The sequence below is a fragment of the Sus scrofa genome, chromosome 13 (genome assembly GCF_054392235.1).
Source record: "Sus scrofa isolate SSC_HxYL_T2T_F1_AM1 chromosome 13, Sscrofa_HxYL_maternal_Yorkshire_Landrace_v2.0, whole genome shotgun sequence".
Taxonomy (NCBI): domain Eukaryota; kingdom Metazoa; phylum Chordata; class Mammalia; order Artiodactyla; family Suidae; genus Sus; species Sus scrofa.
This window is the reverse complement of record NC_139395.1, coordinates 160,982,227-161,226,019: the sequence shown is the minus strand read 5'-3', so window position 1 is coordinate 161,226,019 and position 243,793 is coordinate 160,982,227. Positions and strand designations below refer to the sequence as shown.

The 243,793-nt window shown below is 40.1% G+C and overlaps 3 protein-coding genes, 1 long non-coding RNA gene and 1 pseudogene across 24 annotated transcripts; 2 read left to right on the top strand and 3 right to left on the bottom strand.

Moving 5' to 3' along the window:
* Nucleotides 1–1,070: 1,070 nt before the first annotated feature.
* SPICE1 (spindle and centriole associated protein 1) lies at nucleotides 1,071–59,474 on the bottom strand. Of its 6 annotated transcripts, none has more exons than XR_014824812.1 (18): nucleotides 59,384–59,474; nucleotides 49,448–49,546; nucleotides 46,897–46,944; nucleotides 41,972–42,115; nucleotides 36,134–36,236; nucleotides 35,199–35,305; nucleotides 32,199–32,311; nucleotides 22,734–22,876; nucleotides 21,912–22,049; nucleotides 21,298–21,563; nucleotides 19,769–19,900; nucleotides 15,715–15,859; nucleotides 12,952–13,130; nucleotides 8,100–8,590; nucleotides 6,716–6,899; nucleotides 4,458–4,560; nucleotides 3,615–3,702; nucleotides 1,071–2,914 (listed from the first exon to the last, which is right to left on the bottom strand). XR_014824812.1 is itself a non-coding variant. In XM_021070358.2 (18 exons), the coding sequence occupies exons 2-18, from the start codon at nucleotides 49,544–49,546 to the stop codon at nucleotides 2,861–2,863; spliced, it is 2,583 nt and encodes an 860-aa protein (XP_020926017.1). In that variant the 5' UTR covers nucleotides 59,384–59,474; the 3' UTR covers nucleotides 1,071–2,860. The 6 variants fall into 6 exon arrangements, 4 of the variants coding, with proteins under 4 accessions (XP_020926017.1, XP_020926018.1, XP_084847324.1 ...); XR_014824813.1 differs by having other exon boundaries at nucleotides 36,134–36,215; XM_021070358.2 differs by having other exon boundaries at nucleotides 12,952–13,176.
* A 14,953-nt stretch (nucleotides 59,475–74,427) lies between these two features.
* SIDT1 (SID1 transmembrane family member 1) lies at nucleotides 74,428–170,225 on the top strand. 6 transcript variants are annotated; one of them, XM_084991200.1, is made up of 27 exons: nucleotides 74,428–75,245; nucleotides 102,070–102,191; nucleotides 103,174–103,344; nucleotides 113,971–114,016; nucleotides 118,461–118,562; nucleotides 119,158–119,241; nucleotides 121,629–121,716; nucleotides 123,191–123,262; nucleotides 123,681–123,774; nucleotides 132,129–132,172; nucleotides 140,947–141,018; nucleotides 142,336–142,481; nucleotides 143,222–143,295; nucleotides 144,317–144,383; nucleotides 145,805–145,878; nucleotides 147,093–147,216; nucleotides 147,420–147,537; nucleotides 150,886–151,022; nucleotides 151,657–151,765; nucleotides 155,565–155,579; nucleotides 156,474–156,512; nucleotides 156,688–156,764; nucleotides 160,091–160,137; nucleotides 165,262–165,367; nucleotides 165,460–165,570; nucleotides 166,574–166,687; nucleotides 168,541–170,225. In XM_084991200.1, the coding sequence occupies exons 1-27, from the start codon at nucleotides 75,036–75,038 to the stop codon at nucleotides 168,601–168,603; spliced, it is 2,526 nt and encodes an 841-aa protein (XP_084847326.1). In that variant the 5' UTR covers nucleotides 74,428–75,035; the 3' UTR covers nucleotides 168,604–170,225. The 6 variants fall into 6 exon arrangements, 4 of the variants coding, with proteins under 4 accessions (XP_084847326.1, XP_005670270.1, XP_084847327.1 ...); XR_014824815.1 differs by lacking the exons at nucleotides 155,565–155,579; nucleotides 156,474–156,512 and adding an exon at nucleotides 88,117–88,240 and having other exon boundaries at nucleotides 151,657–151,776; XM_005670213.4 differs by lacking the exon at nucleotides 156,474–156,512.
* Nucleotides 82,527–172,729, bottom strand: LOC110256422 (uncharacterized). 2 transcript variants are annotated; one of them, XR_014824833.1, is made up of 4 exons: nucleotides 172,514–172,729; nucleotides 161,318–161,433; nucleotides 159,859–159,966; nucleotides 82,527–84,546 (listed from the first exon to the last, which is right to left on the bottom strand). It is a non-coding gene; the product is annotated as an uncharacterized LOC110256422 (long non-coding RNA). The 2 variants fall into 2 exon arrangements; XR_014824832.1 differs by lacking the exon at nucleotides 82,527–84,546 and adding an exon at nucleotides 143,396–148,290.
* A 10,977-nt stretch (nucleotides 172,730–183,706) lies between these two features.
* On the bottom strand, nucleotides 183,707–240,587 carry USF3 (upstream transcription factor family member 3). Of its 10 annotated transcripts, none has more exon segments than NM_001244860.2 (7): nucleotides 183,707–196,887; nucleotides 201,214–201,310; nucleotides 207,208–207,290; nucleotides 211,276–211,304; nucleotides 213,348–213,412; nucleotides 215,592–215,716; nucleotides 240,299–240,578. In NM_001244860.2, coding segments are annotated over 5 exon segments (6,756 nt in total). In that variant the 5' UTR covers nucleotides 213,395–213,412; nucleotides 215,592–215,716; nucleotides 240,299–240,578; the 3' UTR covers nucleotides 183,707–190,387.
* Nucleotides 234,281–235,350, top strand: LOC102160382 (heterogeneous nuclear ribonucleoprotein A3 pseudogene; annotated as a pseudogene).
* Nucleotides 240,588–243,793: the final 3,206 nt, after the last annotated feature.

Here is a 243,793-nt window from a genome sequence, read left to right as displayed (position 1 = left end):
CTATATAGTGCAAGAATAACATGAATTTAGCTATCAATCTAAGTTTACTAAAGTTTAGCAAGGGATCAGCAGCTTTGGAGCATACTGGAAAAGTTATCAAAAAACTTGTGTCTAAATACAAGAAGCACAAGTAATCTGAGTTTGAGCTGTTAAAAGTAAATACTAATAAGAGTACATCACAGTCAATTATAACAGAGTTCACCTATCTGCCATGCTATAGATCCAAGGTTCCCAAATTTCAGCATGCACCGAATCACAGGAAAGGTTTTTTCAAAAAGACACCAGAATTTCTGATCAATAGGTCTAGGGTAGGGCCCAAGAACTGTCATTTCTAACAAGGACCCCAGGTGACGCTGCTGCTGCTGCTGGCTGGGGTTCACGCTTTGAGAGACACGGATGCAACTGGCTCTGAATGCTGATAAAGGAGCCGATAAGGGGAGTTTTACTGTTAATTAAAACTGAACATGCACTCATTTATGATTTGGGGATAATAAATGTCTTTATAATGATGTTCCCCAAGCTTGGCTGTTCATTAGAATCATCCCAGAAGGTTTTTTAAAATACTAAAGTTTGTGTCTCATCCCCCGTGATTCTAATTTAATTAGTCTACAGTGAGGGTGGGGCTTTGGGAATTTTAGAAGGTCCCCAGATGACTCTGATAGCAGCTGGAGTTGAGAAGCAATACCACTCCAGGCTTGAGAAAGAAAGGCTCCTTTCTCTGCATCTATTATTCTTGGAGTTTTATCAATCTACTGCTGTATTTTATCAAAAAAACAAACATTAATACAGGATGAATACTTCAACATCAGTCCCTCAGGTTGCCAGTGAGACAGTGGTAAAAATTTTTGCATTGGTTCTCAACTCTGGCGGCACATCAAATCGCCTTGAGCAGCTTTTCAAAAATGTTATGTCAAGGCATTTAAGCGATTTAAAGGAATATGGAGGGGAAAAAATAAAGAGCCAACCAGTTGGAAAATATTAAGAAAAATACATGTCAAAAGAATGCATTCACAAACCAAGCAGATAACTTGACATTTCAATGAAGAATGAAATAAGGAATAACACTAAAATGGTTCTACATCCCAGACAAGGATAGTATTTATTAAATGCCAAATTTTTAAAAAGTACAATACAGATGGAAGAATCTTTAGTAATGCAAATGCATACAGATAAGATGACTTCACATAAATAAAATCAGGGACACCAGAAGAAAATTAGTTTTTGCCCCTACAACAATGAAGAGGCTCAAATGAGAGCTGCACAGCACACTTCCTGGAACAGTGACTTAAAACTGCAAGAGAGGGAAAGTGTTATCTGAGAAAGTTCCCCAAGGAGTTTCAATGCTCTTCCCCATCACTCACTCCCACCTCACTCAGGTTGAGAATTCCTATCATGGAGCCAGGGAGCAGAGATTATTCAAAGAGCAGGGGTTTTTTCCTGTTTGTTTTCTCTTTTTAGGGCTGCACCTGCAGCATATGGAAGTTCCCAGGCTAGGAGTCAAACTGGACCCACTATCTGCAACTTAGGCTGCAGCTCATGGCAATGCCAAATCCTTAACCCGCTGAGCAAGGTCAGGGATTGAACCTGCATCCTCACAGGACACTATGTCAGGTTCTTAATCCGCTGAGCCACAACGGGACTTCCCAAAGAGCAAGTTTAAAACAGAAACCAGTATCTGAGACCAAACAGGTACCTTGAAGAAAAATCTACCTTGAATGCATAGTGGCTTCAGGGCTGGGAAACTTGACGGTAACATTTTGTACTCAATTTTGTTTCAAACATTAAATAAGCCACTAAATCAATGTTACTCATTGAAATATTTGAATTCAATCATTATTTATTTGATACATAACCATTACTGATGACATTTTCACATTTAAAGACTCTGTAAGAACTTCATAGGAGTTCCTGTTGTGGCGCAGCAGAAACAAATCTGACTAGGAACCATGAGGTTGTGGGTTCGATCCCTGGACTCGTTCAGTGGGTTAAGGATACGGTGTTGCCTTGAGCTGTGATATAGGTCATGTATGCAGCTCAGATCTGGCATTGTTGTGGCTGTGGCATAGGCCGGCATCTACAGCTCTGACTGGACCCCTAGCCTAGGAACCTCCATATGCCATGGGTGTGGCCCTAAAAAGACAAAAGACAAAAAAAAAAAAAAAAAAAAGAATCAATTATGTTTTGAGCAAGAGCAGCATATGAAAATAAGTATTGAGGGAGGAGTTCCCATCATGGCTCAGCAGTTAACGGGTGCAGCCCTAAAAAAAAAGGACAAAAGACAAAAAAAAAAAAAAAGAATTTTATAACATATACAATTACCCTTATCTGCTTAGGCAAATATAAACAAATACACTCACACTTACTTTTTAAAGCTAAATATTCACTTGATGGAAAAAGTGATGGACTACAGTGACTTCCCCTAAAAGGGGATGTTAAATTTTTCTGAAAACCAGACTTTAATCACACAGAGGTATCTTACTCTAAGTTCTATGCAAAAGCAACTTAGTTCTTCAGAAAAAATAAAATAGATCAACATTTAAGATATACTAGCCAAAAAAAAAAAACCTGAATAAAGATGATAAAGATAAAAAACATATCTCTCAAATATTAGAATATAAAACTTTAATTGCTCTCTAGTCAAAATTTTATTCACAAGACTTCATAGGTTGGTTGCTTGTTAGAAATCTATTTGAAAAGGTCAAAAATTAAAATGATTGCTTTATTTATTTTTTCCATTAGTACTAAGTCACAAGATCTTTGTAAGATTTATCTGAAAGAACATTAAAAACTTGAAAGCAAAAGAAAAAGGAGTGTTGAAGCTCAAGAATATATTACTGCAAACTCTAAAATTCAACCTAACTTATGACACGTGAGTAGAAAGAGCAAACCAGCCTTCTTCATTTTGTTTCTCAATCTGTTGAACAAAGATACAAAAACGATTTAGAAAGTAATCAGGAGCATGAGACTATTCAAGATTTACAATTATTTATACCAAGTACATAGAATCAAAGTTATCCTACACAACTGAACGGTACTGAAAATTAAACTGCTACTGACAATTTTTATTCTCTAACAGAGACACTCTCAGATATTCCTTGGTTTAACAGATCCCCTTATTGATTTGGGAAACATAATTTAAAAAAAAAGAATAAATCCAGTATTTTATACAAATTATAGGTACAATTTTTTTAAATTACAAAAATTTATCTGATCTTGGTAAATTAAATTTATTACGACATTCTAGAAACTAAGGGCAAATTATTTAAAATAGTTTACATTAAACCTTTTTTAGAATATAAGAGCAAAGGACAAAGCACCCCTGCATGTCTTGCCAGGAATGTCATTCCGCTATTTGGAAGGCTCTGCCTGAAACAATCATGTCCAATCTTTGGTGAAATCTTAATAAGTTTTATCTTACCCTAGAAAACAAAAGACGCATATGCTTGTTTCTTTTCTAATGAAAGCGAATTAGTATTTGTTTTCTTCTGAGAATTTTATATCATCTTTAAGACAACAGGAATAATAACCAAGCATGGAAATTGCCCGATCAGCGACCTCCCACCCTCGCCCTCCTAACTTCTATGCACATTTCACAATTATGTTTTATTATATACCTTTGCTCTCGGGTTAAGAGGTGTCAAGCGCCCACTTCCTGAGGTGGCATTTAATGGAGAACAAGAATTACTAGTAGCCCCTGAAGATCTATTTATGAAAAATAAAAGAGAGTGAGAGAATAATCTTTTATGATTAACCTTTAAAAATTATACAAAATACAACTCTCGATACTGACAAGAGCTTGAAAAGAAATGGCTAAATCCAAATAAGAAAATTATTTCACCAACCTAAATCTTTTTTAAATTAATAGACTTTTTTTTTTTAAGTATTTTTAGGTTTACAGAAAGATTGAATGGAAAGTACAGAGACCATTACAGTCTCATACAGATAAATTTTGAATATAGAAAGGAAAAAATTGGATGTGTAAGAGTGGGGAAGAAGGCTAAGGTCGTGGAAGAATAAGGAGACTTGGAGCAGTGCAACAGTAGCATACAGAGTGGAGACAGAGAGCCAGGAACATTCTTGGTGTCACCATCTACTAACCATGTATCCCATCTGAGCAAATTACCCAGTCAGCTCTATGAGCTTCCATTTCACTTCCTGTAAAGGAGGAAAATACTACCCACCCAATTTATCTACCTTGTCATATACTACCTACCTCTTAACTTTGTAACCATAAAGCACCCTACACACGTGCTATCATTTATTATCCCATTTTTGCTTTCAACAGCCAACCCAGTGCTTTCCTACTTAAACTGCTCTTCTCCCCACCTCCCAATTTTCCTCCCCAGTTACTTTATTTTCTCTACATGAGTGAATCTATCTGAATCTAAGTCAGACACTAAGCACATCTGTTTTCACAGAGAATAAACTGAAAACTGTGTTTTTGATTTTAATCCTACCTTCTTGTATTTAGCCCACTGATAGGAGAGATAGTACTGCATTTTGAGCTTTCTGGGGCTTCTGCTCCTGGAATAGATACTTCAATTGTCCTCTTTCCTCCTTCTATAATATGAAAATAAACATTAATTCCATTACCTTTCATTAAAATGAAAATTAACATTTAACCTGATTTCTGTCTTACTGCAAATCTCACATTATAAATTTGAGGGTTCTTTCTATATTTTTATCATTATGGCCCACAGATAAACTTGAAGGATTTTTTTAAGAATGAACTGTGAGACAAGAAACTTTAGTTACTAGTGTCAATTCAATAGCATGCCAGTTCAAGTTCATAGAGAACCAGAATCTTCAGACAAGCAGTATCATGTCAGATCCACAAGTAAGATCTTGGTCAAAGGAGCTTATCTAAATCTTTGGGGGGGGGGGGAAGGAAAGAAGAAAGAAAACTCCTGGGTTTACTCAGTAAAACTTTAAATCTTCTAAATCTATTACATGACTACTGCTATTGAAGACATTAAATTAGGAAAGTTGGCTGAAGAGCTCTGGAGGCCAATGGCAAGTATAATTATATACATTTTTGATATTTCAGAAGTAGGTAATCAACCGACAAATAATTACTAAGCATCTACTAATGAAATGAAAGCCTTTATGTCCATCCCAGTCAATTTCACAGAAGCTCCTATGAATCAATACTTAAAACCAGTGATTTCTGGGCTTTAAGGAGTACTGAAACTCTATTCAATTTTATAACATATTCCTTGGTTACCCTGGAAAGCAAAAGAGGTTTTGCATGGCATATGATTTATTTTCATCTTATCATTACAGCCCACAGAGGTTCCTGTGAAACATGAGACTTTTACTTAAAAGAATACCTTAGACATATAAGCACTGGAATGGGAAGAACATGATTGCAAATCTACCAGTTTGCTTTAGAACTTCAGACTAATCACTCAACCTTTTTATGCCTTGGTTTACTTATTTATCAAATAGGTGTCTCAGCTTTGTCTTCTCTGAGGATGTGTTGGAAACTAAATGAGCCAACACAAATGAAAATATTGTTAACCTCAAAGAATTACTGAAACAGATGTCTCATTTAATCACAAAATTACTCTTTGATCCGCTTTATTTTTCTTCACCACACTTAGCACTAACTGGCGTCTCATACACATTTAATTGCTTATTTGTCTACTGCCTGCTTTCCAACTTGAATACTGGAGTAGCCAAGCTGGGCAGGGACTTGCCCTATTCAATGCAGTAGCCCCAGTGCCCAGAACATGGTAAGTAGAGAGTTGGTATTCACACACATTGAATGATTTAATTTATTCTAGTCAGAAGTTGTCTCTAGACTTTCTGACATGTAGGCAGAGCTGTAATGTGAAGGAGCCTAGAATAAACAAAGAGGAATGGCCTTAAGGAAATGCATTATCCATCATTTTCTAGTAATTTCCAAATCACTCTGCTTTCTGGGTCTAGAGTTTCAAAAAGGAAATAACTTCTGAGAGAAAAAGTCTTGTTGGCAGATACCTTAAACCAGCCACAAGACATAAGAATTCCTCTAAAACACCAATGCCTGAACACTTCTGGGCGCACACCACTTCCTGATACAGAGCTTTCCCTATTCCTGCCAATTAGAAGTGTCTCTTATACTGGGCCCAAACTTGTCTCTCTGGAACCTTCAGGCACTTTTACCCTCAGAGGGTCTTAATAGTTCAATTTTTCTGGCTCAAGAGCAACTTGAGATCTACTTCATTTCATCAGAATCTTTTTGAATGTGAATACTATGACAACTAATTTTTCAGTTACTTTTCTACTACTTAGAATCCCTTTAGCTTTCCACATTCCTAAATCTAACAACAGAATAGAAAGTTTAACTTACGAATGAAAATGTTTTAACGGTTTTAACTTGTAAATTTGTTGCTGATGAAATTCTAAATTATCATTTTGATGCTTATGTTTATAATTAGCTGCAGCATATGCTGTAAGTGAATCCTATACTGTAATAAATCCCATTTAGATGTGGGGCAACTCAGGAACTCAGACACCAAAGATTAACTGCAGGCATCATGGGATAAGTTTCTATCAGGAGACCAGCCTCGTAGGCCCATTTCTGTCACTTATTCTGTTTCTTTCTATATAAAATTGAAGACACTGAGATATGTGTGCTCGGAGATTTCTTTTAGCTAAATATATACTTAAAGAATCAAAGAAGTAAAATTTTCATGTGTCTAAGTTTTTAAATCATGAATTTGTGACTAACCAGTCCATGCTCTGAGAGGTGACTGAATAGGTGATACTGGTGGAGAGGGAGGATTCAAACCAATAAGTTTCTGCTGCTCTATTAACTGCAAGAGTTTTCCACGTGCCTCCATACTCTGTCGATTCAGTTCTGCAATCCGTTCCTCCATGCTACTTGGTGTGAGAGGTTGTAATGCTGGAAAAGTCTTTTTTAAAAAAGAGCACAGATTCCATATTAAAAATAATCCAAACAATTTTGAATTTTTGTAAAAACAAATTCTTGCACTAAGAGCCAGCAAGTTCGTATTCATAGCCCTTGCTACTTGCAAACTTAAACAGTAGGCAAATATCAAAATCCTGACAGGCGCCACCTTGGCTCAAGAAAGGGTAAAAGGAAGTCCCATCACTGGGACCAGCATGAGGATGTGTTATAAACACTCCATAATTGAAACTAAGAATCCTTTTTCTCACCACAAACAAGGAAATGAAGATTTACGTTGCCAGGTCAGCCCAGAGTTTACATAACTTACAAAATTCTAGCACTACAACGTGCAGACTTTTGCTCCTCAAAGTGTAATCATTAGACCAACATTATTTGGGAACTTATGAGAAATGCACAGGTCCTACCTCAGACCTATTCAGAGATAAAATTCAGCAAGATTCCCAGGTGATTTATATGCACATTAAACTCTGACTTTAATAATTCTTTAAAACATCATTTCTACAGGAAAATGCATTCTGTGTCCTAAAATATTCACTACTCATGAGTTGAGAGCCAACTAAACATAATTCTCTCTTATGGGCCCCTTTAAGAGTAAAAATGATTTCAGTTAAAATGCAGTCGTGTGGCAAGCTTTCAAGACATATTTATTCTGCATTTTATATTTAAAATTTCATTCCTAGCTTAATTTTAGCTTTCTTATACATTTTACCTTTGTCCTATTTTCCTCATTCATTTCCTCATTTTTTAAGTTTATGTTGTCCTCTTTTTTTTTTTTTTTTTTTTTTTTTTTCTTTTTACAGCTGCACCTGCAGCACATGGAAGTTGCTGGGCCAGGGGTCAAATCAGAGCTGCAGCTGCAGCCTGTACCACAGCCACAGCCACTCCAGATCTGATCTGCATCTGCAATCTACTGCAGCCTGTGGCAATGCCGGATCCTTAACCATCTGAGCAAGGCCAGGGATCAAATCCACAGCCTCACAAACACTGGGTCAGGTTCTTAATCTGCTGAGCCACAACAAGAACACCTCTACTTATTTTGTGATGAAGACATGACAAAGCATAAGCCATCTAGTAGTAACCTCAAAAATACCTAGAGTCACTTATAGAAGGAAACACCTTAAGATGCTCTAGCAGTATACTTAAATTCTTTTATGTTCATTGTCAGTCTTTAACTGATACTCACAGCAGACATGTCACTTGCATGACTTGTCTCCTGTTTGTTAAACTCCCGAAGTCCATCCCCTTGCTCTCCCCCTGGCCTGATGATATTATTCAGATGTGCCTTGATAGCTGAATTCTGCAGTGTCAACTCAGCAATTCGTGCCATGATGTCCTTTCTTTGTATTAACGTTTCATTTGTTCTAAGCTGTTGCCCATCTCCCAGTACTGGAGGTTCTTCTGAGAAGGCAGAGTTTCTCAACTGCTGAGTGCCTGAATGGGAGCCACAGACGGGCTGTGAGAGGTTAACAAAAAGTGTTTGGGTTTTGTTCTCCAAATCTTCTCCCATGTGAGAGGCCCTCCACCTCTGAGTAAAGAGATGACTCTCTTCACTTGAATTCTGAATGTCAGTGCCAGTAGGTAAGGTCTTGTTTTCCCAATTTTGTTCCTTCTCAATTATTGCCACGGTTGGAGGAATTCGTGGAGCAGGACGAGTTTGAACAGTCCTCCTCAATACTGTAGATAAAATTAAAACAGTATAAATAAGTATAGTTTAACCACTGTTGGCACTAAAATCATCTCATTAGCCCGTCAAGGAAAGTATTTCAATAGAAAGATTTGACTTCTGAATGCCTCAATTATTTTAGCAGGGAGTATACCAGCAATACCCTCTCTAACAATCAAGTACAGTCTTTTACATTCCTTAGAGCTTTATCAGAATCCTTGTGAAAAACCATCTACCAAGTTCACATTTTAACACATATATTAACTCATATCTAGGAATCTGGGGGTGGGGGAGTATAGATACATAATGAATGTACACTTATAATGAGCAGGGAAAGCATCTCTGAAGAAATAAAATTTTAAAATAATTATATATGTGGCAGAAAGTAGAGCAAAGAACATTATAGTCAAGAACAACATATGTGAAGGCCCCAAAATAGGTGAGAGCAAAGAGAGGAGGCCAGTCTGGCTATACTGTAGCAACAAGGGAGAACTGGGAATATGTGAAACTGGAGAGGCAAACAGAAGCCATTTTCTGCAGAGCTTTTTAAGCCATCTTAAGAATTTTATAATTTAATCCAAAAGCAATGAAACCTGGAGAAGTTTTAGCAATGACTCAATTTACATAATTGACATTTTTTTAACTGGAAGGTCTAGAAATAGACCAGGAATAGTAGGGAGACCTTTAAGTAACTAGAGTAGTTAAGAAGAAAGAGGCCGGTAGCTTTGACTAAGGTATGTTGGCTATAGAGATGGAGAGAAGCAGATACATTTCAGAAATATTTTGGCAATAGAACTGAAAGTGATGAACTGAAAGTGGGGAGTGAGGCAGACACACAGATCAGACAGCATGCATAAGTGAATGGGTGGTGATGCCATTTACTGAGATGCAGAAGATAAGAAGGACAGATTTGGGGGAAGGGGGGTTATCAAGAATTGTTTTGAACATGCTGAGTTTAAGGTGCCTACTGTGTCATCTATATATTGAACCAAGCAAATGAAATATGGGTCAGAAACTCAAAGGACCACCCAGCCTAAATTCCAAAACTGGAAGCCACTGGCATATAGAAGGTATTGGAAGGCAGAGAATAAGTGAGATTATTTAGAGAAGGAATAGTGTGAGAGAAGAAACAAGTACCAAGACATGAAGAAGTCAACATTTAACGTCAGGTAAAGGAGGGAAAGCTAGCAAAGCATATTGAAATGGACCAGCTAGAAAGATAAGAAAAAGACAATAAGAATGTGGTATCAAGGAAACAGAGAGGCAGTGGTTAACTGTGTGTGATACCACTGTAAAACCTAGAAACATAGGGACAGAAACGTGTACCCTGGACTAAGCAATGTGTTGGCCACTGTTGCCCTTATCAAGAGTGGTTTAGGTAGAATAACCTAATTGGGAAGAGAGCTGAGTGTTTTCCTCTCATAGAAGGAAGCCAAGAGATACTGCCTAAAGTTAACGAAGATGAAAATAGAAAGTATTTAAAGTCATAAGGTTATGCAATAGAAGAATTAAAAATAAAAATATAACTGCTCAGAGAAGAGAGGTAGATAATAATGTGAATTAAACCCTCTTCTTTAATAAGGGAGAGTCTATATGATTGTGTAAAGTTCTATTTCAAGAAAAGAGATATAAAAATATTTAATATTAATTATGAAGGCCATTAGAAGATAAACTGGACTAAAAATAATACCTCTTAAGGTAGGCCTAGAGGTGGGAGAGGAGCAGAACCTAGTATGTGCTTTTTTAAAAAACTACCTGCAAACATGAATTAATACTTTAAAAAGTGAATGATAGAAATTTGCACAACACTGTAAATCAACTATAATTTTTAAGAAGTGGATGGGAGAGAAGAAAGTGAAAACAGCATATGTATACCACTCTTTCAAGAGGCATGGCTGTAAAGGAAAGCATAACTGATTAGTAGCTAAAGGAAAATATTTATGATGGGAAATTATAGAACAACATGGTCCAATATGGTAGCCTCTGGTCATATGTGGCTATTCATATTCAGGTTTAAATTAATTAAAATAAAATAAAAATTTAAATTTAGTCCCATCAGTCACGGTAGCCACATTTCAGGACCTTAGAAATCCCATTAGAGTTAATAGTGGCTGCCATATTGAATGGAGCAGATACAGAACATTTTTATCATCACAAAAAGTTCTACTGAACAGAATTGGTCTGAAGCATAACTAAACCAGTGAAGGCCCCTCTGTATCTTTTATCTCTGTCTACTTGTTCAGGTTAACTGACTAATTCTTCACATGTGAGCATTCAAAACAAAATGCTAAAAAGTATGATAATAAAACTTCACCAGTCCAAAATGCATATTCAAAGGTAGTTCTATCTATACTCTGTAAAAGAAATGTGCAGTGCTATTTTCAATGCAGAACCTGCCAAGGATGCTAACAAAATGTTGTCTCCAGCAGTCCCTGAATAGTTTGCTTTAATGAACATTTAATATATTTTCAGAGTAAAAATATTTATTATAATTATTTCTTTAAAAGGACTATCCAACTCCAAGGAAAAATAATTTATAATAGTTCATAAGAGACCATCAATTAACACCATGCAAACATATATAAAATTACTTTAAGGAATGAAAATCTAACCTAGAGATAAATCAGAATTGAAATCATATTTCCTAAATCTAACCAATGTTAATAAACATTGAGACCTCTGAAGAGGAAATACTGACTCACAGAATCGTAGAGCTGGAGGGACATTAACGATAAAGCCCCTCATTTGAGAGAGAGGAAAACTAAAGCCCAGGAAAAGTTAAGTATCTTAGCCTCATGCCATGCAGCTTGTCCCTGGAATGAGGGGGGCCTAGACTCTAGCACTTTTTTTCTATTAAGTTTTACTTAAGTATAGTTGATTTACAATATTGTGATACCTTCTGCTGTACAACAAACGGATTCAGTTATGCATTTTACACATATCCATTCTTTGACTCCAGCACGTCTGACCCTCAGCCTAGCACTGTCTCCCTACACCACACAGATCTTACAGACTTAATGACAAAACACACCTTATTAGCAGCAAGCATCTATCATTTTCTTTAACCTTCTATGGTCTCTTCATGTTCTCTAAGGCAAACAAAGTGCAGAAAATCTGATAAAACTTGTTATGTCCCAGGGAGTTTCCTGGAGGCCTAGCAGTTAAGGATCTGACAATGCCACTGCTATGACTCAGGTTCGATCTCTGGCCAGGGAACTTCCACAAGCCATGGGTGCAGGAAAGAAAATTGTTAGGTCCCAATGACAACAAAAATTATTCTTCTACTCCCCTATATAAGCACATTCTTTTAAAGAAACCAAAATTTAGGCAAATCAGGGCTGAATAACATTTTTCTAAAAACTTTGGAGAAAAGTCTAAGGTAGTTTTTTGATTGAAAAACTCTTTTTAAAATGAAATGCAAGCTACAGATCCATAAAAATGCACACATGGACAAATAAATATAATATTCCAAACAGTGAAGTAGTCCATGGAATATCTGAAGACCATCCATGAGCTCCAAGTTAAGAATCTCTGAGCTAACAATTAACAATAAATTCTTTTTTTTAATTTTTAAATTTTTTGTTTTTGTTTTTGCTTTTTAGGTCTGCACCTGCGGCATATGGAAGTTCCCAAGCTAGGGGTTCAATCAGAGCTATAACTGCTGGCCTACACCATAGCCATAGCAACACAGGATCCGAGCTACATCTGTGACATACACCACAGCTCATGGCAACGCCAGATCCTTAACCCACTAAGCAAGGCCAGGGATCAAACCTGCATCCTCATGGATACTAGTCAAATTCATTTCCACTGTGGCACAATGAGAACTCCCTAACAATAAATTTTAAAATTTTTATTCAAAGCTCTCTATATTTGTGCTGCAAAAGTGACTCTAAAGCTGTTTTTTTAATTGTCCATTCATTGACTTTCATTATAAAATTCCCTTAACTGACTGAGCTAAAAACTTTTGATGAAAAAGAGGTTAATAACCAGATTCATCTTATAAAATCCTTAAAGTCATACTTCCTACCTTTCCTTGGTTAAACTTTCCTTACTCTCTACAGTATAAGCTCCTCATTTCTTACCCCTTCCTATGTCCTTGGACCATAGAGACAGATGTCATTCCCCTTACTGTTTTAATGCTGAGGACTTTGGTCCTTTGATCTGACTTTAATTAATATTTACAGATACATAATGTAATTCATTGTCACATTTCATCACGGCTATAATACACATCATATAAACCACCCTGAAAAATGGTAATTGGTGTCTTTTTAAGTTCCATTTATCAGGGAACAACGAATACAATACATTACATACATATGAAGCATAAAAAAACCCTACCATATAACTTTAGAAGACACCCACTTACCATCCTGCAAAGGAGAAAATTCTGAGTTGCTCTTCTGCCTGGGTGGTGTTAACAACACAGCTGGCTCAAATATATGTGTCGGAAAATTGTTGGCCAGATTCCCACTTTCTGGAGGGTTTGGCACCTGAGATAGTTTAACAGGCAAATCTTCCTGTGGGAATTCAACCACTTCTTCCGCGCTGAACATCAATGGCACAGAGACATTAGCATTTACAACTGGACCCTCTGAAGAGGATGAGAGGCTATTAGTACTTAAAGGAAATATGAGCATAATTCAGGTATTTATACTTAAATGCATTTCCACAGACAGCAAAATCATGTGGCTTCTAGATCCTCCACTTTCTAGTCTATATTCTCATTTACCAATAACTCATAGGCAAAGCTCCTGTGGGGCCAGCACTGGGAACAAATGGCTGTTTTTGAGAAAAGTGCTGAGGGCCTCCTGCCTTGAAGACCTGCCCTAGCCACTGACTTTATCTTGTGTAAGTCAAGTTTTAGAGTGAGCCACCTCTTAGAATCTCTTCTAAGAAAACACTCCTAAATACATAAAACACTCTTCTCACTAAGACACTCATCAAAGTATTACTTAAAGTAATAAACATGAAAAATCCTAAATGTCCTATTCAACCTACAGCACATGATGACGGTGCATGAGGTGAAGAAAGACTTTCAAAGCATCACCACAAATGAATTAAAGTTATGCATTTCTGAAATTCAGTATTTTTTTTTTTTTTTCCTTTCCAAGACCATCTCTTCTCCTCCTGAATCCAGGGCACCATAATTAAGGTGCCAGCACTAAATTCCCACATGTCTAGGAAACTAGCTCAACTACTTTCTATTTGTGTAACTTTGCCAAGTTACTACCCCTCTCTCTCTGCCTTAGTTTTCTCATCTACAAAATGGGGATAACAATGACACCTACCTCATAAGACTGAGTGAAAAATTCCTTTGAAAATTAGATGTGGAATCTACAAATTCAATGCAATCCCTATCAAATTACCAAGGTCATTGTTCACAGAACTCAAAAAAAAATATTTTAAAGTTTGTTTTGAAGCACAAAAGACCAAGAATAGCCAAAGATATCCTGAAAAAGAAAAATGGAGCTGGAGGAATCAGGCTCCCAGACTTCAGACTATACTACAAAGCAACAGTCATCAAAACTGTACGGTACTGGCACAAAGACAGAAATATAGATCATTGGAACACAATAGAAAGCCCAGAATTAAACCCACTCACCTATAGCCAACTAATCTATGACAAAAGAGGCAAGAATATACAATGGAGAAAAGACAGCCTGTTCAACAAGTGGTACTGGGAAACTGGACAGCCACATGGAAAAGAGTGAAATTTGAACACTCCCTAACACCATACACAAAAATAAACTTAAAATGGATTAAAGACCTAGATATAAGACCAGACATTATAAAACTCTCAGAGAAAAACATAGGCCAAACACTCTCCGACATAAATGACAGCAAAATCTTCTCAGATCCACCTCTTAGAGTAATGACAGTAAAAACAAAAATAAACAAATGGGACCTAATCAAACTTAAAAGTTTCTCACAGAAAAGGAAACCCTAAACAAAATGAAAAGACAACCCACAGAATGGGAGAAAATCTTTGCAAGTGAATTGACTGACAAAGGATTAATCTCCAAAATTTATAAACACCTTCTGCAGCTCCATACCAAAAAAACAAACAACCCCATCAAAAAATGGGTAGAAGATCTAAACAGACAGTTCTCCAAAGAAGACATACAGATGGCCAAAAAACACACGAAAAGATGTTCAACATCACTCATTATTAGAGAAATGCAAATCAAAACCACTCTGAGGTACCACCTTACACAAGCCAGAATGGCCATCATCAAAAAGTCTACAAACAATAAGTGCTAAAAAGGGTGTGGAGAAAAAGGAACCCTACTGTTGGTGGGATTGTAAATTGGTGCAACCACTGTGGAAAACAGTATGGAGATTCCTCAGAAAACTAAACATAGAACTACCATTTGATCCAGTAATCCCACTCCTGGGCATCCATCTAGAGAAAACCATGACTCGCAAAGTCACATGTACTCCTATGTTCATTGCAGCACTATTTTCAATAGCCAAGACATGGAAACAACCTACAAGTCCATCAACAGAGTTGTGGATCAAGAAGATGTGCTACATATACACAATGGAATATGACTCAGCCATTAAAAGGAACGAAATACCAGCATTTTTAGCAACATGGATGGACATAGAAATTATCATGCGAACGAAGTGAAGTCAGCCATACAATGAGACACCAACATCAAATGCTTTCACTGACATGTGGAATCTGAAAAAAGGACAGACTGAACTTCTTTGCAGAATAGCTACTGACTTACAGACTTTGAAAAACTTATGGTTTCCAAAGGAGACAGTTTGGGGGTGGGGGGATGTGCTAGGGTTGTGGGATGGAAATCCCATAAAATTGGATTGTGATGATCACTGTACAACTATAAATGTAATAAATTCATTGAATAATAAAAAAAATTAAAAAAAGAAAATTAGATGGGAGCTCTATTATGAGGAATTTAATGAGATAATATACATAAAACACTATAAAATACTTGGCATAAGCAAGTATCCAATAAATATTAGCTGGAAATAGTAGTGGCAAATGTATTAGCGATAATGCTATTTATGCACAAATAGCCAATAATTACCTAGAAGCTTACAGTTTTGTTCACTCTCTAAGTATTTTAATGCCAATCTGGAATAATAACATTATCCCACTCACCTGGATTGTCCATATTTCTTCTACTTGTGACTCCCCTTTCTAATACCTGACTTTCTTTGTTATTTATTACAGGACAGGTCTTAATGGCATGTGTGAGTGATATAAGTTGTTCATCTGTTGTGATCATGTACTGCTGAAGTCTCGCCTAGAGAAATAAACAAAATAGAACAAAACAATAGGATAAAATAGAACAGAAAAAAGGACAAAAAAAGAACAATTAACACTACCATATCAGACAACATATCATCACCCAGGTCTGTATAACTGCATCATTGTTTTAAATATTCTAGGAACTTCAGACTTTGATTCAAATACTAAAACAGTGCATTCATAAGAATACATAATTATAAATATTTTTAAATTCCATGATATAGGAATGGAAATAAATCATGGAATATTAATAATTAATATACACTGTTACAATAATAAGAATTAATCTTTTCATAGGGCTTTCAATTTACAAAATCTCTTCACATAGTTGATACCTACTGAATCTTGAGCTACCCCAAGAGAGAGATCTATCAGATGGAAGAAACACAATAGAACATTATACAGACATTTAAATTGATGAACATGAGCACTATAAAATTTTATGGTAATATATATAAAAATGTTAGGAGAAAAATATACATATATACATATATTACAGTTGACACTTGAACAACACAGGAGTTAGGAATACCAACCCTCTGCGCAGTTGAAAATCCTGGTATAGCTTTATAGTTTGCTCTCTAGGTTCCACATCCATGGAGTCAACCTACTGCAGGTGGTATATTACTGCAGTATGTATTTATTGGAAAAAAATCCATGTATAAGTGAACCAGCACAGTTAAAACTGGTTTTGTTCAAGGGTCAACTACATATATAGCTCCAGGATGTAGAGACATTTGATAAAAGTCAGATGTGGTCTGAAATAAGAAGGATTATTAGTAGGGCTGTTGAATGAAATATACTAAACATTTTTATATCAGCCCAAATTTTTCCCAAATTCCATGCTCATATATCCAACGGTCAACTCAGCATCTTACAGACATAGGCTTCTCAAACTTAAAATGTACAAAACCAAACTCCTCCTAAATAACCCCACCTCATCATTAACAGCTCCATCCTTCTAGCTGCTCAATCCAAAATTCCGACTCTTCTCTTACATTTTCTCCTTCACCTCTAACCCATCAGCAAATCCTACTGGTTGACTTCCAAATACATTCAGAATTCAGTCACTTTTCACAATCTATCCCACTTCCAACCTAGACCAAGCTACCATGTCTCATCTGAATTATTCCAGTAACTCCTGTCTGTAAATACTGTGCTTCTGTGTTTGACCACCTAAGGTCTAGTGCTAAACTGCTCCCATTGCGCAACCTGGGGCACCAGAATGGACTCAACAAGGGCACCACAGGACATTTTGAATTCTCAAGGGAAACACTGATGCTCAACATCTGTCTGGTACTGGTGACCTATTGGCTTGAAGCAGTTCATAGATGTAATATTAGATACATTCCTTTTGATGGTGTCATATCTTTGTGAAGCTGAATTCTCAGTAGTTGCTATGCTAAAAAGCAACACTGCAAAATTCATAGAATAGGAAATAAGAATGATGGTGTCTGATATGATTCCAAGCTTTGAGAAGCTGTACTATGCCCAAGAGGTACACATAGTCCATTAGTAAATGATTCTGGTTATTTAATCATGAAAAAAAATTTGGCTTTTTCTATCAATTTTCATTAATTTTTTTTTACACATAGCATCCGAGTTGTTATGACACAAATACTAAGTTCTTTGAACGTAACTACTTAAGAAATGGAACTGTTGAGTGTTCCCTTGATCTAGGGGTGTCCTGAGACCCTGAGGGCACCTTGAGTACAGAAAGGATGGTGATCTCTGACCTAATGTCAGTGTAGCAGTCCCCAGAGTGATTCTCTTAAAATCTAAGTCAGATCATGTCTCTTCTCTACCCCAACCCTTCAGTGGTTTACCATGTCACTCAGAGCAAAGTCCTCACCCAGCCTGCAGTGCCCCACATGATCTGGTTTCCCTGGTCTGGTCTACCCCTACACTCCCTGTCCCACATCCCACTCCTGCCACACTGGTCTCCTGGATGGCTTTGAGCTCAACAGCCAGGCTCTCACCTCTAGACCTTTGCCTTTGCTGATCCTCTCCCTCAACTGTTCTTCCCTCAGCCATTTACATGCTTGCTCCCTCGCCTCCTTCAGGCCTTTGCTCAATGTCACTTCCTCAGACAGACATGGCCCATCCTGTTTACACCTTCCCATCCTGGGCACTTCCTATACCCCTTACCTGATTTACTTTTCTTTATACTAGGTATAACCATCTAATTTACAATACACTTTTTTTTCTTTTCTTAAGAATTTATTTAGAATATAAGCTCAGTGAGGGCTAACATTCCTTTTTTGTTCACTACTGTATTTCCTGTACTTAGAACAGTGCCAGACCCACAGTAAGTGCTCAATAAAGATTTGTTGAACAAATTAGTACACCTTGAAAGAGCCCATCTTCCCAAGAAAATTAAAAACATATGTTCACACAAATATTCATACATGAATGTCCACAGCAGCATTACTCATTCAAAGTATTTTTAAAAAGCAGAAACAACTCAAAAGTCCTTCAGCTGATGAATGGATAAGCCAAATGTGGTAAAGCCCCATAATGGAACATTATTGGGCAATAAAGAGGAATGTAGTAAGTACTGACACACGTGACAACACAGATGAACCCCGAAAACATCATGCTGAGTGAAAGAAGCCAGACACCAAAGATCATATATTGCATGATTCCGTTTATATAAAATATCCATATTAGGCAAACCTATAAAACATAAAGTAGATTTGTGGTTGCCAGAGGCTGAGGGGAGGAGAGAATGGAAAGTGAATACTAATGAGCTCATACTACATGATAATTTGGGGTTTCTCTCTGGGATGATGACAATATTCTGGAGTTAGTTAATGGTGCTCAAACACAACCTTGAACATACTAAAAAAAAAAAAAAAAAAAATCCACCGACCTTCATATTTTAAAAGAGTGAGTTAAATAGTATGCAAACTATATATCAATAAAAAACTGCATGTCTTATCTCTAATGTCTATTGACACAAACACAGCTTGTCTACTAACTGTTGATTTTCTAGTTTTATTTATTTTCTGATAAATAAAAGTAATAATAACCACTATTTGAGAGAAAAAAAAGATGAATAAAAATACTAAAGATACTACAAACAACTTCAAATAGCATATATTATAGGAGGCTTCCTCAAAGGGTAGCCCCTGCTGTTTTGAAATTAAAAAGTAGCCACCATAAGAGTTCCTGTCATGACTCAGTGTGTTAAGGACATGACATAGTGTCCATGAGGACACAGGTTCAATCCCTGGCCTCACTAGGTGAGTTAAGGATCCAGCATTGCTGCAAGCTGCAGCATAAGTCAAAGATGCAACTCAGATCTAATGTAGGCCGGCAGCTGCATCTCTGATTCAACTCCTAGCCCAGGAACTTCCACATGCTGCAGGCAGGGCCCTAAAAAGAAAAATAAAGTAGTTACCATAAACACTCATTTCACATATTGGGTAAATGACTATAATAACTAACATTGGTATTTATCATTGAAAGGTAGATTCTATCTTCCCCAATAAACAGTAAGTTTCTTAAAGACAGTAGATTTATTCTATACACTATTTGCAGTCCAAGTTTCTACTATAGCACCTCCAATATAATAAATTGTTCAACAACAATTACTATTGATGACAATAAAGAAGAAAGTAATCATTTCAGTACAACTAAACCAAAGGTAACCAGAAAATAATCTCACACATTCTTTTTAAACTTTTTAAAGTATAGTTGATTTACAATGTTGTCTCAATTTCTGCTGTACAGCAAAGTGACCCAGTCATATATATATACATTCTCTTTCTCATATTATCTTCTATCATGTTCTATTATAAGACATTAGATATAGTTCCCTGTGTTACCCAGTAAGATCACATATTCTTAAAGAAGCTTTATCCTACTAAACACAGAAAAGTCTGGGATTTCATCTGAGTACCTGGGTAGCAGTATTTTCTTCTCTAAGGAGAAGAATTTCAGCTGTCAGAGCATCAATGAGCTCTCGGTGATCACTTAATACTTGTTCCAGTTGCTGCCTTGTCTCTACTTCTTTACGCAGTTGGAGCTCACTCTACAAAAACAACATCAAATAAACTCCCATCCATAGCATCACATGTTGAAAACTGAGTTTCTCCTCAAAGCTGTCAAAGAAGACAATACTTACAAAGTATATATTATGTGACAGTAATGAGAAGTAAATGCTTTTATTAAAAGGTTTATATTTCATTTAAAAGCGCTGCTTTAACCTCTTCCCTTCTATAAACAGACCACAATAAACAGAATGGTACATAGAATTAAGTAACTACAATTTTTGTAGAAAAGAGTGGATGGAAGTATGTATCATATTGCTAGAACAAATGTGGGCCATCTCTAGAAGGACACACTGGTATCTGGTAATGACAGCTGGCAACAAGGAAGCAAACAGGTTAAATGGAAGTTAATGGCAGGAATTAGATCTTTCATTGTACACTCTACTCTGTCTTTGAATTTCATAGCATGTAAATGTATTACCAATTCAAAAATTAAGTTTGTCAAAATATAATTGAAAATAAGTATCAAGTTTAAATGATATAGCTGTGTGAAGCAAGTGATTAAAAAATACATGCTTCTAAGTACACTACTAGAGATTTCTGACTTATGAGTAGAAGAATGTTAAGACTGTTACAACTCTAACACTATGATAAATCTTGTAAAAGCACTTTTAGGAAGACAGCTCCAGAGAAATTGATACACGTAAATTAGGGTTGTGAATCAGCTTTTTTTTTTTTTGAACAATAAAATTTCCTTAAATGGTTTTTGGCCATATTTGCTTAACAAATTTAAATACATAAAAAATAAATAACAGCATAAATAGATTTTTTGAAAAGATGTAATACATAACCAATTCTAATTCCACAGCTTTCTAAGGACTGTTTATTATTCACAAATAAATTAAAGAAACAACTCTTGCTTGTGTTATAAATTACTTTCACAAAAAAAGGTCCCTCACTTCAGACACTGAAGCAAAGCTCAAGTTACCAGTGACACAGATGACATGAAGAATTTTTCTCATCTGTGTCCACAGGCAAGCCCTTCTCCAAACTGAAGTGGGAGCTGCAAGCAGGGAAAAGCAGTAGAATGAGGACACATTTAGTAGTTCTAATTAATCTAACTGCCAAACAGGGATATCAAGTATTAACACAGATATAATTTTATTTATAACAGATTTACCTTAGTAATTATATTTTACTAAAGCTCATATTAAAATCAGCATCACTTATCTGATGTATCTATCAGGATGTACAAGAAAATTAAGAGGATAAACTTTTACTACAGATCGTCTAAAGCTGGGGTATTTTAAACAAAGCTATTCAAATTTGACTATACCGTATTTGGAGACTGCAATAATTCAAGTGTAGAAGGGAAAAACCCACCATTTCTGCCATCAGTCTGGCAGAAGAGGTGACTGTAATAACCTCACACTCTCACCTCTTTAAGGTACCGAACCAGGCGACAGAGGGAGCTCACGAGTGACAGGGTGAAGCCAGTGAGACCCTGACTGTTCTGGAGCTTCTGGACCTCACGTCCTGTCCATCGCTCATATTCTTCCATTTCATGTTCCACTTCGTGTATCATGTGTTTGAGGACATCCAGGCTGAGGTTATTGCTATTCGGTAAGTCTGTAGAGGCTGTGCTGGCTGATAACGTGCTATTCTTCTGCTTGGAGGGAGCACATGACTCTGGTTTTCTTTTCACTGATAATGTAGAAGTCATTCTATGTTAAGACCAGGAAAAACTATACTAGAAAAATGTCTTACTGCTGTTCACAATTTATAAAAGGTTTTTAATAGGTTATCATCATTTTCTCAAAAAGAGTCTATTGTTTAAGCCAGATTTACACTATCTATAAGGAATGAGGGAGAACCACCTTTCGAGAGTTACATGGACTAAAAGGAGGCACTGCCTGGCTACCATTCAACAAACTCTTACTTAGTAGGATCCAACTGGATGAGTTTAAGGGAAAACACAAACACTACAAGATTAAGAGCTGTCTCAAGTTACATGTTCAACAATTCATCTTTGTAAATTAAAAGAGACTGAACCTTTATTTAACAGCTGTTTTTGCTTCCTTGAGTTCAGCACTTGTCCCACAACATAACTTGAGTCCAGAGTCTCAGTAGAGTCTTCAGGTTGAAGCCTGGTATGGATTTTCTTAACAGCATTGGTAGCATTCAGAGCAGCTAAGAAAAAGAATATTTTCAAAAGTCTCTCAAGCGAACAACAAAAATTTTTTAAGCATTTCAATTGACAGGTCAATCAGTATTTACTCAGGCTAAGACAGTCAAAACTCAAGTACCATTCCTTCAAAAATGACTGTGTTGGAGTTCCTGCTGTGGCGCAATGGGACTGGCTGTGTCTCTGCAGTACCGGGACACAGGTTCAATCCCCCACCTGGCACAGTGTGTTAAAAGGATATGAGTAGGAGTTCCCGTCGTGGTGCAGTGGTTAACGAATCTGACTAGGAACCATGAGGTTGCAGGTTCGGTCCCTGCCCTTGCTCAGTGGGTTAACGATCTGGCGTTGCTGTGAGCTGTGGTGTAGGTTGCAGACGCAGCCCGGATCCTGCGTTGCTGTGGCTCTGGCATAGGCTGGTGGCTACGGCTCCGATTAGACCCCTAGCTTGGGAACCTCCATATGCTGCAGGAGCGGCCCAAATAAATAGCAAAAGGACAAAAAAAAAAAGGATATGAGTAGCCACAGCATAGGTTGCAACCATGGCTCAAATCTGATCCCTGGCCCAAGAACTCCATATGCCATGGGACAGCCAAAGAAAAAGAAAAAAACAAACAAAAAACTGCATTTAAGAAAGCACATAATAAAGTAAGCTACTATTCTGTGGGAAATAATACAATTGGGGACCAAACCTTTTTGTTCTCCTGATGGAGAAGCAGATAATGGGGTTCCTGAAGAGGCTGGTACTCGTGACTGTGTTGCTATTTTTTGCTGAATATCAGTCCATAGTTTATTAATTAACTCAGAATTATCTTCCTTTAGTTGGTGGAGAAACCTATAAATTATGGGACAATGGCTATATTAGAATTAATAAGTGCCATCATTTAAACTGTTCAACTGTTTACATGTTTGATGTGAAGGAACCTTTAATAATTCATAATCAAAGAAAAATATGTTTTACTTTAACTTATTAAGAACTAAAAAGCCATCTTCTCAGTATTAGAAGGAATCATTCCATCTCCCTCACCCCTGCCTCATCTCCCCCATAGCCAACAGCTATGTTGGCTCCTAAAGCAGAAGTGATAGCCTTTTCTGAAGTTTTGTGCTAAAGGCTCTGTCCACCTCTTTCTTCCTCTAGGGAAAAGACATGGCTTGGTCCCTTCCACTTTCTTTCTTTCTTTTTTTTTTTTTTTCCAAACTCCATCAGACACCCTTCCACTTTCAATGAAGGAGCTATTTTCGGGGCACAGTCTCCACTCATCTCTGAAGTAAAGTGATTGGAGCAGACTCTGCCTATGCATGGTGGGGAGGTGGGGAGAGGGAGTGAGAACTACAGTGTAGGGGGCAAAAGAGCTAAGTCTTGCTGTAATAGCTTTATCATCGATAAAACTAACCGTCTAACTCTTTATCTATTTCCCAATTGGACTAATATTTAAAAAAGAAATGGGGCCAAAAAGTGGAAACAACCAAATGTCCACCAGCTGATGAATGGATAAGTAAAATGCGCTCTAACCACACAAAAGAACATTATTCAACCATAAAAAGGAATGAAGTGCTAGCACACCACAATATGAATGAATCTTAAAAATGTGTAAAAGAAATAAGACACAAGGAAGCATATATTGCATGATCCTGGAAATATCCAGAATAGGCAAATCTATAGAGATTAGAAAAAATAGATTTATCTAATAGATTAGATAGAGCTGAAAGGTTTGAGAGGAAATGGGATTTGACTGTTAAAGAGTATGGGGCTTCTTTGCAGGTAATGAAAATGTTCTGAAATTGACTAAAATTTCAAAATGTTCTAAAATTGCACAACTCTGTGAATACTAAAATTTTTTAAATATTATACTTATTAATATTAATATTAAATAGGTACATTGAATTAATTAATATTTCATTAATTAATATTGTATAATATTAAACAGGTATATTGTATGGTATGTAAAGTATAAATCAGTGAAACTGCTATGGGAAAACAACAACAAAGACAGAGGAAAGGGTAAGTATTATCTAGTGGCTCCACAAACTTCAACCTAGAACACTTTTAAGCAACCTGTAGATAGTACATTGAACATTAGTTGCTACAAAATTTAGTTAGCAAAAGGTCTATAATGTGGTTCATTCACATTATGGCTAGTTATCAAACACTAGAAAGACTCCTCTGTAAGACCATGGATAAATCCCAAGAAAAGTATTATAATGTGATTTCTGGACAAGTTGGGAAAATCCAGACCACTTTGAACACCCATTACTCTCTCTAATGTTTATACTTTTAAGACTTGTGTTATATCAAATAACAACAACAAAATCATACAATAATATCTATATAGGGAGATACCCAAAGATACCCATAACCTAATTCCTAGAACCTGTGAAAGTTACTTTATCTGACTAAAGCGGGACTTTGCAGAAGTTAAGGATCCTGAGATAGGGAGATGACCCTGGATTATCTACATGCAATCATATGCTCCCTCAACAGGGAAGCAGAGGGCGATTTTCACACACACAAAAGGAGAAGGTGATATGAAGATGGAGGCAGAGACTGGAGTTACGTGGACACAGGTGGAAGCACACCATGAGCTACCAGAAGCTGGAAGAAGTAAGGAAGGGATTCTACATTAGAGTATCCAGAGGGAATATAGCTCTATCAACACCTTCATTTCAGTCTAACGAAACCGATTTAGGATTTCTGGCCTTCTACCAAGTTTGTCGAAATTTGTTAATGCAGCCCCAGAGAGTTAATACAGATTTTAGTATCTGGATATGAGGTGCTGATGGAACAAATACATAAAATATGCGAAAGTAGCTTTGGAATTGGATAATGGGCAAAGACTGGAATAATTTTTAGATGAAACAGAAAAAGCCTGTTTGCCTTAAAAAGACTATTGGTAGAAATAGGAATGTTTAAAATTCTTCCAGTGAGAGCTCAGGAGGAAGTGGGGAGTATGGTAGAGAAAGCCTATATCATCTCAGAAATGTTGCTAGAAATATGAATATTAAAGGAGCTTCTGGTAAGGATTTAGAAGGGAATGAGAAACATACTATTAAAAACTGAGAAAAAGGCAACCCTTACTATAAACTGGCAGAAAAGTTAGCTGAATTGTGTGGAAAGCAGAATCTGTAAGCAATCAAACTGGGTATTTAGCTGTCAAGGTCTCCAAGCAAAGTATTGAACATGCAGCCTGCTTTCTCCTTGATGCTTAAAATGAAATGCAAGAGGAAAGAGAGAAACTGAGAGAAGAACTATTAAGCAAAAAGGAACCAGGATTTGATTTGAGAAATTCTCAAGACTCTCTAGATTGCAAAAGATGCTTAAATTAGGAGTCACTGTTAGGAAAGCATGCTCTGGAGAGGACAAATGGATAACCTTTCACTACTTCTAAAGAGATGAGGCATGTGACTCATAGATTCCCCTCAATGATCTCAGCAGAAGCCAACAACAAAAAGGGGATTATCCTGGAAAGATCTATGGAAGACCTCTTATCTAAGGGCACACTTTCCTACGACATACACAGGAGACTATAAGATCTTTTGAGAATGAGAATGATTTACCAGCAGAAATACTGTGAGCTTCTACTGAAACAGACAGAGAGAGATGAAATGAAGAAATAGTGTCAAACTCCTAAAATTCTCCAGATAGAAAACAGGCTGATAAAATTACTCAGGGGTAAACATGTGCTCCAAGAAAAAGGAATAATGATTTCAAGCCAGGGATGCAGGTATAGAGTCTAGATTCACAGGCAAAGAAGCCAAGGTCAAAGCCACAGGGACAGAGGACAGAGCCATGGACCCAAAAGGTGAAGCCTGGAGCCACAGAAGATTATTATCAGGCCTCGAAATCTTATAAAATTTGCTCTGCTGGATTGGGACTGGTGACTCATTTCTTCCTTTGATTTTCTCCCTTTTAGAGTAGGGATAGCTACAATTATCATCATCCCATGCCTGTTCCATCACTGTAGTCTGAAAGCAGATAACTTGTTTTCTAGTTTCACAGGACTGATGGAGAGGAGTACTGGCTCAGGTGGATCATATCCAGAGTTTTACCCATGTCTGAATTAGATGACGAGATTTGGTTGAGTTGATAATATTTAGATGAGATTTTCGAACTTGAGTTAATATTGAGACATTGGAGGATATTGGAATGGGATGAATGTAAATTTTGCCTGTGGGCAGGTGGACTGAACTCAAGGAATACTATATCCACAGGCCTACAGCATGAGTTTCATCTGACTCAGAGAAATCAATCAAGAATTAACTAGAGAAACATCATAAAAGGACTGATATTGAGCAATGAATATATTTAATATATTTAATGGCAGTTCTTAGATTAAAACAAAAATAGACATACACAAGGAAAAATAATATGTAAATGTCTTATGATCTGTCAAAGCAAAAAAGAAAATGCAGATTAAAAAATGAGGAGGAGGTTGTAAAGAAAGAAAGGGAAAAATCGGAATGTAGCAAAAGTCGTTGCACAGGCAATAGGTGGAAGTCAAAAAGAGCACTGAAAACCAAACTGACAGTGAAAGTTTGAATAAGAAAACAAGGAACTAATAGCTCTATAAATAGTAGACATAAAGCAGCTAGCATTGGAACACAATTACAAACTTCCTAATTATAAAAGGAATTTTTAAAAAGAACAGAGGAGTTCACATCATGACTTAGCGGAAATGAATCAGGCTAGTATCCATGAGGATGTGGGTTCAATCCCTGGCTCTGCTCAGTGGGTTAAGGATCTGGCTTTGCTGTGAGCTGTGTTGTAGGTCCCAGACAAGGCTTGGATGCCAACTGCTGTGGCTGTGGCGCAGACCAGCATCTACAGCTCAAATTCGACCCCTAGCCTGGGATATTCCACATGCCACAGGTGCGGCCTAAAAAAGCAAAACATAAATAAATAAATTAAAATTAAAATGAACAGAGAAAGCATCTCACAGAAATAAAACTGTAATTAAAGTATTATACACAATAGTATCATAAAATAATACCACAAAATTGACCCCAAACATATTAACCACATCAATACATGTTACAAGCTCACTTCACCAATTAAAAAAAAATTTCCAAACTGGCTAATAAGGCAAGACCCAGTTCTGTGTTGAATACAAGAGACACACCTAGTACACAGTAATTCAGAAAGGCTAAAAATAAAAGAATGAGAAAAAGTGAACCAGACAATTAGAAAAAAGAAAAAAGTAGAGGTTTTGTTTCTGTTATCAAGTAGAATGAAGCCAAGAAGCATTAAATATGACACTTTTATAATGCTAAAAAAGTCATAATTCACAATGAAGATATAATACACATGGATATCCATGTATCAAAAAGATAGCAACCCCCATCTTTATAAGGATAGAGGTATTTAATTCCAAACAGAATTAATTACTTAAACATTAAAAGCAAAGAAAGAAACTAATACTAATAGTGAGAAACTTTAAAACGCTCTTCTTAATATAAGATAATGGCAAAAAAAAAAGATACAAAAGTAACAACAATCAACAAAGCAGTATATTATGGATATACATTTAGAACTTTAAACCTTGTTAATAGAGACTATACCTCTTTTCAAGCATACACATGAAACATTCACAAAAATGCAATCATATATTCGGTCACAAAGAAAGCATCATTAAGTTCCACAAGTAGAAGTATTACAAACCCACACTCTGAAGGCACTAAAGCTAGAAATAACTGCACAAGAAAACAAAGACACTCTTCCATGTGGAAACTTAAAAATGAAATAAACAAACAAAATCTATTAAATAACTCTTAGGTAAAAGAGTGAGTAAAAACAAATTATCTGATTTCTAAAATAGCAAATCAGTACATATTTGAATGTATAAAACATATTTAAGGCAGTGATTAGAGAAACATTCAGAACCTTAAACATGTTTACTAATTAAAATAAAAGAATGAAAATAAATGTATTAAATTCCCAACTCAAAAATCTTGAAAGAAAGAAAGCTCAAGAAAGAAAATAAAAATAAAAGCAAAAATTGATGAGGAAGAAATCAGAAAAATAATAGCTGTAGTTAACAAATCCAAATCCTGTTTCTTTGAAAATTTAACAAAATAGACCAACCACTAACTAACCTAATTTTCAAAATGGGGGAGGACCAAGAAGTGACAAGGGGGAGATAAGCAATGAAAGAGAAGGCATTTTTTTAGATGTACAGAGATTTTTGCACACCTCTATGGAAATACATTGATAAACCTAGGTGAAACAGACAATTTTCTAAGAAAATGTAATTTATCAAAATTGACCTGATACAGAAGGCTTAGATAATCCAGCCTCTATAGAAGAAATAGTTATTATGGCACTTCCCCACAACAAAACACCAGGCTCAGTCTCACAGAGTAATTCTATCAGACCTTCAAAGTAGAGATAGTCCCAATGCTACTGTTCCAGAACTTAAAGAATTTAGAAAACCTTCCAGTAGATGCTTCTCATGAAGTATAACATTGTTACCTCAATCTGATATTGTATATTTTAAAATTATAGATAATACCATTTATGAATATCAATGCAAGAAAACTAAATAAAATGTTAATATACAACATCCAATACCACAATAATGAAAATAATATGAAAAAAGAAATTTATTTCAGGAATGCAAGGATAGTTCAATAATAAGGCATCTGTAATATAACGGACAATATTAATAGGTCTAAGCAGGAAATGCATGTGATTATCTCTATATAATGTTGAAAAAGTCTTTGACAAAATTCAATGCTTGTTTCGGGTGAAAAAAAAAAAACAACTCAGGAAAACAGGATTTGAAAATTGTTTTTAAAAATTTTTTAAAGACCTGAGTACTGAAGGTAGCACTTTACTTAAGAGGAAACAACAGTATCATTTTCACAGATCAGAAGCAAAACAAGGATCCCCCCTATTTCCACTATTATTTATCACTGTCCCTTAGCTACTGCAGTATACAAAAGAAACCAATTAAAGATATGACTCAGGAAACAAGCAAAACTATGTATATTTGCAGATACACCATAAAATACCCAGAAAACCCAAGAAAATCAATGCTAAAACTAACTCAACCAAGATTCAATAACATAGCATAATATTAAGATAACACACTGAAATCAATGACCGTCTTAACACAAACTAGTTGGAGGGTGAAATGGAAGAGAAATCCCCATTTAAAATAGTAACAACAACAACAAGAATACTTAGAAATAGTCTTAAGAAATAAACAAACATATGAAAAAAATTAAAAGTCTTCAAAAACAAAAAGATAGACTTTTAACAAATAGAAAAACAAGGAGTTCTATTGTGGGGCAGTGGAAACAAATCTGACTAGTATCCACGAGGATGTGAGTCCCATCCCTGGCCTCACTCAGTGGGTTAAAGATCTGGCATTGCCATGAGCTATGGTGTAGGTCACAGATGTGATTTGGATCTCTTGTTCCTGTGGCTGTGGTGTAGGCCAGCAGCCGTAGCTCCAATTCTCGACTCCTAGCCTGGGAACCTCCATATGCCACAGGTGCTGCCCCAAAAAGGAAAGAGAGGAGAGAGAGAGAGAGAGAGAGAGAGAGAGAGAGAGAGGAAGGAAGGAAAGGAGGGAGGGAGGAAGGAATGGGAAAACATACTTTGTCCTTGGATAGTAAAACCCATCATAATAAAGATGTCAATTCTTTCCAGGTAACTTATTAATATAATAAAAATAACAATAAACTTCTTTTGGAAGGTAAATAAATCGATACTAAGTTCATACAGAAAAATATGAATAGGATAGCCATTTAGGAAAAGACAAAAATCAGTTCCATACTTCATACCACATACCAAAATAGACTATGAATGGATCATAGAACTAAATGTAAAAAATAAAATCACACAGTATTAGAAGAAAACATGAATGAATTCCTCTAAAACCAGTCTTAGGGAAGAAGTTCAACCTATGATTCAAGATTCAAATGCAAAAAAAAAAAAAGAATAATAGATTCAAACTATATATACGTGTATTCTTAAATCTTTTGCTTATTAAAGAAAATGTCATCACAAATTCAAAAGACACAAAATGGGAGAAAATACACCATATTAACAGGTAAAAGACTTAATACCCTTAATAGATAAAGGATGTTTACAAGTTAATAAAAAGGACCAAAACCCTAAAAGTAAAATGGGCAAAAATATGAACAGACAATTCATTATAATATCCCTTAAATATGTGAAAATATTTTCAATTTCACTTAGAAAGGCAAAGTAAAACTACACTGAGATAACATTTCTCACCTATAAAATCAGCAAAACTCAAGAAATCTGACAACACACTCTGGTACAGGCACTCTCATATATTGCCAGTAGGAGTGCAAAACACTGCAACCCTCATAAAGCAGAATTTAGAAATTTATAAACAAAATTACATAGCATCTACCTTTTAACTCCAAAATTCCACTTCTAGCAATTTACTCTAAATATAGACCTCCAATAATACAAAATGCATATGCACAAGTTATTCACTGAATAATCAATTGAAAAACATTGCAAGCAATCAAATATATATACATGTATACATATATATATATACATATATATATATATATAGTGTTAGGAAAACTGGATAAAGATGTGCAAAAGAATGAAACTGGACCCCTATTTTACACCAGTCACAAAAATTAACTCAAAATGGATCAAAGACTTAAACATAAGACCTGAAATACTAAAACTCCTGGAAGAAAACATAGGGAAAGCCTATAGACCTTGGTCTTGGTAACAATTTTTTTTTTTTTTTTTTTTTGGATCTGACACCAAAAGCACAAGCAAAAAAACAAAAATAAATAAGTGGAACTATATGAAACTAAAAAAGCTTCTGCATGGCAAAAGAAACAATCAACAAAATGAAAAGACAACCTATGGGATGGGAGAAAATACTTGCAAATTAAATATTTCATAAGGGGTTAATATTCAAAATACATAAAAAACAACTTGATAGCAAACAAACCCAAAAAAAACACAAATTTTTAAAATGAGCAGAGGAGTTTGACAGACTTTTTTTTTTGGCCACGACCACAGCACGTGGAAGTTCTCGGGCCAGGGGTTGAATCTGCACAGCAGTTGCTGGCCTACACCACAGCTGCAGCAACATGGGATCCTTAACCTGCTATGTCTCATGGGAACTAGAACAGACATTTTTCAATAGCCAACAGGTACATGAAAAGGTGCTTGACATCACTACTTGTCAAGGAAATGCAAATCAAAACCATAATGCAATATCTCTTTACACCTGTAAGAATAGCTATCATCAAAAAGTCTAGAGATAAATAAGTTTTAACGAAGATGTGGAGAAAAAGGGAACACTTGTGCACTGCTGGTGGGAATGTTAACTGCTACAGTCACTGTGGAAAACAGTGTGGAGTTTCCTCAAAAAATTAAAAATTTAACTACCATATGGTCTAGGATTCCTACTTCTGGGTATACATGCAAGGGAAATAAAGATAGGACCTCAGAGAGAGATCTGCACTTCCATGCTCACTGCAGCGTTATTCACAATAACCAAGACATGGGACCAACTAAGTGTATGTCAACACATGAATAAATGAAGAAACCGTGAGATACACGTCTATATGTACACTTGTGTGCATATATATATATGGATATATATACATATACCCACAGTGGAGTATTATTCTGCTCCAGAAAGAAGGAAATCCTGTCATTTGTGGCAGAGTGGATGAACATGGAGGGCATTACACAGAGAAAAATAAGTCAGAGAAAGACAAATGCTGTATGATATCACTTATATGCAGAATCTAAAAAAACTGAACTCATAGAAACCAAGTGGTGGTTACAGGGAGCTGGGAAGCAGGGGATATGGGAAAATAGTAAAAGGGTACAATTTTCCAGTTGTAAGATGAATAACTTCATGTACAACATGATGATTATAACTGTATTATATACTTGAAAGTTCCTAAGTGAGAAGATCTTAAATGTTTTCACCACAAAAACGAAATGGTAACTAAATACTGTAATGGAAGCATTAACCAAGTATGATGAAAACCATTTTGCGACACATATGTATCAAATCAACATGCTATCCACCTTAAACTTATACAGTATTATATGTTGACTATATCTCAATAAAGCTGGAGGGAAGAATTGGCTTTAGAAGAAAGGGAAGGATGTAGATATCTAAGCCACATATACATACATGTCTGCATTTGTGTTGGACTGACTGCTTAGAGAGTTCTCCAGCTCATTCTCACTTTCTTCTGACTGGCTGTCAACAGCTCCTTCTTCATCATCATCTACTTCATTAAGAGCCTTTCTCAACACAACAATAAAATAATAGCACAAATTGGTTATATACACACTCATCCTTTCTTTCTTTTTGTGATAGCAGAAGAGGTCCTACCTTCTAAGGGCCAATCCCTCCATATGTGTTCTAGAACCCAAACCCTCTCACTGCTTCCTAGTTCCCCATTGCTCCTTCTCTCTCCTGCATCTTCAGCTTCTCCTTACTGACTTCAGCTCATCCACATTTAAATTTCAGGCTCTCCCACCTTATCCTGACATACAGTTGCTTCATGCTAACATCGATCTTCTCTCTTTGTGCCACAGAGAGAAAGAGCTATCCCTCCATTTCTCACTCACCATCTATGCCCTGCAACTGAGCTTCAGCCCTGCCACTCCATTTCCCCCACTCTACAAGGTCAACATCAACATGCTTGTTCCCGTCAAATGGATATTTCTCTCTCTGCTTCCCCTTACCTCTCACGTATTAGACATCAACACCACTCATTTCTTTCCTTCAAAATCTTCCTTCTAAAATTTTATTTACATTTCTATGATACTGTATTTTCTTGGTTTTCTTCTTCTTTTGACTGTTCCTTCCCAATCTCCTTTACTGGTTCTTTTTCTACCCTTCCCTTATATTTGATGTCACTCAAGGTCCTCCTTTTGCACCTTTTCTCCTCTCATCGGACTCATTTCTGTATGATTGTATCTAATTCCAAACGTGACCGCAAGCCAAATGCTGTTAATTTCCCAATCTCTATCTTCACCCAAATCCCTCTTGAGTCCTCAACATTTATATCCAACTGCCCAAAAGATATTCCCAGGAGAACATCCTACACAGATATACACAACATGTCTGAAATTTACCATTTTCCTAAGCCTCTCCTGTCATTCTTACAGAAACCTTGTTCCTGCCATGTTACTAAGACCATGAACAGTATCGCCATCTACTCTAACCAGCAAACTGGAAATTATCCTTCTTTTTCATCCATCACATCCAATGAGTCACCCAGTCCTGTCAATTTTACCCCTTTTAGATTAATTTCTGAAATCCATCCCTTTTCCCCTCTTCCTCCTTCCCTACTGCCACTGCCTTGGGTCAATTCTCACCACTTCTCATTAAGATTCCAACCTGAGTCTTCTCACCAGATCTTCTCGCCAGTCTTAGGCCTCCCCAATCCATCTTACACACTGTCAATTTCACCATGACTGTGCTCTTCTTAAAACCCTTTGGTGGCTCTACTCTTAGCCACTTCACAACCTAGCTCCTCCTTGTCTCTCTGACCTCGGCTCTTGCCACTTCCCCAGCCTCACCATAGAGACCATGATCATCTGAAAGCTAACGCTGCAATAAATGCCAAAACATAAATGGTTTTTGGCTGTGGATAAGGTTAATGGGGTTTGGCTATTTAAAATATGTGTAACATTCTACTTAGTTGCCTTCATAAGTAGAAAAAGCACTTATATCATTATGGACCTTGTAATTCCCTAGGATCATCCATCTAATTGAAGATTCTCCTTTTTTTCAAAGAGGATATAAATATCAAGAAATTGCATTAAATAGGTACTGAGACCTAGTCATTCATTTAAAAATTGATTTAATTTTTTAATTTTTTCAATTCTTCATGGGCTTTTAAAACTATCTCAAAATTCTAAACATTTTAGTTAATTAACAGATCCAATTAGGTTAAGATACAGCTAATTAATGTTTTGCTACTACATTTTTTCCATGTGCTTGTCAATAAATTCCAAGTTTCTTGGGTAGCTGCTTTTAAAACAAACTAATACATTAGAAGAGACTAAGTTTTTGTTTTGGGGTTTGCTTGGGTTTTTTTGCTTTTTAGGGCCACTTCCACAGCATATGAAAGTTCCCAGACTAGGGGTCAAATCAGAGCTACAGCTGCAGGCTTACACCACAACCACAGCAACGTGGGATCCAAGCTGTGTCTGCAACCTACACAGTACCTCATGACAACACTGGATCCCTAACCCGCTGAGCAAGGCAGGGATCGAATCCACATCCTCATGGATGCTAGTCAGATTCGTTTCCACTGAGTCACAATGGGAACTCCAGGGACTAAGATTTAATGAAGAACTAGTATCTGGTATTATGCTGGGCACCTTATATAACCTAAGTCAGCTGATCCTCACAAGAATCATAGCAGGTATGTCCCAATCCCATTTATCAAAAAATACTTATTTAAGCCAACTCAGGTACCTTGAGAAATCAACTCAATATCAAACAGCTAGTAATAGAATATGAACACAGATTCACTTGGCTCCAAAGGTGTAAGCAGAATGACTTTCTGTTGTTTCCTATTTGTAGATGGTGGCACAGTCTCATGTAACCTAGACTTGAATGCCACCTCTGATGCTAACTAGCTGTGCAATCTTGGACAAGTCAATTTTTCTGTGCCTCAGTTTTTTCATCTGCTAAATGGGGTAATAATAGTAACTGGGAGTTCCTGTCGTGGCTCAGTGTAACAAACCTGAGCTCTGGCTCCACTCAGTGAGTTAAGGATCTGGCATTGCCGTGAGCTATGGAGTAAGGTGCAGATCCTGCATTGCTGTGGCTGTGGTATAGGCCAGCAGCTATAGCTCTGCTTCGACCCCTAGCCTGGGAATTTCCATATGCCATGGGTACGGCCCTAAAAAGACCAAAAAAAAAAAAAAAAAAAAAAATTAGTAACTACCCCCTAGGTAGCACGCAATAAATGTTAGCTATTACTATCCAGTCCTATCTTTTTTAGTACAAGCATTAGTCACAGAAAATGTATTATGCTTGAATAAGAACAATTCTAGCAATCATAAGTTGGTATTTAGATATTAAAGCTTTTGAAATGTTTATCAAAATGCCTGTCTACATTAAACTTAATTTCAGCATGAACATTATGGCTGTGTGCAAGCATATTACCTGAGGCTCTACAACAGATTCACTAAGAATGGCCTTGGCAACCGGGTCTTGATTTACCACAATTGGACCTTGAGAGGAATCAGGAGCCATTGTTATATTCGGAAACCCTGCAGAAAGAAAATAAGTCATGATGATTTTGTTTCATTTAATTACATTGATTTCACATGTACTATACACTGCCATAAGTTTGCATCATCATATGAAAATCTTAAATAACAATAATGACAACTCACACTTATATAGTGCTTGCTATATGCCAGGCACTTTTCTAAATGTTTTTACATATATTCAATTGTTTCACCCTCGCAAAATTCCATGAAGTTGTTCCCATTATTATTTTACATATGGGTAAACAGAATCTCACAGATGTGAAGTAACAGGCACAGAATCATACTAGTGACTGGCCAAGCCAGAATTCAGACCTTAAACTAAAGCCTCGTCATCTGTTTTTTACGGATTAATATACACATCAAAGTGGAAAATGTTGTATAGTTATACACGGGAGGCACAGTTCCTTTCAGAGAGAGACTGAAGTTGCTTTAGGTTTCAAATTAAGCTTTACTCAAATTACATACAAAACAGATACTGTAATTATATGATAACTTAATACTAATAAGCTGAAAAATTCATATTTTAAATTAGGAAATCTTACACATTTCACAAAGTATTTTAGAAAATAATAACAATTTACTTTTCCTTAACTGAGTAATTTTAATAGTTAATATTCTTTGTGAAAATATTAATATTCTTTGTGAAAAGCACATAAATTATAATAAATCTGTGCCTAACAACCCTTATATACTATTCACTCCAGAAAACACGTAATATAAATAATACAATGGCTAAAAAAACAATTTTAAATTCTTTCAAATAGCCAGGTGTGGGCTATGGCCGTTAATAAGATAAAGAAATTTTGTTTGATGTGAATACTTTACCTGTGCGCCTACGAGGAAAATCAACAAACAAATCTTTTGCTGTAGCCATCAAATGATCAGATTTTTCCAATACATCCTGCATCTGGTATTGATCAGAAAGAATCTAAAGATGTGTTAATAATAAATATTATTATTCAGAAAAATGTATATACTTAACAAATCACAGAGGAAAAGTCATACAAAGCCAGGAGCATAAAAATAACTTAAAATCCTTCAGTGGCAATACCACTAAGAACCAGTAGATGGAGCTATTACAATAATTAGTGGATTCCAAATGCTTGGCTTCAATTTAAGCCACAATCTCAAATGCATGAATCTTTGCTGTTTCTACCTCTAAAGTGATTTCATAACCCACTAATGAGTCATGACTCATAACTTAAAAAACAAGATGTGATATATGAGTTGGGGGCATTAAACAAAAAAGTGATGCTTCCACATTTATAAAAAACCTCAGTTTTTATCCTGGAGAGATGAGAACTCAAAAAAATACCATTACATGGGAGTTCCTGCCATGGCTCAGCGGTAACAAACCCAACTAGCATCCACGAGGGTGCCCATTAGATCCCTGGCCTTGCTCAGTGGGTTAAGGATCCTGTGTTGCCGGGAGCTGAGGTATAAGTGGCAGAGGCAGCTCAAATCCTGTGTTGCTGTGCCTGTGGCCTAGGCCAGCAGCTACACCCTGGATTCAACCCCTAGCCTGGGAACTTCCATATTCCACAGGTTCCGCCCTAAAATTACAAAATATAATATAATAATTACAGCAGTGCTTCTGATTTTGTACTTTCAACTTAGGAACTTTCCTAATTATAAGCAAGGACACACGGGCTGGAGTGAAAGCAAGTCAACTCCATCCACCACCACCAGGTGGCATCCTAAGGTTGAAAGGAGCCTCAACATTGGAAACTGCCCAATTTCCAACACTGACTCAAATCAAAATATCTGGTAACAAATGCTCTTTCCAGAATTTCTCTAGGCTATGGAAACAAGCATATAATATGACTCAGCTATTGTTTCAGGACATGAAGAAAAATAACAAGAGTTACAGTCTGACTCTCCCCTTTTTCCCTTGCTAAAAGCCAAGCATATTGGCTGGCTCAGTTAATGCGAATAAAGTTCTGAACTCTTTGCTTCCAAAAAGAGTAAGCTTTGTAATGGCATAAAGCAAAAGCACATCTGGACTTATAAGGCTGGCATCCTAAGCCCAGTAATTAGATACTAGGCAAACCCCCACTTAAAAACTTAGTTTCCTGATAGGTAAATGAAGATACAAACACCTTCCCAATCCCACAAGGCTGTTATAAGGCTGTGGACACACTGAAAATATGTGTTCAACTCTAGATATATTTGAGAATGTTGTTGCAACTAAAATTTCCATTTCTGGTTAGCTATTTTGCAGTACATGCAATTAGAGCTTAAGAAAGTAAATGAAGCATTATAATCTATCACTTACACTAGAAAAATTACACAAGGTATACTTTCTAATGGCAGTTTTAAGAGTTTACTATTTTAAAAAAAGGAATTGACCTCCGATCAAGATAAAGATATATAAACTGACAGAAATCAATTGTGGAGGAATGATTTTATCATATCAAGATCTAATATGCTCAACATTACTAATTATTAAACAAATGCAAATAAAAAGTACAATGAGGTGTTACCTCACACCACTCAGAATGGCCATAATCAAAAAGTCTACAAATAATAAATGCTGGAGGGGGTACTGACAAAAGGGGACCCTCCTACACTGTTGGTGGGAATGTAAATTGGTGCAGATACTATATAAAACGATATGGAGGCTCCTTTAAAAACTAAAAATAGAGTTACCATATGATCCAGCAATCCCACTCCTGGGCATATATCCAGAGAACACTATAATTCAAAAAGATATATGCACCTCTATGTTCATAGCAGCACTATTCACAATAGCCAAGACATGAAATATCCATCAAGAGATGGACCTAAATGTCCATCAAGAGATGAATGGATAAAGAAGATGTGGTGTATATATACAAACACACAGTGGATTATTATGCAGACATAAAAAGAATGAAATAATGTCTTCTAGCAACATGGATGAACCTAGAGATTAACATATTAAATGAAGAAAGTCAGAAAAAGACAAATATCATATGCTATCACTTACATGTGGAATCCAAAAAAAAAAAAAAAAGATACAAATGAGCTTATTTACAAAAGAGAAATAGACTCACAGATGTAGAAAACAAATTTATGGTACCGAAAGAGAAAAGAGGGGCAGGGGGAGGGATAAACTAGGAGTTTGGGATTAACAAATACAAACTATTATATACAAAACAGATAAACAACAAGGACCTACTGTATAGCACAGGGAACTATATTCAGTATCTTATAACAACCCATAATAGAAAAGAATCTGAGAAAGAATACACACACAAACATACACACACGCATACATTATAAACAAATGAATCACATTGCTATAAAACTGAAACCAACACAACGTTGTAAACCAACTATGATTTAAAAACTTTTTTTAGGATTTTCCCTTATGGCTCAGCAAAAATGAATCTGACTAGGAACCATGAGGTTGCAGGTTCGATCCCTGGCCTTGCTCAGTGGGTTAAGGATCTGGGATTGCTGTGAGCTCTGGTGTAGGTTGCAGACCCAGCTCGGATACCGCGTTGCTGTGGCTGTTGCATAGGCCAGCAGCTGTGGCTCCGATTCGACCACTAGCCTGGGAACCTCCATGTGTGCAGCCCTAAGAAGAAGAAGAAGAAAAAAAGAAAAATTTAAAGATCTGATATTATTTATAATGAGGTCTTCAGTAAGCCACCTCCCTGCATCCTTCTGCAAATCCCAGGGTCTTTAGGGCAGATAGTCTGAGGGGCCAGAGGTCAGTGCATTGACTTTCCCTTGCTCTTTCTAGATTTCTTTATCACTGCTCTGTGATAAAACTTATCCTCATGATAGGTAAAATCAATCTCTGCAGGCTCCTCTGTATATATTACTTCCCCAGACGGATTTGCAAAGCATAAGGCCTATCTCATGAATAGTAGAACATATCTTGGATTTTCAAAAGACCAGTCACAAGCCCCTTCAAAAACATCTGAAAACTTCTCATGCAAGTAGCCTTGTTCTCTAGTAATAAAAACCAGACAGAATTGGGAAAGTACAAAGAGATTAGGTTATTTACTATACTTTTGGAATTTATAAAATCTGCACCAAAGCCTCCGTCTAATTTGAATCTGAACTCTTTATTTGCTTGATCCCCATAGTATGAGTGCATCATACAGCAAATAAAACCTAAGACTATGCTGGTCAAAGAGCTTTTCTCTAAATTTACATTAATCCAGAAGCCCAGCTCCTGGGGATGGGTCCTGGCAGCTCTAACACATAATGATAAAGCTGAGGTGGATATGGCCAAGGAGGCCTTTTCCTTTGGTCCCCTCACATACCTTATCAGAGACATTACAAATTTAGTAACAGTGAAATAATAGATGTATGTATCCTGATTTCTGAGATGACTCAGAAATTCCACTTTTAAGAATTTATCGTACAAATATATTTACACATGTACTCAAAAACACATTCAAAGATATTCATTACACTATTTACAGTGACAAGGCAGGAAATAATCTGTGGGTGGCGGGCACTGCTACTTATCCATCAACATCCTTTCTTTCCATTTTCCCTTTAACAGCAGAACTCCCAAGTTAGCTAAGGATATAGCTAATTTCCCAATCAGCCCTGCAGGTGAGAATCGTCATGTGATGAATTTCTGGACAATGGGATAGAAGCCAGAGCTTCTGGGTGGTATGGAAAAGGAGTGGCATGCATTCTCTTCCCACTTCATGCTGCCAGGGATACAAGTGAAGAAAGCTGGAACAGCCACTCTGCACTCAGAGACAGAGCCTCCTACCAACTACCATACACCTCTGAAAGTTCCATAAGAGAGGAACAGATTTCTATTTTGTTTAAACCACTATATGTTGGGATCTTTTTTTTTTTTTTTTTTTTTCGGATGCTTATACTATACTCTAATACACACCCGAAATGTTCACCAATAAAGCACTGGGTAAATAAATTGTGGTATATCTGTATACTACCTGACCATTAAAAAAGAAAAGGTAGATTTTTAAGTACTGACATGGTATAACCTCCAAAACAGGCTGTTAAATGAAATGTCTAACTCCCACTCACAGCAGAGGTTCTCAACCCCCAGCAAAATATTAAAATTACATGGCAATTGTTTAAAAAAAAAAAAAAACCTAAGTGGAGCTACATCCCAATGCCTACTGAATCAGAATGTCTGAGTATAAATATCTATGAATCCAGATACTCTTTTTTAATGGGAATTAGAGTCAGTGAGGGTTGAGAAACAGTACATTGGAACATGAAGAAGTAGCAAGACAGAAACAAGGCAAAGAAACGTCACCCACCCTCTCTCACTCCTCTTCTTCAACCCCTAATTCTACCACACCTAATACATACAAGGTGTAAGCAATTCAGGACGTTAGCAAGGGCCACTAAGGAAGGGAAACAAAAACCCAGAACCACCTCAAAAGGGCTGCCTTTTCCCTGACCCAATCTGAGTTCTTAGACCTTCCACTGAGAGCTACCACATAACATTTAAATGTGTGACTTACCAAAATGACCAAAAAATATACAACTCTAAAGAACCATTCTCTCTCAATCCACTGAAGATATACAAATCTAAAGAACCATTCTCTCTCAATCCGCTGCTCTTTTTACAAGCTCATGTAAATATTTATTTGGGAGATATAATTCTATCTCATAATGTATAAAGTCAAGACTTTCATATTTCACTAAAACGACTAATGTATTCTTCAAAAGACAGTGTGATTTAAAACTGCAGTAGAAGGTCAGCCAGACAGCCAAGGGCCATAAGCCTCAACACTGAACAAGAAGATACAATGAGCAAGAAGAAAAAGGGCATTTTTTAATAATGATTTTGGCCCAAATAAAATATGGGTTTTTCCTGTAGTTTCTTATTCCAATATTGTTTATTCCAACACATTCCAATTACTTAAACATCCTACATCTGACAGAAAATTAAACCAAAGACAAGTGGCTTACTAATTTGGTGGACAAGCCTAAAAGTTTTGTTTGTTTGTTTATTTTGTCTTTTTAGGGCTGCACCCACAGCATATGGAGGTTCCCATGCTAGGGGTTGAATTGAAGCTGTAGCCGCTGGCCTACGCCACAGCCATAGTAACTCAGGATCCAAGTTGTGTCTTCGACCTACACCACAGCTCATGGTAATGCCAGGTCCTTAACCCACCAAGCAAGGACAGGGATAGAACATGCATCCTCATGGATGTTAGTCAGATTAGTTTCCACTGAGCCACAATGGGAACTCCCATTATTTTTGATTGTTTGCTTTTGGCAAAGTAATTTAACAGCATGGCTGTTGAACTGAGAAAAATAACTATAGTACCATATATATATACATATACATATACTTGCATATGTATAAATGACATTAATTATGTTCCAGTGTGCTAATCACTTTGTTAGTATTTTACCACTAAAATCTCATAACAATACAATCAGGCAAATGGTGCTATTTCTGTTTTAAAGATGAGAAAAATTCAAGCTCAGAAGTTAATAATTTAAGGTCACATAGCTAGTAAACTGTAGAGCAGGAACTGAAAGCACAGCACTAGACTCCAATCATCCCTCTGCTCCTTTTTTCAAAGTCCACATGTAGATCACTGTATAAGGACACAACAGCAACTAGAGTCTCTCCAATGTGAATCAAACATGGGGGAAAAGAGAGAAACCATTTATCTTCTTCTCTTTCTAATTCTACAGATAATGCAGTTCGGTTAGCATTACCTCCTTCATGATAGACAATCTCCTTTTCTCAAGATTAGAAATTTCTGGTTTCTGCTTCTTCCATTTTCTCTTTAAAGCTTTTTCTTGCAGCTCCCAGTGTACTAATGCTCTGTTCTTCGATTTGTGTATTTCATGACGACGTATCTACACAGAAGAAAAAAATAGAATATTTCAGGAACAAAAAATCTGATTATTCATCTGGTAGGACCACCTAACCTAGTTCACCTTTTATTTTTTCTAGTCCAATATATGTACATTTATATATATTCATGGTCGAAATTCTCACAATCTCCTAAATTTTCAAAAATGATTTTAAAAAAGAAATAACTACAACTAGTAGGCCTAGCTAAAAGACAAAATGAAAGAATATTAATTTCTACTTCTTTTTAAACACTCTTCAATAAAGAAGTGTTTTTCAAAATTCAGTTTGGGACTCACTAAATGGGTGGTAAAATAAATTAGTGGATCAAAACCATCATTTTAAAAAATAAAATAGAATATAAAATGGAAAATATTGAGTTCCCATCATGGCTCAGCAGGTTAAGAACCTGACATAGTGTCCCTGAGGATGTGGGTTTAATCCCTGACCTTGCTTAGTGGGTTAAGGATTTGACATTGCCACAAGCTGCATCGTAGGTCACAGATGCGGCTTAGGTATGATATTGCTGTGGCTGTGGCGTAGGCCAGCAGCTACAGCTCTGATTCAGCCCCTAGCCTGGGAACTCCCATATGTCATAGAAGCAGCAGTAAAAAGAAAAAAAAAAAAAAAAAGAAAACATTAAGAATAGATTACACATAATAAAAGACATTTTATTAAAATTTTCAGTTACAAATGTGTGTATATGTATAATTACACACACACACACACAGAATACAACATAAAAGGCACAAAACCCAGAGGGTCATCTTTGGCAAATGCACATTCATTCTACGATATTCACATCATCACCAAGAACTAACACTGCAGTGTTTTTTAGAGCCCTGCAATGGCTGCATGTGGAAGTGGGTCACCGGAAATACAGGACTCCAAGGAAGTAGAATTCCTCAAGCAGAAGCAGAGAAACGAGCCACAGCTTAAGAATTAGAGGGAGGAGTTCACTAAGGTGGCTAAGGAATGAAAGCAGATATTGGCTTTACAAGCACTCTAGTATTGAGAACTTTGAATATGAACAAAACCTGTATGTCATCTGATAAAATGTACTACTGAGTTTGCACCATATAAATGAAAAATCAGTCCATTAAAAGACTAAAACCAAGGGTTCTAATTCACAAAAAACAAATGAAGGTGACATTTTTGAGACCATCAGGGAAATTTGAATATGGATGGGGAATTAGGTCATACCAAAAAGTAGTGTTACTTTTGTCAGATATGATAATGGTATTGTGGTTATATAAGAAAATGACTATTTTTTAAATGCAAACTGAATATACAGGCACAAAATGACATGTCCTCTGGTCTTTGCTTCAAAATGCTTCAGTGAAGATGCAAAGGATGCGATAAATGAATACAACTCTGACAACATTTTTATAACAATTATATCTAGGTGAATAGTATATGGGAGTTCTTTATAGTTTTGCCTGTACTTTCATGGGAATTTGAAATTTTTCATATAAAAAAATCTTAAGTAAGTTCGGCATCATTATTATCCTCAACAAACATTTAACGAGTACCTACTAGAATTACACAAAGGTATTAAGATATGGCCTCTATCCCTCAAAAAGCATTAATAATCTGCCCAGAGAGATTAGACATATGCATATGAAGATAAATTATATTCATTAGATGGTATATACTCAATGCCTTTTGTAAACAGTAAGTACAACAACAATTCAGAGGAGACAGCAACTACTGGGCAGCTTCAAAGAGTAGGACTTCAAACTAACTACAATATTCAAGGGAATGTGATACTGGCATAAGGATAGATATATAGATCAGTGAAGTAGAAATGAGAGTCAAAAATAAACCATTATCTTTACAGATCATTGATTTCAACAAGGGGGCCAAGACAATTCAATGAGAAAAGAACAGTCTTTTTAACAAATGGTCCTTAGACAACTGGATATCCATTTGCAAAAGAATGAAGCTGGACCCTTCCTCACACCATACACAAAAATTAACTCAAAATGGATAAAAGACCTAAACAAAAGAGTTAAAACTTTAAAGCTCCTAAGAGAAAACATAAAAAGTATTTATTTGTGAACCTTGGTTAAATAATGGTTTCTTCAATGCAATACTAAAGGAGTTCCCATCATGGTGCAGCAGAAACAAATTCGACTAGGAAGCCTGGCCTCTATCAGTGGGTTAACAATCTGGCGTTGTCGTGACCTGTGGTGTAGGTTGCAGATTCGTCTCGGATCCTGCATTGCTGTGGCTGTGGTGTAGGCCAGCACAGCTGTAGCTCCGATTCAACCCCTAGCCTGGGAACCACCATATGCTGCAGGTGCAGCCCTAAAAATAAAAAAAAAAATTAAAAAATTTTAAAAAAAAGATACTAAAACCAAAAGTGACAAAAAATAAATAAATAGGACTTCAACAAAATTTAAAACTTTTATTTTTCAAAGGATTCTGTCAAGAAAGCAAAAAGACAACCAACAGAATGGAAGAAAATACCTGTACATCATGTATCTGATAAGAAACTTGTATCCAGAATACATAAAGAACTCCTACTACTCAAAAATAAAAACACAAATAACCCAACTTTTTTTGGCATCCCTTTCTTCATCAAGTCCAGTTCATGGCTATCACATATGTCCTCACAGATTTTAAATAACTAAGGGATTTGAACAGACATTTCTCCAAAGAAGAGACTACAAATGGCCAATAAGCATATGAAAGGATACTCAACATCATCATTCATTAGGGAAATGAAAATCAAAACCATAATGAGATTCCACCATATACCCTCCAGGAGAACTAAGCCAAAATGATACGAATGATAAATGTTGGCAAGGGATGTAGAAAAATCAGAACCCTCCTACATGCTAGTAAGAATATAAATGATACAGCCAATTTGGAAAATAGTTTGGCAGGTCCTTATAAAGTTAAATATAGAGATGATATATGACTCAGCAATTCTACTTCCAGGTATAAACCCGAGAGACTGAGAGCATATGTTCACACAAAAATTAATACATGAATATTCAAAGCAGCATTATTTGTAACAGTAAGAAAGAGGAAACAACCCAGATGTCCAACAGCTGATGAATGGATAAATAAAACATAGCATATCCACAAACAAAACAATATTTGATAATAATAAGGAATGAAGTACTGCTATATGCTATAATATGGATGAATCGTGAAAACATTATGCTAAAAGAAAGAAGCTAGATATGAAAGAATACATATTATATTGCATTTATATAAAATCTCCAGAATAGGCAAATCCACAGAGACATAAAATAGATCAGGTGTTGTCAGGGATTGGGGAGCAGGATAATGGACAAGGGATTACTTTTTAGGGGGTGATGAAAATGTTATAAAATTATAAAATGATGGCTGCATAATTTTGTGAATATACCAAAAAACAATAAACTATACACTTTGGGAGTTCCTGTCATGGCACAGTGGTTAACGAGTCCAACTAGGAGCCATGAGGTTGAGGGTTCGATCCCTGACCTCGCTCAGTGGGTTAAGGATCCGGCATTGCCGTGAGCTGTGGTGTAGGTTGCAGACGTGGCTCGGTTCCCAAGTTGCTGTGGCTGTGATGTAGGCTGGTGGCTTACAGCTGCGATTAGACTTCTAGCCTGGGAACCTCCATATGCCATGGGAGTGGCCCTAGAAAAGGCAAAAAGACAATAAATAAATAAATAAACTATACACTTTAAAAGTGCAGATTTGGGGAGTTCTCGCTGTGGCACAGTGGGTTAAGGATCCTGTGTTGCCACAGCTATCCTGTGGCAGCTGAGGCTTGGATTTGATCCCCGGCCCAGGAACTTCCCTATGCTGCAGGTGCAGCCAAAAAAATAAAAAAATAAAAGGGCAGATTTTGGAATTCCCTGGTAGCCTAGCAGTTAAGGACTGGGCATAGTCACTGCTGTGCCTCAGGTTCATTCCTGGCCCAGGAATTTTCACATGCCATGGGCATAGCCAAAAAATTAATTTTTAAAAGGGCAGGGTTTTTTTTTCCTTTTTTTTTTCTTCTTCTTATGGCCGCACCTGCACCACATGGAAGTTCCCAGGCTAGTAATCAAATCAGAGCTTTGGCTGCCAGCCTACTCCATAGCCACAGCAATGCCAGATCCGAGCAGCAACCTACACCACAGCTTGCTGCAACCTCAGATCCTTAACCCACTGAGCAAGGCCAGGGATCAAATCCGCATCCTCACGGATACTATGTTGGGTTCTCAACCTGCTGAGCCACAAAAGGAACTCCAAAAGCGCAGATTTTATGGTATGTGAATTTTATCTTAATAAAGCTGCTTAACAAAAAATAAACATAAACTTTAAAAAAATAAGACTTGAACTAGGATAAGGAAGCAAAGTAAGATTTGGATAGATGGAGAATAGGTAAGGAAACTGTTCTAAGAAAAGAGAACAGAATGAACTGGGGCTTAAATGTGAAAATACACATGGCATGCTCAAGGAATAAATTACTATGTATGTTTGTATAGGGAAATAATAGTAAATAATGCTAGTGATATCTTTAGGTAGGAAAAGATGATAGATGTGTACAGGACAATAATGGACTAGAAAGATTTGAACTGTAAACCAAACCTATCTAAAGAAATTCTAATGCATGTTAATTGATATTCCTAGGTGAAATAAGGAAGTCCAAGACATACACTTTTTTATTTTATATAGATATAAGATTAAAAACTACTGAACAACTTCCAAGAAGTGCCTCTGGTTTCTATTCTGAAGATTAGAACCCACGTATCAAATAACATTTAACAAACGACTTAACTTTCCACAGTAAACTCACCAGATCTTCAGGAGTTGCCCGGTGAACTGTTAAATCAGTCACAGTGTTCTGCAAAAAGAGGTGAACTTTCTTTAAAAAGCAAAAGGTTTCTTACCTTTTAATATGTGCTAGATTTTAATGGCTGAAAATGGATTCAAAATCCTGAGACCAAAAAGTTTTTCTTTTCAGGAACCAATATTCTTGATTTAAACATTAACTTGGGGAATTTCCCTTGTGGCTCAGCAGGTTAAGAACCCAACTAGTATCCATGAAAATGTGGGTTTGATCCCCAGCCTCGCTCAGTGGGTTACAAACCCAGCATTGCCATGAGCTTCGGTGTAGGTCAGAGATGCGGCTCAGATCTGGCGTTGCTGTGGCTGTGGTGTAGGCCAGCAGCTGCAGCTCTGATTCAAACACTAGCCTGGGAATTTCCATATGCCACATGTGCAGCCCTACAAAGAAAAAAAAATTAATTTAGATTACTTTTAGGTGTCTCATAGAAAATAACATTATTTTTAAGTGTCTAACAGAAATTAAGAACTAAATATACCAAGCAGGCATATATTATATTAAAACAATGAATAAAACATGGTAGTATAATCTAAAATGAGTTAGTTTAACTAAAGTAGTAGTTTTCAAACTATATTCCATGGAATGAGGCAACTCTAAAGATTCCTAAAAGATAAAATGTGATTTCTACATAGAGGTTCCATTTGTGACCATTCTAATACCTGAAGCATAGAACCTATCATAATTTGAGATGAATTTTGAGGGTATTATATAATTTCATAAAATGTGAAAATAGTCACTCAAGTAAAAAAAAAGCACCAAACCAACATGGCAGGATTTCCACATTGCACAAATCAAGGAGGTACCGCTGATATCCTAGGCCATGTAAAGAGTACCCCTTGGCACTGTGCAGTATACAGCCTGCACAGCTCCAAGTAGCTGCCCCGCAATTTGGCTCTTTCCAAAATGACTTCAGTCTTTTGTTATACAGATTTGGTAAGGCAGGAAATAAAACAATGTAGAGTTTTAATTCCAAGAGAAATACAGAGAACTGAGTTTAGTGAAATAGTTTTTTATGTACTCAAAGACTTAACTTTTTGACCATAGTTTATATTTAGCTCAAGGCTTTTATATATACTAAAATGTTACACCTTTCATATTCATTTAGAAAAGTACAAGATACAATGATAAGATCTTGAGAATTATTTTCAATAACCTTAATGAAAATTCAGGCATATAAGTGATATGCTTGGAATAAGCTCTCAAGGGAAAATGTAATTTATTTAACACTACCGTTGCTTAAAACTATGGTTGGCTCAAACATCATGGGTTTGAACTACACAGGCCCACTTATATGTGGATTTTTTTTTCAATAAAAACATACTACAGGTGCTACATGATCCACAGTTGGTGGAATTCATGGATCCAGAACCATGGATACGGAGGGCCAACTGTAAAGGTGTACGTGGATTTTCAACTGTGCGGAGGGTGGGTGCCCTTAGCCTCCATGTTGTTCAAGTCAACTATATTTTCTTCTGCAGTTGACTTTAAATCTAACTTAGAAGCCATTTCAGAAAATGTCTCAGTATTTTCATGAAGAGTATTACTCAGTTCATCTCTCCTCCCTCATTCACCATTCACTCCAAATGACATAACTACTTTCAGGCTCAGTCTACATTCAAAAAACAGAGTTTTTTCCAGCACTGAAGATAATAAAAAGTAAATGAGGAAGGTTCTGAATACAGTTTCAAAAATGGCTTTCAATTATGTTTTGAGCAAGAGCAGCAAATTAAAATAAGTGCTGAGTAATTCCCGTCGTGGCTCAGCAGTTAACGAACCCAACTAGCATCCATGAGAACTCAGATTCGATCCCTGGCCTCGCTCAGTGGGTTAAGGATCCGGCATTGCCATGAGCTGTGGTGTAGGTTGCAGATGCGACTCGGCTTGGATCCCACGGTGCTGTGGCTCTGGCGTAGGCCGGTGGCTACAGCTCCTATTAGACCCCTAGCCTCGGAAACTCCATATACCACAGGTACAGCACTAAAGAGACCAAAAAAGACCAAAAAATAAGACAAAATAAAATAAGTACTTAACTTCCCAAAGTAACCATTCTGAAAGGGACAACATATGCTATCATGTACATTTTAGCCCCTTTTAATCAGTTTCATTACCTTAGAGTCACATCCCTTTACTACTTTACAGCCAATCAGATGGCAACAAAGCAACCTAAACACAGAGAAATCCCCCTGCCCCACTTTCTAAGGCTGTCAGTTGGCCCAGGATATATGGTATGGCTCAGGTGGCTGGCCACAACCCAGAAGTTTCTAAATTTAAAAGAATCCCTAAGATTCAGACTAGTCCCTGACCAGGTACTCTCCACAACAGGAAATAAAGGTACCTAAAGTTCATGATCCAAAACAAAGTACCAGGCTGCAAAAGATAAGAATCCCTTTGATAGTACCAAGTGGTATTCAGGGTATTGGTCAGGGATCATGTCTCAGGTACCTGATACTTGTCTCCTTCCATGTAATGTTATACTGTGCATGATCCCACCTAGACTTACATCCCATTCTTGCTTCACAGATGTTTTCTTCTTCTTTCCTTTCAGTGCTTTCCTTCCTCCTCCCCGGGGACTGTAACGGTTCACTCTGACAAAGGACATCTAGGAATAATAATCATATCAAATTTTTAAAATATATGAAAAACTGATAATAATCATCAGAATAGAAGGAAAAAGATATCTAGGAAAATACATTTTAAAACATCAGAAGAGGGAGTTCCCGTTGTGGCGCAGTGGTTAACAAACCCGACTAGGAACCATGAGGTTGTGGGTTTGATCCCTGGCCTTGCTCAGTGGGTTAAGGATCCAGTGTTGCCGTGAGTTGTGGTGTAGGTCGCAGACGCAGCTCGGATCCCGCGTTGCTGTGGCTCTGGTGAAGGCCGGTGGCTACAGCTCTGATTAGACCCCTAGCCTGGGAACCTCCATATGCCACGGGAGTGGCCCTAGAAAAGGCAAAAAGACAAAAAAAAAAAATTAAAATAAAACATCAGAAGAAAAAGTTAAGCATAGTGAAAGGAACAGGCTTTCAAAAGACTTGATTCTTCCACTTCACCATTATTAGAAAGTTGATACTGATAACTATGATAAAAGAGGTCTCAAGTCAACAAATCAGATATATGTGATTAATCAAGAACTCTACAAATGCAGCAATTATGACCTAAGGCAGAGATCTAGGACAGTAATCATAAGCTTTGTCACCTGTTACACAAATTGCGATGAATACAAAAAAAAGTTAGTTACATATAAACAATATGAATGTAAGAGAAGAGCAAGAGATAGTTGGGATTCTTCTTTAAGCATCTAACACTCAAAATCACTACAGACACATGAACTGACCTTAAAATACAGGTGGCTAAATTTCAGAGAACTTCCCATATGAGTTATGATACCATGTCTAGTATGTTTTTTCACATAATACTAAATGAGGGTGATTATTGATACTAAACTAGAATTTGAAAATTGCCAGTAGTTGCTTGGCACTCTTGAAACAGTAATGCTAGGGACACTGGACTAAACATCACACAAAACTAGCAAAAGACTCACAGTCCCTGAATTTGAGAATACATATATGATTTTTTAAAAGCAACACATATATATGACTCCTATTCTAGAACTTCTTTACACACCTAAACAATTACAGAACTTTTCAGCTGCCCTCCTTATACCAAATTATCCCAAAACAAAGACTCTAGTATTTTTCTAAGTACGTCTTTTTAAAAAAATCACTTATACTCTGATAATAATGACTAAATTCAAGTATTTCTCAAGAGTTGGCCCTCTGTACTATAACTCTTAGCAAATACATTCCCTCTTTAAACATGGCATCTAATTTCAGAGTGTACAATCCAGCAAAGGAGATAAGTCACATACAAGTTAGAGAATAACACTAAAGTATTATTATGGTGATGGTGATGGTGGCAGCAATGATGGAAGTAGCTAACACATATTTGGTGCTTTCTACAAGCTAGGTACTGTTCTAAATTCTTCCCATATGTTATTTCCTATAATTCTTCCCATATGTTATTTCCTATAATCCTCACACTAATCCCATGAAGTATTTACTATTCGTTAACTCATTTTACAGATGAGAAAACTGAGGAATAAAAAGTTAACTGACTGCAGAGGTCACACAGTTAAGTACCAGAGCCATAAATGTCATTTTAAAAAAATATGGGGAGTTCCCATCATGGCGCAGTGGTTAATGAATCTGACTAGGAACCATGAGGTTGCGAGTTCGGTCCCTGACCTTGCTCAGTGGGTTAATGATCCAGTGTTGCCGTGAGCTGTGGTGTAGGTTGCAGACGTGGCTCAGATCCCACGTTGCTGTGGCTCTGGCGTAGGCCGATGGCTGCAGCTCCAATTCGACCCCTAGCCTGGGAACCTCCATATGCCTAGGGAGCGGCCCAAGAAATAGCAAAAAGACAAAAAATAAAAATAAAAAATATGGAATTGAATAGAACCAAGAGTCCAAAACAAAACTCTATATTTATGGTCAGTTTACATTCCACAAGGAACAAAGCAACAATTCAATGGGGAGAGAACAGTCTTTTCAAGTAGTGGTGCTGGGACAAATGGATATCCATATGAAAAACAACGAAGACCCCCTACACCTCACAACATGTATAAATATTAGCTTAAAATGAATCAAAGACTTAAATATAAGAGCTAAAAGTACGAAACTCCTAGAAAATAACAGAAGCATAAATTTTCATGAACCTTGGGTTAAGCACTGGTTTCTTAGAAATGACACTAAAAACACAAGCGACAAGGGATTTCTCATCATGGCTCAGTGTAAACGAATCTGACTAGTATCCATGAGGACCAAGGTTTGATCCCTGCCCTTGCTCAGTGGGTTAAGGATCCGGTGTTGCCGTGAGCTACGGTGCAGGTCACAGACACAGCTTGGATCTGGTGTTGCTGTGGCTGTGGTGTAGGGCAGCGGCTACAGCTCTGATTCGGCCCCTAGCATGGGAATCTCTATACGCTGCAAGTGCAGCCCTAAAAAGATAAAAAAAACAACAACAACAAAAAACAAAACAAAACAAAAAAAAAACAAACCATAAGCAACCAAAGAAAAAATAAAACTGGATTCCATCAAAATTAAAAACTTTTCTGCTTCAAAGGATACCTTCAAGAAAATGAAAAGACAACTAAAAGAATGGGAGAAAACATTTGCAAATCATGTATCTAATAAGTAACTTGTATTGAGAATACATAAAGAACTCTTACAACCTAACAACAACAAAAATCCAATTTTAAAATGGCTAAAGGATTTGAATAGACATTTCTCCAAAGAAGATACTACAAATGGCCAATAATCATATGAAAAGCTATTCAATATCATTAGTCATTAAATGCAAGTCAAAACCATAATGAGATGCCACCTCACACCCACCAGGATGGTTATAAGCAAAAAGATGGAAAAAACAAGCTTCGGTGAGAATGTGGAATCCCCATGCATTCCATTATTCGTGGAAACATAAAATAGTATGGCCGCCTTGGAAAATATTCGGCAGTTCCTAAAAAAGTTAAACAGAGTTACCACTTGACCCAGCAATTCTAGTCCTAGATATATATTCCCCCAAATTCAAATTAGGTCCACATAAAAACTTGTCATGAATGTTCACCTGGGCCACCGAAGTGACAATGCTGGATCCTTACCCTACTGCACGACACCAGAACTCCCAATTTACGTATATTATTAAATTACATACATTAGCACAGCTAATTCACATTTAATTCACAATCCTATAAGGCAAGTATTGCCCTGAGACACAATTTAGCATAGTAGTTAAGAGTGTAGTCTAGCACACTCCTGCTGTGGTGCAATGGGATTGGCAGCATCTTGGGAGCCCTGGGACATAGGTTCAATCCCTGACCCAGCATTGCCACAGCTGTGGCTTAGGTTGTGACTGTAGCTCAGATCTGATTCCTGGCCCAGGAGGTCCATATGCCTCAGGGTGGCCAAAAATGGGGGAAAAGATAAAAGAGTGTAGTCTAAAACCAGACTGTCTAAGTTCATACCCCAGCTTTGCCACTAGCTGTGAAATGGAACTAATGAAATGTGTAGGGTGCTTAGAACCCCTCCCTACCTCATATTAAGTTCTACTTAAGGTTTAATAATGATGATGTCAGCAACAATTATTAACCCCCTTTCCCGAATGAGAAAACTGGGGCCTTAAGAGATTAAGTATATTGCTCAAAGTCACATAAAATAATAATATTCAGGAGTTCCCGTCGTGGTGCAGTGGTTAACGAATCCGACTAGGAACCATGAGGTTGTGGGTTCGGTCCCTGACCTTGCTCAGTGGGTTAAGGATCCGGCGTTGCCATGAGCTGTGGTGTAGATTGCAGACGTGGCTCGGATCCCACGTTGCTGTGGCTCTGGCATAGGCCGGCGGCTACAGCTCTGATTAGACCCCTAGCCTGGGAAACTCCATGTGCCACAGGAGCGGCCCAAGAAATGGCAAAAAGACAAAATAATAATAATAATAATAATAATATTCAGAAGTGGGAGCTGACACTCAAAACCAGATCTGACTAATTATAATAATGCACCTTCTAGAAAACATTGCTAGAATTGAGTTATCTCTGATTGGTTCTATATTTTCCAACTTTTTACAATGAACAAGTGTTACTTTTAAAATAACTGATTTTAAGTTATATTATTTAAAGTTTTATACTTATTCAAAGGCTGAAATTCCACCAGCCTCAATTCTGAAAAACTGTCCACAAATCTGAAGTAAGCAAAGGTTTATGAGCAGTCAAAAGGCCTATATACTTGTTTTCTTTAGTTGGCAATGCCATCAATAGAACAAAATCAAAAATTTAGGGAGTTCCCATCGTGGCGCAGTGGCTAACGTGTCCGACTAGGAACCATGAGGTTGCAGGTTCAATCCCTGGCCTTGCTCAGTGCGTTAAGGATCTGGTGTTGCCATGAGCTGTGGTGTAGGTCGAAGATGTGGCTCACATTTGGCAGTGCTGTGGCTGTGGCATAGGCCGGCGGCTACAGCTCCGGTTAGACCCCTAGCCTGGGAACCTCCACATGCCGCAAGAGCGGCCCTAGAAAAGGCAAAAAGACAAAAAAAAAAAAAAAAAAAGACAAAAAAAAAATTTAGGAAAAGTAGTATTTTGTTTGTTTGCTTGCTTTTTAGGGCTGCACCCAGGGAATATGGAAGTTCCCAGGCTAGGGGTCGAATCAGAGCTACAGCTGCTGACCTATGCCTCAGCCACAGCAACATGGGATCCGAGCCACATCTGTGACCTACACCACAGCTCACAGCAACACCAGACCCTGACCCACTGAGCGAGGCCAGGGATTGAACCCACATCCCCAGGGATACCAGTCGGATTCCTTTCTGCTGAGCCATGACAGGAACTCCCAAAAGTAGTATTTTTTATCATAGGTATTTGTACACTAGTGGTGACTTCTGATCTTCTCAGAAGAGTTTTTCTTACGCCAAGAGATGCAGGAGTTAATCTAAATAATTGATTAAATGCCTAAGTATTATTTGTGTGAATACGAACAGTTAATTTTAGCATAAGAAAATGTTCCATCCAAAGAAACCATAATCACATTACAGAATCGGCAGCAAAATGAAGGTATATGTTATGGTTTGAATGTGTTCCCCCAAAATTTATATGTTGAATCCTAGGCCCCCAAAGGTGACAGTGTAAAGAGGTGGGACCTCTGCGAAGCGGGGCCTTTGGGAGCTGAAGCCTTCAAAAATGGGAGTGGTGCTCTTATAAAAGAGAATTCACTCGTACTTTTCCACATTTATCTTTGAAATTTTCAAACATTTTTCATTATACATAGAATTATATGTTTGGTCCATCTTTGAGCAGAATCCAAAGTCTACAACATTCCTATGGTAGATAAATACAGTAAATAAATAAATAGCTTAATAAATATCTATTCAATTTTTAAAAAAAATAAAAAACCTCTTCAGAAAAGATCCTTAGCCCCTTACACCATAGGAGGGCATGGCAAGAATGTGCAGGCTACAAACCAGGAAGAGGACCCTCACCAGAACACAATCATTCCTGCGCCTTGATCTTGGACTTCCCAGACTCTAGAACTTTAAGAAATAAATTTCTGTTGTTTATAAACTACTCAATCAGTAATATTTTGTTATAGCCACCCAAATGGACTAAGACGCTATATAACTGATGCTTTTTTCTTTTTTTTTTACTTCAATTTAGCCTATCAAGGCTGCCTGTGATCACTCTAAGATTCTCCTAGCGAGTTGTGCCACTGCACAACTCCTTCCCCATGTTTGGGTAGGACCTGTGACTTGTTTTTTGAGGTGTGTTTTGTTGTTTTTTTTTTTTTTTTTCCTGTGACTTGTTTTATCTAACAAAATAAGTCAAATGTGAGCGTATGTCATTCCTGTGTTTACATTATGTTATATAAGTCTCTGTCTTAGGAGAAAAGAGTCTCTCCTGCTGGCCTTGAAGAGGCGAACTGCCATGGTGTGACACCCCATGAAAAGGGCCACATGGTAGGGAACTCATGGTGAGCACCTCCAGCAGAAAGTCAGTCAGAAGCCGAGACCTCTCAGTCACACACCCCCAGAGAAATGAATCTACCAACCTGAGTCAGGTGAAACTAAAACAGATTTTTCCCAAGTTGAGCCTCCAGATGAGAATGCAGACCATCAACACCTTAATCACAACTTTGTGAGACCCTGAGCACAAGACCCAGCTACACTGTGGATGCTGTGAAATACTAAATGTCTACTACTTTAAGTCACTAAATCTGTGGTAATCCACTATACAGCACAGGAAACTAATCCACTGGCCAACTCTAAATTCCAGCCTGGGGATGGTTAAGATCACCACTGTGTAACAAAGCTGCTATCCCATCTTCAACCTTCCCTTCACCAACAAACTTCATGATAGAGAGGCCTACTACAGCATTTCTATTTACAAAGCCTCAGTTACACTTCCAACTTTTGTAACACAGGAACTACCTATGCACTGAAAGGTCTTCTCTTAAACATCACCAATAATGGTGACAGCATTTTTCTTGACCAAGGATCAGACTTTGTGGTCTAACGGAGGGGTTTTGTGGCACTTACAAACCAAGTGTCATAAGGGAGCTATAGTTTACATTTGTGAAACAATAGAAACAGTCTGTTGGCTTACAGTGCTAAGGAGTCAATAATAAAGTTAGCATGGCCCAGAAAATCTAGGCTCATTTGGAGAAAATCTAAAATACTAACAACTTACAGAGTATCCATTGTGGCTCAACAGGTTAAGGACCTGACATAGTCTCCAGGAGGATGCAGATTGGAGACCTGGCCTCACTCAGTGGGTTAGGGATCTGGTGTTGCTGCAAGCTGCAGAGAAGGTCACAGATGAGGCTCAGACTGGGTGTTGCTGTGGCTGTGGTATAGTCCTCAGCTGTAGCTCCAATTCAACTCCTAGCTCAAGAAATTCCATATGCTGCAGGTGCAATTGTAAAAAATGGATCAGATAGGACAGGACAGGCTAGGCTAGGATAGAATAGAAAAGAAAACACTAATAGGTTCTTAACTGCTAAAATTATCAGTCCCTTATTTCTCAGACCCTTTCTATCTGTATAGTCCTGCTTCTGGATGCTCTCCCCTCCCTTGGTTTCCAAGACAGTCTTTCTCTTGGTTTCTGTCCTATTCTTTTCTCTTTTTCTTTCTTTCTCCTCACATACTACGTAATCAAAGATCTTCACTCAGTTCTTTCCTTCCCATTGGACACCCTCTCTTCTTGACCAATAATTGTTTTTGAGTGTCCAGCACATACAATGGTAAACAAATCTAATATGGTGCCAGCTCTCATGAAGGTTACTTTCTAGATCACCAAGAGGGAGTTCATATCTTCCCTGAGTGATCTCACCTACTCTCTTGAGCAAAGCTATCAATGCCCTGGGCACACAAACACACTGTGAAAATGAGTCCTTTCCTCAAAACACCTAATGCTCATTGCCAGCCAGCTTTTGTGCACATCTCCCAAACATCTCAAATACAGTATGGCCATATCCAGCTTAGCATCCACAGACATTCCCCACCAATAATCTCTAGTTCTTGATATATAATTAGCTTGCTCAGAAAATGTCAGAATTACCACCTTCCTAGTTGCTCCTGTGTAAAACCTTAGCATCACCTTCTCTCTTATCTCAAAATTAATCAGATACCAGAATTATTCATTCTTTCTCTCAATATCTCTCTCATATCCCTTCTTCTTCATCTCTACTATGAATGTTTTCGTCCAGGTTCTAACTGTTTCCCCTAATTGACCTTCCTTTCACTCATTCGCTCACCCACTTCATCATCCATATATTATTTCAACAAATATTTTGATGGAATCTCCATCTTGGCGCAGCGGAAATGAATCCTACTAGGAACCATGTGGTTGAGGGTTTGATCCATGGCCTCGCTCAGTGGGTTGAGGATCCAGTGTTGCCGTAAGCTGTGGTGTAGGTCACAGAAGCGGCTCAGATCTGGCATTGCTGTAGCTGTGGTGTAGGCTGGTAGCTGTAGCTCTGATTAGACCCCTAGCCTGGAAACCTCCATATGCCGTGGATGAGGCCCTAAAAAGACAAAAGACAAAAAAAAAAAAAATTTTTTTTGAAAGCACTTGCCAAAAGCCAGGGACCAGATACTACGAGAAAGTAGAAAACTCTGCACTATCACAGAGCTTAGGGTTTTTCCAACCACAATTAAATAAGTAATTGCAGGAGTTCCTGTTGTGGCGCAGTGGTTAACAAATCCAACTAGGAACCATGAGGTTGCGGGTTTGATCCCTGGCCTTGCTCAGTGGGTTAAGGATCTGGCGTTGCTGTGAGCTGTGGTGTAGGTCGCAGACAGGGCTTGGATCCCACGTTGCTGTGGTTCTGGCAGAGGCCGGCGGCTACAGCTCCGATTTGACCCCTAGCCTAGGAACCTCCATATGCCTCGGGTGTGGCCCAAGAGATGGCAAAAAGACAAAAAAATAAAAATAAAATAAAAAATAAAAATATAAAATAAATAAGTAATTGCAGTAAAAGGCTAACATAGGAAATAAATCTAGTGCCATAGAAATACTTAACTTACTCTACACAGTGAGAAAAGGCCACCTCCTCCCTCTGATTCCCCAAAAAATGCTTAAGAGTGAAACTAAGAACAAAAAAACTTAGAAGTTGGGGAAAGAATGCTCCAGGTGGGCAGAAAGATATTTACAAAGGTTTGACTAACAAAGATTTGAGAGGGGAAGAGGCTATAAAGAGAATAAAAAAGATCTTAGCCTAGTGAGCCAAAGCAATTTGAACACTATCCTAAAGACCTATAGGAAGCCACTGAAGGATTTTTTCCTTTTTTAAGGGCTGTACCTGGACATATGAAGTTCCCAGGCTAGGCCTGTGCCACAACATGGGATTCAAGCTGCATCTGTGACCTAAACCACAGCTCAAGGGCAACCTCCCATCCTTAACCCACTGGGTGAGGCCAGGAATAGAACTAGTTGGGTAAGTAGCACTGAGCCACAAGGGGAACTCCCCACCTGCTCCCCACTTTTGAGCAAGGCCAGTTATGACCAGATTCAGGAAACCCACTCTGGCTAGTGGAAAACTTATCAAAGGGGAACAAGACCACTTTCCAAACACTGTCACTTCAATCAATCCTACCAGAGTTACGGAATAGAGTTTAGCTCTCAACACTGCTGACTTGGCTCAGAACTAGTAATTGGGGTCCCCTAATGTTTCAAGGAATTTCCCGTCTAGCAGAAGAGAAAAAAAACTCCAAGGTACTTGGGGACAGGGAGGGTCATTTAAGTTGATTTGATGGTTGGGTCTCCCCTACAGAGAAAAATCCAAGCCAGTTTAGCACTCAGAGCCTCTCCCTGCACCCTGTGGCCTGGATGGCCTGTCTTTCCAGTCTTTTCTCCTCTCACATCTACCACACAGCCTAGAACAAAGCTCTAGCCTTCATATACAGTTCTGCCGTTCCTTACGCTCTGCTTGGTACACTTGTCACACTCTCACTCCTCAAAATTCACTCAAGTGGTCTCTCCTGATAAACACTTTCCTAACCATCAGATTGACTTAAAATTACCCTCCCTATCCCCAAGTACAGTGGAGAGTTTGTTTCTCTTCTGCTAGACAGGAAATTCCTAGAAAACTACATTAGGGCACCCCGATTGTGCAGAAATGACCGAAAGCGGTGCGCACGCGCACGCTCAGGATGCTCCTAGAGGGAGCGCTCTAGACACAAACACACCCAAACACACTTCCTGACACGCACACACACTCGCAAAACACATGGGGTCGTGGGTGCGCTTTCTGTAACAAGGATCCTCAACTCGGGCGCCTGGGTCTGCAGGCAACAGAAAGAAAGACGCCGGCACCGTTCCCCGCCCTGTAACCCCGGTCCCTAAGACTCTGTGGGGCCGTGGGCTGCAGGCCTCCTCCCCGTCTTCTCAACCTGCCTTGCCGTTTCCCGACTGCTGCCTCCACCACGACTAAAACTTCGGCCTCCAGAATCTCCCGGCCCGCCACAAGTTAACGTAGCCCGCCGCTTCCGGGATGTTGCCTAGGTTACCAGAGCCCCGCCCCCATTCCCGTGCGTATATCCGGCAAGGCTAGTGCGCAGGCGCCTCTCGAAGCCTGGTTTGCACTGCGGGATTAAAAGGCTCTTGTGTATTCTGCCTTGGCACTCTGCACCTTGTGCAGGGTTCTGGGCAAAGATTTGGAGGGTAGGTATGTAGCGTTAGCCAGGTCTTGTGAATTCTCCAAAAGAAAGCTCTACACCAAGCTTCATTTATCACACTTACTTGCTTTCACTTCTATTTATTCAAAAATGTTTATTAACATATACCAATGTACAAGGAAATACGTTGTGTCCAGTGGGGTCTAAAAACTGGCAAAGTCCCTGTCCTCAGGGAGCTTATTGTATAATAGCAAATAGCTATCAACAATACAAATGTAAAATTAAAACTGTGCGCAACAGAAGACAGGGTGGGGGAAAAAATGTAATTGTAATGTATACATGTAAGGATAACCTGACCCCCTTGCTGTACAGTGGGAAAATTAAAAAAATATAAAAAAAAAAACTGTGACAAGTGCTAAGAATTGGGCATACTAACTAGATACTAAACTTAGGGGACTATTTGAATTACTAGAAAAGCTGAAAAGCAAGAGGAAAGGCTAGAGAATTCCTGCAGAGAGAGCTAAATATGCAAAGGTTGTGGAAAGTGCAAGGGAATGGAAGAAGTCCAGTATGTCTGGAGTTGAGAGAGCAGTGGGAACTTGGTAAAACGAAGGCTGCCCTAATTGGATGAAGCCAAGACAGGCAAATCGTGCAGCTCATCTTAAAAATTTTAAAAAGTTCATTGGAAAACAGTTAATTTACTCAATAACACAACCTCCTTTAACTCCTGGTTTTCTACCGTTAAGATATACCCATACATGGATCATCAAATACATATTCAGCACCTTCTAGATGCAAGGAACTGCCTTCTAATAGTTTCCATTCTGGTTGAGGAAGTTTGATGTAGTTATATTCAATGGTCAATCAATATAATCATCCCCTGCATACATCCTCAACTCCCTGCCCCTCTCTTGAGTTACTATAAACTTGGCAAAATCACAATCCTGGCTGTCTCAATATTGTATTTACTAAATTCCTGCACCCTTGCAGTGGAAACTGGAAGAAGAAAAACACTCAATCATGCTGACTTTATATTCATGATTACTAATTTTAAGTGGCCCTTTAAAGATGATTGAAGTTCCCTGCTCCATTAATTACCCTACCCTCCTAGATAACAACTTTATACTTTCTCTCATGTTCAACGTCTTTTCCTCAGTCCTCAGTTTTAGCCAGTGACTTTGCTCCCTATTTCACTGACAATAATGAAGCAATATGAAGAAGACTTTCATAAACTCCCATGACTAATTCAATCTTGCTATCACATTTTTACCCATAAGCCTGCCTTCCAGAAGCGCAAAAAAAATCCAAACACAAGAAACATGGAGAACATGACATCAAGGTACATAATAATCAAATTGGTGAAAACTAGTGATAAAGAAAAAAAATCTTAAAGGTGTCCATGGAAAGAAAACATTACAGAGGAACAGAAGTAAGAATAACATCATATCTCTCATTAAAAACTTTGCAAGTCAGAACAATTTGACCCCAAATATGCCTCACGTGCAGCCCCCCCAAAAAATGAAGATGTAATAAAGATGCTTCCACACTTAACTCATAGAATTTATCATCAGCAGACCCTCCACTGTGAGAAATGTTAAAGCAGGTACTTCAAGCAGAAGGAACTGATACCAGATGGAAATCTGGATCTACACATTGAAAAGCACTGGAAGTAACTACAGGAATAAATGTTTACATTATCTTTCTTATTATTTAAATCTCTTAAAAGATAACTGAATACTTAAGTATAATAAAAATGTATTGTGAGGTTTATAATATTTGTAAAAGTAAAATGCATGACTATAATAACATAAAGACCAGAGGAAGTATATTATTGTAAAGCTCTATATTATTCCTGATGTGTTACAAAATTACTTGAAGGTAGAATGTGATAAGTTAAAAATGTATGCTAAAATCCCTAAAGCTATCACTAATGTAATAAGAATTATAGCTAAAAGAAATGAGATCCTGCTGTTTAGCACTGGGAATTATGTGTGGTCACTTATGATGGAGCATGATAATGTGAGAAAATATAATGTATACATGATGTATAACTGGATCACCATGCTGTACAGTAAAAAATTGACAGAACACTGTAAACCAGCTATAATGGAATAAAAATCATTATAAAAAAAGAATTATAGCTAAAAGATGATATCTATAAAAAGATGTTATAAACAGAGAAAACAAAAATATCTGGTTAATCTAAAAGTAAGCAGAAAAGTACAAAAGGGGAAACAAAGAAAAGATGAGAGAATTAGAAAACAAATAGCAAGGTGAGATACATAACAATTATTACATTAAATATAAATGGTCCAAACACCTTGATTAAAAGGCAGAGATTGTCAGATTGGATTTTTTTCTTCTTCTTTTTTGGCTGCCCTGCACATATGGAGTTCCCAGGCCAGTGATCAGATTCAAGCCAGGGTTTAAACCTACACCACAGCTGCATCAACACTGGATCCTTTAACCTGCTGTACCCGGCTGATGATCAAACCCATGTCCTGGTGCTGCAGAGACAGGAACTTCAGTTGTGCCACAGTGGGAACTTCAGATTGGATTTTTTAATTGCTGCTTATAAAAAGAATCATATTTAATATAGAAACACAAGTAAGTTTAAAGTACAACGATGGAAGAAGATATATTATGCTAACACTAATCAAAAGAAAGCTGGAATGGTTTTGTCAATATTAAATGAAGTAGATGTCAGAGCCAGGGATAAATAGGATCATTTCATGATAGTAAATTAAATCAAAAGTATATGACAATTCTAAACATTTATGCACTTAATAAGAGAGCTTTAAAATAAATGAAGCAAAAACTGACAGAAATGCAATGTGAAATACATTATAGTCAGAAGACAATTCTAGTCAGAAATTTCAGTGCCCCTCCCTGAATATCCTATAATAAAAATAGGCAGAAAATCAGCAAGGTTATAGTACATTTGAACAATATTATCAACCATCTTGACCTGACTAATATTTACAGAATACTACTCTAACAACCAGCAGAATACACATGCTTCTCAAATATATACAGGAATTTTAGCAAGATGGACATCTGGCATTGTCTGTTCAAATATTCCATCACAGACACCACCACGACTAGCAAACAAGAAATCAAAAGCAATGCAATTGCCCACCACTGCTCAGGCGAATGAGTTGAGAATGACTTGTATTCCATCTAGAGCTTAGGACATGTCATAGATAATTTCTACCAGAGTTAATGATAACTTTATGTTATAGTCTTTTTTTCATTTTTTGGCCACACCTGCATCATTTGGAAGTTTCCAGGCCAGGGATGGAATCTGAGATGTTAGCAACAACCTACAACACTGGATCCTTAACCCACAGTTCCACAGTGGGAACTCCCTATGTGTATAATTCTCACTATTGAGAAGACTGTTCTGATTGTTAGCATAAACAATGAGTCAGCAGTTACTCCAGATAGAATACTTAAACAATTGAGGATGGTCTCCTTTTGTACCTTGTAGTGAGTCAGAATTTCCGTTTTTGGTGGTTTATAGAAATAAAGTCACAGGGTATAATCGGGTCTTGGGATACTATTACTAAAGTGCATAAAATCTTAGCCTGAGGCAGCAGTAGGTGAAAGGGGCATATGGTGATCCAAGAAAAAAGATTATCACAACGTGAAGTTGGAACCAGAAACTTACATATTTGGATCTCTATCAGTCTCTTCCAGGTGGCAAGTATGTGGACCATCACCCTACAAAGATTGTTGAATTCAAATTTACAGTTACCTGGGGTCCAATCAATATATTGTAGCAATTGATTCTTTCTCTGAGATAAAGGAAACTAGCAAAGTTATAGGTTAATTTATTTATGGTAATTTGTCCATGTAGGTACAAATGGAATGGTCATTGCCTATAATTCTCTCATTTAATGATCACATTTAATGAGACTAGAATAACCTATAGGTTTTCATCATAGGGGTTTAATGATGGATGGCATATCCAACAGTCAGTAAGACTGAGGGCAGAGGTACTATTTGGAACAATATAATAAACGATTATAATAAAGAGGGGAGAAAAAGGAGAGAAGGGAGGATTATGGGTAAAAAAAAATGAGTGATCCGTATAGTAAATGAGAAGGAAAATGATTGTCAGTAAGCAGGTCAAAAACAAAACAGGAATTAGACCAGGGTCCTGGTATAATGTCTTAGTTGGAAACTGTCTATTTTCCAAGACCATGTGCTTATTCCAGAGGTCTTAGGTCAACTGTCTATTTCCAGAGATCAGCTACTTCTAGAGGATCTGTGACAATTCTCAGCTTGAAATCCCCTATTGAAGTAGACTTCCAGTTTCATGGAATTGAGTTGTTTCTTTGGAGGCAGGGGGCAGCCCACAGCATGTGGAAGTTTCTGAGCCAGGGAGTGAACCCAAACCACAGCAGTGATCTGAGCCTCTGCAGTGACAAGGCTGGATTTTAACTTGCTGCACCACAAGAGCACTCTGAATTGTTTCTTTAGCTGTGAAAAGTTAAGTCAAAAATGGACTTGTTGCTATTCACAACGGCCAAGACATCAAAATAACCTAAATGTCCATCAACAGATGAATGGCTTAAGAAGATGTGGTATATACATACAATGGAATACTACTCAGCCATAAAAAAGAATGAAATAGTGCCATTTGCAGCAACATAGATGCAACTAGAGATTATCAAACTAAAGTCCAAAAGAGAAAGACAAATACCATGTGATATCACTAACATGTGGGATCAAAATATGACATGAATGAATCTATCTACAAAACAGAAACAGACCCATAGACATAGAGAACAGACTTGTAGTTGCTAAGGGTGGAGAGGGAGAGAGATGGACTGGGAGTTTAGGGTTAGTAGATGCAAACTATTACATTTAGAATGGATAAACAACAATGTCCTACTACTGCATAGCACAGGAAACGATATCCAATCTCCTGGGATAGACAGTGATGGAAAAGAATATTTTTTAAAAAAGAATGTATATAGGTATGTAATGAGTCATTCTGCTATTCAGCAACATAGCATAACATTACCTAACATTGTAAATCAACTGTACTTTAAGAAAATTTTAATTGACTTGGTGAAGTTTCACTAACATATTTGTGACACAAACTTTAACACTTCATGAAGTAGACAGTCTCCTTTTGGAGAGCTGCAAAATGAGGTAGAATAAAGAAAGTTTTATAGGATAAAGAATAAAGAACAGGAAAAAGAAAATTTTTTTGAAAATCTGATTGGCTGGTAGTCAACCGTGTTTGTGTAAGAAGGCAGAGAGTTGGCTTGCATTTGGGGATTGACTGATTAGATATATTGCATTTCTGGCCAAGTGGAGCATTTATAGGGATGCAAAAGTTATCTACGTTTCAGTTTATTAATGGGGCACCCTGGGCAGGAATCACTCCATCTTGGGCCTCGAAGGGTATTTCAACAGTTGTTAACAGTACCTAGTAAGATCCCTTCCAGTGAGGTTCAAGAGAGGTTTTTTTCTGAGTATGTCTTTCAACAGATGAAATTTTCTAGTTAATGATCATGAAGAGCCAATTTAAGGAGTATCATGAAGAGTTCCCCGAGAGGCTCAGTGGGAATGAATCTGATTAGTATCCATGAGGACTCAGGTTTGATCCCTGGCCTTGCTCAGGGGATTAAAGATCTGGCATTGCCGTGAGCTATGGTATAGGACAGAAACGTGGCTCAGATCTGATGTTTCTGTGGCTGTGGTGTAGGTCAGAGGCTATGGCTCCAATTCAACCCCTAGCCTGGGAACATCCATATGCCACAGGTGTGGCCCAAAAAAAAAAAAAAAAGCATCATGGGATCTGGTCTTAACGTGTTCATTATAGGACTGAGTATAGTGCATGACTCCCTTGCAATATTTTGCCACATCTGCATGCAGCAAGAGTCTAATATCAGGGGGTAAATTTCTAAAAGTATGGGCCTTCCTGTTGACAGTTCATAGGGATATAACCAACATGTCTCTGAGAGAGTGGATCATATGACCAAAAGGACTAGTGAGAGTACCTTTAGCCAAGAGAGTTCAAGGTTTTCTGAAAGTTTTGCAGATTTTAATTTAAGGACTCCATTGGTTCTTTTGATCTATCCATAAGTTTCTGGGGATAATGACAGGATAATTTTTGAGAAAAAGTGATGACTTACCAAGTTCTTTTCTTTGTTCTTCATTTAAAGTGTGTGCCTTGGTCATTTGATACAAAAGTTGGTATATCCCAGGTTCAAAACACAAAATCAAGCAGCTTTTTAGAGACTGAAAACAATATTCAGCAAAGAAGGTTTTCAGCAAAGTAATGCTGTAAACCATCCTCTAAGTAAACAAATCCACTGGAGAGTGGGAATTGAATTAAATCCATGTGAAAATATTCAAAGGGTCCTGGAGGCTTTGGTTCCTAGCCATGCCTCATATTTACAGTTTTTCCAGGATTATGTTGTTCACAAGTAACACATGTCCCCCAAATCATCTCAACTGTCTTTTTAAAGTTTTTCCACCAATGTTGACTTAAGATAGGAAACGACATGTCTTCACCATAATGAGTACTTTCACGGAGAAACTCAGCTAACATCCATTTGAAGTCATCTGATACCAACAAATGGCCATCTTGAGAGTCCCAAGGATTATCTGAGTAAAGGATACACAATATTTCTTCCATTCTCCCTTTTCCAAATCGTGGGATAGATTTCTTTTTTTTTTCTTTTCTTTTCTCTTTTTCTTATTACTCAATGAATTTTATTACATTTAGTGTTGCACAATGATCATCACAACGAAATTATAGCATTTCCATCCCAAACCCCCAGTGCATCCCCCCACCTCCCAACCTGTCTCATTTGGAAACCATAAGTTTTTCAAAGTCTGTGAGTCAGTATCTGTTCAGCAAAGAAGTTCATTGCGTCCTTTTTTTAGATTTCACATGTAAGTGATAGCATTTGATGTTGGTGTCTCACTGTCTAACTAACTTCACTTAGCATGATAATTTCTAGGTCTATCCTTGCTGCTGCAAATGCTGTTGTTTCTTTCCTTTTAATGACCGAGTAATACTCCATTGTGTATATGTACCACATCTTCTTTATCCACTCCTCTGTCAATGGACATTTAGGTTGCTTCCATGTCTTGGCTATTGTATATAGTGCTGCCATGAACAATTGGAGTACATGATTCTTTTCAAATCATGGTTTCTCTGGATAGATGCCCAGGAGTGGGATTGCTGGATCAAATGGTAATTCTATTTTTAGCTTTATGACTCATGGGCTAGATTTCTGATGTGGATATTTGATAATGGCTTCTTTGACTCAGTCCAGAGATTTATCTTTTGGGGGTTTATTTAGTGTCATAACCTTGGTGAAGTCTGCTTGCTTTGCAAAATTATCTACTAGAGTATCTCCTTTAACCTCCATTTTATCTTTTTCTCTCTGTGAGCATGGGCCTCAATCTTTATAATAGCCATCTCATTGGAAAGTAGAAGTACACCTAAAAGTCCTTAACCTATTGTCCACTTTTGATGGGGAATCCTGCATAAGAGAGAAAGCTTTTTGTTTCTAAAGCATAATGTACCACTTCAGAAGCATACCTGCCATCTGCATATGTGTTTACTCTCTAGTGTCCAGCTAATTGACAAGCTCTAAGAAGTGTTATAAATTCTGCCGTCTGAACTAACTTTCCCTCAGGTAGATGACCATCCTATAAGGGGAGAGTTTAGATTAGTGACAGCATTAGCAATAGCATGATAACCTCCAGTTTCAATATCTTTTTTAATTTATTATTCATTCATTCATTCATTCATTTATTGTCCTTTTAGGGCTGCATGTGCAGCATATGGAGGTTCCCAGGCTAGGGGTTCAATCCGAGCTGTAGCAGCTGGCCTACACCACAGCCTTACCAATGTGGGATCCAAGCTGTATCTGTGAACTACACCACAGCTCATGGCAACTCCAGGTCCTGAGCAAGGCTAGCGAGGCCAGGGATCAAATCTGCATCCTCATGGATACTAGTCGGGTTCACTACCATCACAATGGAAACTCCCAGTTTCAATTTTGAAGTGTGACCCATCATCAAATATTAGGTCAGGATTCTCAATGGGAGTCTCTCTCTAATAAAGCCAAGCAAGGTATACAGAAAGTCCCTAACTTTAGCAACACAATTGTGATCTTCCTGTCCTTCTGGTAAAGGACTTTGGAGTGTTACAGCAGTTAATATTAATGTGAGAGGGAGACGGCATCAGAAATTCATAAGAGATTTATTAACTGACTTAAAAGTGTTGTGTATTCTCAGTAAAATCTTTACCCCAGAAGGAACCAGAAGGTCAAGCAGGGAGCCTAGAACTAATTCAGGAGAAGGGTCAGCAAGATTTGCAGTGGCAGCATTGCCCTAGGACAAGGGTATCAGCCTTCAGCTGGAGTTAGGGTACGGCTAGAGTAAGTGATGAGTTTTTGATGGTTTTCATGACATTCATTTAAAAACCCAAGTTTGGGAGTTCCCATCGTGGCTCAGTGGAAATGAATCCGACTAGTATCCATGAGGATTCAGGTCTGATCCCTGGCCTCAATCAGTGGGTTAAGAAGCCAGCATTGTCATAAGCTGTGGTGTAGGTTGCAAACATGCCTTGGATCCTGCATAGCTGTGGCTGTGGTGTAGGCTGCCAGCTGTAGCTCTAATTCAGCCCCTAGCCTGGGAACGTCCATATTCCAGGGGTGCGGCCCTACCAAAATAAAATAAAATAAAATAAAATTTGTCTAGAACAGTCATGTACAAACAAAAGGGTATGTTGTTGTTTTGTTAGGGATGTCTAAGGAAACAAGATGTTGAAGACCTTTCTTAAGATTATAAAAGGCTTCTTTAATACTTACACTCCCAGGAGAGCGTCTCTTACTAAAGACTTAGCCATTTCATAAAAAGATGTCACAGTCTCGGAAAAATTTGCACACATAGTCTGAAATGTCCAGGTAGACCTGGATGTCGTCTCAATTAAAGTTTTGTGAGAAGTCTAGGACAAGTTTGAACAGTCTTCATCCTGTCATGAGAGAATGTTTTCTCTCCTTAAATAGGTCATGCCCTAAATAATGGACTAGGTTTTGGCAAAATTGTAGTTTATCTTTTTTGAAACTTTATATGCCTGTTCTCCTAAGGCTGAAAGAAAGTAAATGGAATCCTTTTTACAGGCTTCTCTGAACAAAATTGAAGGTCAACTGCATATTTTATCAGGGCTGAATCACAAGGAAAATTCATATCTTTTACTTTTTTTTTTTTTTTTAACAGCTCCATCTGCAGCCTATGGGAGTTCCCAGGTCAGTGGTCAAATCAGAGCTGCAGCTGAGGCCCACACCACAGCCACAGCAACACCAAATCCTAGCTGTATCTGCAATCTATGTCACATCTTGCAGCACTGCCAGATCCTTAAGCCACTGAGTGAGGCTAGGGATAAAACTCTCATCTTTACACAGACAATATCGAGTCCTTAACCTGCTGAGGCACAATGGGAACTTTAGATCTTTTACTTCGTGATGAAGGAACTTGAAAAAAGGAGGGGGATTCAGTGAACCCCTAGAGCTTAGCTCTCTATGTGGAGTGTTGTCCAATCAGTTGAAGGCAAAAAGGTATTGACTGTCCTGGTGTAGAGACACACACTGAGAAAGGCAGAGCAATAAGCCACAACATTGAAGCAGGTGATTGGGGAAGAATTGATGAGAGCATAGTATTTAAGTCAAGTACTAATGGAAAGAGAGGGATAACAATTGTATTGACGTCCCTGAGCACTTAAATCAATATCCTTGTCCATTTGGTTTCTTTACTGGCAGGGAAGGAATGTTACAAGGGTTAGGGCAGGTTATGAAAAGGCCTTTGGGAGTTCCCTTCATGGCTCAGTGGTTAACGAACCCAGCTAGGATCCATGAGGATGTGGGTTCAATTCCTGGCCTTGCTCAGGGGATTAAGGATCCGGCATTGCCATGAGCAGTGGTGTAGGACAAAGACTCAGCTTGGATCCTGTGTTGCTGTCACTGCAGTGTAGGCCAGCAGCTATAGCTCCATTTCATTCCCTAACCTGGGAACCTCCATATGCCACAGGTGCAGCCCTAAAAAAGAAAAAGAAAAAAAAAAGGCCTTTGGATACAAGGCTCTCAACTACAGATTTGAGACTTTCCTTTGTTCTAGCTCTGGCTTTGGCTATGGGGAAGTTTGGATAACAGTTTGGCAGGCTCTATCTGAACTTGAATAGATTTCACTCCAGTTGTTTTTACTATGTCAATTCCTGTGAGAATTTTAGCCCATAGAGTGTCAGGTACAGTGTCTAGATCTTCATCTGGAGTATACACTAAATATAGAATAGAAGGGAAGGTTTATAGAGAGCAGACACAACTTGATTATGAATAGGCAAGTCCTCTGAAACCAGAAATAGTCCCTCTGGTGTGCGTTTAACATTACAGTTCCATTTGCAAAGTATATCTCTCCATAATGCATTTGTAGGGGTCATGTCACAGAAAAGGAAGGAATATTTTTCAGTCAAAAACCAAGAGTTTTAGTTATGGGCTGGGAGATAAGGAAGCATCTGTAGGTTTATTGAAATTCCTACCACTTGTGTGCTATGTTTATTCTAAAGAAAAGATTAGTAAAGATGGCAGGGCTTGATGTAGAATGGTTCATGTGTTGAAAGGTATTTTCTGATTTATCCAAAAATCTCCTACAGTTTCATCCTTTTGTTTGTTGCACAACTGAATTATGGTCCAGTCAGCTTTCATTGGAGATGTTTCAGGTGTAATTTTTAGGATATTTTGAACTACTTTTATGGCCTTTTGGGGGGGACCCTAGGGCTTCTTGTGGAAAGAAGCATCCTGTAGGTCCCTCTCTGCATCAGTCCTGTCAGCTCTTGCCATCCAGGATTTAGCATCTGATTAGATCTAACATATGTACAAGGTGATATAGGTCAGTTAACCCTGGGTCATATGTACCCAAAGAACTCTAAATTCTTCTGTGAATACTTTCTGGTCTTACTTGGTTTAGGGGAATCTTTCATTACAGCTCTAATTCCCACTGGGTCCAAGGTTCACATTCTACTCTTGTCTGCACACCTAACTCATAGGCGGGATGAATCCTTAGAAGCAACTGGAATTTGGGGGTTTTAAAAGAGTTGTTGAAAAAAGGCAGGGGGACTGGAGAACAGGAAGAGGAAGGAGAACGTACAGGGGGGAGGAGAGCAGAAAGCTAAGAGCAAATGGGCAGGGACTGGCTATAAGAAGGCAACTGAAAGACAAGGAGGAGGACTTACTATGGGAATGAGTCGATTGTTATTTAAGTTTGCCGAATTGTTCATTAGCTTTGACCAAAAATCTTTCAGTGAAGCAATTTTGTACAGAATTTTATTTCAAGGCCTCTGCAAACAAGTTTTTTTAAAAAATGCTGTGCATTGAGTCTGAGAAGTCTCATTTTCTTTCTTTTTTAAGGTACCTCTCAAATGAACTATTTTGTTCAAGCCCAGTAGTCCACAGAGTGACCATGGAAGGCCCAGCTCATCCTTGGTAAAGTTATGCTATCTGAAACAAGGTGCAAGAATTAGAATTGTAATGAGTGGACCTATAAGAAGTAGGAGTCTTTCCAGAAGAAAGAGAGGAACTAGACTTAGCTCTTTCTATAAGAGCTGACAATAGTCTGTTGAAAGTGATGCTTGAGTACTTTGAGTCTTGAGCCTCCAGTGTGATGGTCACTGACTCCAAATGCAGACCCAATAACCTACACCTCCAGGCAGGTGTAAAACCAGAGAGAAAGCTGTCTGTGGATCAAAGTCAAACTCTCAGGACCAAAAAAGAAAAGAAAAGAAAAATTGAAACACAAGGATAGCCTTACCTAGGCTACCCAAACTTTGTCCAAAAAAATGGTGGTCCCTGCCAGTCGGTGAGGCCAGCTCAACAAAAGGCTTAAATGGCCTATGTCTGTGTTCTACTCTGGGACAAACAATACTTTTAGACAACATAGCATAAAACAGAAGTAGAAAAGAGCAAAAAAGGATAAAAAGGAATGACCTGACCCCACCACAAATGAGAACTAATAACAAAACCAGAGTATCAAACTGAGACTGGATAGCCAAAGAACTCAAAAGCACAGAGCTCAGACCCAGTGCTGACTTAGCATGCCAATGCATACAAGTGGCCTTGGTGGGTACTGTACCTGGTTGAAGGCTGGAGGCTGTGGTGACAGGCAGTATAGACAACAGCTTGATGGAACCTTCAGGAAAACTATGGAAATAAAGACCACCAAGAGATGTCCCATTGTGGCTCAGCAGTAATGAACCCAACTAGCATCCATGAGGATGTGGGTGCCTGGTCCTGCTCAGTGGGTTAAAGATCCGGTGTTGCTGTAAGCTGTGCTGTAGGTCACAGACACTGCTCAGATCCTGGGAATTTCCAGGATCTAGCCTGGGAATTTCCATATGCCTCAGGTATGGCCCTAAAAAAAATAAAATTAAAATTAAAAAAGACTACCCAAAGAAAACAAATTCACAATTTGCTATAGTAAGTCACCACTTGTGTTTGGCAGAGACTCAAATGCAGGCAGGGAAGTGGAGAAGTTTTATAGCAAAAAAAGGTGAAGGTTTCAGAAGTGCTCTGACTGGATCTCAGTGCCATGGAGAAGCTGGAGGCAGGTGCATTTTTTTGTGGAACATATTTAGCTTCCTCTGATTGATACTGAGTTGGAAGCAGGAGCAAAAACTGGGGAAGTTCGCAGTCACTGACCAAGTCCTGACTGGGGTCATTTGCTGCAGAGTTTGTGATTTGGCTGCCTGGACTGGTTGCTGCAGAGGTTATGGGTCAGGGGTCTGCTGTCATATAAGGTCTGGCCACTGTCTGTGTGTTCAGTGGAAGTCTGGCATTACAGATATTTTAAAAGTCTGGTTGATGGACCATGTTTTACTTTTTAGTTATTTAACTATATAGTCATATAATAGCAATATTTGGTCATATAACATTTTATACTTTCTAATACAATTTCACATACATTCTTCCCCCTTTTCATCCTTACAGCAATCTTGCGATCCTGGGGAGATTAATTACCTGAGGACCTTCATTGGATTTGGGCTAAAATTAGGAGTCAAACATAGTATAGGCTGACCTGCAATATAACACTCAAATTGGTATAGATATCTATAATGACTTTAAAATAAATATTTTGGACAATGTAAATCAACTGTAATAAAAAATTTTAATAAAATAAATATTTTGGGCTCTATGCTATGATTAAGGGTCTGTTCCTCTGCTTCTAAATTCACTGCTTAAAGTTGGGATAAAGACTTGAAGGGTCATAGCTCCCTACAAATACCTACAAGGCTGTCATGTGGAAGAAGGATTAGGTTTATTCCTATGGCTCCAGAAGGCAGAACTCACACCAGTAAGTGGAAGAGAAGCAGATTTCAATTTAAAATGTGAACTATCTTTCTAATAATGAGAAACTTGGCCCCAAAAGAAAGGCTCACCTTGTGAAAGAGCCAATTCCTCATCTCTCTTAGTGTTTGAGTAGTACTCCATAATCCCACACTTCTAGAGAGTGCTTCAAATGACCAGGCCATCTAATTTCAAAGGACATCATAAACTTCAAGTTTGTGATACTTTTTAATTATAAAAAGAGACATAGTTTAAATACAGCAGTTTAATACTTTTCAAATTCTGGATAAAATTATTATATTTCTCAAAAACAATTTGCTCAATTTTTTTGCTTTTTTGTTTTTGCTTTTTAGGGCTGCACCTGTAGCATATGGAGGTTCCCAGACTAGGGGTCTAATTGGAAGTACAGCCACTGGCCTCTGCCACAGCCACGGCAACCCCATATTCAAGCCGAGTCTGCGACCTATACCTCAGCTCACAGCAACGCCAGATCCTTAACCTACTGATCGAGGCCAGGGATGGAACCCACAACCTCATGGTTCCTAGTCGGATTCATTTCTGCTGAGCCACAATGAGAGCTCCAGTCGGCTCAATTTTAAACTTTATCCCCAGACTCTTCTTTGATTAGTGTTTTTGTCCTTAAACACACATATTTAAAAAATATATTTTTAAAAGTAAAAAAAATTAAAGTCCTAATAGGAAGTTATCTAATTCAGTCCTCCATCTGCATTGTTTTCTGATTGCACAATTCTAAAATTTTATATCAAATGCATTGCACTCATTTTTTGATGTTTCAATAAATTGTGCAAATTTGATGAGGTGGGGGGAGAGGAACTTTTCCCTTTGAATGATAAGTACTAGGATTTTAATCTATGATCTTAACTCTTTGAACATGAATGTGGCTTCTTTTTGAATGTTCTCTCAGGTTGAACGCAATTTTCTAGCTTACAAATAACTCAAAGCTGAAATAAAACAGTGAGTTCTCTTGAATTGTGATTGCTTGTTGTTTTACAAGAACTTCTGAGGGATAATCTTCTCAACTCATCCTTTATCTGCCTTTTCAACTATTTAAATCTAATCCCCCAATTTTTGCCTTGAACAGTATTTCCTTTTGATTTGGGGCTGTGGTTTCTCTCTTGAAAAACAAAACATAATCCTGGGGATTCTGCCAAATCTAATGTCATTGCAGAGGTGAAGGAGGCAAGAAGTTGGGAAAGAGAGAAATGCCCCCTACACAAATCCAGTTGCTCTGAGCCGTCTTTGACAACTTCCGGGACCAGACTTAAGGCAGTGTTTGAAATTGTATTCTTTACCTTATCTATTTATTTTTTTAATATCTGTACATATTTACATACATACACGTATGTCGAGGGAGAGAGAAAGCAGTGACGTGAGGCTCCTTGAGAAGAGGAGGGGATATGGAAATAAAACAGGTGTCTGGGAAGAGAGAAGGGAGAATTGAGAGTTAATAACCGTCACTCAGACGAGCAGGAGTTCTCTGCAGGTAGCAGAGGGGAAATGCGAACTCGTGCACCCTCTTTGGGGACAGGCTCTGTTGCTTTCTATTTCTTCTCTTGCAGCCAGGTGCACATTTATTTGAAATGGACTGAATTTCCTGCTTGATGACTAGTCAGGTTGGTTCTTCAAAACTAGTGGACATTTCTTTTTAACGTCTCCAACGCTTTTTTTCTTTTTTTTAATTTTTTTCTCTTTTTGAGGTTGAGGGGGAACAGATCAGTTGAAATTCTGGCTGGATTAGTGGAGGATTCTCAGAAATAAGAAAGGGAGAAGGAAACGGACTTAGAAGCTGGAGAGCAAAGCAGCAGCCCCCCGTCCCCAGATCCTCCGCACCCACTACCTCCGCCCGGTGACCTCCCGTGGAGACCCCGAGAGGCTGCATCAATATTTGATTAGTCCTTCGCCAGCTCGTTACCAGCACTCGTCGGCGGTGCTTGCCAGGCATCGCCTGCGCTGCGCTGAAGCCTGCGCGGGGGCCCTCAAGGGGCTTTGGAAGGACTGGCTCTGCGCTCGCCCCCTCCCCAGGGAGGCGCGGCGCCCACCATGCGGGGCTGCACGCGGCTCGCGCTGCCCTGCGCCCTGCTGTGGCTTCTGCAGGCGGCGGCACCCGGGAGCCCCGCGAAATCCCTGGCGCAGCGCCGCGACCCCCGCGACCCTGCCAGGGGCGCCGATTTCGACCGCATCTACAGTGGGACGGTGAGCCTCAGCACCGAAAACATCTACTCCTTCAACTACACCAGCCAGCCTGGCCAGGTAAGACACTCTCTCCCCTCGCTGCACTCCCAGGAACTTGCCAGATCTCAGAGACCCGTTGTTGCTCTGGGTCTCCTGGGAATCGACGTCGGGAGACCTCAGAGACCAAGGTACTCCCGTTCCCCTTCTCCATCAAAGCAATCACTGCCCTGCCCGAGCTGCCGCATCCTGTGCTACCGGCCTCAGGGACAACTCCGCCTCCTCTCTCGCCTCCGCTGGCCTGGTAGCTGGAATTTCTGGGCTTTGCAGAGGCGCTGGTTCCCCATATGGTCTGCGGGTCCTGGCCCCCTACTGAGCCTTCTCTAGGGAGGTGACCATTTCTAGCGCTGCGGAGGGAAAGGACCGCACCCCTCTGTTCCTAACCTCCTTCCGGAAGGAACCTCATCTCATTTGAGTGGTTCTGCCAGACCCTTCTATTTCACAGCGCCTGTGGAGGATAAGTTGCTCAGAGCCTAAAATGGGAATATGTGAGAATGGACGCAAGCCGCAGGACCGCTGTGGATTCAAGTCACTTCCTGCGTTTCTGTACCATTGTTAGCACGTATGTGCTTCAGAAAAGCCAGAAAACCCAGCTAAAGATATCGGAGTTGCAGTAGTCAACCAATCTATCGAGGTTTTGATTTTATATAAGGATGCATAACTGAGTGAAAGTTCTAGACCTATTTCTGACAAAAATTGAGTTGAGACAAGCGGAGGAAATGACTGTTCCAGTAATTATTACGTTGACACATATACTCTGATTGTATAATGTAAGAAAACGTATACAATTAGCTTTTCCCCTCTAAAGGGTGCCCGCTGAGGCACAGAGAAAAAAACTCCCCATTGTACCTGCCTCTAGATCTTTCCATGAATGTATGTGAATGAATGTGTATGTGTATGTATGCATATGAATGAACGTATATGCATCCCTTACTATGCCAGCTTTCCTTGCTCCCTTGGGATATTCCAGAACCAGATGATGGGGATACCATGATATGCCCCCTCTATAACGCTCTGCTTAGGATCAGAACTCTGAAACCCAGTAGCTTGGAGAAGTGTTGAGCTGGAGGAACCAATGTGCCCATCATCACTCCCAGACATTTCCCAAGTGTGTGTAGTGAGGCAAAGTACAAAAATCTGGCACCAAATCCTAAGCTTGGTCCTCACAATGGACCATGTCACCATGGTTCTCATCATGTCCTCCTGTCACCCGCTGACCTTCAGGTTGTACGTCCTGAAGTGATCAGAGTGGCTGTATGCAGAACCACTGTAGATCAGTGGTGGGGGCAGGGAGGGGGTGGTGGGTATAGTTTTTGCTCCCCACATTCCTGGTAACCAACATCTTCTAGTTCAGTGTGCGGTATGGACCAGCAGACATTGCAACTAAAGTGTGTTCCCCACCCTGTGATTGACTCAGAATAGATACATGTCTGGAAAAAACCATGGTCTCTGGGGTATACTGTCTCCCCCTAAATCACTGCTAAAGAAACTGAAATGATGTGTGTAAAGTAAGACCTGACATAAGGCTTTGGTATTTCTTGCTCTTCTGCTTAGAGATAGAGGGACTGCTTTTTTTAGTGTTGTTTGGACCTTGCTGCCCTGTCAGTAATCAGTGAGTTTCTCTATCACAACACAGGTTGCACTGTTTACAGTTAGGGTCATCTGCTTGACTTTCCCAGAAACCCCTGAGATAGTGATGACAGGAGCAGAGTCACGTCCATCTCATACCCTAGTACCTAGTACAGTGCTTTGGCAGATAACAGGTTTACAGGAGTTTTTGAGAAAATGAATAAATAGGTAAAAAATACAAGGAATTTTTAAGCTAAAACTAAATAAAATTGTACTTTTTTAGTAGGTCAAATGTGAGATCTTTTCAGATAAAAAAAAATTTTAAACATTGTTCTAATGTGTCCTTCCCATCTTGCCTGGATAAATGTCAAAATGCCCTTTATTTTATGAAACAATAGTGATAATTTTTTTAATATCTTTGCATAATGCAATAAGACTGACAGTCCCTAAAATTCTTCTAATCTGAGAAATACAGTTAGGTACCATGGCCTGGCAGATAACTCAAGTATTTCAATTATTTTAATGCCAGTATGCAGTAATATGAACCAAAGGACCTCAAATCTTACAGCTCTCTGAAACATCTCTTTAATATGTAAATAAGACAGTGGAACCCTCAGTCCACCTACACTGGGATATTGCCCTCCTCTCTCTCCAGCCCTGAATTCCCGTTGCTATCTCGAGATGGCATTTTTCTGACCCAGCCATCCAAATCATTATTCTGTTTCTTCGGATGGCCTCCTCTCCCCTTGGTTCCTTTTGCCCCATGTGGGAAACCAGCGCCCCCTCCGTTCAATACCATGAACACAGTGCTGTTGGAGATATGAAAAGTTCCCTGAGGGAGTTCCCATCGTGGCTCAGTGGTTAACGAATCCGACTAGGAACCATGAGGTTGCGGGTTCGATCCCTGCCCTTGCTCAGTGAGTTAACGATCCCGCATTGCCGTGACCTGTGGTGTAGGTCGCAGACGCAGCTCGGATCCCGCGTTGCTGTGGCTCTGGCGTAGGCCGGTGGCTACAGCTCCGATTCGACCCCTAGCCTGGGAACCTCCGTATGCCGTGGGAAGCGGCCCTAGAAAAGGCAAAAAGACCAAAAAAAAAAAAAAAAAAAAAAAAAAAGTTTACTGAAGGTTTGGAATAACATAAGGGAACCACAGAACAGCACAGGATAGGTGACAGATTAAATCAGAAATCTAAGCAACAATGTCACAACAATTTACCAGCCATTTTCCCCACCAGGAGAAATTTCAAGATGGTGGCAGTATTTGGGGGGCCCTGGCTTCTCACTGTCTTCTTGGCCACTCCTCATCCTAAACACTGGCCTCTCAGTCTCTAAAATTTTGTTACTCACTCACATCAAGCAGTTTTGCCTCCGTTACTAGTCCCAAACTCACTAAAACTTCCTTCTGAGTAAAGGTCAATGAACCAATGAGCAGAAACTTGGCCATGACTTTTTCCCTTTGACCTGAGCAAAGTCTTGGTCAGGGTCTGCTCTCAAAGTCCGCTCTCTCCTCTGCACAGGTCATTTCCCATCTAGTCCTCTTCAGTGCGACAAAGAATTAGGTTTAGGGGGGAAAAAAGCTAAGTTTTAAAATTTTTAATCTTTTTTCCTTTTCTCATCAAACCATTGATATATTTGCCATTATTTTCCCTTCAGTTTGGAGGAGAAAGGCTATTCTAAGTTTAGGCCTTGGTGAAGACAGGAAACTGCTGTGGGAGGTTTTACTCCTAATCTTTCCTGTCAGCCACTGCATCTCCTATACTAAAGGCTGCCCTTGCAGAGAACTATTTAGCCAAGAGCGTCATGCTAATTAGCTAAGCTCAGCACCAGGAAAAGTCTCACATGCCTTCCAGGCAGAGAGTAATGTAAATATGGGGTTGCCATTAAAAAAAAAAAAAAAAAAAACCTCGAAAAGAATAGAGTGACTAGTTGAAAGAAGGATAATGAAAATAGCGATCGAAGGTGCAGGTTAAGCAGATCATGGTTCACTTCAATCCCTTGGAGGGACAGTGTTTGGAGACTCCTTTTAAGGGGTGTGAGATTTCATTGTGTCAGACAGTGTTCCGTGTAACCATAGGGCTGGGACCAAACTAGAAGGAAATCACCTTGTTCAGAAAGTTGCCAGGGATCTGTTTGGGATCAAGGCCACAAAAGCAGGTTTATTGGGAATGAGAATACTCTTGTAGAGACAGGTGGTGACAATAATCAGATGTTTATATTTGAGCTAGATGGTGATAAGAAGCTCTTAAGTAAAAATCTAACCATCACCCAACAAGATGTCTTCTCTTAGTCTTTTAGTAACAGAATTCATTGTTTGCTACAGATTTTTGCACTTGAAATGTTTCCTGGAAATATTTCTTTTATTTTGTTTATGAACCTGAGGCATTTATCTTTTAATGACATATACTTTTCTATGCTCAAGGAACAATGCTTGGCTGTATTAATACGAACCAGCAGTTGTATAAATAGAACCAGTTACACCAGCCTCTCAGATCCAGATTCAAAAGCCTATCTAGTTCTCATGAACAATGAGATATATGTCAAGACATTCCAGTGGTGACTTCTAGATACATGCATTACCGCTTACACAGAAGAATTCAAACCTTTGCTGTGACAGCCTCAGTTCTCCTGCCTCGTATGTGTTCCCCCCACCCCGACCCCGTGTTCTTTACATACCAAGAGGCAGAGAAGCCTCTTCTGCTATCTTCCTTCATCTCCTTACTGAACTGGACTGGTGCTTGTTTATGGAGAGCAAATCATCTCATTAGCACATTATCTGAGGAATTGGTTACTGTCTCAGTCAGTTCAGGCTGTCAGAGTACCACAGACTTAGAAAACAAATATTTATTTCCCCCAGTCTTGGAGGCTGGGAGGTCCAAGATCAAAGTGTCAGCAGACTTGTGTCTGGTGAGAGCTGGCTTCCAGGCTTGTAAACAGCTGTGTCCTCACGTGGCCCAGAGAGCAGAGAGAAGCAAGCTCTCTCCTGTCTCTTCTCATAAGGGCACTAATCTCAATATAAGAGCTCCTACCTTGTGACCTAATTACCTTCCAAAGTCCCTACCTCCAAATACTATCACCCTGGCAATTAGACTTATACATATGAATTGGGGATGGGGGCAAAACACATTCAGTCCATTGGTGCTGTCCTCTCACATTTTCCTCTGTGGCTCTCAAAAAAGAGTATCAATGTGGCTTAAGTGTGCTTGGCTGACATTACTTTCATTATGAGTCTGATTTTATGGGGCACCCATCTTCTGCCTGCCCTGACCTGATAATCATGTGCTACATTATATAATGGATTCTGTAAGTGTGTGTTGTCCAATGCAATAGCCACTATCCACCTGTGCCTGTCAAGCACTTGAAAGATGACCAGTCACAAAATGAGATGCATGGTGTACAACACATCAGATTTTAAAGACAGTATGAGATAAATGTCATTAATGTTTTTATTGAGTATATGTTAACCAAGGGGCCAAGCAGTATTACAGAAGAGCACTAGGAGGAGATGAGTGTTTTATCTGTTCAGTTGCCTCTGGCCCTTTAGCAAATTCTCTCCCCCTTACCCCAAGCTTTATTTTCCCCATTGATAAGAGAAGATTGCATTTTTGATCCTTATTCAAGCAGGAAGTTTCAGTGCTCTTTTTTTTTTTTTAACCACATGTAAGATCATAATTTTTTTCTTGATTATAGATAAGAAGGAGAAATCTCTTACCAAAAAGATCATTTCTCCTTGTCTTTATAAGAGCAAGTAAATGAAAACTTTAAATTACTGTTTCCAAAAAAAAAAACAAAACAAAAAAAACAAACAAACAAACAAACAAAAAAAAAAACCACTACTCTTTTTTTTGTTTGTTTTGTTTTGTTTTTTTTGAGAAACTTCTTCTAGGGCTCCTCACTACCTGGAAGTGTTTTGTTTTTTCCCCCCACTTTTGCCACGTGTGCTGAGCTTGTATTCCAATTCCTTTTTGTTTCTTGCTGAGCGCCAGGTCAATAGGCTTGCTGTAGTGTTGGGTTTGGTTTTTCGTTTGTTGTTTCATTTTGTGTAGATTATACGGCTGTGATGGTCCCTTCTGAAGGGGTGTTTTATGTTCTTTTAGGTTCAAGATTTTCAGGCTTTCTGTCTTTCCTGATTTGGTTTCAGTGTATATCTCCTATGCCATTTCTCACTCTTGGTTTGAATCTTAAAGACTTGAAGATAATTGCGATACTGTGAAACCTCTTAGTTGTTAGAAGTGCCAGCATTTTTTTCTTCTTTTCAAATAGAAGTAACCACACCTTGTTGATATTATTAGGTTGCCATGCAGCACCCCAGAGTATGTTAGCCTGCTCTTCCTACATTGTTTAATGCTGGAGCTGACTGAAGTTCCATGTCAACACACCAGGATGGTGCATTAATGATTTAAAGGTACTTCTTAATGAGCTATTTGAATTAGGGCCTCACCATCCTTTCTGCTTATTTGCTAAGAAAAATATCAAATATGTCATGGGCCACCAGAAAATACTTTCACATTCTTTTCTACTTTGCTTTAAAAATTCATAAATGTTGATTTTTTTTCTTTTCTTGGATATTTTGAAAATAGAAACTTGGAGGTTGGCTCTGCAAACCAAAAGAAAACCTAAAGACCTGTATTTTGCTTAAAGCCTAAAGTCAGCAATAACAACAACATTGCAATCTATTAAATCCTTAGTCTAAGATCTTTTGGGTTTTCTATATAACAATGTTTCTAAGACTGTGCTTAAAAATTGTACATGGGAAAAAATTGATTTACGTGGCAAAAGACAGTGCTTCTTTCCTGGAGAGGGAAAAACAAAGCTGTTATACAGCAAATGCATATTATATATTGTGTTATTGATAATAAAAATGAATTACAACTAATCTGCTATAGTAATTAATTGCTTCAAATTCTTATTCCCCTCATTGCCTGTTAATTTGAAGTGACAGTAATAGCCAAAGAAATTGACTTTACTATTGGGAAGAAGTTACATGCAGATGTTAATTTTGTTGAAAGATTGAACAGGGAATTTTTCAGTTGGTTTAACAAGAAAAGTGAAGCTGGTTTGAAGGTGTCTTATATTGAAAAATGTGTCCAGAGAAATTGAATATAAGTTTTCTTTCCTGATCAGAAAGCTATATGAATCCACTTCCCTGTCACTGTTCCCAAGAACTGGGAAATTTTCTTCTCTTCAGGCAACTGAAGGGCTCTTTAGGAGCTACTTCTCAACCTATAATTTTGAAAAACATTATTTTGGACCCACCCTTTTACAGCTGATCTCAAGAATAGCCAGGCGTGTCAGTATATAATCATGAAACTATTGGCTATTTAAAAGTGAAGATCACCTATGTTTTGGTTAGATTCTTAAGTGTTTGAATAAAATACTTTATTTCTGAAAATGGTGGCAGAATTAAAGTTTATCTAACACCATCAAGTAACACGTTGTCCTGAGTGAAAGCATCCTCTGGCTACCTGGGGTACTTACCTAGCTGATACTGTGGACCTTTAAGAGTGAAGATAATAGTTCACCTCTCCCTCTGCCTAACCTGGGATACAAAAGATTTTCGGCTTTGTTAGCTTCTTCACTTGTCCCCTGTATGTGTAGGGTGTGTGTGTGTGTACTTTGTCTGTACCCACAACATATTGAAGTTCCCGGGCTGGGGATCAAACCCTCACCACAGCAGCAACCTGAGCCATAGCCAAGGCCAGCTCCTCAATCTGCTGCACCACAAGAGATCTCTAGTGTATTTTTAACTAGACTTTAGACTTTATTTTTCAAAGCAGTTCTGGGTTTACAGAAAAATTAAGCAGAAAGTGCAGAGCGTTCCCATATATCCCCTCCCCATTCTTCCCCACTCACACAGTTTTCCCTATTATTAGTATCTCGCATTAGCATGATACGCTAATGATAAACCAATATTGATAGAATGTTGATATTGTATTGGCCTCTATTATTTACTATGGTCCACAGTTTACATTAGGTTCACTCTATGGTTTCTGGGAAATGCACAGTGTCATATATCTGTTATTATGGTGGATTGTACAGAATCATTTCACTCCCATAAAAATTCCCTGTGCTCCACCTTTTCATCCCTCCTTCCTTTCCCTCAAACCTTTGCAACCACTGTTTTCTTTTTTAATGTCTTCATAGTTTTGCCTTTCCCAGAATGTCATGTGGTTGAAATCATATAGCATGCAGCCTTTCAGACTTGCTTCTTTCACTTAGCTATATGCTTTTAAGATTCCTTCATGTCTTTTCACAACTTGATAGCTTATTTCTTTTTAGTGCTAAGTAGTATTCCATTGTTTAGATGTGCCATAGTTCGTTTATCCATTCCCCTGTGAAAGACATCATGATTGATTCCAATTTTTGGCAATTATGAGTAAAGCTGCTGTAAACATTTGGTTGCAGATTTTTGTGTGGACACAAGATTTCAGCTCATTTGGGTAATACCAAGGAGCTTAATTCCTAGATCATATAGTAAGAGTATGTTTAGTTTTATAAGAAACTGTCAAACTTGTCTTCCAAAGTGACTGTACGTACCATTTTGCACTCCCATTAGAGAATTCCTGTTATTCCACAGCCTCATCTGCATCTGGTGTTGTCAGTACTTTAGATTTTAGCCATTCTAATAGGTATTCAGTGATATCTCATGGTTTTAATTTACAGTTTCCTAAGGGCATATGCTGCTTTTCATATGCTTATTAGCCCTCTGTCTATCTTCTTTGGTGAGGCATCTCTTCAGATCTTTTGTCCATTTTTAAATTCAGTTATTTCATTATTGTTGAGTTTAAAGTGTTTTTTGTAGTTTTTGGATATCAGTTTTTGGATCTGCAGTGGTGGGTGGGTTAGGCCATGGCATGCACAGCAGCTTGATGTGGACTCTCAGCTCTCAGACCAGTGATGGAACCCAGGGACACAGTGGTGAAAGTGCTGAGTCCTAACTCTGATACCACAGGAAACTCTACCAGTACTTTATCAGATACAAGTTTTGCAAATATTTTCTCCTTGTTTGTGGACTTGTCTTTTCATTCTCTTAATAGCATTTTTCACAGAGCAGACATTTTTAATTTAATGAAGTACCACTTATCAATTTTTTTCCCCATGGATCATGCCTTTGGTGTTATATCTAAAAAGTTGTTGTAAAATCTAAGGTCACCTAGATTTTCTCCTATGTTATCTTCTGGAAGTTTTATAGTTTTGAATTTTACATTTAGGTTTATGAACCATTTGGGGTTAATTTTTGTGAAAGGTGTAAGTCTCTGTCTACAGAGTTTTTGTTTTTGTTTATTTAGTTTTTGTTCTTCGTTGTTGTTGGTTGTTGTATATGATGGCCAATTGTACCAGCACCACTTATTGAAAAGACTGCCTTGTATTTTCAGTATTACAATACTGCCTATGTGTATTTATATTGATAGCTGGACTTGGACCAAAGAGTTTGAAGCACCTTCTTACCTGGGGCTCATCGTTCTTCCCATTGTTCCCAGCCTTCCCCTCTGTTACCACCTCTGACCTCTATCATTCTCCTGTTGTTTCTTTTTTCTAGGTATCATATGTCTCCCTGTTTCTTCCATCCTTTTTGTCTTTCAAGTCCTCTCTGCATACTGTCAGTCCATCGGGGTTCTTCCTCTTCTCTGGTTGTTTGAGGCATTGCCCCTTTTTCTTCATCTCAGGAGATATATTTTCTTCCTTCCTTCCTGATTCAGAGCCATGACAGCTACTCTCATTCCTGGAGAACTGTCTCCCAGTGTTCAAGGTTTTGCTGTATGAATTGAATAATACCAATGGTAAAGGATGAAGAACATACATTATTTCAGTAGATATTTGTGCTGACTTCATGTGCCATTATTTCCTTTATTCTTTTTTTTTTTTTTTTTTTTTTTTGTCTTTTTGCCTTTTCTAGGGCCACTCCCGCGTCATATGGAGTTCCCAGGCTAGGGGTCGAATCAGAGCTGTAGCCACTGGCCTACACGACAGCCACGGCAATGCGGGATCTGAGCCGGGTCTGCAACCTACACCACAGCTCACAGCAACACCAGATCCTTAACCCACCGAGCAAGGCCAGGGATCAAACCCAAAACCTCATGGTTCCTAGTCGGATTTGTTAACCACTGAGCCACGACAGGAACTCCTATTTCCTTTATTCTTGTCAATAAGATATTCTTTGCCAAGACTGCTTGGCTATAGAAATGTGTCATTGGGCTTGCACTGAGACTTTTTTTGTTTTTTTTTTTCTATCACTAAAAGAAACATAAAATATCCCTCAAAACCATAGGAAAGTGATTTAAATTGTATTTTCAATATAAAAGCTGAAACAACCTTTTAACTACACAATCTCTTCTCACTTAGCAGGAGAGAAAACTGAGCTGGTAAAACAAATCACTTGTCCAACTCATATAATTAGTTTGAAGCAAAGCCAGGACATTTTCTCAGGATATTCCTACTAAACCACATTCTCTCCCACAAGAGCACATCTATTATGCTTATCAACCATAAAAATAATTTAAAAATACCATATTCATACTTCCACAGTCAGGTGGTTTGATATGCAACTTAAGAACTTCACATCTGACTCTCTTATAATTACTAACAATGAAAGATTTTCATTTTTGTTCTTCTCTCATGAATTATCCGGGCATCCTTTTGCCTATGTAAATCAGGCAAGCAAGTTGACACTAAGTAAAACTGTGAATTGGACATATTTTCTTTAGTATTTCACAGACCCACAGCTACTCACAACTGTGATCCCACCCGGACACTCTGTGGATTGTGGGATCTTCATCTCTGAAGATTGAAATCTTCATCTCTTTCATGCTTTATTGTCACTAATGCTGGCTTCCCTCCCTGTGCCAGACCTAGGACAGTTTGAAGACCTCAGCAATTAACCTGTGACTCTAGGACAGTATTAATGCTGAGAACTGGTATTTCTGGATTCCCACTAAATAGCCATGAAGATAAGCCATAGCCAACAGGAATATCTATTTCTGTCCCTCCAGATCTAACTACCCTTTTGTGGACAAAGGGACTCACAACTATTTTAATTTAGCTAATTGGGACTGTATGTTATGCTCCACCCTCTCCCCCCAAAATTAGTATGTAAATGCTCACAATTTTATTTTATCTTAATACTTACAAAAAAATAATCCTATATTTGTCCCCATTCTCTCCCCACACCATCTTCACCAGAGTGGATGAATTATAGGTTTCTAGGAGAAGAACAATGTTTATCTGGGTAATAAAGAGATTTTTAAAATGAAGGATAAGGAGAGAGGCAAGCAGAGTGAAGTCTGGGTGTGCAGAGATGGTTTGGGGAGATCTGCGGACTATAAGGCTCAAGTTAGGCATGGAGTCTGAGTGAAGCAGACAGAGAAGGAAAGAGGATGTGGGGTCAGGCAAGGTTATTGGCCTCAAGCAACAGAAATCAACTGGCTAACATAAGCAGAAAAAGACTTCACCAGAAGGATATTGGATAGCACCCAAACCTGAGTTACCAAATTCACACTGTGGGTACTAAGAGACATGACATTGCAGAAAATTATAGCAATGATCACGTAGCAGGAATGGTTTGGTCAGGATGCTCACCCAGGCACTGCTACCTCTTCTGCTATCAGACATGGTCACCCTTGGACCCTGCTCTCATGGTCCCTACTGGTGTTACCCTTGCCAATGAGTGTTAAACTCTCCCTTCATCTTTGTATCATTTAATCACCGTTGAAAGTACTAGGTGGGAGCATCTAAGTATTGAAGCACGGGTCACCTGTCTGGCCCCTGTGGCACCTATTGGCAGCCTTACCTCCCACCTCCACACAGTGGGATGGAGGGCAGGGGACAGGCTGGGCAGCCCCCAAATCAACCCCACCAAAAGTTCTCATGGGGTGTTCCCAAGCTAGGACAGATATACCGACCCAGACATAAGTGATCAGTGACCAAGATGTGGCAGGGAGCAAATCTGGGCTGCTGCAACCTTCTATCTTTGCCCATTTAAAGAGGAACATCTTATCTGAGTGTCAGAGAAGAATTCAAGTCACTTATATCAATTCTGTCACAGTGTTTACTCTATGATTAGAAATGCTTTTGTGGGAGTTCCCGTCGTGGCTTAGCAGTTAACGAAGCCAACTAGTATCTATAAGGATTGAGGTTCAATCCCTGGCCTCACTCAGTGGGTTAAAGATCTGCTGTTGCCATGAGCTGTGGTGTAAGTCGCAGACTCAGCTCAGATCCTGAGTTTCTGTGGCTGTGGTAGAGGCTGGCAGCTACAGCTCTGGTTCAACTCCTATCCTGGGAACCTCCATATGCCATGGGTATGGCCCTAAAAAAGACCAAAAATAAATAAATAAAATTTTTAAAATTTTTAAAAAGAAATGGTTTTGTGGATAAACAATGAGGTGCTACACTACAGCACGGGGAACTATATCCAATCTCTTAGGATAGAACATGATGGAAGATAATATAAGAAAGGGAATGTATATACATGTATGACTGGGTCACTTTGCTGTACAGCAGCAATCGACACAACAGTGTAAATCAGCAATACTTTAATTAAAAATTTTCAACTAAAAAAAGAAGAAAAGAAATGAAATGATTTTGTCTCTTAAATGTGGCCTTCCCTGAGGCCTCCTCTGCTTGTGTCAAAAAATGTTCTTTGCAGATTTTGAAGAGGAAGACGTTTGCAGATGACTGGTTTTGCCTTGTTTTGAAAGCGGTTTCCTTTAGGTAGTACTTACATCCTGACAATACTTATTTAAAATTATAAATGGCACCAGTCTGGCAATAAATACCACCACAGAAATAAACAGCTGATAAGTGTCAGATCATAACTCTGACAATCCTAACAGTTTTGTAGTGCTTTTCCATCTTTAGAGCATTAATTAAGCAGGCCTCAGAATAGCTCTAGAAGAAATGTGCCTGCAGTGCAATCACTCAGCATATAAATAAAATCCAGGGAGTAGATCCTTGTGTTGTGCCTCAAACCATAAAATAATTATTTTCCCCACTTCAACCCCCTCACAGGAGAAGTACAAACAGCATATAAATGGGAAATAGAGGGGGGGAAAAAGAGACAGGGAAGATGAAGAGGAAAAAGGAATCATACACAGAGATGAGCAGACTCAGAGACCTGAGAGGTCAGTGAACCAAGAGAGGATCCTGGCCCTCTCCCAGTGCCAAGGCTGGAGATGCTTCATGGAACCTGAGACAGGCCCTGGAGAGACAGAAGATGGCCAGCTCTTGGAGTGAGAGGCCAGTGGCTGCCTGCAATTTAAGAGGCCATGAGTAAGGAATAGGAGTGGGTTAGGGAAGAGCTTTTTCATGGTGCTTTTTCCCCCTCCCTCAGTTTGGCCCAGGTAGATTGCCGCCTGCCTTGCCTCATCATCATCATCATCATCATCATCATCATCATCATCATCATCATCATCATCATCAAGAGGGAGGAAACAGGCAGCACCCACCCAGGGCCGGTAAGGCATGTGGGATAATGTCTGTGGAGGCTGGAGTGGAGAAGAAGAACCTCTGTACCTGTTGACCTGCTGACTCTGGGCAGCCCCTGCTTCCCCACCGTCCCCCCACCCCCACCACCACCACCACAGGGCAGACTATGATGGGAGCAGGAATAGTGGAGGGTGGGAAGGAGTAAAATTAGGTGGGGGGCAGCCTGGATCCCTGCCCAGGGTGAAAAGGGGCGTGGTCAAATCGGAGGCTCCCCACCCTTCCAGTCCCTTGGTCTATTCTGAACTCCCCTCGCAATTAGCTCTTCCTCCTGGGGTTCTCACTACCACCCCAGGGTAACGGATACCCAGGGACTCAGGGCTCCTGGGAGAAATAACGACAGATCCGCAGGAGGAAGTTATATGAGAATGTCAAACTGAATGACCTCTACCAGATGTAGCAGAATTAACGAAGAGGAAGAGGAAGACTTCATAATAGGCAAAGTGAATATCCTGGAAGAGATAGGAACAGGAGGACATTGCTACAGTTCTAAAAATGAAGCAACTGGAAATCTCGGATTTTAAAAAATAATACTGATTACATGAAGACCTCAGCAATGGGTTAGATGGTAGAATAAACAACAGATTAGAGAACTGGAGGATCAGGTTGAGGATGTACCTAAAGCGATGTAGAATAGAAACAGGATTAAGAAACTGGGAAGGCATTCCTGCTGTGTAGCACTGGGAACTATATCTAGTTGCTTATGATGGAGCATAATAATGTGGCAAAAAAAGAGTGTATACATGTATGTGTGACTGGGTCACCCTGCTGTACAGTAGAAAATTGGAAGAACACTGTAAACCAGCTATAATGGAAAAAAATAAAAATCATTATAAAAAAATAAATAAAAATTTAAAAAGAGAATTTGGGAGGGCAGACCCAGTTATGACATCAACATAGTAGGAATCCCCCAGGAAGAAAACAAGTGGAAAGAAAGGAATATCTATAGAAATAGTGCTGGAGAATTAAGAACAGCTGCTTCCCAGGGGTATTTTTTAGGACTTGAAAGCTTAGCTGGACTACCTCGACATATATAAAAACAGTGACCATTGGTAGTGCACGTACTAAGTGTCAACTACGTGCTTGATCCTAAATATGTCCCAGATAAAAATCCTCAAAGAGAAACAAAACAGGTACATTGAGCAATTAGCAAATATTACAAATGTAATTGAGCATGAAATTGGGTCCATGAGCATGAAATTGCTTCCATTAAGTTTTATGACAGTAAATGGCCAGATTAGGATGAGTTAAGGTCTTCAGGACATACCTGACTTGACCCCAGTTCTTATGAAAAAACTATCTAGGACAACATTTGCAAAGTGTGTTATATGGAACTCTTGTTCTGTGGGATAGTTGTGGTGTTGCATATGAAAGGGATTCCAAGTGTTGTGGAATTTTGCCATGTTTTCACTGCCCAGTATCTGAACCCCATTCCCATATGTTCAGGGGAAATTTCTGATTTTATGAGTCCCTGCTGAAGCAGAAAGGCAATCATCTCCTTTTCTCACACATACCCCTCCTGTCCCTACCAAGCTCTGCCTTGCTTTGCCAATCAGATCTCTTTTCCCCAGACATTGACTTGGGAATCAATGATTCCGGGAAGCAGCTGTTCAGCAGCAACAGAGGCAATACAGATGTTCAGGGATGGCCATGGCAATGGGGTGGTAGCACTGACAGCCTTCCAAAGGCTTTCTATTGATTGTCACTAGAGTTAAGCCCCAACCTCGCTAACATGATTTTTAGTTTATTTGGGATTTTCAACTAGAGATTCTCATACCAAGTGAAGTAAGTCGGAAAGAGAAAGACAAATACCACATGACCTCACTTATATGTGGAATCTAAAATATGGCACAAATGAACCCAACTACAAAACAGAAACAGATTCACAGACATGAGAACGGACTTATGGTTGCCAAGAGGGAGAGGGGGATGCACTGGGAATTTGGGGCTAGTAGATGCAGACTATTTCCATTTAGAATAGATAAGCAATCAGGCCCTACCATATAGCACAGGAAACTATGTCCAATCTCTTGGGATAGAACGTGAGGGAAGATAATATGAGTAAAAGAATGTATTTATATGTATGACTGGGTCACTTTGCTGTATAGCAGAAATTGGCACAGCATTATAAATCAACTACACTTTAATTTAAAAAAAATTTTTTAACACTCTTCAGGGTTATCCTGGCCTTTCACATACCTCATGCTTCAGCCAAAATGATTTTCCTTAATTCTTCAAACTTGCTTCTTGCCTCCTGTCTCTCCTTTCTTCCTCCCCTCCTTCTTTCTCTCCTTCCTTATGTCTGCTACACCGCTCCCTTGCTTTGTACATTTCTCTTGCTCTGTCCTGCATTTTTCTGGTTAATTCCTACTCATCTTTTGGGAAGATACACCGCTGCTAAGTCTATGCCCTGCACTTCCCCAGGAACTTGATACCATCCACTTGCTGGGTGGATGGTATTCGTGTGCAAACTTGTGATGTCAGTGAGGGCAGAGGCTGTGTCCACACTGCTTAGAAATTACCTCCCATGCCCAGAACAATGCCTGGCACAGGGTGGGGAGTCAAATATTTACTGACTGAACAAAGTTCATCCTAAAGTAGCTAGACTCTAGACTGTGCATTGTTCTATATTCCTGGCCTGCCAATTATTATACTTCTCTTCACTGTTTTCCCATGTTTTTATTGGAATTGAAACGTTTAAAATAAAATTTAAATCATAAGCCAAAAGAGCAAAGCTTAGATGAATGTGTTTCTGCCCAGATTATTGTTGGTATAATGGAATTGGTGAGATGAGGTCTATAAAGCCTGATCCTTAGGCAAATGCTCTGAATACAAAATGCTGAGAATCTAAAAGCATTGGGAATAAATAGCTCCCAAGGGATAAACTGCTCTTTTCGGTGAGATGAATGGGCTGTTCCAGGAAAGCTGGAAGCCAAGCTGTGAAAGAGAATTAATATCCTAGGTGAGATGGACCACATAACTTTCTCCTCTGCCAGGGGCAGTTGGGCTTATAAGTGTATCTTCACATATGGAAAAGAGTCAATAACTGATTGATTGGTGAATGTGGGGGGCTGGAAAAGCACTGTTTCAGTGGAGACTGGATGAGATGGCTCTGTCTTCTGCTCTGCTCAGCGGAGTCACAAAACACAGTAACCCACAGTCTAGGGAGGTGGATAGTCTGGGTGGTACTGTACCCATTCTACAGTTCAGGAAACTGAGAATTTAAGTGATTTGTCCAAGGTCACCCAGATAGTAGATGTTAGTGCCAAAAATCAAATCCAGGTCTACATGTCTTTCTGCAGTACAGCTGATGTTTACAGAGAATGGTTTTCCCAAGGCTGAATCGGGCAGAGGCAATTTTAAACAGTCACATCAATAACTACACAAATTATATTAATGCTTATCTTTTAAAAAAAAAAAAGTATAACCTGTGATTACAGTAGCTCAGTTCCTTCAAGTAGTTATGAAACCGTGAGATGAAATGCGCTATTTACTAGGATTCTCTAGCCTCTAATAAAAAAAAGGATTCAGAACTTCAAGGCAACTCAGCTCAGGGAGGCTGTTTTCATACAACAGTCACACAATGGACTCTCCCAGCAGGCCTGCCTTCCTTCAGCATGAAGGCTCCTGGCAGGGAGCCACTGTCAGGGAAAGGTCCTGAGTCTTGGAGAATGACTTCATAACTTAAGAATTCTACAGATTTGGAGTTCCTGTCACAGCTCAGCAGGTTAAGAATTCGACTGGTATCCATGAGGACGTGGGTTCAATCCCTGGCCTTCCTCAATAGGTTAAGGATGCAGCATTGCCATGAGCTGTGGTGTAGGTCATAGATGCGGCTTGGATCCTGCATTGCTGTGGCTGTGGCTGGTCAGCAACTGTAGGTCCAATTGGACCCCTAGCCTGGGAACTTCCATATGCTGCGGGTGCAGCCCTAAAAAGAAAAAAAAAAAAAGGAAATTCTACAAATCTAATATTATGGGTTGATTTATGTCCCTCCAAATATGTGTTGAACTCCTAACTCCTGCAACCTGTGAACGTGACTGTGTTTGGAAGTAGTGTCTTTACAGATGTAACCAAGTCAAGACAAGGTCGTTAAGGTGGGCTCTAACACAATGTGACTAGAATCACTATAAGAAGAGGGAAATTAGGACAACAGGAGAACAGAATGGGAAACAGACACACAGAGAGAACAGAGAGATGATAGAGGCAGGATCGCAGTGATGCAGCTGCAAATCAAGGAACCCCAGGACTGAGCATCACTACCAGAAGCAGGAAGAGGCAAGAAAGGATTCTACCCAGGGTCTCAGAGGAAACATGACCTGGCTGATATCTTAACTTCAGGCTTCTAGCTTCTAGAACTGTGAGAGAATACATTTCCATTGTTTTAAGATACCTAGTTTGTCCTGCCCTAGGAAACTCGCACACCTAGTAACACAGATTCTAGGCTGACACGTTACTGTCTATGCAAGAGTGCTAGGTTCATCTTCATATTTCTTTTCTGGGGGAAAGCAATGGAGAAATGAGCCATGTTAATTAGACCAAAGACAATGCAGGTTCTGCAGCTGGATGAGAGGGGTGGGGGGGGGAGGTTAATCAATGAAGTTAGTAAAAGCAGATCAAGCATTCGTAAGGACAGACTATGGCAAAACAAGCCAGGAGAGTAATGAGAGTATGTTTTGGAGACCATTTGCCACATTGTGAATAACAAAGAGCCTGTGTAAAATGGGAGCTGTTCTTCAGAAGTGGGGCAAACACAAGAAGCACATCACAGCTTCTTGAGATGATGATAATGGTGATGAAATATTTCAAACATATAATCAAGTGTACAAAATAACATAATAAGCACCTATGTACTCACAATTCAGCTTAGGAAACAAAAAGACAACTAGAACTCCCTGCCAACCCCCTCCCACCCTCTTCCTTTATCCCCAAAAGGTAACTTTTGGGAAGACAATTCTTCACAGGTCTCTGATTGATTTCTGCACATCTTACAGAAAGGCACTGACTGAAATTTTTCTCTACTGCTCTTTCATGGACATTTGTATAGTAATCAGCCTCAGAAAATAGAGACAGTGTCCCTCTCTCAAGCAAAGGTCAGGCAGGCTTACTGCCTATTATAAAAGATAGTTTCCCTAAGATCAAGGCTCTGCTCCTGTAATGCAAACCACTGCATTATGTAAACATCCATCTGGACCCATTCACATCACTTTCATGGTACTTGGGGGCAAGAGGAACTGAAGAAAATATGCTCATACTCTTGCTGCATGTTGTGACCAAACTAATGAAGTCCTTGCCTCTAACCCGGGAGTCTAGGTCTTCTATCAGTATTGATAAACTGTAAGTGTGTTAAAGTCTCAGGTCCTTCAGAGCCTTTGAAAACAATTGTCTTAAATTTGGTGTTTATTATTTCCATGTATGTATATTTTACTAAAGATATATGAATAGATATTATTGTTTTGCTTGTTTTCAAAGTTTGTGTAAATGGGATCATGTAGTATGTCTCCTTTTAGCAACTTGCTCTTTCTCTTCATTTATATTCTTCAGAGTTATCCATCCTGATCCATATTCTAGTTCATTCATTTCACTCTCCATGACTCCTTGTGTGTATGCAAGAGAATTTTCCTTGCATATAAACTTAGGAGTGGAAATGCTGGAATGTCCTCTGGGTACTCATAGCACCTGTTCACATTATTACCATAAGATCATCACATTATGCTTTTGATGATAACACCATCTTTGATTAGATCATGAGCTTCCCAAGGACAGGGTTGCCTTTAGTATATCCTTAGCACTTCCCATAGTTCCTGACTCAGTGAATGTTTGACGAATGATGGAGGGAGCACTGGAGGGTAGGAAGAAAGGATGGAAATAGGGAGGGAAGGAAGGAAGGTGGGAAGGTAGGAAGGAAGAACAGAAGGACCAAAGAACCTAAACACCCTCCAGATACACAACCAATGAACATAAAATTACTAAAACGGTTACCAAGTGCCATTTGTATTTGTTTTCTAATGTTTGTAACATAAAGAAAAGGAACCATTAGCAAATAGTGTTGTAGCTATTTTACAAGTATAATAAGCTTTTCCCACAAGAAAACAATCGTGTGCCTAAAAAATGGAAACCAGTAATCTCTGATTATTAATCTGATGTTCCAGCTAATGAAGCCTGTGGTCTCATTATTTTAGCAAAACCAAACTAGATTTTGAATAAAAGTCATTTTCATCCTCTTTATGCAACAGAACTGTATTATTCATAATTTTGAACTTTTCCCTATTGACATGTTCTAAAAGATTAAAAAGGGACTCTCTAAGCTTTAAGACCTTTCATAATTGTGATCTGTATAATATCAGAGATGAGATTCTTCTCTTAGTTATAACACAAATCCCTCTTTGTAGTAAACACAGGAAGAAAAGATATATGTAATAAAAATGCTCTTGTTATGACAACAGGCAGAAGCAACAGGAGGGAAAAATCTTGGCTCTTAAAAGTGGTCTGTTACAAGGTGTCAGGGTCCATTGTGCATTATCAATACTTTTACCTAGTTTTGCCTTTACATGCCTTTACTGCTGCAAATGTAATCCAGCTTTTTTAGTTGTATATTGGCTTCTGGGAAAACAAATCCCAATTTGAACAGGATTTTTATCCTTTCCTGGGGGTGGAGCATTATCTGCTCATCTTAAAAAACTGCCCAATGTTTCCTATCTCCTACTCTAATATATATATATTTTTTTGCAATTTATTCTGCCAGTGTCTCTGAGGTTTTTTTTTTTTAAGCCGTAATTAGTAAGATCATTATTCAATAACCAAAAAATAAGTGGATTACAAGAGCCAGATCAGGAATAATTGGGTGTGGAGATAAAGAGTGGAGTGGAGTAACCATGGCATTGACACTTCTGCTCTGCTTTCCTCCCAGCAGACCTCCTTCCTGCTGGCCCAGTTCTACCCCACCAGACACACCAGCTTCCAGACATGCCAGTGACATTGGTGATCTCGTGGTCGTGCATCTCATAAAAATCGGCAGTTGGCCAGTTGCTGACAAATGGGGCCACCGGCTGGATGGTTTCTTTGGAATAGTACTTCCCAAAGTGTGGGCTTCAGTTTATGTGCCTAAGAATTCCCTAGCATACTGTTAAAAACACATTATCTTTTAAGGTCTATTCCTGATCTGCTGAATCAGAAATGCCTGGGGTGGGCTTGAGAGATCTGAATGCTAAAAATCACACTAGGAGTTCCTGTAGTGGCACAGCAGTAGGAACCATGAGGTTGCAGGTTCGATCCCTGGCCTTGCTCAGTGGGTTGAGGATCCAGCGTCACCGTGAGCTGTGGTGGAGGTTGCAGATGTAGCTTGGATCCCGAGTTGCTGTGGCTGTGGCGTAGGCCGGCAGCTACAGCTCCCATTGGACCCCTAGCCTAGAAATCTCCATGTGCCTCTGTTGCAGCCCTAAAAAGACAAAAACATCACACTAAAATTTGAGAACCACTGCTTTAAAGTGGAGCCTGTAGGGGGCATGGAATGGAGGGAAATCCCTTCTGGCACAAAGGACCTAAGAAGGACCTAAGAAGGGAGGAGGAAACTGCAACCTAGGTAACTAAAAGGGAAGCAGACAAGCTAAAGATGAAGCTGGCCGAGTTCACAGCTTTCCTTAGGTTTTTACCTCAGTTCTGACGGCTCTAGATTTAAACCAGATGAAAGTGTGCTCTAAACACATGTGCTGTGTGTAGTGCTGGTGAGTGTTCAGGTTACAAACCTCAAAAGTGAGCCTGCTTCTAAGCAGATTCATTTTGCTGGCACCAGGGATGCCAAAGAGGCTTTCAGCTTCCAAGAAGAGCCAGGCCAGTAAAATAATAGTGAAAATACTGAGAGGTCCACATCTACAATGAGATGCCACTTTGCACCCATTAAGATAATTATAACCTAGAGGAGAGCCAGTAATAAGTGTTGACAAGGATGTGGAGAAATTTGAAACTTTTAATTTCCTGGTAATGAAAATTGCTGGAATATAAAATGATGCACCTCTTTGGAAAATATTTTGGCGGTCCCTCAAGAAGTTAAACGTTAAGAGTTACCATGTCATCCAGCAATTCTACTCCTAGGTATCCACTCAAAAGAATTAAAATCAGGGGTTCCCTGGTGGCACAGTGGGTTAAGGATCTGATGTTGTCACTGCTGTGAGTTGGGTTTGATCCCTGGGGATATTTTACATGCAGCAGGTGCAGCCAAACAAACAAAAAAAGAATTGAAAATGTATGGTCACACAAGAACTTGTTTACAAAGGTTCACAGCAACATTATTTGTAATAGCAAAAAAGCAGAAACCAAAATTTCCATCAACTGAAGAATGAACAAATATGGTGTATTTACTCAATTGGAATATTACTGAGCAATAAACAGAAATGAAGTACTGACATATGCCACAACATGGGAGTACCTTGAAAACATTATGCTAAGTGAAATAAGCCAAATAAAAAGTGCATATATTCTATTATTCTATACATATGAAAACCCTATATGAAACAGGTAAATCCATAGAGACAGAAATTAAATTAGTGGTTACCAAGTACTGGGGAAAGTAGGAATAAGGAGTGACTGATAATGAATACAGGCCTTCTTTTTAGGGTGATGAAAATATTCTGGAATTAGGTACTGATGATGGTTGTACAGCTCTGTGAAAAACTACTGAATTCTACACTTTGAGTGAGTTGTACACCACAGCTTGCAGCAACACCAGATCCTTGGCCCACTGGGCAAGACCAGGGATTGAACCCGCATTCTCGTAGATACTAGTGGGGTTCTTAACCCGCTGAGCCAGAAAAGGAACTCGGATAGTAGATTTTAAATTTCCAGAAGTTAGTTGCATTTTATGACACGTTTTCATATTTTAGTTTGATATGTAAACTGTAACTCTTTTATTGTAAACCAGCCTCTTAGTCTTCCATGGTTTTTTCCTTAGCCCAGAAACTGATATTGTTTGTGGTGAAAAAATTATCTAATGTTCTATAATTCCTTCAAGTGCACCATAACATTATTAAATTAAAATTAAACACTAAAAAAGTAAAAAAAAAAAAAGAGTGAGTTGTGTGGTGTGTTAACTATATCTCAGTTTTGAAAGTGATGGAAGAAATGTCCAAGGGAAAAGGAATAAATTTGACTACATTTAAAAAATGCCTTGTGGTTGTCTCTAGGAAAAGCTAACTTCTATCTATTTTCTTCAACTCTCACAATACTTCTGATGCCAGATGTGTGGGTTTACACACATTAAGCAAGTTTGTGATACCAGCTGGGTGTCCTACAATTCATTTCAGTTCTGACACTATCTACCTGTTGTTCGCATCAGATCTCATAGGTTAAGGGCTCAGTCCCACAAGACTACCCATCCCCCCAACTTCAGATGCCAATCACAAGTCCAGGTTGTCACCTGGCTGACCTACCCACTACAATCTGACCAACCCACTATAATCGGAAAGTTCCCATAACCTTCCTCCTCAGGTTTGGTTAATTTGCTAAAGCAGCTCAAGTAAATAGCGTATTTACTAGATTACTGGTTTATTATAAAGGAATATAACTCAGGATGAGCACTATGGAAGAGGTGCATAGGGTAAGGTCCAGAAATGTCCTAAGCACAGGAGTTTCTGTCCCCATGGAGTTGGGGTGCTTCTGTTCCCATGTGGATGCTTTCACCAACCCAAGAAGTTCTCCCAACCCTGTATTTTGGGAATTTTACAAAGGCTTCATCACATAGGCAAAACCAATCATTAACTCAGTCTCCAGCCCCCTCTACTTCCCGGACAATGGAAGGTAGAGCTGAAAGTTCCAAACTTCTAATCATGGCATGGTCTTTCTGGTGACCAGCTCCCATCCTGAAGTTATCCAGAAGCCCACCAAGAGTCTCCTCATTAGAACAAGAGACTCCATGGAGTTCCCTTCGTGGCACAGTGGTTAATGAATCCAACTAGGAACCGTGAGGTTGAGGGTTCGATCCCTGGCCTTGCTCTGTGGGTTAAGGATCTGGCGGTTGCCGTGAGCTGTGGTGTAGGTTGCAGACGTGGCTCTGATACTGCGTTGCTGTGGCTCTGGCGTAGGCCGGTGGCTACAGCTCTGATTAGACCCCTAGCCTGGGAACCTCCATATGCCGCAGGAGCGGCCCAAAAAATGGCAAAAAAATAAAAAATAAAAAGACAAAAAAATAAAAAAGAACAAGAGACTCCTATCTCCCAGGAAACTCCAAGGAGTTTTAGGAGCTGAGTTAGGAGCCAGGGGAAAGACCAAATATTAGAACAAAAGATGCTACTAGTGCTCCTATTATGTAGGCATTACAAGGGTTTTAGGAGCTCTGATCTAGGAACTGGGAGCGAAGACCATATATTTTTTCTTTTATTTCACAGTGGTATTAACATACCATATAGAGACAATCAGAGGCCACATAGGGGTGCCCCAAGAGAGGGACACCCACTTATTTGGTAGGATGGGGAAATATCAGGGAAGACTTCCCCAAAAAGGACTTTGGAGATGAAGAGGATATAAAAAGGCCAGTCATTGGGGACAGAGATCTTTGGAGAAGAGCAAGTAATTGGGCACGCGGGGGATTTGCAGGCAAAGGAACTAGAGAAGAAGGCAATGATCAAGAAGAGGCTTGAGGGATTCAGATCAGTGGAGAAAAGATGGACTTATTAATAAATGGTGTTGGGATAACTGGAGAGCCACAAAAGTTAAAGAGAGAAAATTAAAATCCTTCCTCACACCATATGCTAGTATTAATCACAAAGGGACAGAGATTTAAACATTAAAAATGTAATAACATAACTACTAGAAAAAATATATAGGCCTCGGTAATCTGGAATGGTGAAAATGTTCTTGGCTCTAATTCAAAATCCAAGGTTACTTGAATCCAGTCAAGTCTCTAGCTAGTTGCCAGTTTATGGGAAATTCAGGACATAGAGGAACCTGTTCAGTGACACCAAGGGGTGCAATCAGCAAAATCAAGAATGAGCTTACTGCCTGATGGGAGAGGGAGGGAGTGGGAGGGATTGGGAGTTTGGGCTTATCAGACACAATTTAGAATAGATTTACAAGGAGATCCTGCTGAGTAGCATTGAGAACTATGTCTAGATACTCATGTTGCAATAGAACAAAGGGTGGGGGAAAAATGTATACATGTAAGGATAACTTGATCCCCTTGCTGTACAGTGGGAAAATAAAATTTAAAAAAAAAATAGAATGTGCTTACCGCAGGTTTGTACTGCTGCTTTGTGAGCTGTTTTATTGAACAAATAAAAAAAAAGGTTTACCTTTAGATTAAAAGAAATTTAAAATATATATCAACCAAATGTAATGTGTGGATATCATTTATACCCCAATTTTTTTTTGTCTTTTTTTTTAAGCCCGCACCCATGGAAAATGGAAGTTCCTAGGCCAAGGGTCAAATTGAAGCTTTAGTTGTTGGCCCACACCACAGCCACAGCAACGCCAGATCTGAGCCGAGTCTGTGACCTGCACCACAGTTCATGGCAATGCCGGATCCTTCACCCACTGATTGAGGCCAGGGATCAAGTCTGCCTCCTCATGGATACTAGTCAGATTTGGTTTTGCTGAGTCACAAGGGGAACTCCCCAATTAAAAAAAAAAAAAAAAAACCTCCAAAAAGCACAATTTTTGAAACAAATGAAATTCAAACACTGTGTGGATATTGGATAATTTTAAGTATGATAATGTATTGTGTTATCTCTTAGAGATATAAAATGAACTATTTATAGACAAAATGGTATGATGTTTGGTATTTATTTTTTAAATCCTTTCTCTTCACTTGTTGGCTTTGTGTTTTTTTTTTCAATTGAAGTGCAGTTGATACATAATACTACATAAGTTACAGCTGTACGATTTACTTTAAAATAATCCAATAAGGGTGTGTGTGGGAAATATGAGGTATACATGAAATAAAATGATACATTTGTTAACTACTAAAGCTGGATGATAAGTAAATAAGGATTCATTATTCTATTCTCTAGTCTCATAAAAATACTATTCTCATTCCTTTGGGGGTAAATCTGAAAATTCCTAGAGCCACTGAAGGCTTTTTTATCAGGAGAATGCCGAGATGAAATTGGCCTCTGAGCGGGTATAAGCCTGGGGATAGGAAGACTAGCTAAGGTTCAGTGAAGGAGGGTCACACTGATAAAGGACTAGACTAGAAGAGTGTCATGGGGAGGGGGTGAATCCAGGTATGGACATGGACAGTATGGAGATAAAAGTGGTAGAACTTGATGACTATTGACGGAAAAACTAAGGAAGTAGGAATCAAGGATGACTCTCGGGTTTCAGGCTCAGATGAATGGTTGTGTGGTGAGGCCATTCAACAGGCAAGGAAATTCACAAGAAATTAAAGTTGGGATGAAGGGAGTACAGGTTCTGTCTCAGACAGGCTGAGTTTGAGGTGCCTATGGAACATCCAGAGCTTAGGAAAGAGGTCTGCACTAGAGAAAGGGTCTTGGCAATGATGAGCAGTAGCACATTCCTCTCCATGGAAACATGCAGAGTGTGGGCACAAAAAAAAAGACTCCTTTCATGAGCAAGCCCTTCTTATCAAATTAAGAACTAGCTCTTGGACTGCTTTAACAAGCAGTTAGTTTCCGTTTTGAACCTGTCGTAGATCTCAGGGCTTCACGGCAAGACTTTCTTCTTCCATTTCTTTCCCCTAATAAAGATGTTTTCAAGAGAACACTAAGGCTTTAATACATGGAGGGTGGGGGGATTCTCATATGAAAGATAAACTTTTTCTTTTTTGCTTTGCCATGTTTTCCATTTTGTTCTTTCCATGTTGACTATACTATTATAAAAGCTGAAGGAAAAGACCAAAACCATCTAGATCCAGGGGCACAGTTCAGTTTCCTGTCTTTTCAGCAGCTGTGATAGTGTTCAATCCTTAGGATGACATGTATTCAGAAGGAAACATGGAGCTGCTGGTATAAAAAAGCACTTAGTATTGGGGATTTATTTGTACCTTGGAGCAGGGCAAAGAGATGAGCACTCAGCCCCTAGTGTAAGTGCTGATGGGGGAGCATCAGGCCATCTGCTAGGCTTTCGTAAAACATGGCGATAACATTTTGGTTTGAAACACAGAGTGATTTTTCCAAACCGAAATTAAACTTTGTCAGCAAGTGAGGTAACTGTAGTTTTTTTTTTTTTTTGAAAGTTCCAGGCCAAGGATCAAATCCAAGCTGCCTCAGAGACAATGCCAGATCCTTTAACCCATGCACCAGGCTGGGGATTGAACCCGCGCCTCTGCAGCCACCCTAGCCACTGCAGTTGGATTCTTAATCTACTGCACCACAGCAGGAATTTATCTTTCTTTCTTTTTTTTTAATAGATATTTGCATATTTAGCAACTACATTCAGATAAAAAAAGAAGCAGCAGCAGCTCGCCAACATCTTTCTTTTTCTGTTCTGGGCTTAGTCTCCTAATCTTGTGTTGACTGCCCAATTGAAACTCTTCAGCCTGCCATTTGAAGCTTCCATAATTGGCTTTGCCCAAGACCACTTAAATCAGAATTTTGGCAGGTTGGACCCCAGCATAAGTTTCTTTTAAAGCCTTACCTAGTGATTTCATTGTGCGATCAGTGTTTAAAACCACTGTGGTTATAATATGAATAAGAAGACGGCTGGGACATTCGGATGATCTATCTTATTGATCAGCCACGAATGCGAGAAATTAAAGCTTTTCAGAGCTTCACATGGCAGCTGTGATGTATGATGTCTGTGCAGAGCATGCATGCATGGTTTGCATTATGTCTCTCTCTGCCCTGGCTCACAGGTGACTGCTGTGCGGGTGTATGTGAACAGCTCCTCAGAGAATCTCGACTACCCAGTTCTGGTTGTGGTTCGCCAGCAGAAAGGGGTGCTGTCCTGGCAGGTTCCTCTGCTCTTCCAAGGACTGTAAGTGAATCTTTCCCCAACAACTTCATTACTTTTGTTGTCTTTCAATGGCCTAGACCTTCACTGGCCTTTTCCTTAGTGAAAGTAGAAATCAGACTTTTGGAATGTTGACATGTCATGCATGCTGAGTGCATGCCCTGACCTGTTCCACTCTGTTCAGTTTCTTTCTCCTTTGCAAAGACTCCTTTATAAACACTCTGCCTAGATTTGTAGCACCTGGAAGAACATGTAGCATTTTGATTCTATCCAGAATGCTCTCTTCCTCTTACTTGGTTAGTGGGCCAGTCACTGAGTATTTAAGTCATACTCAAATGAATAACACCTCCCCCATTCTTCAAAATGTTCAGTGGGTGTGCTTTCTTTGTCCCATATTTATGCATACTTCTAAGTGATAGTTGCTGGGGACACAGTAGTGGAAAACAATGGCAAAGTCCCTGCCTCACAGAGTTTAAATTTTTGCAGGGGAAACTATACCGCGCTAGAGCATTAGTAAGAACATGGAAGGCATGAAGACACAGGCACATAGTAGGGTGTTCAATCATTTGTGGAGGTTGAAGAATTTAAGGATTGAAATCCTGACTCTGAGAGCCTTGATTTGAACTCTGAGGCTTTCTTTGTGTTCATTTAGCAAAAACTTGAAGAGTGGAAAAATGGAATCCACTGGTTGTTTTATGGGAACACTTTCCCGTTCAAAATCTGTTATTTTTCCTGACTGAATTAGGAGGATGGTTTGGTGTAATACAGACATGGTCTAAGTGCACGTGTCAGCACCCAGCGGTCCTCCTATCTGTGTTATAATGTCACACAACCCTGGACCAAACACACTAGCTCCGAAATTACTATCAGTAGGTCCCGTATGAAATTTTAAATGTAAGGACAGAAGGAAATTCAGGAAGGTGTAAAATGAGATGTTTCTTTCCCTGCTTGTTCACTGGGTCTCTTTCTCCTTCTTGCCGGCTCTTCCCTCCATTGGCTGCTGCAGATACCAGAGGAGCTACAATTACCAGGAAGTGAGCCGTACCTTATGTCCCTCGGAAGCAACCAATGAAACAGGACCACTGGAGCAGCTGATATTCGTAGATGTAGCATCCATGGCCCCCATGGGGGCCCAATACAAACTGCTGGTTACCAAGATCAAGCACTTCCAGCTGCAGTAAGCAAAGCTCCTTGTGGCCTTTCTCTGCACACTTGCCTCCTCCTCGTGTATGCTCATCCCAATTCGTTCCTTTCAGATAAGCACTCAGGAAAGAAATCACCTACTTTGCACATAGTCTTGGCACCTTCTAAACTCTCCTGCTCACCACTGGGCAGCAGGGCCTTAATCTGCACAATGGGGAGGCAGTAGGGAATTGGAGCAGGGCGTACGGGGGTGTTGACCTCATGGATGTATCTTTTCTCAGGGGTCTGTGAGGGCCCTGGACTGTCTATCGTCCAAGCAAGAGTGACCTCCAAGCACTGGTACTTTTGTGTTACTCACCAGTGCCACTCTCCAAAAAAACTTTTAGTTTTATTAGAAGAAAGATCTTAAGCTATTTTTCTTATCCTTATCACTGTTCCAGCTTTCTCCTCATAGTTAGGAATGTACACCTGTTGAAAATATGTTATGTGGCTTGGTTCTTTGTGCAAAAACATGATTGTTTCCTCCTCCTTGCACTATTATCCTTTGAAACTAAAGTAGTTGGGAGACAGGATCTCAAATTGTTTCAAGTAGACATGGAGCATAATAAATTCAGTGGTGGGCATGGTCTCTAAGGAGTCTGTTCTCTCCTAGAGGTTACTCCTGTAAGATACTGCATGAGTGTGTGTGAAACTGTAAACAGAAAGGCTAAGGTTATTCCTTAATAAGGCCAGAAAATTCATGGAGTTTCATGCCCTATCCTGCTCTAAGCTCAAGGCTTCTCAAAGGTTCAAAATATTACCTCCCCTCTTGGTGTTTTAAATAAATTTTTTTAAAATATATATTTCTAATTGGCTATATTAAGTTGGAATTTGTACTTATCAAAAGGAATCATTAAAAGCACAAAAAGAGGAGTTCCCATCGTGGTGCAGTGGTTAACGAATCCAACTAGGAACCATGAGGTTGCGGGTTCGATCCCTGCCCTTGCTCAGTGGGTTAACGATCCGGTGTTGCCGTGAGCTGTGGTGTAGGTTGCAGACGCAGCTCGGATCCCGCGTTGCTGTGGCTCTGGCGTAGGCTGGCAGCTACAGCTCCGATTAGACCCCTAGCCTGGGAACCTCCATATGCCGTGGGAGAGGCCCAAGAAATGGCAAAAAGACAAAAAAAAAAAAAAAAAAGCACAAAAAGACAAACTGTAAACTGGAGAATATATTCCCTACACACATAACTAACAAAGGGCTCATATGCAGAATATGTAAGGAACTCCTACAGATCAATAAGAAAAAAAAAAAAAAACAGGCAAGCTTTTTGCTGCTGTCCCCAATATCACCCACTCTTCTGTGGCTCTGGCTTCTTCTGCGAAAGAATCTTGGAGCCTCTGAACCTGGGCACTACATGGAGTAGGGGCTGGCACCCAGGTGGGTACAAGGTCCAGACTCAGTTTCAGTAAAACAAATTGATTTCCTGAGGCAAAAATGAGGAGATCTCAAGAAGAGAAACTATGCTGGAAAAAAAAAAAAACCCTGACATGAACCTCTCACTAAAACTCTGGGACAGACACAGAAGAATATCAGAAGGGGAATTAATGTTTACATTTACCCAATGAAAAAATGAATATATAAGTAGATGCAAATATGCTAAGTAAAAGACTAAGAATGTCAAATGGGATTTAAAAAGAAAAAAGAAAACTAAATATATGTTGTTTATGAGTGCGATCTTAAAAAGAGAATATGTAAATGAAAATAAAAGGATAGTAAAAGAAATACCATAATGATACTAACCAGAAGAAAGTTAGCAGAGTGTATCATATTATACAAGGTATTCCTTAAAGCAAGAAGCATTACTTGAGATAGAGGGACATTTCATAATTCTAAAAGAATCATTTAGGAGTTCCTGGCATGGCACAGCAGAAATGAATCCGACTAGGAACCATGAAGTTGCAGGTTCGCTCCCGGACCTCGCTCAGTGGGTTAAGGATCCAGTGTTGCTGTGACCCGTGGTGTAGGTCACAGACTTGGCTCAGATCTGGCATTGCTGTGGCTCTGGTGAAGGCCAGCAGCAACAGCTCCGATTAGACCCCTAGCCTGGGAACCTCCATATGCCTCAGGTAGAGCCCTAAAAAAAGGCTAAATAAATAAATAAAAATAAAAGAATCATTTACAAGGAAGACAAATTTTAATTCTAAATTTGTATATACAAATATCATCACTTCAAAATACACAAAGCAAAAATTGAGGAATGAAAGGAAGAACCTGACAATCCCAGTATTTGTGGAAAATGTCTCCATAGCTAATAGAAAAGCAGACCAAATTTGTTAACAACATATATATGATTTTCCCACACTATGTGAAAGTAGAGCATTCCTATGAGCTTCTTTCATAAGTTAAACGGCATCAAGTGAAGAAACAATTGCCTTAGGATACATCTTGCTAATGGGTACACAAAACAAATTTAGATAAAGTACAGATGCTCATAGACACAGTTCAAAGTTATGGTGGCCTGATGCTGAGATGCAGAGTATAGTTCCAGGGAAGGAGTGTGGTGGTGCCACTCTCACTGCAGAACAAGTGCTGCAGGGTTGCTTAATGTAAAACAAATGCAGAACACTGTTTTCATTTTTTTACTTTTTTTTTTTTGAGTAAGCAAAAAATTTTCAGATTTCTTTCAGTTATCAAAAACAAGTACTAATGTAGCAAAGTGGTAATAAAGTGAATTTTCAAAAAGCAAGGGATAACAGTATACAGTAATTAGAATAGATATTGGCAAACTATAGCACATAGATTGGCCAATGGCCTTTGTAAATAAGGTTTTATTAGAACATAGCCCTACCCATTCATTTACATATTGTCTCTGGCTGTTTTCATGTTATAATGGCAAAGTTGAATAGTTGAGTTGAGACATTATGGACTATAAGCCTAAACATATTTATTATCTGGCTCCTTAAGAAAAATTTATCAACACCTAATATAAAAGAACAAATCAATGTGATTAATAAACAAATTAATGTATTTGGAAAATTGCATCAAAATGATAGAATACCTAAGCCTTTTCAGGGCATATACAATAGTTACCAAAGTTGCCAAGCTCTAATGCATATATTGATAAGTTTTCAGGGACTGGAATCCTGTATATGGAATTAAGATAGGAATCAACTACAAAATGATATTTTTTAAATTCCCAAATGTTTGGAAATTAATTAGTATAGTTCTAAATAACTTATGAGTCAAACAAATCACAATGAAAATTAGAAAATAATTTGAACAAATAATAATGAAAATATGACATATCCAAGTTTGGAAATGCAACTAAAGCACTGCTTTGAGGGAAAATGTGTAGCTTCAAACATCTATGTCAGAAAAGAGGAGTTCCCATGGTGGCTCAGCAGAAACGAATCTGACTAGTATCCATGAGGATGCAGGTGTGATCCCTGGCCTCACTCAGTGAGTTAAGGATCCAGCATTGCCATGGGCTGTGGTGTAGGTCACAGATGTGGCTCAGATCCCTCCTTGATGTGTAGACCAGCAGCTGTAACTCCAATGCAACCCCTAGCCTGGGAAATTCTATATGCTGCAGGTGCAGCCCTAAACAACCAAACAAATAAACAAAAAACACAGAAAAGAGGAATGGCTGAAAATCTATGTGTTAAGTATGCATTCAAGAAATTAGAAAAAGAACTGAAAACTCAAAGAACATATAAGGAAGTACTAAAATATGAGTACGAAATGATGAAACAGAGAACAAATGGAAAAAATGGGTGTAGAAAAAAAGTGATGTGATAACTTCAAGAGCAAAGAACCAGCTCTTCACCCCCCAACCAAAAAAGGGGAGAAGTTCCCACTGTGGTGCAGCGGGATTGGAGGTGTCTCTGCAGGGCCAGGATGCAGGTTCAATCCCCAACCCAGCACAGTGGGTCAAAGGATCAAGTGTTGCTGCACCTCTTATGTAGGTGGCAGATGTGGCTCAGATCTGTTCCCTGGCCTGGGAACTCCACATGCAGCGGGGTGGGTGGCCAAAAAAGAAAAAAAGGAAGAAGATCAACTACATCAGAGTTTCTAACAGGGAGGTTCGAGCATTATAGTATATATATGTTTAAAGTTCTCCAGGTGATTCAAATGTGCAGCCAGCGTTGAGAATGACTACCTTTAAGCAATGTCTGAATATAGTGCTTATGTTTAATTGTTTAAATAATTAAATTGAATTGTGATGTTAAACAATATGGGAATTCGTGCTCATAATTTGAAGGAGGTGGCAGCACATTAATTGAAGAGAGTGCAGTTTGAACTTTGGAGAAGCCTTGTATTTATTAATTGGTCTCTGTGTGTCTGACTTGTCACTGTCATCCGGTAGCAGTGTACTTGAATTCTAGGGCTGGTATCTGTGAGGCTAATTAGACCCTTTGGAGAGCCGAATTCTGTGCAACTGAAGTCATAAGGTCACAACTCTGTGTGAGTGTTAATGAATGATGTGCATGTGGTGAAACTGCAAATCTGTTCCCTCACATTGTTTTCTGCTTCCACCTCTCACAATGTGACTTGACCTCAGCAGCTAGACTCTCAGAGCATTTCAAAATGCACATAGTTACCAGGGCTTTTATGAGAATAAGATAAGCCTGAAAAGAGATGGTAACTGAGCTGTATGTTTCTGTTCCTCCCTGGTTCTGGACTGTCCCACACAGCCTTGCTGGAAACCCAGAAATCCGGAAGATGGTGGTAACAGGCAAGAGCTGAGGACTGTGGAAAGATCTGGACTCTGGGTATTGCAAAAAAAAACACTGAAAAATTAACTCAAACTCTCTAACATTGCAGTTTTTTCTGTTGTCTGTTTCTCAGTGACAGTAGACGGTACACGAAACACATCCTGGGATTTTTTTTTTTTCTTTTCAAATCATAATTAAGAATGGAGGATCTTTGGGAATCGAGTGCATTCATTTCACCTTTACAGATAAGCAGAGTGATGCCCAGAGAGGTTAAGTGAATCGTCCAAACTCACACAGCTAGGAAAGGGCAAAATCAAGACTAGAATGGACTCTAGACTTGAAGTTCTGAGCTGTGCCCACTATAACATGCTATTTCTACTTTCTGTTTAAAATCGTCCTCCTAATTTTTGTTGCCTTAAAAAAGTTTTTCAATTCCAGGAAGCATTTATTCATTCAAATCCAGTTTTAAAAAAATTTCTGCCTTAAGGCATCACCCCTTGCCATCTTAACTCTTTCCCACCTGCCTCCCCCCACACACACATCCCACCAGCTCTGCCCCCTTTCCTTTCCCCAGTCCCAGGTACTCTGGCATTCAATGCCAAAGCATGAAGCTGCAGGCAGGGAAGAGTTGAAGGCTTCAGGAGTGGAGGGAATCTTGATCCTGGGGTGGGAGGAGCTTGGAAGGGCAGTTAGGAAATTTAAACAGTTATCTAAATTGTGGTAGTTGGGAGTTCCCGTCGTGGCGCAGTGGTTAACGAATCCGACTAGGAACCTTTCGGTCCCTGCCCTTGCTCAGTGGGTTAACGATCCGGCATTGCCGTGAGCTGTGGTGTAGGTTGCAGACGCGGCTCGGATCCTGCGTTGCTGTGGCTCTGGAGTAGGCCAGTGGCTACAGCTCCGATTCGACCCCTAGCCTGGGAACCTCCATATGCCGCAGAAGCGGCCCAAAGAAATAGCAAAAGAAAAATAAATAAATTAAATAAATAAATAAATAAATTGTGGTAGTTGTGTGGAGAATGGATTTGAAGGGAATGAAACTGGATGCATAGAAATTAGAAGACTGATGGCTAAGGTCAAAATAAATAATGAGATGAACTGAAAAATTTGGAGGTGAGACTGACAAAACTTGAGCAGATATTCCAGATAAGAGAAACGCGAGAATTTCAAGTATGCATTAGAGAAATTAGAAAAGAGCTCCAGTCATAGCAGAGTGATTATCTGCTGGGCTTCTGTATGTGACAGTCCCTCAAGCACCTCAAACTCCATATGATCAGAATGGAACATACTAGCCTTCCCCGGATCCTGACCTGTAACATCTGTCAATAAGCCTCACCTGACCTCTGACATCATTGCTGGAGTCATCTTGGACTCCCTTTTCATCAGCTCCCACAGTTGATTGCTCATAGAGGGTGGTGCCACTAAGAGAAAAATGAGAGTTTTGAGGAGGGAAGGAAGAGATGATAAGTTCACTTTAGGACATGCTGAAGTGCAGCTGCCTGGTAGAGAGTTGGACATACAGGAGCGTGATACTCAGAAGAAAGGGCTGAGTGACAGAGAACCCACTGAGGAGAAGCATTTCAGAAAGGCTGGTCCACGTGGTGCCTGAGGCAGAGTTAAGGGAGTTAAGGGGAGAAACAGGCAGTACCCAGTCCTTGATTTCTGAGATCTCATATGTTGCACCAAGGAGTCTGGACTTCACCTTTCAGGATATGGGAATCACAAAAGGATTTTAAGCAGCAGAATATCATAACAGATCTGATTTTTAGAGATGACTTCAGTGGCCGTGTGGAAGGTGAACTGGAAGGGAGAGGGTGGAGGCAAATAGGCAAACAAAAAGTTGTTTGAAAAGAGAATGAACATATAATGGCAGCAACAAAGTTGTAAGAAGAAAAAGGTTCAAGTAATACACGAGGATAATTCACATGTGGCAGAATCAAAAATATAGTCCTACATAAGTACTTGCAGCCTTCAATGCTCCTCTAGCCTTCTAAATAAGAATCTTGAGTCTTTGTTTTGAAAGAGAGTTTAGAGTGTGTTAACTCAACTCCCATGTTGTGAAAAGTAGTCGATTTTTGAGGAAATGGGTGCATGAAGGGGCTTTTAGATCACTTTGCTCTGTCTCACACAATGTAAATCGCCCTTTGGTATTTTGGGGTAGACTAAAGTAATGATTTACATTGCTTTTCAATTACATTTTTCTTACTGGATGCTATATTGGGCAAAGATGGTGCTTCAGGTAGGAGCAGCTTCATCCGGGTTACTTTTATACTAATAGAATCAGTAAGACTTGGTGAGCAATCAACTGTGGGAGCTGATGAAAAGGGAGTCCAAGATGACTCCAGCAATGATGTCAGAGGTCAGGTGAGGCTTATTGACAGATGTTACAGGTCAGGATCCGGGGAAGGCTAGTATGTTCCATTCTGATCATATGGAGTTTGAGGTTCTTGAGGGACTGTCACATACAGAAGCCCAGCAGATAATCACTCTGCTATGATTGGAGCCCTGGAAAGAGCCCTTAGCTGGATATGGAAATTTGAGATTCACTGGTGGTGGTGTAGGTTTGGGGGCAACTGCAGAAATTATTATATATAAAATTATATATATATATGTAATATATGTGAATGAAAATGCATGTGGCTAAGGGAAACAAGGGGAGCAAGAACAGGATTGTGGGTAACATCCTCATTTAAGGGATGGTCTGAGAACTAGGGACTCTCAGAAAAAGCTGAGTCAGCATAGTGAGATGGGAGAAGACCCAGGAAAGCAAATGTCACAGAGCGCATGAGAGAAAAGAGAGAGGGAGTGGTTGTCAGTGCCAAATGTCACAGAGAGGTAGAGAAAGTTAAGGATTAAGTCACTGGATTTAACCATGAGGAGGTGGCTGGCAACCTCAAGGGGATGGTAGGGAAAGAAACCTAACAGCAGTGAGGGGAGGAGAGAATGAATGAGCCGTGAGAGCTGAGCACCCTTTGAAGAGTTGGCTGTGAAGACGGAGGATAGAGAATAACATCAAAGGAGGGAAAAGTGGGGTTTTTTTCCCCCTTGGGGTGTTTTGGGTCTTAATTTTGAAAATGATTGAGACTAGAGTATATTTATAAACTAAGGAGTAGAAAGGCAGATAAAATTGGTAGGAGAGTTGGATTTTTATAGAAGCAAAGTCCCAGAGAAGGAACGGAGGACAGGATTTAGCGCATACGTGGAGAGTTTGTTCTTAGACCAGCGTGATGAGGCAGAGGGGTGCAGATGACTGAGGGTCGAGGCAGATTTGGGGTAAACAAAGGCAGTTCATGACAGATGGCAGTAAGGAGATAACAGGAAATGATACTCTGAAGTCCATAGTCCAAATGAATAATACGGTGTAATTTCCTTCAACAAATAGAGTGAGGGTTTTGAACACCCATTGTGCTCTGTGCCAGGGCTCCTTATCATAAGATGAATACAATGCCCTGAATCTTATTACAGTCCTCTCTGCACTCACCTCGAAAATGACAGCTTTTGTTTATACAGGTCTGTCTACTTACCCTTTCCTCCCAGCCCCCTCTCCTTTTTCTTCCGTTTTGTTACTCTCCTGTATATATTTCTCCCTCTTCTCCTCATCTCCTTCCATTGCACACACATCTCTCTTGACTCCTCTGTTCCTTTTTTTCTTTCCCTCTCCCACAAACTAGTCAAGAAGAGGAAGCAAAGTTAGTTTTTAGGTCTTCTTATTTATTGAATAAACATGTGCTTCCTGTGTTTAACTTTGCTTTAAAAATGTTTACTTCCTCCACTCAAACTAAAAGTATGTATGTGTCTCAATTAGATTTTTAATATTGGTTAATGACCCCTGATAAAAATAAACCTTCCCCACCTCCCTCAAGACCTATGGGGAAGGAAGCAGAACCTTTCATCTGCAAAAGAAACCATGTTTGTTTGGGTTTTTTTGTTTGCTTGTTTGTTTTTTGCACACATTGCTGATTCCACAAGAAAGAGAAGACTTCAATGTGATAGTCTTAAAGAAAATAACCAGGAGTTCTCTTTGTGGCACAGCAAAAATGAATCCAACTAGGAACCATGAGGTTGTGGGTTGGATCCCTGGCCTCACTCAGTGGGTTAAGTATTTGGCATTGTCATGAGCTGTGGTGTAGATCACAGAGGTGGCTCAGATCTGGTGAAACTGTGGCTGTGGTGTAGGCCAGCAGCTGTAGCTCTGATTAGACTCCTAGCCTGGGAACCTCCATAAGCCATGGATGCGGCCCTAAAAAAGACAACAACAACAACAAAAACACAGGTGTTCAAAGTTTATATGTGCCGCATTAGTAAGGAAAGCATAAAGAACAAGGAAAAAGAAAAAGAAAACACGTATTGATGTTCCTGTATTCAATGTTTTCACTGGAATTCATATGACGGGGGAAGTTTAAAAACAAACTTCTGGCCAAATAAAACTGTTTGCTTCTGGGTATCTCACACTGTCTGTTGCTAGCCAAGAACATCAGAGTCCTCTTCATTCCCCTGACCTGGCAACGAAAAGAAATGAGGGCAGGTTGCCCCAGTAACAGCAGATGACACTCCCCAACACTGCTGACTCTGACTGTGGAATTTCAGGAGCACACACACAACTGAATTTGATGCTGACTTTGGCTTCATTAAGTGACTTAAGGCCACAAGTTATTAACCATGCTTCGGCAGAACCAATCTTTGACTCCGATGATGATTTCTATGGAAAGTGGATATTAACAAATTGCATTCATTGCTAAATTTTGAGCCTCATCTGCTGACAGTCTAAACTCTTTGTCATTCTCTTCATAAAGAGTGCTCAAATTTTATGACTTCTAAACACCTCCAATCATAAATTTTCTGCTTAAATGTCTTCACCTGCCTTCTCTAAAGGAATATTTAGTCAACATTTTAAACTGTTTAACTTTATAGAAGGAAAATTAGGAGTGGAGGGAAGGTCTTTAGAGAGCACCAGGCGTGAAGCTGGGGAGGCACCCCGAAAGAAGTTCAGGTTCAGGTTTCCAGAAGTGCAGGTGAGTTTGCCGGTTGGGACCATGCCATCCCCCAGATTGCACTGACAGTGTGTGTAATAGGGATCACACTATAGATGAGGCAAGAAACAGAAAGAATAAAAGCCCCAAAGCAGCCCTTACATGACTCTAGAGAAGACCAAATTAGTCTTTGTGTTTTCCAGGCTCTTGAACTGTTCACAGATGTTCCTTCCAAGAGCACTCTAAGCTACAAATGCATGCTTCCCACATGCTCCTCACCCTCTCCTTTTCTCAGTGCTGACTCACTGGTCTCTTTCACAGAAGAAGGAAAAAACCTAATTCACAGCAAATTAATAATTGGAGAAGAAATAACTTCATTATATTCTTTTGGTGGTATGTGCATTTTAAGGGTCTTAGAAGGCAATGCCTCACCAGAAGAAGATGCCATCTTGCTGAGAAATTTAGACAATGAGAGGGTACTTGGGGGCAGGAAGAACATGCTCCCATCCCTAAAGACCCTCCCATGGTGATTATCTATTCATAACATTTTTAAAAAAGTGATCTTTTGCATGGATGCATCAAAATTATTTCGAAGTGCTATCTGTATTATGCAAAAGAACCTCAAACCTTCTTTTACTCTCTTCTTCAGCCTGTTTCTGATACCCAAACCCTGTGCTTGATTGTAAAACCTTAAGAGAATCCAAAGACAAAAGTGTCTACAAAAGTAAACAAAGTTCTTAACTTATACAGGTATACCTTCATGGGTTTATAAAGCCATAAAATTTATTCCTCCGATTTAACCATTCTTGAGGGTTGAAACCACCAGGTTCCCATGCAGTGTATTTTGTCACGTTTATGGGCCCAGAACTACCTTCACCAAGGGTAGGGCTTTTCTTGCATTTAGTTTAAGATTTTTTTTTAAATAAATAATTTTTGCTTGCTAACTTATGCTTTTCTCTCACTTTTCCCCCACTCCCCTCTACCCCTTATATTTCTCAGGACAAATGTTGCCTTTCACTTCACTGCCAGTCCCTCTCAACCTCAGGTAAGTGAAGGGCTTCAAGGTTATCTGATGGTGTTACCCAGAGAAAGCCGGGTAATAGCTAGAATCACCGTGTGGTATTGCTCTTGATCTTTTACAACTTGAGCTATATTGGTATTTTTGGAATGTTGCTCATGTAGGTGGGATTTTAGACATAATCTTTAAGCTTATCACCTGAATTAGTGTGAAATGGGGGACATGACCTGTGTTTTCAGATGTTCCTTGGCTCAACCTTCAGTCATCACATTGTGAGCCTGCTTGTACCAAGCACAGTGTTAGACTGTACTAGGTGCCAGGGATAGAAGGATGAAGAAATGAGAGAGACAGTTTCTGCCTTCATGGACCTTATAGCCAAGATGGGGGTGGGAGAACAGGGAGTGGTGGGAGAACACCACCAAGCAGATAGCCAAATAATCAGTTGATCTGGAACTATAATAAAAATAAGACAGATTTTAATTTCTACAGGGTCATGGGTAAAATAAATTAGTTTATTGTGTCGTAAAGAAAGAACAGGAATGCTGACAAGTTATTAAAGGAATTCAATATTTGTGTTGTGCTCACCATTAGATCATAATCATAAACAGAATAAACAGATAAAAATTTCGATTCAAACTGCCTTTCTGGTGATACTTCTAGCTACCTTCCTTTTTCCTTTCATAGCTTCCGAAAGAGTAAAGTTTATGCAGTAGCAAGTTTAAAACAGATTTATTTAATGTCCTGATATTTATTGTAAATCTTCTGCAGGCTATACTATAGCTTTGGTCATAAATGGCCTTGGATATGCTGAAGCTGGGATTAACAATTATATGGTCACTGTCGAAAATCTATTACAACCACTTGTGAGCTGGCAAATATTTAACAACTGGTTCTCAATGAGAAAGTCCTGTTTTATAGCATTCGCCCATTTCTGCATTGTAAATACCTCCACCCTGGCTGATTTCAAGCTGCCACCATGACATCATTGAACACAGAATTTGGGATTGATGTGAACAATCAGTTCCCCAAACCCACAAGAGCCAACTCCTGCACAGCTGTAAGAGTTAAATTTCTGCTGAGAATGATGTTAGCTGTGGGCTTGTCATATATGGTCATTATTATGTTGAGGTAGGCTCTCTCTATGCCCACGTTCTGGAGAGTTTTTATCACATGAAAATATGCTCAGCATCACTAATTATTAGAGAAATGTAAATTGAAACTACAGTGAGGCATCACTTCACACCTGTCAGAATGGCCATCATTAAAAAGTCAACAAACAATGCTAGAGAGGATGTGGAGAAAAGGGAACCCTCCTACACTGTTGGTGGGAATATAAATTCATGCAACCACTATGGAGGGTAGTACGGAGTTTCCTTAAAAAAACTAAATATAGAACCACCAATCCTACTCCTGGGCATATATCTGGAGGAAAACATAATTTGAAAAGGTACATGCACCTCATGTTTATTGCAGCCCTATTTACAATAGCCAAGACATGGAAGCAACCTAAATGTCCATCAACAGAGGAATGGACAAAGAAGATACAGTACATACATACAATGGAATTTTACTCAGTCATAAAAATGAATGAAATAACGGTATTTTCAGCACCATGGATGGACCTAGAGATCATCGTACTGAGAAATAAATCACACAAAGAAAGACAAATATCATATGATATCACTTATATGTGAGATCTAATAAAAATGATACAAAAGAACTCATTTATAAAACAGAAACAAACTCACAGATTTCAAAATCAAATTTATGGTTCCCAAAGGGGAAACATGGGGGGAGGGCATAAACTGGGATGATAGGATTAACACATACACATACACATACACTAACATAGCTAACAAGGACCCACTGTATAGCACAGGGAGGTCTATTCTATGTTCTGCAATAACCTATATGGAAAAAAATGGGAGGTATGGGAGTTCCCATTGTGGCTCAGTGGTTAACCAATCCAACTAGGAACCATGAGGTTGCGGGTTCGATCCCTGGCCTCACTCAGTGGGTTAAGGATCTGGCGTTGCCGTGAGCTATGGTGTGGGTCGCAGACATGGCTCTGATCCTGCATTGCTGTGGCTCTGGCGTAGGCCGGTGGCTACAGCTCTGATTAGACCCCTAGCCTGGGAACCTCCACATGCCGCAGGAGTGGTCCTAGAAAAGGCAAAAAGACAAAAAAAAAAAAAAAAAAAATGGGAGGTATGTAAACCTGAGGCTAATACAACACTGTAAATCAACAATACCTCAGTAAAATTTTTTAAATAAAATAAAAAGTTAAATTTCCAGCAGATCTGCTGTGCCTGCCCACTTGCACCTCTCACAAGCATCCTATCTTAATAAATCTATTTCTTGCCAAAAAAAAAAAAAAAAAGTTAAATTTCCCATCAGGGAAAGCCTCCACAGTGCATATATGCTGCCACCAAGTGACAGAAGATGACTATGGGCCCACAAGCTATTGCCCTCAAAGTATCCATCACTTATTTTGTGAAATATTTGAAAGCACTAGTTGCTAGGCGTCATGAGAGAGATCTAGACACAGAGGGAAAAACCTGCTGCCCAACTACAAAAAGAGTACAGTCTACTAGTCTTATCCAGAGCTATAATATATATATGATAGACTGAGTGCCATGATGCACTTTGTAGACTAAAAACTAGTGATTACATATTCTAGCTTCTTTTTATTTTTAAAAAAGTGTTGAACATTAAAGAACAAATAATTTCTTTATAAATCACAAACTAGAGTAAAATATATCTGGAACAAACTCATGAAACAAAATGGAAATTCTTTGACCTCCATGAAGGTCTTACTTTACTTGTAACTATTCCCATTTTGGACTCTTATATCCTCTTCAATGGTAGGAAAAATTTTCTGTTCTTACAAATGCACCCAAATTATGGCATTGTACTCAGACAACCTGCATCACCACTGTCTGCCTCTGTTCCTGTAGATAGAAGCATTTGACAGAAACTGGATAGGTAATCAGGACGCAAGATGGTGATTTTTAGCCCAACTTCCAGGCATTGCTTCGGATCCTTGTCATTTGCTTCTTTCTGGTAAAAGTAGATTATCAAGGCAAGCGGTTTATTTATTTGGGGCTTATGTAATTTAGAGATAAAGAACACTGATAATATTTTGGGATATGAATAATCCTTCAGCAGATGTCTACTATTTGTACAAAACCAGTTCCTAGAATATGTAGGAATATATATGATGCTCATTATTGCTCAGTATGGTGCCTCTAAGAACCAAGAACACCTCTTGGGAATTCCAGAGTATTCAGCTTTGGAAAAGCCTTATATTATATGTATTTGAATCGAGCTCCAAAATGAAAGCACAAGATGAAATGAGTTCTTGAGCATGTTGCCATCTGTTACAAGGCGTGAACAGACTTCCTAACAGTAGCATTAATGACACTCTTTAATGTTGAGATTATTTTTTTCCCCATCAGAAAGCTTTGGATTATTGAAAAGTTCTGTTTTTATTGCTCTGGTTCTCAGAATAAGGTTAGTGGAGAGGATGTTGGACTGCAAAATTAAGTTTTAAGCTATTTTGCCTCTCCTTTTAAGTGATAGATTTATGAAAGCCCTAGGATGGGGGCTTGTTTGGTTTGGTTTCCTTAAAATCTTAATCATGTATTTCATGTCAAGCTTCTCAACCAGTTACCATATTTATAATTATTGGGGAAAAAAAAAACCTCTTTTCATCATTAGCAAAGTATTTAAAATTTAGGGTTAATACATTTTTCCAATAGATTGATAGTCTAAATAGGTAAATAATATAACCTCTGTGTATTATAAATGTTTCCTTATTTTGATGATATTTGAGAAATACTTTTAAAGATATCTCAGCCTGCCCAAAACTGTGAACATATTTCAGGGGGCTAGCTGTAGGGGCTTCATCTTTGAATCTAAATGTCATCTCACTATATTGCAGCCAGCAAATAGATTCTTTGGCAAAAAAAAAAAAAATTCTAGGGGAAGGGTGGGCCTAGTGCTCATTCTTGCCTATGGGAAAGTGATTAAAATTCTTGAAGAACAGGCTTATCTGTTTTTCGTGGTGGAGCTTCCTGTTTCAAAATGACCACACTGAGGCAAACCTTATCTCCTGTTACATTTCACATATCTCTAATCCAAAGAAGAAATCTAAATAGAAATGAAATGTAGTAAAGTTTAGTTGAGAAAGAAATACCATTAAAAATTGCTATGGTGATATTGGAAGGAAATGGCTCCTTCATCTTGTTCACTGCTGGATTCCTAGGTTCTGAGCCCTGCACAGAGCTTCTGCTCAGTATTCAGGAGATGAAGGGTTGGCTGAACTCATGGAGGCTTACTGAGATTTACGTCTGAACTTTGCACCTAACATTAGAGGAAACTGTCTTATTCATGTGAAAATAGTTTGAGTTCATGATTGTTAACATTTCTTAACATTGACAAATCCCATCTCTCTTGTTCTTATATGCAGTATTTTCTATACAAATTCCCTGAAGATGTGGACTCAGTTATCATTAAAGTCATGTCTGAAAAGGCTTATCCATGTTCTGTTGTTTCAGTCCAGAATATCATGGTGAGTCTCAATAACTTGTCAACCTTCGGATTGCATTATGTTGTCCCAGGATGAAAGAGAGAGGAGGGTGAGCACCATGTCATCATTTTACAGGATAAAACTGCTCAATTTAAAAAACAAACCAACAGTATCTTGTACATATAAGTAGGCAGTCTAAGTTGTAGATTACTTATCTGGGGAGATAAGAGAACTCACCAAAATAAACAGAGGAAGGGAGGGAGGGAGGATTAAGATAGAGAACAAGGAAGGCCAGGTTGTGGGCTCCATAAGAAAAATGGAAACCCACTGTTTGTTCTATGTTTTTAAATTTTTTGTTGTGTCATCTGGCCCTTTCTCTCTTGTAAGGTGTTAATACAAAGTGGGAAAGGTATGATACACTTTAAGATAATTTTTAAAGTTCTCTTTGCTATGTGGTGACCTTGACTTCCGAGGACAAGGCACCAAGTTTTAGGAGGACTATCTCATGACTGTTCTGGGGAAAACTTTTCATGGTTTCTGGCTCAGTAAGGACCCTGTGCTCTGTGATCCGGTATGTGCAGTATGTATAGTGTGACGTTAGTGACGCTTTCCTTTTTATCCTTCATGCACGTTGCAGTGCCCAGTGTACGATCTCGACCACAATGTGGAATTTAACGGTGTCTATCAGTCCATGACCAAGAAAGCTGCCATCACTTTACAGGTGAGACATTGCCTCTGTGGTCATTAATGCCAATGACAATGCCCAGTTTATAAGCAAGTTACCTACTGGTCCAGTGGGGTTTGCTTCTGAACTTAAAAAAACCTAAGAGAGGAGTTTCCTCTGTGATACAGCAGGTTAAGAAGCCAGCATTGTCTCTGTGGCCGCGCGGGTTTGATCCCTAGCCTGGCGCAATTGGTTAAGAATCTGGCGCTGGAGTTTCCGCCATGGGTCAGTGGTTAATGAATCCAACTAGGAACCATGAGGTTGCAGGTTCGATCTCTGGCGTTGCCACAGCTGTGGCGACCTACACCACAGATTGTGGCAACACTGGATGCTTAACCTACTAAGCAAGGCCAGGGATTGAACTCGCATCCTCACAGACATGGTGTTGGGTTCTTAACCTACCGAGCCACACCATGAACTCCAAATCACTTTCCTTTCTGAATGATTTGAAACAAGGATTGGTACACTTTAACCCAAAGCCTAGGTAATGGTGAACAATGCCGCTTCTCCAGGTGCCCCACTCCACTTAGGGCATCTTGGGAACCTGTGGTGCAGCAGGACGTGTATCTGCAGTTGCTTAGAGAGGTAAGGGCAAAAGATTCCAATCTACTCAACGGGGGATTGCCAGTGTGCAGTAAAGTTTATGTGATCCATTTAAAGCAGTTAAATACACCAAAACAATATTATAAATCAACTGTACTTCAATTAGGAGTTTCTGCTGTGGCACAATGGGATTGGCACTGTCCCTGCAGTGCTGAGAGGCACAGGGGGTTAAGGATCCCACATTGCCATAGGTCGCAACAGTGGCTCGGGTCTCATCCCTTGAGTGGGAGCTCCACATGCTGTGGGGGCAGCCCCAAAAGAAAAATTAATTATCAATTAATTAATTTTTTGAAAACTAAACTTCAGTTAAAAAATAGTCTAATAATTTGTAACAGTAACCAAAAGACAACTTTAATTTTGGACAGAATGCATAGGTCCAAAGGAATATGAATCACATTTGTGCAGTAGTTTGCCCTTCGGGTATTATAATTGAATAATGATTTCAAAGGTCAGTTTATGGCAAAAGTACATCCACATCATGTCAGTATATTTTCAAAGAGATTCCATCCCTACCTTTAGAGTGTTACTTACTTGAGGTATCTGAGCAATTTGATCGGTTCTCTAAGCAAGGAGAAACTATTTATTGAATAGCAAGTCATGAATGAGGAAAGGCTAATTATAATTTAGGTATCAGACCTGAAAACATCTTTTCGTCAGGTTTTAATTTTCTAATGTCTCAATTTGTTATCTCATATCTGCTTTTTTAAATTATTATTTATTATTTACTTAGCACCTCAGCATTACGTGGTCCCAAATTTAAAAGGACAAAAAAGAAAAAGTAGGAAACTCAGCTTTTGTATCATCTAGACACTAAATCAATGAAATACAAAGTATATCAGTACATTTTTAATTTGGATGTGTTTGGCAATAAATTATTACCTCTCTTTTGGACACCTGATTCAGTCTTAGGCCATTTTCTCAGTGGGTTAAACATAATATAAGGAGTTCCCATTGTAGCTAAGTGGAACGAATCTGACTAGCATACATGCGGATGCAGGTTAGATCCCTGACCCTGCTCAGTGGGTTAAGGATGCGTGAGTTGTGGTGTAGGTCACAAACACAGCTCAGATTTGGCATTCCTGTGGCTGTGGCACAGGTTGGTGGCTACAGCTCCGATTAGACACCTATCCTGGGAACCTCCATATGCCAGGGGTGTGACCCTTAAAAGACTAAATAAACAAGCATAATACCAGAAATTTGAGGATAATTTTTAAAAATGTGAGAGTTTTAGAAGTATACTGGACCTTAAAGATTCACTTAATAAGAAACGAGGACACAGAGAAGCCCACCTAGAGAAAGTCAAAGCCATCTATAACTCAGGTCTCCTATCTTGAGTCTTTGCTTGCCTAACCTAAATTATTTATTTAACTACTGACTGTGGGACTTCGAGGAAAGTCAATTATCATTAGATTTTTAAAGTAATAAAAACAATATAATGAAGCTAAAACTGCTCTAAAAATTGTTTCTTACAGAACTTAACATACAAATATTAATCATTAACTATAGCCTGTTGACATTTTTTATATGAGGTCTATTACTGTTCTAAGCATTCAAGTGGGCCCAAGATAAATTGAAACCAGAACAGTGTACCTACATAATTTCTTGGATATGACAAGTTTTTTATTGTGGATAATCTAGAGTCTGTCATGGGAACGTGAAAGTCCTTTCTAAGGAATTAGGGAGCAGGAATGAATTTAACTTTTCTTCTCATTCTTCTTTCTTTTTGTCCTCACCATTATGGACTTTCTCCCTTCTTGTTGTTATTTTTATGTCTTATGCAGAAGAAGGATTTTCCAGGTGAGCAGTTCTTTGTGGTGTTTGTGATAAAGCCTGAAGATTATACCTGTGGAGGATCTTTCTTCATCCAGGGTAAGCAACAGTGAGGAATATTTGGCTACTTAGAAAAACCTAATGGAATGGAAAGGAAGCTAAAAGCTCATTTCAACCCCTTCAGGCCTCTTCTGACCATCTCTAGTTCCTACTGCATGGGGGTCATCAGCAGTGGCTTGGTAAGACAGTCTGAGACATACTCGAGAAAAAGAATAAAGGGAAGAAAATAATAGATCTCAAGATCTTACTGATACTAAAAATGCCATTCACTGCATTAAATCTTTTCAGAGTCTTGTACTCCCTCAGACCATGTGAGCTATGTTCACTCAGTTGGCCCTTTACTCAACATATATTTGCTACTATGAAGTAATGACCTTATACAGCAAATCAAGGTCCACTTTTTTTTTTGGCTTTTTGCCTTTTCTGGGGCCGCTCCCGTGGCACATGGAGGTTCCCAGGCTAGGGGTCTAATCAGAGCTGTAGCTGCCAGCCTACGCCAGAGCCACAGCAACGCCAGATCCGAGCTGCCTCTGCGACCTATATCACAGCTCACGGCAACGCTGGATCCCTAACCCACTGAGCAAGGTCAGGGATCAAACCCACAACCTCATGGTTCTCAGTCAGATTCGTTAACCACTGAGCCACGACGGGAACTCCTCAAGGTCCACGTTCTAAGGTCATTTTGGTAGCTAGCAGGAATGGAGCCACTTCTATTTATCAGTAGTCATTATTTCCACATGGAAAATTCAGAGTTCTCAATTCCCACTGCCAAAATTGTAACTTTCAAGACAGTAAGGATGCAAGTGGAAAAACTCATCCCAATGACAGGCATTATATAAGATCTTGGGCATAGTACAAATGGCAATGGGTAACTACCCGCCAACTACCATGGGAATGGAATAGGCTGTGAGTTGAAAACACGGACCCCCCTCTCTCCCCGGCAACTGATGGGCCATATGTGATCCATACAGACAGCATTTACTGTTGAGTATAACATTATTCCTCTGGTATTTAGGTGAATTTCCTTCTCTTGTATTCTTTCATCTCCTAATTACACAGCTCTAGAGTTTTGCCAATGTCCAATGTCCTTAGTAAACTACAAGTCCTTTGATGGCTATATAAGAAAAAACAAATTCTCACTGGCTAGAAAAATGCAGACCAAAAGAAAAAGTAGCTCTTTATTTTTGCAGCTGTTTCTTCAGATGTCTGTGGCATGTTGAGCCATATGATATCAGGAGAATGTCAAGCCTTCTTCACACAGGAAGGGAGGCTGCAGTCTCATTTGTGTCACTTAGTGCTACCAAAATGCACCCAAGCAAAGGCCAAATTGAAAGTTTTAAACAAAAGGAGTATTAAGATGGTTTGAAGGTCTGGGGGTTGGGTGTTTCATATAGTTCTTACTAAAAGAAAATTCAGCAACCAGAATTCATTCTGGACAGTTTTTAAACAACTGTTCAGATGAGAGGCCAGGAACCTAGTATCTGATCCATTGTGCCTTGTTCTTTTTTATCAGAAAAGGAGAACCAGACCTGGAATCTACAACGTGCAAAGAACCTTAAAGTGACCATTGTACCTTCCATTAAAGGTCAGTGACGGTGCTAGGACTCAGTGGAGAGATTCCTATGTCGGCAAGTTGATCATGTAATTCAATCCTAATGCTGTCTTTCCAGAGAAACATCATAAGAAAACTAATACTTACCTTAGAAATAAAAGAGGAAATCAAAGCATCTTGTTAAGTCCCTTGTAGGAAGGAAAGGAACTCAGTCATGAAGTTGTGTATGGGAAGTCCCTTCCCAGCTTCCTCAAGGAAGTCAGCTCTGAGAGAGGCAGCCATTTATGGATCATGTCTGGGGGACCTCCAGTAGCTTCACTGCTCTGAATGGGAATTATCTTAGGACTTACGAATGGGTGTGATGCAGATGGGCCCATGAAGCTGTCCTGTCTCAAGCGTGGTCCTCTTTTCTCCTAAGGAATCCTGACCAAAGCTGTTTCTCTTCCCTCAGAATCCGTTTATGTGAAATCCATTCTTCTCAGTTTCCTCATCTTCTTCTCCTTCTACTTGGGATGCCTGTTTATTGCATTTGTTCATTATATCAGGTATGTCAAGAGTTTCAGGAAATATCAGCCCCTTCACCTGTCTCTGCTTAGAGATTTTTTTTGGTCTTTTTTTTTTTTTTTTTTTTTTTTTTTAGGGCCACATCCACAACATATGGAGGTTCCCAGTATAGGGGTTGAATCAGAGCTGCAGCTGCCAGCCTACACCACAGCCACAGCAACACCAGATCCGAGCCGCGTCTGTGACCTACATCACAGCTCATGGTATTGCGGGATCCTTAACCCACTGAGAGAGGCCAGGGATCAAACCTGTGTCCTCATGGATACTAGTCAGATTCATTTCCACTGAGTCAAAACAAGAATGCCTCTGCTTAGAGATTAACACATTAGACTTTCAAGCCATGTTGATTGGATTCAAATCTACTTTGGCTGCTAACTGTGTGATCTTGGGAAAATTATTAAACTTTTCTGTGCTTCACTTTCCTCATCCGTAAAATGAGATAATTTACCTCATAGACTAGGATAACTGCAGTGTTTACATCAACGTCCTGCACAAAGTGCTGGTAGTGCTAGTTATTTTCACAGTTAATGAAACTTTAACAGAAAGACAGGTTGGGTATTTTTAGACCCAATATTCCATGTAAATCCTGTGGAATACAGGAAGAGAGTTCTGCCTAACATGGAGCTTTAGAAACAGCTTTACACAGTCCAGCAAAAAGAAAAATTAATGCTTAAAATAAATCTTAATGCAATAAATAAATATGAATTGACACCACATTACCAAGTGCCTTCTTACTTTGTAGCATCAATTTTACAGTAAAATGTTCCTTGAGAGAAAAAAAAAGAGGTGGGGAGATAATCATACTGTAATTTGACCAAGGACATTTCCCTTCCCAAGAGTTTGGCGCCCCCAGTGAAAAGAGCTTACTTGTAAACAATTCAGAAAAATGTTTATACGTACATACATATGAATAAACCAAGACCTTCACCCAGAGACAGAGAATGGTAAAGCAAGGGGGGTAATATGTTAATAGGTGAATCTAGATAATGATATATGGCTGTTCTATATTCTGTTCTTATTCTTACAGCTTCTCTGTAAATTTGAGTTTATTTTCCAATAAAAAGTTAAAAACAAAAATATCAGCCTACAAGCAAATATTATATCTGGAAAGTATACATTTAACTGATTATCAGCTCAATTTATCAGATCATAATCACTAACATTGAACAAGTACTTGCTCTAGACCAGGCACTGTGCTGGGACCTTTAAATAGATTATCTCATCTAAAACCTCACAATGAGTACTAGCATTCTCATCATTTGATGGTTAAGGAAACTGAGGCATTGAGAGGTTAAGCAATTTGACCAATAATTCACAACTGGTAAATGAAGGAGATGGGATTTAAACCCAGGTAGTCTGGCTCCAGAGCCTTGGCTCCTAAGCAAGTTGATCAGATGGATCTAGAGTGGTCAGGGCATGTGAGGGAGGGCAGTCCTGATCCAGAGACCTGATCAAAAATCGGGCATGGGTCCAAAAGCTGTGAATTTCGACTCAGATGAACGCCCACATCATGGGAAAAGAAGTTCATCTCTTCCGCCTCTCTTCAGAAGACTGTGTCTACAACTGATGTTTTAGATTTTATAAAATGGGATTTCCCCTCTTTCATTAGCTAGCAGGTACAATCAACATACAAACAGACAAAAAATTAAGTTCATGACTGGATATCAATCTCTCTACAGCTGTTATTCAGCCTGCTAAAGCGAGCACAGTTTTTGAAAGTTGTAGTCTAAGACTCTGTTGAAACCTCTAGCTGCCAGATTATTTTGCTACAGTCTGGCACGAGCATAGATTCTTTCCAAATATAGGAAAACTGAAAGTAAAAATCTGGAGACATTAGAACCACTTGGCATTCTAAATAGGAGAATAGACTGAGGGGAAATGCTAATAGAACTCTTCCTTCATTAGCCTAAGCAGAAAAAACATCATGTTCTACATAACCAAGTAAAGCCAGTCTTGGAGCAGAAAGTCATGTGCTTGTTGAGCCCCTTATACCTTATTACTAATATATGTGGGGTTTGCATTACATGCTATGAGATCAGGATGAGAGCATTGATAAGAAACATGGCTCCTGCCCTCAGGAAACTAAGAATCCAGTGTGTTTTTATGCTGTGTTTTCCCTCCCCTAAAAGCCATTCCCGGCCCAACCCCCCCCAAGCCCCAATTCATTCAACAGGTATTTATGGAGCCCCCATGATGAATGGTAGGCCCTGGGCCAAGCACTAAATATGTGTCTCCTATTCCTTGCTCTCAGTCACCCTGCCAGACCGTGAATTCAAACTGCATATCCTGATTACTCATCCTTCACTTGAATCCTGTATTAGTTATCTATTGCGACAATAACGCTGCATAAAAATCAACCATAAAGCTGCCAATGGCATACAGCAATACATATTTACATTTTCTCACAAATCTGTGGGTCAGCTGGATGATTCTGCTAATCGGGACTGGGTTCAGAGATCTCAGCCGGGTGTAGTCATGGAGTGAAATCGACTGGCAGATCAGAGAGGAGCCAGCTTTTCTAGACTGGCCTCAGCTGCACTTTGCCTCTCATAATCCAGCAGCCTAGCCCTGGTTTATTGTATCTCTGCTTGAGAGATATCAGAAGAATGCAAGGCCTCCTTAAGATTTAGGTTCAAAAGTGGCACGATATCATTCCCATTCTTCCTATTGGCCAAAACCAATAATGAGGCCAGGCCAGATTCGAGAGGGGAAGATACAGACTCCACAACTTTTTTTTTTTTTTTTTTTTTTTTTTTTTTGCTTTTTAGGGCTGCACTCGTGGCATAGGGAAGTTCCAGCCTAGGGGTCGGGTTGAATCAGAGCTAGAGCTGCCAGCCACAGCCACAGCAACACTGGATACAAGCTGAATCTGTGACCTACACCACAGCTCACAGCAACGCCAGATCCCCAACCCACTGAGCAAGACCAGGAATCGAACCCACATCCTCATGGATACTAGTCAGATTCATTTCTGCTGCACCACAATGGGAACTCCCTAGACTCCACTTTCGATTGAAGGTTCTGAGTACAAGATGAGGTGCAGCCATTTTGCACTCAATCTAGCTTAGTTCTCATTTCCTATTTTTCCCTTTGATCACTGGATATGTGCCTGCTTCACCCTAGCTTTGTAAATCATTTAACTAATAAAGAATTTTATCAGCTCCAAAAACTAGGGCAAATATGGCTAAAGCCTGTTAATACAAACGTAATCCAAACACATCATCTTTTATGAGTTCATGCAATTTCCTGCTAGTTAATATTACTAAAATTGTTTTTAAAAATGCCTTTCACTAGAGCCTCATTTGTCAGCTAGAACAGTCAGACCCATTTGTTACTACTCTCCTTAATGATATAGCCTTGTTCACTCAACAAATATTTAGTTATCATTTCCTGTGTGCCAGGCCTGTCCTAAAGGTTAGGGATAAAGTGGTGAACAAGATGGTCTAGATCCCTACTCAAATAGAGCTAACATTGTACAAATGAAAAAAATCTAAGCAAGTAAGCAAATAATAAAGAAATAATTTCAGCCAGTGATAAGGGAGAACAAACACAGTGGTGGGACAGAGAATGATTAGAGTGGGGAAGTTACTTTAGATTTGATGTGTTCAGCCGGGAAGACCTCTCAGAACCAAGACCTGAATGGCAAGAAGGAACCAGCCATGTAGGGATTTGGGGAGAGAGTGGCCTAGGCAGAGAACAAGAGCAAAAGCCCTTAGGCAGAGATGAGTTTACTGTGTCTAGGAACAAAAGAGATATGAGGAGAAATTCTCCCACCAAACATCCAGGATCAGGAATGTGCAACTTCTGGGGTCCCCGTCTGGAAGTAAATAAGAACATGTACCAAAGTACAGACACATAGAGCCCTCAACTCTTCCCTGCTCTTCTCCCCACTCCAATCTCACCTTCAGAAGGGAGGCTTATTTAGGGGAAAAGAGTAATTCACATTTTAATTTTTGATAGGCATTTCCATTTGCTATACCTGGTTTTTTGCTTTTATTTAAAAAAAAAAATTTTTTTTTTTTTTTTGACTACACACATAGCATATGGAAGTTCCCAGGCCAGGGATCAAATCCAAGCTGCAACTGTGACTTATGCTGCAGCTGCAGCAGCAGCAGGTCCTTAACCCACTGTGCTGGGCTGAGGATCAAACCTGTGCCACCACAGCAACAATGCTAGATCCTTAACCTGCCATGCCACAGTGGGAACTCCTACCTGGTTTTTAAAACAATAGCTTTATTGATATAATTCATAGACCTTAAAATTTACCCTTTTTAAAATTTAGTAGTTTTTGGAGTTCCCATCATGGCACAGCAGAAATGAATCCAACTAAGAACCTTGAGGTTGGGGTTTGATCCCTGGCCTCAATTGGTGGGTTAAGGATCCGGCATTACCGTGAGCTGCGGTGTAGGTCACAGACGTGGCTCGGATCTGGCGTTGCTGTGGCTGTGACACAGGCTGGCAGCAACATCTCCAATTTGACCCCTAGCCTGGGAACCTCCATATGCCGCAGGTGTGGCCCTATAAAGAGAAAAAAAGACAAAAAAAAAAATTTAGTAGCGTTAGTGTATTCACAGTTGCACAACCATCACCATTATCTAATTTTCATCAGCGCCAAAAAGAAACCCTAAGTTTACCAAGATTGCAGGATACAAGATCAATATACAAAAATAAATTATATTTCTATACACCAGCAATGCACAATTCAAACATGAAATTAAAGAAACCATCCTATTTACAAATGCATCAAAAATAATAAAATACTTAAGAAAAAATTAACAAATTACATATAAGACTTTGTGCATTGAAAACTGCAAAACATTCTTGAAAGAAATTAAAGAGAACCTAAATATATGAAAAAATATCCTGTGTCCATGGATTGGAAGACTTAATATTGTTCAGATGTTGTAGTAGACAGAATAATGTCCCCCGACCCCCACCCCAAGGATGTCCATGTTCTAATACTCAGAACCTGTGAGTATGTTACTTTACATGGCAACAGAGATTTTGCAGATGTGATAAAGTTATAAAGATTATCCATGATTATCCATGTGGGTATAACGTAATCCCAAAGTCCTTATCTCAGGGAGGCAAGAGAGTCAAAAGCAGGAGGAGGAGTGATGAGGCAAGCAGAAGTTGAAGTAATATATTTGAAGACAGAGGAAGGCGCCATGACTGAAGGAATGCAGGCTACCTCTAGAAGTTGGAACAGATAAAGAAATGGCTTCTCCCCTGGAATCTTCAGAAGGAATACACCCCTGTTGATATCTTGGTTTTAGCCACATAAGATTCATTTTACAATTGACATCTAGATCTCAAGGCAATAAATTTGTACTGTTCTAAACCACTAAGATTGTGATAATTTGTTACAGCAGCATTCTAAGCTAAAAAACATGGCAATATGCCCCTAATTCATCTACAGATTCAACATAATCCCTATCAAAGCTGACTTTCTTCCAAAAATTGATGAACTGATCTTAAAATTCATAAGGAAATGCAAGGGACCCAGAATAGGAAAAATAGTCATTTAAAAAAGAACAAAGCTTGAGGTCTTACACTTTCTGATATCAAAGCTAACTACAAAGCTACAATATTCAAAACTCTGGCACTGACATAAGGGAAGATATATAGTTCAATGGAATGGAATTGAGAGTTCAGAAATAAACCCTTATATTTATGGACAATTGATTTTTTGTTCCTTTTTGGGCCACACCTGTGGCAAATGGAAGTTCCCAGGCTATGGGTCAAATCGGAGCTACAGCTGCAGGCCTACACCACAGCCACAGCAACGCCAGATCTGAACCACATCTGCAAGCTATACCATAGCTCACAGCAATGCCAGATCCATAACCCTGAGCAGAGCTAGGGATCGAAGCCACATCTTCATGGATATTATTGGGTTCATTTCCACTGAGCCACAACAGGAACTGCTATGGTCAACTGATTTTTGACAAGGGTACCAAGACAATTCAATGGAATAAGGATATGCTTTTTCAACAAATGGGGCCGAGACACCTTGGGTATCTGCATGAAAAAGAATGAAGTTGTACCCATATCTCACATCATATACAAAAACTAACTCTAAACAGAACAAAGAGCTAAATAAAAGAGCCAAATATATAAAACTCTGGGAAGAAAACATAGGCATAAATCTTTGTGACCTTGGATTAGACCATGGTTTCTTAGATATGACACCAAAAGCACAAATAACAAGAGGAAAAAAAATAGGTAAATTGGACTTAATCAAAATTAAAGTTTTTATGTTTTTAAAGGACATTATCAAGGAAGTGAAAATACAATACACATAATTGAAGAAAATGTGTTGCAAATCACTAAGAGTCTAGTATCCAAACAATTTAAAGAATTCTTACAACCCATGATTCCCCATTTAAAAACAGACATTTTTTTTTAATTGAATAGATGTTTCTCCAAAGAAAATATATAAATGGCCAGTAAGCATTTGTTCCCTTTTTTTTTTTTTTCTTTTTTGGTTTTTACGGCTGCACCTGCATCATATAGAAGTTCCCGGGCTAGGGGTTGAATCAGAGCTGCAGCTGCTGGCCTACACCACAGCCACAGCAACTTGGGATCCAAGCCACATCTGTGACATACACCACAGCTCACGGCAATGCCAGATCCTTAACCCACTGAGTGAGGCCAGAGATCCAACCCGCATCCTCATGACTACTGGCCAGATTCATTACCACTAAGCCACAACTGAAACTCCCCAATAAGCATTTGAAAAGATGCTTAACATGATTAGCCATCATGGAAATGCAAATCAAAACTATAATGAGATATCACTTTATATCCACTAGGATGGCTATAATAAAGTTATTTTATTTTATTTTTTTCAGTGCTACACCCACTGCATGTGGAAGTTCCCAGGCTAGGGGTTGAATCAGAGCCCCAGCTGCTGGCCTATGCCATAGCCATATAGCCACGCCAGATCTGAGCCACGTCTGTGAGCTACACCACAGCTCACAGCAACACCAGATCCTTAACCCACTGAGAGAGGCCAGGGATCGAACCTGCATCCTCATGGGTACTAGTCAAGTCCATTACCACTGAGACACAACCAGAACTCCATTAATAAAGTTTTTTTAAATGGAAGTAAGAGCTGGTAATGATGTGAAGAAACTGTAACTTTCTACATTGCTAGTGGGAATGTAAAATAATTCCTGCTATAAAGCTGCTATGGAAAACAGTTTAAGAAAAAAAAAGTTAAATACAGTTATCTCATACCCAGCACTTGCTAGGTATATAGCCAAGAGAATTTAATACATATATCCACACAAAAATTTGTACACAAATGTTCATAAGAGTGGTCCTCATGATCACCAAAAAAAGGGAAACAATCAAAATGCACATCAAGTGTAAACAAATAAATTAAATGTGGTATACCCGTATGATGGAATATTATTATGCCATAAAAAGACTGAAATATTGATTCATGCTACCACATATGTGAACCTTGAAAGCATTATGCTAAGTGAAAGAAGCCAGACAAAAAGACCACATACAATACAATTCCATTTTCCAGAGTAGGCAAATTCATAGAGACAGAAAGTAGATTGGTAGTTGGCAGGCACTGGGAGAAGTAGAGAATGCAGAATGACTGCTATGGTTAGAGATTTCTTTGGGGGAATGATGAAAAAGTATGGAACTAGATAACAGTGATAGTTGCACAACCTTGTGAACATACTAAAATTCATTGAATTGTGCACAGTAAAGGGTGAATTTTATGGCATGTGAATTGTCTGAAAATAAATGAATATGGAAAAAAATTAATGAAGGTGTGTGTGTGTCTGTGTGTGTTGGCGTTTGCATGTATGTGCCTAGGCATGGAATTGCTGGGTCATGATGTGTCTCTATAGGTTTGACTTTCTAAGGAACTGCCAAATGGTTTTACAAAGTGGCTAAACGAATCCTACTAGGAATCATGAGACTGCAGGTTCCATCTTGGCCTCACTCAGTGGGTGAAGGATCCAGAATTGTCATGAACTGTAACGTAGGTCGCAGATGCGGCTCGGATCTGGCGTTGTTGTGTCTGTGGTGTAGGCTGGCAGCTGTAGCTCCTATTTGACTACTAGCCTGGGAACCTCCATATGCCGAGGGTGTGGCCCTAAAAAGCAAAACCAAAAACAAACAAAAAAAAAGTGGTTACTCCACTTTATAGTCCCACCGGGAATGTATCAGAGTTCCATTTTTCCGTACTTCCAGCGGCCCATTTTTAAGAGATCCCAGCAGACAAATCTGCAACAAAGTCAATAGGGAACAAGTGTAAAATGCTGAGGTTTTTGCTGTCTTAGGAGCATGTGTATGTGCTTGTTTGCAGGTTTCAGAGAAAATCCATTGATGGAAGCTTTGGTTCCAATGATGGTAAGAAAAATCCTTGGTTTCAATTCAAAATGATGTCAACTATGTGGCAACATCCCATTTGGCACTTTTGTCTCTTTGCCTTTTCTGATTTTCAAACCCTCTTTTGATTCCTGTCTCTCCCAGAGTAGTCTAATCTACAGTCTTTCTACAGATAGCAGAGGTAATGAGAACCAATTGTTATAGCTGATAATTACCGAGTATGGAGCTCTCACTAAGAGCTTTTGTTCAGAATGTTCCCTGTAGTCCCCTGCAGCCCATTTTTCAGCAATTCATCTTTTTGAAATGTTTAATCTTTTCTAGGACAAAAATTGTTCATATCTATCTTGTCTCAAAGCTGATTTGTGAACAATATTAAGAACTTATCGTGTCAACTCCAAAACAGAGCTACTTTGCCTAAACTGAGATAGAAGGTTTCCTTCCCAAACCCCCCCAAGGATCTAGAAAACAAATATTTGAGACTAGCAAGTATAAAAGAGTATAACTTTGGGAAATTCAGAGTAATTGATTATTCAACTATTGTTATATGCTCTTTCCTCCATTCTGAGGATTTGAACAAAGGAGTTCAGTTGCTTGATCTTTTTATCTATCTTTAAAAAAAAATGCCCCCATTTTTTTTTAATTGAGATATCATTGACACGTAACATTGTATAGGTTTTGGTTGTATAACATGATTCTATGTGTGTGTATATTGCAAAATGATCACAAGAAATCTAAATAACATCCATCACCCGGAATAGTTAGAACTTTTTTCTTGTGTCAAGAACTTTTAAGATCTATTCTTATAGTAACTTTCCAATATACAGTACAGTAATATTAACAATAGTCACCATGTTGTACATTGTATCCCCAGTACTTATTTATAGTTTATAACTGGAAGTTTGTATCTTTTGTAAGGGTCCTAATTTTGAGAAGCCTAAATCAGCATGAGTTACTCAGGCTTATAAGCTAGTTGGCACAGAGTGATCATTTGGAAAAGCAATGATGAAGTGAGACTTGGTTTTTAAGTCACATGCAGCAGATGTCGAGTTCCGTGTTTTCCGCATTTAAATTAAAGACACAAAGTGACCCCCCCACCCCACCTGGCAGGAGCTGGGGGGCTAGTTCTCTGGCCTTTCTTTGACTTTTGTCTTCCTTAATGTCAACATGTCTATTTTTCTAGCCAGCCAGGCAACTGGTTTTAATAACATTCAACAGCCAATATACAAGAATATAAAAGAATACCAGCTCTAGTGTCCTTAAAATGCTAGGTACTTTCCATTTTATTCATCAACTGTTAAAACGAAATGTCTTCTCTCTGTTATCCTTTTCCCTCTCCAGGTTTTGCTCTTATTTTAGGCCTAGGTGAACTTAGAAAGCCTGATTTGTTGGGTCCCGTTGGTGCTCTGTGAATGGATGGTCTGTTATTTTTTATTGTATGAGTGAAGTCATTTTATTCTTGCCATGATAACCAAAGGAATTTCATAGTCAGAAGGGTCTCCTGAACAGTGAAGCATTGGCAGACAGAGCCAGATCATTGTCCAAGATCAAGAAAGCCCTGAAAATTAGCTAAGAGCTGCAGTTACCCTTTAGATGGCAAGCAGAAATGAATGAGTGGCCCCAAAAATAAACATGATGCATCAGTTGGGTTCATGTGGCTGCAGGTAACAACAAAGTTTATCTCAAATATACCTAAACAATAGAGAGTGTCTCCTCTCCCTAGAAGTTGAGCAGAAGGGTGAGCTTCAGGATTGACTGAGTCCAGTGGCTCTGGGCCTTTTGCCTGCTGTTCCCTTGGCTCTGCTTTGCCCCTAGTGCTGATGGTGAGGTGGGTTGGGTTCATGCCCTCGCCTGACAATGTCCAGAGGGCAGGACTTTTTCAGAAGCCCCTAAAGAAATTCTCTTGTGTTTCACTGGCCTAGAGTGGATCATACATTTATTGCTAAACCGGTCACTGCAAAGGAATATGTTTACCTACAGATCAGTCAAGCCGGCTTAAAGAATTAGGGTGAGGTCACCATTCTCCAGAACCAGGATTTCTCAAATTCCATATGATTGACATTTCAGCCCAATGATTTCTTTGTTGCTGGAATCTGCATTGTGCACTTTAGGATGTTTAACCCTATCCTTCACTTCTAGCTACTAGACTTCAGTAATATACTCCCTCCCTGTGACAACTGAAAATATCTCTAGACATTGCCAGATGTCCTCTCAGGGGCAAAACGTTCTTCCCACCCCTACCCCCAAGTGAGAATAATTGATTTCAAATTTCAGGCTGCCAGGCAGGTGAGGATCCCTGAACCACAAAAGGCTTTGAAATCAGGAGGAAGTAAGGCATCTTTGTAATGCAGAGAGGCTACAGGGAAAGACAGCACATGATCACTGGTGACTTTTTTTTAATAGCCACACCTGAGGCATATGGAAGTTCCCAGGCTAGGGGTTAAATCAGAGCTGCAGCTGCCAGCCTACTCCACAGCCACGGCAACACAGGGTCTGAGCCGCATCTTCGACCTACACTGCAGCTTGTAGCAATGCCAGATCCTTAACCTACTGAGCGAGGCCAGGGATCGAACCTGCATCCCCGCAGACACTATGTCAGACTCTTAACCCACTGAGCCGCAATGGAAACTCCCAGTTAGTGACTCTTAATCATATGAAACAGAGCACTAAGAATCCAGCCTGGAGCATGAGACAGAAACAAGTAAGAGGCCTCATGTGAAAACTAATGGAAGACATTCTGAGGAGGAGCCTTGGAGAGGAGCAAAGATACAGAAGGCTTTCTCTCCCAAGGGCCAGAATCAGTGTGACCACAGGGGCCATCAGAAGTTTAATGGAGCTCAGAGCTACAGGACATGCCCTGGGGTCTGGTGCCCAGAAATAATGTCAGGAGCAGCGTCTGAAAAAGGAAGGGGCTCCCACTCAATTTGGCCTGCTGTTAGTCCAAATCAGTGTGGAGCTAGACCTCTGAGCAACTTGGCCTAATGCTTTCACCTTAGGTTTGCCTGAGGTGGAGGAAATGGCCCAGGTGCCTATAACAGGCCAAGTGGTTGGCAGCTCGGTTGTGGTTCTGTAACGAGAGGAAGGCTGTACTTGGAAAATCTGTCGGCGCCCCTGCATTTGTTTTTCTTTGATTTGCCTGCAGTTTCTTAAGTTGTATTTGGCAAAATGTTGACGTGGGCTCCAACTGAATTAAAAAGCAAAGGAGGTTCTGTCATACTTCATGGGATAAGGAAGGTGCTAAGCCCTGGAGCCCAGGTGAAGTGGAAATAGTGTTGGTAAAGGGCAACTGCAGACCATGAAGAGACTATTACTGTAGTATGAAAGGACACTGCATTCTCCATTTGTCACTTAGTACTTAAGACAGGAGCCTCGGTGGTCATCTGAGGGGCCCTAGGCAAGGCTCTGCTTTCTAAAAGCATTTCCTCCGGTGGCTCTATCAGTGGAGAAACCCCACACTTCCCATCATTGCTACAGAGCCTATGTGGAACTTCAGTTACCACCTTGAGCAAAGAAGGTGCCTCACAGGCCTCCAGCATGAGCTGTCACCACAAACCCCGGGGGGCAGCCTAAGAGGGGGATACTTTCTCAAGTGAGAGAGCTTGGCGAACCCAACAAGTCTGTAGATTTAAGAACCAAATAGCCAATCAGATCCTTCCCTGGCTGGAGCTGTTCCTGAATGCGCCACCCAGCCAGGAGCAGCATCCAGAAGGAATAAGACAAGCAGAGTGCCGAGTTCAGAGCAGTGCAGGAGCACAGGCCGTCCTTAGGCTCTGTGGCACCTGGTCTCAGGCACTGGTCCTGACCCTCTACTCTGCTCTTTCCAAATTTCCTTGACTTTCCTAGCCTGGTTTTTTTGTTTGTTTGTTTTTCGTTTTTTGTCTTTTGTCTTTTGAGGGCCGATCTGCAGCATATGGAGGTTCCCAGGCTAGGGGTCTAATCGGAGCTGTAGCCACCGGCCTACACCAGAGCAACAACAACGCCAGATCTGAGCCGCATCTGCGACCTACACCACAGCTCACGGCAACGCTGGATCCTTAACCCACTGAGCAAGGCCAGGGATGGAACTGGCAGCCTCATGGTTCCTAGTCGGATTCGTTTCTGCTGCACCACGGCAGGAACTCCCCTTGCCCCATTTTTTTATTCTAGAAGAATTTTTCTCTTGCAGGATTGTACTTCTGCTACGATTAGCGGTGTTCTTCCTTTTCTCCTCAACCTTTGAAACACAACAGGACAGGGATAGGTAGCCAGCCTACAGGAAAATGAAATCACATGGCAGCTGGTTCACATCGTTTCTGACTCCCTATTCAGCTTCCAACATCCTGAGTCCGGAGACAAAAGGGACAGGATGGTTATAAGTGTGACAGCCTTGAAAGAGCCAACCGTGCTCAAAATGAAATGAAGTTTTTCCCCTCACATAGAGCACTTAACATAAAAGGCTAGCGTGCAAGCATATCCTGTTCTACGTTAGGAAAGCAGGCAGATGGCAGAGGGCTTCCGCACAGAGAAAATCACACTAGAACGTGTTTCCTTCTTCACGACCTTGCATGTTTGCTTATTCCCAGATGGAACATCTTGGTCTATCCTATCAACTGATATATTGTGTTTAATTCTGCTTTCTAAATACCATACAGTTACAGAAATATGGTTTGCCCTCTGGGGAGCATCGATCATATTTGAAGTTTGGGAGTCAGTGCTTTGGTTTTTGCATTCTAAGAAGGCTTAAGACTGTAGAAGAGTTATCGGAATACTCTTATCCTGTGTTGGCCAATCTCCTCTTTAATTGTGCATAGAAAAGTGCACAGATTTGAAACATTTTTATGTGCTGGCAATTGTGCTGCACATGAAAACCAAGGTGCTCTTGTCCATCACAGAACCATGGGTATTAGCTGCCTTGGGGTGAAAAGGACTAGCAACTACATCAAAACCAGGTCGTGCTGGATAGTGAGCCAGAGCAGAGTGCAGAAATCAGCCAAATCTGAACAAACCAGCACAGCTGGCTTTCTCTTTTTAATGAATTTGTCACCTGACAAAGCAGTGATTGTTTTTGTTAACTCGCTTGCTTTGATTTTAGTTTTTGCGTTTCTTTGTCCTTTGATTACACACACACACACACTCCCCTAGGCACCTCAACCCCCTCCCACAGTGGAGCTTAAGCATTCTCCTGTGCACACACATATTTTCTGTATGAGAGAGCTGTCTAGGAACAAATAGCAAAATGCCAAAAACTCTGGGGTTTATGATTTTAGTATCTTTCTTCACTTGCTCTTTGCACATTTAATATTTTTTTTAATTACATCATAAACCAGGGGACTAAGTTAATAGTTTGAAGTAGGGAACTTAGGCTTGAAAAGAGGAAAATGTGAAAAATACTTAGGGAAACATGAAAGCTACATCATCTGGCATAAGGCTAACACAGTGGACCCTGCACAGTGACCTAAACAGAAAGAAGATACTAGCCTGACCCAATAAGCAGTCAAGGCAAGGAGCAGCAGCCCATTCAAAAAAGCAAAGATTGGAGTTCCAGTTGTGGTGAGGCAGAAATGAATCCAGCTAGTATCCATGAGGATGTGGATTCAATTAACCCCTGACCTTGCTCAGTGGGTCGGGGATACAGCGTTGCTGTGAGCTATGGTGTAGGCTGACAGCTGCAGCTCCGATTCCACTCTCTTGCCTGGGAACATCCATGTGCCGCAGGTGCAGCCCTAAAAAGCATAAATAAATAAACAAACATTTAAAAAAGCAAAGATTGTGCTTAGATACCTCTTTCAATGTGAGTTTATAATAGTGGAGATGCAAATGAGTCTCAACCTCCTGGTCTCTTTTGAAAAACAAGCATTCCATGAAAGCAACTCACATGCTGCCTGTTATTCACATGTAGAAGGGCAATCTCTTCCATTTTTTTTTTCAATTCAGAAGGTAAGTTTTAACCAACACCAGTACAATGAATCATTGTCCATCCACTATCTGAGTGACTCCAGGCAAATAACTTGACCTCTCGGTCCCTCCCATTGTCATCTTGAAAATGGTGATAATAGGACCCAGCTTGTAGGATTGTTGAAAAATTAAGAGTCAGTTCTTGAAAAAAACTTAAAGGAGTATCTGATACACAGTAAATTTTCAATAAACATCAGCCAGAAGTGGTGATCATAGTAATGGAAGCATTAATGGTCCCAGCAGTACTGGTGGTGTGATAATGGTAGTGCTGGTACTTGTTAGAGTCAATAGGGGCAGTGGCAGCACAGCTCTATGCCAACACCACGGCCAAAGCTGTTCTGGGCCAAAAACAGGCAGTCAAACTGTACACGGCATCTTCCCTTAACACTGATATTGTGCTTAAAATATTGAATCTCTCATACTTGAGAGTCTTAAAGTAACCAGTTTCTTTGCCTTGAATTGGATGAAAAGCACAGATGGTGTTGGTACCATGTTACATATTTATGGGTGAGACCAAGAAAAGCCAGGGAACCTCTACTTTCTCTAAATAGTAAGAACTATATCAAGGAGTTGCCAAGCGTAGGAACAATGCCAGGGAGGCTGCGTTTTGAGGGCCAGAGTCTGCATTGTGAGAGCCCTGGGAACAGCCTTCCCTGCCAGAACTGCTGTGTTAGCCAAAGGCCTTGCTGTCCAGCTGAGCCAGCTCTTGGCTCAGCTACCAAAAGGAGGAAGGAAATTGAGTCTTCAAGGCCATTGATGTGTCTCTCATCACCTGGCTAAATGTTTTGAACTTAGATTTAATTATTTTTCTTCAGGGAGGAAATGAATGGGGACACAAAGAGTAAAAACACGATAAAGCCTACAGATTGGCTCACAAAACTGGGAGTGTTTTTACTGCCCACCAGTGGAAATGAAGTTTGAGAGCTGGATAAAGAGAATTGACTGTGACAAATGATGGACTGTTTGAGGCTTTTGGTTCTTTTACATGCGTTGCATGCTGTAGCATTAATGTAAACTATAAGAAACTCTATTTCCTTTTTTCTTCTTTGCTTTTTTAGGGCTGCACCCGCGGCACATGGGAGTTGCCAGGCTAGGGCCCTAATCGGAGCTACAGCTGCCAGCCTACACCACAGCCACAGGAACACTAGATCCAAGCTGCATCTTTGACCTACACTGCAGCTCATGGCAACGCCGGATCCTTAACCCACTGAGCAAGGCCAGGGATCAAACCCACGTCCTCATGGATACCAGTCAGGTTCATTACCACTAAGCCACAATGGGAACTCCAAGAAACTCTACCTTCAATGAAGAAATGAATGTCTGTTTACAATAAGGATATTATAGAATATCTTCAGTCTTCCCTGAAAATACACTCCTCTGCAATAGTCCAAGAGGCTGACCAGTCAAGACACAGACTTTTTGCCTGTAGCATGACACAAGCAATCTCACCTCTCAGAAGGAAGATACTTTACTGACATTCCAACCAGCCTGACAATATCTCAGATCCTTGACAGAGCTCAAGAGGCAGCAGAGAAATGTCCCCAGATATCTCCGCAGGTGATTGGGGCTCCCGTAAATATTGTGGTCCTAAGTCAGAGACTCTACCTAGCTGCCTACTTTCTTGTGGTCTCTGCTCCTCCTCATTCTCAGATGTGGCTAAACCCAGTGGGCCAGCACCTTTCCAAATAACCAGGGAGAAGGTTGGGAGGTACTAGTCTCCGGTGCCTGTGGTGAGGTGGCTCCAGATGACACCCCCAGCCTCTCAGAAGAATGAGTTCACCCGCCCTGTTCTGAGGAGCACTTCACTGGGAAAGTTTGAGGAGTATCATCTTAGAGAATATTTTTCTCTCACTGCCAGCAGATACGCTATTCTATCTCTGAAAAGTCCCCCACACACCCATATTCCTGCACATCCCTAGTTCATGTTATCACTTTTTGCTCCAAGGAGTACAGTAATTTCCTTCCCACCAGGGCTTATCCTGCCTATAGTTAGAATACTGCTAAGGGCTGTGACAAATAAACCTCTGAATTACTGTGCCTTAATCAGAAAAGTTTGTTTCTGGTGTCTCTGTTCAGTGGTGGCCTTCCTCACAGTGATTCCAGGACCTGTGCTCCTTTGTTCTGGTGACTCTGCAATATTGTCAGATGGAAAGCAGCAATAGTTTTTCTGTAAAGTCCCAAATAGTAAATATCTTGGGCTCTGTGGGCTACACAGTCTCTGTCGCAACTACTCGGTTCTGCCATTGTGGCCAAAAGTAGCCATAGACATATTCGAATGAGTATGGCTGTGTTTCAGTAGAGCTCTATATATAAATACCGAAATTTAAAATTTTACCTGCCTAAAATATTCTTCTTCTGATGTTTCTCCAACCAACTAAAAATTTTAAAACTGTTTTCAGCTCAAAGACCATACAAAAACAGGTGGCAAGCTAGATATAGCCTGCAGACCATGAGTTGGCAAGCACACCCCTATATTTGAGTAAAAATAAAATTAAATTTAAAATATTGTAGCCTGATGATTCAAACTACTTAGAATGGTGTTCTTTCGGAGTTCCTATTGTGGTACATCAGAAACGAATCTGACTAGTATCCAGGACGATGTAGGTTCAATCCGTGGCCTCACTCACTCAGTGGGTCAAGGATACAGCATTGCGGTGAGCTATGGTGTAGGTCGCAGACACAACGGGATCCCACGTTGCTGTGGCTGTGGCGTAGGCTGGAAGCTGCCTCTCCAATTCAACCCTTAGCCTGGGAACTTCCATATGCCATGGGTGCAGCCTTAAAAAGACCAAAAGAAAGAAAAAATTGTGTTCTTTATAGCAACTGAAACTAAATTGTCTGCCCCTTTGCTTTTCTTTTAACAGGCTCTGGAAACATGTCGGTGTCACATCCCATTGCTGCCAGCACCCCTGAAGGAAGCAATTATGGGGCAATAGGTATTTCCTACAATAAGTCCTTTCAATGAAATGTTTCCCGATTCTCCAGAGACTAGGCTGCAGAGCCCTCCAGCCGCTAATAACTGTGAGAGTGGGCAAGATGCTCAGCGTATAAGACTGTCTTTTATTTATAAAATGAATTAGCTGGATGATCTGGAAGGTTCCTTCCAGCTTTCTCTAGTCTTGTTCTGTTTCTTGGGTCTGTCGGCCACTCGTGAGCCGAATTCTCTACGGCAGTTGCCATCAACTCTTGTGGGGATTTTTTCATACCCAGCCAGAGTGTAGGGCATGAAAAATGCATCAGGGAGCCCGGCCTTGATTGACCAGTTGTTTCATTCTCAGGTTTCAGTGGAGTAAGGGCGATCAGAAGACTGAGGCTGTGCTGCAGGTGAACACGGCTGAAGCCTAACTATCTTCCATTTGGGCTAACTTCATAATTGAACCTGCTCACTGCCACCCAGTCATTCCCACGGGCTTATTAAGTGGCCTGAAAGGGACAGAATTCTTATCCCTGTCTTGTTAAGAGGCCAAATGCCTTGATGATTCCATGCACTTCCATGTCGCTTGTGGGCCTATGAATGGTGTGCCTTAAGCTGTCAGCGTAGAGGGACTGGGCACCTGTCCCCCTGTTATTCTCTAACTGTGAGAGGCATGTGGGCTCTGTGCCGGAGGCGTATTTCTGGCTCTGCAAGAATAGGGTTTTGGGTTTTTTTTTTTTTTTTTTTTTTTTTTTTTACCATCTGAACAGAAGAAATAAAAGCGGAAGGTAGGCTCAGCTCATGTGCTCATTAAGCTGCACAAATTCCCATCTGCTCTGGGAAACATTCACAGGAACACAAGGGTTCTTCTTCCTGAGAATGTTGTTTTCATTATATAACCATAGAGGTGGCATGTGGGGGATTTCCGTGTGCAAATTCCTTATCCACAAGAAATGTATAGCTGCTGGATATGTGGGTGCCGACACATATACGTGGTAGATGCTATACATAATCACGTGCATGTGTATGTTTATATGCTAGTGTTCATATTTTAAAATATGCAACATGAAATGTAAGCATAATGTTATTTTTGCATCCAAGTTAGTTAACAGAGCAGATGCCCCTGTGTTATATATTCAGCCCTAGAAATAGACGAGTTACATGTAAAAATAGGAGAAGAGGAAAATTAGAAGTCCATTGAGGAGGAATTGAGAGAAAGAACATGTGGGTAAGGAGTTGGTTTTTGAGAATGAGTCAGACCTCTGCTTTTTGCAGAGAGACGTGGGCTCTGTGGGTGCCTCTCGGCTTTGGGAAGGCAGACGAGCCTTCTCTGTTTCAGATGAGTCAAGCTCCAGTCCTGGCAGGCAAATGTCCTCCTCTGACGGTGGGCGGCCGTGCCCGTCAGACACGGACAGCTCCGTAGACGAGAGTGACTTTGACACCATGCCCGACATAGAGAGCGACAAGAACGTCATCCGGACCAAGGTGCCTCTGACTGGCCGTACTCTTCCAGCGGGTGGAAAGTTTGGGAGTTGAAGACAACTTCAGCAATGCCTCAGTTTCCTTTATTTTATTTTTCCTTCAGGGGAAGTCAAATTTCCCAGGGGGGCTTTTTATATAAAACTTAACTATATAGTAAAAGCCATACATGGTTAATTAACTCTTCTTTCTGGAGGGAGAAAGTGAGAGGAATTACAAGAACAGAGCATTAAAATGCTCTCAGGGTCTTAAGCATCTGATTGTGGTTGGGGAGGGGGAGGGATCCAGCCAGATGGAAAAGATTCATCTGAAGGGTGTACTTGGAAAAACTCCCTGGTTCTGTACATGAAATCCTTCAGGAGTAAAGCTCATCTCTTTCTGGCTTCTGTTTTTCACATTGTGTTGTACCCAGTAAGAGATATGAAGGTGAATCGCACAGTTTCAGCTGTGTAATTCAAAACCACACAGTGGACATCTCTGCAAACTGGAAAATCAATTATCATGCTTTAAGAAGCTTTTGAGACTCCCAGTAGGTTGCCCACATTAGACTGTGCACATCAGCCAATTTCCTTAAAGCCAAAGGAAATGCTAGGATTTTTAAAATTATCCTGGGAAAAGCAAAATTAACAGAAAAGTCTTGTTAAAGAATTTTAATCCCTAAAAAGGGATGGAAGTGTGTAAAGCTCTCCTTTGTATCTTATGCCAGAAATTCAAGTTTTGTACCCTCTTTTTATTTGGCATCCCAGATGTTCCTTTACTTGTCAGATCTGTCCAGGAAGGACCGGAGGATTATCAGCAAAAAATATAAGATTTATTTTTGGTGAGTAGATGACCAGAAGGACTATGGTTCTCTTTAGCAAAATCAAAGTTTTCTTTGTAAAAGCCACAATCACTCCTGTGATTCACATAAATGAATCAAGTTAGGTTTCAGCGTTTAATGAGGCACAGGTATAGATGTTCAAAGAATTCATGCCACATTCCACAGGAAAAACAAAAATAAACTTGCAGAGGCAACCAGCCCCACATCAAATAAATACAAATTATAAATAAATAAGAGTGTTATTGGAATCCCATATGTTTAGGGAGACACTGAATCCTCTTCCAGAAAGATACTGTATTGAGACAATGTGAAATGTCAATGAGACATGTGAAAATGGAGACATTCCTTCTTCTCACCAGGACTTGCTTGTGGAAGAGACAACGAGTTCAGGGATGAGATGCCTGGAGCATCTTTGGGTGGCTGGAAACTACTCTGAGTGAAGAGATAGCACCAGCCAATGATAAATAGATCTGTGGTGATCATAGACGCAGGTGCAGCCTCCCTCCAAGGAAAGAGTCTGAGATGCATGGCAGGGTCCTCTCTTTCCCCTCAGAAACCTTCAGTGACACCTGGGACAGCCCTTCCCATTCTTTTCTCTGGAAGAATACCCTTTTACTTGGGCATAGCTACTAGAGAGAAACAAGGGACATTAGAGGCTACATGGGATTCCACAGTGGGACCCATCGTTTAAGAGGTATCTAAGAGAGCCACATCCCCTTCATGTGTTCCATCACCCATTCCCTACTCTCTCTGACCACTTTTAATCTAACAGTATCCTAAAGAGATAGGCCCCCATTAATAATTTGGTTAAACCAGAAGCAAGTATTATTTACACTGTTACAAATGATTGTATGAGAGGAAGAGTGGAGAAATAGAAACCATATCATCAGTTTCTAATCACTTTTGTAAGTTAACCAGGAAGTTATGGGGAGGAAGAATTCTTTAAAAAAAATTAAAAAACGAGCAAAGATGCCATTATTAAATTAGAAATAACCATTTCTGATTCTTTCTGCCTGCAAAGGAACATCATTACCATTGCTGTGTTTTATGCACTGCCTGTGATCCAGCTAGTCATCACCTACCAGACAGTAAGTGCTGCCCCGAACCCCAGAATCCCAGCTTTCATACTGCAGGGAGAGATCTTTGCTGTGACCTACAAAGAAAGGTATAACTTGAGCTCTGTCCAAGAATTAATTCCCCATTTGGGTTTGGGTTTCCAGTGGATTTTCCAGTGGATTTCTCATTGGTCTTTGATGTTTTATCTAGTTTCCAGTTGTTTTATCACAGAAGGACCCAGGACCCCTTGTATTATTTTGTCTATCAAGCTGAAATTATTACCTTACACTCATTCAGTCTTGGTATCTATCAACTATGTCTACTTCTTACCATCTGACCTTTTGATCATCTTGAGATGATGAGTAAATAAAGTTTCAGACCAAAACAAAAAAACTGATTCTGATTTAACCTGTGATTGTTCATTGAGGGTAAATATTTTTTGTAAAAATAAAAATAGTTTCACAAAACTAATAAAATGTTAAAAGAAAAAGGAAATATAAAAACTAAAGAAAAACAATCAAACAAAAATAATAATTAAAACAGCCTGAGAATCCTCACTGCACCTTCATAGAACTTTAGGGTCCAGGTTAGGTCACCTTCTCTAGGATCTACTATATGTGACAAAGTCCATTTGGATTAGAGCCAGACTAAAGATGTTTCTAATGCAATGGCTCTCAAACTTTGCCGTACATTAAAATCATCTGGGAAACTTTTTAAAGTCCCAGTGTCCGAGCTTACCCCACCCCACTTAGAGTCTCCAAGAGGGGAATCAGGCTTCAGTATTTATTAAACTCCCAGTGATTCCAGTGTACAGCCAAGTTTGAGCACCAATAGTCTAATAATATTTCACCAGTTTCATACTTAATACATGAGTAGGACAAGGACTTTATAAGGTTTGAGCACCACAGTTTGTAACCTAAATAGTCTCTGAATATTTGGGGGCTCTGTTACAAGATACAGCTGTGCTGTGGTCTAGGAAGGTTTTTAGTGACAGCGATAAATATGAAAAACTGACCATCCATCTCCTTTGGTCTACCTGCTCTGTGGTTATCATTTCCATGCAGAGTAATGGGGACAGCTCCTTCCCCTCAGGATTCATCTAGAAAATAGGACATGCCATGATAGTCCTAATAAGCAGGCCCCAGTGTTAGTATCCTTTTGAAGTCCTTTTGTAATGAGAACAAAGGAAACATACTCAGTTGAATTCTGCTTTGAGGCCATATAATGAGGGACACAGAATATTTCAATTCAAAGCAAGATGGTAGCATTGAAAGGAAATATGTCTGTACTGTGTAAAGGCGGAAGGTAATGACCCATCCCCTGCTGAGAGGGAGCACTGGCTATACTGTAAATCACTGACTGTTGACCACTGTGAGCACTCTCTGCTCTTTGTGGTTTCAGGCTCAGGGGATGGAGAAAAACTGCATCTCCTCTCCTTGCTCTCATTTTATAGGTGGTCAACGTCACTGGCAACCAGGACATCTGCTACTACAACTTCCTCTGTGCTCATCCCTTGGGCGTCCTGAGGTAAGGCCAGTCCTCTGGTTGCCCGCTCAATGAGAGACACCTCTCTGTGTGCAAAATGGCTATTTCCATCTTTAAAAATACCAAAAACGGGAGTTCCCATTGTGGCGCAGCAGTAATGAACCTGACTAGGATCCATGAGGACACAGGTTCAATCCCTGGCCTTGCTCAGTGGGTTAAGAATCTGGCATTGCCATGAGCTGTGGTGTAGTTCGCAGGTGAGCCTCGGTTCCCGCTTTGCTATGGCTGTGGCATAGGCTGCAGCTGCAGCTTCAGTTAGACCCCTAGCCTGGACACTTCCATATGCCACGAGTGTGGCCCTAAAAAGACAAAAAAACAAAAACAAAAACAAAAACAAAAATAGTTAACTACCTCAAGAGTAAATAGGAATGAAATCCAGAAGCTGATACCAGGGAGGCTTCTCCCATTCCTGTGGGGGGTGCGGGTGGGGGGGCTCCAGAAACCTTCCCAAGAATAACCTGATGAGGACAAGGCAGGGATGTTTTTGAAAAGAGCAGGTCCCTGAGCTGTAATGACTCTAGTCCAGGGGCACGAGCCGCTGGTACATTCAATCCATTAAACAACCTCATGAGATAAATAGGATTGTTATCACCCTTGTTTTTAGATGAAGATATTAAGGCTGAGTTAGAAAGGTAAGGACTTGCAGAAGGACCCCAGACTCACACCCAGGCCTGCTGCCTCCCAGGCCATGCTCTAGAACACGGTGAGGGGGAAAGAACATCTCCCTGGCAGTTGGGAGCCTGGCTTTGTGATCCAGAACTGAACTAGTCTCTGTTTCCTGAAATAAATCAGCTAGCTGTGACCAGAGGACACTTCTGAAATCCAAGGTTCCGAGGCTGATTATTGACATAAAACAGGGGTCCAACTAAGTGAATTCACTCTCATGGTGTGGCTGAGAAACAGAACGGCTCTCTTTTCTAGGATCATTCCCTCCTCATGTCATGGGGATGAGAGAGGCCTGGGTGGGTATTAGGGAGGCCAAGCAGGCAGCCGTGAGAGGGAGCAGACACATCCTCGCAGGCTCAGCATCCTAACGTGAGGAGTTAGGTTAAAGACGACCTCTGAAGTCCTGAAATCTTATGGAAAGGTTAGCAGTGGAGAACCCTGAATGCTGATTTCACTCGCTCATCAAGTCTTTGTTCAGTCTCTGAGTCTCTTCAATACCTTGACCCTCTTGTGGACTCACATCCCCTTAGTGCCTTCAACAACATTCTCAGTAACCTGGGCCACGTGCTCCTGGGCTGCCTCTTCCTGCTGATAGTCTTGCGCCGGGATATTCTCCATCGAAGAGCCCTGGAAGCCAAGGACATCTTTGCCATGGTGAGGAGAGGGTGGGGTCAATGGAGGCGGGTGCTAGGAAGCGCTGGGGTTCCAAAAGGGATCTGCAAAGCAGGGGGGCATCTGGCTGGACAGGTGACGATGGATTACGTGTAATTAACCACACAGGGCTGGAGCGTGGAGGTCCTGTGGCTATAAGTCATCAAGGAGTGTGTCTCCACTGACCACGCTTTCTCCTTTTGCAGGAGTATGGGATTCCCAAACACTTCGGTCTCTTCTATGCCATGGGCGTCGCACTGATGATGGAAGGGGTGCTCAGCGCTTGTTACCACGTCTGCCCCAATTACTCCAACTTCCAATTTGGTAACTGCAATTGACATCAGCTACACAGATTTGAGTTGTAGGAGTCTTATTCTGGGACCCTCTCAAAAATGCCAAGGTCATGCTTGCAAGAGTTAAATGACATTTTATGTGTGCTGAAGTGATCTGAGGGCATCTTGACACAGGGTATGGTTTCCCCATGTTGTACCATTTTTCCTCTCTGAACACCTTTTGGACTAGAAAACAGTGAACACTGAGTACTGATCTCATGGGTAGATCTGCAGGTGGGCAATGGGCCAGGCAGCAGGTCAGGTAGAACCCACCAACAGCCATTGAGGATGTTCCCTCAGTGCAGCTTGGCTTAATTTAGCAGTTTGCCTGCTTTGGGTTGAAAGTAACAGAAAACCCAATTCAAATTGGAGTAAATAATAATGAGCTGGCACTATATGAACATGCAGAGGTTGGAAAGGCCTTGTGGGTGGTTTATCTGGTGGCTTAGACTCCATTTCCCTGCAATCCCCTGGACTGCACCCAGCCTACACATAGGTTTTCTCCTCAGGCTCTCTTCCCTTGTGGTGGCAAAAATAGCTTCAGTGGGAGTTCCTGTTGTGGCTCAGGGGAAATGAACCCGACTAGTATCCATGAGGATGCAGGTTTGATCCCTGGCCCCACTCAGTGGGTTAAGGATCCCGTGTTGCCACAAGATGTGGTGTAGGTTGCAATCGAGGCTCAAATCTGGCATTGCATGACTGTGGTGTAGGCCAGCAGCTGTAACTCTGGGAACTTCCTTTAGTCCTAAAAAACCAACAAACGAAAATAGTTTCAGTGGGTCTTTGCTCTCTATCTCCACGCCATGATGCCTGGGAGAAGGAAGCAAGCTGGCTTCCAGAAGCCTTCATTTAAGAGCAAGGAAACTTCTTTTCCAAACCATGCCCCCCCCAACACACACACACACACACACACACACACAATAGCCTACATAGCCATGAGCCCATTCCAGAATCTTTCTCTATGTGCTGGTTAGCTCAGGCCTAGGTTGTTACACCAGTCACTGTGCCAAAGGAGTTGGTGTTACCATAAAACCAAAGAAACCCTCCCCTGGAGCCAGTGGTGCAGGTAGTTTTGCTAAAGCAAATAGGCTGAGAGGATATGCCATTCTGAATAGAAAATGGAGCTAAGGAGTTCCTGTTGTGGCTCAGCAGTTAACAAACCCAACTGGTATTCATGAGGACGTGGGTTCAATCCTTGGCCTTACTCAGTGGGTTAAGGCTCCAGCGTTGCTGTGAGCTGTGGTGTAGCTTGCAGACATGGCTCAGATCCCACGTTGCTGTGGCTCTGGCATAGGCCGGTGGCTGCAGCTCTGATTGGACCCCTACCTAGCCTGGGAACCTCCATATGCTGCAGGTTCAGTCCTAAAAAGACAAAAAAAAAAAAAAAATGGAGCTTAGATATTTGAATTGGTATTGAGATGTTAGGAAGAAGGAAGAGAATCACTTGTGCTGGTAGAAGACAATTAACAATGTCCTCCACATTCAAAGATGAGGATTTAAAAAGTCTTCTTGGGTTTGTGGTCTAGCCTCTGGCTGTAAACTCAGAACACCATAGAAATTCTCTGTCACATTTTGATTTTTTTAAATTAGAAAATATTTTTTAATAGAGAAAACTGTGCAGAATAATATTATTTGCCACTCAGAATAAACAAGTGCTAATAGTGAAAAATCTTTAATCCCTGACCAGGGAACTTCTACATGCCACAGGCATGGCCCAAAAAAAACTTGTGTTAAATCTATTTTTTTAGGAAATAAAATGTCACATAAAGTTGAAGGCCCACTTTGAACCTCTTTCCAAACTTACTCCCCTCTCACCTTCCCCAGAGGTGACAACTATGAATAATTTGATATTTATCCTTCCAGGTTGTTTTTATAGTCTTTCCACATTTGTAACCTGTTAGTATTAATTTATCACACTGAGTTCTGCATCCTTTTTTTTTTTTCCATTCAACAGTATGGTTTCAAGATTTATTAGTACTGAATCAAGGGTATCCAATTCATTCTTTTTTTTTTGCGCTTTTATTTATTTATTGCATTTTTAAAATTTTATAATGATTTTGATTTTTTTCCATTCATTTTTAAAGGTTGTCACTCTGTAATAAAAATATACCACATTTATCAATTCCTCTGTTGAACAACACTTAAAAGTTGCCAGTATTTTGCTAGTACAGCCCTGCAGTGAACTCATCTAGGAGTTCTGTCATGGCTCAGCAGTGCATCCATGAGGACACGGATTCAATCCCTGGCCTCGCTCAGTGGGTTAAGGATCCAGCATTGCCATGAACTGTGGTGTAGGTCACAGATGCAGCTCGGATCTCACATTGCTGTGGTTGTAGCATAGGCCATCAGCTGTAGCTCCAATTCAACCCTTAGCCTAGGAACCTCCATATGCCACAGGTGTGGCTCTAAAAAAAAAAAAAAAAAAAAAAAAAAACTTCATCTATGTCTCTCTGTGCGCATGTGAGAGAGCTTCCCTGGGATACCTAGAAGTAGAACTTAGGAGAGTCACTTGGTTTTTGCATCTTCCATTTCACAAAAAACTGCCCAGTTTCTTTCCAGAGTATTATTTCCTACTCCCACTAGCTGAGTGAGAGTTCCCACCTCCCCCATATCATCACTAACATGTGTTATCATTAGACATTTAATTTTTTTTGCTACATTCTTGCATAACATTGGCCATTAAATTGTTGTTGCTGTTATCGATTGGCCAAGTCTGAGGCATGTGAAAGTTCCCAGGCCAGGGATTGAATCTGAGCCACAGCAGCGACCTGAGCCACTGCAGTCATAACATTGGATCCTTAACCTGCTGCACCACAAAAGAACTCTCATTGCATTATTATTTTACTTTGCATTTCCCTAACCCTCATGGCTAAGGAGGAGCTAAGCCACATTTAATTTCTAGCTGTTTTCCATCCTTAGGCAATAAAGCTGTATATAAGAGCAGTGATCTATGTGGTTCTATTTCAAGATGCTGAGAAGGATGTCCTACACTACCACCTAGGATTCTCTTATTACACTGCCCTGTCACCGTTAGGGAGTCTTTTGTTACTGTTGTTGAACAGGAGCGTTTATACATGAATACAGCTGCAAGTGGGGATAGTCAGTTATTCAAGTCATTTGATACTTTTCGTCTGTGAACTAGGAACCCTCCTCTTGGAGGGGTTAGAAGTGTCGTGTGAGGGTTTGCTTTGAATGTGCCCAGAGAGGTTGGCATGTTGGAGGTTGCCGTACAGTCTGAGGGCAGTAAACACTCCAAAGCCTGAAGGGAGGGGGTTCCCTGAGGCCGAAGAGAGATCCGTCTGCCATCTGCTGGATCCTGATCGTCTTGGCTCCTCCACAGACACATCCTTCATGTACATGATCGCCGGCCTCTGCATGCTGAAGCTCTACCAGACCCGCCACCCAGACATTAATGCCAGTGCCTACGCCGCCTATGCCTCCTTCGCCTTGGTCATCACGCTCACCGTCCTTGGAGTGGTGCGTCCTCCCCACAGCCACCAGCCAGCTTGCAAAAAGTGCCCTCTTGGGAGGTTTTGTGTTGTTTGTGGTTTTTTTGGACATTGGTGAACAGGTTTGAGTTAATCATAATCCTTAGCTCATGACACACTTACATCGATGGCCCATTCATGGCATTTTAGTTTATTTAGCTAGGATTTTAAATGATGTAATGGGGCCTGGGAAACTACCCCTGGACAGTGTTAATATAAAGCTGGGACCTGACTCCGGTGAGACTGGAATCAAGACACACAGGCTGATGACAGAGAGACTGACTTGAAAGAACAGACACCATTTTCTAAAAGTACACGGACAACTGTGGTCATTTCCTGTTCTTTGAAAAGCAGTTAGCCCCTGGCTTTTGACCTGCTACCTCTTCACCTTGTTCTGCCGCCTCACCTGTCGCTTCCCTTTTCCACTTTCATTTGGCCAGATAGCTGTTCTTTTTCCTGCCCCAGGTGTAGTAAGATCCCTGTGAGCTCAGAGAAGGGGAAAAACCCTAAATGCGCACTCTTCGCAGTTGTTGACTCCTTATGCATACACGAGAGGCAGAATAATTTTAGTGAGTTCTCTAGGAAAAAACCCAGATGAAGCTAACTTCCATCTTTACTCCTAGGTGTTTGGGAAAAATGACCTGTGGTTCTGGATCATCTTCTCTGCAATCCATATTCTGGCTTCTCTGGCCCTCAGCACCCAGATCTACTACATGGGTCGGTTCAAGATAGGTGAGTCACCAGTTACTCCTAAACATGCGGATTAACTCACCCTGAGAAAAAACTGTCCCCATTTACCCCAAACGCAAGTGTTACCGGCCACCATGAACAAGTCCTCTGAATTCTGTGTGTGTTTAATAGCATATATTTTCTCCAAGAGCTTCATCTCCTGGCTAGGATTGCAGTAACCTATTACCATTAGTTCTGTTTTCAGCTGAGAAAACTAAGCTTGCCATAGCTCAGAGCTGAGGATATTTCCAACTCCAAGTCCCCAAAGCTTTACAGTTCCCCAAACTTTTATTTCTTCTTATGGCTGCACCTGCATATGGAAGTTCCCAAGCCAGGGGTCGAATCTGAGTTGCAGCTGCCAGCCTACACCAGAGCCACAGCAATGCCAGATCTGAGCTGCATCTGCAACCTACACCACAGCTCACAGCAACGCTGGATCCTTAACCCACTAACAGAGGCCAGGGATGGAACCCATATCCTCACAAAGACAACATCAGATCCTTAACCAGCTAAGCCACAGTGAGAACTCTTGCAATTCATCAGACTTTGAACGTGTGTTTGCAGAGTGGGATGATCGTCACACCACTAGTTCCACCAAGAAGAATATTTTTCAGTTTGTAGCATTTAAAAGGAGCCTTTCTCTAACCATGCTAATAGGTTTTCAAGATTGAATTATGCATGATCTTAAAATTCTAGGCCTGGGACTTTTTGAGACCAATCTGCCAATCTTAGAAACAGGATACCTGCTGAACTCTTGCCAATATGAACATACTACATTAGAACTCTGAGTGTTCTACAGAAAATAGCTTCTGATCTGCTGCTGGTCAGTCATCATACATGGGAGCAGGTGCAAGTCCTTTCCAATTTCCCTGGTCACTTTAAGATGTAGGAAGTCAGACTCAAAGATTCATTCTATATTTCAAGAAGAACCATTATATATAAAGATAGGCCCATCCCCAATATTTGCAGAGCCCAAGGAAAGATTTTAAATAAAAGCCCACATACCATATGTATAAAAATATCTAAGTTATAAAGCAGACTAAAATACTATTAAATACACTGAAGAAAGGAAGGCCAACAAACTGATAAATATACCTTCATTACAACCTAAAGGTACAAGTTCAACTTTAAAATTCTCAGGTCCACAGAAGAATACTCCAGAATGTAGCTGCACAGAAGAGCTGGCTCCCAGCCTCTGCCCCCCTTTTCTTCCCACCTCTGGCTCTGTCCTGCATCTTAAGGGGACTCACAGATGTGCATATGGACACTCTTGCCCAACATTCAAGACCATTCCTTGCCCCGTGGTACATACTTTAGTGGTGCTATATGCCCTCGGGAAGATAAACCAGGGAAAGAGGCCCTGAAGGCCCTGGAAGTAGGCTCAAGGCCATCAGGGCAGGGAATTCTGAACTCCAGAAATTCAGAATGTGGCCTAGAAGGAGCAGTCCCCTTGCCCTGCAGACTCCTCACTCACTGGGGAAAGAGGGCCTTTAAAATATGGCAGCTCCCCCCAATCCTTGCCCAGGTCTAAGAGTGGTTCTGTATAAACAAGTTGCTTTAAGACTTGAAGACCAAATAAAAACAATCTCTCATTTTGGCAATTTAGCTGTCCTTTTTGGCATAGCCATTATACCTCCAAACCCCCCAGTAGAAGCATCAGTAGATAGCTGTGCAAGACATTTGGGACAGTACTCTGTTCATGCCCCATCCCCCATAATAAAAGCTCAATGACGTCATACAAACTAAACTCTCAAAAAGAAAATAATTTGAGCACTGTTTTCTGAGTTCTCTGAATTGGATAAACAGACTTGAATACAGATCTGTTTAATGGTGGTGACCATGTATACACAGAGGAGCTCTTAATATGTTTATAGCACCTTTGCCCCCATGCAGTTTTGTGATACTGAATGAGTTTACCTTCTTAAAAAGGAGAAATTTAATGTAGTCCATTATAACCATGTAATAGTTTGTCAGGGTCCCAAGAAGGAAAAGACGTCACACACATAGATAGAGCAGGATTTCTTCACAATAGGACTCTTCCTAAGACAGGGGTAGGGTAGAGAAGAGTGAAAGGGGTTGCACCATAACCTGGGGTTAGTAGCAGAGAGGCTTTTACTATTCACAAGCCCAAAAAGACACAGAGGACATAGTTATCAAAATGTGGGAGTTCTCGTCGTGGCTCAGTGCTTAATGAATCCGACTAGGAACCACGAGGTTGTGGGTTCAGTCCCTGGCCTTGCTCAGTGGGTTAAGGATCCGGCGTTGCCATGAGCTGTGGTGTAAGCTGCAGACGCGGCTCGGATCCCGTGTTGCTGTGGCTCTGGTGTAGGCCGGGGGCTACAGCTCCGATTTGACCCCTAGCCTGAGAACCTCCATGTGCCACGGGAGTGGCCCAAGAAAAGCAAAAAGACAAAAAAAAAAAAAAAAAATGTGAAGGGAGAGCATCATGAAGAGGAAGTCACTTGGAAAGGAGCAGTGACCTTTGGTTGACAGACAGGGAACCTTACAGGGCGGGCACCAGGCAGATAATACTCTGAGCTCCCTCTGCTTGCTCTGACCCTCAAGTATCCTGCTGGTGTTTCTCATTGTCCAAACTTATGGTTGCGGGGGAACCCGCAGAGTGGTCCCTAGAGTCAGCCTCACCAGGGAATGGTGAGGACAGAGAGATATGGCAGGTGGGTCTGGAGGGGCAAAGGGAAGATAACCCTCGCAGAGCTTAACTGAATATTTTATTTTTATTTTATTTTATTTTATTTATCTTCTTAGGGCCATATCCACCGCATAAGGAGGTTCCCAGGCTAAGGGTCCAATAGGAGCTACAGCTGTCAGCCTACGCCAAAGCCACAGCAACACGGATCCGAACCGTGTCTGCAAACGACACCACAGCTCATGGCAACACTGGATCCTTAACCCACGGAACAAGGCCAGGGATCGAACCTACAACCTCATAGTTCCTAGTTGGATTCATTTCCACTGTGCCATGATGGGAACTCCTTAACTGAATATTTTAAATTTCTGTACCTAGAAAGTCTTCTCCAAGTGATTACAGATTTACCAGAATCAAAAGGAAAACTATTTCATTGTGACAATTGCATCTACACTTAGTCCAAAGGCAGGAACTTGGGTTAGTGGACAGTAGTTCGGGCAACACCAACCTCTCTGCCCATTTCAGGAGCTGCTGTTGTGTTCTCAAGTCACATCTCCTTTTTCTGTGGCCCTCAGGAAAGACACCAGCAGTGAGGCAGAATATTTCATAAGTAGGAGTGAGTGTTCTACAGAAATTAGCTTCTGATCTGGTGCTGGTCAGACATAATATGGGAGCAGGTGCAAGTCCTTTTCAATTTCCTAGTCATTTTAAGATCTAGGAAGTCAGACTCAAAGATTCGTTTGTATATTTCAAGAAAAACCATTATATATAAACAAAGGCCCGCCCCCAATATTTGCAATATTTCATACTGTAGAGCTACTTGCTCAGATCACTATTGTGTCTTTCTATGGTCCCTTGCTTCCAGAAAAGGACCATAGAGAAGGGATGGATCATATGTTGCAAGTGAGGCATGAAAATATCAGGGAGAGAGAGGTCTCATGCTTTGAAGAATAGTGAACTTATGTATGTTTGAGACGGGCAGAAAGAATCTGTGTTCTTTATGATGAGCAAACATTACTTTTGTAATCGGAAAATAAAATTAAAGACATTCCTTTAGAGGAAAAAATAAAATGAGCAGTGGTTTACCTGTTTGGCTACCTTCTTACAAATCTTTTTTTTTTTTTTTTCTCATTTCTCTGCTTCCCATTGATTCAGATGTGTCTGACACAGGTAATGTTCAGCCACCCTCCCAAGGGTTTTCTAGATTGTCCGGGGGGTTTGCTTTGTTTCTTGTTTTTTGTTTTTTTAACCAAGCATCCTGCCTGGCTGACCTGCTGAGTCTGCATTCTGAACATCCCTTGCGGATTGGGCAGGATTTGGTGGGAAGGGGGTGCAAGAGAGGCTCAGAGGCAGGGGTTCTCCAACCCAGCCCACAAGGTACCTCTTTTGGGCTGTTGCATGGACACATCCCTCCCTCCTCCTCCCTCAGTGTATCTAGTCTATTGAACTCTGGTTAAATTGACCCCAGGGGTAGCCTTGAAGAGGAATAACACTCACAAAAGAGCCAGAATCCGCCCTCACTGAAATGCTTGCTTTGGGCAGACCCCAGCCCTGCCTGTGACATGTATGTCTGGATGGCTCGCAGAATGACAGCCCTACCTGGGCCCTCCACCCTGTTCATATAACAATTATAGCATGCACACTCGCTGGGTTTCAGGCCATCCTTCAGAAGGATTGCATTAAAAAAACCTTCTTTTTCTCTCCCATCTTAACTTATGCTCCTTTGATTATTGTTTCAATACTCGTTCAGGCTTTCTAAGCATACTTCGTAGATCCCAGTATCCCCTGGCTCAATTCTCACTGACTTATCACCACACTGAGAAATATAGATTAGAATTTTTTACAAGCTAAGACTTCCCCTGGTCTAGAGAAAGCAGATGTTTTAAGGTGACTTTTGAGGGGCCCCATAACTTCTCTGCTGTTAAAAAACAAACAAAAACACCACTAGCATAAACTATAAAAAGAAGTAAATTCAGCTGAAGGAGACTGTGGGAGGATTGGCCAGCCACCCAGATGATCTGTGAGTGCTGGTTGCTAGTATCCCTCTGGCCTGCCTTTTTGCAGATGCTGCATGGATCGGGCATGCCTGCCAGGAGAGCACAGGTGGGTGTGGGCACCATTTTTAAAGCCAATATTTATTGCTGAATTATTAGGTGCAAAGCATTGTTTTTCTGAGGTGAGGACAACATCATCCTGGCTGCAAAAGCTTGGGCCATCTGGGAGTGTTCTGTATTACCTCTGACCAAGCCTACTCACCACGCGGTTGTGTCTTCTGCAGATTTGGGGATTTTCCGGCGGGCAGCTATGGTGTTCTACACGGACTGCATCCAGCAGTGCAGCCGGCCTCTGTATATGGTACGTGTGTTTGTGTTCCTTGGCCTCCTCCCAGAGAAGCCTGAAGGAGGGGCAGCCTTGGGGCAGTCACTCGAGGCTCTCCCAAACCAAGAGGGCCACATGGCCCAGGGTGGCTGAGGTCCAGTTAGTCAGGGAAGAGGCATCTTGCTCACTTTTCTTCACTCTCTTAAAATACAAGCTGGGATGGTGCCCTTTTGTACACACACACACACACACACACACACACAACTAGTATATAAAGAAGAAAAAAATATATATATATATACGCAAAACTAATAGAAATGATTACTAGAGGGAAGATCAAGATAGGTGTTCCTATAAATAATCATCCAAAGAGGTACAATTCTCTCACTTGTGAAAATGAAAAGAGGGCACTTGTGAAAGTAATGATACCTGGGCTGTCCCAAGGAAACTGGGGATGTAGGGTCACCCCAATCACTTTCTTAGGAACTTATCCTTCCCACATTATACGTTTGTCTGCTTTTTATACAGTGTTTGATTTTTATGATGAGAAAGAATGCTTCTTCAAGAATGGTAGTGATTGCTGGATGGTGGAAATACATTTTTTTAAAATTCTACCTTCTGATTTTTAGTATATTACACACTTCTACACTTGAGCAGCAGGATCAGGGTCCTGGTCCTAGCTGCCTTGGCTTGCTGGACAGTGGCTTTGGGAAGGCTTCATACCTCCTCTGAGCCACTGCCCCAACCTTTACACAGTGCTCTTGGCCAGAACTAGTGGTGCCATTGGGGCCTGGCCCACAATGTTTATAATCAGAATGATTTTTACCTAAAAGAATGTGGGACTATTTTAGCCCTGTTGAGCTTGGGTAGGAACCATAGACACTAAAAATGGAAGGAATTGAAGCTGGAGAGTTTTACTGAGGTGGGAGTTTAGAACCTGTGAGTACTATGAGAGATAAGCATGCCTTAGCTGTGAACCATGAGGGGCAATTAGTGTTTTTGTTTTCTGACATTAATTAATGTAGCCTGTTTTGCTTTTGTTTTTCCAGCCACACCCATAGCAAGTGGAAGTTCTCAGGCCAAGGGTTGAACCCACCCACAGCAGTGACCCGAGCTGCTACAGTGAAAACGCCAGACCGTACCCACTGTACCACAAGGGAACCCCTATCTTGTTTTTTAGACTATTTTCAGAGTATTTTTAAAGTTCTAGGTTTTTTTAAGTTTACAGAACAATTGAGAAGAAAATTCAGAGATTCCTACATGCTCCCTGCCCTCCACAGGGCCCACCTCACCCATGATTAATATCTCCCACCAGAAAGGTGCATTTGCTACAGTCAATGTGTTAACCCATGTTAACACATTGTAATCAGTCAAAGTCTATGGTTTACATTACAGTTCACTAGTGGTGTACATTCTATCCATTGTAACAAGTTTGTAATGACATGTACTCATCATTATAATATCAAAGTAATTTCTTACCCTAAAAATCCTCTATGTTCCACCTGTTCTTCCTACCCTCTCTTTCTCCAACCCTGGCAACCACTGATCTTCCTACTGTCTACTTAGTCTTACTTTTTCCAGAATGTCATATAGTTGGAATAATATAGTATGTAGCCTTTTCAGATTGGCTTCTTTCTCTTAATAATATGCACTTGTATTTCCTCCATGTCTTTTCATGTCTTAAAAGCTCATTAGTGCTGACTAATATTCTTTTATCTGGAGGCACCATGGTTTATTTATCTGTTTACCTACTGAAGGACATCTTGGTTGCTTCTAAGTTTGGACAATTACAAATAAAACCTGCTATAAAAATTTGTGGACAGGGGAGTTCCTATTGTGGCTCAGCGGAAAAAAATTTGACTGGCATCCATGAGGATACAGGTTCAATCCCTGACCTTGCTCAGTGGGCTGGGGAATCAGCATTGCCATGAGCTGTGGTATAGGTTGCAGATGCAGCTCAGATCCCACATTGCTGTGGCTGTGGTGTAGGATGGCAGCTGTAGCTCAGATTCGACCCCTAGCCTGGGAACCTCCATATGCCTCTGGTGTGGTCCTAAAAAGCGGCAGGGGCGGGGGGTGGGGGGAGACCAAAAAAAAATTGTGGACAGGTTTTTGTATAGATATTTTTTCAGTTTCTTTGGGTGAATATCAAGGAGCACTATTGCTGGATCATATGGTAAAAGTATATTCAGTTGTCTAGGAAACTGCCAATTTGTCTTCCAAAGTGGTTGGAACATTTTACATTCCCATCAGCCATGAATGAGAATTCCTGTTGCTCCACATCCTCAGCAGCAATTAGTGCTGTCAGTGTTTTGGATTTTGGCCTTTCTGGTAGATTAATTTTTTCTAAAAGGAAGATATTTTCTCCAAATGTAAAGGATCACCCACAAAGAGAATCATTACTTTCCCTTTTTTTTTTTTTTAAATAGGGGCACATCCATGGCATATCGAAGTTCTCAGGCTAGGGGTGGAATCAGACCTGCAGCTGCCAGCCTACGCCACAGCCACACAGGATCCAAGCCACATCTGAGAACTATGCCAAAGCTCATAGCAATGCTGGATCCTTAACCCACTGAGCAAGGCCAGGGATCAAACCCACATCCTCATGGACACTAGTTGGGTTCATTACCACTCAGCCATGACAGGAACTCTGAGACTCACTACTTTTAAATAGATGAGTAGACATGCAAATTAAAGTATGGTCTGATAACACCTAAAAGTTGTAAGTAGTAGGCAAAAGAGAAGGAACAGGTTGTGAATAAATCTCTATCAAAGTAACTGTCCTTTTGAGATGGGCCTTTCCTATTTTTTCCCCTACCAATAGGCCATAATCTTAAGGCCATGTGTTTAGAAACTAGGAGCCTGGGAGCTGCAAGACCTCCTTGGAGCCAAAGTGATGGGTATAAAACTAACTACAGGTGGGTCCCAAGAGCTGCCTTAGAGCCCACCAATTAACACAACCCAGGGAAAGAGTCCATGGTTATGGAACACCAGTGGCAGAATTCTCTAACTACTGAAATATCAGCACACACCACCAGCCTTCCCACCAAGAGGTGGGCTCAGCTGCCCAGTTCCTGTATACACTGGTGGCAGGGGTGGGGGGGACAGCAAGACTTTCTGCTTTACTCACCAGGTTTTCTTTTAGAGGGACCAGGTCACGTCTGTTTGCAGTCAGAGGCTTTGCCATTTAGTCCTTGTAGGGGATTAGTGTCCTGCTGTAGTCACAGCTCTCTTAAAACTATAGAAAAATTGTTTTCATTAAGGCAATTGTTTTCCCATAATTGATGTTTTCCCTGCAGTTAAGTTATTGAAAAAGCAGTGTATATGGCCTCTCATTTGATGTTTTCTTTCCTCCTTTCCAGGACAGAATGGTGCTGCTCATCATGGGGAATCTGATTAACTGGTCCTTGTAAGTAGTCTTAGGGAACCAAGTTTATTAATTTTCTGTAACACTGTGGTTTAGCTTTCCTCAGCTGTCATTTTTATAAAGAAATCTGAAATAATGGAGAGCATAGGATTCTGCTTTATTCTCAAGACTTGAAAGTAAGGTATTTTTCCCCCTGCAAAGAATGAGCTAGGAAGCTCCTGTGCACAAGCAGTGGCCTCCCTTAAAGCATTGAGTTCAACACATAGAACAAATAAGCTCAAGGTATCAGTAAGACAAACATCAAATGTGCTATACCTGTGTGGATACATTAGATAAATTGGCTATATTGCACATACACAAACACACATATAAAGAAAGAGAAAGATTGGGAGTTCCCATTGTGGCTCAGTGGTAACAAATGCAACTTGTATCCTTGAGGACTCGGGTTTGATCCCTGGCCTTGCTCAGTGGGTTAAGGGACCAGCATTGCAGTGAGCTGCACTGTAGGTTGAAGATGTGGCTTGGATCCTGCACTGCTGTGGCTGTGGCATAGGCCAGCAGCTGCAGCTCCAATTCAACACCTAGCCTGGGAACCTCCATATGTCACAGGTGCGGCCTTAAAAAGACAAAAAAAAAAAAAAGAGATTAATTATGCCAGCAGTTGCAAAAATGTAATTTTTAAACTCTTTTTGTTAGAACTTTCCATACAGGCTACCCAGTAGGCATTTCTCTTTCTTACTAGGGGTGTGTGTGTGCATGTATGTGAGTCTCTTTCCTATTTCTCTCCTTCCCTCCAGGCCTCGGTCTTCCTACTCTGTCTATATCATTCTTCTTTTTTTTTTCTTTTCCCTCATTATCACCATGGTCTTGTTTCCAGAAATGACCTCAGAGTAGAACTAAGCAACACAAGTATGTTCATGCTGGTTGTATTTTATACATCTGTTTTTTGCAACTTATTCTCAACTTTAAAATGTGAATGGGTGAGATCTTTTGTTGATCTCTCAAAAAATAATTTTAGTTGCTTCGATCAGTGATTCTTAGCTGATGTGCTTCTCTGGATCAGTGACCTTTGATAGAGACATCAGAAATAAAGAGAGGGGCACACCATCAGGGGAAGCCCAAACCAAGTCGTGAGGATCTGATTCGTCGGGGGCCATATGCTCCTGGAAGGAACTTTCCACAGTGCTGTCACCCCAGGGGTTACCTCAGGGAAGGTCCATACCTGTGGAGGACTGTCCTTTACTCAGGGGCATGTTCAGATGGGTGATTCTTGGCCGTGGTCTCCTATGACACTCTCTTGGCCACCCTTTGAGAGCAGGTCCCACAGTCCCAGTGACTCTGTAAGACAGGGTGGAGGGCGCTGGTAAAAGATATGACAATGAGCAACCAACAACTGTCTGCAGAGTCAGAATTGCCTGGTTTGTCCCTGAGCCTTGTAGAACTAAACTCAACCCCTAGTCTGCTCACAAGAGGAGGTGTGTGGCCTCTCCCTTTTCAGACAGGAGCCCTGTGGGACACCAAGGCCTTTGGAAGGGAATGAAGCACCACAACACACTGGGGCTGTGTAGGGGCCTCCCCCTTGGTTTCTCCAGCCTCAGTTTCTTGGGGACAAGACATCAATTGTATATGAAGCGTGACTATTACTTTCAAAGGAATCATTCTCATACAGTCCTGAAGAACAGTGGTGTGTGTATGTATTCATACTGAGATAAATGTATGTATTTATATTTATGTTCATATAGAGGCAGAATGAGAGAGGGAATAATAAAAACAAGTGGGCCGAATGCTAATAATTGATGAATATGGGTGAAGGATATACAAGATATTTTGGTATACTGAAGATTTCAAATTCTGAGAAGAGGAAGTTTCCTATATTATATAGAACCAAGTCAGTTGGAATAAAAAATGAACAAAAACAGTCCACTAATAATAGCCTTACCCTTGAAATACTTTGGAATAAACTTTGAGAGATGTGCAGACTCCTTCTGCAGAAAATTTACCTTTTTTGGATACAGGAAAATTTAGCTAAATGAAGAAAGATGGCATGTCCCAGGCCAGAAGGTTAACTATTGCAAAGATATCAGTTCTCAAGTTAATGTGTAAATTTAAAATTAGAAATGGAATTAACAGAATTTTATTCTGAAATGATTTGCCATGATAGGCAGAATTTTCAAAGGTCTCTGTAAAGGAGTCACAGAAGGAAGGAAGGGCAGAAGTGTAGAGTGACAGACCAGTATTATGCAGTAGAACTTTCTGGAATGATGTACATCTTTATTAGCCACTTGAGGTTATTGAGCACTTGAAAGGGCATGTGACCAAGAAAATGAATTTTCAACTTTAATTTTTATTAATTTTTATGTAAAGAGTCACATGTGGCTACCATATTAGATAGTGCAAGCTAGCCTAACTCCATCATCTAACATATTACAAAACAATAACATAGTTACTAATTCAAAATTAGAAACATAAACTACACAATATTGTAAATCAACTATGCTGCAATAAAATTAAAAAATAAAACATAAATTAGTGAATCAGAATGACAAAGACAGAAATCCCACAATATATTTGTGTGTGGTGTGTCTGTATTAAAAGCAAGCTTTTCAAAACCAAGAGGTAAGGGCTATATAATAAATACTTTTGGAGTTCCCATTGTGGTGCAGTGGAAATGAATCTGACTAGTATCCATGAGGATGCGGGTTTGATCCCTGGCCTTGTTCAGTGGGTTAAGGATCCTGCATTGCTGTGAGATGTGGTGGAGGTCGCAGACAAGGCTCAGATCCCATGTTTCTATGGCTGTGGTGCAGGCCAGCAACTGCAGCTCTGATTTGACCTCTAGCCTGTGAACTTCCATATGCCACGGTGCGTCCCTTAAAAGCAAATAAATAAATAAATATTTTGTTATAAATAGAGATAAACTTGGAAGAAAATTAAAGCCAAAAAAAATAAGTAAAATAAATTTAAAAATTAAGGCCAAATCCCATCTAAAATAAACTTCAGTATTAATTTTGGCAGCTAGCAAAAAAGCAGTAATGTGCGCCAAGCCAATTTTTTTTTGTTAGCTCCATGTTAATTTATTATTTTTTAAATAGTTATTTCCCCAATACAATTTTTTTCTACTGTACAGCATGGTGACCCAGTTGCACATATATGTACACATTCTATTTTCACACATTATCATGCTCCATCATAAGTGACTAGACATAGTTCCCAGTGCTACACAGCAGGATCTCATTGCTAATCCATTCCAAAGGCAATAGTTTGTATCTATTAACCCCAAGCTCCCCAACCACCCCACTCCCTCCCCTTTCCCTTGGCAACCACAAGTCTATTCTGCAAGTTCATGATTTTCTTTTCTGTGGAAATGTTCATTTGTGCCTTATATTAGATTCCAGATATGTGATATCATATGGTATTTGTCTTTCTCTTTCTGACTTACTTCACTCAGTATGAGAGTCTCTGGTTCCATCCATGTTGCTGCAAATGGCATTATTTCATTCTTTTTTTTTTTGGCTGAGTAGTATTCCATTGTGTATGTATACCACATTTTCCTAATCCAATCATCTGTGGGCGGACATTTGGGTTGTTTCCATGTCTTGGCTATTGCGAATAGTGCTGCAATGAACATGCAGGTACATGTGTCTTTTTTAAGGAAAGATTTGTCTGGGTATATGGCCGAGAGTGGGATTGCTGGGTCATATGGTAGTTCTATGTATAGATTTCTAAGGTATCTCCATACTGATCTCCATAGTGATTGTACCAGCTTACATTCCCACCAACAGTGCAGGAGGGTTCCCTTTTCTCCACACCCCCTCCAGCATTTGTTATCTGTGGACTTATTAATGGTGGCCATTCTAACTGGTGTGAGGTGGTATCTCTTAGTAGTTTTGATTTGCATTTCTGTAATAATCAGGGATGTTGAGCATTTTTTCATGTGCTTGTTGGCCATCATCTGTACATCTTCCTTGGAGAAATGTCTATTCAGGTCTTTTGCCCATTTTTTCCATTGGGTTGTTGGCTTTTTTGCTGTTGAGTTGTATAAGTTGCTTGTATATTCTAGAGATTAAGCCCTTGTCAGTTGCATCATTTGAAACTATTTTCTCCCATTCTGTAAGTTGTCTTTTTGTTTTCTTTTTCGATTCCTTTGCTGTGCAAAAGCTTTTCAGTTTGATTAGGTCCCATGGGTTTATTTTTGCTCTTATTTCTATTGCTTTGGGAGTCTAACCTGAGAAAATATTCATGAGGTTGATGTCAGAGACTGTTTTGCCTACGTTCTCTTCCAGGAGGTTTGATGGTGTCTTGTCTTATATTTCAGTCTTTAAGCCATTTTGAGTTTATTTTTGTGCATGGTGTGAGAGTATGTTCTAATTTCATTGATTTGCAAGCAGCTGTCCAGGTTTCCCAGAAATGCTTGCTGAAAAGACTGTCTTTTTCCTATTTTATCTTCTTGCATCCTTTGTCAAAGATTAATTGACCATAGATGTCTGGGTCCAAGCCAATTATCGAGATAATTCTATGTGTAGTAATCTATTGTAATAATCTTAACTACAAAAAGGAAAAAAAAAAAGCATGTGTCTGAAGGTATTCATTTGTTGTTGCAGTTGTGTGTATGTGTATGTGGTTTGGTTTTTGTTTGTTTGTTTGTACTTTTTAGGGCCACACCCACAGCATATGGATATTCCCAGGCTAGGGGTCCCATCAGAGTTACAGCTGCTGGGCCTACACCACAGCCACAGCAACATGGAATCCGAGACCCATCTGTGACCTATACCACAGCTCATGGCAACACCAGATCCTTAACCCACCGATCCAGGCCAGCAATCCAACCAGCAACCACATGGTTCCTAGTCGGATTCATTTCCACTGCGCCAGGACGGGAACTCCTGCAGTTTTTTTTAATAGCAGTGGGAAACTGAAAGACAAAGAGAAAACTCTTTACTTCAACCAGAGAAGGATGACTGTTAATGGTACATCCACTTATAGAAAACTTAAAATCATTGAAAAAAAAATATTCTGAAGAAGATGTAATACATTGAAAGTTACTTATGTTAAAGATTTTTAAATTTCCCCTCTCACCAAGTATGGGGGTGGGGGAGTGAAAAAGCAGATAATGTTACAAATCTACCTTCAAAACGTGGCTACAAGATAATTCCTCTGTGCGCCCAGTGCCCTCTTTGGACTGATCTATCGACCCAGGGACTTTGCTTCCTACATGCTGGGCATCTTCATCTGCAACCTGCTGCTCTACCTGGCCTTCTACATCATCATGAAGGTAAGCATGGCCACTAGGGGCGGGGGCTGCGGGCCTCCACGCCCTCCGAAGGCGGTGCCGGCAGCTTGGCCACATCCACTTCTCACCCACAGCTTCGCAGCTCTGAGAAGGTCCTCCCGATCCCTCTCTTCTGCATCGTCGCCACCGCTGTGGTGTGGGCCGCCGCCCTGTATTTTTTCTTCCAGAATCTCAGCAGCTGGGAGGTAAGAGAACAGTTTTCTTTTCCAAGACCATGTCCTGTCTCCATCTTGCCTTTCTGACCTTCCTGCCTCCCCTCTCTTCTTGTTGCTGTTTATCTTTTTTATATTTTCTAATGTGAAGGCTTTCGCTAAAAAAGGATGGTTTTAAATATCTACACAGAAATGCTCAATAAAGGGCATGTCGTCATTATCAGGGTGGCGCTTCGTGAATGTGGAAGCATTGCCGGCACCATACATGTTATCTTCGTTGTGTCATTATGACTATGATCCTGTTCCCAATAGATGGTTAAGATGCACAAAAACCTTGATTAGTGGATCTTCTCCACCTTTCTCATCATAATCACCATCCATGAACATATACCCAGGTGCAGGTGTTTGTAAATCCATTTCCCAGAAAGGAAAGCTGAGGCCTAGGAGTCTGGTGATACAGCTGAGGCACAGCACAGAGAGGAAGGCTTAGCTCTCCATCACCATAATCACCAGTCAACTTTAGAGCATCTTAATCACTCCAGAAAAAGCTTCCACCCATTATTGGTCACTCTCCATTTCTCCCAAACACCTTCGCCGTAGGCAATCACTAATCTATCTTTTGTTTTTATAGATCTACCTATTCTGCATAGTTCAAATAAATGGAATCATATAACATGTAGTCTTTGAGTCTGGTTTCTGTCACTTAGCATAAGGTTTCCTGAGTCCACCCATGTGTATGTGTATCAGTACTTCATGTCTTTTTATTGCCAAATAATATTCCATTGTATGAATATACTGTATCTTATCTATCCACTCATCTGTTGATAGGCATTTAAGTTGATTCCAGTTTTTTGATTTTATGAATGCGGCTGCCATGAACATTTGTGGACAATTTTTTGGGAGGACAGATGTTTTCTTGGAAGCTGATTTTTTGACCCAGTCATCTAGTAGCAATTTGGTAGCTTTCTGGATGCTCAGCGCTCTAGGGAGTCGAACTGTGGGAATGCTACCCAAGTCCTGCCTCACCTTCTTCCAGGGAACACCAGCAGAATCCCGGGAGAAGAACCGAGAGTGTATTCTGCTGGATTTCTTCGATGACCATGACATCTGGCACTTCCTCTCTGCCACTGCCCTGTTTTTCTCATTTTTGGTGAGTTTATAAGTCCTTTGTTAATTTCTGCTCTCTTTACACCCTGTACTCTTTCTCTTCCCCTCTTCCTTACATCCCTTCTTGTATTTTTTTTTAATCTTTTTATCTTTTTTAGGGCCCCACCCACGGTATATGGAGGTTCCCAGGCTAGGGGGTCTAATCTGAGCTGTTGCTGCCAGTCTTCACCAGAACCACAGCAACGCCAGATCCTTAACCCACTGAGGCCAGGGATCGAACCCACAACCTCATGGTTTCCACTGCACCATGACAGGAACTCCCCCTTCTTGTATTTCTAATTTCTCTCTTCAATTCTTTGTCATTCAATGTATAGATTATCATTTCTTCTTCTTCTTCTTTTTTTTTTTACATTGCATCCTTTATTTTCATTTTCCTTTTACTCTTCAATACTTTAAGACACGGAGTTACAAAATAATTTTCCTTCATTTGCTACAGAGTTCAGTTGAATGGGCTTAACTGGTTGTCAGAAGTCACGCGCCCAGAATTCCCCCCAGGAACCACTTTGGCACCCACTACAATTTCAATTATTCCTTCTTGAGCCATATTTACATTCCTCCCTCTCTTCCAGTCTCAGTGCATATCTTACAAATTTTTTACAAGTTTCTGGAGTGGCTCAGGATAGCAGCATGGTCTCTTGCTGTCTTCTAACTGCTGTCTTCCAAAGCTCTCCTTTTTTTTTTTTTTTTTTTTTTTTTTTGCCCAAACACCTTCTCAGAAACCACGCATATTATATAACAACCCAGGATGATAACTCCTGCAACCCTTCATCTTAATTTCGACACTTCCAAAATAAAAGTCCATGGTACCTGTATAGAAGGTTAACTCACAAATAACACTACTAGGCCTCCTGGGTTCACACTGCTGGCTTTGGTCTCAGCCATGCAACCTCGAGAGTGGAGCAGGGCTTCCTCCTAGTGGCCAGTTTGGGAAGTTTCATCAACCTGTATAAACATGGTTCCTTAAAGCTTGTTTTTGAGGCTTACCTTCTCTAGAGAGACAGAGACAACACAAGTGGAGCTAAGGGTTCCATGTAGAGAGGGTGTAGTAGAGGGAACTGAAAATGGATAATGAGAGTACTCATACTCTGTGCAACAAGATTTCATTCCGTTTAGGTCCTGACCAACATGTGCCCTTCTAAGTGGAATTGACATCCCTGGCTACCCAATCGAAAAAAAATTTTTCTACCTTTCCCCATCCCATACTTCCTATAATCTCTCCACAGTTTAATTTTCACCCCAAGTACATATTACTAACATCCTCTATTTCACTTGTGCATTTGGTTCACGTCTAAAGCCCTCTCTCAAATGTAAGCCCCATGAGAGTAACGATTTTTGTCTCCTGTTCCAAGCCATATCTCTACTATCTAGAATAGCACATAATAGACCCTTGATAAATACTTGAATTAGGAGTTCCCGTCATGGCGCAGTGGTTAACGAATCTGACTAGGAACCATGAGGTTGCGGGTTCGATCCCTGCCCTTGCTCAGTGGGTTAAGGATCTGGCATTGCCGTGAGCTGTGGTGTAGGTCGCAGACGAGGCTCGGATCTGGTATTGCTGTGGCTCTGGCGTAGGCTGGCAGCTACAGCTCCAATTAGACCCCTAGCCTGGGAACCTCCATATGCCACAGGAGTGGCCCAATAAATGGCAAAAAGACCAAAAATATATATATATATACTTGAATTAATAAATGATGTAATGATGACAAGCGCCTGTTAAGAGCATGGCATTGCAGGAAGCTGTAGAAGACAGGATAACAAGGGCACTTGTGTGTCTTAGGAAGTAAGGACTTCCTGCAGCTGTGCGTTCCTCTCATTTCTCCATCCCTCTCCTTTCAGGTTTTGTTAACCCTGGATGATGACCTGGATGTTGTTCGGAGAGACCAGATCCCTGTCTTCTAAGCCTCTAGCATGAAGAGGGGGAAGAGGGAGCCATCGATCTTGGTGCTGTTTCATGAAAATTACAGGGGCTGCAGCAAAGTAACCACTGCCAAATGCTCCACTGACCCTCTGTCTGGTTGGCTCTGTACACATTCCCACAGGGAGGAAGGGAGCTGCAGGGGGACCCAAGCCTGCAGGGAGGGAGACAGAAGGGAGCCACAGCTGTGGACAGAGGCAAGCCCTGCAGAGCTAAAAACACCCACCATCCCCTTCTGTCGCTACTCTGAGTTAGAAATGGATAAAAGCTGCTTCAAAGTCAGCTATCTTGGGACCCTTCCCACCCTCACCTGAGATGGGCCAGCCATGGCAGAACCATGCTGCACTCTGCCCTCAGCTGCCACCCTGCCCAGAAAGGCCAACAGCTCAGATTTCCTGCCCAGAAACTCTCTGTAACTACAACCTCTGTTCTAGACATTCCCAAACACTGGCCTGTCTCTCCAAGGTCCTGGGGTGACATGATTCATATGAGTCTGGTAGAGGGTTGGCCCCTACTAACTGGGACAGATGTTTTATAGCGCCACCTGGTCACCTCCTCCGCAAGAATGCTGTATGCTTCCCCCTGGTTCCTGACTGTATTAGGAGGACTCCATGTCATCAGGCTGTGTCTCCTGCTGCTGAGGGGTAACAGTATCTCCCTGTTGTGTGCTGACCCAATGACTCAGGCTCTACCTTCTTGGCAAGGCCCTGTTACTCCATGGGCTGGCCTCGAGGTGGAAGGGGAAAGGGGAAACCACTTCCAGCAGCAGGAGGAGCTAGACAAATGACCTGCAACACTAGGACACTGGTGACATCAGCTTTCAGCAAGCGGGCTCATGCTAAGGACTGGGGCACTCTTGGAGCAGATGCAGCAAAGGCAAAACTGCTTCCTCCTGCCCCCAGTTCTAATAGCTCCATTCCATGCCCGCATCACCCTTGAGGAGGAAAGAAGTGTTCCAGCCAGGGGCCACTGCCAAGCCCTCCTCTGCTGTCTTTTGCAGACCAGAGGCTCCAGACTTCCCTTGAGGTTCTCTGCAGGTCACTCTCCCTCCTCCTCTTCGGCTGTAAAGAGCACAGTGGCTTTAGGGTTGTCTCATCAATGTACCCAATTCACATTCTCTCCCCAGGACCACACTGAAAACCTCAGTGTCCCACTTCACTCTCACACTGTCTGGCAGCTCTGCCCACAGGAAGTTTCACTTCGACCAAACTCCCTTGTTCCCTGGAATATGATGTCATCAGAAAGTGTACAGGCAAATGCGCTCACAGAGATATATTTGCCTGTGAAACTGAAGTCACCCCTCACTTCCGCCTTCCTCATTCTTCATTAGAGAAATGGATCAGCCATTCTTTTAAAATATATATAGTTCTTTCTCTAAAATATTTGCGTAATGTTCAAAAACTCATTTTGGACATTTGGCATAGCACACATTCCCTGATTTTTAAAAAACACAAAAACGCTTTCAATGAAACATGATTTTTTTTCCTACAATGCCCCCAAATTTGCAGTCGTCTGTTATTCTTTATTCCTAAAAATTGTTGGCTTGTCTAGGCCATACGCAGACCACCTATTAAATGGCTGTATTAAATCTAACACCTAAAAAAAATTTCAAACCTGTTTGACTTGGCTGATTTAACCTAATTCTTTTATTTTTAATGCATTAAAGTATTTCAAATACAAAAAAGAAGAGAAAAAAAAATTGAGGGAGGTGGAAGAAAGTCTGTTCAGGTAGCCCTGTGACCTGAAGTGAATAAACTATAGGACACATCGGCTCTTCAGTAGCTTGCTTGGCAAATATGTCCATGGAAATGGGGAGGGAGCCCTATAGAACTGGATGGATTGTGCTGCTGTGTTCTTGACCGTTTTCTGACAATGTCTGCCTTGTGCTATAAACTCACACATTGTGGTCAGTTCTCCACAGCAGGATGAAAAACCCAGAGCAAGCCTGCTCTTATAAAAATCAATTTTAAATGTACTTGGTGCTGGTTCTTTCCACAGTGCCTCTGTGTGGTTAGAGAACACAAGAAAGTGGTTCAGCTGCTTCTGTGGGGTTGATAGGAACTCAAGGTGCAGGGTGGAGGCAGGGGTGTGGCAGGGGGCAGCCCGAGTTACTCACAGTGGTCTCTCATCTACTTGTAAAACAAGTGATTTTAGCCTGTGCTCATGGACTTCACTTATTTACAAGAGAAGGGAAGCTGAGTGCAGCGGGAGGGTAATTGGAGAAAGCCACCCTCTGTGAAGAGGCTCTTGGCAGAGGCACAGAGTAAAAAGATCAGTGCAGTTGGAGGGCAGAGATGTGGCAGCCAGAGGGGCAAAGCTGTGCACAGAAGAAAAAAACAGCCCCTTCACACCTCTGACAAATGCCGGAGAGGCAGCCCCACCTGTTAACGCTGGATGGTTGAAGGATTAGCCCAGTTTTATTTTAGCAGCAGGAGAAGCCAGTGGAAAACCAGAATCTATCTGGGGAAGGGACTTTCCATGACTGGAGATCACCAAGTCAGCTCCTGGGGCAAAGAGAGCGGCAGCTGCTTCTTTTGTAGCTCCAAGCAGCCACCAGAGTGTTCTGTGGGGTTGCAAAATGCATGTGTCAGGGAAACGAATAATACCCAAATATTTTTCCTCCTGGGAGACAGTCTGTCTAGAACTTGGGAGAAAGGCAAAAACAAAGATAAACACTTTTCATAGAACAGTGTCAAGTCTGAGAAAAATTCTTGAGTCAGACTTTGGTCCAGTTATGTTCACCTGCTCGCTGTGTGACCTTGGGCAAGTCGCTGAAACTCTCTGATCTTCACCTACCACATTTACATAACACTTCATGAAGGTGACAAAGGTGGAGATGTGCAGAGGCACCAGAAGCAGTGCCCTCACAGAGGAGATCCTCACCCGCACCTCTCAAATCCCACAGGGTGGCAGAACAAGAGCAGGGCTTCCTGCTGGGCTGGCTTCTCTCACCCATAGGGGCCCCCTTCCTTGGAACCAGCTGTGCTGTTTCCTGTCCTAAGCTCCAGGAGGCCCTGAAGAGGCTGGGAGGCCTCCTCACCTTCAGAGAAGCAGCCCAGAATTACCAAACCCCTCAGCCCCAGCCCTCTCCTTGCCCTTTATTGCTGCATTTCACTGCCTCTGGCCCTTGATACTCTTACTCCAACACAGATGAAAAATCACTGCCAAAGCTGGGGCCAAGTGGAAAGGCCGAGTGTGGAAAAAGTCACACCTCATTCCTGCCAGCTCTACCTTGAGAATCTCAGAGAAAACCTAGACTTCCTCCTCTCTTGCTGAAACTGCCATGGTTCAGGAGATGCCAGGTGCAAATATCCCCCCACCCCCACCCCCACCCCAATCACCAAATGTTCAGTAGGGAAACTTGGATGTTCATCCTGGATGAAGGGGGACCTCAGCCTGCAAGTAACAGAACAGGTCCCAGAAATAGGAAGCCTGGGAGGGTCACTCTGGTTTTGAAATGACTCTAAGGTCCCCTTGAGACACTAAGGAAGAGCATTCTGCGTAAAGTGACAACTGGCCTGTAGCTGAAACAATGAAAAACCCTTGTTTACCATAATTCTGACAGTTTACAGTGCCCCCCCCTTTTCTTTTTCTGTCTTTTTAGGGCCGCACCCGCGGCATATGGAGGTTCCCAGGCTAGGGGTCCAATCGGAGCTGTAGCCGCCGGCTTACGCCACAGCAACTTGGGATCCGAGCCGCGTCTGCGACCTACACCACAGCTCACAGCAACGCCGGATCCTTATTCCACTGAGAGAGGCCAGGGATGGAACCGGCAACCTCATGGTTCCTAGTCGGATTCGTTTCTGCTGCGCCGCGACGGGAACTCTTCCCCCACCCCGCCCGCCCCCCCTTTTAACACAGTTTTGTGGTGTGAGGGAACCAGGTTCATTTTACCTGATGCGCAGCACCCAAAACGCTGAGAGCTGAGGTTCGCAGCAAAGAGAGGGTCTAGTCGCAAAACAGCCAAGCACAAGATGCAAGAACAAATCTCACCCCCTCCTCCCCAAAGGCAAGGGGTTGGGCTATTTATGGAATGAGGAATGAAGAGGCAGGCAGTCTGAGGCATGGGGACCGTGGGCGGTATGGGGAAAGGTGATGGCGATAAGGTGTGGTAATCGTAGTTCTGCACAGGCGTAACCAGGCTAAGCCGCTGCACGTTCAAAAGATCAGGAGCAAGCGGACACTCACGCATGCCCAGTTGGAGGGTCAGTTTTCCATTCTAGCCTTAATGAGCACAGCTCTTGCAAGACACAGCTGACTCCAAGTTCCTATACAACAGCTCAGGCACATGCCTTGGAGGACATGCCAATCTTAAAATGACCTTGATTAGTGAAGGCAGGTGAAATGGATTTGACTAATTACCCACGGTTTCAGTAAGGACCAGACAAAATTGTGCAGCTAAGTTTAAATATCTCCCCAATATTAAGGTACCATTGTCAACCAGGCTAAATGCCTGTGAAATCTTAGGTCTTAATACACTTGAATTCAAATAAGCTGGGCTAGTGTCAGGGATCAGCCTTGGCCAATGAGTTTCTAAAAGGCCATAGTAATAGAGTTTTCACCTGGATGGGACGACTGTGCAAAATGGGACCCCATTTTGACTTTTTTTACCCTTATGAACTCCAAGAGGGGTTTGCAGTTCATAGTATGGTTTTCCTGAAGTGGGGTCTTGCTATTCTTATCAAAGTAAAAAAGGGCTGAATGTTGACCAGGATTCACATAGAATTACTCTTCACTCCCCCAGTCTCAGGAAAATGGAGCTCTGCCCTCTTTCTTTTCTTTTTTTTTTTTTTTTAATTTTTATTTATTTATTTATTTATTTTAGGGCCGCACCTGTGGCATATGGAGGTTCCCAGGCTAGGAGAGTTGAATTGGACCTACAGCTGCCTGCCTAGGCCACAGCAAGGAGGAATCCGAGCTGCATCTGCAACCTGCACCGCAGCTGACTGCAACGCTGGGTCCTTAACCGACTGATCGAGGCCAGGGATCGAACCAGAATCCTCACGCACACTAATTGGATTCGTTACTGATGAGCCACGAGGGGAACTCCCTCTAACCCCTTTCTAAGCTAGATTAGAAGTTTTCATCATTTTCCCTGAACTCTAAATTTTAAAGAATCCTTTGGCTCTATCATATATCATTTTTATTGCCTCGAATTCCATGTCATTAAGACATATCCATTTCATTGGAGATGAAAAATAGCTAACTACCATAGAATAGCCCTGAAGTCATAGCACATTTCAGTCGTGCTAGATAAAGTCTGGGTGTCCCATCTCTTGTCCCACCATTATAGTTACCATTTAGAAAACAAGAGATTTAAACAGTGAAAGATTTTCAAGTCAGAACATATGGCTGGCTCCTGAGCCCCTCTTTTTCTCTAACTCTTCACATTCTTTGTGAATTAGAAATCCAAGTCTTTTAAAGAGAAGATTATCCAAAATAATTCAAAAGCTCTCTCTTTTAGAGTGCTCTCACATTCCCATCACAGAAAAAAAATTGATTTGTGCTTTATGATTTTTTATCGCATTGCTCATCTGAGCCTCTCACAAGGCTCAGTACCAGGTCCTAGGCAGGCCCCTTCAGGGGAAAAGGACAAATTCAGACCTGAGATTTCCTCTGCTTCTCTCTAAATGTGGGACACCTTATAAAGTAACCTGCCATGGGGATCCATTTCCCCTTTATCCCCTCCCTCCCTACCATTTCTCTGTTCACTTACAAAGAATCAGAAAGACTGCTTCAGTCAAGAGTCAACCAAGAGGAGTTCCCTGGGAGCTCCCACTGTGGCACAGTAGGTTAAGAATCCAGCTGCAGAGGCTCAGGTCGCTGCTTCAGAGATGTGGGTTCAATCCGTGGCTTGGCACAGTGGGTTAAAAGATCCTGTGTTGCTGCAGCTGTGGCTCAGATTCAATTCCTGGCCCAGGAACTTCCATATGCCACCGGTGTGGCCACTAAAAAAAAAAAAAAAAAAAAAAAAAAAAAATGGAGGCGTTCCCTGGTGGCTCAGCTGGTTAAGGATCTAGTGCTGTCACTGCTGTTGCTTAGGAAAAAAGGAGGGGTAAATTTAGACTTGATTGAAACACAGAGAGAAAGATAACTGCTTCTTGGAGTAATTATCAAAGTTAAAAAGCAATAGAAGGAAAAGAAAGTTAACTTCTTGAGAAGCACTCAGCAGGAGTGTGATGGCACACATGATGGAAAGAGATGGTTTCAGTGAGAACTCTGGAAAAAGGATCGGGGAAGGGGACTGAGCCAAAGAAGAATGGATAAATGTTGATGTGGTACATTTGTGGGTTTGTTTTCAGTCTTCCTGAAAACAAAATGAGAGAGACCCTTGGGCTTCAGTAAGCTGAGGCTGCTGAGCTAGGAAGTATTTGAAAATACCATGTTTGGACTAGCAGGATTCTTAAACCTGTTGGGTTCTCACAACCTGCCTTGTCATGCCCAGAGGAAGGGAAAAGTGTGTCCTCTCCAAATAGAAAGGGAGAAACAAGAAGAATAAGATTACTTTGAACTGACAACTCAAAATTTTTCATAAGAAAAACAAAAGTCTCAGTTTTAATCCCAGCATAGGACAGACATCTACAGACAGAGCTGGTGGGGTGGGGATCATTTGAATCCATCTTTGAAGAAATAAATACAGCTCCGTCTCTCCCTAGTCCTTTTTTTTTTTTTTTTTTTTTCTTTTTGGCTTTTTAGGACCACAACCATGGCATATAGAGGTTCCCACACTAAGGGTCCAATCAGAGCTACAGCTGACAGCCTACGCCACAGCCACAGCCACAGCCAGATCCAAGCCGTGTCTGTGACCTTACACCACAGCTCATGCCAACACCGGATCCTTAACCCACTGATTGGGGCCAGGGATTGAACCCACATCCTCATGGATATTAGTCAGGTTTGTTACCGCTAAGCCACGACGGGAACTCCATTTCCCTAATTCTTAGAAATTATAACAACCCCTCCCTCCTGGAGGACAAGTGTGGGACCGAGGTTCTCCGTCTCTCCTTTTAGTGGTATATTACTTTTGGAAACTATTGCCTTCAATTTCCATCTCCAACCTCCCAGATTAAAGTTGGCAGAATTGATGATTAAAACAGCAAATATTTGTCCTCAGGCATTCTGCCAGGGGTTTTATATGCAGTCCATGTTTAATCCTGAAACACTAACCATAACCAACCCCATGAAGCTGGTATTATTACTATTATTCCCACTTCCCAGATGGAGAAACTGAAACTTAGGGAAGTCGAGGTTCACTGGATGAAGTAAAAGGTGCAGCAACCTGGATTAATAGAATTAAGTGGTTTAGGCAATAAGACCAGAGACAGGGAAGACAGGTTGTGTTTTTCTTGAGCTTGTATTTATATATGCAAAAAAATATAACCTGGAATTATATAATCATTGAAAATGTTAACAAAAGAGGTTTTAATATCAGAGATAGAATGTATGTGTGTGCATATATATATATATATATATATATATATATATATAACTGGGTCACTTTGCTGTACAGCAGAAATTGACAGAGCACTGTAAATCAACTATAATTTTTTAAAAAAAAACAACTTTTTTTAAAGAAAACAAAAAGAGAGGGTTTTTCCAAAATTCAGAAGATAAGTATCTGTTATATAAACCTGAATAACAATGAAACCTATTGTGCTTTAGGAAACCAACCAGTAAAACTGCAGCTTTGGATCATTTTGGCTCTCTGCACTGGAACAGTGGGATTCATGTGACTCTTGCTTCAATTTCTAAGCTTGTAAAGTTAAGGACCAAAGTACTTTTTATACATTCACTGACTGCATTTGGCAAAGGGCTATAGACCCAAAGATTCATTTTTAATTAAAATATACAGCACATACGGTGTCAGGTTTCCACTGGGAACTTGTTGGTTCAGAAATAAAGTTAACAGTGGAGAGAAAGCACAGGGATACAGTAAGGTTTTTTTTAATTTCTTAAAACACATTCAGAGATTCAAAATACTGTCAAGAATCAAAAGTCCTCCAGAGATGCCTCTGAAAACCGATCTATGCTAGTCCACTAGATCAGACAGAATCTATAATTCTCATGAATGGCTGAACCATCTTTGTGCTGGTGGTCGGGAATGGTTTCATTTCACCAGATTGAGGGAGAGGACTAGCCTGCATGACACCGAGAGCTCATAATTCTTCAGTTGGGGATGCAGGGATAATGGAGGTAAATGTTTCTAAATTTTTCCAGAAGTAATACATAAAAAACAATATGACAGTTTGAAAGACTGACATAATAACCAAATTTCTTTTCCTATACTAAACTGTCTCTGAAGCTTTTAAAAATATATTTAAGATGAATTTGCACATTCGCCACTCAGCAGCATTTTAACAAGATGGGATTTAACCTAACTGAATCATGAGTTTCTGGAAAATTTCTCTGAGGCAGTAAGTTCTCCACCACTACAATTAGGCTTCAGTCTCTTTCCAGATCACAGTCCTAAATGTTGATAAAGCATTGTAAGAAAATGCCACCCAAACCAGATCTGCACAGCACTCACTTAGGTAGAAACTGGATTTTCATGTCCTCCCCATATCTGCAGTTTGTGTGGTCATGTGAAAAATGAAGTCTCACATTGATACTATGTAACCAGCTTATCTGACTTCTGAACTTATGTAGGCAGCAAAGTATAATTAATTCAGTTTCTCACAGAAAGAAGAAAAGGTCAAAGGAGGTGCTTACACTGATTTTCGTATTCCATGTGAATATGATTCCGTATTCTAGTGGAGCCCTGCATGTGTCTCTTGTGTAGGGAGACAGAAATGAGGAAGGTCATGGAAAGTCATTGCCACTTTACATTTAAATATTCCTTTGCACTGTGTGAAAACTCTTCAAATATAATATCTCATCTGTCCTTCACAGCAACCCTGTGAGTTGGACAGGACAGATAATGTACCAGCAAATAAACTAAGATGCAAAGAAGTTAGCCCACTAGCTCAAAGTCACACAGCCAGGCAAGGGGAGCCAGATACAAAATACTGCCACGACCTTTTCTTTTGCAAAAGAATGACAGTAAGATAACTTTTAGATTTTGATGACTCTAGAGATTTATCCAGAGAAAACCGACATCATCAGTTCACACTTGCATAGTTTTTCCTTAACCTTTTCATTTAGGCATAAAATATATTCAGTAATGTACAAAATGTGCACTAATATTGTGTCATAGATCGGTGTAATTTTACATATGTTTTACACACTAATGTAACCACCCCACACAGTAGGATAAAAAAACATTTCCAGCATCCTCACGACACTTCCAAGTTAATCCTTCCCCAGAGATATCCACTATTCTGTCTTCTCTCCTTGTAGATGTTTTGTCTTTTCTCAAACTTCATATAAATGGAATTATGCAATATGTACTCCTTTCTGTCTGGCTACTTTCATGCAATATAATACCTGTGATATTTATCTGTGCAAATCGGTAGCTTCTACTTGTGAATATGACATTTCATATATCCATTCTCCTATTGAATGATGTTTGGCTGTTTCCAGTTTGGGGCTACCTGTAAAGAATACTTCTATGGAGTTCCTTGGTGGCCTAGAAGTTAAGGGTATAGCATTGTCACTGCTGTGGCTAGGGTTCAATCTTGGCACGGGTATTTCTGTATGCCACAGGCACAAACAAAAAAAAGAAAGTGTCTGTGAACGTTCTTAAATATGTCATTTGATGAACTTATACATACATGTTTTCCAGAGGAAATCCACAGTGCACTATGGAACTGCTGAGTCATGGGGCAGGTAAGTCTTTAGTTTTAAAGGATGCTGCCAACTGTTTTCCAAAGTGGCTGTACCAATTTACACTCTCATCAGCATCAGAGTTCCAATTACTCCCCATGTTTGCCAACACTTGGCATTTGTCAGTTCTTTCAATTTTAGCCTTTCTGGGTGAGAGTGTAATTGTAGTTCAACGTATTTTGTTTTGCATTTCTCCAATAACTACAGATATTGAACACATTTTCAAATAGAATTTTTGACCATATATGTGAAGGGTTTTTCCAAGTTCTTTGCCCATTTTTTAAATCACCATATGAGTCTTTCATTTTTTGATATGTATAATCTTTGCTAGTTTGGTAAAGAGAAATTCTTTTCTTTTTTTTTTTTTTTTTTTTTGGCTTTTGTCTTTTTAGTGTTGCACCCAAGGCATATGGAGGTTCCCAGGCTAGGGGTCAAATTGGAGCTGTAGCTGCCAGCCTACACCACAAACCACAGAAACACCAGATCTGAGCTGCATCTGCAAGCTACACCACAGCTCACGGTAACGCCGGATCATTAACCCACTGAGCGAGGCCAGGAATCGAACCTGCATCCTCATGGATACTAGTCAGGCTCATTAACCACTGAACCACAACAGGAACTCTGAGAGAGTCTTGATTTTAATGAACTCTTTTTTTTTCTTTTATGGTTATGATCATTTGATATTTTCCTTGGTTTTTTCCAGAACGCTAGTTTTCAAATTGTTTGGTCTTGGGACACATTTGCGCTCCTAAAGATTATTGAGGAGTCCCCACAGTTTTTGTTTATATGAGTTAATATCTATCGATATTTACCATGTCAGAAACAAAAATGAAAAATTTACAAAATTTTTTTTTTTTTTTTTTGCTTTTAGGGCCACACCCACAGCATATGGAAGTTCCTAGGCTAGGAGTTGAATCAAAGCTACAGCTGCTGGCCTACACCACAGCCACAGCAATGAGGGATCTGAGCCTCGTCTACAACCTACACCACAGCTCATGGCAACACTGGATCCATAACCTATCAAGAGACGCCAGGGATTGAACCCGAATCCTCATGGATCCTAGTTGGATTTGTTAACTGCTGAGCCATGAAGGGAACTCTGAAAATTTATAAATATTTATTAATTCATTTAAAGATAACAACAATCTCGTTACATAATATGAATACAGTTTTCCCTTGGTATCTGAGAGGAATTCGTTCCAAGACTTCCTTGGATACCAAAATATGCAGATATTCAAGTCCCTTATATAAAATGGCATAACATTTGCATATAAACTATGCACATCCTTTAAATCATCTCTAGGAGTTACCATTGTGGCTCAACAGAAACAAACCTGGCTAGTATCCATGAGGATGTGAGTTTGATCCCTGGCCTTGCTCAGTGGGTTAAGGATCTGGCGTTGCTGTGAGCTGTCGTGTAGGTCAAAGACATGGCTTAGATCCTGAGTTGCTGTGGCTGTGGTGTAGGCTGACAGTTCTAGCTCCAATTTGACCCTTAGCCTGGGAACTTCCATATGCTATACCTGCAGCCCTAAAAATAAATAAATAAATAAATAAAAATTTAAAAATAAAAATAAATCATCTCTCGATTACTTATAACACCAAATGCAATGTAAACACGATGTGAATAGTTGCCAGAATGCAGCAAATTCAAGGTTTACTTTTTGGAACTTTATAGAATTTTTTTCCAAATAGTTTCAATCCACTGTGAGTGAATCCTCAGATGTGGAATCCAAGGATACTAAGAGACAATTGTAACATATTTTATGAAAACTAACTAGTTTTTCCAAAAAATATGTGAAGGAGTCCCCTTGCAGCCCAGTGGGTTAAGGTCTGGCATTGTCACTACAGTGGTTTGGATTGCTACCATGCCTTGGGTTTGATCCCTGACTCAGAAATTTCCACTGGCCAGAACAGTCATCACCAAAAAGTCTACAAACAATAAATGCTAGAAAGGGTGTGGAGAAAAGGGAACACTATTACGCTATTGGTTGGAATGTAAATTGGTGCAACCACTGTGGAAAACAGTATGGCGATTCCTCAGAAAACTAAAAATAGAATTACCATTTGATTCAGCAATCCCACTCCTGGGCATCTATCCAGAGAAAACGACTCAAACAGATACACGTACTCCAGTGTTCATTGCAGCACTATATACAATAGCCAAGACATGGAAACAACCTAAATGTCCATCAACAGAGGGAGAGGATAAAGAAGGTGTGGTACATATAGAAATGGAATATTACTCAGCCATTAAAAGGAAAGAAATAATGGCAATTGGATGGACATGGATGGACCTATAAGTTATCATGCTAAGTAAAGTTAGACAGTGAGACACCAACCCCAAATGCTGTCACTTACATGTGAAATCCAAAAACAAAAAAAAATAAAATAAAAAAAGGTACAATGAACTTCTTTGCAGAAGAGATACTGACTCACAGACTGAAAAACTTATGGTTTCCAAAGGAGACAGTTTTTGGGCAGTGAGGGGATAGGCTGGGGGTTTGGGATGGAAATGCCATAAAACTGGGTTGTGATAATCGTTGTACAACTATAAATATAATAAAATTCATTGAGTTAAAAAAAGAGACTTCCACATGCCATAGGTGTGAAAAATGTGAGAATCGTTGAGTGAAATGAAAAAAAAAAATGAAAAAAGAGTCATGTTTCACATTCTTGTAAATCTGTTTAATGTCTGGATTAATATAAGATAGTTAGATTTTCATATTAGTTTCTGCCTTCACTCTCCTGCAGTATGTGATTTACTTGAAGTATATGAAGAAAATCTAGCCTTACAGAAACAGGCAGTTAGAAAAGGGAGCAGCCATTCTAGATAATTGCAGATATTCTCTTTGATACTGTACAAAACCCAACACATGGTAGTTACCTAAAATTAGTTGCAATGTAGACTCCGAACGCCTGTCAGTGAACTTTCCATGTTTTGCAATATTAAAATCCATCGGTCTATCTTTCTATTTGACTGGATCTTTTTACCCATGCATGATGGTTAACAGCATACCTTGGTCACATGGAAAATATTGGCTCACTGAATTGTGCAAATATTCCAAACTTTTATAAATTTAATTATATAAGTATTAATTATATTGTTATATATATGTATATATACATACATTATTCTTTTATATCACTACCGATCTCATCAGAGAGGTCTTAATGGGAACCTGTCAAGTTCACAGTAGTGGATACAATGATATAATGATGGGCTCATTTCATTCATTTTTGAGAAAGCATCTGCCAAATATCTAAGTCTGAATCACCATAGATTTTAGTCATTCTCTCAGCTAAAAATAGTATTCCATAAAGAAAGTCACAATTTTATTCTGTAATTCAACAAAAGTGCTTTTCCTTATAAAAACCACCATCCTCTGGTTTGCAGCAGAAGTGCTTTATGTTTGCTTTCCATGCATAATACTAAATATTAACACAATGTTTAAAAATAATATTAACAGGAAGTGTACCCAAGAGTTAAGATTTAATGATATTGTTCATTTGTATTGCTTCATCAAAGATAGTCTAAAGCGAAACTGCATTTTATCTTTTTTTTTTAACATGAGCTTATGAGAATCAAAAATAGACTAGTGACTAAAGTACTAGCAGTGTTACCTGCCATTGCTTTTGCACCATCAGTGCTATGTCAACGCAGTATATAACGCAAGTCACATTTTAATACTATCATAACAAGAATTTTGACCACATAGATTCCCTAAAAGGGTCTCAGAGAACCCCAGGGATGTTCCTGTTGGGCCTGAACCACCTCAGCATCATTCATTGCACACATGTCCATTTATTTTGTCTTTTTAGGGCCATACTCGCGGTATATGGAGGTTCCCAGGCTAGGGGTCCAATTGGAGCTATAACTTCGGGCTTTTGCCACAACCACAAAAACGCAGGAACCAAGCCTCGCATGTGACGTACACCACAGCTCACAGCAATGACAGATCCTTACCCTACTAAGGGAGGCCAAGGACCAAACCTGTGTCCTCATGGATCCTAGTCAGATTCGTTAACCGCTGAGCCACTATGGGAACTCCTCATTTTATTGGTAATTTATATTTTCTTTTTTTCCCCCCGATCAGTCATTCTAGGAGTTCTTTTTTTTTCTTTTTTTTTTAATTTATTGAAGTATAGTTGATTTATAATATTGTGTTAATTTGTTTGCGAGCATGAATTTCCTGTGGGACACGTGGGAATAAATTCTCTCCAAGGTCACCATTTTACCTGTTTTATTTTATTTCTTTATTTTAGGCCACGCCTGCGGCAAGCACAAGTTCCTAGGTCAGGGATTGAACACACGCCACAGCAGTCATAATGCTGAATCTTTAACCACTAGGCCACCAGGGAACTCCTAATATTAGGATATGTTTTATACATTCATAAAACAAAAATTTCAGGTGCGAAATGAACACCTGAGAATTCACTAGAACATACCAATGTTTTTGAAATTCCTCTCTTGATACCTTCCCTCTCTCTCCTTTCCTGAGAAGTATCCATTATCCTGGAAGTTCCAGTGGTGCAGTGGGATAAGGATCTGGTGTTGCTGCAGCTGCAGCACAGGTTGCAACCATGTTCAGTCCCTGGCCCAGGAACTTCTGTATGTTGTGGGTGTGACCAAGAAAATAAAAAGTGTATATTATCCTGAACTTGGCTTGGTCATTTCCTTAATTTATAATTTTTACCATATCTGTAAGCTAACCCCAAAGAATAAATAGTTTGACTTATAGGTATTTAAATTTTGTATAGCTTTATACTGTGCAAGTTTCTCCACAACCTGTTTTTTTTTCCCTCAACCCTCATGCTTGTGAGAGGTGACCAAGTTGATGTGGGTAGTTGTAATAAAAGACCTAATTCTTGTCCCAAAGTTCCACACTTCAATTTTCTCCACTATATGTACACAAGAAGGAGAGCTTAAATGGAATCATTTCTCAATTCTCTTCCAAATCTGAAATTCTACTTCTACTTTTTACAGTAAGTATAGGGGTGTACAGTTTCCTTCAACAATATAGCACTGGAGTTCCCATCATGGCGCAGTGGTTAATGAACCCAACTAGTATCCATGAGGACTTGGGTTCGATCCATGGCCTCACTCAGTGGGTTAAGGATCCCGCGTTGCTGTGAGTTGTGGTATAGGTCACAGACATGGCTCAGCTCGGATTCTGAGTTGCTACGGCTACAGCTCCAATTCAACCCCTAGCCTGGGAAAGTCTGTATACTGCGAATGCAGCCCTAAAAAGACAAAAAGACAAACAAACGAACAAAATAATACATATATATATATATATAGAGAGAGAGAGAGAGAGAGAGCACTGATCATAATTATAATTTATTTGAAGTTGACTCTTTGATCAGAAACACAATCCCCATGGGAAATGTGTCATGGTGTCATTTTCAGATGTTTGGGCCAGATTTAAAGATTACTTGAATATGAAACTTCAGTATTCAAGACAAATGGTTTTAATACCAGGTTTGAAGTGGCACAGGCAATGATCAGAAAAGACAGAATTCACAATGCAAAAATGCAAAGTTTATTTTCTTAAATAAAATACTATATTCATATCTATACAAATAATTATTACAACCATTAAAATGTTACATTTACCAATAAAAATTTCAAAACTTTAAACAAGAGCATGGTTCAGAATATTCACACCCTAATACAATGTATTTGTAAAAAGATGTCAAAATAAACAGGACCTATTCTTATTTACAACTGTAGGACAATCCTGATCATATTATACATATCTGCTCTGGATTCCATTACAAAACAAATTAGTTCCCATCAGAATTATAAACCAGGTGATTTACAGTAATAGGACACAGTGCACAGCCAACATTGCTGGCATGTGAATAGATACAAATATTACATACACGATTGAAAGCACTACAGTTCAATTTTTTTCTGGTGACTCTGCCCTACAATAAGCTTCTCACCCAGTGTATCTATAAATAATTTGTAAAGATAAGTATGTTCTCAGATTTTTCCACCCACTTTTACTGAAATGAATATATATGTGTATATATGTGTGTGTATATGTATGTGTGTGTGTGTGTGTGTGTGTATACACACATATATATATCTCCTGTTGAAAGTGGAAGCAAATCTTTTCTTCACAGTAACACAACTGCAGCATTTAAGCAACACTGTCTGGTCCCTTTCTTCTTGGAAGATCAACAGTTCAACTTCCCCAAAACTTCCCAATATAGTCAAGTCCAGTGCCTCAATGACCTCACAGATGAAAAATGGTTCTAAGACTTCGGGGATAGGGGAACAGAGGTCCAGAAGAGTGAAGAGGGGATTTATACGGAGTAAACTTTAAGTTCCTATGACATAGTATGGTATGTAGCTGTACACACAGCTGCACCAAAAAAAAAAAAAAAAAAAAAAAAAAGATTTAATGATCCTTTTTTAAGTGTTAAATTACAGCTAAAGATTATCTTCCTATGTCTCATGAAATCTCTAGTGACAAAATTAAGCAGTTGCCCAAAATAACACCAATTTGGATATTATCCCCAATAATTTCAACCCAGGCTGGCTCATGTTTATGAAGATCTGAACGCACACCTGGGCCAGAAAAAGACTACAGGTGATGAGGTTTGTGCAAATCTAGAAATAAGGATGTTGAATGACCACCACACACAAGCTCTGAGTTTAAAAGGAGTTTTGAGTCTAACTACTAAGTTTTGTACAAGATTGGCATCAAAGATGGCTCAGAGAATGATAAGGCAACAGTGAGAAACATCAGCTGTACTTGTCGTCTAGGTGTTTGGTTACACAGCATGCACCACCCCGACCGGTCCTTTGCTGTAACAGAGGAGTGGGCGAGCAGTCTGTTCCAATGGCTGGTCCGAGGACCAGAGGCACAGTTGCAGGTAAAGTGCAGTCTCAGGGTAGAGGCATGCAGGCACTACTAGAAGCTCATGTCCAAGAAGGTCCTCAACACTTCTTCCCAGAACACCTGTATTGCCCCAATCTGAACTTGATGTCCCCCACAGACTCTAGTAGAAACACTCTTAGGCTCACACAGGAAGTAGAGGATGCAAGGAGAATAGGGTTAAGTTAAAAAAAAAAAAAAAAAAAAAAAGGACCCTTTTCTGTTAAACTCTGGGAAAGAAGAAATGGTATCATCCAAAAAGGTATCTGAGAAGAAACTAATTTACTAATTTCTGGCCTTTAATTTGCATATAGATATCATAAAATCATCACATTATCATTGCCCTCTGGAAATACACAGCCATAGGTGATTATCTCTGGGTAAAGGCAGGATATATAGAGACAACAGAAGTAGAACAATGACTTCCAGTTTCCTAAGGATATCAACCCAAAGCCATCTGATTTCGGTACCACCATTGCCCTTTCTTTACTCCTCCATGGGGGAAAAACAAAAAACAAAAAACAAAACTCACCAATACAAGGAAAAGAACTATATGGCACATTAAATATTTTCAGTCAATCTTGAACTACTTTTGTTTTGAGAAACTCTCGTTTCCCCTTAATAGAATAGGAAATACAGGGGTTCCCAAGGCCAGGCATCGGAACTGTGAATCCCTAGCACACACCAATCCAGGAGATGCCCTGCCCAATCAGTGTCTCAGGGTAGAGGAATAATCCTCCCGCTAAGGAAATGACCAGGTTCCCTGCCACCTATTTGACATGGAACAGACAGAAGAAACTAAGAGCCTAGGTACTTACATATCAAAGGAAGGATAAAGCTAAGAAGATGGATGTTAGTGAGTCATTACACTTCCTCAAATTTTTAGAACTTTACTCCCATTAAAATGTATTTAAAAAAAAAAAAAACCTATTTCCACAGTTTATTGGCGTATCTTAGCCACTCCATGAAATGGCTACAGTTAGAAGGCAAGAGCAAGGTAAATGAATTATCTTTAAAATGTTTAAGCAGTTTTGCATATTAAGAATGCTGACTTTGTAATCTAATCAAAATGATACAAAGAACTTATTTATAAAGCAGAAACAAACTCACAGATTTCAAAACCAATCTTATGGTTACCATAGGTGAAACCATTGGGCGGAAGGAGGAATTGGGAGGATGGAATAATATATACACACTTCTGTACAAAATAGATGATTAATAAGAACCTACCATATAGCACAGGAAAATTTACTCAATAGTTTGTAATAACCTATACGTGGGAAAAAATGGGTATATTTATATATATAACTGATTCACTTTACTGTACACCTGAAACTAATACAACATTGTAAGCCAACTATACTCCAATAAATTTTTTAAAAAGAATATAATTTTGAAAAATGACCACTTAATTTTTCCAAGTCACTGTGTTGCTTTAACAAGGAGTGAGAACATCACCACTATTTTAAAAACTTACATAAGGAAAAAACATTTGGAAAATGAATGCTTGGAAGTGTTTTGATCATTTTTTGATCTTGCTACAAAATAAACTTTAATACATGTAAACTAAAAAAAAACAAAAACAAGACAAAAAAAAAAGAAGGCTGATTTTAAAAAACGGATCCTCATCACAGTTCACCCTGATATGGGACTGAAAATTGCTGCAAAAAAATGTCCTCCTCGTTCTTCTCTTTCCACAGTTCTGATACATTAAATTTTATAAAGCATGAACATTCTGGAATTTACACTCCTTGCTTAGACAAAGGGTGCCTTCTCTGGTACACCCCAAAAATAAATTTCCTGGAGCAGTATAAAACATCCCCAGACAACTGGTATGTATCAAAAAAAGGAATGACATCAAAGTTGACTTTTTATCCATGATTGACACATTAAAAGTTTTTGCATGATGAGAAATCTGACACTTTTCACCTCAACAGAAGTTACTATGTTGAGGAGTTCCCTTGTGGGCAGCAGGTTAATGATCTGGCAGTTATCACTTCAGCGGCTCGAGTCAACTGCGGTGGTTGTGAGTTCAATCCCTGCCCTGGGAATTTCCACATGCCTTGAGCATGGCCACCCCCCCCCTTTTTAAGTTAACTATGTTAAATATTTAGAGGAATCAACCACTTTCTGAAACTAATTCTATGTGATCAATAACACTATAAGAGAGAGAAATTACTTGATCAATGACTCTCACTTATGACTCATGCGTAAGTTTGTGTATTTCCTCTAGAAACAACAAATTTATTTGTAGAAATGGTTTTACCTTCTATAATCATATATTAGCAAACCATGAATAATGGTAAATTTACTCTAACCAAAATTGACTATGCACTCCTTTGGCAAAAAATTATACCCAGAGATCAATAGATATTAAATAATAAATTTTCTCCCTCAAATCATGTAGCTCTAATGACCAATATTTAATACTGCTGGTAAATCTCATACACTCAGTCTTATAAATCCAATAAGATTACTGTGATCTGAACACTTTCAGAATTGAGTTCATATATAAAATAATCTCTTACGACATGTGTGTGAGATAATTAAAGCTAGATGTAAGTAGGGGCCAAATTATCTGCATATGGTCCTTCTTTCCTCAGATGGTCAAATAAGCCTTACTGAGGGAAAGAGACTCATTTGGGAGTCTCATTTGGGAAGCATTATATTCTTGCAATGAAATCTGTGAGGAATGTAAATAGTATCTCTGAACAGAACTGAGCAAGAAAAAAATGCAACTGATGCAACAGAGAAATATCTGCAAGTACCACACTGGAGTCCTTTCCCCTGCAATTTTCAAATCGAGCTTTTCCTTAGCCCGTTACCTTCATTCCAATTCTAACAGTCTCTAGTTCTAACAGTCCCTAGTTCTTCAGAACTCGCCCACCGTGGGGATATATCTGTGTGCAGCGTTCAAAGGGGAGAGCAGACACAAAGAGGAGAAGCTGAGAGGTGAGAAACCAAGAGGGATGTGGAGGAAGAACCAATAGCCCAATACATTGAAAACTGTCCTTGAAAAGGGCTGCCTGGACCTTTCAAGTACAAAGAAAAACTTGAATGTTAAAGCTTAAAACTCAGTTAAGATAATTTTGTGTGTGTTATAAACCTCATTTTTTTCCTCAATTAAACTTTTTTTTTTTTTTTTTTTTGGCTGCACCCACAGTATGCAGAAGTTCCCAGGCCAAGGATCGAACCCGAGCCACAGCAGCGACCTGAGCCACAGCAGTGCCAATGCCAGATCCATAACCCACTGAGCCGCCGGAAAGTCCTCAAATACTTTACTGTGTTTAACTGTTGTTGTGTTTAAGTAAATTATTCATAAAGCTCTCCTATTACTCCCCATTACCATTTTGAATGGAGAAAATAGAGACATTTTTCTTGTTTTCAATATTTTTTTTTGCCCCGGGAGGCTGCTTCAGCCAGCTGCCGAGAGAGATATAGGAAAGTTTGGTGAGAACAGTTGAAGAGGCACAGACGACCCTTTTGCTGAGTCTTTAATAGAGGTATTCACTGAAGTTAACTGCTCTAACCAAGAATTAGGAGGTTCGTTTTTAAGGAGAAAAAAACTAAAATGCTGGTCTCTGGGTTCACTTTGTTAGCAGAGCAGATAGAACAGTTTATATCTCCCACTCCATCCCATTTTTGGCAGAATATAACAACAACAGAATGTAATGGGTTTGAGAATATAAGTACATATAATCATTTTCTTAGTTCTTAGTAAGGTTTTCAAAATTCAATAGGTGAATTTTGAATATAATTGTTTTAAATTTATTATTAACTTCAGTGGGGTTTAAAAAAACCCCAACATCAAGTTCTTCTACACTTCAGCAGGTCGCAGGTCCCAATTTCCCATTTTCAGATGACAGGCCTGTTTTCAAAGAGCCAGTTTATACTTTAAAATCTATGTCTGAGTACACACATACTCACACACATATAAAGAATTCTTTGAAGCACCATTTCACATCTACCATCAGGAGAAATAATTAATAAATTCATCTTCTCATTATAATTCTATTATGAAGGATAATAATGCAATATACAATGCCATATTTTAAATATAAATATCAGTAAATGAAAATACTGACAGAGCTCAAGGCTCTGTTCAGAAATATTTAAAAAGTAAGGCTCAAATAATTGTGTGGATTCAAACACACTATTTTCTGATCAGTCCCTAATGATTAAACAAATGTAAAAGAACTTATTTCAAGAGCAAATAGAACAAAGAATACTAAAACAAAACTCGATGAATGAAATGACAATCTTTAACTGAACACATACAAAATTTGACAATACAACTGCTTTTATCCTTATGGCCTGATGCAAAATGCAAGTACAAAACAGAGAACATCTGTGTACTTTGCTTTTCAGCGTTCCACTTTAAGGCTACTTGTTTAAGGAAGACCTTTGCTTTACAGAATCTTGGCACATTAAAGGATAACATGACTCCCCAACTCAGAGAACAAGACATGAAATTCAGACAATTTAGGAATTGTTATAAGTAAGAAAGAAGCCTCTACCTAAACCAAACCTTGGGAATAAAGGTTGATTAAATAACTCATTGATTTGCTAATGGCTTGATTTTAATTATGGGCATTCATTCTACGTCAACTCAACACCTGCTGTGGGTAAGAAACTGATCTAAATGCTGACACAGGCCAGCATTTGGTTATGAGCCACAGTGTTGTATCGAACCGTCTGTATTTTTTGGAGTGCAACTCAACTATCTAGTTTACAAAATCATCAACAATCAAGTTTAAAATCTAGGTTCCTCCCTACTACCCAGTATATGCTTAGATGATCTCCCCTGACTTCCAGCCGATTAATATCTAGGGAATAATCAGATCAGAAATCAAACTTTAAAATGTAAATCTGCTTGGAAATTTAAAATTTTTTTTCCAGTTAAAATTGAAAGATAGATAATTTGCTTTTGACCACCCAGTATTCACATCATTTCTGACATGGCTTCCCTACATTCAGAAAATAACCTAATATTGATTATACAAACACATGGGGATACACTCACACAATCTCTTTCTTCTCGTGCATGTATATGTGAATGCACACACAAACACATTTGTAATCTCACCCGTTACATTTATCTTCAATCAATCAGGATTTAAACAGCTGAACTGCAATCATGACCTAAAATATGGCTTATGTTGTGGGCAGGTCTGTTTGAGGACTGCTTGGAAGAGTCAGAAGCAGAGGAGTTTGCTATTGTAAGCAAAGGTGACATTGCTGAGCCATCAGGAAGAGCTGTAGCTATTTCTGGAAACAATGATGTCATATTAAAGTTGGATAAGTGAGAGTTGGTCATGTGCATTGGGGGCATATCAGGCAGAAGAGGAAAACTTGGTTGAGCAAAACCAACAGGTCTGGGAGGAGACAAAATTGACCCAAATCGGTTATTTAAACTTCCACTGTTTACCTTCTCTGTGCTAGGATTTGAGAACATCTGATTAGAAAAATAGGGGATCGAAATATCATTGGACAGGGTGGGATGAGCAGGAGAGTAAGGAGGATAGAAGGAGGGGAGGGTATTTTGAGGATCTACAGGGATGAGGGCTGGAGTTCGAGTGGCACTAGGCTGAGTAACCTGTGGAATGAAAGAAGTATTAGCATTTATTGGTGGATTCATGCCACCCTCGGGAATAAAAGGAAAGCCAAAATTCTGTGAGAGTGTATGCTGGTCAGGCGCAGCATTATCATTAGGTACTTGTGGGCTCTCGGGCATGAAGCGAACAATGCTCCCTCTCTTTTCCGCAGGGGGTTGCTGGCGTCCAAGAATCATACTGCCACTGGTGGCCAGAGGAAGATGGGGAAGACTTGGATCAAAGACGTTACTATGTCTTTGGTTTCCAGAGCGGGTCCTTTCAGGTTGACGAATTTTGGAACCACTGCTGTCTTGTAAGGGATGCCTTGATCGCTGGGGGACTGAAGAATTAGTCTGCCGTACCGGAGGCCCTTGGTCAGCATTTCCATGAGACACAGACGGATGCGGCAAAGCTGGCCTTGCAACCCCATGCATGTTGGTTGTGACGGGAGGATTCATGTGGCCCTTGGTGCCATGACTGTCAGTAATCCTCATGGAATTGGATTTCTGTACCGAAACATTGGGGCTTGTGTTTCGACCTTGAATATCTCCTGAGGAAGAAGAACTTGAAAAAGGAATAGTCAAGGTGCTGTTCCTGGTGTTAATTGCACCTAGGGACATGTCACAACTCTCCCTGTTCTGACTCTCACTCTCTCTTCTAATGTGGACACTTTCATGAGCTGGGGGACAATTATATTCGATTGCAGAGGAAGGGCCACACTGTGTATTCCTCTGATGTTCCGAGAGTGATCTCTGACTCCCAATGACCTGATCACCAACGTGAGGGGCAAGTAAACTCTGCATGAAACTTTGGTGACATGTATTTTCACTGTCCCTTGGTGGGAGAGCATTTCCTGTTGGGATGCTCTGAACTGGTGGATAGGGTAATCTCTTTTGGCGGTCAATTGGTGGCGGACCAGGGTTTTGACCTATTCGAAAAGCCTGGGATTGCATACCCCTCAAGGATGATACAGGGTTCCCAATTTCATTATTTCTTGAAGACTGTACTTCAAAATTACTCTGGGGCTGCTGACTGGCTCCACTTGGTTTAAATGTCTGACAGTCAGAGAGGCGGATATCTGAGGCAACACTGTGGTCCACACGACCCTGCATATTATGAATGGCCAAACTTTTATTTCTAGGAACATCAAGGTAGCTTCTCATCTCAAGCTGATCTGAAACTCTGGAACCCTGAATTGATATACCCATTCTCTGCTCTGAATTAGAAGATGTCTTTCCAATAAGTGCCTCTGCGGAGTAACTTGAAACTCTGTTTCTCTCTGGCCTGTGTGGCGTACAGGTCATGTCTGAAGGTCTCGTCACAATACTCGGTTGGGACACCATTTGCTGCTCTATGCCCCTCGAGGTCAAAAGCCTCTGCATTGGATTATGCCCAGATACATGTTCAGAAGAAACCCCTGAACCTTGCTGCCGGCTTCCCACATCCTGCTGCGGGTGCATAATATCTTGATTGAGATGGTTCTGGGGATGGTTATGATGGTTCCGGCTAGTTGAGGGGTTTTCACAACTCTTCTCTGGCTGGGAGCTTCCAAAGTGTTGCTGCATCTGCTGCTGCATCTGCTGATGGTGGGGGTGTGGTTGACTGCTCTTGGGTCGGGCCTGGTCAGTTCCATGGTGCTTGGGTTGTAAAGAAAGCTGAGAGGCCTGGGTGCCCTGAACAAGATTCCTCTTTTTCTGCATCTGAACTTCCTGTTGCAGAGTTCTCTGTTGGTGGACGTTATGGGGCTGAGAGTGGACAGAGCTTTCTGCATGTGGCACATGATGCTGCAGTTGATATAAGTGATGCCTCTCTCGGAGCTGCCCTGCCTGCTGCTGCTGCTGCTGCTGCTGCTGCTGCTGCTGCTGCTGCTGCTGCTGCTGCTGCTGCTTTAAGTAGAGATGGTTGCTATGCAGGTGAGGCACCCCTTGAGCTGGAACATGCTGCTGCAAGGCCTGGAGATGTTGGTTGGCCTGAGTTTGCTGCTGTTCAGCAACAGAAGGCTGAGAACTGCACTGAACCTCAGTTTGCCTCAATGCAGGGGCCACAAAGTTGTTACTTGGTGGAAATAATCGTGTAAGGCCATCTCCATGTGCTGGGTTGCTCAGAGACACAGACACGACTGGGTTTGAAGAGTTAGGGGGGATCTGACCGACCATCATTTGAGTTTGATCGGAAATGCTATCTGGAGTCCGGCTCATCAGGGACAGACCTTCAAGCCGGAGGGGGGCTGGCTGACAGTGCTTCTGACGTTTAGCTGAAGACAGTAAAAGGTCATCTTGGACAGCACGCTTAGCAGAGTCTTTACGGCTTTCATGACTTGGCTTCAAGAGTGGCTCTGGAATCTGTGGATTTGATATGGTACCAGCCAACGTATTTAGCTGTTCTTGAGAGTATTCGGTCATCAGAGATGGTCCGGGAGGCTGGCTGCCATAGGAGCTAGAAGAAACTGTCAGATTAACTGTTACAGGAACAGCTGTTTGCTCTGAAGTCTGAGATAAACCCGTGCAGCTGACCAGAGGATGGCTGATGCTGCTCTGATGAATAAGATTGTTCACACTTAAACTGGTGATGCTTGGTGGCTGAGAAGCTGAAACCTGTAAAGAAGTATTTGATGTTTTGATTCCTACGGAACAACTTGGTTTTTCAAGGGGCCTATCCACAGTGGCTTCAATCGAATCCTGAGAATTAAATTCATTGGCTGTTGCTTCTGTCCGTCCTGGGCCATTCTCTTTAGATGTCTGTGTTTTGAAAGTCTGGTCTCCCTCTATTGAGGATGCTTCGGAAGGCTTTGAAGTAACTTCCCTTATATCAGCCTGGGTGCCAGCCCTTCCCTTCTCAAGGTTCTCCTGCTCAAAAATAGCTCTGGCTGCAAGAGCGACTATGTCAGTTTGCTCTACAAAAGTACAGCCGTCACACGTATTAGTCGTTGCACTGCTGGCAACATCCTCTCTGGTTGTTTCAGGAAGCATGGATGCAACTGAGAAACTACGACTACTACCAGAGCTAGTCGACATGGGAGAGTCAGCCTGCCTGCTGGTGAGCAAAGACCCGTTGACAACCTCCTGATCGGGAATGCAGGGAGGATGCGGGCCTGGGTCTCTATCGTCACTGCTCATCAGTAACAGCTCCTGCTTGGGATGTAAATCAACACTTGAATCCACGATTTTAGAATTTTCTGAAGCAAAGTCAGGATGGTCCACCTGGACTGAAAGAGAGGATTTTTGAGGATCTTTTTCTTTAGCAAGACCAGACAGCAATGCAGTTAAACCCTGCCCCTTTAAGAGACCTGTGGCTGGAACTGTATCTGATGAATCCTGCTCAACTCTGCAAGGTTCGGCAATGATTTCTACCTCAGAAACACAGCCAGTGCTTGCAGTGCTCGTGGTAGATGACAAATCAGAAACCTGAGAAACCAAAATGTGGGGATCCTTTGCAGACGAAATCAACACATTGGCTGATGTACAGGATTTGGTAGCATCTGGCAATGCCAAACTAGTTGGTGGCTTATCCTGAGATGTCTCTCGTTGCAAAACAGGGAGAGAATCTTTGGATTTTGCTGGGGCCATTGTAAAATGTTCACTTGTGACAGAGTCTTGGGAGGGAAGGCCAGACTCTTCTGCTGACCTAGATTTGGGTACAGATTCAGGCATCACTGATTCGGAATTCAGAATGTCCAAAGAATGTGAACCAGAAACACTTACACTGTCGACCTGCGACACTGTGACAGATGGTAACACAACAGGGAGGCCGTCCAGAAGGCCATCATGACATGACGGCTCTGCAGGGCCTTCGGTGCTGGGGCAGTCTAACTTGCCTGCATCTCCAACTGCATTCAGGGGGCAGGCTGACTTGTTAGCAGCTGAGTGTTTCTTGACACCCGGCTTCTTGTTTAACCTTTTTGACCTTCCGTTAGGCAAACAAGCTACAGTGTTCATTGAGGGAGTGGTCACGAGATTATAAGTACTGGGTTGTGTGACTAAACTATCTGTTGTCAGAGGAGGTGCTACAGTCGTTGTTAACGAAACACAGCTAGCTGGGGTGGTTTGACTGTTTGCAGCAGTTTGAGGATTGCCAGGCTGGCTAACAGGCAGTTGTACACAGCTTTGCCCAGCCATCTGTGATATGCTTTGATTGAGGCTGGCCAAAGCGCCAAATGTATTCAGGGCAACATTGGTGTTTGGATCTTCGCTGGTGGTGGGTTGAATAATTTGCATAGGGGCTTGACTTGTAGTTCCTGATGAAGACATCACGGGCTGCAAAGCAAAGAGCTGTCCATTTAGGGAAATGGTTTGAGGCTGCTGTTGGTTCGACATGGTAACAGAAAAAGTTGGTGTTGAATTAGACGTTGATAAAGATGAAGATCTTGGTAGTATGTGGACAAGATGCTTTCCTCCAAAAGTCTGTGGGGTTGAAACATTTTGCACAGAGCTATTAGACCCTATTATAGCAGTGGCTCCATTGACAGGGAGTCGAACAGAACCAGGAGGTGGAGCTGAAAGGAGTGGCAAAGGATTCTGGTTAGCTGCCTGTATGATTACTATCTGCTGACCTACTGTTTGGTTGGGAACCTCTGCCCTCATCACTGCTGGGCATGGGGTGGTGCTGGGTGGCTGAAGAATGATAACATTTTGATTAGCTGGAGCTGCGTTAACAGTCGACCCAACTGGCTGTGCCATCTGAATCACCTGCATTGCTGAATTCAATGGAAGAATATTTTTTGGAGGCTGAGATTTAACTTGTGGCTGAGCAATCAGTGGCTGCATAGGTAAAGATGGATAAGAAGGCAAGGTTACAACTACTTGCTCAACTGGTTGCCCATCTGCAGGACAGGAATTATTCAAGTTGATGCCTGTAGCCATATGTCTACTGTGGTTGGTTGTCGTGGGGCTAGTACCAGACTCATTTAATACCGGAGTCACAGCAGAAGACGGTGTCTGGCTTAAGGGCTGAATAGTGTTTCCTGCCAGTTGCAAAGTAGTCCACGTCGTCTGTGTGTTTCCAGCTGAGGAAATTCGGGTAAGGCTATTAATGTTTTTCAAATCTGAAGCACTAACAGCTGAGGAAGGCAAAGAACAAGAAAGAGTCCAACCATTGTCCATAGGGTTTGCAGAAAGGGTGCTTACAGCAGTGGTGGTCTTCCCTCCCCCAGGGGCAGATGGGACCACCACTGCAGTAACACTTGTCACGTCTGCACCCTTGCCAGTGTTTGCTGGACGAGAATCACCTGCAGATCTGGGAGGCTGGGAGCAGACGGTGGTGGTCACGGAAACAACGAAGATTGTTTGAAACTCACTTCTGCAGTCCTGTATGCTCAGGCAGGACTTGCTTCCATGGTGTCCTTTAGTGGCAGCTGCTGAGCAGGTAGAGGAGATGCTCGTGGCACAAGGGACCATTTTCTTCAGTACTTTGGGGCTCTCTTGCCCGCTCTTATTTTCAGAAGAATTTTGATCATTTAGACATGTGAGCAGTGAACGATGCTGGGGTGGTTCAGGCCCAACGGGAACAGCGATCAGTGAGCCGCTGGAGGCAACAAGCACGCTTGGTTCGCTTTCGGAGGTGGAAAGCTCGAGAATGTTTTGAGCAGAAATGGTAGCAGGAAGACAAAGAGGAACAGGCTGGTTGGCAGCCAATGCAGAAACTGTGGTCTGATGCCATGGCTTGTTTTCAGAAGGGTAAACTCCAGAAATAGACACAGGAGTCACAAGATTGCAAGTCCTCTGCACCGGCACCACATTGGCAGTTTGCTTTTGTAAATTATGACCAACATTAAAGGTTATCCCCTGAACAGCTGTTCCCTGGCTGTTCCCACCAGGCTGACTCCCATTGGAATAAACAATGATATTTTTTTGAACCTGGTCACTGGGAATAACAACAGAGACCTTTGAGTTTTTAAGATTTCCTTTCCAGTGGATTGTAGGGTCGTCGTATAAACATATGTCATTGGCTTTTAGTAATTCAATATATCGGCCATTTTCTTTTTGAATTTCTTCCAGTTGTTTCCGTAGCTTTTTTATTTCTTCAGCTACAATATCAAAAACAAAAAGGAAAATATTACCTCTAAATGTCAATATTTAGAATAATTTAAGAAAGTGCTATATTTAAACTACTGGATTCTAATATTAGCATTCTGAATACTTCAACTGAGAATCTCCAGCTCTTTTCTAAGGCAAGTTCTTTCTTCTTTTTAGAATGGCATCTCAAACCTCTAATCCAATCCTTTGAAAAGTATGCATCTTTAAAGGTTAATTCAAAGGTCAAAAATGACTCAAAATTCCCAAATTCAAAAATTCCCAATAGGGAGCTACACAAGTGAGGCAAGGAAATACATACTGATATAACATTTACATGCTAAGAAAATAATACTGAACAGCAATACAATAGCATTTAAATGTTACAACAGGAGTGCCCGTTGTGGCTCAGCAGAAACGAAACTGACTAGTATCCATGAAGGTACGGGATTGATCCCTGGCCTTGCTCAGTAGGTTAAGGATCCGGTGTTGCCATGAGCTGTGGTGTAGGTCACAGACATGGCTCAGATCCTGTGTTGCTGTGCTGTGGTATAGGCTGGCAGCCATAGCTCCAATTCAATCCCTAGCCTGGGAACTTTCACATGCCACGGATGTAGCCCTAAAAAGAAAAAAAAAAGAGAGAGAGAGAGAGAGAGATAGGAATTCCCAGTGTAGCTCACCAGTAACAAACCCAACTAGTATCCATGAGGACATGGGTTCAATCCCTGGCATTGCTCAGTGGGTTAAACAATCTGGCATTGCCATGAGCTGTAGTGTACGTCCCAGATGCAGCTTAGATATGGTGTTGCTGTGGTTGTGGTGTAGGCTGGCAGCTATAGCTCTGATTTGATCCCTAGCCTGAGAACTTCCATATGCCACAGATGCAGCCCTTAAAAAAAAAAAGAAAGAAAAGAAAGGACAACCTACGGAATGGGAGAAAACAGTTGCAAATGATTAAATCAGTGACGGGCTTAATCTCCAAAATATAAAAACACTTCATACAACTCAACAACAACAAAACAAACAATCCAATCAAAAAAATGGGCAGAAGACTTAAATAGACATTTCTTCAAAGAAGACATATGGATGGCCAGTAAGCACATGAAAAAATTACTACTAACATTAGAGAAATCCAAATCAAAATTACAATGAGGTACCATCTCACACTAGTCAGAATGGCTATCATTAATAAGCCTAAAAATAACAAATCCTGGAGAGGGTGTGGAGAGAAGGGAACCTGCCTACACTGTTGGTAGAAATGTACACTGATACAACCATTATGGAAAACAGTATGGAGGTTCCTCAGAAAACTAAAATATAGAGCCACTATATGATCCAGCAATCCCACTCCTGGGCATGTATCCAGACAAAACTATAATTTAAAAAGATACATGTACCCCTATGTTCATTGCAGCACTATTCACAATAGCCAAGATGTGGAAACAATTTAAATGTCCATCAACAGATGAATGGATACAGAGGATATGGTACACATATACAATGGAATACTATTCAGCCATAAAAAAGAACGAAATAATGTCATTTGAAACAACATGGATTCAACTGAAGATTATCATACTCAGACCTGTGGTTGCCAAAGGGGAGGGGGAGGGAGTGGGACAGATTGGGAGTTTTGGGTTAGTAAATGCAAAATATTACATTTCGAATGGATAAGCAATGAGGTCCTGCTGTATAACAAAGGAACTATATCTAGTCTCTTTAGAGAGACAATGATGGAAGATAATATAAGAAAGAGAATGTATGTGTATGTATGACTGGGTCACTTTGCTGTACAGCATAAAGTGACACAACATTGTAAATTAATTATACTTTAATAAAAAAATAAAAAGTTCTGTCCCAACAGAAGGAGCTGAGACAGATTATCAGATTGTTTTTCTGACATATTTAAACTAAGAAAGATGCCAATGTGCCACAGACTAGAAATTAAAGGACAATTATCATAGACCAAATAATAAAGATGATTGTCCTCACTTACTGCACCCTTACGATATGCCTGGCGCTTTTCATTCACTGCCTCATTTGATGATAATAATAACAACAACCACAGATAACCCTTATCAAACATTTACTATTTCCCAGGCTTTACTCTAAGTGCTTTACCTTAGATAACTCTAAGTGCTGTCTCTCAATCCTCATGACAACCTTGAGACGGGAACTACCCATTTTCATCACCACTTTTAGATGTAAGAAACAGGTTCAGAGTAGTTATATGATTGGGCTAAAGTTAACCAGAAAGATGCTATGATTATCCTCATTTTAGGATAGAGAAACTGAGATTTAAAGAGCTTAAGTTGGAAATCCCGTCATGGCTTAGCAGTTGATGAACCCGACTAGTATCCATCGGGATGCTGGTTCCACCCCTGGCCTTCCTCAGTGAGTTGGGGATCTGTGTTGCTGTGAGCTGTGGCATAGGTCAGTGGCTGTGGTTTCCATTCCACCCCTGGCCTGGGAGCCTCCATGTGCCACGGATGTGGCCTTAAGAATGAATGAATGAATGAATGAATGAATGAATGAATAGCGAGCTTAAGTAACTGAGCAGTCACTGAGCGAGTAAAGGAAGCCAAGACTCGAATAGGCCTGATTCCCAAGGCCAATGCCCTGGCTACTGGGCAAGACTGTCCTGTGGACAGTGAGTACATGGAGGAAACTGTTGGGAGAAGAGAAAACAGATGCACAACAAAGAATGAAAGAAAGGATGACGACAGAGATGATGACACGGGGACTCAAGGGGCCTCAGGTGTTGCCCCAACCCCTGGCCTAGTTATTCAGCTCTTCCTGAACCCCATGCAACTTGTATTTTTTCAGGTTTCCCTTTTCCCTAATAACTTGATTGCCTCAGACTCTGGGCTGTGAAACCAGAGGAGCTCTCATTAGAAAAGTCTATATACAAAACTCTAGCCTCAACATCCTTTTTGGGGGTGCCTCAAAATGTTTACCAAACATTGACTATGTATCTAACTGACTGGTAGCATCATAAGACAGGACCTGGATCATAAAAGACAGCTAACTGAGGGGAGGAGGTGAGTTGTCAACCAGCTAAAAGGAAACAAGAATTCGGAATGCCTTCCAACATCCTTCTTGCATCTGCCAATAAACAAAGCCCGCCCGTGCCCCCATTTCCACAAATCCTGTCTTTGTTTCTCTCCTTTTTAAGGTGACCTATGGAGTTGTCACAGGAGATTCTGTCTCTGCTTTTGTCAGAGACATAAATAAACCAGTTCAAATTGGCCTACCACTTGGAGCTTTCTACTTGCCTGGAATATTTTTCTCTTCAGCTGATATAAGGAAACCTCTCCAGTACAAGTGGGAAAATGGAGCTCATCTGATGGCATAAAAAAGTCACCACTAAAATTAAGTATCATTAAATGATCAGGCAGTCTGATGCAAGCATTACATGCAATGTAAACAATCATGAACTGAATACTACTCAGCCTAAAAAAGAATGAAATAACGCCATTTGCAGTAACATGGATGGAACTAGAGACTCTCATACTGAGTGAATTAAGTCAGAAAGAGAAAGACAAATACCATATGATGTCACATATCTGGAATCTAAAATATGGCACAAATGAACCTTTCCTCAGAAAAGAAAATCATGGACTTGCAGAATAGACCTGTGGTTGCCAAGGGGGAGGGGGAGGGAGTGGGGTGGATGGGGAGCTTGGGGTTAATAGACGCAAACTATTGCCTTTGGAATGGCTTAGCAATGAGATCCTGCTGTGTACCACTGGCCACTGGGAACTGTCTAGTTACTTATGATGGAGCATGATAATGTGTGAAAATAGAATGTGTACATGTATGTGTAACTGGGTCACCATGCTATACAGTAAAAAAAAAAAAAATTGTATTGGGGAAATAACAACTAAAAAAAAACAATTATGAACTGAATGTTTCAGCCTTTTGAGTTAATTCTCAGTTAAGTCTTGGCATAGGCATATCTGTATCTCTTTTTAAGTTACACTGAGCAGGACTCTCCCTTACATCCTCTTATGGGATTCCCCTAGCTCGAAGAGTCGTTGGAATAAAGGAGACCCAGTATTATTTGTATCATGAGTTAAGCAAACATGAAGTACAAAAAGAGTATAAAATCAAAATTACGTATGCCTACAAGATTAGAACTGCTCAAAGAAGGGAGAAAGGAGATGACCTAGGATTTGAATTTATTTGCAACACTATTCTCACAGGCCCACAGGATGCAAGGTCTTAATAATATTTGGGGGCAAAAAAGCCTTCTGTATCTTTATATAAAGTTGCACTGTGACACAGATGCCTGACAGTGAAAAAAAAACAACAAAAAGTAAGAATCCTAAAATCTTTACCTTGTTCATTGTTTCCTCCGTTAAGCAGGAGTTCATCATTTTGCCTTTTCAATTCTGTTATATATTTTAAGGCTTGGTCCAGGATCATATTCTTGCTCTGTCAAAGAAAATAAACCATTTAAAAGTTTCACTGAAGGGTAAGAACATGTGTGCTATGTATCTTTTCCAAATTTAAACCAGTGCCATATTCAAAAGCTTCTACTGTTCATATTTCATTTACGAAGTATTTATTGAGGCTCTATACTCGGTACTGGGGATGTCATAAATAAAAGGGACAAAGTTCCTGACCTTGAGTAATATTATCTATTTATGAGAAATTATTCTATTATATATATATAAATTATTCTATTTTATATATATGTATAACACACACACACATATACATATATATTTATTTATTTATACAGACAATCAGATGGTGGTAAGTGTTATACAAAGAAAAATAAAGTAGGGTAAAGAGGGGTCCAGAGAGATAGCAGAGGTTAGTCTGTGCTATGGACCGAATGTTTGTGTCCCCCTTCAATTCATGCTGAAATCCTAATCCCTGATGTTACAATATTTGAACGTGGGGCCTTTCGGAGATAATTAGGTCATGAGGGTAGATCCCTCATGAATGAGATCCCTGCCTTTAAAAGAAAAGGCATAAGAGAGGTGATCACTCCCTCTGTCATGTGAGGACACAACCAGGAAGAAAGCCCACATCAAGAACCAAATCAATTGGCACCTTGATCTTGGACTCCCCAGCCTCCAGAACTGTGAGAAATACAATTCTGTTGTTGAGGTCAGTAGATCTATGATAATTATCTTATAGCAACCCAAACTAAGACACTCTGCCATCATCTATTTTGTATAGGGAGGTTGGGAAAGGCCTCTCTGTAAGGTGATATTTAAGCAAAAATCTGAAGGGAGTACAAGAAAATATGCCCTTATGGATATCTCGAGGAAGGGGGTTCAGGTAGCAGGATCAGCTAGGACAAAGGCTCTCAGGCAGGGCTGAATTTGGTGTGTTGCAAGAACAGTAAGGAGGCGAGAGTAAAGAATATGGGGAAAGGTTGTGGCTGTGGTGTTGGCTGGCAGCTGTAGCTCCAATGCAACTTCTAGCCTGGGAACCTCCATGTGCCCCAAGTGTGGCCCTAAAAAAAAAAAAAGAAAGAAAAAAAAAGATCTACAGGAGTTCCTGTTTTTGTGCAGTGGAAATGAATCCGACTAGTAACCATGAGGTTTCGGATTTGATCCCTGGACTTGCTCAGTGGGTTAAGGATCCAGCATTGCCATGAGCTATGGTTGTAGGTTGCAGACATGACTCGGATCCTGTGTTGCTGTGGCTGTGGGGTAGGCCGGCAGCTGCAGCTCCGACTGGACCCCTAGCCTGGGAAACTCTATATGCTGTGGGTGGGACTCTAAAAAAAACAAAAAAAAGAAAGAAAAGAATATGGGGAAAGAGTTGTGGGAGAGAGGCGAGAGAGGGCCTTCAAGACCAAGTAAAGATTTTAGATTTTAATTTTATTGTTTACTCTGTCAACCACAACTACAAACTATTCTAAATAGTAGGTTGAGATTAACAGTGTCACTTGATTGAGTTTTGGTGTCATGCTCCCAGTATATTCCATTCCTAAAATTTTTCCAAAAAAATTGTATTTTACATTGAAGTTCCTGTATTTTTTTTTTTTTTTTTTTGTCTTTTTGCTATTTCTTTGGGCCACTCCCGCGGCATATGGAGGTTCCCAGGCTAGGGGTCGAATCGGAGCTGTAGCCACCGGCCTACGCCAGAGCCACAGCAACGCGGGATCCGAGCGGCGTCTGCAACCTACACCACAGCTCACGGCAACGCCGGATCGTTAACCCACTGAGCAAGGGCAGGGACGGAACCCGCAACCTCATGGTTCCTATTCGGATTCGTTAACCACTGCGCCACGACGGGAACTCCAAGTTCCTGTATTTTTAAAATTTTTAAAACAGAAAACATAATATATGCATATGTAAAAATATAAATTATACAAAGGGATAATGGAAAGTACATTCCTTTTGACTTTAGCTCTAGAGACCCCTTTCCAGAGTCAACCACCATAAAGTTACCAGTGTTTCCTTCTAGAAATACACTATGCCAATACATGCATATGTATATATATTTTTAAATCTTTTTTTAAAAATCCAGATAGGATACTATAAATAGTAAGTTACATTATTTTGTTTTAATTTTTAAAAATATATCTTGGATGGTATGAATTCTTCAAAACCTTGATCATGGTATATACTTCCATCTGTGTCATCTTTGACATTTTTTTTACTTTATTTTTTTTATTACTCAAATGAATTTATCATATCTGTAGTTGTATAATGATCATAACAATCTGATTTCACAGGATTTCCATCCCATAACCTAAGCACATCCCCCCACCCCCCAAACTGTCTCCTCCAGAGACCATAAGTTTTTCAATGTCTGTGAGACAGCATCTGTTCTGCAAAGAAGTTCGGTCTGTCCTTTTTTCAGATTCTGTATGTCAGTGAAAGCATTTGATGTTGGTGTCTCATTGTATGGCTGACTTCACTTAGCATGATAGTTCCTAGGTCCATCCATGTTGCTAAGAATGCCGGGATTTTGTTCTTTTTAAGTTAATCAACTGACAAGGGGTTGATCTCCAAAATTTACAAACAACTTCTACAGCTCCATACCAAAAAAACAAACAACCCCATCAAAAAATGGGCAGAAGATCTAAACAGACAGTTCTCCAAAGAAGACATAGGGATGACTGAGAAACACATGAAAAGATGTTCAACATCACTCATTATTAGAGAAATGCAAATCAAAACCACTCTGAGGTACCACCTTACACCAGCCAGAATGGCCAGCATCAAAAAGTCTACAAACAATAAGTGCTGGAGAAGGTATGGAGAAAAAGGAACCCTAGTACACTGTTGGTGGGATTGTAAATTGGTGGAAAGCAGTATGGAGATTCCTCAGAAAACTAAAAATAGAACTACCATTTGATCCAGCCATCCCACTCCTGGGCATCTATCCATAGAAAACCATGACTCGCAAAGACACATGTACTCCGATGTTCACTGCAGCACTATTTTCAATAGCCAAGACATGGAAACAACCTAAATGTCCATCAACAGAGGAGTGGATCAAGAAGATGTGCTACATCTCTGACTTCTTTCATCAGTGTCTTATAGTTTTCTAGGTAAGGAGTACCTTTTACCTCCTTAGTTAAATTTATTCAAGGTATTTTATTATTTTTAATGCACCTATAAATGGGGTGGTTGTCTTAATTTCTTTTTCAGATAGTTTGTTGTCAGTATATAGAAATGTAACATATTTCTGTATATTAATTTTGTATCCTGAACCCTTACTAAATTCATTAATAAGTTCTAGTAGTTTTCTGGTGGTATCATTAGGATTTTCTATGAAGAGTATCATGTCACCTGCAATCAGTGACAGTTTTACGTCTTCCTTTCCAATTTGGACTCCTTATATTTGTTATTCCTATCTGATTTCTGTGGCTAAAACTTCTAATACTATGTTGCATAAAAGTGGTGAGAGTTGGCCTTCTCTTGTTAGAAGAGATGCTTTCAGTTTTTTGCTATTGAGTATGATGTTAACTATAGGCTTCTCATATATAATATAGGCCTTTATTATTTTGAGGTATGTTTTCTCTATACCCACTTTGTTGAGAGGTTTTTTTTTTTAATCATAAATAGATGGTGAATTCTGTCAAAAGCTTTTTCTGCATCAATTGAAATGATCATATGATTTTTATTCTTCAAATTATTAATATGGCGTAATACATTGGTTGCTTGGTAGATACTGAACCATCATTGCTTCCCAGGGATAAATTCCTCTTGATCACTATTTATAATCCTTTTAGTGTACCACTGTTGAATTTGATTTGCTAACACTTTGTAGAGGATTTCTGCATGTGTTCATCAGTGATACTGGCCTGTAATTTTTGTGTTATGGAGTGGAAGAATCAATGTTGTTAAAATGAACATTCTACCCAAGGCAATCTATAGATTCAGTGCAATCCCTATCAAAAAATGGCATTTTTCACAGAACTACAACAAACTATTCAAATATTTGTATGAAAACACAAAAGACCCCAAATAGCCAAAGCAATCTTGAGAAAGAAAAATGAAACTGGAGGAATCATGCTCCCCAACTTCAGACTTTACTACAAAGCTACAGTCATCAAAACAGTATGGTTCTGGCATTAAAGCAATGAAACAGAGAGCCCAGAAATAAACCCATGCATTTATGGTCAATCTATGACAAAGGAGGCAAGAACATACAATGAGGAAAAGATAATCTCTTCCATAAGTGGTGCTGGGAAAACTGGACAGCTATACATAAAAGAAAGAAATTAGAACATTTTCTCACACTGTATATAAAAAATAAAGTCAAAATGGATTAAAGAACTAAATATAAGACTGGGAACCATAGAACTCCTAGAAGAAAACATAAGCAGAAGTTCCCTGATGGTCTGGTGGTTAAGATTCACAGCTTTCATCCCTCTGACCTGGGTTCAATCCTTGGTCTGGGAACTGAGCTCCTATATCAAGCTGCTCCATACTATAGCCAAAAAACAAAAAGCAAACAAACATAGGCATAGTACTCTTTGACATAAACTGTACCAATATTTCTTTTTGATCTATCTCTTCAATCAAGGGAAATGATAACAAAAATAAACAAAAGGGTCCACATCAAACTAAAAATAAGATAGTATGCTTTTTTAAACCAGAAGTTGAGACAAAGACAGGAGTTCCTCATGGCCTAATGGTTAAAGGATCCAGCATTGTCACTGCTGTGACACAGGTTTGATCCCTGGCCCAGGAACTTCCTCATGCTGCAGGTATGGCCAAAAACAAAAAATAAAAGAATAAAAGTTGAGACAAAGGCAGAACCTGATCAGGCCTACCTACTGCTTCTCTACTACAGAAGAAAGTGGGGACCTATAGCAATAGTGAAGAAAATCTAAATCTACTCAGCTTCTGGGAGCCAAATACTGACATCCATTGTACATTCTAGGACACCAAGAAATAAAAAATTGTTACCTTTCAGAGAACTTATAAGAATAAAAGCTAAGAGGAGGAATATTTTACTGGACAAACACCAATACTTATTGAGCAGCTACTATATACTGAAATATAGAGGAATAAAAACAACTAGAAGACAGTGAAAATGTATATATATACATACACACAGATATATTTAGTGAAAATGACAAAGTAGATTACAAAATAGGTTATAAAATATACACACACACATATACACATACATATATATACACACACACACACATATATATATGCATACACACAGATATATTCTTAAAGTAATGTCTGGGGAGACATGTTAAGAGTGTTAATGGTTAATAGTTAACAGACATTTTAATAGTAGCTATAACTGGGCAGTGGGATGTCAGCTTACTTTTTAAACTTTTTTATGCCTTCCATATTAATTCAATTTTGTTTAGTTTTGTTTTATTTTTAGTGAGCATGCTTTATCTTTATTATCAGAAGAAACAAAAAGCTATTTCATTAGGGAAAACTGTTAGCTTTAATAAGCTGAGATATAAGTACTATGGAGGTTGACAGGATATGGAGAATAAAATAAGGAAAAGATCCTTAGAAGAAACTAGGTAAGAATTTAAAGTTAGTAAAAAACATGACTGGCAGAAAGTAAAAGAAATGCCTGGTAAATCAGTGGCAAAATACATAAATGCAATCACAGGACTTCGAGATCTTAATGATCTAGAAATTATATGGTCCATTTATTTGCGTGGATAGAAATCTGTACTAGAATACTATTGAAGGTGTGGGAGGAATTAAAATAGGTACATAGAAAATTGAGCAAAGGAAAAACAATGTGGTAATTATTAACTTCAAAAAAGCTACTAATGGCAGGAAACAAAAATAATCATTCTGAGCACAGAAAACACTTTAGGGAGTTATCTGTTAACAAATAATGAAGGAAAGTATGAGTGGATTTCTTACCTGTTTCAGCGCAGGGGAGCATGGGATCAGCTCTCCTATTCTGTTTATCCCAGCATTGATTTTCTTCTTTCTATGCCTCTCCACTAGATAGAGGGAAAAATCCATTTATCAGACCTTGCAGCACTACTGCCAAAGTGCCTCATTCTCCCTGGGTAAAGAAATTTTAGGTAAAGAAATCCCTAAGAAAGTCTTATCAAACAGTATCTACTGAATACAAATAACTATACTAAGATTTCTAAGATATTCTAAGACTAGTGTTATGGAAATAGATATGTCATAACTTTTATTAGGATTTTAAACAATGGGAAGTATAATAATTAAATTCAAATTATAAACACAAATTGCCAATATTATATTACTGTTAGGCCATTATTATATTACATTTCAGATAATTACTAGAAATTTTAATGATAACTACATTTCAAGAAACTATTGACAAGCTATGTCATTAGAAAGCTGCTTCTTAATAGCAAATGGGCAAATTAGACCTTTGTAGATAGATGCAAGAACCTTAAAACACCTTTTAGGCTGACTAGAAGGCATTTTTGGAATAGAAAGAGCTATTAGTTGGGACTTAAAATAGATGAGAAAAGGCACTGGTTTAGTTTTTCCTATGGGCTCTGTGCTATTCATGTCGGCCACAGATAGGTTTTTCCCATCTAAGGAGCTGGACAAATGACGGCCTCTCAAATGAACTGAGAAATGTTCTAGGCTTGCATCTACAACTTTAAAAATTGTAAGAAATGAGCAAGAAAATGGAAGTGATGCTCTGAATAGTCCCTATAAAACACTGTTAATAGAAAAATTATTCTTAGCTATTTTCTGTTAGTTTTACCAGAGGATTTTAGGGCTTCTAAGAAGATGATCTTTCAGATTGTAGTATGTGTTTTGCAAAATATATACTTTTTGCTTCACAATCTGGCAATAAGGACATCCTTTTCAATGACATCGACTACTCTCTCTCAATAAGTTACTATCAGAATATATTTATGGTCCCATGTGACATTTGAGTCGAATAAAAAGATTTAGTTCATTTGGTAAAAAAAAAAAAAAAAAAAAACAGATTTATTAATATGGCCAAAAAAACTGCCACAAAGCAATAAAGTACAGCTCACCTTTTTTCTGAATTATCTAACAGTAGTACTTACTGTTATCTAAGAACAGATTTTTTTTATAATTTTTTTATTTTCCCACTGTACAGCAAGGGGGTCAGGTTATCCTTACATGTATACATTACAATTATATTTTTCCCCCACCCTTTGTTCTGTTGCAACATGAGTATCTAGACATAGTTCTCAATGCTATTCAGCAGGATCTCCTTATAAATCTATTCTAGGTTGTGTCTGATAAGCTCAAGCTCCCGATCCCTCCCACTTCCTCCCCCTCCCATCAGGCAGCCACAAGTCTTTTCTCCAAGTCCGTGATTTTCTTTTCTGAGGAGATGTTCATTTGTGCTGGATATTAGATTCCAGTTATAAGTGATATCATATGGTATTTGTCTTTGTCTTTCTGGCTCATTTCACTCAGTACGAGAGTCTCTAGTTCCATCCATGTTGCTGCAAATGGCATTATGTCATTCTTTTTTATGGCTGAGTAGTATTCCATTGTGTATATATTCCACCTCTTCCGAATCCAATCATCTGTCGATGGACATTTGGGTTGTTTCCATGTCCTGGCTATTGTGAATAGTGCTGCAAAGAACATGCGGGTGCATGTGTCTCTTTTAAGTAGAGCTTTGTCCGGATAGATGCCCAAGAGTGGGATTGCGGGGTCATATGGAAGTTCTATGTATAGATTTCTAAGGTATCTCCAGACTGTTCTCCATAGTGGCTGTACCAGTTTACATTCCCACCAACAGTGCAGGAGGGTTCCCTTTTCTCCACAGCCCCTCCAGCACTTGTTATTTGTGGATTTATTAATGATGGCCATTCTGACTGGTGTGAGGTGGTATCTCATGGTAGTTTTGATTTGCATTTCTCTTATAATCAGTGATGTTGAGCATTTTTTCATGTGTTTGTTGGCCATCTGTATATCTTCTTTGGAGAAATGTCTCTTCAGGTCTTTTGCCCATTTTTCCATTGATTGATTGGTTTTTTTGCTGTTGGGTTGTATAAGTTGTTTATATATTCTAGAGATTAAGCCCTTGTCGGTTGCATCATTTGAAACTGTTTTCTCCCATTCTGTAAGTTGTCTTTTTGTTTTCTTTTGGGTTTCCTTTGCTGTGCAAAAGCTTTTCAGTTTGATGAGGTCCCATGGGTTTATTTTTGCTCTAATTTCTATTGCTTTGGGAGACTGACCTGAGAAAATATTCATGATGTTGATGTCAGAGAGTGTTTTGCCCATGTTTTCTTCTAGGAGTTTGATGGTGTCCTGTCGTATATTTAAGTCTTTCAGCCATTTGGAGTTGATTTTTGTGCATGGTGTGAGAGTATGTTCTAGTTTCATTGCTTTGCATGCAGCTGTCCAGGTTTCCCAGCAATGCTTGCTGAATAGACTTTCTTTTTCCCATTTTATGTTCTTGCCTCCCTTGTCAAAGATTAACTGACCATAGGTGTCAGGGTTTATTTCCGGATTCTCTATTCTAGAACAGATTTTTTTTTAACGCATATAGATAAAAACAACAACATTAAGACTCTATCCATAGTGGAGTTCCAGCTGTGGTGCAGCAGGTTAAGGATCCAGCCTTGTCTTTGCAGCTGCTGAGGTTGCTGCTGAGCCGTAGGTTTAATCCCTGCCAGGGAACTTCCATATGCCACTGGTGTAGCCAAAAAAAAAAAAAAAAAAAAAAAAAAGACTATCCATAGTGATAATGGGGAATTCAAAGGCGTAAACTCCCATTTTGGGGATGGCAATTTCCAACCAATGTCCCCACATCTTTCCACAGATAGTTTTTTCCCAGGGTCCTACTGGGAAAGATACTATTCATAGACTACTAGAAATTAACTCTAAAATGTGCATTGTTTCAGATCTTACTATAGCACTGATGGAAAATAAAATGTTAAAAAATGTACCCAGAGTTCCCTTCCTGGCTAAGTGGTTAACAAATCCGACTAGGAACCATGAGGTTGCAGGTTCAATCCCTGGCCTTGTTCAGTGGGTTAAGGATCCGGCATTGCTGTGAGCTGTGGTATAGGTCGCAGATGCGGCTGAGATCTGGCGTTGCTGTGGCTCTGGTGTAGGCCAGCAACAACAACTCAGATTACACCCCCTAGCCTGGGAACCTCCGTATGCTGTGGGTGCAGCCCTAGAAAAGGCAAAAAGACAAAGAAAAAAAAAAAAAAAGTACCCAGTTGTAAATGTATGCACAATTATGTCTATAAATGTTTACCAGGCTTTGGCCTATAATCTTGATGTTTGAGATAAAATCCAATTTTTTTCTACATTTCTTCATCTCTTCCTATAAGTAAGGATTCCACAGCTTAATTTAAGACTGTTCACATTCAAGTATCCTTACAACCTATCGCCTGCTGCCCCTTTCTTCCCTGCTCCTGGAGACAGCTAAGCCCTCTCTAGAAGTCCTGAAGTGACAAGTACTCTTCAATCAATTCGGGAAGAGCCTATGTGGAATTCCTCAGTGTGTGAAACACTTAAAACACTAGTTTCAGGGGTATGTTGATCCTTAAATTAGCTAAATAGACTATGAATCAGATGCTAATAAGCAAGCCATCTTCATGAGACTTAGGGAGTATTTTGTCAATAAAAGACACTAAAGTACAGATTATTATGCATAAAATAAATAAGCTACAAGGATATACTGTAAAACACAGGGAATACAGCCAATATTTTATAATAACTATAAATGGATTATAACCCTTAAACATTGTAAATCACTATGTTCACACGTTTAAAAATGAAGTCACTATACACTGGCAATTTATAGACTATTATACATCAACTATACTTCAATTTCAAACATTTTTAAAAAGTCCCCAAGCAATAAAAGAACACCTTCCTAAAATATAAGGAATAATAATTCTGTGTTTGAACATAAAAACACAATCAACTGCGGTATTATTTCATTTTGAATGCCAAAATGCTAACAAATAAAATTTAAATTGTTGTTTTTACCTGCATTGTGTGTCTCCCGGTCCTTCTTTCTGAAACAAAAATATAGATACAAGGAACATGAAAATAATAGGAAAACATTTTACTACATTATATTTTGAGAACCATAAAAATTAATTTATGGGAGTTCCCGTCGTGGCGCAGTGGTTAACAAATCCGACTAGGAACCATGAGGTTGCGGGTTCGGTCCCTGCCCTTGCTTAGTGGGTTAACGATCCGGCGTTGCCGTGAGCTGTGGTGTAGGTTGCAGACGCGGCTCGGATCCCGCGTTGCTGTGTCTCTGGCGTAGGCCGGTGGCTACAGCTCCGTTTCAACCCCTAGCCTGGGAACCTCCATATGCCGCGGGAGCGGTCCAAGAAATAGCAACAACAACAACAGCAAAAAGACAAAAGACAAAAAAGACCAAAAAAAAAAAAAAAAAATTAATTTATGAATTTGTATTTGTTGCATCAATAAGAAAACATTTGAAGGGAAGTTTTCTTAATGGTATATTATGGTATGAAAACCTAGCTGTAGATACATCAATATAAGTTTTGGGATGTTTTGTTTTTTTTGTTTGTTTGTTTTTGTGTGTTTTTTTTTTGTTTGTTTTTTTGTTTTTTTTTTTTTTGCTTTTTAGGGCCGCACCTATGGCATATGGACGTTCCCAAGCGAAGAGTAGAATCAGAACTGCAGCTGCCGGCCACAGCCACAGCCACAGCAACACCAGATCCGAACCGAGTCTGCAACCTACACCACAGCTCACAGCAATGCCAGATCCTTAACCCACTGAGCGAGGCCAGGGATCAAACCCGCATCCTCATGGATACTAGTCGGATTCTTACCACTGAGCCACAATGGGAACTTCCTCAATATAAGTTTAGAATTCACAATTTCTGAAAGCAATTACAATTCTCTACTTTCCATATCCAGAAGTCATTGGTTGATAAGTAATAAATCAATCATTGGAAACCTTACCTATTTGAAAAATGTAATTAAGGAGCTAGTCAACTCTCAAAGTAATATGCCAAGTACAGCTGAACCTTAAACAACGTGGGTTTGAACACAGGTCCACTTATACGTGCATTTTCTTCAGCAGTAAATACTACAGTACCACAGGATCCACAGTTGGTTGAATCCATGGATCTGGAACTGTGACTACGGAGGAACTGTGACTATGGAGGAACTGTGAATAGGAGGTCTAGCTATAAATTATACACGATTTTCCATTGTGTAGAGGGAGGTACCCCTAACTACCACATTGTTCAAGGGTCAACTGTAGGTGATTTCAATGTTTGCTCTGGCAACTGGCCAGGGGTAAGGGTGAGTGTGTAAAGAAGACAAGCAACAATACAGAGGAATCTTGTAACCCCCAGGGAGGAAAGTGTGGCAGCCACCAACACCCATGCACTGACAACTGGCATCCAGGCCATCTTTTGCATTTATGATGATCCACATTCTTACATTTTCATAAAGACTAATCTACTAAAAATACTAACTTTCCCTTTTATGTACAATTACTCAGTACATAAGCATTCTCTAATAGCTATTTGGTGAAGAAAGAGAATAGTGATTTTTTAATATTTAATCATGGAAGCACTGTCCATGCAACTCTAAGCAGAAACACTGACCAAATTGCTAGAAATTCTGAAGGAAGTTATTATACAAAAGAACCAGAATATTGTATGGATGTGTATATTGGCACTGGTGCTTTGTAACTGTACAAAAATGTCTATTCAAACTGACTTCAGCTTAAATGAATTTAGCATCTACCTCAAAGACTAATATTGGTCGAAAGTACAAATTTTAGGAGAAACTAAACATTTAGCATAGACTAGGTATTATACTACTTTAATTACTCATAGTCATTTTACTTGTTACACTGCTAGTAGAATTAAAAGGACAAGTGAATTTAATTATGTACCCTTTTCAGTAAATCTATGCATATTTATCAATACAATCAATATTTTTGAAGAGTCATGGCTCTTTAGGCATCCAAATGAAAGTGCCCTAAGGACCACCTGTTTAGCAAAGTGGGAAATTATTCTGCTTTTTATCTACAAAAAGTATATTAATTTTGGATTGTATCTTCATACCTGTGCTGCTTTTTTGTAGGAGTCTCATTCTCTGTCATTTCTGGCATGGTTACAGTGATAGGAACCTACAAGGCATAGAAGGAAGACATATCAGAAGGTCCAAAGTCATTCTAGTACCTTGAAGAAATTGATTAATGGCAATTTTTTTTGTTGCTGCTTTTTAGGACTGTTCCCGTGGCATATGGAGGTTCCCAGGTTAGGGGTCAAATCGTAGCTACAGGTGCTGGCCTACATCACGGCCACAACAACACCAGATCCAAGCTGCATCTGTGATCTACACCATAGCTCACAGCAATGCCGGATCCTTAACCCACTGAGAGAGGCCAGAGATCAAACCCACGTCCTCACGGATACCAGTCAGATTCGTTTCTGCTGCGCCATGGCAGGAACTCCCAATTAATAGCAACTTTGTTTGAATACCAAGACATTAAAAAATGAAAGTGACATCATGATAAAGTACTGGACTGGGTGTTATGGATAGAAAAAAAATGTACAAATACAGGGCAAAAAAATGTTATAACTAGCAGATGAAGAGCATGGTGAATGTCAAATGTGAATTATAACCAGAAAGTGACTGAAAAGATTAGAAGGGAGAAAGATCATTATAGACTTGGAAATCAAGAAAAACCCAAAGGGGATATAGAGGTGACCAAGTCCTGGAAAGACAGGTAAAACATACTTGAGTTGGGACAGTATGTCTTTGTCCATGATAACAAAATTTAAAACAATAGCCCTCCTCTCTGAACAAAGAAAAAACAAAAGTGACAAGTACAAAAACAAACATAATATTCCATATTATTCATTCATTCATTCACTCTTTTGCTAGGCTTCTTTCATTTCAACCTGCTAGAAGTCTTAAACATTATTTAATGATTTGAGAATAATTAAAATCTGAGTTCAAGTATGAAAATTCTATTTGTATTTAAAATACCATGGAGTTCCCGTCGTGGCTCAGTGGTCAACAAATCCCACTAGGAACCATGAGGTTGCAGGTTCGATCCCTGGCCTTGCTCAGTGGGTTAAGGATCTGGCGTTGCCGTGAGCTGTGGTGTAGATTGCAGACGTGGCTCAGATTCCGCGTTGCTGTGGCTCTGGTGTAGGCCGGCGGCTACAGCTCAGATTCAACCCCTAGCCTGGGAACCCCCATATGCCATGGGAGCGGCCCAGGAAATAGCAAAAAGACAAAAAAAAAAAAAAATCATGACACTAAAGAATACATGGTCTATAGGCAAATATACACCTATGCCAAAAAAAACCCTGAAAAAATACATTAAAATATTAATCATAGTTATATAAAGCCAAGAATATTATAGGAGTTCCTGTCATGGCTCATCAGTAACAACTCTAACTAGTATCCATGAGGATGTGGGTTCAATCCCTGGCCCCGCTCAGTGGGTTAAGGATCTGGCATTGCTGTGAGCTGTGGTATAGGTCACAGACGAGGCTCTGATCTGGTGTTGATGTGGCTGTGGTGTAGGCCAGCAGCAGCAGCTCTGATTCAACCCCTAGCCTGGGAAATCCCATATGCCATAGGTGTGGCATTATAAAATATAAGCAATTTCTTTTCTGATTTTCAAAAATTTTCTAATGGCAACTTTGATGTTTTTAAATCTCAGGGGCTGACGACAGTCTTTCAAAAGAGGTCTGTGAAGTTGGGATATCTGTTCTGATACACTGCAGGAAGCTGCAAGTGCAGTTTCCCATTTTCTCTCTAAGAGAAAAAGAAGGCAGCAAGTAGGGAATCTAAGTCAGCCTGCGTTTATTAAAATCTGGCTCTGCCATTTCCTAGAGGTCCTGGGCCAGTTATGTAACCTCGTAGAACCTCAGATGTTTCATCTATAAAATGGACCATAATCACAGTATCTAGATTATTGGGTTGTTTCGAAAAAGGAATGACGAAATAATGCAGGGAAAGCACAATAGCATGGCACCTAGCAGTAACAGGAATTCAGTCGACATTAGTTATAAATATTAACGAGGTATTTCAGGTAAAGGTTTTGGCTCCAGAAAGGAAGGAAGGTCCTGAAAAAGACATAGCAGATATAAACTAGCTGTTGTCAGACAAGTACTGACTGAGAGCAGCCCGAGGAGAAATATGTACTCTAGACCTATTTCCAGCAGCTTATTCCATCTTTTTCCTTACATGTACGAAAGTCTGTATCAGCGTAAAAGCAAGGAGGTCACATTAGATAACCACAGTAGGACAATGTGGGCCATGTGAGTAAACACATCCGTCTCTGTCACCTTTCTCACCCAAGGGTTTGCAGAATTTCTTCACTTCTGATTCCTGGCTTCCAGTGCCTCCTGTTTCTGATCCAAATCTATCATCTTCTATCAGAAGATGGTCTATAAGCTATGTTTTCTTCTTACTACACAAGAGAAAAAAAAATCAGTGAATGTTTATAGGTTTCCATTAGCAGCAAGTAAAACAAGGACTAGCAACTTAAGGCAGGCAAGCATATAGGGTGATCCTGAATTCTCCCCACTTCTTGAAAGCTAATGAACCTAGCTGCTTTCAAAAGTCACCTCCGATCCTACTGTACAGCACAGGGAAATGTGTGTGATTGGGTCACTTTGCTGTTCAGCAGAAGTTGACAAAACATTGTCAATCAACTATAATAATTTAAAAAAAAGTTACTTCCCAGTGGGCTACGCATGCTCCACCCCCACAAAGACGGTTGTGTTGCAGCCACAGGATGGTCTCCAGGAGGCTATTCTCTCCTTTCTTATGAACATTCACTGTCCCTTAGATTTTCCTGGTCCTCGGCCTAGCTCTTAAGCTAATTGTCCTCAATTCTAAAATTATCTTTCCTTCAATCTCCTACTTCTCCATTCCCTCTGGTGAGAGGGGCTAAAACTTACTCTAGGACCTCCACTAAGGCACTAGGAACACAGCCTTCAGATCTGTGCATTGTATGTGCCCTAAAAAAGTGAAGATTTGGGGGCTTCTTTCCAGACAAATGAGAAGTGCTAGGTAGGCCCCAGGAATTTGTATTTTCAACAAAGTCTCTGGGTGATTCTTTTCTTTTTCTCTTTTTCTTCTTCCTTTTTTTTTTGTCCCCCCCCCCCAAAAAAAAAAAAGGTTTGAGAAACTGAGCTCTGCTTTACGGCAATGTTTCCAAACATTCCTGATAATAAGAACTATCTGAAAGTACTATTTTAAAAAAATATATTCTTGGAGTTCCCTTTGTGATGCAGTGGAAACGAATCCAACTAGTATCCATGAGGATCGGTGTTCAATCCCTGGCCTCGCTCAGTGGGTTAAGGATCCCGTGTTGCCGTGAGCTGTGGTGCAGGCCACAGACGTGCCTTAGATCTGGCGTTGCTGTGGCTGTGGTGTAGGCCAGTGGCCACAGCTCTGATTCAGTCCCTAGCCTTGGTAACCTCCATATGCCACGGGGGCAGCGCTAAAAAAGCAAAAAAAAAAAAAAAAAAAGCCTATTCTCTGCCCATCCCAGCCAGACCCCACTGAGTCAGTCTCTAAGGAAGGGGTCTGAAATTGAATTAAGTGCCCCCACGTGGTTCTTATCAGGACAATTTGGAAGCTCAGGCAGGTATCTTTTTCTTTTTTCTTTTTTTTTTTTTTTTGGTCTTTTTGCTATTTCTTGGGCCACTCCCACGGCATATGGAGGTTCCCAGGCTAGGGGTCGAATCGGAGCTGCAGCCACCGGCCTACGCCAGAGCCACACCAACACGGGATCCGAGCCGCGTCTGCGACCTACACCACAGCTCACGGCAACGCCGGATCGTTAACCCACTGAGCAAGGGCAGGCCCCCAACCCGAAACCTCATGGTTCCTAGTCGGATTCGTTAACTACTGCGCCACGACGGGAACTCCTCAGGCAGGTATCTTTAACTACTAAAATTTCAGGCACCTGACCAATATTCGACAGTAACAGAGACTGTTTGGGATGTAGCAAGCGTTGACCAGATAAATTTACCTAAACCAGTAACGTCAGCTTTGCCTTGCACCCAGATGAGTCAGCATTTGGTCATCGGTATCACAGTTCCAATTGTTTCCATATAGCACTTTTGAAAGTGTACAGATTCACATTATAATTACGATATATGAAGTAAAAGTTTTAATTTTTTAAACATCTATAATCTTAAAGTAAATGACACTAGAGACCTATCACATAAGTAAACATATTCAATAAATTGCACTGGGATGAAAGCCAGCAGTTTACTGAAAGAGGAATACAACTACAAATCAGAATCATTCCATTCACCAAATGTCACTATAAATATCCATCTTAAAGAACATTTTAACCAATTCAATTAATATAATTCAATGCAAGATTATTTCCATGTCCAATTCCTCCTGATTTTAAAATTGCATTCCTAATGCTGAAAAAGAACATACACTGGAATAAAGAACTATATAATACTGTCATAAATCCTTGTCCACTTATTAATTAACCTACTAATAAGGAAATGACATTTTTAATACAGTATTTCTATAACTAAATACAAATATAACCTTTAAAATATTTAAAGTGCCCTGAATTTTTAAAGAAAATTGTCAAAATGTTACATTAGTAATCTATGAATTATTATTTCTCATGGTAGGAAAAAGTCATTTCTGAAATTAGTCAAACCCAGTGGTTCTCAAAGTGTGGCCTTCAGATTACTTGCATCAAAACCACATATTTTAAAACTTTTTTCCCCTGCATATAAAACTTACATATTAGTAAAATGCAGAAATTTTAGTGTAACATTCAATGAGTTTTGACAAATCTCATTTGGCATACATCTATGGGACACAACCCCTATCTAAGTACAGAACATTATTAATCATCAGAGGAAGTTCTCTCATGACCCTTCCTAATAAATCCCTTCCCCTCCTCCCACAGAGGCAACCAATGTTTTTATTTTTTCACCACAGAACTTTATAATGTACTAATTGAGAATTCTACTGCATCAAGCTTTCATTCAACATGTTTTTGAAATTCATTTGTACTCCCCCCACACACACATTTTTTAGGGCTTCACCTGAAGGATACGTAAGTTCTCATGCTAGGAGTCGAATCAGAGCTGCAGTTGCTGGCCTACTCCACAGCCACAGCTATGCCAGATCTGAGCCACATCTGCAACCTACGCCACAGCTTGCAACAACGCTGGATCCTTAACCTACTGAGCAAGGCCAGGGATCAAACCTGCATCCTCATGGATACTACTCTGGTTCATTACCAATGAGCCACAATGGGAACGCTTGCAGGTTTTTTCCTTTTGACTTCTAAGTATAAATATATAATTGCATGTGAATTTATAACTCAGTTTGTTTTTTCATTTTCTGTTGATAGACGCCTGGACTGTTTCCACGTTTGGGCTACTACAAATAAAGCTTCTACCCAAGAACACTGTTGTGTAAGTCCCTTTGTGGATATAATCTTTCATTTATCTTGGGTAAATACCTATAAGTAGAATTGCTTATCATCTACCCTAAAGTTCCACTCCTAGGTACTTACCCAAGAGAAATGAAAGACTATATCCACAAAAAGACTTATATATGAACATTTATCACACTTTCCTCAGAGTAACATTACCATTTTTGCACCCCTCACAAAGTAGAAGAGTACTGGTCGCTCCATAGCCTCACCAACATTGGGTTTTTTCAGCCGACTAATTTTAGCCATGCTGTTGCGTATATAGCAGTACCCAGGTATCTCACTATAGTTTAATTTTCACTTCGTGATGACTAATCACACTGAATGCTTTTTATGTGTATATTAAGCCATTTGTAGATCTTCTTCTATCTCTTCATATCTTTTACTAGTTATTAAATTGGATTGTCTTTTATTATTGATTTATAGGAAGTCTATATACTGAGTTATTGATATCTTCTGGATATATGTCCTTGGAAATACATTTTGCAAATACTTCTCCCATTAAATGTCTTGTCTATGCATCTTCTTAATTGTGTCTTCAGTGAGCAAAAGTTCTTGATGAAATACAGCATTAATTTTTCTTACCAATTTTTTCTTTTATAATTATTTCTTTTTATGTTCTGTCCAAAAAACCTTTACCTACCCAGAAGATATGGTTCTAGACCTTTGCATCTGGCTCCTAAACTGCTGAAAAACGATGTCTGGTTGGGACTTGTTGCTCTACACAGACATTCAGTGGCCATGTAGAGAACAGATGTACATCGTTGTATCAAATGTGAACCACTCTCTTTTTTCATGGTGGATGTGATTCTGTCCTAGCTCAGGAACAGAGCTATGGTTACTTCTCCCATGGTTACTTCTAGAAGGTTATTATATATTAATATATAATATGTTATACTATAACTGGCATACTTAATTATTAAAATTAATATTTAATAATTGATGATATTAATACTAGATGTCTTGTGTTATATAATTATTATATGTTATATGTATCATTATTTTAATATTTTATTGTATATATTTTATTTAAAATATTTTAATATTTTAGTATCATGTATATTATAGTATATATTAATGCTGTATAATCATATTATATATATAACAATATATAATATAATTAACATAACATTAATTTAATATAAATATAATGTAATAGTTTATATAATATTAAGGTCAATGATCCATATTATTATGGCACGAGGTAGGAGTTCCTTTCATATGGATATTTAATTGTTCCAATACCATTTGTTGGAAAGATTTCCTTCTTTCAATAGCATCTCTGTTAAATATCAAATATCCACGTAAGTGCAGTTCTATTTCTAGGCTCCATATTCTGCTGCTCAATATTATGATCTATCCTATGCTATTACCATACAGTCTTGCTCAAGCATACATTTAAAATATAGATTTCAAAGTTCCAGTTGTGGCTCAGTGATAAAGAACCTGACTAGTATCCACAAGAATGTGGGTTCAATCCCTGGCCTCGCTCAGAAGGATCTGGCATTGCTGTGAGCTGTGGTATAGGTTGTAGATGCAGCTCAGATCCCACATTGCTATGGCTGTGGTGTAGGCTGGCAGCTACAGCTCCAATTTGACCTCTAGCCTGGGAATTTCTGTATGCCACAGGTGTGGTCCTAAAAAAGTAATATATATTCTGACACCCCACTCCAGGCCTAATGAATCAGAATCATGAGAGGAAGAGGTCCAGGAATATATAGTTCCTTCCTCTAAAACTGACACAATTGATGAGCGCACAGATTAGGGCCCACATCAAAGACCAGTGAACTTGGAATTAAGAAACCTGAGCTCTACCTCTAGATTTGCTACTCAATAGCTAGATTTTACTTTATTTACCAAAAGCTAGGGCCTAAGTTTCTGCATACATAAAAGAAAAGGGTAGGTCTAGACTCAACCATTTAAGTAGGATTGAGCACCTACACTGCCTAGGAATTACAGAAATAATGATGAATACAATCTACATTAGAGCTTTCAAAAAAAAACTTCAGGCAGTGGGAGCTGCACTGTTCATATGGTCATCACCAGTCATATGTGGCTATGAAGTACTTGAAATGGGGCTAGTGAGACTATGGAATTAAATTTTAATTTTATATAATTTTAAGTAATTTAAATAGTTACTTGTAGCTAGTGGCTACTATACTGGACAGGGAACAGAAAAAATAAGTAAAAACATGAATTAATTAATGTCAATTTCCTGGTTTTGGTATTTCCTACAGTTATAAAAGATGTCACCTTCAGGGGAAGCAGGGTGAAGAGCACATGGACTCTTTGCACTATCTTTGTATCTTCCTTTAAGTCTATAATTATTTTTAAAATAAAAAGGTTTTTTTTTAGGAGTTCCCACTGTGGCACAACAGGTTCGGTGGTGTCTTGGGAGCGCTGGGATGCAGGTTCAATCCCCAGCCTGAGTTAAGGATCCAGCGTTGCCGCAGCTGTGGTATAGTTTGCAACTCAGATCTGATCCCTGGTCCGGGAACTCCATATGCTGTGGGGTGGCCAAAAAATAAAAGAAAAATTTTAAAGTCAGTTTAAAAATGGGTAAGTGTGGAGTTCCCATCGTGGCGCGGTGGTTAACGAATCCGACTAGGAACCATGAGGTCGCGGGTTCGGTCCCTGCCCTTGCTCAGTGGGTTAACGATCCGGCGTTGCCGTGAGCTGTGGTGTAGGTTGCAGACGCGGCTCGGATCCCGCATTGCTGTGGCTCTGGTGTAGGCCGGTGGCTACAGCTCCGATTAGACCCCTAGCCTGGGAACCTCCATATGCCGCGGGAGTGGCCCAAGAAATAGCAACAACAACAACAACAACAACAAAAGACAAAAAGACAAAAGACAAAAAAAAAAAAAAAAAAAAGGGTAAGTGTTGGGAGTTCCTGTTGTGGCTCAGTGGTATCAAACCAGACTAATATCCGTGAGGATGCAGGTTTGATCCCTGGCCTCACTCAGTGGATTAAAGATCCCATCTTGCTGTGGCTGTGGTGTAGGCCAGCAGCTTCAGCTCTGATTCGATCCCTAACATGGGAACTTCCATATGCCGCATGTATGGCTCTGAAAAAAAAAAAAAAAGGTAAGTGTGACCTAAGTGATTTATTAATAAAACGGCATATGAGAAAAAAGCATCAAGCATGTTTCTTGTGGTACCCAAAGAAAGCTAGGTCTTGGAGAATATATAAGATTTTGCCAGCTGGAGTTAGGAAAAAGAAGCAGAGAAAAGAGCAATTGCAAAAGCGGTGAAACAAGAGCAGTCTGAAGACTGCAAGGGGGTGGGAGAAGTAGAAAGAGAACTTGGACAGACTGTATAGGAACTTTCTATGCCTAGTGAATGTGTTCAGATTTTATCTTAAGACCAGTGATTCTCAAGTAGTAATCCTCAGAAACTAGAACTGGCCTGAAGTAAAATGAAATCCCCCTGGTCTAACAGTAAAATGGAAAAAAGGACAATGTAGTTAGGATTTTTTCCTTTTTTATTGACTTATATACATAAGTCACTAACTTAAGTTCACAGCTCTGTGCATTTTTACACATGAATACACCTGTGTAACCACCACTCAAATCAAGATATAGAACATTACCAGTATCTCAAAAGGCTCTCTTGAGGTCCCTGCCACTAAGTGCCTTGAAGTTTCTTTTAAAAATATATATTCAAAAAAGAACATATATTTCTAAAGAAAACATTCAAATGACCAGCAGGCACATGAAAAGATGCTCAACATTATCAATCATTAGGGAAATGCAAATCAAAACCACAATGGGATCTGACTTCACACCTGTTAGAATGGCTATCATCAAAAAGTCAAAAGGTAAGTGTTGGCAAGGATGTGGAGAAAAGGGCATCCTTATACACTGTTGGTGGGAATGTAAACTGGTACAGCCATTATAAAATTAAAAACAGAACTACCATATGTTCCAGCAATCACACTTCTGGGTATATACCCAAAAGAAAGAAATCACTATCTTGAGGATGTATCTGAACTCCCATTCATTGCAGTATCATTCACAGTAGCCAAGATATGGCAACAAGCTAAGTGTCCATTGACAAATAAGTGGGTAAAGAAAATATTCTACTATGTGTCATTTTGTATACTGTATGTGAGGTAGGTAGGTAGATAGATAGATAAAGTTCAACCTTAAAAAAAAAAATGTTGCAACAAAAAAAAAAAAAAAAAAAGGAAATCCTCACATTTGTGGCGATATGGATCAGCCTGGCTACACATAAATACAGTTTTAAAATGTGATCTATTTCTTTTCTTTTTTTTTCTTTTCTTTTTTTTTTTTTTTTTTTTTTTTTTTTGTCTTTCTGCCTCTTCTAGGGCCGCTCCTGGAGGTTCCCAGGCTAGGGGTCTAATCAGAGCTGTAGCCACCGGCCTACACCAGAGCCACAGCAATGCGGGATCCGAGCCGCATCTGCAACCTACACCACAGCTCATAGCAATGCCAGATCCTTAACCCACTGAGCAAGGCCAGGGATCGAACCTGCAACCTCATGGCTCCCAGTCTGATTCGTTAACCACTGAGCCACAACGGGAGCTCCATGTTCTATTCCCTTATATGAGATATCTAGTAAATCCTTAGTCCTCTCCAGTCAAAATGACTTACCCTACTGAACTAGAATATGATTCATGGAAATCATAACACAACTAAGCATAAATTCCTGGCCTGGGTCATAGCCATTAAAATGTTAGGCCATAAGCAAAGTTATGTTTTGTTTTTCACTTAAGGTGATCATTTCTCCATGTCATTAGATATTCAAAATTGTGATTTCAGCACTTGTGTTTAATATTTTGGACATATGTACTCTATGATTTTATTTAGTGCTTTGAGGTATCTTGGCTCACTGTGTTTTGCTAGATGAGCAAAGATTTGCGTTATCTTCTTGTGTTTAATATCTTGGATATATGTACTCTATGATTTTATTTAGTGCTTTGAGGTATCTTGGCTCATTGCGTTTTGCTAGATTGCTAGATTTGCATTATCTTCTCCAACATTTTAGGTAAATAACCCTCTTCTTGGGATGTCCTATTACCTGGACCACCTGGTTCAATTAATTAAATCTTGAAATCTGGCATATCTGTTTTATTGTGCAAGAATAGCACAGGGGTGCTGTGCTTTTCACACCCAAAAGAACCCTTCCTCTAAACATTTGGTTTCAGCAGCTGCTTGAGGAGCTGTTTATGAGTGTGCTGTGTTGTCTTCTGTTTTGTGTAACTGCTATCAGAAGTTATAATTTCCTTTGCCATTAAGGAAATATTACATCCTTTAACAACGTCTGATAGCTCCTTCCTGTCAAGAACATCACCATCATGTTGGGTGAAATCACTTACAGAGGTTTCATAAATGCCAGCCTTGAGATGATTTGCATGTATAAGAATAAGAAATAGCAAAGTCCTCAGGAGTTCCTATGGTGCCTCAGTAGTAACAAACCAGCTAGTATCCATGAGGATGTGGGTTCGATTCCTGACCTTGCTCATTCGGTTAAGGATCTGGCATTGCCATGAGCTGTGGTGTAGGTCGCAGATGCAGCTTGAATTTGGCATTGCAATATCTCCTATCCAACCCCTAGCCTGGGACTTCTACATGCCTCAGGTGCAGCCCTAAAAAGAAAAAAGGAAAAAAAAAAAAGCTAAGTCCTACCTTTTTTCTTTTTTTTTTTCTTTTTTTTTTTTTTTTTTTTGGCTTTTTAGGGCTGCACTCTCAGCATACTGAAGTTGCTGATCCCAGGCTAGGGGTCAAATCAGAGCTGCTGCTGCAGGCCTATAGCTGAGTCAAACTATATCTTGAGAAATAAAAATAAACCAAGGGCATAGTAATTTGCTGAATGCAGTTTTAAATTTTTATTTTTAAGCTACACAAGTAACCTGTTTATATAAAAAATTAGTTTTTATTGAGATATAATTGATATATAACATTATATTAGTTTTAGGTATATAACAATGATTTGATATTTGTATATATTGCAAATTGCTCACAATACATCTAGTTAATTAATATGCATCACCACTGAGAGATACAAAATTTTTTTCTTTGATGAGAACTTTTAATATCTACTCTCTTAGCAACTTCAAATATTCAACAGTATTTTTAAGTACAATATTATTTTAAAAATCATTTTTGAAGAGTACAGAAATATATAAAGTTATATGGAAAAGTTACTTATCTCTATAATCACACTCTTCAGGAATAGCCACTGTAAGCAGTTTGGCATTTTTTAGGTCTTTTCCTTGCTCTTGCCCATTCAAACTACAAATACTTCTGGCCCAAAAGTTATATCATAATTAAATTCAAAGAAAATTCCATGCTTTAGGCTTTTTTTTTTTTAATTCAGTTGCAAAAATAACCCCTGCTCTTTGTAGAAGTTTTAAACAGCATAGATGTATATGAAGTACGACTGTCCCTCTGCTTTTAACAGTGTGATAGTATCAATTCCAAATATTTTTCCTATGTATGTCCAAGCAATTACTTATGCACATATTAGTAACTGTTATATTGAAAGGGCAGGACACACAAAATGAAAATAGTAAAAAATACCTTCCCATCCCAATTCAAATCTCCTCTGTGGGGTGATCCCGCTCCTTGGATAAAATTTAGGGCAGATCCCATGACTTACTGGTCACAGTTCCATAATAAAAACCTCTAGTCATTTCTAGTCACAAAACAATCCATGGGGAATATATCAACACAGTTTCTTTAATGTGGGCAATGCCTTCCCCCACACAATCTCTTGCACTCTCTCCTTACCTCCCAACTTCTGCCTCTGTCCTTACAGCTGCAGTCTCTTTCTGCTGAGGTGTCCTTGCCCATCATGAGGCCTATGGCACACTGTCCAGACCAGCTCCCTCCTGATATAATGTGGACCCATATCTGGTCCACGAAACACACACTTCTTTAATGCAGAAACTCCTAGAAATTTACCTGCAATATATTCATGTGTGTGCCAAAGGCATGTACTGAAGGATATTCAAGTAGCAAAAGATAAGGAAAGACTCATCAAAAGGAGATTGATTAGATTTGTCACAGTATTATGCTGAACTATCTGAAAGTGCCCATATTTGATATTCTCTGCTTCTAGAAACTGCAGTTTCAGATGGTTCAATCTAAAAGATCTACCCATACAATGTACTTATATGTACTGGTAGTCAAATATATATTTATTTGTTATGGGCTGTATTGTATCTCCCAAATTCACATATTGAACTCCTAACCCTCAATACTTCAGAACGTGACTGTATTTAAGGATGGAACATTTAGAGAGATAATTAAGTTAAAATGGGGTCACTGGGGTAGGCCCTAATCCAAGATTGTTGTCCTTATAAGAAAAAGAGATTAGAACACAGATCATACAAACAGAAGGATGACCACGCGATGATACAGCAAGAAAGCAACCATCTCCAAGCCAAGAAGAAGCTTCAGTAGAAACTCAACCTGCTGATACCTTGATCTTACATTTTCAAGAACTTTAAGAAAATTAATTTTTCTTGTGTAAGCCATCCAATCTGTGTGTTTTGTTATGGCAGCCCTAGCAAATATATTTATATTTTTATATATTATATATATATATAAATAATTGCTTAATTTTCATCTCCTTGATGACTAGTGAGGCTGAACACCCTTCTACATGTTATGAATCATTTATATTTATTTTTCTATAATTTGCATGTTTTTATTATCTTGGCTTTTTCTCCTTGTAATTTCAACTTTTATATCCTCTTCAAACTGAGTTAAAGTAGAAAGTTTCCAAGTAGTTATATTTCTTCTTTTTTAGTTCCCTTTTTGTTAACTGTGTGAAAGTATGCGTGTGTGTGTGTGTGTGTGTGTGTGAACTGTCTCCCTGCATTACGACTGGCAAGTAATAATTTTCAGTTTTCAGAATTTGAGATTTTCTTTGTAGCCCCATTACATGATATACTTTTAAGTGTTATATGAGTATTTGAGAAGAGTGTGTGTTTTTAGCTCCTTAGGTATAAAGTTTTATCAACTATTTTTAAATTAAGTGTTTGTAAGCTGGAATTAAACTTTGATAACGAATTACTGTACATTTTTTTCCATTCAACATTTGCCTAAAGTGTGGTATTGTGTATTTTATTTTTAACCTTTCTGCATTATTTTGTTTATATTTGTCCAAAATAACACACATCTGGAGACATGTTTCTACACAATTTAAGTGACTTAAAAAAAGAGAATATATTACAGTCACGTTTATTGTAACTATGGCTAGATTTAGTTATATTTTGATTTCTCTTTCTTCCCTTTCCACTGTTTTCACTTTTCCTAGGCTGATTTTTTGTTTCTCTTTATTTTCCTCAATATATTTTTTTTCCTCTTATACCTATTCTACTCGTAAACATCCTTAACAATTTTAAGAAACATACTGTAATGGACATTTGTTATATATTTCTCCACGTCATGAAATGTCTTAGTTTTCACTTAGGTACGTAACCCCTCCACACCCAACCCAGTCCTTGTGCTTCAGCAGTAGGCCCCAGCAGGTCTTGGCAAATGATTTTTTTCTGACCACAGTAGTTGGTCTCAGACTGGTCCAATTAAAGCAAAGTTCAGGACTTTTCCTTGATGATGTGGGTAGCTATGCTCTTTCTCTTCCCGGTTTAAAGAGAAAGTATGTAATTCCAAATATTGAACTTGCAGACATCCTTCAAAAGAGGGAAAGTTGTCTGAGGATGAAATTGACAACCAAAGAAAAGCAAAGCTGGGAGGATACAGCTGAGAGAAAAAGAATCACATATCAATAACTTAAATATACTAATACAAAATTTAAATATATTTTCTTCCTTTTAAAAACAGTACATATGGTCTCCTCTTCTACCTCTACAAAAGTTTTAACGTATCTAATTCTTAACCCTCTGCCAAGGACTTACTGAAATTGTACAGAATTTTAGCTCCAGAGTGATAATTCTCCTCCTAGATATGTTTCATGTCCAACTGCTCATAATTTTCTTCTTTGTTCTTTTGTACCATATATTGGAAGAACTCCTCGGTCTAATCTTCTAGTTCATTCATTTAGTCATCTATTACAACCATGTTACTATTCAGCCTACTAAAGTTTTTAATTTCAGAAAATGCTTTTAATTTCCAAAAACTTTTTTGTTCTTATTTTTTTATAGCACCTCATTGCTATTTTGATGGAAACTTTATTTCCTAAAATCTTTGGGGATATTTTTGAATAACAAACATTATCTTTTTTCTACTATATTCAATTTGGGAGTTCCTGTCGTGGCACAGTGGAAACAAATCCTACTAGGAATCATGAGGTTTCAGGTTTGATCCCTGGCCTTGCTCAGTGGGTTAAGGATCTGGTGTTGCTGTGAGCTGTGGTGTAGGTTGCAGACACTGTGTGGCTGTGGCTGTGGCATAGGCTGGCAGCTGTAGCTCCAACTGGACCCCTAGCCTGGGAACCTCCATATGCGGCGGTGGCGGCCCTAAAAAGCAAAAACCAACCAACCAACCAACAAACAGCATATTCAATCTGTTTTCTCAAAGATTGATTCTTTTGTTTGCTCAGTTTGGTGTCCCTCTTTCATCCTCTTGATTTTCCTTAAATATTTAGAACCACTGCTTTATTATTTTATTTATTTATTTATTTATCTTTTGTCTTCTTAGGGTTGCACCTGAGACACATGGAGTTTCCCAGGCTAGAGGTCGAATTGGAGCTGTAGCCACTGGCCTATACCACAGCCACAGCAATGCCAGATCTGAGCTGCCACTGCGACCTACACCACAGCTCACTGCAATGCCAGATCCTTAGCCCACTGATCGAGACCAGGGATTGAACCTGCGTCCTCATGGATACTAGTTGGGTTAATTAACCACTGAGCCATGACAGAAACTCCAGGAACCACTGCTTTAGAATAGAAGAAAATTACTTCTCCCCACCATGAATGTGTAAGCTGATTACAGAGTTCTGGCCATCAAGAGTATCACACAGGGATGGAGGTAAGCAGCTGGGTGGGCACCTTTTGAAGAAAGAAGCTCCACTTTTACAGTGGCAACTAGACATTCCCTAAAGTATAACCCTAATTCTCTCTCTGGCCCTGAAGTCCAGGAGAGAGATGCAATCAATTTATACAAATATGTTCTAGTAGCTTAGCCTGTGAGTAAATACTATAATTGGCCTATTCTGATTAGTCCCAGTATAGCTAGCCTAAAGTTCAGCAATTAATTACTTTTTTGACTGAATGTTTGCCTCCCCACCCTCCGAATTCAAATGTTGAAATCCTAATCCCTATAGTGATGGTATTAAGAGGTGGGACCTTTGGGAGATGATGTGCCCTAATAACCGAAGGCCCTGACTGCTTGCCTGCCCCTTCCACAGTGTGAGGATGCAGCAAGATGCAGGAGGTCTGCAACTCAAAAGAAAGCCTTCACCAGAATCCAACCATGCTGGCACCCGGATCTGGACTCAGCCTCCAGAAGTGTTGAAAATAAATTTCTGTTGTTTATAAGCCATCCAGTCTATGGCATTTTGTTATAGCAACCAAAATGGAGTAAGACAACCAACTTCGACTTTTCAAAATCTCTGAACTTTGGGATTTTCCAGAATTGTGTTGGGAAAACTTACTTTTCTAGTGTTTCCCCTTTAAGCCTGTATTGGGCTGCAGATTTCTTCATCATGTAAAGTTTTGCCATCAAAACATATATGTTCCCATATGCTTTTCATTTTTCATCAAGTTCTCAATGTTTTTGATCTTCAAATGACACCTTCCCCAGCTTTCCAACACAATTAAGGATGTGTCCTTATCCTCCCATCTTCTTATTCTTTTTTTTTTTTTTTTTGTCTTTTTGTCATTTTGTTGTTGTTGTTGCTGCTATTTCTTGGGCCGCTCCCACGGCATATGGAGGTTCCCAGGCTAGGGGTTGAATCGGAGCTATAGCCACCGGCCTACGCCAGAGCCACAGCAATGCGGGATCCGAGCCGCGTCTGCAACCTACACCACAGCTCACGGCAACGCCGGATCGTTAACCCACTTAGCAAGGGCAGGGACCGAACCCGCAACCTCATGGTTCCTAGTCGGATTCATTAACCACTGCGCCACGACGGGAACTCCCCCATCTTCTTATTCTGTTATTCAACTAGATTTTATTACACAAATTAAACATCCTTTTTTTTTTTTTTTTTTTGTCTTTTTGCTATTTCTTGGGCTGCTTCCATGGCATATGGAGGTTCCCAGGCTAGTGGCTGAATCGGAGCTGTAGCCCCTGGCCTACGCCAGAGCCACAGCAATGCCAGATCCCAGCCGCATCTGCAACCTACACCACAGATCATGGCAACGCCAGATCGTTAACCCACTAAACAAGAGCAGGGAGCAAACCTGCAACCTCATGCTTCCTAGTTGGATTCGTTAACCACTGTGCCATGACGGGAACTCCCAAATTAAACATCCTTATACTAAACTTCTCAAATCATTCTGATGGATTTAAGTTGTCAAAGAAGTAATCTTCCCCAATTGTCCTCAAATTTCCTGTTAACACTACTCAAGTTAATTATGGCTATATTACTATTTTTTTTCCCCTTTCCATACTCTGTTCTTTGGAAGTAAGCACTAAATCTAGCCCATGTCAAGGAGAGGGGAATTAATCTCCATTTCCTGGAGGAGGGAGTATCTAAATACCCATTTTTTAGAAATCTTCTGTGTAGGAGACTTGTTTCTTCTTGCCCACTTATTCAATCACTTATTTATACCATTAAGGACCCAGGATATTTATTCTTTGGGTCAAAATCTAATGCTATAGTTATTTTACTCAAGTTGTTCAAGCTTTGGCCACTGGACACTTGCATCCTTTTTACATGCTCCTCACCTTCCCCCACCCCCACTGTTAAGTACTTCCTTACTTCTTGGTACTTGAAGATGCTCTCAGCTCACTGAGATATACACCCTATTGGTTCTGTTTCTCCGGAGAGTCTTGACTAATACAGTGGGTAATCAATGAGCGTGTTGATGATGAAGGAATGAGTGATGGGGTAAGGTGTGAGAATTTTTTTTTCTTTTCTTTCTTAGGGCCACACCTGCAGCGTATGGACATTCCCAGGCTAGGGGTGGAATAAGAGCTACAGCTGCCAGCCTACGCCATAGCCATAGCAACTCGGGATCTGAGCCACCAATGACCTATGACTTGGCTCTTGGCAACGCTGGATCCTTAACCCACAGAACAAGGCCAGAGATTGAACCCACGTCCTCATGGGTACTAGCTGGGTTCTTAACCCACTTAGCCACAATGGGAACTCCAACTGTGGGGAATTTTTTAAAGCCCCTAAAGTGATTCTGAGGCATAGCCACTGTCATCAGTAACACAGCTCCTCTCAAGCCCCCCATATTCTTTACCTCATATGAATGAACGAATGCTAGAGTGGGGTGGGACTAACCTTTGATATAAGACTGAGGATCAAATCCTGAAGTGGACATTTACTAGCTCTTTGGTTTTAAGATAACTATTCCTTGAAGCCTTAGCATCCTCACTTTTAAAACTGGGAGATTATCACAAACCCTTCAAAGAATTGTTATGAATTTACATGATCATATATTTAATAGATCAAGCAAAGTGTCTGGTACTGGCAAGAGCTGGTACTCTTCAGCTGCCTTTCTTCCATTTCCTCCCTAATTCTCTGGAAAGATGAAATTGGATCAAGTTCCTTAACTGGATCCCACATGTATCACAACAGACCTCTGTCTATAAATCTATTCATTCAGCCTACCAGAACATCCTAAAGCTAACCCTGCCTCTGGTGGAGAGGGATTCTATACTTGATTCTTCCCTCTTTAGCACTTTATTTCCTCCATACCCATTTCTCTCTTGCTTCCAACATACAAAGTTTCCTAATATTAAACAAGACTCTATTGCCTTTCCTAACATTCCATATTTTCCTCCTGTTCCTGTGAAACTTCTCACCTTTCCTTCACTAGCCAATCCCTCCTAAACCCATGGCAGTGTGCCTTCCGATTGCTCCTGCCAACTGAAACTGCTTTCTTAGAGGTCAGGGATTACCTTTCACCATATAAAAGGTTTTTTTCTCTGTCTTCTCTCTCTGCAGGATTTGAGGCTGATCTCCCCCCTTTCTTGAAATTCTCTCTCCCAGGTTGCCCTCCTCTTCTCCAGAGATGCATCATTTTTCTCTAACACAAACTGTTGTCTTTCTCTCACCTTGACCTCCCAGGCAGACGCTTTTTTCTATTTGCTTTTTCCCTACAATGTTTCAAATTGTTTCTGTGTAAAAGCTGTTATGTTTTTATAATAAAGCTACCTATTCAACACTGATATTGTTACAAATCTTAGGATAGGCAAAGCTCTCTTCAGAACCACTCATTTCAAAATCAGAGGAGTTCCAATCGAGGCTCCACTGTAACAAACCCAACCAGTATCCATGAGGACAAGGGTTCAATCCCTGGCCTCAGTCAGTGGGTTGGGAATCCAGTGTTGCCATGTTTTGTGGTGTTGGTCACAGACTCAGCTCAGATCTGGTGTTGCGGTGGCTGTGGTGTAGGCCAGCAGCTATAGCTGATTTGACCCTTAGCCTGGCAACTTCCATATGCTGCAGGTGTGGTCCTAAAAAGCAAAATAACAACAACAACAACAACAAAACAACGAACAGGTCTGTTGGCAACATGTTAAATGGCTTTGCCTCTTAAGAGATCTACTTCTAATTTCTTCATTTTATCAATGACACCAAAACTTCAATGCGGCTCTCAATCCAAAAATAATCTTCAGCTCTTCTCACTGAATCCTATCAACTTTTCCCCAAAATGTTCATTTCCTCATGCTTGTTTCTACCACCTTAAAAGATTCCTCATTTTACACGTATGTGGCTCTTAATAGCCTTTTGCTCCCAGTCTTTTCCCTATTCTTCAATGGTTTTATACTCGAATGTTTCAACTGTCTTTCCATTGTATTCCATCATGAGCCTCTCCTGCTCCAGAACCTACAGTAACATTTCCCAATATCTACTGCATCAAATCCAAACTTGTGGGTCCAAACTTTCAAGACTCCAGCTCACATTGCCTTCTTCACTGGTGGGGCTCATGCATCCACTCGCACATAGTACAACCCACACAAGAGCAGGGTTATACAGCCAATCATGTCAGCTACTTCTCCCTCTTCCCCAACTCAGACTCCTTATCAGCTAGAGTTTGTTTGTTTGTTTTTCCCTATATCTATGCTGTTTTTCCACTGACAAAACCTTTCCACTTTGCTCTGCTTATCCAAATCCTATTAATTCTTTAGAGCCCAGTGCAAACTTATACTCTTCTATAAAACCTTCCCTAATAGTTCCACTAAACCTTCTACCTTTGTTCTGGACTCTATCACTCTCACATCTTAGCAATCTTGTTATAGAAATATATCCTTTCTCTCACATATTATTAATTTTTCCTTCTCTGTTAGTGCTATATCAAAACATTATTCATATTTTTCCATTTAAAAGATTTTTCAAAATTTTTTATAATTTTGGGGGGTTTTGTTTGTTTGTTTTTGCTTTTTAGGGCCACACCTGCAGCATGTGGCGGTTCCCAGGCTACGGGTCCAGTCGGAGCTACAGATGCCGGCATATGTCACAGCCACAGCAACACAGGATCCAAGCTGCATCTGTGACCTACACCACAGCTCATGGCAATGCTCAATCCTTAACCCACTGAGTGAGACCAGGGATTGAACCCGCAACCCCATGGTTCCTAGTCAGATTTGTTTCCACTGGGCCACAAAGGGAGCTCCAGATTTAAGAAAAAAAATTTTTCTGACCTTGCCACAGCTTTTAGGCAATCCTATTCTTTTCTCCCTCCCAACCATCGGGCTCCCTAAACAAGCAGTTTATACTCATGGTCCTTTCTTCCTCACTTCCCATCCACTCTTCAAGTCCTTGTTACTTTTTATTCCTAAAACTGTTTACATCAAGCTCACCAAGAGATCGCCACACTGCCAGATCCTATGAACTCTGTAGGAAATATCTTGGTCTTGGTCTTCTGGCAACACCACCTCACTTTTCCTTTGGAGAGTTTCTCTGCCTCATTCCCAAAGTCTGACAGGGACATCAAACAATGGCTCACTTCTGGGGTAGGCTCAGGCTGACCAACAAGACACTGTGCACAAGGAGGTAAACTGGCTAAGGCTGAGTTAGCCCCACAGATCGATGTGATCCTAGAAGGTGCTTTCTCTGGTCTTCCCAAGGCTTCATTATTCCACCTTCCTTCACTTTGGTGAGCTTACCCAGGATCTATCCATAAATCCCCCTATTCTATTAGCCAAAGGCAATTTTTGTTGCTCATAAGCAATGAGAAATTGATCCTGCAAGTGGAGCAGAGGCATAAGTTACACTACAAATCTCTTTCCCTGTCCCCTCCACTACAGCTTCTGCTGTTTAAGATGTTATCATAACAACTGAACTTGAGTTGGAAGAGGTGAGTTTGGTCTCAAAATGGAGGGTCATGATCCAAAGGAACCAGTGCAATTGAGAAAACTGTTTATTGGTAGTCTGAGCATTGAAACTACAGAAGATAGTTTAAGAGAACATTTTGAGTAATGGAGCACACTTACAGATTGTATGGTGATGAGAGACCCCCCCAAAAAAACATTCCAGGGGCTTTGGTTTTATGACTGACTCCTGTGTTGAAGAGGTAGATGCAGCAATGTGTGCTCAACCACAAAAATTGACAGGCGTGTAGTGAAACCAAAAAGAGCTGTTTCTAGAGAGAACTCTGTAAAGCCTGCTGCCCATCTAAGAGTGAAGGAAATTTTTGTTGGCGATATTAAAGAAGATACAGAAGAATACCATTTGAGAGACTACTTTGAAAAGTATGGCAAGATTGAAACCATAGAAGTTATGGAAGACAGGCAGAGTGGGAAAAAGAGAGGGTTTGTTTTGTAATTTTTGATGATCATGATACAGTTGATAAAACTGTTATTCAGAAATACCACACTATAAATGGGCACAATTGTGAAGTGAAAAAGGCCCTTTCTAAACAAGAAATGCAGTCTGCCACATCACAGAGAGGTCATGGAGGTGGATCTAGCAACTTTATTGGTTGTGGATGAAACTCTGGAAGTGGTGGAGGCAACTTTGGCCATGGTGCAAACTTTGGTGGAAGAGGATGTTATGTTGGTGGAAGTGGTGGCAGCAGAGGTAGTTATGGAGGAGATGATGGTGGCAACTATGGTGGTGGTCCTGGTTATAGTAGGACCAGGATATGGTGGTGGTGGACCAGGATATGGAAATCAAGGTGGTGGATATGGTGGCAGTGGTGGAGGATATGATGGTTTCAATGAAGGAGGAAATTTTGGAGGTAACTGTGGTGGTGGTGAGAACTACAATGATTTTGGAAATTATAGTGGACAATAACAACCAAATTATGGACCCATGAAGGATGGCAGTTTTGGTGGAAGAAACTTGGGCAGTTCCTATGATGGTGGTTATGGATCTGGTGGGACAAGTGGTAGATATGGTAGCAGAAGATTCTAAAAACTCAGCAGAAAAGGGCTACAGTTCTTAGCAGGAGAGAGAGTGAGGAGTTGTCAGGAAAGCTGCAGGTTACTTTGAGACAGATATCCCAAATGCATTAGAGGAACTATAAAAATCTGCCACAGAAGGAACGATGATCCATGGTCAGAAAAGTTACTGCAGTTTAAACAAGAAACCCTTCTTGTTCAGGCCTGTCATGGTCACAGTTTCCAAAAGTGCAGCTACTGATTAATGCAATGTAGTGTCAATTAGATGTACATCCTGAGGTATTTTATCTGTTGTAGCTTATTCTTTTTTTTTCCTTTAATTAGAGACTTTATTTGCCTTTAACAAGGTTTTTCTTTTTCTTTTTTTCTTTTTTGTCTTTTTTTTCTTTTTAGGGACCCACCCACAGCATATGGAAGTTCTCAGGCTAGGGGTCTAATCATAGCCGCTGCTACCAGTCTACACCAGAGCCACAGTAACACCAGATCCAAGCCATGTCTGCAACCTACACCAGAGCTCACAGCAACGCTGGATCCTTAACCCACTGACCAAGGCCAGGGATCGAACCTGTGGTAGTGGTACCAGGAATAAAAAATTAAGGAAATTTTAACTTTTCAAAAAAATTATAATAGCTAAGTGAGAATGCTTTTGCCAAGGGACTCAATATGGCTTCATTCATTTGGAGGGAGGGCTGGCTGGGGCTCCTCATGCAGCCAGACAACAGACAAAAGAGAAGTTACATAGGTAGGAATTGGGAGACCCCTAGACACCTCTTTTTGCTAATACTAGTGGCAATATTACCAGACTCCTGCTGCACTACACAGACAAGATCTGCAAGGGCTCAGACCTCACAGGAATTGAAGTTTGCAAACCACATGTGTCTGACTCCAAAATCCATGCTCTTTAACATGCCACCTTCTACTGATGACAATCTACCTGCAGCTCCTTAAGGGAGAAAGGCCCTTTCGGAGTTCCCTAGTGGCTCAGTGGGTTAGGATGCAGTATTGTCACTGCTGTGGCTTGCATCACTGCTGTGGTGTGAGTTTAACCCTTAGCTCTGGAACTTCCACATGCCATGAGCATGACAAGAAAGAAAGAAAGAATGAAAGAAAGAAAAAAGATTCTCTCATTTCCATGCCTTTGTAGTGGTTACTTTTTTGGAATGCTTATATCAACTTCCCAACTAGGAATTCTTAATTGTCCTCTTCGAAAATTTCTCTGATCCCTAGAGGTTAGTCACAAACATCCTGACATAACATATACTTCACAATGTCTTAACATGAAATACACTCTATATGTTTATTCCTACTACATTGTAAGCATCTAAAAAGTAGAAACCACATCCTCCATATTGGTACCCTCAACAATTAGTACTGAGCATGGGAGTAATAAATGTCCATTGAAACAATACCTGCTCTTTCTTAACTTTCCACAGTATCAGTCACCACACATCAACTTTGAGTACTTATGTTTAAGTTACCTAATGAATATTATGCTCCATCCCTTTATTACCAGATAAAATGTTCTCCAATTCTTTCAATAAGTCTAAAAACTTAAGAATCAAATCCATGCCATTTACCACTTCTATACTCTTTTTAGCACCTAAGAGTATTGCACACATGGTAAACCCTCAATAAATACTGGATGAACTGAATTTAAAAAATAGTATTAGCACATTAATAGGAGCAACTTATCATGCCCTACTGATCTAATTAAAAGATCTGGCCTTCTGAAGTAGTACAATCGTACCCATATGAAAATTAAATGAGAAAAATAAAAATTATCTAATTGGACAGTCAACAGCTTTTCTCACACAGTTCCACAAATGTTTTATGGATAACAAGAGTTGACTTCAAGAGCTCAGAGTAAAAGATTCAAGGTATATATATCTCCACGGATATTGAAGGTATCTATCACAACCATAATTACTGACATTCCATTAATTCTTAAATTCATGGTAGCAGTATAAGACATAAAAATATTTAATAACAAAATCAATTAATGCCAAATCAACCTATGCTAAAGATGCATGTGGCTATCTTTGCATAACATATAACACAATAGTCATTTACTTGTTCAACAAACATTTTTGAGTGCCTACTAGTAACAAAAGCTATGTAAGGTCCCATAAATACAAATATGAAAAGAACACAGTTCCGGTGTTGATGGGGTTATAACTCCACAATGTTGTGATGGTATTTAAGAAAACAGGTTGACTTGTACTTTTTGGAGTTGCTCAACATGGGCACTCTGGGGGTAGCAGTCTCCTGGAGAAGGTGGATAAACACATACTAAATGGCAATGTGATAAGTGCTAAGAGAAATAAGAACAAGCTGTTATGGGACCAGAGAAGAGAAAATAATAACCTACTAAAGAAATCAGGAAAAGACACAGGAGAAAGTGACATCCATACATATATTCAATGTGAGTTAAGAAATGAAGAAGCTATCAAGACAGAAACGTCTGGGATGGAATCAAACCTGAAACTATAGTTGCAAGCAGAGTCCGGAAGGTTTCAAAGCAAACTCAAAGCAAGCTGTTGTAGAAGAGCAAAAAAATGAAATACTCCTTGCTACTGAGTTTGAGATTAATGAAACACATATGCTAAAGAAGTTAAACCATCACATGGTATAAGCATAAAGGGAGCCTTTTAAACAATATGGGGATTAAAAGTTCAAAGAGAGGCAATCACTAGGAGTTAGGGCTCTCCAGGAAAATCTTCATTAAATATTGCTGGGGAGAGGGAGCACAGATAGGAGCACCCATATGCTGAGACAGACCAATGTCATTAACAAAAGCAGCGATCTGAACTGTGTATCTGTGGGACCACAAGGAAGATCATGTTGGGAAGCAGTCGGGGGGAAAGCTGGATATATGAGTGAAAGTCCCATTTAGAAGTGGCAGGAACACAAGCCTAGCAGATTGGACCTTGTTCTAGACACACAGTAGTTCTCAACACAGACTGCTGAATAGAAACACCTGGGGAGCTTTTAAAAATATATCTGTGGGAGTTCCCGTCGTGGCACAGTGGTTAACGAATCTGACTAGGAACCATGAGATTGCAGGTTCGATCCCTGCCCTTGCTCAGTGGGCTAACGATCCGGCGTTGCCAGGAGCTGTGGTGTAGGTTGCAGATGTGGCTCGGATCCTGCGTTGCTGTGGCTCTGGCATAGGCTGGCAGCTACAGCTCCGATTCGACCCCTAGCCTGGGAACCTCCATATGCCGCGGGAGCAGCCCAAGAAATGGCAAAAAGACAAAAAAAAAAAAAAAAAAAAAAAGTATGGGGATGAAAAAGAAAAAAAAAAATCTGTGGCTGAATTCACCCCATATCAAAAGTAAGAGAATCTCTGGAGGGAGCAGCCTGAGCATTAAAATGTAAAAAGCGCATAAGATGATTCTACTATACAGTCCAGACTGAGAATGCTTGGGTTAAAGGATAGAAAGGCAAGGCATGATAGACAGGGTTAAGACCTATGCAGGATTTCAGATCCTGTTTATAAGCAACAATTTTGAGTTGATTGCCTATTGAAGCTTATCTTCTAACCTGAGTTAAACAATCTCAGTTTTCTTAGTGTTTCTTTTCCCTTGTCGACAATACTAAGCTTTGAAAACAGGAAAGCGGCCCATCAATTTCTCTTTCATGTTTCATTAACTGCACGGTCTACGACTTTGGAATATTATTTCCAAGATGTCCCAGAGACAACTCATTTAGCAAGTAATTATTTCAATCCTATGCTGCTCTAAGTCCATGCAATGTGGTGCTTTAATATTAAGGAATGTTCTAGGCAGCATCTATGTCTGGATTTTACAAAACTTTCTTTTAATGTGGAATATAAGACCTATGTATACAAAAGTTATATTGCTTAGACTAGAGCAAAATGTAAGATTAAGTATTCATTTTTTTACACTGCTCCTGAGACAGGATACTGTTCCTGGTTTCAGAAGTGCCATGATTACAAAGTATTTTGCTTATTTTGTAACAAATACTTTTAAAGTACTTCACAAATAAAGGGAAATAACAAATGTATCCAGCATGGCAACTCTGTACCATACTGTCCCGTGTAGGAGGAAAAAGTCATCAAGATGATTAGAGTGTTACAGCCTGTAACACTTCCTTCAAAGAGCAGGTTCGTTTGCTTGCTTGTTTTTCAAGAAGAGTCAATGGTACAAATCGGCTTCAGAATCCTTGTTGCTCAAGGAAGGGTTTATTCAAGAACTCTGTACATTGTTTATAAGTGAACAACTCTCTTTTTTATGCAAACTTAAGTTAATCCAAACTGTCTTGTTTTGTATGGTGTCACGTCAATACATCTACCTAATTGTAAAAATGGCATGAGAACATAAGTTGGAAGCTTCTATTGGGATCCCACATAGAGGTTTGAGCAGTCTCTTATTTCCAGATAAAGTTAATATATTCGAGGGACCATATCCCAGGGTAACTATAGTGGGGGCGAAGGGGGCAGTGAGAATTCGAGAACCCGACAATCACGATGTTAAAAAGAACAAGAGTCCACAAATATTTCCTCATAAATCTAGAACTAAATCTCAAGAGTTGGCCATTCGCTTGACCGCTCCTACTCAGAAAGGAAAAGAAAAGCTTCTAGAAAGAAGACGCAACTCTCGACATAGGGGTGAGAGTTAAAAAGCAAGTCACATGAGTCTGACCAGTGGGTCCGAAGGAAATTCGGAAGGCAAGGAAAGAGGGAATGAGGAGACAGGAAAAGGTGAAGGAGGCAGGCAAAGGCCATCCGGTGTGAACCTGGATGCCCAGCTCTTTATGCACCCGGGGCAGCGTGGAGCCTCCTTCGCCTCGCGCGCATCTGGGGGTCGCGCCGCAGCGCAAGCCCCTCACGGGCCCGGCACCAGGGGGCAGGGGAACCGGTAGGTCGGGGAGAAGAGGGGCGCGCGCACCTTCCGCGCTCGCGCCCCACAAGGCTCTGCACGCAGGGGTCCCCAGGAAGAAGGCACACTTTGCGCAGCCTTCGCCTCCGGGAGCAGGGAGGGGGTGGGTGGAGCAGAGCCCGGAGCCGCCCCCCGGAGCCGCCCCCGCTGCCCCGGCCTCCGCCCCCCGCCCCGGCTGTCAGCGGCCCCCTCCCGCAGTCACTCACCCGCGGGCTGCGTGGTCTCGGCCGCGGCGGCGGCGGCTGCGACCTCCGCCTGGGTCATGATCCCAAGCGGGTTCGGCAGGAGTGTCCGACCGCCCGGGCGAATCTCTCCGTCCGCGGCCGCCGCCTGCTCCTCTGGGGCTGGGGGAGCGCGGGCCCAAGCCCTCCTCTCCCCCCGCCCCGCCACCTCTTCCTGCGGCCACCGCCGCCGCTGCGAGCCCGAGCCCTCAAGGCCGGAGACCCGGCGGCAGCGCGGCCTCAACTTTCCCAGCCCCCCTCCCCCCGCCCCTCCCCGTCCCTCCCCACCCCTCCCGCGGCTGCCGCTCGACACGTGAACAGCCTACCCTGGATGCACTGCGGTCCCGCCCCTGCCACTCAGCCCACCAACCGGACCCCGGGGAGGCTGCAGTGGTAGCCAATCAGAACCCGAAACGCCGTTGCGCTATGCTAGAGGGCGGGAGGAGGTGGAGGGAAAACTGAAGAGCGAACGGGCTTCGGGCCGCCCAATGAGGAGGACCGGGCTGAGGGGCGGGGGGCGGGAGGTGTACAAGTTGGGTTGAAGGGACAGGAAATATTCTTAAGGGTAGAGTGATGAGCAGGACGGAAAGCCAGTAGGTGAATGGGAAAGAGGTGGGCCTGGTTCCTTAAAGGGGACGCCTTGAGAACCTAGAAAAGGGTGTTTTAAGAAACTTCTTTGTATATCCTGTTCTCTGGTCTGCTTTCCACGTCTTTAGTAGGAGTTTGGAAGAGGAAAAACTGACAAGGAAGAGGGCAAGGAAGGCTTGCAAGGACGATTAGAGAGCTTCTCTTAGCCTGGAGAACAGGAAGGCGGAATGTGTTGCCTCGTAACCGGAGGTGGGGAAGAAAGAAGAGAATGCAGACGTCTCCGACAGCCTTTTCACTGGAAGATTGTTGTCGACCTGACACTACTCAGATTTGTTGGCTGTGGTTATCTGTCATTTTTCATTTGCCACAAAGACAGATTCCTGCGAACCGTGTTCAGAAATGTCCCGAGGGCCTTCTAGCTGGGGGAAGAGAGTATGTGGCGTTAAGAGATGGGGTTTGGAAGTTCAAGCTTGTGTTCCTAGAGACCTAGATCTGGGAGGTAGAGCCGCAGGTGTTAGAATGGAGACCTGAGGGTCCTCATGGGTTTGGGATCCCGGAACCGTGATCACAACTCCCTTTTCCTGGTGTCATTTGATACTTCATAACCCCTCCTCTCCCGAAACAGGTGTCCTCCACCTAGTGGTGGCGAAAGATTTCCACGTGTTACCACCACCAGATTTGGAAATGTCCCAGATCTTTACTAGTCCAGGGGCTAGACCAGGTAATTTCTAGAAGGTGCATACAGAGCATATGGCATAGTGAGCCTGTGTACAGAGGAAGCTGACCTTGTACTGGGGGAAACTGTGAAGTTAAATAGTAACTGCATATTACGTCTGTACAGCATTTGAAAAGCTATGATGAAACAGAAGGTCGTTAGTGTTACTTATAAGTGATGGCACTATAAACAGTCTGGAAATTTTCTTTACATCTTGCATCTCAGCATATGACCTTCTAATTAACCTCTGAATGCATTTGGCACACTCAAAGCTGCAGAGTGAGAAAGACCCTAGGGTTTGGAGCCTGATAGTAATGCTAATATAGCATCTCCAAGAAATTGAATAGTATTAGCATGTCTAGCTGTAGGAAATAATTTCCACCGTGATCAGAGTATAAGGTATTCTGGAGTTCCCGTCATGGCTCAGTGGTTAACGAACCCGCCTAGTATCCATGATGGGCTGGATCCCTGGCCTTGCTCAGTGGGTTAAGGATCCAGCGTTGCCCTGAGCTGTGGTGTAAGTCCCAGACGCTGCTCGGATCCCGCGTTGCTGTGGCTCTGGCATAGGACGGCAGCCACAGCTCCGATTAGACCCCTAGCCTGGGAACGTCCATATGCCGTGGGTGAGGCCCCAGAAAAGACAAAAAAAAAAAAAAAAAAAAAAAAAAAAAAAATATATATATATATATATATATATATATATGGTATTCTGGCTTAAAAGTTATTCTGGTTAGTAAATATCATATCTAGGGGATGTATGATTTTTCTAAACAACTAGAATGCCTTGAGCTAAAGTAAAATAACACATATAGTTTTGATGGTTCAGAAAACAGACTTTGAGTTTCTTTGGAACACTATTGAAAACGTATGTTAATACCTTTCACACACAATTTAGAGGTATTAAATAAATTTCTATTTGATAAAGGTATGAGGGGGAGGGATAAATAGAGAATTCGGGATTAACGGATACACACTACTATATATAAAATAAACAACAGGAGTCTACTAAATAGCACTCAATATCTGGTAATAATAATAATGGAAAAGATTCTGAAATATATATACATATGAGAATCATTTTGCTGTACATCTGAAACATTATAAATTAACTATACTTCAATTAAAATTAAAATTAAAAAATAAAACGATGGAGTTCCTGCTGTGGCCCAAAGGGTTCTGTGGCATCCGTAGTGGTGGGATACAGGTTTGATCACTAGCCTGGCATGGTGAGTTTAAGGATTCACCGTTGCTCCAGCTGCAGCAAAGATTGAGACTGCAGGGATCTGATCCCTGGCCCCGGAGCTCCATATGTGGTGGTGGCATGGGGGGGAAGGGGGAATGTTAAAAAATAAGAAAAAAGAAAACAACAACAGAAAGGTCTGGATGTTAGCTTTTAAAATTCATCTTCATTCCTTACTGAAACCCAAATTCCAACCATACATAGATCTTTTCATTGACTTTGCCTATTCGACATTGGTTTACTGCTCTAGATATGAGAGAATGTTATCAAATAATCGCACCAGGCCCATTTTGGACTAGCTGACTAATGATAAAATATGGTGGCCAAGTGAAACTTGTCTCCCTGCCTCTAGGCCAAGTCCATTTTTCACAAGGCTCAAGTAAATCTAATTTTCACCCATATACTTAAGATCCTTCAGGGGTTCCAAAAGGCTGTTTGCATGACTTACAAACCTTTGCTTGTATTCCCAGTTCCATTTCCTGACAGCTCTTTTTTCCTATTCCTGGGGATGAATGACTAGAGGAGGGGGCCGCTGACAGCCAGAATGGGAGTGGCCAAGAGTGGAGGGCCTGGCCCAGGGCTGCAGGGGCACCTCTGGGGTATAGGCAATGTGCCCCCCTCCCTGCTCTCCAAGGCAAGGGCTGCAGTGTGCCTCCTTCCTGGGGACCTCTGCATCTGGAGTCTGATGGGGTACAAGGGCAGGAGGTATAAGCACCCCTCTTCTCAACAGGAAGCCCAGCCAGGCCCAATGGGGCAGTGGGTGGGCTCAGGCAGTGCCCTGACTCCCAAATGTGAGCGGGATGAGAGAGGCTCCATGCTTGCGTTTTCTTTTCAGATTTCAGAAATGAATGGTGGTATAAGTGAATGGGCAAATGTTTGTAGTATTTTGCATTTTATATCAATAAATATGTGAATTCCAGGTGTTCTGTATAATCAC

What these genes read in the sequence shown, in the direction of transcription:
- USF3 (XM_084986784.1), bottom strand. Translation starts at nt 213,394, where the DNA reads ATGCCAGAAATGACAGAGAATGAGACTCCTACAAAAAAGCAGCACAG. An exon ending in CCTACAAAAAAGCAGCACAG is followed by an intron (nt 211,305 to 213,347) that starts GTATGAAGATAC and finishes TTTTTGTTTCAG; the next exon opens with AAAGAAGGACCGGGAGACAC. An exon ending in CCGGGAGACACACAATGCAG is followed by an intron (nt 207,291 to 211,275) that starts GTAAAAACAACA and finishes CCCTCTATCTAG; the next exon opens with TGGAGAGGCATAGAAAGAAG.
- SIDT1 (XM_084991200.1), top strand. Translation starts at nt 75,036, where the DNA reads ATGCGGGGCTGCACGCGGCTCGCGCTGCCCTGCGCCCTGCTGTGGCTT. An exon ending in AAATATAAGATTTATTTTTG is followed by an intron (nt 143,296 to 144,316) that starts GTGAGTAGATGA and finishes CTGCCTGCAAAG; the next exon opens with GAACATCATTACCATTGCTG. An exon ending in AGAATCTCAGCAGCTGGGAG is followed by an intron (nt 165,571 to 166,573) that starts GTAAGAGAACAG and finishes ACCTTCTTCCAG; the next exon opens with GGAACACCAGCAGAATCCCG.
- SPICE1 (XM_021070358.2), bottom strand. Translation starts at nt 49,546, where the DNA reads ATGTCCTTTGTCAGAGTGAACCGTTACAGTCCCCGGGGAGGAGGAAGG. An exon ending in AAGAAATATGGACAATCCAG is followed by an intron (nt 13,177 to 15,714) that starts GTGAGTGGGATA and finishes CATCCTCTTCAG; the next exon opens with AGGGTCCAGTTGTAAATGCT. An exon ending in ACCTCTCAGAGCATGGACTG is followed by an intron (nt 4,561 to 6,715) that starts GTTAGTCACAAA and finishes TTCATATTATAG; the next exon opens with AAGGAGGAAAGAGGACAATT.